The sequence below is a fragment of the Nuphar pumila genome, chromosome 17, assembly GCF_984573655.1.
Source record: "Nuphar pumila chromosome 17, dmNupPumi1.hap1.1, whole genome shotgun sequence".
Classification (NCBI taxonomy): domain Eukaryota; kingdom Viridiplantae; phylum Streptophyta; class Magnoliopsida; order Nymphaeales; family Nymphaeaceae; genus Nuphar; species Nuphar pumila.
Genome location: NC_143265.1, coordinates 27753678 through 28042035, shown reverse-complemented (window position 1 = coordinate 28042035; position 288358 = coordinate 27753678). Strand labels below are relative to the sequence as shown.

The window sequence follows — 288358 nt, the reverse complement described above, 5'->3', positions numbered from 1 at the left end:
TCAATCTATATCAATTTTTATCGTTTTTTATTGATTTTTCATCAATTTTATTAAATTTTGGCAATCTTTATTCTTTCGTCATTCAGGTTCAGGGATAAACTTGAACCTCATATTCTGAGGTATTTTCCCTTTCAGGTTAAGGGATAAACCTGAACCTCGTCCTTCGAGGTATTCTTTTCTCTTTTTATTTTGAAGTTCTGAGTTCTGGCTCGGACTTCCTTTTTGGATCCATTCCTCGTGTTGGACCAAAATTTTTCTTTGAAAATTCGAGTTCCAAACTCGGGTTTTCCCTTTTATCTCTTTCTTTTGAAGTTCCGGGTTCTGACTCGAACTTCCTTTTGGATCCAATGCTCGTGTTGGACCAATCGTTTCTTTTGAAAATTCGAGTTCTAAACTCGGGTTTTCCCTTTTTTATTTTGAAGTTCTGAGTTTTGACTCGAACTTCCTTTTGGATCCAATGCTCGTGTTGCACCAATCGTTTCTTTAAAAATTCAAGTTCTAAACTCGAGTTTTCTTTTTTACCTTTTCGATTGAAGTTCCAGTTCCGACTCAGACTTCCTTTTGGATCCAATGCTCGTGTTGGACCAGTCGTTTCTTTAAAAATTTGAGTTCTAAACTCGAGTTTTTTCTTTTTATTTTAAAGTTTCGAGTTCCGACTCGGACTTCCTTTTAGATACAATGCTCGTGTTGGACCAAAATTTTCCTTTCAAAGTTCGAGTTTCAAACTCGAGTTTTCCCTTTTATCTCTTTCTTTTGAAGTTTTGGGTTTCAACTCGGACTTCCTTTTAGATCCAATGCTCATATTGAACCAATCATTTCCTTTGAAAATTCGAGTTCTAAACTTGGGTTCCCCCTTTTATTTTGAAGTTTTGGGTTCCGACTCAGACTTCTTTTTGGATCCACTGCTCGTGTTGGACCAAAATTTTCCTTTGAAAATTCAAGTTCCAAACTCAAGTTTTCCCTTTTATCTCATTCTTTTGAAGTTTCGGGTTCCGACACGGATTTCCTTTTGGATCCAATGCTCGTGTTGAACCAATCGTTTCTTTTGAAAATTCGAGTTCTAAACTCGGGTTTCCACTTTTCATTTTGAAGTTCTGGGTTTCGACTCGGACATCCTTTTGGATCCAATGCTCGTGTTGGACCAAAATTTTCCTTTGAAAATTCAAGTTCCAAACTCAAGTTTTCCCTTTTATCTCATTCTTTTGAAGTTTCGGGTTCTGACACGGATTTCCTTTTGGATCCAATGCTCGTGTTGGACCAATCGTTTCTTTTAAAAATTTGAGTTCTAAACTCGGGTTTCCACTTTTCGTTTTGAAGTTCTGGGTTTTGACTCGGACATCCTTTTTGATCCAATGTTTGTGTTGGACCAAAATTTTCCTTTGAAAATTCGAGTTCCAAACTCGAGTTTTCCCTTTTATCTTTTTCTTTTGAAGTTTCGGGTTTCGACTCAGACTTCCATTCAAATCCAATGCTCGTGTTGGACCAATCGTTTCTTTTGAAAATTCGAGTTCAAAACTCGGGTTTCCCCTTTTTATTTTGAAGTTTCGGGTTTCGACTCAGACTTTCTTTTAGATCCAATGCTCGTGTTGGACCAAAATTTTCCTTTGAAAATTCGAGTTTCAAACTCGAATTTTCCCTTTTATCTCTTTCTTCTAAAGTTTCGGATTCCGACACGGGCTTCCTTTTGGATCCAAAGCTCATGTTGGACCAATCATTTCTTTGAAAATTCGAGTTCTAAACTCGGGTTTTCCACTTTTATTTTGAAGTTTTGAGTTCTGACTCAGACTTCCTTTTGGATCCAATGCTCTTCTTGGACCAATCATTTTTTTCAAAATTTGAGTTCTAAACTCGAGTTTTCCTTTTTATCTTTGCGATTGAAGTTCCAGGTTTCGACTCAGACTTCATTTTGTATCGAATGCTCGTGTTGGACCAATCATTTCTTTTGAAAATTCGAGTTCTAAACTCGGGTTTTCCCTTTTTATTTTCTAGTTTCGGGTTCCGACTCAGACTTCCTTTTGGATCCAATGCTCGTGTTGGACCAAAATTTTTCTTCGAAAATTCGGGTTCCAAACTCGAGTTTTCCCTTTTATCTTTGTCTTTTGAAGTTACGAGTTTCAACTTCCTTTTGGATCCAATGTTCGTGTTGGACAAAAAATTTTCTTTGAAAATCCAAGTTCCAAACTCGGGTTTTCCTGTTTATCTCTTTCTTTTGAAGTTTCGGGTTCTGACTCAGACTTTCATTTGGATCTAATGCTTTTGTTGTACCAATCATTTCCTTTGAAAATTTGAGTTCTAAACTCGGGTTTTCTCTTTTTATTTTGAAGTTCTGGGTTCCAACTCAGACTTCCTTTTGGATCCAATGCTCGTGTTGGACCAATCGTTTCTTTTTAAAATTCGAGTTCTAATCTCGGGTTTTCCCTTTTTATTTTGAAGTTCCGAGTTCCGACTCGGACTTTATTTTGGATCCAATGCTTGTGTTGGACCAATCGTTTCTTTGAAAATTTGAGTTCTAAACTCGAGTTTTCCTTTTTATCTTTTCGATTAAAGTTTCAGATTCCGACTCGGACTTCCTTTTGGATCCAATGATCGTCTTAGACCAATCATTTCTTTTGAAAATTTGAATTCTAAACTCAGGTTTTTCCTTTTTATTTTGAAGTTTCGGGTTCTGACTCGGACATCCTTTTGGATCCAATGCTCGTGTTGGACCAAAATTTTCCTTTGAAAATTTAAGTTCCAAACTCGGGTTTTCCCTTTTATCTCTTTCTTTTAAAGTTTCGGGTTCCGACTCGGACTTCCTTTTAGATCTGATTCTCGTGTTAGACCATTCATTTCTTTTGAAAATTTGAGTTCTAAACTCGGGTTTTCCTCTTTTATTTTGAAGTTCCGGGTTCCGATTCGGACTTTCTTTTTTATCCAATGCTCATGTTGGACCAAAATTTTCCTTTGAAAGATCAAGTTCCAAACTCAGGTTTTCCCTTTTATCTCTTTCTTTTGAAGTTTCAGGTTCTCACTCGGACTTCCTTTTAGATCCAATGCTCATGTTGGACCTATCATTTCTTTTGAAAACCCGAGTTCTAAACTCAGGTTTTCCTTTTTTATTTTGAAGTTTCGGGTTCCTACTTGGACTTTCTTTTGGATCCAATGCTCGTGTTGGACCAAAATTTCCTTTGAAATTTTGAGTTCAAAACTCAGGTTTTCCCTTTTATCTCTTTCTTTTGAAGTTTCGGGTTTCGACTCAGACTTCCTTTTGGATCCAATGCTCGTGTTGGACCAATCGTTTCTTTTTGAAAATTCGAGTTCTAAAGTCGGGTTTTCTTTTTTAACTCTTTATTTTGAAGTTTCAAGTTCTGACTCAGACTTTCTTTTGGATCCAATGCTCATGTTGGACTAAATTTTTCTTTTGAAAATTTGAGTTCCAAACTCGGGTTTTTCCTTTTATCTCCTTTTTTTGAAGTTTCAAGTTCTGACTTGGACTTTTCTTTGGATCTAATGCTCGTGTTGGACCAAAAATTTTCTTTAAAAAATCGAGTTCCAAACTTGGGCTTTTCCTTTTATCTCTTTTTTTTGAAGTTTCGGGTTCTAACTCAGACTTCCATTTAGATCCAATGCTCGTGTTGGACCAATCGTTTCTTTTGAAAATTTAAGTTCTAAACTCGGGTTTTCCTTTTTATCTCTTTATTTTGAAGTTCTGAGTTTCGACTCAGACTTTTTTTTGGATCCAATGCTCGTGTTGGACCAAATTTTTTCTTTCAAAAACTCACAATCCCAATTGGAAAACAATGTCAGTGTTTTTAAAAAATCCAGTGCTCGTACTGGTACATTTTCAAAAAAATCCAGTGCTCGTACTGGTATATTTTCAAAATCTAGTGATCGTACTGGTACATTTTCAAAAACCCAGTGCTCGTACTGGTACTTTTTCAAAAACCATGGTTGTGCATGGTTCGACCTCTGTGTCGAACGCATTCCACCTGTTGGCTCAGTATCAAAATTAATTATTTTTTCTTGTGAAGGACCCTTTTCTAAGAAGAGTTTGAGGGAGCTCATTCCTTTCGCATGCAATCATTTTTATCGTTCGCAAGAACCTTTTTTCCAGGGAGAGTTTGAAGGGACTCGTTTCTTCGTGAACTATTTGCAAAACAACAATCCAATTTTTACACAAAAGAACCCTTTTTCCAGGGAGAGCTTCGACAAAAGCTCGTTTCTTTTTGTGGCCCCTAATTTCTCATTTTGGCCTCTCCTTCATAGAGGACCCTCTTATAGGGAGAGTGTGATGGACTCACTCCTCTATGATACTTTTCTCAATCTTTATTTTCGGCCGCCTTTCCATAAGAGAAGCCTAGAGATAGAGAGTTTTGATGAAAACTTAATTTCTCTTCGAAAGTTTCGTTTTGCGAACACCTCCTCTTTAGAGAAGAGAGGAGTATTTCCTATTTTCCATTCAGGTAAGGGTCAAGCCTGAGTCTCTCTTTTGGAGAAAAGATGGGAGAATTTTGTCATGGATGTGTCGATTTGATGTCAAGCAATTACTTTCACCAAGGATTTTAAGAATATTTTGCCAATCTGCTATCAAAAACCATTGTTGATCTCAAATTTTTATTGCAAAAAATCTTACCTCAAGCTACCTTCAATATTCCCTCTAAAAGAGCAAAGCTTTTATGAGGAAAGAATAAAATTCAAGCTTCTTCTGTTGGTCAACCAAGCGGATGAAAAAAATCTTCGATATGACCGACAAAGGAAAATTCAATGATGTTGAAAAGCCATAAGTGAACCGATATTGATCAAAACTGTGGCACATTTTTAAAGATCATTCTTTCGGCAATAAGGCAGTATATATATCCTGGGCAATAAAAATAAATCAGCTCAATCTTCTCAATCATACAAGCTGCAATTAAATATCTGCAAAAGGGATCTCTCAATCATCGTCAAGTTGAAGACTAGTGGATGAGTTAGACCGCTGAGGCCAAAGAAGACTCGGATCATCTCCAAGTTGAAGGAGTTTGTGACGTGTCCTTCCATGAAAAGTTCAGATCACTCCAAAGTTGAAGGTGAATGCGATAAACCTCCCGACAAACCCTAAAAGATATTTGATTACTGCTATCCAAAGAGACCATATCATCAGACAAAGAAAGATCAGAACATCTCTAAGTTGAAGGAGTTTGTGACGTACCCTTCCAAAAAGAAAATCAGAACATCTCCAAAATGAAGGATGATGTGAAAAACCTCTCCTCGAAACCCAAGAAAATCAATGTCTCAAAAAGAGTGCCAGAAAGATCATCATGGGTAAAACTCAGATATCGAACTGCCACACTGCCAAGAATTTTCTTTATTTATGTGAAATTCTTTTATCAATATCTTTTCATAAATTGCTTTTACGATACTAAGAGTATCTTTCTGTGAACACCCCAAATTTTTCAAAAAGTTTATAAATATTCCCTTTTTGCCCTTTATCTTCATTTTTCGGGTAATTGAGTCACTTTTAAATATAAATCCCATATTATTTCTCAAGTTTTCTGAAATTAAATTTATTTGTGTATCTGACTCAATTTCGAATCCGGATCCAGATAAAAGATCAATATCTGAGCTTCGTTGTCCAATGTTTAAAATCAAATTCTCGAAATTTCCAAACTAACCTTTTAACAGGCTCGGACAGTCAATCCGACATCCGTTTGGATCCATCACGTGTATTTCTCGGTTTGAGGTTTAAGGCTCAAATATTTTCTCAAAACTCGGGTCCGAACCCATTCTTCTGAAGAAATTTTCCCAAAATGGTCGGAAACTCTCAGAAAAATACTTTTGTAAATATTTCTCAGAAAAACACAAAAAAATTAGTGTTTAATCTTTGTTTTCTCATAAAATCTTGGATTTTCATTCCAAAAATACAAAAAAAGAAAAGAACAAAAAAAATAAATAAATAAAGGAAATTGCAAAAAAAATGGTTTTTAGAAACCCGTTTTAGAAAAATCTTTTTATAAAGACCTCTTTTTGGAAAAAGTAAAACCCTTGAGTCGAGTTAGGGTTTCGGGGGGAGACCCTATCGAGTTCTCCCTCTCTGGCAAAAACCCTCTTACGGCTTCTCCCCTTCGCTTCCCCTCCAGAAGAACTCCAGAAGCTTCTTCTCAACCTCCATCGCCCGAACCCTCCAGCCAAACCCTCATCGCACGCCCCCATGTGTGACCTCCTCACCATCTCCCGTTCATCTCCCAACAACCTCCATCTCCTCCTCTGTAAACCCTCAATCTACATCTGAATCCTCCTTTCTCCTCTTTAAGAGAAGCACAAAGGGGAAGGATTCGAGATCGTCTTCACCTCTCCCCTTTCCTGTACATAGCCTCCCCTCTTCTTCCAAGCAGCAGACCGCTTCTTCACCTCCCCATTTCCTCCTTCACGATCCGTTATCACCCCTCCCTTACCTTCTCCTCTTGGATCTACCGCTTCTTCACCCCCACACCTTCTTCCCTCTCCTTCATTCCCCGTTTCTTTTGCTTCTTATTCTTTTTTTCCTGTTCTTATTCCCAAGTGGCTGGAGATCGGCGAGGAAAAACCCAGCGCCCTTCTTGTTTCTTCCCTTGGCTTTCTCCACCAACTGAGGTAAGTCAGCTCTATTACAAAGGTACCGCCAAGGAGCTCGATCGGCTCCAGCCATCCTCAGTTTAGATCCCTGCAGCAATCAGGTAAATAACTCCTTCCTTTTTAATCATTTTCAGAAACTCCCTTTCCCTTTCATAGCATTGCCCTTTTTTTTTTTTTTCTCTTTTCGTTCTTCTTTATTTTCTCCTTTTCTTTGTAAATGCAAAATGGTGTGATTGACTTGCCTGTAGCAGAATCAACCCATCCTATGCAACATCAACAGGATAATCTGATTCTGACATTTTCCTTTTCTTATTTCAAAATTTCTTTAGTTTAAGCAAGTTGAATAGTAGTTTGTTTAATCTCGACTAAGCCATTTCATCGACTGATTCTGTTCGTTTTGCTTTGCCTGATTCTGGTTTTCTCATTATTTTGGCCCATTCTCTTTCTCATTTATTCATTTGCTATGAAAACCATCCAGAATTGATTTGATCGAGGATTCCTGCGTTCGACTCCTATGATGTTGGTTATGATTTAGCATTTCGTTGATTTAGCTAATTTTTTTATTTTGTTTTCCTATTCCTTTCTTTTTTTTAGTTTTCACCTTAAAAAAAAAACTATTTTAGTTTGAAAATCTTGCTTTAGTTTATAGGGATGTTAACCAAGTATTTAGCAGAAAAAGGTGAATGTCAAGTTAATCTCATTCAAAATTCCAGCAGCCTTTCGTTGGTCTCTTTTAGTTAATGATAAGCTTGTAAATTCTATTTCTGAATCTGTTCTCAGCCCTTCTCTTAATATTTGCAACTACATGATGTCAGTTCATGTAAGTTCAGTTTACCTTATCCATGGCCTAATGTCATTTAGCATGGTACATTTGCTTTCACCCTGCGTCATTTGCTATTAGTTGATCTTATAATACATCGATGATTCCATTGCGTCTCACGTTTTACCACTTTCAAGTTATCTAGCATCTCTGCATCCCAACAGTAACGTGACTCTGAGATGGAATATACAGGAGCTTCTTCATACTTCAGGTATGTGGGTTCAAGTGATGCATTGGGGTAATCAGGGAGACATCAAAATGTAAATTCTCAGTATATTGGCCTAACTCATCTTCCGATTTAGCTTTGCCTAACTGTTATTAAGCTTGTTTTCTTATTTAGCTGAATTTCAGGTACAATATAATTGTGTAAATTGGAAAATAGACACTTACTCAGAGAATAATTGGACTCAGACCCTTATAGCCCCCTCTTTAATTAGAGATCCAAAAGATGATATCTCTTGTATGTGGTCTGAAGTTCCTTGTTGTGATGATAAAGGAGGGAAGCTCCTCAATATTTATGCCTGAACCTGCATGTGCTTCACCCACACTCCCCTCATATGTTGGCTAGTTTGACCCAAAACTTATTGATCATATGGTTTGCGTGAAACAATCCATCGATGAGCAGGCATCAATGGCCAGCCATAGTAGGGGACAAATGACTCGGCCATTTATATCTCAACTCTCAAGGTATGTTCTTGTGTAATTCAGACATTATGTCTGCATAACAGGAATCCACCACTGTGTTATTGTTTTCAACATTTCAACATTCACCATCAGTTTCCTGTTCAAAGGTAATGACCCTGGCTGTGTAATCTATGGGCGTGGCTGTGGAAGGAATGATTCAGATTTGCAGTTCCCTCTCTTTGGGGCTTGTGCAGCATTAGCATATGTAATCTCAATGTAATTGATAAGATTCTTCAGTCCTGATTGCGGCAGCATGAAAACTGGATTGCAAAAAGGTGTTTGATGTCTACATTTGGCTTCCTACTTTGGTGGCCTGGTGCTTTGGCTCTTGAGGCCACCTCGGCTAATCATTTTTGTCATTATATATCATACCCTGTTGTATTAGCTATTAGCCATTTGCTTCAGCACATATTTACACAGGAGTCTATTTACTTTATTTGGCTTTGAATTACAAGAAAGACACTGGACTCGATTCTGCAATACTTATACCACCACCAACCCTATGCACACCTATCACTCACTTGCACATATCCCTGCTATAATCCTTGATTCAGCCAAATCTATCACTCAATGTGTTGGAGTACTATCAGCTATACTGCTGTTGAGAGTGATCGGCTGATATTGTGTGAGATATATTCAAGTTATTGAAATCGGTTTATTGTGAAACCAGAGTAAGGTCTGATTGGAAATCGTTGTAAGTACCCATTCTCTGGCTGGTTTTTACTTCAATTCATCTGCTGCCTGCATTCTTTGTGTGGATATAGTGTCTGAGCCCATTCACTGGATTCATCTATTACATGCATCCTTTATAGGCTTTTGTCAGGAGCGATTTTGCAATAATCGAGTCATCGTACATCTTGCGGTTGCTAAAAAGGAAATCCATCGATTTACTATGTTGAAGCCTTCTTGAATGCATTCTGCCAAAGACTCCAGAAATCAAAGGCATCTACAGGGCAGCCATTCTGAATGTTTTGTGGCTCGTCTCCTTGTGCTTGTTGATGTATGCCTGGACCTTATCAAGCAGGGTGTTGTTCTGTTTCTTCAAGTCATTCAGAACCAAGAGATGAGCTTAAGTTTGTTGGAACTAACTACGTGGATTATTAACGGACAAGCTCATCACCATGAATACAAGCTTTTCCTCTGCTGTTGTTCCTGCTAATTGCTACACAACACCTCCCGGTAGGTTGCCCTTACTAATTGCTGGACAATAGCTGAAGTAAAAGTTGCATAAATATTTTGAACAACCTCTGTATAAATTCATGATAGAATGTTTGCAGTTGTCATAATGCAGGTGCTCATCACATCCATATTTAATTCGTTGCCACACACTCACTTAGATATCATCTTAGCCTTGATGTGCAACACTTATATGTTAGTGGTATCATCCACATTTTTCACTATGTTAATACCTTCAGCATCCTCATTTATGTTCATAAGTTCTGTTATGCATTTATTACACTCATGTTGTAGCCTCAATTTATGCTTGTGTCATTACATTTCCCCTATATGTTGACTGGTAGTCCCCTTTTGCAGTTCACACATAACCCCATTCACATGCACTTCATATACCAATATACTGTACTCATCATGTTGGCATATCATATAGCATCAATGGGTGGCCATTACCAGCACGCACCCCATTGTAATATATATATTTCCACATGTTCCAGCATATGTTCCATTGTTGTTGTATCCATTTTCACCACTGTCATGATCCACTCATTTTCACACTCTATCATTGCTTCACATCATGCTCACCACACAAATACTTGCCAAGCACCCTGTCATCATTGTATTTCACCATGCTTAGTGCTACACCACTTCTTTCACTACCACTGCAGTGACAACAGTATGTCACTCATTTTCTGTTTCGTATTCACTACAATGTTTATACATCATCTATCATCATGTATAATACCTTCCCATAAGTGGCAGGCCTTCATTTGCATCATTCTCATCATCTCTGATAGCTCCATCCTGCATTTGTTGAAGCGTTTCCCTAATAAAAGGGTCATTTCCAATATGTATATGCACTACATTCATGTTTAATACATTATATGTCTCTCTCCTTATAGATGCTCATGTATGTTCTCACACTCATTCCCTGCCAAACTTAGGATAGCATGCATATTTTTCATGTATATTATGATGAATATCCTCTTATATACCTATTAGGTTGTCAATATGACACTTTTTTACATACTGCTTATTGTATTCTTGTTTTGTACTGACCATGTTTTTGCAGATATATATAGAAAACACTGCTTTTTTTCTTAGTTTAAGAATCTTATCATTTCAATCCAATTCCCAAGTTGTAATAGATAGAGTATGATGAGAAAATTTATATTTTCTACACTAGATAGAATGAATGAGCATTGTAAATATCATGAATTACTTGTTTTTCATGCATTTTGCCTTTATTTCTCAAATTCTCACAAATGGCAACACGAATGACACGTGCACCATTTCGTAAGAGGTAAATTAATCCTAAGTTGATGATTTACATCAACGACCATAGTCGAGATGTAAACAAAACTTAGGATTTTTATCTTTTATAAAGTAACATTGGATCCACACTGGATCCTCTTCAAAAATCATCATATTTTCAAATGTTTCCTTTTTTTATTAGAGTTTAACTTAAAATTGGCTCAAAATATATGCCAATGGCCATAGTCAGGGTATATTGAGAGTTAATTTCATTTTAAACTCTATAAAAGCACAAAAATGTGTTTCATTCTTCACCTGAATTTAAATATAGATTATTATATAATACATTCAATGACCATAGTCAAGGATGTATTATATCTTCAGTCTTGTTTTAGTTCATTTAAAGAATGAAATAGCTTTTCAAAATCCAATTTCAAATTCTTTAAATTCATTCATCATTTAGGATAGAATTACATCATATTTTCAAAATTCTTTTCATAAAATCCAAGTGGTTTCCTTCAGATATCTTCTTCACTTTTCAAATCAATTTTCAACTCTCGTAAATTTAAATATCATTTTCAGATTCTAACTTTAAATTCGAAGTCCAATTTTGACTTTGAAATTCATTTGTATATCCAACATTCAGATTCTAATTCAAATCAAATTTCAAAGTCCAATTTAACTTTAAAATTTCTAATTTGTCTTCTGATTTCAAATTCAAAACCAAGTTCATCTTCAAATTCAAAATCAAAGTTTGAGATTGATCCTGAATCTCAAAAGCTTGGCCTTTTCTAAGTTTTAAATTCAATATGGGTTTTCAAAACCCAGATCCATACTCAAAAGTCCCATTTTGGACTTTCAAAAACTCAAATCCAAAATTAGATCAACTTGGATCCAGTTTTCTAAATACAATTCTACCTTTGGATCTTAGACTTGAGATCCAATTCCCTTTTAGGATCCAGAACACAATTCTACTTTGGATCATAGACTTCAGATCCAATTCCATCTTAGGGTCCAAAGTCCAACTCTACATTGGATCTTAGACTTCAGATCCACAATCCATCTTAGGGTCCAGAGTCCAACTCTACGTTGGATCTCAGACTTCAGATCCAATTCCACTCTTTGGATCTCAGACTTCAGATCCAAATCCATCTTAGGATCCAGAACCCAATTTTACATCGGATCTCAGATCCCAGATCTTAAATCCATTTTAAGATCCAATTCCATTTCAAAATCTAGATTTCAAATCCAAGTCCATTTCCAGATCTCATTTGAACTCCCTAAATCCATTTCTATTTTTAAAATACCATTTGATTTTCTCATATCCATTCTAAGATTCAATTTCAATATCACTTCAAAATTTCATCTTCTTCTCCTAAATCCATGATTAAATTCAAAGTCCATTTCTGACTTTGAAACTTCATTTCCTTTCATTTTAAAGCTTCAAATCATTCTTTTTCAAAATCAAGATTTATTCTTCCAACTCTGATTCACTTCACAGACTTAGAACTTCTCTGACCTATCTCAAGTTCTAAGTTAGATTCTACCATTCAAAACCATTTCTTCACTCCATTATCAAGCACTTGGGGATTTTTCAAAACATCTTTCAAAAAGAGCATACATCCTTGTATTGCACAAGCATGATTCTTTATGCATTTAGAATTAGAATAAATTCTTAGATAATATTTAGGCAAAGCAAAAGGCATAGATTTGATCCTTGGTTCGATTACCCCTGGTAAAGGTGCCAGGAACGGTCGAACCTCGTACCGACGAGCGAATCTCGTCTCTCCATTTTCCCGCAATATATTTCAAAACAGAGGCGAGTTATTTTCTAAATATTTTCAAATCAAGGTCAAGTGAAAACCAGCAAAAGAATTCCTCTCTCTTCTCTCTTCTTTTTCTCTCTTTTTATTTTTCTCCCTTCAAAAAAGAGGAAAATAAAGGTTAGAAAGGAAAAGAGAAGGAAGAGAGAGAAACCAGAAGCGAGGAAAAATTTTGCGATGATCACACTTTCCTTTCTTTTTATATCGAAATGGATAGCTTCCTTGAAGAAACTCAACAGCAACAAATTTTAATTTGATTCTTGATTCTACGGAGTTAGCCCGATTGGAGGTAATACTCTTGGTAGAGAAAGGGAATATCTTTTGCATATATGTGCACAGTTCAATCATTTTGAATCAACTACAATTTTTGCATCTTATTGGCAATATTTTCTAGTTATCCCAACATAAAGCAAGAACTTGATGTCCATTTTGACATATCCTGGCGTTGTCCCTTATTAGGATTGGAAAGTCATTTCCTTTTGTTTTGATCTGAGCGCCTAGGCTCTTGGATCTGCACACTTCTCGATGTTCCCCACTGTCCCGCTATAGATAGTTCTCGCACAGGATAAGGGTTAAACCTGAATTTTTCTGCAAAAGGTCATCTGTTTTAAAAGCTGATTTAATCTCAGCAATGAGACGCCCAAGAACGATCCCTTTTCAAGCTTTAGGGACACCCATTTTTCTCCTTTTGCAAATCCCTCTCGGATTTGTTGTGCAAAATCCGAAGGTTGTATCATGGTTTCTTCTTTCGGAGATTCCATACCCGTTCAGGTCAAGGGTTAAGCCTGAACCTCTCTCCTCGAGGTATCACCTGCTCAAGATAAGGGTTAAACCTGAATTTTCTGCAAAAGGTCATTTGTTTTAAAAGTTGATTTACTCTCAGCAATGAGACACCCAAGATCATCCCTTTTCAAGCTTTAGGGAACCCCCTTTCATCCTTTTGCAAACCCCTCTCAGATTTGTTGTCCAAACTCTGAAGGTCCCATCATGGTTTCTTCATTCGAGGATTTTGTATAATCGTCCCTTTCAGGTTAAGGGTTAATCCTGAACTTCGCTCCTCGAGGTATCACCCGCTCAGGATATGGGTTAAACCTGAATTTTCTGCAAAAGGTTATCTGTTTTAAAAGCTGATTTAGTCTCAGCAATGAGACACCCAAGATCATCCCTTTCCAAGCTTTATGGAACCCCCTTTCTTCCTTTTGCAAACCCCTCTCAGATTTGTTGTCCAAACTCTAAAGGTCCCATCATGGTTTCTTCGTTCAAGAATTTTGTATGGCCGTCCCTTTCAGGATAAGGGTTAAGCCTGAACCTCATTTTTTCATGAGTTATTGTCCCTTTCAAGATAAGGGTTAAGCCTGAACCTCGCTCCTCGAGGTATCACCCCTTTCAGGTTAAGGGTTAAACATAAATCTCATTTTTTCACGAGGTATCATTCCTTTCAAGTTAAGGGTTAAGCCTGAACCTCGTTTTTCCATGAGGTATTGTCCCTTTCAGGTTAAGGGTTAAGCCTGAACCTTATTCTTCCACGAGGTATTGTCCCTTTCAAGTTAAGGGTTAAGCCTGAACCTCATTTTTCCATGAGGTATCGTCCCTTTCAGGTTAAGGGTTAAGCCTGAACCTCATTTTTTCATGAAGTATCATCCCTTTTAGGTTAAGGGTTAAGCCTGAACCTCATTTTTCCATGAGGTATCATCCCTTTCAGGTTAAGGGTTAAGCCTTAACCTTGTTTTTCTATGAGGTATCGTCCCTTTCAGGTTAAGGGTTAATTTTGAACCTCTCTCCTTGAGGTATCGTCCCTTTCAAGTTAAGGGTTAAGCCAAAACCTCATTTTTCTATGAGGTATCATCCCTTTCAAATTAAGGGTTAAGCCTGAACCTCGTTTTTCCATGAGGCATCATCCCTTTTAAGTTAAGGGTTAAGCCTTAACCTCGTTTTTCCATGAGGCATCATTCGTTCAGGTTAGGGTTAAACCTGAGCCTCATTCCGACGAGGTATTTCTCCTAGTCCCATCATGGTTTTTTCAATCAAGGAATCCATGCTCATCATATCTATTTAGGAAAGGATCATACTTGAGCTTCATCTCACGAGGCATTTTTCTCAAAAATGTCCCATCAAGGTCTTCAAGTATTCCTTCCCCATTGAGGTAAGCGATAAAAACCTGAAAATTCATCTTGAGATATCTTTGTTCCGCTCAGGATAAGGGTCAAACCTGAATTTTCTACAAAAGGTCATCTGTTTTAAAAGCTAATTTAGTCTCAGCAATGAGACGCCCAAGATTATCCATTTTCAAGCTTTAGGGAACCCCCTTTTCTTCCTTTTGCAAACCCCTCTCGGATTTGTCGTCCAAACTTCGAAGGTCCCATCATGGTTTCTTTGTTCGAGAATTCCATATGGTCGTCCCTTTCAGGTTAAGGGTTAAGCCTGGACCTCATTTTTTCACAAGGTATCGTCTCTTTTAGGTTAAGGGTTAAGCCTGAACCTCGTTCCTTGAGGTCTCGTCCCTTTTAGGTTAAGGGTTAAGCCTGAACCTCGCTCCTCAAGGAATCGTCCCTTTCAGGTTAAGGGTTAAGCATGAACCTCATTTTTCCATGAGGTATCATCCCTTTCAGGTTAAGGGTTAAGCTTGAACCTCGTTTTTTCATGAGATATCATCCGTTCAGGTTAGGGTTAAACTTGAGCCTCGTTCCGACGAGGTTCCTCATTTCGACGAGGTATTTCCCCCAGTCCCATCATGGTTTTCCCCGTCGTGGAATCCATGCCCTTCATATCCATCCAGGAAAGGATTGTGATTAAGCTTCATCTCACGAAGCATTTTTCTCAAAAATGTCCCATCAAGGTCTTCAAGTATTCCTTTCTCATTCAGGTAAGAGTAAAACCTGATAATTCGTCTTGAGGTATCTTTATCCCATCCAGGTTAAGGGCTAAACATGAATCATTCCAAAAAGCCTATTTTGTCTCAACTATGAGACCTGATCAAAATTCCTATTCTTATCATTTCGAGATTTTTATCTAAAGTCACATCATGATTGTCTCATCTTCTATTATCCAATTATCTCATTTTTTTAGGATTTCATCTTTTCAAAGTCATTCAAGATGAAGTGTTAAGCTTGAGAGTAATGCTTTTCAAAAAAAATCCTCCACACCCAGTTCAGATTTTCTGAGTGAGGTTTTTTTCAAAATTTAGAGTGTTTTTCTTTGTCACTAAGGTCGGCTTTCTGTTACGACAATGAAGTCATACATGATTCTTCAAGTACAAGGTTTTGATGATGAGCAAGTGAAATCAACTGCATTTTAGCTAAGGCAATGAAGACATTGAAGAATTCGATAAAGAATCTTTAAAGACTAGTGTGCAAATGTTAAATTCATTAAAAGTCTTAGATTCTTGTAAGAACCTTACTTACAGTGCATATTTAGGTTGTATTTTACCTAAAAAGTCTTTATAAAAACTTTTCTAAAAGAACCGCTCATGAAAATCCTTTTAGAAAGATCTTTTCTTAAATTTTCGTGTTTATTAGTTGACCAATAGAGTTACCAGTCGACTAATCCTTTCACGAAATATTTTATAAAAAGTCATTTTTGTCAAATTAGTCGACCCAAGGTTTTATCAGTCGACTGAACAGAACATGTATTTTCTAAAAAATTAGCAGCAGTCGACTAATGCTTTTATCAGTCGACCGGACAGAATGTATGTTTTTCAGAAGATTTTAGCAGGAATCGACTGAAAGGTTTTTCAGTCTATTGATGATATTATCAATCGACTAATTTTATCTCTAGTCAACTAAGTTTCAAAAGTTTAGATTTTCAAACAGCTCGATTAACAGATCAGTCGACCGACGATAACTGCCAGTCTACTAATAACTAACTATTAGTCGACTAACTATTGTTTCAGTCGACTAATTTTGCCGTTTTTTCTGAAACTTCAAAAAGGTGTGTCTTTTCATTTTTCAAACGTTTTGATCATTCAAAATGGACTGTTTTGACACCCTTTCATACCCTCAATGTATGGAAACTTTCAACTATAAATATGAGTGTATTTAACACTCAAAAGCACTTCAATTCAATCAATTTGAATCAATTACTCTTTGTTTTTCACTCATATTCATTTTCTCACTCACGTGATATTTTCACTTCACTTTTTTACTCAAATTCCTTTGAGAGATAGTGAATTCGTGAGTAGAGTATTTCAACAACCTCAAAAGCTAATTGCATCTCATTTGCATTCAAAAGAAGGGCTCATAGGTTGTATTGTAAGTTGTTACTTATTTTCTGTAAAAGGAAGGACTCCTTGGTTTAAATGAGTTGTTTGCTTTCAGTAGGTGTGTTACTGATAGTGGGATCAGATTTGGTCTGTATGATCTTGTAGTTACACAAGGTTGATAGTGAAAATCTCAAGCGGGTTTTGCTTGGGGACTGGATGTAGGTCGGGAAAGACCGAACCAGGATAAATTTTGTGTTCTTTTGTGTGATTGCTTTTCAAATTGCAAAATACGTTTATATTCCGCAAACAATTTTTAAAAGCACTATTCACCCCTTCTCTAGTGCTCGTTGCCTTGATCCTACTGCACTTTCATTTGGTATCAGAGCAGGTTTGCTATTTTTTTTATTTGATTATCATCTAGCATGGCAACTAAAACATCTCAGCACAAAGAAAGAAGCTCCTTTGTTCGTCCTCCTCTCTTCGACGGAACAAACTATGGATACTGGAAAGTGAGAATGACAATATTCTTGCAATCCATGAATCTCGATATTTGGAGAGTTGTTTCAGAGAAATACTAAACTCCATCAACTGATTTCAGCCAATGGATCGATGAAGAAAAGAAGACTGCTTCACTGAATGCCAAGGCAATGAATGCATTATATTGTGGCATTGACAAGGTAGAGTTCAATCGCATTTCTCAATGCTCTACAGCAAATGAAATCTGACATACTCTTCTCGTGACTCACGAAGGTACGTCAAAGGCTGGACATATCAAGAAAGATTGTCCTCTTCTCAAAATCAAGCCCAAGGACCAATTCAAGAAAAAAAAGATATTTCAAGCATGTTGGGATGATAGTGACTCCTCTTCCGATGAAGAATCAAATGAAGAAGTCGCCAACATGTGTTTTGTAGCACAAGAAGATTCGGTAAGTCAATTCGACTATGATGAGTTATTAGAAGCATTTAATGATTTATATGCTAAATTTAAGAGTCTAGGTTCTAAAAATAAAGAGTTAAAAACTGAAAATTCAACTCTTGACTCTCAAAACAAAGCATTACTTCAAGAGATAGAAGATCTCAAGAAGGAAAACTCTTGCCAAGCATTTGAGATAAAAGAAATTAGAACAAGAACCAATCTCTTACAAAAAGAAATAATTAGTCTAAAAGAAAAATCAAATGATCTTCTTTCTATAGTGACCAAATTCACAAATGGTCAAGAGAATCTAGAAAAACTTCTTGGTTATCAAAGATGTTCGGTTAATAAAACCGGATTGGGATATAGTTTCTTTGATACTCAAAATAGACCAAACTATGTTGTGAAAAATCAAAGACAATATTCTCAACCATTTGTTCAAAGAACTAAATTTTCTAGTAGAAATGCATCTAATCATGGAACTTATAATACTTATAAGCCTAGACATGATTATTCTAGAAATGCTAAATCTTTTTATAGAAAGAATATTTATTATCAAAGAAAACCAAAATCCAAATGGATATGGGTTCCTAAGACTAACTCTCATGGACCCGAAAATAGAAAGGGGTCAAATGCTTTGTCTTTTAATTTTGTTGTAGGTACACAAATAAGGAGCAAATAGATATTGGACAGCGATTGTTCCAAACATATGACTGAAAGGCCGAAGTTATTTTCTACCCTCCAAAGTAAGGATGGAGGAACCGTCACCTTTGGTGACAATAACAAGGGAAAAGTAATCGGTATTGGTAATATTGGTAATCTAAAATTTCCCTTGATAGAAAATGTTCTTTTAGTAGATGGTTTAATGCATAATTTATTATCTATTAGTCAATTATGTGATAAAGGTTTTCATGTTTTTTTTTTAAATGATTTATGCTTAATTTCTAATTTTCAATCTAAAAAGATCATTTTTAAAGGTAAAAGAAGAAACAATGTGTATGAACTATATCTAGATGAGTTACCCATTTTTAATGAAAAATGTCTTATTGTTTCAAATGAAATTCAATGGTTATGGCACAAGAGACTTGGACATGTTAACTTTAAAATTATTTCCAAGTTATCCAAGAATGATCTTGTAAGAGGCCTACCTAGAATACCATATAAGAAAGATCACTTATGTGATGCTTGCCAAAGGGGTAAACAAATCAAGAGTTCTTTTAAAGCAAAAGATATAGTTTCAACAAAACGTCCTCTTGAGCTTTTACATTTAGAACTATTTGGACCATCTAGAATTCAAAGTTTGAATGGTAGCAAGTATGCTTTTGTTATAGTAGATGATTATTCTCGGTTTACATGGGTGATTTTTTTAAAAAGCAAAAATGATGCTGTTTCGGAATTTTCTAAACTTTGTAGAAGAATTACAAATGAAAAATCTACATCTATAATTAAAATTCGTAGTGATCATGGTGGTGAATTTGAAAAATGAATCTTTTCTAAAGTTTTGTGATTTATATCTCACAACTTTGCTTTTCCTAGAGCGGCTCCACAAAATGGAGTTGTTGAAAGAAAGAATAAAACTTTGCAAGAATGTGCTAGAACCATGCTTCAAGATAAAAATTTACCAAAATACTTTTGGGCTGAAGCAATAAATACAACATGTTATGTTTTAAACTGTGTTCTTATTCGACAATCTTACATAAAACATGTTTTGAATTGTATTATGATCGTATACCAAAGATCTCATATTTCAAATTTTTTGGTAGTAAATGTTTTTTGTTAAATACCAAAGATAATCTTGATAAGTTTGATTCAAAATCAGATGAATCAATATTTCTTGGATATTCTTCTAGAAGTAAATCTTATCGTATTTTCAATAAAAGAACATCTTGCATTGAAGAATCTTTACATGTTGCATTTGATGAGAATTGTGAGCAGGTTATACCTCTAAGCGAAGGAGAAGAAGTAATACTTCAAGAAGAACCCTTGATAGAGAATACTTCTCAAGAAAATATTCCTCTTCAACATGTTTGGAAAGAAGTTCCTAATCATCCACATGAACAAGTTATTGGAGAAATAAAAAATGGTGTTCAAACTAGAAGGCAATTAGAAAAATATATTGCAAATGTTGCTTTCATATCTAAAATAGAACCAAAGAATATCAATGAGACTTGTGGTGATGAATTTTGGCTTTTGGCCATGTCTGAAGAACTTAACCAATTTACTATGAATGATGTTTGGGATCTAGTTGATAGTCCAAAGGCTCATCTGGTAATTGGAACAAGATGGGTCTTCCAAAATAAGCTGGATAAAAATGGTGGTCATTCGAAACAAAGCAAGGCTAGTAACACAAGGCTATAATCAAGAAGAAGACATAGATTTTGATGAAACCTATGCACCAGTGGCTCGATTAGAGTCAATTCGAATGATGCTTGCTTTTGCTAGTTACATGAACTTCAAGTTATATCAAATTGATGTTAAGAGTGCATTCTTAAATGGACACATCAATGAAGAAGTTTATGTAGAGCAACCTTCAGGCTTTGAAAATGAGAAATATCCAGAAAAAGTCTACAAATAAAAAAGAGCATTGTACGGACTTAAACAAGCACCAAGAGCGTGATATGAAAGACTATGAAATTTTCTAGAACAATCTGGTTTTTTCATTGGTCGGGTAGACTCCACTTTATTTATTAAAAATCTTAAGTCAGATATTCTTATTGTGTAAATTTATGTTGATGACATAATAATTGGTTCTACTAATGATTCTCTTTGTAAAGAATTTGCTAAAGCTATGCAGGAAGAGTTTGAAATGAGTTTGATGGGCGAATTAAACTACTTCCTTGGACTTCAAATAAAGCAAACTGAAGAAGGAATCTTCATCAATCAGGCTAAGTATACAAAAGAACTTCTCAAGAGATTTGGGATGGACTCATCGAAATCAAGAAGGAATCCTATGAGTACAACTACTTCTCTTGATAAAGATGAAAATGGTAAAAGTGTAGATACTAAGCTCTACAGAGGTATGATCAAATCTCTATTATACTTAACTGCTAGTCGACCTGGTATTATGTTTAGTGTTTGTATATGTGCAAGATTTCAAGCTAATCCAAAGGAATCTCATTTAACTGCAGTAAAACAAATTCTTTGTTATTTGAAAGATACTTCAGATTTCGGTTTGTTTTACCCAAAATCATCTTCCTTTGATTTAGTTTCATATAGTGATGCAGATTTTGCAGGAAGTAAATCTGATCACAAGAGTATTAGTGGAACTTGTCATTTCTTAGGAAATTCCTTAGTCTCTTGGTTTAGTAAAAAGCAAAATTCAGTGTCGCTCTCAACAACTGAAGCAGAATATATAACAGCTAGTTTAGCGTGTTCACAAATACTATGGATGAAATAGACCTTAAAAGATTTTGGTTTGAATTACTCCACAACAACTATTTATTGTGATAACACTAGTGCTATAAATCTTTCTAAAAATCATGTTCAGCACTCAAGAACTAAGCATATTGAAGTTAGACATCATTTCTTAAGAGATCATGTGTTAAAAGGAGATATTTCGTTAAATTTTATTTCCACTAAAGAACAACATGCCGATATCTTCACTAAACCTCTTAAAAATGAAGATTTTATGAGAATTATGAGAGAACTAGGTATTTACTTGTTTTTGGATTTATAAAAATGCTGATTTTTGAACAAAATCTCAAAATTGCACTATATTAGTCAACCGATAAAATTTTAGTCGACTAATGCTTTAAAATTTTAGAATGAATCGCACCATATTAGTCGACCGATATATTTCTAGTCGACTGATGTTTAGAATGAGTCGCACATTCTTAGTTGACCGATAAAGTTTTAGTCGACTAAATTTTCTTTTTTAAATTTTAACTGAAGGGACCCAATACCCCTTGTGTTTTTTTTAACACCCATTTTTTTTTAAAAAGGCATTGTTTCATTTTATTTTCACACCTTTTCTTTTTTCTTAAAAATGAAACCCTTAAAACGAAAACTCTCTTTCTCTTTCCTCTCTCTCTTTCGAAAAACCCTAGGAGTGTCGTTCAATCCTATCCTCGTCGGGATTTTCTTGCCGTGACAGGGAGACGCCGGAATTTTCTGGCCGTGATCGGGAAACGTCGGAATCCTCTTGCAGTAACTGGCGCATCTTCAAAACACGCCAGAACCCTCTTGCCGTGACGGTGTATCTTCAGCCATTGCTGACATCCCCTTGTGGCAGCCTTCACACTCGCCGTCAGCCACCGTATCTTCCTTTGTTTCTGTTTCACAACGCCGAATAACATTTTCCTTCTGTCGGACATTGTTTGGAAGCCGACATTTTTTTTTGGTAAATCTGTTTTGTTTTTTTAAACTATGCCTCGTTCGAAGTCTGCATCTGCAAAAGGTTTAGGTTCTCCTCCTCCTACACCTTCTTCAAGACATGGATTTTCTCTCAGATTACTCTGAAATCCTCTTTTATATGATACATTTGGATCAATTTCTGCACTACCTATTTTACCAGGCCGAAATGTACTGTTTCATCTGTTTTCTCGTTACAAAATAAGAGAATTATTTTCAGGAATTTCACATCTTTTTGATGCATGTGCAGATACCCTTCTTTATCCTTTTTTTATTCACTTGTTTTATACGAATTTAAATATGGATCACAAAACTGGAGTTGTCATCTCTTGTTCGTGATGTTGAAATCGAGTTTGATTCAAAACTACTTGGAGAAATCCTAGAAATTCCATCTTCAGACACTCTTTTCAACACTGTTGAACTGAATGATGAGAGAATTTTTGAACAAATTCTACTTCCAGGTACACCTCACTGCCCTCCTTTCAAAAATACTAATCTTCAAACTCGTGCACGCATTGCTGGATGAATCCTTGCCCACAATGTTCTACCTAAAACTGGTTCTTTTGATTACTATTCCACAGATCTTTCTACGACTCTTTATGTTTATTTAAAAATATTTCTGTAAATTGGGCCAATGTGTATTTTACAAATTTGTGGAAACAAAAACCATTTCTTCCTTATGGTTGTCTTCTAACTCGTATTTTCAGACATTTCAAAGTTCCTTTAACAAATGAAAAATATATTGAGCAAAAAGAGTTCTTTGATCAAACAATTTTTAAAAGAATGAAAATTAAATATCTGCCTCCTTTAAATGTTGATCAAACTGAACCATCTGATCCTACTGAACCATCAATTTTTGAACCTTCACCTTCTGCGACACCTTCATCTCATGCAAAAAGAAAGAAATTTCCTACAAGTCAAGACAATGATGAAGTTTTGCAACGACTGGAAGCATTGGAGTTGCATCAACGCACTTTTCGTGAAGATGTGACTCAACAACTTTCTTCGATTCAGAAAGATGTGACTACAATTAAGGATTTGCTCAACCAACTTTTCTGATCTTTATGATCTGTCTTTACTAAACTTTGATACTTTATGGGTTGTAATATTTTAAACTTGTATCTCCATTTTGCTTATGCTATTTCTGCCCTTATTCTTTTTTATTATGACAAAGGGGGAGAAAAAGATAAAAGAAAGCATTTATGCCCTTATTCTTGCATTAGAATTGCGAAATTAAGAGAAAAAGAAAGCATTGAAATTGCATTTATGAAAAAGTTTTTAAATGCATGAAGTAATGATGAATGAAAATGCAAACCAATCAATATGTGATATATGTGTTTTAAATGTGCTAACTTTTAATGTTTTGCAGCATATTGATAGGGGGAGTAAAATCTTCATCTATGCATCTAAATGCTTCATCTTTGATTAAGTTTGTCATCATAAAAAAGGGGAAGATTGTTACAACAATGAAGCCATACATGATACTTCAAGTACATGGTTTTGATGATGAGCAAGTGAAATCAACTGCATTTCAGCTAAGGCAATGAAGACATTGAAGAATTTGATGAAGAATCTTTGAAGACTAGTGTGCAAATGTTAAATTCATTAAAAGTCTTAAATTCTTGTAAGAGCCTTACTTAGAGTGCATATTTAGGTTGCATTTTACCTAAAAAGTCTTTAGAAAAACTTTTCTAAAAGAACCCCTCATGAAAATCTTTTTAGAAAACTCTTTTCTTAAATTTTCGTGTTTATTAGTCGACCAATAGACTTACCAGTCGACTAATCCTTTCGCGCCATATTTTATAAAAAGTCATTTTTGTCAAATTAGTCGACCGAAGGTTTTATCAGTCGATTGAACAAAACATGTGTTTTCTAAAAAATTAGCAGCAGTCGACTAATGCTTTTATCAGTCGACCAGACAGAGTGTATGCTTTTCAGAAGATTTTAGCAGAAGTCGACTGAAAGGTTTTTCAGTCTACTGATGATATTATCAGTCAACTAATTTTATCTCTAGTCAACTAAGTTTCAAAAGTTCAGATTTTCAAATGGCTCGATTAACAGATCAGTCGACCGACGATAACTGTCAGTCTACTAATAACTAACTATTAGTTGACTAACTACTGTTCCAGTCGACTAATTTTGTCGTTTTTCCTGAAACTTCAAAAAGGCATGTCTTTTTGTTTTTCAAACATTTTGATCATTCAAAATGGACTGTTTTGACACCCTTTCATACCCTCAACGTATGAAAACTTTCAACTATAAATATGAGTGCATTTTACACTCAAAAGCACTTCAATTCAATCAATTTGAATCAATTACTCTTTGTTTTTCACTCATATTCATTTTCTCACTCATGTGATATTTTCACTTCAGTTTTTCATTCAAATTCCTTTGAGAGATAGTGAATTCGTGAGTAGAGTATTTCAACAACCTCAAAAGCCAATTGCATCTCATTTGCATTCAAAAGAAGGGCTCATAGGTTGTATTGTAAGTTGTTACTTATTTTCTGTAAAAGGAAGGACTCCTTGGTTTAAAGGAGTTGTTTGCTTTCAGTAGGTGTGTTACTGAAAGTGGGACCGGATTTGGTCTGTATGATTTTGTAGTTACACAAGGTTGATAGTGGAAATCTCAAGCGGGTTTTGCTTGGGGACTGGAGGTAGGTCGGGAAAGACCGAACCAGGATAAATTCTGTGTTCTTTTGTGTGATTTCTTTTCAAATTGCAAAATACGTTTATATTCCGCAGATAATTTTTAAAAGCACTATTCACCCCCCCCCCCTCTCTAGTGTTCGTTACCTCGATCCTTCTGCACTTTCACTTTCAACCGCCTTAGTAGCAAAGCGGGGCATCTGTGAACACCCAAATTTTTTTCAAAATTTATAGAATTTCCCTTTTTGCCCCTGGCCTTCATTTTCTAAATAGTTGAGTCAGTTTTGATCAAAATTCTATTTATTTCTTGGATTCACTGGAATCCAAATCCATTTTCTATATCTGACTCAGTTTTAGATCCGGATCTGAAATCAAAATCCAATTCTGAGCCTTGTTATCCAATTTTCAAATCAAAATTATAAAAATACAAAAATAATTCTCTGAATGGCTCAAACAGTTCATCCGGTATCCATCTGGATCCATTGCTCTGTATTCCTCTATTCAAGATCCAAAACTCGAATATCTTCTCAAAACTTTGGATCCATACCCATTTTCTGAAGAAATAATCGAAGATTAACCCTGTATTCTTAGAAAACCCCTCTTTTATAAAAAAATCAAGTTTTATAAAATATTTCAAACACTCTTATTTTTTCCATAGTTTTATAAAAGTTTTATTTCAAAAACACAAAAAATATAGAAAATGCAAAGAAAAGAACAAAGAAAAAAATATAAAAAATGAAAATTCAGAAAGTGGCTTAACCCTCTTTCTTGAAAAAAAATTGTAGTTAAACCCCCTTTTTGAAAAACCTTGTAAATAACACACCATTATTTTTAAAAATTTCAAAAGATAGAGGGACCTATTTTGAAAAGTTTCTAATGGATTTTTGTTATATATACGAGCTGAGGGAGCCCCTTCTCCTTCACTGCTTCTTCACCCCCACCATCGCATTCTTTTTTCCTTCTTCATCTTCTTTTTATTTTCTCTAGTTCTCCCCAATTAGCAGAAAAAGGTCGATCCTATGTCAGTAGATCTACAACTACAGGTAAGTGATCGTTCTCTCTACTTCCCTTTTCAGTAAAATCTCTGTTTACAATCTTCCCGATTTCATTTCTTTCTTGATGGTTCGTTTTGAGCATAATTAGTAGAATCGACCTGCATATAGCAGTGTCGATCTACGTAATGCTACAGCAACAGAATGCTGGCATTCCAACACCTCCCTTTGTTTTTCTTCTTCTGTTTTATTGGTAATTTTTGGTTCATATAATCCAAATATGCATTCATTTAATACTTCTTTGTCTATTTTTGTTTTCCTTCTTCAACAATTGGTTTGTATTTTGATCATTTATTGATGGTCGAATTTCTGTTTGTTTTGATTACCTATTGATTGTCGAATTAATGGCCGGTTGATCTTGATGATCACAATAGTCTTGATTTACTGTTCAGCCATGAACGATCGCCTTCACCCCTCCACCCTTCGGCGTATCTGATCTTCTTCCCCCTTTCTCCTTCTTCTTATTATTAATTTTTCTGATCTTTCCCCCATCGATTAAAGGAACGATCCTCCATCAGCACGTATAGAGGATTCACTCCTTCAATTTTAACTTCTGTCAATCCAAGGTAAGAGCTCCCCCTTTTCCCTTTGGTTCCTCTGTAAAGTCGCCATTTCAAGCATTTTTTTTTTGCTTATTTTTATTTTTCGGTCCTCACATAATATCCATTCTTCCTTTTGCATTCAATTTTTACCCATTGAACGCATGATTTCGGGTTGATCAACATATAGCAAGATCGACCTGCATATTGCGATATCAACGGAATGAATACATTCCTATATTTCTTTTATTTATTTATTTTCTTATCATTGTCATTTCTGATTAATGCATAGCTATCAATGCGATTTTAGTATTACCTCTTTTATTTTTCTCCGATTTATGTTTCCCATCTTAAGCATGCTTTGCGTTTTCACCACTTACGCATCTGTCTTTCCTTTTTCTTTATGAAGCACTGTTGCTTCATTTGATTTTCTGCACTTCTTTTACCATTCGTGATACAACATTAGTTTCTTCTCTGCCTTTGCATTCTAGCTCTCCATTAGCCCGCTGGAAGTCTTGCGATTTGTATTTTGCATACCAATCATCCAATATATTCTATCTGGAGTCAGCAACATCGATTTATTTTTCTTTCTCCAGTCTGCATCAGTCATGACAGATTTCTTTTTCCTTGTTATATTAAAATAAAATTGGATCCATATTCCAGCATTTTAGGTACTGTCTCTTTTAATATCAATCCATGTTTCATTTTTTTTACATATTGTGTTGTATGTAATCAACATCGATTTCCCTGCATCATCATTTTTTTTAGATTCCTGGTCGTCGTCATCTTCGGTTTCATCAAATTACATAGTAAAATTTGCCTCCCATGCTCAGCATAGCATAGCATCGCATATTTATGACTAATCTTTTTCCTAGATTTGATCTTTCTCTTTCCTGTGCATTTTCTTTTGATTATTTAGATGGCCTGTTACATCTTGGTTTCTGATTCACATGGGATTTTCTATTTTGAATCACATTTTTATATTATGTTTTTCCTTTTGATCATTATGCTGAGTTCATTCCTTTTATTACGTTTGATTATTCATCATACTTGAGGATTTTTTAGTTCGATCTCCTGTTTCCATTTAATTTCCAACATGCATTCAATATCATGCTTCATCCAGTTCATTGCTTTGTGCCTATTTTGCCAGCACCATGTTTAAAATCTCCCTTGCATTTTATTTAATCCATGTTATTTTGCCTTTCGTTAGCACCCGATTCACTGTATGTCATTAGCAATGTGAGCTTCTTGTAGTTTTATCTCCCGCATGTCATCATCAGCTCCACCAAGCTAGAAAGGTATAGTCGGTAATAGCTTCCAAAACTGGGTCTGGAAAAATGCTTGCATCCCCTCGAGATCCACGTCTGCCAAAACTAAAGGTTCAGAGTGTTGGACCTTTTAGAAAAGGATTTGCCTTGCTTCCTGATGCCATTTCTAACAGGTTAAGTGATAAAGTGAAAATCTCTTGGGAATTTTTTAGCATCAAAAGGTTGGATGGAAGGGGCTATACTTTATCGTATGATACATGTGAACACCTCAAAATTTTCAAAAATTACCAAAAACTCCCTTTTTGCCCCTAGCCTCCATTTTCTAAGTAATTGAGTCAGTTTCGATCTAAATTTCATTTATTTCATGGATTCACTGGAATCCAAATCCATTTTCTATATCCGACACAATTCCAGATCCGGATCTAGTATCAAAATCTAATTCTGAGCCCTGTTATCCAATTTCCAAAATCGAAATTATAAAAATACAAAAATAATCTTTGAATGGCTCAGACAGTTCATCCGATATCCATTTGGATCCACTCTTCCATTTTCCTCAATTCGAGATCCAAAACTTGAATATTTCCTCAAAAAACTCTGGATCCAAACCCGTTTTCTGATGAAATTTCCAAAAAATAAGCCCTAAATTCTTAGAAAACCCTTCTTTTGTAAATATTTTCAAATTTCACAAAAATATCTTAAAATCCCTTATTTTCCCCATAATTTTAAAGTTTTTATTTCAAAAACACAAAAAAATATATAAAACACAAAGAAAATAACAAAAAATAGAAAAGAAAAGAAAATTCGAAAAAAATAGCCCCCTTTTTGCAATCTGAATTCTTAGAAAACATTTTTGCAATTACAAAAAAAAAACCTTTTCTGAAAAATCTTGTTAAGGAGCCCCCTTTTTGCAATAGTCACAATACACTAGATGGGCCAATTTTTGTCCAGACTAAGAGTGTTGTTCTTACTATACTATCCTATGTGGCAAATAGCATTCTGTGTTCTATATCAGTTGTTGTTGCAGAGGCATTCTCAAAATTTTATTATCCACCTGTTACAACAGTGACATTGTCATATCAAAAGGGTGAAATAGTTGTTCTTCAATGTAAAGGCTCTTGATATTGGTGGCTTAAATATCTCAGCTCACTTGAGTAACCTACTATTTTATCTGTACAAATTGCTAAAGCACATGCATCAGTTACTGGGTCAGGTGGGGTACCTTATCAACAATTGAGGTTGAGCTCTTTGGTTCTTTTGTTGGGTTATTTTATTACTTATCATGGTATGATCTCTTTTTTTTTTGTGTGTGGTCCATTGACTTGGAAGTATTTAAAGGCTCTTGTGGTAATGTGTGCTTCCATATTTCATTGTCATGGTATTTCTGCAGTTGTCTCATTAGCTAAACTAGGACACAATATAGAGATGTTCAAGATTTAAAAGCAATAGATGCTGAATCTAACTCTCATATGTACATTGCATTCACTGTCATGGCATTTCTACTATGAGCACATTAACCAAAGTAGGACACAGAGCTTTCAATATTTGAAAATGATAAATGCTGAATATGACTCTCCTATGTACATTGCATTCTTGATGTGGAAAAAATCACTTAGATTAATCTTTCTGGAATTAGTAGTCATGCGTTCTGAAATTTTTCATGGATTTACTGTTCCATGGTCTTTCTCCAACAAACTGAGAAATGAGAGTTGACTCTTTTTGTTCTCATGTTGCTTCTCTATTATGCATAAACTAATGAATTCTCGATGTTAATGGACATCATTGTTACAGTTGTGGTTAATGTTTAGAACATTAGAATCACCTGAGTTCACTGGATGAGTTGCTTTCATTTCTTATATGAATGTGGGGGAAGTTGTAAAGTTTCAAAATCTCAGAATAGATCATCAGGGCCATACATTTACATTTCTGTGGTTTATACATGTGTATTCACTTGTAACACACCTAACACCCAATATACTGTGATACTCACACACAACCTTTGCCCTATTAACACCCTTCAGCAACTTCACTTCGCCCTTTATATTGCTTCACTCATACCATCGACACCCTCATCACATGTCATAGGTTGCTGAAAACTTTTCTAGATATATTTAGTCATTGACTTCACTATCATATCATCACACTTCTTCACTCAACAACATTGTTGAAGCACCTGCATTATCACCTTCCAGCACACATGTTCACTACCTCCTTCCCCTATCTATTGCCACACTTATATACCTTTCACAGCCCATGCCTTCATCTCCCACATCCACTGCTACAACATCATTTGCAGCACACCTCGTTGTAACCTACATCATTTCAGTCTTCAGCACACTCTCTATTCCACTCATTTCCTGCTGCTATTCCCCTTTACACTTTCCACCTACTATCACAACAGCACCTGTTATCCATTTACATTGCTCACTACATCCATTCATTCACCTCCTGTACCATCTCCCAGCACCACACATACAACCCATGCCTTGCACTCTTACTTCATAGCAATGCCCATAGCAACCATCCCACCTTGCTATCCACCTTTCCACAGTAGGTGCACCTTCCAGTCGCACAACACCCTATTTTCTACAACCCACTCACAGCACCACTGCATTTACAACAGTATATATGCTATCATCTTCCTGTTAATACCTATTAACCCCATCCCAGAGTCGTACCTGTGTTTTATGGGGCCTGAGGAAGAGGGAAAAAATGGGGCCCCTATTAATAGTAGGAGTTCGGGGGCAGCGCCTCCGATTTTTTTGTAAAGAATCAAAATAACAATAAAATTTTCATTCACATTAAACAAATATAATATTCCAAATATTTATATTATATTAAATAAAAATGTAAACAATATTTATATAAACTACCTAAACAATGGGCCCCTAAAATTTTTTGGGCCCAGAGGCCCAAGCCTCATTGACCTCTTTACAGGTCTGGCTCTGCCCCATCCTCCTTGTTAATATCCATAGACTCCAGCCACCTGTGACCCGTAGCCTCCAGTTGTACCTGCATTTTCTGTGTACCACTACTGCCACAAGAATTCAATATTACACAACATTATATACCCACATATCATCACCCTGCTGCAACCTCTAGCATAACATCTTCTTCCCTATAGCTAACCTCCTTTTACTCGCTGCAACTACAGCAACATCATCCCACTTGTTGTATCTTTCCTATAGACTCCAGCTCCTCTACCTAAATTCAGTGCCTCCACTTCACTATCCAACATACACAGCAACTGCGTTGTTGTCACTATCTGCATACACCCACCTAATCACTTGTACACCTTCCCCTCTGCATCTGTGTTGCCACTCTCACAACATGGTGGTTGTCCACCACCTCGCAGCCCAGTCCCTATTCATGTTCTGCTATTGATGTGCCTACAGCAGATTCACACATGTTCATCCCTATTTCAGCATACTCTACAAACACCCTTCACTTATAATTACTTCCTATGCTTCCAATTAACCCCAGTACAACAATTCCCCTATCATCTGTAATATATCATCTACACCTTCACAGCACATGGATATCACTTAGCACTCCTTTGCACTTATGTTCAATACATCACAACATTCATTACTGTTGCACTCTCACCTTTTCGCAGCACTCCTCTACATGATAACCTTTCCTTTCATTTCCAATTTACTGCATCATATACACACCTTCACATCCATTTTTCTCATTAGCCTAAGGTGTCATCCATACATTTTAACATCCCTTCTCACCATTAATTTAGAATATTACAGATGCATGTTAGTGTTCATTTCCTCAGCAACTTAGTGCATCAAATATGCATTCCAATGAGCAATCGGCATATGCATTTTAATTTCAACTTAACATCTTAAACCTCCTCCCATATTTGATATTTTGTTTTGTACTAACTCAGTGTTTTGCAGAAAATACATGAGAAATGTTGCTTTTTCTTCCTAAATTAGGGACTTTTGTAATTTTAAATTCAATTTGAGTTTGTAATAATTAGATATTAATGAGAATCTTCATTTTTCTGTATTAGATTAGAATGTATGAGCATGTAGATATCACAAATTTCCTGTTTCATATTATTTTTCTTTTATTTTCAAAAATCCACAATGGTGAAACATGAATGGCATGCTCACCATTCTAATAAAAGGTAATTAAATCCTAAGTAAATGATTTGCATTTATGCCCATAGTCAAAATGTGAACAATACTTAGGATTTTTATCTTTTATGGAATAACATTTGATCCACACTTGGGTCTCTTTTAAAAATCATCATATTTTTTGAAATTTTCTTCCTTTATCAGAATTTGACTTGTAAATTAACTTAAAATATATTCATGGCCATAGTGAGGATATATGGTGGGTTAATTTCATTTTAAATCCTATAAAGGCATCAAAAATATATTTTATTCTTTATCAGAATTATAATACAGATTATTTTAATACATTTGTGATCATAGTCATGAATGTATTATAATATTAATCTTATTTCAATTCTCCTAAAGAATGAAATATGTTTTTCAAATCTAATTTTCAAAGTATTCATCATTTAGGATAGAATTGCATTTTAAATCATTTTTTTCCAAATTCCAAGTGATTTTAAGATAGATTTTTAAATATACTTCTCATATCTAAAATTATTTTTAACTCTTATTTACAAATTCAAATTCATCTTTTATTCTCAATTTTATCTTATTTTAAAATTCAAACCTTGAAATTTCAAATTCATTTCCAAGTCTAAAATTTAATTTCAAAAATCATTTCAATATTCTAATTTCAAAGTATAATTCAACTTTGAAATTCGAAATTCGTTTCCAAGTTCAAAATTCAATTTCAAAAATCAATTCAATATTCCAATTTCAAAGTTCAATTCAACTTTGAAATTCCAAATTCGTTTCCAAGTTCAAAATCAATTCAATATTCCAATTTCAAAGTTCAATTCAACTTTGAAATTTCCTTCTGATTTCAAACTTCAAGTTTGAATTCAAGTTTTATTCTCCATTTCCATTTCAAACTCCAAAACCTCCAAGTTCTATCTAAATTCCGAGTTTGATTCTCATATTCAATTCACTTTGAAATTCAAAATCAAGTTTTGAAATTGACTCTGAGTCTCAAAATCGATTTTGTCTAATTCAATCCTAATTTCAAAACTTATTTCAAAATCACTTGAAAAAATCCCAAAATTTCTAAAATACTTCCTCAAAAGCATATATCTTTGAATTTTCATTGCACAAGCACGACTCTCTGTGCATTTTAGGATTTCAGAATAATTACTTAGACAAATTTAGGCAAAGCAAAAGGTATTAATTCTATCCTTGGTTCAATTACCCCTGGTAAAGGCATCAGGAATGGTTGAACCTTGTACCGACGAGCGAATCCCGTCTCTCCATTTTTTCCATAAATTTTCAAAAACAGAGGTGAGTAATTTCTAAATCTTTTCAAATAAAGGTCAAGTGAGACCTTGCAAAAGAGTTTCTCTCTTCTTTCTTTCTCTTCTCTCTTCTTTCTTTCTTTTATCCCCTTTAAAAGGGGAAAAGAGACAAAAAGGAAAGACAAGGAAGAGGAAAGAGAAGGAAGAGGGAAAAGAAAAGAGGGAAAATTTTGCAATGATCACAGTAGGGGGCGAGACCCCCTTGCCTCATGATTGATTTCGGGCAGGGGGCTCAACCCTTGCCTCCCGATACTTCCCTTTGGGGGGTCACACCCCCTGCCTTTTGTGAATGTTTTGGCAAGGGGTTTTGCTCCCTGCCTTGACCTAACTACCGACAGGGGCAACGCCCTTGTCTGTCTCGCTTTCAGCAGAGGGTTGTGACTCCTTGACCGAGCTCATTTTCGACAAGGGGCATCACTCCCCTTGTCATCGGGTAATAAACTTTATTTTAACACAGTGTCTCCTGCAGATTTCGCAATGGATCCCGCTTGTGCCCCGTGACTTATGGTGAGTAAGTGACAAAAGCAATGCAAATCAGGTAAATACCTATGGTGAGTAATGCGCATCACAGGTTATTTAATTTCTTGGATGCAACACTTTTCTGTTCACACACTCACTTAGTTGTGGATATCTAGGACTGCTTTGATGAAGTTCAAAGATCATACTGAGCATGATTTTAATGTATGAAAATAGAAGTGTTCTTATTTTTGGAGTTTGGATTTCATGCTAGTCATGGTAGTAGTTAGCAGAATATTGGAGTGTGTTTGCTGCTGGTACATGTTTGACATTGTTTTGATATGAATGATTTGAATGTATTACAATGTTTGATGTGATTGTATCCATGCTTGCATGAAGTTACTTTCAATTTGATTATGATTTTCATGTGAAATTGTATCATGAAAACATGCTTCAAATGAATGAATCGTGTTATGAATGAGTTTGCACATGAAAATGAATGATAAGTTATAAATGCTTCAAACATGCTTCAAATGAATGGTTTTGCACATGAAAATATTAAGTTATCAATGCATGCATCATAGTTTTTGTGATTGAATGACATTATATATATGTGTGTGTGTGTGTGTGTGATATATCAAATCATTACATCTGCCATGAATAAATTTGATATTTTCTTCATCATATCATTCTTATGATTCTCTTTTAACTGGTTAGGATAATATCTATTACACCATAGGATAAAATGACTGCAAATCGTGAATGGATGTACCGTAGGATAGTTGACAATGAGGTATCGCTTAAATATATGGATGGTGTTGACAATTTTATTGAATTTGCAACGGCAAGTGTCAGTACAGTGAATCCCATTGGTCGGATTTGGTGCCCCTGCACGATTTGTAAGAATAATCGATTTGTAGAACCTCATGGCGTTAGACATCACCTATACATGAAGGGTTTTGTGAGTGATTATCAGAATTGGATGCTTCATGGTGAAGAATTTAGGAACAATTTTGATGCATGGGTGAATATGGTGCACGATAATCCATGTATGGATTTGATATTTGATGCTGCAAGACCAGAACTGGGTTCTGCTATGGATCCTATTGATGTACCAACTGGGGTAGAGGAATAATCAACAAATGATGTAGCTAGTAGATTTTATGATTTACTTAGAGATGCTGATGAGCCATTTTGGAATGGTTACGAGAGTCACACTATCTTGTCTACAATTTTTCAACTATTGAATCTGAAGTCTGAGTTTAATTTGAGTATCTTGCATGAAGTTATTTTTTATTTGATTATGTATCCATGAAGATATAGAGTTGTGTAACTGATCCAATTTTATTGCAAGTTAAGGATAAGTTATCTATGATTAGCAAGTGATGTCATATCTTATGTTTTAATTTATTGCAATATTTGATATGAATGATTTGAATGTATTGAAATGTATTGCAATGATTTGAAGGTATTGTAATATTTGAATATATTGCATGAAGTTATTTTCGATTTGATTATATATCTTCAATAGCTATAAAGTTATGATTTAAATATATTGTAATGATTTGAATGATTTGAATATATTGCAATATTTGAATGTCTTGCATGAAGTTATTTTTGATTTAATTATGTATCCATGAAGATATAGAGTTGTATAACTAATCCAACTGTATTGCAAGTTAAGGATAAGTTATCCATGTTTAGCAAGTAATGTCATATCTTATGTTTTAATGTATTGCAATATTTGATGTTAATGATTTGAATGTATTGAAATGTATTACAATAATTTGAATGATTTGAAGGTATTACAATGTTTGAATGTATTATTTGTTAGAATATGGTTCGTGGAGGTCAGAGTGCTCGAGCACTCAGTGGTAGCCAGTTTCAACCTTCATCTTCACGGGCTGCTTCGATAGGTATATCATTTAACTAATTGTATACTTGATTAGTTTAAATACGCATTATGTGATTTTTTAACTCATTTTTCTATAGATGATGTTTTGCCTGCACATGACCCACCTACACCAGTTATTCATATACGTCTCGAGACAACGCCGGATGCAGGGTCTTCTCAGTCTAACACACGCTGACTCATTCAAATAGTGTATATCGATAATTGATCGTAAGTATTTTATTTTCACTTATCCTATACTTATCTTATAAATATTGTATATTGATAGTTAATGTGTATCAATTCATGTGCAGCACGAGGTTCGAGCCACAAGGAGTAATACGAGAGATTAGGCAGTCACTAGTTCATCTATTAGGACCGGTCGCTCAATGAAAAGAGTACCTGAAGGAGGTGTTGGACAGATTATGGTCCTCATTCATGGTATACAATTGTTTCTCATAATTAATGTGTTTCATATTTAATTTTTTGTTATAGTCATGTCTACTAACTTTTTGAAATTATTTGTAGGCTTTGAATTGCTTCACGACTACGATGAAGGAGCAGGACGCGATGAAGGTGTAGTAGAAGGTGGCTGCCAATCAATTTGCAGACATGCTGCACAATATGAAGACTGCAACAAGAAATGCATCTGGCAGGATAGATGATCTACTGCAGTGGAAAGGCCATGGTCCTCCTACTACCAGGTCAGATTTTTGGGATGCAATGTGCGACAAGTGGGTGCAGCATGAATTTTGAAATTGCTCAGTGAAGGCTGCACAAAACCGGGCAAAGATGCCTGATGCCCATCTACACACAGGTGGATCTAGGACTTTTGGGAGCCACCTGAAGAAAATGGTAACTCATCAATATATATATATATATATATATATATATATATATATATATATATATATATTGTCAAATTTATAAGTATTGATGTATACCTGTTAAATAATTTTTTTATCATTTAACTTCATAGGAAGCAGAAAAAGAAGGCATTGTGCCAGACAAGGATATGTTTGTTGAAACACATAAACCTAAGACCATGGGAGAGTTCATATCAGAGAAGGCAAGAACGACAATGGTATGTATTTATTGTATTAATAAATATTATAATATATAAGTTATCATAAACATTATAATTCTTAATTATTAATCCACACTGTAATCATTACTTTGTAAGAGTCATACGAGCAACAGATGGTAGAGTGATATGGCGATGACTCCACTCAGTATCCGCCTTTTGATCCTGCAGCATGGGTGACTGCAACAGGTGAACCCAAAAAGGGTTGTGTGTTCGGGTTTGAGAGTAATATGAACACCTCACCAGTCGTTGTCTCCTCCAGTCACGACTCTCAGAGTTCTCCCGCCAGCATCAGCTCCAAGCATTCGACTGACCCGCTTAATTCCTGGGATGGTGTCTGCCAGCTTGTTAAGGACACAATGAATGACTATTTACATGAAGCAATTTTCGACGTTGTCTGTAATGAGTTGTGCAACTTTTTTCGGGACAGGGGAACTTCGTTTGTAGGTGCCTGTCAAGTATGAAAGTTTCATGTCGTTAGATTTTAAGCTAGTATATGCATGATTTCATCACATATGAGCATGATTTCATTACTATGAAAGTTTTTTACTGCCTTATAACACATATGTGCATGATTTCATCACTATTAAAGTTTTTTTACTACATTAGAACACATATAAGCATGATTCCATCACTATGAAAGTTTTTTCACTACCTTAAAACACATATATGCATGATTGAATCACTATGAGAGTTTTTTGACAACCTTAGAACACATATTTGCATGATTGAATCATTATGATTTTTTTTCTGTCAGCCTTAGAAAACATCTGAATTCTGTTAATATCCTTCATTTTATTGCTAGCTAGACTATGTGTAATTCACTCATGTTACTTTCATTGCCTTAGCTTAGGTGCATTGCATATAATTTATTTCATTATATTTTGTTTATCAATACTAACCTTTTTTTTTTCTTGTAGGATGATGGAGATAATCAGCGTAGAGGAGCTGAAGGGGAAGATCAAGACAATGAAGAAGATGATGCACAGATTCTTGGCGATGATTAGATTCATGTGTTGAATTTGTTGTACCTTCTTGTTGTTTCAAAAAAAACTCTTTGTAGATGTTCACTTGTAAATAATTAGAACCTGGCGAGGATTATAGTGGATCGATAAATTGTTTTAGTTGCTTTGTATATGTATTTTTTATGTGTACGTTGTTTTTTATACATAGGATATATAAATTATATCATGAAATTTTTTTTCTTGATATTTATATTTTAAACAAAATTTTTAAATTTTTTTCAACGAATTAGCGATGCATTTTATCCGTCGCTAATTAGTATCAGCCTCCAATTTAGCAACGGATCAGGGAATGATATTTAACTATCGCAAAACTGAATCAGCTGATGTTGTGCGACGAATTTTAAACCGTCGCAATTCTGCCGCTACAATAGCGACGGGTTCATATCTGTTGCAAACCTAAATCTCTGCAGATTAACGACGACCTTGCATTGAATCATAGCATTCGCTAATTTATCATAATTTAGTGATGAAAGTAATGACAGATATGTTCCATCGCTAATTAGTGACTAGAAATTTGTGATGAAAGTTAGCCATCGCTAATTCGTTGCTTAACTCTATAGCGATGGATTGGCGATGGATTAGTGGTGGATTGCGGCCGTCGCTAATCCACAGATTTCTTGTAGTGGCAGTCTATCCTCCCAAAGTTTTGATGATGTGTTGCATGATGATATTTGAATGCATGTGAAGATGAAGATAATGATGTTCATGCTGGCTAAGATGAAGGGAATGTGCAATATGCAAACCAAAAAGCTCAAACACGCAATATGATTGTATAATGCATACAAACATCTTATGTTGTAACATAATATCATAAAAATTCTTAACATGGTTAATGTTTTGCAAGAATGTGGTATGTGAATTTAACAATAAAGCAGATTATAAAGCATTTTGATTGCAAGTTTGTGAGCTGATAAAGAAAATAGATAAATATTCAAGGAAACACATATTTTTTTATTTGCAATCAAGTCATCAACAATCAGTGCTCCTTGCATTAATCAACAATTTGATGATGTGAAGAGTTGTCGAGGGTGGCTGAAATTTTATGTGATACAACCAAATTACAAGGTTAGATTTAAGAGGAATTGCAATAATAGAGTTTAAGTCATATGTGTATGAGAAAGGAACCGCTTGTGGAAGATCCATTATTAGAGAATACGTGGTACCAATTACTTTCAGGTCAGAACCTATGAAAGCACTCATACCTCTGGTGGTTCATATGGTAATGTGCAAGCGGTGCATATGCCAACAAAATGGGTTTTCAATGTTATACATGATTGACTACATGACTAACCATCAATGACTCCATGACAAATCATCAATGATATCTCTCATGATCGAGGGGTTAAAATTAATTACAAGCAAGCATGACAAGGAAAAGAAAACACACAAGTAGAGCTTTATGATTCTTTTGAAGACTCCTTCAAAGAGCTCCTTGTGTACATTTATTAGTTGATGACCATGAATCTAGGCTCTTATGAAATAACTAAAACTCAAAGAAAGACAAATCAGTTTAAGTATCTATTCATTTCCTTGAGACCCTGCATTAAAGGGTTTATATAAGGATGTAGACAACTCCTTTCCCTCAATGGTATATTTTTGAAGGAAAAGTACATGGGTATATATATGTTTTGCAGCACATTCTGTTGATGGTTGTGAACAGATGTTCACCATAGCATTCAGTGTTGTAGACAAAGAGTCTATTGCATCATGAAAATGGTTTTTGGAGCATCTAAAAGAAGAATTACACTGACTCGATGTCCATCGTCCGCTAAAAAATTGTTTATACTATTTGATAGATAGAAAGATTTGCAAAATGTTGTGCCCCATGTATTCTAGAATGCTCATGTTGGTTATTGCATGAAACATCCCACATATAACTTCAAAAATAATTTTGATTCAACACTTGTGAGACATTGGTGGAATGCAACTAAGGCCTACACTAAAACACGATGCAACTAACACTTGGAGAAGATCAAGGATCACAATTTGGATGGGTATGATTATGTTACACTGGTTGACCCAAAATTCTGTGTGAACTCTTATTTTCCTGAGAAAAGATATGATCATTTGACAACAAATATAGCAGAGAGTTCCAACTCATTGATCAAAGATAATCATGATAAACCGATCATCACATTTGTTGAGCATACTCGACATATGTTGATGATGGTTTTTGTGAAGAGAAGGCAGCATGAGAATGAAATGTGAGAAATTGTTTTACCAAGTGTGGCTAAGAAGTTAGAGGAGTTAAAGAACACAACTAGAGAATTGTGTGTAAATGTTATACCTATATTAGATAAATGCTTTGAAGCATGTGTGGGTCCTCGCAAGTATGGAGTCTACCTTGAGAGACATAAGTATACAAGTCTAGAGTGGAAGTATACTAGGATTTCATGTACTCATGTGATTGTTTGCATATCTAGCTTGTGTGAATGATCAAAAAAATATTATGACAAGTGTTTCATAATTGAAAAGTACAGGAAGACGTATAACAATTTTCCTTTTATGGAAATTCCTTATGAGACTTAATCAACTTATGGTTGTAATGCTTCCTGCCCTGACATATCCACCAGAGCGACCGAAAACCAAAATAAGATATATAAACAAATGTACTTGACAAGATTTCATACAAGTGTACTATGTGCGACAATTACATCCACAACAGGTGGACATGTCGTGGAGGACAATAGGTATAGAAAAATGATAAATATAAAACAAACAAACTATTTAGTCTATCATATGGTTTTGTAGTTGTATCCTTTTTTTATTTTAAGGTTGTAGTTTTTGTTTTGCATAGTTATGTTGATCATTTTTTTTAATCATACTTGTGTATATTATAAGTAGGAAGTGAGTGTTATAGATGGGCAAGAGAAAGATCAGTGCCCGAGAAAATAGCAAGAGAAAGGTGGATGCCGAGAAAAATGGCAAGGAAAAGGTGGATGACATAGAAAAGGGCGACCACATTGAGGTAAAAATGTTGTAAATGTATGAACATCTTGTGTTTAATGCTTGTATATGATGTATCAATGTTTTTCGTTGTTTTAGATACTTTGACTTAACATAGGTGTCTCCTTTGAACTCGAGGAAGACATGACAATGAAAAAGGAAGATGATGGCAAGGTTTTTAGTCCATACATAGAGTTGACCAGTGATGTAAGCAATAGTATCCCATGAATAGTTGTTTTAGTTAAGTTAATAGGCAATGTCAGTATTTGATATAGACTTTTAGTGTCTAGCAGCTTAGAACATAGCCAATCAAACATTACATATGCTTTCGTCTTCTTATATTTCATGATGAGTAACATGCAATGTTGTTTAAATTGATGATATTGTTCGAGTTTGATTGAAACACATATTTATGTTATATTTGCAACAAATGTTATATTATGGTAGCCTTGGTGCGCTTGATGTGATAAGTGAGAACAATATCAGTGGTCAGATTTTTTATTTTAATAAGGTTTGTTTATTAGTGGAGTATTTAGAGATGTATCCTTAAAATTATGATTAATGTTATGGTATTACTCATACTACATTATTTTATAAATTCTAGGTCTTTCTTTTGTATTGTTGGCATAATAAGAATCATTGGGTTCTCTATGTGATGTGTCCAAAGCAACATGAGGTATGCTTTTACAACTCATTGTGGTATCCATCGTGTGTGGAGAAGGATGTTCACAGATTGATATCATGCACTGTCTTCAATTGTTAAGAAATTTCTTTAGTATTCATTATTATCTTGCATATGTTCATTCTTTCTAAGCGTTAAAATTGAAGTTCATGTGGTGAACATTTGGATTAAACAAAAAGTGTGGAACCTTATAATCATTGGAGCAACCCCAAAGCAAAATAGGTAAGTTACAAGATGATACGAGTTCTCTCATATATATGTGAATTATTAATATGTACGGAAAATGATATGGTGTAGTCATGACGGTGGTGTACATGTTCTCTATGTCACACAATTGCTCCATAATGATCACTTTGAATTTCGTGAGGTACTTCGGATTAGTGTTTATTAATACCTCATAACATACAAATTAGATTAGTTAGATTATAGACTAAACTTTTGTCTCTAAAATATGTACCCAAAAAAATGTCAAATCTTATTGAGAAATTTTAATCAAAAGATAGAGCAAGAAAATGGAGGAAGAAAAGCAAGAAGAGATGGAGGAGCACGAGATAAAAGAATAGAAGGACCAAAAAGCAAATGAAGACCAAGAAATGGATGGCACAACAACAACATGAAGAGCCATTTTGTTGTTATGTATATTGTTGAATGTGTTGGACTATGTCTAATTTTAAACTCTTTAAAATCTTAAACTCACGATATGGACAATTTGATTTGGTTTGTACAATATTAATTTTTAAACTCTTAAACATGATTATGCATCATCAACTACTTTGTATAGGTTTGACTATTATATCTATTGTTGTTATTCTCAAATATATTAGAACTGAGCTCTTGTGTTTCACTTTGACTTTCTTAAAGAAAAAGTGAGTTTCGATATTAGGTATTTTAAAAATGAAAGTGAATCTCAGTTCCATCAGTTTTTATGATTGGAATGTTGGAATGGAGTTTCACTATTGATTTACTAATGTGAAGCTCAGTTTCACCAATTTATATGGTTGATCAAAGCTTCACGATTAATTAGAAATTGTGAAACTCAGTTCCATTAATTTCTATGATTGTTCAAAGTTTCGCTATTGATTATCAATCACCAAAATCCAGTTCCATTAGTTTCTATGATTGGTCAGAGTTTTACTATTGAATAGCAAACACGAAGCTTAGAGTTTTGCTATTAGGTAAAAAAAAAGTTAATCTTGTTTCTCAATTCTATCTATTGTTGTGGTTAGTCAGATCTATCAGAGTTGAGTTTCTATGTTTCACTTACATGATTTTATTTATAGAGGTATGCTCATCAATTGTTTGTGTTCGAGTTTATTTGAATTGTATATAGAAAATTTTGTTTTTAAATGTTACTATATTGACAGATTTAGAGGTGGCGCACATTGACATCAACAACGATTAGCAATCTACCAGTTTCCTTGTTTCAAGATGTTGAGTGCATCTAACAAGGACGAGCATTTCAACCCGATGTGCAACTAGAAAGTGCAAGACAAGCAACAAACATTGGAAGAAGAATGGCATGAAGTTGCTCATGTGATGGGACAGTGTGAAAATGATGCAAGTTGCAATTGTTATTTACGATATATTTTTTCTTCTTTGCCAACAATTTATATTGTATTATATGATATGTTATGTATAATATATTGTTTGGAGACCATAATTATGGATGCCATGAGGTTAGCAAGGAGCGATGTATAAATGCACAACATGATGGAGGTAGAATGCCAACCAAGTAGTGTGGCAACTTGGAATGTGTCAATTGATTTCATAGCATCGACACCATGCACAATTGGAACTCAAGTTTCAAGCGATAAAAAGCATGACCACGATTTTAGCAGCATATTTAGGTTTGAACTTCTAAGTTGGGATGATAGAGGTGAATCCATCAAAGTCTTAGATAGCCAAAGGTTTGAACCAAGGTACATGGAAGCCTATATATAGGCAACAGTTTTTTGGAGTCATTGTCCATAACATCCCTGATGATAATAATGCACAAAAGCAATCCAAACACTGTATGTTTTGAAATACTTTTGTGTATTATCAAAGTTAAGTTTATATGTTTGTGTTTATTAAGGATGTTACATTCATGTGATATTTTTCAAATTTCAAATTGTAGAAGATTTTTAAACTTTGAAAAAAATATAAAAGATTAAAATCAATGATGAAGAAGCTGAAGCAATTGGGGGACAGTGAGGTGGAAGATCACTCAAATGAGGCCTTGAAGAACTTCAAAGACTCAAAAGACACATTTCACTTCATTATCAAGAAAAGTTATTGATTAATATAAACATTTTAATAAATATGCGCTTGTTATGCATGTCTGTACATTTCCATATCTATTCATAACTTTATGTATGTACATTTTCATAACAGTAGTTTAGCTATTCAGTTTTTTACATACATGTTGCAGATACATTTCAGTTTTTTCTCTTTGAACAAGTTTCTCTGTTTAGGTGAAACTCAATGGCTTGTTAAGTCATGTCGCATGCCCGAGCGTGTCAATGAAGACATGAAAGAAAAGTAGCGTGTCCATGTGACATAGTTTATTAGCAAAAGGACCCTAGAGAGCCATTTGCATGCAGATATTATTCGTGTCGTTTTCAAAAGTGACAAAACGTACCTGTTCTAGAGTTGGTACTAACTATCCGATTAGAACAAACTTGGCTCATTCGAGCTTGAGTTGATTCATTTATAAAATATATATACTGTTAGGATTTGACTTCTAGATTTATTTAGAGGAGATCAAGCAGTTTAGAAAAAAAATTCATTGTGACGCAATAGAATTTGTACACTGCATCCATTTGTTGGATACTATATTATGTATTGTAAAATATGTCTAAAATAAATTGATTATTTCTTAATGAACCTATACACGATGGGTCGAACTGAGTCTATTTTTCATGTTGGGCTCAGGGAACTCATTTTACAGGTTCAAGTGAGCTATTGATGAGCCGAGCCACAAGCAGCTCATCCGGTTGATAATGCAATCATGCTTCCTAGCATTCACATCACAGCTTTTTTGCAAAAGGGGCCCGGGGTAGATGATCTTAGGGCTAGTGCAAGCAATCATGCCAAATAACAATCATAGCTTTTCTGCAAAAAGTGCCCTACATAGAGCTAGGCACATTATCTAAGGCTTAGTGCCGGATCCCTTAACAATAATAATTGATAATCAAAGGTACTATTGCTCATAGTTGGAATGATAGGTGTCCAATTTGGTTCTCTATCCAATAGGACAGAGTTAAGGTGGATGGTACTGGAAGAGCATCTACGATCAATGTCTTGAAGCAATATCCAACTCCACTATCTGGGCATAGGGGTGTCAACGGGTCGATTTGGTTCAGACCAAGGTGGAACCAGACTTGGACCAGATTTTCAAGTATGATATCGGGTCTGGACTTGGGTTTAATTGGGTTTACTATAAGAGAAACCATACTCAGACCCGATAAGAATTACATGAACCAGACCCAAACTGTACCTGGTAAAGTAATCTTTTTTATCATTTTTGCATTAAAAATTTGTGGGTCTTAATCGGAATTAGGGTCGGGTCCACACTTAATTAAAGGTCCATGTATTAATCGGACCTTTAGGTGTGGACCTGGGTCTTAATCGGGTCTTCTTATTTATCACCATACTCGGACCCTATAGGGTTTGGTTCGGCCCATTGACACCTAATACTCTAACTGTATCATATATCTTTTTTTATTTTGTTCAATTTACAATCTTCATCTCAAAGCAAAGTGTTCCGCACCCTAGTCTCGTCAGAAATGGAAGGCTTCTGAAAAGTCCTATTGGTTCAATGACTTTGGTATGGGTTTACTTTGACCAGCATGTTTGCAGTTGAAGACAGCTTAGTTTACAAATTCATGTTCATTTTTCCAAACTTGATCTAGTCATCACTTCCTTGGTCGACTCTTGCCTAGTCAGTTGAATAATTGTGCAGCACGTGTTCAGTAGTCTTTGACCCAGTTTTATTTTTCTTTTTTACATTATATCACAAAGAAATGAAAACTTTTTCAAGCTCTAGGGATATATATATATATATATATATATATATATATATATATATATATATATATATATATATATATAGGGGTGGCAATCGGGTCGGGTTGGCGGGTTGGCGTGTCAGCATACCTCAACCCGAACCCGACCCGTTTATTAAACGGGTCGGCTGTGGCAAACACGAACCCGACCTGTTTAATAAACGGGTAACCCGACACGACCCGCCAACCCATTTAATAAATGGATTGGGTTGGGTAAACGGGTTTTCAGGTTCGCGGGTTGACGGATCGGGTTGGCAGGTTGGCGGGTCGGGTTGGCGGGTTGGCAGCCGGGTTGGCGGGTTGACCCACCCGCCTAACCCGTTTATTAAACGGGTCAGCCGGGTTGGCGGGTTGGCATACCCCCAACCCGAACCCGACCTGTTTAATAAACGGGTTACGCGGGTCGACCCATTTATTAAATGGGTTGGCTTAAGCCCAACCCGCCTAAGAGGCGGGTCGGGTTGGCGGGTCGTGTCAGAAATTGCCACCCCTATATATATATATATATATATATATATATATATATATATATATATATATATATATATATATATATATATATATATATGTGAACAAAAGTATGGTCAGATGCCCCAAGCGTCAGACGTGTGGTCTTATACCATGCATCCTTTTTTCTTAACTTTTAGCGGCATTTTGAACCACCACTAAAGACCTGGTTTCTGCCCAGATCTTTAGCGGCGGTCAAGACCGACGCTAAAAGTGTAAACACAGTAAAAAGAACAATGTTGATCACACGCTTCGCCCGTCAGACAGTTTGTTTGCCTGATGATACACCCTACTATATATATGAAAACAGAAATATGTTTGCTTGTATGAATAGAGATTTTCATAGGCTTTTTTACAAATTTAACCCTGTAGATGCATTCGGCATGGTCCATTTGCTAGAAATTGACGGTTGAATCATCCTAATGGGTTCAAGAAATGTGATTTTTTATGCTTGAACATTTATAAAAATTCTAATCCATTGATTTTCAACCCTTAAAAGGTTCTTCTTATACATTGTAATTGGATGAACCACAAATCTATTTTTATAAAACCAAGTGTTGTACACATTGTAAAACATATTTGGTTGGTAAACATATTTTAGTTATCCTATATATATATATATATATATATATATATATATATATATATATATATATATATATATATATATATATATATATATATATATATATATATATATATATATGGCAAAACCAAGGCATGTTCTAGTTATTGGGCCCAAATACTTTGCAGAGTACTCACAATAATTTTTTGTATTCTTCGAGCAAAACCTCCCCATCACCAAATGAACATTTATAAGCTATCAATTTTACATTAGATCACAAAGAAATGAAAACTTTTTCAAGCTCTAGGGATATCAATTTCGCATGTGAATAAGAGGCTATGAGCAGTTTAAGTATGTTGGAATTTCTAATTGATCTGAATGTCGACCATGAAGATGTCAAGAACCGAAATAGATTGTGCACTAGGACGCTCTCTTAAAAGCAACAATTGCCCCTCTGAGTAAAAGCCCATGTGCAAAAGGATGAACTGTAACTTTGTTTTTGAGATACAATCAAGCCCGCATCTCTCATGCTTTTTTCGATCACCTTTCACACTAAAGCAACTGGCTATCATGACATGGTTACCTTGAGTCGTCCTAAAAAAAACAACTTTGATACAAAAGTAAAAAGAATAAGGGAGAAGAAAGAAAGTTTACCAGCCACACCATGCCAAGTCACTATATGTGTGGACTAAGGAACCTTTAAGGGTATATATAGACCTAGGATACATGGCTTGTCAATAAGTCCTTAGAGGTCCATTGATCATAGCATTTAACATGCTCTATAATGGCTCTTAAAGCCATACATGCACCCGACTAATGGATCTTAAATCCCTACATGCACCCACTAACGTTCGGAATATTGGGCTAGACATTAATGCTAGGTGGTCTAATAAATAATGGTCTCTAATAACCCTTGGCTGGTTGGTCAACCTCCAAAACAATTTTGGTGTTAAATCTCTTTTAAGAATGCATTAAATATCTTTTAAAGAGGTTTTATGAGGTAGAAAATGATCCAAAAATGAGTGATAAAAAGATTGGTCAAATTCAAGTCAAGACCAAGACCAGACCGAGTCGTGTTGAATATGAATCCAAGTCCAAGTCCAAACTAAATCCAAATCTAAATTCAAGTCTAAGTTCAAAGTCCAAAGTTCAATTGACAAGCCCTTTGAAGGCCTTGTCCTCTAAGTCAGCTCTACACATTTTAAATCTAATGTGTTTCTAAAAAATGTTTAACGTGAGACTAAACAAATTTCATAAAATGAGTTTTTCCTTCGAAACTCGTTCCCTAAAAACTTAGGCAAAGAGAGGCTAGTTATTTGGCCAAAGGGCTTGGTTTCAAAAGCTACTAATTTTGAGTCAAATAATAAAAATCCCCCACCAACGGGGGGTTATGTGTGGTTGGTAGGAGTTTTCAATGCGCGTCTCCTTATGGTGAGATGTTGCAGCTTCAAACCTCAGTGGTACGTTTGAATAATAACTTGTGGGGGTTTGCCTAACCCCCCAGCTTGCCTTTCAAAAAAATAACAATCCCCCACATAGGTCAAAATTATAAAAGGAAAAACATGAAGATGCTTATGAAAATCATATGCATAAATGAAGGTACATTTTGAGTTTGAACCTTCACTTAGTATGGACGAAAAATCTCATAGCTCACTCATATATGTGAGTCCATCGTAATTGGAGACTTGTTTGAACCACTTTAGTCAAATTGACCTATGAATCTTATTAAGAGTCTTGAGACTAATCCTTATATCACAGATTTTTTAGCACTTACATCAGAATTTTATGATGCACATTGAATTATTCTAGTGACTTGTTTTTCGCATTGAACAAAGAACTCAAGTGACCAAGTTACTTAGTTTGGTTCTTATCATAAGTAATTTCTTTGATAGGTATTAATCTCATTTCTTCATATGTATTTTGAATAATCTTTTCACAAAAAGTCTTTCATACATAGATATGTCTAGTGTTTGCATGATCTATGAGTAATGATTCATATAATTGTCCTTTAGACTGTATATGTCTAGATTTCTCTAAGTTCATATTCTTCACCTTTATATAATTGCTTGATTTATTTGAACTTCAATATAATAAGTGACTTTCATACTAACAAAGGCTAGTACTATCAATTGTATTCATAGAATCGAGTGTGTTGTCACCATGTACTTAGATATCAATAATATTTGAGCATCTAGATATATTAGTTTAAATTATATTCACTCATCTACTCAACAAAATTGAAATTAGAATTGTCATTCTAATCATTGTATTTTTAAGTACATCATCCTTCAAAGCATGAAATAAATAGCATTTATATTGTTCATTTTCCTAGATTATCAATTCTTTGGCTTATCTTGCTTATGATATGATTGGTCAAGCTCAAACTCATAGCATAGATAAAAATTGCCAATGATATTCATACATTATAGTTGAGACCAATATCTTCTAGTGTAAAATAACACTAAGATCATATCTTATATCAAGGATTAGACTTTCTATAAAGCTTTTCAATATAAATGTATTGTGATTTACTTGCATAACATAACAATTATAACACCACACATTATAACAATCAATCTCATGACATGAAAATTTGGCAAAAAAAAGTATTGCAATCTATTTTCTTACTCATGATCAACATATCATTCACATGAAATGTATTAAAATTCAAGAATAAATCATAAAATCCCTTATCCATTAAGTTTGTCTAATTAAGTTATAAAAAGTCATTTAATTACTTAATAGAAACCATTCTCAAATTTATCACTATATAAATATATTAGATATTTAATGGTTAAAGAGTTCCTCTAGAGATCAAAAAATTAATAAATTACCTTTGAGTTTTAACAACTCATAATATGATTTCCAAAATATTTTTTCTTTTAAAGAAAATATAAGCACTAAGATCCTAGTTGAATTTCAAACATGACAAATTAAAAAAATCATTTGCATATTTGATCAGACAAATCTCATTTAACAATGCAGTTAAAGTTCAAACTAATTATATATGAAACATTATTTTACCATTTTTCTATGATGTCAGTTCTAACCTACTAATTGTTCACAATAAGTAAACAGGCAAATTCATCGTGGTAGATACATGATACATCTCAAAGGGTAAGATATGTACTTAGGTGAAATAAAACTACACACTCTTGTTGTCATCATTTGGTTCTAGAATAATCTATATAAAAGATTATATTATCTACCCCGACGATTTAGTGTAATTTTGCATATATAAGAATTGATCAAAGATCTAAACTCATGTTTCACCCTTTATCAAAATCAAAACATCTTCATACATTTTATACTATTAAAAGGAGGTCTAAAACAAAAATGGTTTGCTTAGGGTGTGAACCACCTCTAGAAAAGTAAAATTTAACCGCATATGCATATAACACTTTTTGGAACAGTAACAATAATAGGATCTAGATAAATGACTCAAATGGATACGGATCCTAATTTGAAGCACATAGCTCGACAAATACAAGATAAACTCAACGAAAGACTCAATTTCAACTATAACATCATATAATAACATAAAATCAGTTATAAAAAGCAAATCATTAATTTCAAATTGATCAAAAGCATGAAAGTGAATATAATTATGGATCTACAACCAAGAACTTAAGAAACATCCTACCGATCCAAAATTAATAATGATCTTAAATAAGTACACCATATAAAATTCATCTTGCATGGTTAATAAGTACAAATAAATGAACATTAATCTCAAATGAATCCAAAACATGAAAGTATAAATTGAGTAAGCCAAACTGAATATGAATAATAAGTACTTGGCTCAGCTTGACTCGGATAATCTTGTTAGGTATTAGAAAATATATTTGTGACATAATTTACATGTATTTTTTTTGTAATTCTGTTTCTTCTAGCTCTAAACTGATGTATTTTTTTCTATAAAAAAGTTAGTTCAAGCTCAACTAGTTTAACTCAGGTTCATTATCAGCTCGAACTCAGCTTGGCTTGCCACAAGAATGAGCCAAGTTTGAGCACTTCAAGCTTGGCATGTTCAGCTCGTTTACCAGAACTAAACGTGGTAGACTCTAAGGGAGCTCTGGAAGTGTTTAAAGCCACTCAAAGGGCCATTCTAGGTCTCATCAAACTAGTTGATCAAACCACACCTGATATGCCACCCGATTCGGTAAGCTCAGAGTTAGCCAGTTTGTTAGAGGAGTTTGAAGACATTTTCAATAAGCTCAAGGGCCTACCTCCCCCTCAATCCCAATACCACCATATCATATGACCTGTGAAGGTGAAGCCTTATAGGTATGCTTATGCCAAAAGACGAAATGGAGCGTTCGGTTAGGGAAATCCTTGTGAGTTGTATAATTCAGCCAAGTGATAGCCCATTCTCCTCCCCAGATCTAATGAATTACATAAGGCAGTTTTCTTTACTGATCTCGATCTAAGAGCTGGACACCACCAAGTATGGCTCAGCAAGATTTAGAGAAAACGACTTTTAGAGCCCATGATGGACATCATGAATTTCTTGTGATACTATTTGTTAATTGGGTTTTATTTTCATAAAGTAAAAAAAGCAGACTGATATGAGATTATTCTTTGAAAACCAGTTTAGGGTTGAGAAACTTATTGGAATCAAATCCAAGGCCCAACTTGATTTGAGCTTGAAATATAGTAAAAGAGTTTGTTTTTTTTCGAAAGGCATTTTTTCCTTATACAATCATGTGTATCTACATACTTGTCTCGAAAGAAAAAGTCTTTGGATGGCATTCCTGCAAAAAAAAAACTTTGTTTGGGTCAATTTTGAAATTTTATTGGAAAAGCTCATGCTTTAAATGGCGTTTTCCTAAGGACCAACCTGAAGCCGTATCAAAATCTTTCTGAACATTTTGCCATTAACACTATAGTTATGAGATTCGGTGTGAATTTGCAATGACCAACTCCCGTATAATGGTTTTGATCGGGTTCATATAGTGATCCCTTTCCATTTGCCTTTTACGATTATCAGGTTAGACTTTACATGATATTGGCCTCTGACATGAAACCCAAGATGGGATCACTGTATTTTAGTTAAACAGCAGTTATGACCAACAATCAAACCAGATCCGGTTGAATCAGGAACTCCATCAAACATAGGGTGCGTTTGGATTCAGAAAGTTCAATGGAATTGGAATCATGTTCCACTAAATTCTTCTCTATGGCTGAAAAATAGCCAAAGGATTTAGCCAAATTGGATTCCAATTCATCAAATTCCCTCAATCCAACAGAAAAAGTGATGGCACAGACTATCCAATTAAGGTAGGCCGAATCTTCAGGGAAATCACCTTGGGATTAAAATAGGGCAGAAATAGGATAGCGGACAATAGAATCAAAACAAGACTAACGTTCACAAGCTGCCACATGTACAAAATCAGAAAATGCCTTTCAGAGTTTAGAAAAAGAAAACAAGATTGAGGGAAATTAGGAGAGAAACAGACATCTTCACATGTTGCAGCACCCAATCACAGCTTTGTTTTCTTTAAAAGTAGCAGGGAGTTGTGACGATCATTTTCAAATAAATTATTATTAATTTATTCCTTAGCTTTCAGAGGTGGGCCACCTAAGGCAGGGTGGTCGTGGGGTACCACCTGGGGTTTTCCTTTCTTCGGCGAGGGTTCATTGTCATCAAAAATTAATAATTTATTCTTAACTACAAGAACTATAAAGCAGATGGAAAGGAAGAAAAGAAAAAAAAATAGAAATGGCCGAGACGGAATTCATGTACAGGTTATTATTATTAGCTTTTCACATGATACAGAGGATCAAAACAGAAGTTTCAACTACTAGAAAATGCAAACTGGAAATAACATGATCACAATCTCCTCAAATTGCTTTTGCAAAACTGAAGTTCAAGAGAGTAGAACCAACATGCTGCTACGAGGAACAGCCAATCAAAACAAATTACACAACTCCCATCCAATCGACATATGAAATCACATAGATTAACCAAACGGTTATGTGATCAAGAGGTCTCTAGAAGTCGGTAAACTGTAATTTCCTGCTGCTTAAAGTACCTTCTATCTTCTTCATCCACAAGAACAAGGTTCAGATAGTATTTCACACTAAACTTGTTATTTATGTTCCGGTATGTGGGTGTCAGCTCGTATGGGCTCAAAAACAGCCTAATTGGAATGGATTCCCCTGTCAAGTATAGTTCATTTAACTTGAGAATAGCATAACCAGAAACATGCAAGGAGAAAATTGCTGAACCACAGAAACATGATTTAAACACTTAAAATCTCACAAAAGTCCAAGCAAATGATCGTCGGGAGTTGGAAGCCCAAAAAAGTGCATGATAAGATTAGCAATGGTGTTTATCCAATACACTGATGAATATTTCATGAGTTTGTTCTTGGTAAACAAATTTAAAAGTGCAAAGGTCAATCATTGAATCCCAAGAACATGAAACTATATAAATCACATGCTCATAATTATAAGTTGGGTCCATTTTGCTTAAGGATGCATTCCATTACAGGGAGAAGAAATTTGTTAGGCAGTTAAAATTTCTCCGTAAAGTTTCTTCTCATTCAATTTTGGATAGCCATGTATATTTCATTTCCTTTTATGATAAGCTGATGAGAATAATATTCCCTCTTTCCTACTTATACTTTCATTATATATGTGCCATCATCTCTTTCCAGAAAAAATAAAAGAATTTTTGGGGACAGATAGATTCATCATATGGTTCCAATATGATCTGAAATGGGAGAAAGAGTAGAATAATATCATACATTTTTGGGAATGGACAGAAGTATCAAGTTTTTCACTTTTAGTGGTACCGTAAGGGAGATATCCCCCAGCACTATGAAAAGCGATCCATTGACAAATGAAACAAAATAATGATTTTGACGATATCAAAAAGCTTCATTACTTGAGTTAAAGTGGATTCTAATGTTCTTGAAGGAAGGGTTTAGGAGATGTACATACAATTTCAGCAGTTCTGATACATTCTAAATATAATTTAAAAGACTAAAACCTTTTTCTCTGTAGAATTTTCAGATTCTCAAATTTCAGTCATTAATTTCAAGGGAAAAAGTTACAAGATTTGGGGCATTATGGGAGCACAAATTATTTTCTTCTACCTATTGTGTTTTATTTTACTTGTTTAGACTCAATTTAGCCAATTCCTGACTTGTATTTGGATAAAAAAAATCAGGTTTCCCTATGTACGCCTGTCTATGTCACATGGGTGCGGGTGCGGGGGTGCGGCACTTTCAAAAAACTTGGGTGCGGGGTTGCGGCAAAAATATAAAAAAGTATATATATATATAGATATATATAAAGTCCAAAAGTTGAACATAAATGACACTGGGTGCGTTGACTGCACCCAGGGTCAGGTTGTGCGGGTGCGGGTGCGGCACCTAGTTGGCGAGTCCCTGTGACATAGCCGCCTGTTTGTAAGAAAAATAGTTTTTCCATTTCAATCATGAGAACTTGGCTTTAGTCTTTCATCCCCAAAGAAAGTTGTCACAAACATCAAAACTCCCAGTAACATTGGTTACTTCAGGCAAAAGAAGTCCTCTAAAATGCCCAGCATACCACCGTCAACACTTGTGCCCCTGGGGCTGGCGCAGGATGGTTCTAGGACTATATAATCCAGTAAGATACAATGCATGTTTCAATAAATATTTTATACCTTTTTCATTTTTCTTCTTTATATGTTACTAGAGAATTCGCAAAAACAAACACATACACGTATTGTGTGTATGTATTTGTAGAGAGACCAAAACCGACAAAATGAAATATGCTAAACGGATTTTTGTTTTTTTTGTTATTCCAACCATATAGATGCCATCTACATGCTTGATTTCATATAGATCGGCTCTTGGATCGTTAGATTCCAGCACACGTATAGGTTTTTATATGGATTGAAAAGTCAACAGCCTGAAATCTTCGCAAATTTTACAGGCTTGAAGAATGTTTTTTTATTGGGAAAATATGATTCCAGTGTCGATTCCTAGCAAATTGACCAAGCCTAACACATCTACAAGGTCAGAATTGCAAAAACATGCTGGAAAATGCATTTCAATCCATTAGTATGTTTCATTTTGTAGGTTTTCATCACTCTATATACACACACTATATATATAGGGACCATATTTACTAGACATTTGTATGTACAAATGTCTCATCTTTTTTATGTTTTTGGTTGTTTTTAATGAAACTAACCCTTACAGATGTGATCTACATGCTTTACTTAGTGGGAATTGGCTCTTAGATCATCTGATTACAACAAGCAGGTTTTTGCAAGGCTTCAAAAATCAATTGTCTATAATGTGTGATACTTTTTTGGGTCATAAAATCATGCTTTCTAATAAAAAAAACATGATTAAGAAGCTGATCCCTACTATTTTGGACATACAGAATCCTTCTATGAGGTCCGATTGAATCAAAATAACTTGTGCCATAGAGATCCAGAGGCGTTTGTACCTACAAACATTTGTAATAAATATTACCCTTATCTATCTATCTGTGTGTGTGTGTGTGTGTGCATGGCATAGCTTCGCACTCTACAAAGGCTTTCAAATGGAGACATCTGAAGAAGGGGCTTGCAACTGAAATGATCAGGTTTGATAAATCAAGAACTTTGTCTATTGTCATGAATTCTATGATTGCAAACAAGCAACAATAGTAAACTTGTTTCAGTCAATCAATGACCAACTGGTGACACCAAAGAGCTTTTCCTATGGCTTTCACTCACATTCAGATCAGGTGCCAGCATGACCATTAAAACATCACAAGCAATACAACAACAACAACAACTACGCCTTCATCCCAAAACAATTGGGGTCGGCGATATGAACCAAAAAAGAAAATCATTCTGGGTCTTCCACATGAATCCTTGCTATTGTGACTGAACTAGCAAAAGAGTCACGGGAAATTATCATCTGGAGATGGGTGAATGCCATCAACATAGTAGACAACGGTGTCAATTTGGACTTTTTCTGGAAAAAAGGGTCGGGCCTCCTTGTAATGAAACAACAAACACAAGCCTCTAATAGGCCAAATACAAAGAGCCACTAAGGGCCAACACAAACTCTCAAAAAAGAGAAAGAGCAAAAGTAATGTAATATCGCGTATTTTGGGTACTTAGTAATTTTATAATTTTGACAAAAATTTGGACGAAAATTTGGCCAAGTCCGAGAGAAAAATCGTTTGAGGCTCAATTTTTAGACTATAGTCTTTGAGTCTGGGTTTGACTCAGGTCTCATCGACAAGGTCAAGGCGAGCCAAACGAAGCGTGAAAAAGAGTTTTAATTTTGACCTTTAAATTCAAGCAAAATTTGAACAAAATTCAAGTTATTTTCGGGCGAAATTCAGAATTTGGTATTCATATAATATATTGTTGGATGCGTCTCTAAATTCTGAGCGCGATGATATTTTACTTTTCTGAATTCGAGTCCCGGTTGACCCGAAAATCACATTTTTTCTAAAAATTGAGCAGTTTGTCGAAATGGATCCGGAGTTGGATCGGATTGGATCCAAGGCTTAGGATCCAAATTTTTATGGATTTGGGTTTTGTTTAGGTCCTACTTAAATCTGGATTGGATCTAGGTCTTGATCCATTTTCATTTTGGGTATGGGTTTGGATCTTGGATCCGGATACAAATCCAATCCCAATGTTTTTCCTGCTTTAAATTCAGTATAAAGCCTTAATTTGGGTTTTATTATAGTTAATAAACCTTTAGGGTTAATTTAGTTATTTTTGAAAGTTTTTAGATATTTTTAATTAATTAATAATTAATAAGTAATTATTAATTAAATAATATCAATTCCGAATTTTATTTTTAGGGCTGAGTAGGACTCTTTAAAAGAGTCCTTATTCCAGCTTAAGAGAGGTTAGAAAGAATTTTAAAAGGATTGAAAGTTTTTGTTTTGAAAAGTCAACATTTGATAATATTTCAAAAAATTAGGACACTAAGAGAGAAAAAGGGGGGGGGGGGGGCGTGTCACCCCCTCTCCCATTCATTACACAACAAAAAAAAAGAGAGAGAAAGAGAAGGAAAAAGAGAAGAAAGGGGAAAAGAGGAGAGATGAAGAGAGAGAGAGAAAAGGGAAGGAGAGAAAGAGAGGAGGAAAATCTTCTTCTCCAGCCATCTGAAAAGAAGTGTTTTCTCTAGTTACGGGTCATGGATCTGAAGATCCAGACCCGTGACACCCACTTCTTCATTAATGGCATTATGTAATATTGATTATTGTAAAAAGGGTATTCTAGTACCCTAATTTTGTTTGTAATCTCATGTTAACATAAAGGAATACACAGCAGCCGACCTATGTACAGCAGGGTATCGGTTTTCTCCAAACCTCTCTCTCCCTTTCTCTATCTCTCTCTGTTTTGCAGCTCTCCAACGTGGAACGAACTGCAGGTTACAAAACTAACATGGTATCAAAGCCACGCTTCAGCTGAAACTGGGATCGATTCAAAAAGGCACGTCTGAAGATCCTTTTCTCCTCTATTTCCTCTTCCAAAGTCTGAAAATCAAAAAAAAAAAAAAAGGTACGGCTGTTCTTGTTTTCCTTTCTTTGGATTCACGACTGACCTAGTCAGTTTCATTCTTTTCCTCCTACATCTGTTTCTCGCCCCTTTCTGGAATCACGACTGACCCAGTCAGTTTTTTTTTGGTTCACGACTGACCCAGATAACTCAGATTTTTTTTCTGGTTTCTGGGACTCACGACTGACCCAACTAATTCTGTTTTTCTTTGGATTCACGTCTTATTCATCTCCTTCTTTTCTCAACTTTTCTCCCTACAGTTTCCTTTTCTCCTACTTTGGTGGTGGCTGAACCTTGGTTTCACCACTGTTTATTTTTGTCTCTTGAGTGACTCAGCCCAGATTCTCTCATTCAGCCATTAACAAGCCGATACATTAGGAATACATATTCACATTGTTTTTTTTTTGGATTTTCATATCCGATATTCCATTTCATATACAAATCAGAAATCTGATTGACATTTAATTTCTGTTTCATATCAGCAATCTGAATTAGTTCCTGCAAAACAAAAAAAATTACAGAACTGCAGGTATAAGCAGATTGTGCTGAATACATTCTTCATTCTGTGAAACATGAATTCTCTTCCTAGCCAGTCAGTTCTTTCTTCAAGTTTCCTCAGCCAACTTGTGTTTGAGAAATTAAATAATGGTAACTTCTTGACTTGGAAGAGGCAAATCATACCTTTCATTAGGAGTCAGGATCTTTCTGGACATCTGAATGGATCTATTCCAGTTCCTCCTGAGTTCATATCACAAGAAGAAAGGGACAGCAAAGGGGAATCTACTACCGTATATGTCAGAAATCCTGAATTTGTGACTTGGATGAAAAGAGACCAAGCGCTTGTTGCTTATATTACATCAACACTCTCACAAGAGGTTCTTGTAGCCATTCCAGATGACTGCACTGCCATGCAACTTTGGAACAGACTTGTTCAGACATACTCACAGGTTTCTCAGGCCAGGATTATGTTTCTTAAAAGAGAATTTCAAATGTTAAGAAAGGAGTACATGACCATCATGGAATATTTGAACAAAATGAAGGTCATCACAGATCAGTTAGCAGTTGTTGGAAGTACAGTTTCTGATAAAGATTTGGTACAACAAACCCTCAGTGGATTGGGACACGACTATCATATGATTGTCACTTCTCTGTTATGTTTACCTGAGCTGCCCAATTTTGAAGATCTGCGTGCAAAATTGTTACAATATGAGATGAATCTAAAGGGATTTTCTGAAGAATCATCTATGCATGTTGGGGCACAAGAAGTTCTTGTTACAGGGGTTACTTATGCACGAGGACGAGGAAACTATGATATCAAGGGAAAAGGAGCACAAGGTAGAAGTGGTCATGGAGGTCGTGGATTATTGCCTACACCCAACTCATATACCAACCCACAAAGACAGAGGCCAATTCCTACTTGCTTTCTGTGTAATAAAAGGGGGCATATCAAGGCTAACTGCTGGTTCAATCCCCTAAATAAAGGAAAATCAACACAAACTGAAACAAAAAGAGGCACAGACAATACAAGGACCAACGGAGAAGTAAAAGAGTTGTTATTGTCAGCCTTAGCAGAATTGAATCTGAAACAAAATGAGCAAGGCACTTGGTACGTGGATTCTGGCGCAGCGACTCATGTTACTGGTGATGCAGGTAAGCTCCTAAAACTTGTTCCTTACATTGGTAGAAGTAGTATAGTTACTGGAGATGGATCACACCACTCTGTCTCGCATATTGGAAACTCCATCATACCCTTGCCCGAATCTTCCATCAATCTTTCAAATGTTCTTTATGCCCCTAATATCAAAAAAAACATTGTTTCAGTTTCTAAACTTGTTGATGATATCAAAGCCTCAGTTGAATTTACTCCCTCTTCTGTTCTTGTTAAGGATCTCTGCACGAAGGAGACGTTCGCTAGAGGAAAACGGCAAGGCAATATGTATGTTTTTCAAGAAGATCCTTCAACATATATTCGCTCTGCAGACCCAAACTTGAAGCTCCAACCATCATTGTCTTCTGAAAATCCTACCTGCGTTTTTAGTGTCTCTGAAATCAATAAGCCAAACCTTTGGCATGGTCGTCTAGGTCACTACAGTAATAATTTCATTGAGAAGCTTGTTTCAAGTAACCTCATTCCCAAGTCAAGTTTAGGAATAAATGTAAATGACAACAAATGTTCTAGTTGTCTCTTATGTAAGAGTCATGTTTTACCATTTCATTCTATCAATAAAAGAGCTTCAAGACCTTTTGAGACTATTTGTTCTGATGTTTGGGGGCCTGCTCCAGTTGCTTCTATGTCTGGAACTAGATACTATCTTTTATTTGTTGACAGTTATTCTCGCTATTCCTGGATATTTTTCATGAAACATAAATCTGAGACTTTCAAGTTGTTCCGTAACTTCCATTCCTTTGTCAGAAACCAATTTTCTGAAAACATCCTAAGTTTCCAATGTGACGGAGGAGGTGAATTCTCTTCCATTGACTTTACTAACTTTCTTCAAAGTAATGGGATAAGGAAAAAGGTGTCTTGCCCGCACACACCTCAGCAGAATGGGATTGCTGAAAGAAAGCATCGCCATATTGTTGAGAGTGCGATGAGCATGATGCACGATAGTAATCTTCCGATTACTTTATGGACAGAGGCTTTTCATTCTGCAGTTCATGTGATAAATCGATTGCCCATGACTATTTTGGAAAACAAGTCTCCTTACTTGTCTCTTTTTGGTATTCACCCCAACTACTATGATTTGCATGCGTTTGGCTGTTTATGCTATGTTCATGTTGACAGTTCAAAGAGACATAAGTTCCAGGACAAGGCTTTGAAGTGCAGGTTTGTGGGTTATGCCGATGACTATAAAGGGTACAGGTGCTATGATCCGGTGAGCAAGCACATCAAAATATCAAGAAATGTTATCTTCGATGAATTGAATTTTGATTGTCAATGTACTAGTTCTTCAGAATCAAAACATGAAGTTCAGGCTTACCATCCTTGGTTGAACTATGAACTTCTCACAGGAGCTAGTGATGCTTACTCAAATTGCACTCAAAAGGATAAGATACCTGTGTCTACTGATGGGATGATTGATCATGAAAATACAGACTCAACTTTGAATCCAAGAAGATATAGAGGCTTTGTTTATACTCGACGAGAAAGAGAGTCACCCACCATAATTGATTCAGACATTGACACATCCTCAACATCCAACATTGTTGATACTAGAAGATCCACACGTCCTCGCCATCCAATTGAAAGATGGGTCAGTTATGAAAATTTCTCATTAGATTTTCAACTCTTTCTAACAGCCTTGAATAAAGAAGATGAACCCACAACGTTCTCTCAAGCATCAAATTTCAGAAGATGGATTGAAGCTATGGATGAGGAGATGGAAGCTCTACATGAATGTGGTACGTGGGATGTCGTATCAAGACCACCTGACAAAAATGTTGTTGGTTCGAAATGGGTGTACAAAATAAAGTATAAACCAGATGAGACTATAGAGCGATACAAGGCGAGACTTGTAGCCAAAGGTTTTACACAGGAGCAAGGACAGGACTATGATGAAACCTTTAGTCCAGTGGTGAGGATTGGGACAATCCGAGTCATACTTTCTTTAGCTATTAAACACCAATGGACCATTAGCCAACTTGATGTGAAGAATGCCTTTCTTCATGGAGATTTGAGAGAAGAAGTTTACATGGAACAACCCACTGGTTACGCAGAAGGTAATCCTACAAAATATGTCTGCAGACTAAAAAGGGCGATATATGGATTGAAGCAGGCATCTCGATCTTGGTTTGACAGCTTTTCTCTTGAAATACAAAAATATGGTTTTAAGAAATCTCTTCTTGACCACTCCTTATTTATATTTAAGAACCAAGACACAATTACTTTGTTGTTGATATATGTGAATGATATCATCATTACTGGCAGTTCCAATGACCACATTGAAGAAGTCAAACATCTCTTGAATCAGAGGTTCAAAATGAAGGACCTTGGCAAACTACGGTACTTTCTTGGAGTTGAAGTCGACAGTTCCTCTGAAGAAATGACTCTCACTCAACATAAGTATACTATTGATGTTCTCAATAAAGCGGGTATGAAAGACTGCAAGCCCTTAAGCACTCCTAGCGTTCTTCATCAAAGGCTTAGCTCTCAAGATGGAGATCCATTTGATAATCCCACACAGTACCGTAGCATAGTGGGTATGTTACAATACCTCACTTTTACTCGCCCTGATATAGTCTACTCGGTGAATCAAGTTTCTCAGTTTATGCATGCCCCATGTGAAGGGCATATGGAAGCAGTTAAACGGATACTACGATATCTGAAGGGAACGGTTGGGGATGGTCCCATATATAAACGAAAGACAAATGGGCAAAGTGCACATGAGATCACTATTTATTCTGATGCGGACTGAGCGGGAGATCCAGATGAACGCAGATCAGTATCCGGCTATTGTGTATTTGTTGGGATGAATTTGGTTTCTTGGAGTAGTAAGAAACAAAAGGCTGTTGCCAGATCCAGTACAAAGGCTGAATACAGATCAATGGCAGCCGCCACTGCTGAGGCTACTTGGGTTAGACATCTACTGACAGACGTAGGAGAATCAATATCTTGTTCACTTCTTTTGTGTGACAACCAGAGTGCCATTAGTATGTCTTTTAATCCAATTCATCACAGTCGTGCCAAGCATATTGAAATAGACCAGCATTTTGTGAGACAAAAGGTAGAAGAGAAAGAGATTGAGCCTGAATTTGTTCGAACTACAGATCAAGTGGCGGATATATTTACAAAAGGATTGACTAAAGACAGATTTTGGACGTTAAAAGGCAAGTTGTTCATGATTCAAGATCATGCACAACTTGAGAGAGGGTGAAAAGAAGTGTTTTCTCTGGTTACGGGTCATGGATCTGAAGATCCATACCTGTGACACCCACTTCTTCATTAATGGCATTATGTAATATTGATTATTGTAAAAAGGGTATTCTAGTACCCTAATTTTGTTTGTAATCTCATGTTAACATACAGGAATACACAACAGCCGACCTATGTACAGCAGGGTATCGGTTTTCTCCAAACCTCTCTCTCCCTTTCTCTATCTCTCTCTGTTTTGCAGCTCTCCAACGTGGAACGAACTGCAGGTTACAAAACTAACACCATCAACCCTTTCTACTATTGTTTTCTTCGATTCTCTCTGGTTCAAGCACAAGGTACGGGTGTCTCTTTTGATTTAAATAAGAAAAAGAACATGGATTCGATTTTCATGCGGTATTTTAGGGTAAAATCATGTGGATGAGTAAATCCAAACATTTACTCTACGATCCATGGATGAAATCCATATGTTTTCATTTTTTTGGAATGTTATTGTGGAATAACACAGGTGTGGATGTATTTTATATTAAAACAGAATTTTTAATCCATGAAAAAATATAGTTGTTTATGTATGTGCATGCTAGTATTGCCGATTTTTATGAAAACCCATGTTATAGACTGTTAGTGCATTGAAATCTGAACATAACCACTCAAAAACGTGGCTGTGTATTTGCTTATGTATTTATTTCATAACCAGGTTGTGTATCTTATGAAATTTGAGTATTTCGACCTATGCATGTGTTCTTTATGCAAAAAAATCATGTATATGCATACTGAAACTTGTTTTTAATGTATTAAGCATGCCCGATATCCTGGAATTTATCTTAGTATTTCTGTAGGCATGCTGTCATAAAGGTATATATGTATACACATATATAAAAAAAAAATTTAGCTTTTGCTGTGTTGGGCCTCAGCCGACCACAGTCGGCTGAGCCAAGTGCTGGCAGCCCCGGCCGACTGGGTCGGCTGGGCTGGGGTTTCGACCCGGCCAGCTGGGTGATGGCCATGTCAAAAAAAAAATGGGGGGAAATTTTTATTTTATGGGCCCACCCGACCCCGGTCGGCTGAGCCATGGGGCAGTCAGCCCCAGCCGACTGGGTTGACTAGGCTGAGTACCTGACACAGCTGACTGGGTCGGCTGGGTGGGTCTGGCTGCGTGCTAGACCCAGCCGACTAGGTCGGCTGGGTCACGTCTTCCAAAAAAAAGAATAAATACATAAAACAAAAGGGTTTTATTTAGGTGTGGGGTATTTTAAATATTTCTTTTAGTCAGGGAAGTGTGAGTTCTGAGTATGTGTTGAGGACACATACAGGTTTTAAAATATGACTATATGTTCAGTGTACAGGTAAATAAACATTTAATTTGCATGTGTGAGGTTCAGAACTTCCTTTAATTTTCCAGATTTCTTTACTTACTTCATATTCAGCCATATGCGTGCAAGAGCCAGATGTATTTCACTTGTTGCGTTTGATCCATTAAGATGAAATCAAAGTAATAGCGGTAAAGTTTGTGATATAAACATGTAAGTTAAAGCATGCATTGACATGAATACGTGTATGCAAATGAAAGGATGCACCTGACATAATTATGCATAGGAATTAAGTGAGCACATGCTTATGAATGTTTCTACTCCATACGCATGATGATGGTTTGCATGTATGAATGTGCATTTGAAACATGTGATTTGCGTTATATAACATATTGCTATGGCTTTTTCATATGGTGCATCGATGATCCACGTGAATCATCGCAGGTCTGGAGAGCCTCGAGTATTGGTTCGCTCTTTTTTTATTTACTTTTAAAAGTATCACAAAAATCACATTTATTTTTATTGCCTTGTATGGCACTGTTCTATGTATTTTTCATGGGCGAGAGTCTCGTGATAACTCTCGCAGGGGTAGATGCGAGTTTTTGTTTTTGCATGCTGAATTGCAGAACTTAATAATTGACTTTTAAATAAAAAGATAATGAAGAAGAACAGTATAATATACGATCTGAGATCTCTCATCGAAAGAATGGGCATCTTAGAGATTCGGTTTTAAGGGACCACGAGGATACAAAAAACTATGTGTGCTTTACTTATTACCCCTGAACCCGATATTGAAGTTCTTTCTCTTGTCCACGGTTTTACAAAGAGTTTATCACTTTACCTGGGGGTGGTGTGTTCGACACAGCTGTAGTTTTGGTCTACCAAAAAAGTGGCACTATTAGATGTGGAGGTCCTTATTGTCCCGACATTAAATGTGGAGGTCTAATGTTCCGAAGGTGATTCGGTCGAGGGTTAAGTTTGAAACTCAGTAATAAAATACAACTTGTGTACTAAGTTACCCTAAGAACCCTACTTAACCTCAAAAAATTATACTTGTTTGGTGTATCCGCGGGCAACGGTAATTAAAAAGAGGAACTTAAACTGTATGTATTTAATAGCGCATGCATATAGAAAAAAAAACTTTAAGGAAATATAATAAAGTGTTCATGAATTACGCACATAAATCATGCATATTCCTGCTATGCATTAGATCACGCATTTTTACTTGTTCCCTTGATTGTTACATGTTGGTAAATGCATAATATTGTTCCCTAAAATATGTTAAATTATTGTATTGCTTAAATTGTTATCATTGTTATTTATTAAATGTCCCTTCATGCTTAATAATTAACTTTAATGAATGAATGCTTAATTGAATTATGTATTTGTCATAATTGCATTTCTCTAAATTATTGCATGAATCTTATCTGTATTCTTTATGCTTATTTGTTTCAATAAAGGGATTCATACGCAGGATTCTGACACCCTACTTTTTGTGTTTTTCGCAGCCTCAGATGCCTAGTGGGGTGACTTGCTTTTGAGAAGAGTCACGAAAGAACTACACGACTACATGACAGATTCTTTGAACGGCGTGACTCTTTCCTTTTGTCTTTCTTTTGCTTTCTTTACTTTTAATTAATTATGTCTCAGACTTTTTACATTTAAATAAATGAAGTTTGGTTTGATTAGGGTTTGGTATGAAAGATGAGTATAAGATCCTTTGTGGTGATGGTTGTGTTTAACTGTAAAGGCCCGGGTCTCTGGGATTGTTTTCGCACTTGTTTAAAAAAAAAAATTCACTTTTTAAGGGTTATGAGTTGGGGTAGTTACAAGTAAAATAATAAAAGATTTATTGCAATATGCTTTCCAACAAGCATTGATAATACAAGAGAGGGAGTGCCTTTATATAAGCACTCTATGCATAGGGGTTGGCCCAACTAGCCAACGGCTATATTTCTAACAGTTGGGGCTTGTCCAACAGCTAGTTGGACCAACTCCCAATCAGTTGTCAGCTGTCAGAATTAAAAAAAAAAAACTAAATAGAAAGTTTGTCAGTCCCTAGTCGACTGACTGCTGTTACAACATGAAATGACAACAATGCCCTTGATGGGTATTTCAGTTTACATACATACTGAATATATATATAGTCACTAGAATATGAGAACTGAAAATATGAGCATTTCTAACACTTTTTTTGCAAATCCAACCATGTGGATGTGCTTGGCATGGTGAATTTGCTAGGAATCAACCATTGGATCATGTATTTTCGATGAAAAAATGTGATTTTTGAATGATTGAATATTTATGAAGATTATGAGCAATTGATTTTAAAGCCTTAAAAAAATCTCATTTATGCATCAAAATTAAATGATTCAAGAGTGGGTTCTTATAAAACCAAGCATGTAGATCACATCCATGTGGTTAGATTCAAGAGAAAAGAACAAAAAATACATTAAAATCATGGTTCACACATTATTTATTATATACAAAATACAAATGAATACAAATGGCATATACACAATACATTTTAACACCCCCCTCAAACTTACACACATCGAAAGTTCGTCAAGAAAAAAATAAAATCACGGTGATGGAAGCGTCTTTGTGAAGAAGTTTGCTAGTTGATACTCGAAAGTAACATAAGGTAAGGTGATGATCTACCTCAAAAAATCTTCACGAACATAATGGGAATCCATTTCTATATGTTTGTTTCTTTCATGAAATGTATGGTTGCCAACTATGCATATTGCACTCTTGTTATCTAAGACACAGTCTAGAGGGTGTAAGATAAATACCCATGTCTTCAATCTTGGCAACCAAACTATCTTTGATGTTGTAGTAGTCATTGCACGGTACTCGACCTCAGTGGATGATAATGATATTTTTTATTTGTTTGTACTTCCACAACACCATAGAATCACTGATCATGCATACATTTTGCATTTTATTCATCCATATTTATGCATGATCCATGATAAAATCGCATTAAAAACCCATCTTTATCGTTGTTTTCGAGAATTTGCTTCGAGATAGAAATTACAAGAAAAATCGCATTTTCATTGCTTGCCCTGCATTTTTTTGGTGTTTTTATTAATTTAGAATTTTTCTAATTTGTAGTCTAATTAGATTAGGAGTGTTTTACTAACTTTTAATTAGTTTAGGAAAAAACCCTTTTGAAAAACACATTTTTGAGGAAGACCTATTTTGAAAATTTTGAAAATTTTGAAAATATTTCAGACTTTCATAGAAAATGTATTTTAACCTAATTTTTGTTTATAAATAGAATTTTTTCAGCCATAGAGGTTGTTTTTGCTCTTGTTTGATCCTGCGCCCCTCTCTCTCTCTTCTTTGCCTCCCCTTCTTCCTTTCTTCCCCATTTTCAATCGATCGATTGCCTACCTTCTTCCTTTCTTGCTTCTTATGCTTTTCACTCCTTCTAAACCCCGTCATCGTTGGTTCCTCACATCCCCTCTGTCGGAGAAAGAGTTGAAGTCTGTTTGGGTGCAACAAGGTAAAAACCATCTTCTTCTCCCTTGTTTCACCATAGTTTTAGGTTTTGCATCGCATAAAGCATAGCATTGCATGTAGTTTTGTTAGATCATTGCATCATCGGCATATTTAATCTAGTTTAGTTCATATTTTGTATCTAAAAAATAAAAAGACAAAAATATATTTCGTTTTGATATAGGTTAGCCGTTTTCTTGATTTAAGCATTGAAAAATCTTGATTTAGGTAAATCGTTAGTTTTAATATAGGTTTTATATTTTGTTTTCTTGATTTTTGATTAGTTTTAGACAAAGTTACCAAAAGTGCCTAGGTAAAAGGGGAAGCGCGCTTCGGAAGCGCGAAACGTCGTGCTTCTGAAGCGTGAGGGGAAGCGTCCCCCTTTTTTGGGAAGCGTGCTTCCCATTTATGGGAATCGCGCTTCCCCCACACTTCCCCATTTTTTCTATTTTTTCGCTTCAGGTTCGCTTCCTAGGTCGCTTCCGAGACGGTTCGGAATTTTCTTCTAAGTAGTCCCACGCTTCCCCGCTTCCTAAATTTTTGAAAGTGCCTCGCTTCCCGCTCTCGCTTCCTCGACTGGTAACTCTGGTTTTAGATTAGTGTAGGATTAGATTTAGTTTAGGAAAGTCCGTAGCACATTTTTATTTGTTATTGTTTTTAGATCAAGTAATTAGAAATTGTTTTTCATTAGCCGATTAGTTTGCTTTGTTCAGATTTTTTTATTGGTCTTGCATAGTTAGTTTTGTTAAAATAGCAACAGATTTGTGTTCCTTTAGTTTATTAATTAGATAACATTAGCTCTAGATTTTTGTCAAGTTAGTTTATTTTGAATGATCGTACATCATATAGTACGTGATAATTTAGTTTAGATTATCAATAGTTTGTTAGCAAGTTAGTTGCTTGATTAGTTAGCTTAGATAGTTAGATGTATATCAACGTCAGATGTAGTGTTTAGGTAATTTACGCCACTTTGGGTCAGTTTTTATTTACAGCCTATAGTTGGATTAGCTTAGTCACATAGAATGGATAGCCGAGTTCTTTCTTTGTTTAACTAACGTTTTCTTGATAATAAGATTAGATTATTTAATATAGTTTGATTTGCGGTAATGGTTTAGTTTAGAGTTTTGTCCAGCAGTTTGTTAAATTAGTTATTTTTTCATTGCTAATTAATCTAGTTGTGGTAGATAAAATAGATTAGTAAATCACGTTTTGAACTTTTGTTTTTTTTTATGAGATAACATTAGTGAGTTAAAACATAGTAGCCGATTAGTTTTTTTTGTTTTGTTATTTTGAAGTTAGTAGTTCGTGGTAGCTTTTGTCATTTAGTGATGTTAAATTAGCAAGTCAGATTAGTGTAATTCCCTTCTTGAATTTTCCGGTTACTTATTTTCTTTTGTTTTTAGTTTTGTAGTGTAGTTAATTGATTATTTAGTCTTCTCAATTAGTTAGTTAAATTGATTATTAGTTTGTTACATCAATTGAATCCTAGTTAGTTAGGTTGTTTAAATATTTTGTCTTTTAGTGTTAGTAGTAGTTCATAATTAGTTGTTATTAATTTGTTTGTTTTTAGTTAGTTTGAATCTGGTTTTTGCTGATTTCTTTTGTCATTTAGCCATTAAAATTTTGTTTTGTTTCATTCGTACTGTTGTGTTTTGTTTTTGTGTTTTACAGGGAAGCGTTTGGACGTGCGGTGAGCCCCTTTTAGTACCCCCGAAGTGCCCTCTGAGGTTCCTTCAGGAACTTAGAAGTGCCATCGAAAAGGCCTTCAGAGAGCCCTTAATCAAACCATGCAAAAGTGCTCGACCTAGAAGAAGATCAAGGAGACAAAAAACTCAAGCACTGAAGACTTTTTCCTTTATTTCTAGATTAAGCTGTTATTTTATTTAATTCAATTCAATTTGAAGTTTGTAATAAGGCACTTATTATTTATTTATTTATTTTTTATTTAAGCCCTCTGTAGGGGCAGCACTCTTAGATAAATTAATTAATTAATTTTTATTTTTGACAATAAAGTGTAATTTAGATTGTGTGCTTGAATACAAAGTATTTCCCGTTCCCTGAGATCAACCCGAACTCCACCAGTCGTGCGAGCAGGTTTTTATTATTTGATGCACGGTTTGCACAAACGTTTTTATTGAAAATATATTTTAAAAATACTCTATTGAAAAAGTTGCATCAATCACCTACATAAACAAAAAAACCAACAGTTGAGCGTCGATCAGTTGGATCTCCTCACCAATCTAAGTCAGAATAAACAATCAATTCAAGAGAGAAAGATGAGGATAACAAAAGACCTCTAGAGGTAGAGGTTTGTAAATATCTAACAATTCTCATAACACTCATATGAAGTGTGGTGGGAGAATCTTGAAATTGGCTAAAAGTATGAACTGCATATACAATATCAGGCCTAATAATAGTTAAATAAGTCAAGGTGTCAATCATTTGGCGATATGGAGTAGGATCATTCAGAAGTGTCCCATCATCAATCTTCATCTTAGCATTAATAACTTCAGGTGTGTCCACCATCTTTTCATCAGTAATGCCTGACATGTCAATAATATCATTAGCAAACTTGGTTCGAGAAAGCAAGTATCCTCTACGATAGTAAGCAACCTCAATTCCAAGAAAAAATATGAGAAATCCAAGTTCACACATTTCAAAATACTTTTTGAGGATACATTTAATATCTTTTACTCCCTTTTTGTCTTCACTTTCAATAATCATATCATCAACATAAATGAGAAGTATAATAATCTCTGCATCAGATTTCTTAATAAACATAGTAGTATCAATATAACACGACTTAAAACTAAGCTTTAGCATAACAGAACTAACACGATCATACCAGGCTTTAGGTGTCTATTTCAAACCATAAAGAGTTTTTCTCAATCGAAGTACCTTACCAGAGAGGACTTCATATCCAAGAGGTAAATCCATATAAATCTCTTTTTTTAAATCTCCATTTAAAAATGCATTTTTAACATCCATTTGGTATATAGGTCAACATTCAATAGCAACAACAATAAGGGTCCTAACTAAAGTCATCCTATCTACTGATGCAAATGTCTCATCATAGTTTATTCTGTATTCTTGTGCATACTCTTTAGCAACTATAACCAAACCTTGCTTCTTTCTAGGGTGTCATCACTCTTAGTTTCAACTTTATACACCTATCTACAACCTATAGTTTTCTTACCTTTAAGAAAATAAAAAACTTTGCAAGTCATGGATTTTTCGAGTGCTCTTAATTCTTCGTTCATAGCTTTTACCCATTCAGAATATTCTTTTGTTTATTTATATGTAAAAGGTTCAAAATAAGCCAAAATCCTATCTAGACAAGCCTTATATTGAGGTGAGAAGGATTCATATGAAACAAATCTATAGGGGGTCTAGAAGTCCTATTTGATCTCCGGACGACTTCAATTTGTTGGTTTTCTAAGGTAGAGTACCTTTCTAAGGCATTTGGTTGACTATCATTGGCACGTCTTCTATATTGAATTATACTAGGTCCTCCAGTTTCAATGTTTTCACCATCTTGATTTGATTGAGGCTCTTTTTCTATCATTCTCATACGAAAAATCACCTTTACATTGAGGCAATATTAAAGCATAAAAGAATACTCATAGTCTTTATCAAGCACACTTTAAAAAAAACTTTCATTTTTCATAAAGAGAACATTCTTGGATATATATAGTTTGTTATTTTTTAAATCAAAACTTCTAAACCCTTTCTGAGTTTCTCTGTATCCAAAGAAAGCACACATTATGGTTTTGGAGAGAGAATTTAGCATTTTTATCAATAAGAACAAAACACTTGCATCCAAAAGGTCTTAATCTAAGATAATCGGGAGGAACTTTGAAAAGTTTCTCGTAAGGAGAGATGTTTTAAAGCTTAGACACTTGATGAGGTATACGGCTGTTAAACACGCTTCAGCCCAAAAAAGTTTTGGAACATCTTTTGCAATTAAAAGATTTTTAGTAGTTGCAATTATGCACCTATGTTTTCAGTCAGCTAATTTATTTTGTTGAGGGGTATAGGCACATGATCTTTGATGAATAATTCTATTATTTTCAAAATAAGTTTTGAAATCATTTGACATAAATTTTCCTCCAGAGTCTGAGCGAAAGATAGAAATTTTGGCCAGAAATTGATTTTTGATTGCATTATGATATTTTTTAAAGTTCTCAAAAACCTCATTTTTGTGCCTAAGAAAGTACATCCATGAGTATTTTTATAGCCGTCAACAAATATAATATAATAAGAAAAACCACCTTTAGATAAAATGGGAGAAGTGTAATGAAGTACGCGGAAAAATAAAGAATGCTAAAAGGCATTCACAATGACCAACAATTGTCAAATACACAAGAGAGATAATAACCAAGTCCACTATGGGACAACATAAACAAGCCTTAAGAAAGGCACAAACTAAAATAAACACTCTTTATTGAAAGAGAGTGAGCTCTCAAGAATGAAGAATACAGAGGGGTTCACCCCTATTTATACACCCCAAAAGGGGTCTCAAAATGAGAGCCAAAGGGGGCCCCACATAGAGTCGTTGGGAGCCCCCAACGGTCACAAATGTGACCGTTGGGGGCCCCAACGACTCTATGTGGGGTCCCTTTTGGGTTGAATATTGAGACAAGAAAATAATAAAAAATAAAAAAAGAAAATTGAAAAAGAAAAAAGAAATAGTTGTTTTCTCAAACAACTATGTGAAAAGACGATAATACCCCTATCGAGTATTATACATATACATATATATATATATATATATATATATTTATAGACAAATATATATATATATATATATGTATAGATACATATATTTTAACACCCCCCTTCAAACTTTACGGGAAGATGACTGAAACTTTGCCAAGTAGAAACGTGAAGCGGAGAGTAGGAAGAACTTTAGTGAAAAAATCCGCTAACTGATACTCTGATGTGACATATGACATAGTAATTGTTCCTCGTAGGTACTCGTCACGAAGATAGTGACAGACCATCTCTATATGTTTGGTGCGCTCATGGAATGTGTGATTACTGGCAATGTAAATGACACTTTTGTTGTCACAACATAGCTTTGAAGCCTATGTAATGTCAACTCCCATATCTTTGAGAAGACTTCGAAGCCCAACAAGTTTCATTATGGTAGTTGTCATAGCCCAGTGTTCAGCTTCAGTAGAGGATAGTGAGACTTTTTGTTGCTTCTTGCATCTCCAAACAATTAAGGAATCTCCTAAAAAAACACAAAAGCTATTCTATCATTAGGGTCCTCCCCAATATGCATCAATATAAGCAAGTAAATCCAAAGAAGAAGATGAGGATAGAAATAGCCCTTTAGTTACGGTGTTTTTTATGTATCGAACGACCCAGAGCACGGTACTCATGTACACAGTTGTAGGAGCATGCTGAAATTGGCTAGCAAAGTGAACAACATGAGTGATGTCTGATCTGGTGATAGTCAGATATGTGAGAGATCCAATAAGTTGTCTGTAGGGTGTAGGATCTTCTAGAAGAACCTCATCCTCCAACCTTAATTTTGCGTTAATTACTTCTGGAGTCTACACTTTTTATCATCTGAAATTCCAGATTTATTACATATATCTGCAGGAAGCTTTATCTGTGACAGTATGTATCCTCGGGGAGAATATGCAACTTCAATGCCGAGAAAATATCTAAGGAAACCTAAATCAGACATGTCAAAGCAATCTTTTAACATATTTTTAACATTAATAATACTAATTTGATCATTTCTTGTGATAATCATGTCATCAACATAAAGTAATAATATAACAATACTATCACCTGCATTTTTGACAAACAAAGCAGTGTCAGTATAACATGAATGAAATCCTAATTTAATCATGATATCACTAAAACGATCATACCAAGCCTTAGGAGCTTGTTTAAGACCATATAAGGCTTTTAAAAGTTTAAGAGTTTGACCTTGTCCAATATTAACTCCAGGTGGTGGGTCCATGTATACTTCTTCATTTAGATTTTCATTTAAGAATGCATTTTTCACATTGAGTTGATATATTGGCCATTTTTTTTTATTGATGCGACAACTATTAAGGTTCTAACACTTGTCATTCTAGCTACAGGAGCAAATGTTTCCTCATAGTCAATTTCATATTCTTGCGAATATCCCTTAGCTACTAATTTAGCTTTATATCTTTTTAAGGATCCATCGCTTTTGCTTTTAACCTTAAAGACCCAGCGGCATCCAATAAGTTTTTTATGTGGAGGAAGTTTGATTATTTCTCAAGTATTAACCTTTTTTAGAGCATCTAATTCTACCTTCATTGCTTCAATCCAGTAGGGTAGAGTTTTGGCTTGATTATAATGAGTGGGTTAATAATATAAGTGTAAGGCTATTAAGCATGCCCGATAATTTGGCGCAAGAGACTCATATGACACAAACTTATTGGGTGGAACGGATTATCTAGAAGATCGCCTAACGGGGGTTTCTTCCAAAGATTCGGTAAGTTGAGAAAATTTCTCCAAGGCACTAATAGGTCGATCTTGTTCTCTTCGAGTATAAACATGAATATTTTCATTATTAGTATCATCATTATGTGATGATATCTCAATATTGGATATTTCACAAGTATCATCTATACTTTCAAGATGGTTCATAGAATCATCACATATATTATCTATAAGATCATGTAAGAACATACATTCAATTTCATTTGGTTTATCTAGCTTTTCAAATCCATTTTCATCTTCCAAAAAAGTCACGTCTTTTGAAACATATAGTTTGTTATTCTTGAAATCAAAACACCTATAGCCTTTTTTATTTTCCCCATAACCTAAAAAAATGCATTCAATTGCCTGGAGACAACTTATCTCTCTTATGTGAGAGAACAAAGCATTTACAACCAAAGATGCGAAGGCGATTGAAGTCGGGGGAAATTTAAAAAGTTTTTCATAAGGAGAAACATTCTTTAACTTAGAAGAAGGTATTCGATTGATTAAGTATGTTGAAGTTAAGACGACTTCGTCCAAAAAAAAAAATGGAATATTTTTAGAAATAAGCAATGTTCTAGCGGTTTCTATAATATGTCTATGTTTTCTTTTCACTATTCCATTTTGTTATAGAGTTCTAGGGCATGATCTTTGATGACAAATTCCATTTTGTTTTAAATAATTTTGAAATTCATTAGACAAGTATTCTTCACCGGAATCGGATCTAAGAATGAATATATTACTTTGAAATTGATTTTGAATTTTCATATGAAAGTCTTTAAAAAAGGAAAATACTTCCGATTTATGATTGAGGAAATAAATCCAAACATAACGACTAAAGTCATCAATAAAAGTGACATAGTATGAGTAACCACCTTTAGACATGACCGGAGATGAGCCCCAAACATCTGAGTGCACCAATTCAAAAGGTCTTGTGGAAAGAAATGTTCGAGTTAGAAATGGAATAGACTTCATTTTTTCAAAAATGCAATCTTTGCAATTAATGTCATTTTCTTTACAAAATTTGTTTTCAAATGGAAACAGATTCATTTTTGAATAACTTGGATGTCCAAGTCTTTTATGCCAAGTTTTCAAGCTTTTATATTGGACATAAGTACAAAAAGAGTTTGTAGGAAGGTTTAGATGATCCATATAATAGAAGTCCCCTTCTTATGGCCTTACCCAATCCGCTTCCCGGACTGGAGATCCTGCACAAAGCAACCATTAGATGAGAAAGATATTTCACATCCATGGTCGGCAATTTGGGAAACCGATAAAAGGTTCAAATTTAACTTTGGAACAACTCTTACAACAACAACTACGCCTTCATCCCAAAACAATTGGGGTCAGCGATATGAACCAAAAAAGAAATTCATTTTGGGTCTTCCACATGAATCCTTTTCCTCCAATCATTTCTATCCAACGCCATGTCCTCGGTGAGGTTCAAAGCATTCATATCCTTTCCTATCATCTCCATCCAAGTCTTCCTAGGCCTACCCCGACCTCTTTTAACTAATATATTTTCCCATTTCTCCAACCTTCTAACTGGGGAATCATTAGGCCTTCGCCGAATATGTCCAAAACACCGTAAACGATTCTCTCGCATCTTATTTTCAATGGGTGCAACACCTACCTTCTTACGTATCTCTTCGTTCCGAATCTTATCTTTTATTGTATTTCCACACATCCATCTAAGCATCCGCATCTCAGCTACACTCATTTTTTGAATATGATGTCTCTTGGCAGCCCAACATTCCGTACCATATAGTAAAGCGGGTCTAATAGTCGTCCTATAAAACTTTCCCTTCAACCGCAATGGCATTCTACGATCGCACAGCACTCCAGTAGCACTTTTCCATTTCATCCACCCAACCTTTATCCTATGATTTACATCTCCATCAATTTCTCCATACTTTTGAATGATGGATCCCAAATATTTGAAATAATCATTCACCGGTATATCTTGCTCACTAAGCTTCACTACACTCCCATCACTACTTCGTTGTTAACTAAACCGACATTCCATATATTCAGTCTTACTCTTACTCAACTTAAAACCTCTAGCTTCCAATGTCTGTCTCCATAATTCTAACTTAGCATTAACCCCAGCTCTAGACTCATCAATCAAAACAATATCATCAGCAAACAACATACACCACGGTACATTTTCTTGAATTGATCTCGTAAGCTCATCCATCACTATCGCAAATAGGAAAGGGCTTAAAGCAGATCCTTGATGTAACCCAACCGTTATCGGAAAATTGGTTGTCACCCCTCCACAAGTGCGGACATTGGTTACTACTCCTTCATACATATCTTTAATTATACTAATGTACTTGAGAGAAACACCTTTCTTCATCATTGTCCACCAGAGAACGTCCCTAGGTACTCTATCGTATGCCTTCTCTAAATCAATAAAAACCATATGCAAATCTTTGTTCTTCTGTCTATATCTTTCAATAAGTTGTCTAAGAAGATGTATAGCTTCCATAGTTGATCTTCCAGGCATAAAACCAAATTGATTCTCCGATATCATGACAACCTTCCTCAACCTAGACTCAATCACCCTCTCCCAAAGTTTCATAGTATGACTCATGAGTTTTATACCACGATAGTTTGTGCAATCTTGTATATCACCCTTATTCTTATATAAAGGCACCAAAGTACTCTCCTCCACTCATTAGGCATCTTATTTGTTCGCCAAATCAAGTTAAAAAGATTTGTCAACCATTCTAAACCTTTCTCTCCCAAGCATTTCCAAGCCTCGATAGGTATACCATCTGGGCCAACTGCCCTTCTTGATTTCATTTTCTTCAAAGCCTCTGCAATTTCTTTCTTTTGAATCTTGCGCATGAAGTCACGATTTATCTCATGAAAAGGAATGGAGAAGTCTCCAAGATCTTGAGCATGACTATCATTAAATAGCTTATCAAAATAATCTTTCCATCTCTCCTTAATCTCCTCATCTTTGACTAAAACCCTTTGCGTTTCATCTTTGATACATCTAACCATACCCAAATCCTTCGATTTCCTATCTCTCATCTTTGCAAGCCTATAAATATCCTTCTCGCCTTCTTTGGTATCCAACTTGTCATAAACCTCCTTATATACCTTAGCCCTCGCGTTTCGAACAACTTATTTAGCTTCCTTCTTTGCTATCATATACTTCTCCAAATTCTCATTATCACGACTCTTACTTAGATTTCTATAACACTCTCTTTTAACCTTAATAGCTAATATGACATCCTCGTTCCACCATGATGTATCCTTACCTAGTGGTGCACCGCCTTTAGACTCACCCAATACCTCCTTAGCTACTTTTCTCATACCACCCGCTATCTTATTCCACATTGATTCTGAATCCTCCTCGAGACACCAATCAACTTCCTTAACTACCTGCTCTACAAACATTCCTTGTTTAGCTCCTTTCAGTGCCCACCACTTAATTCTAGGATCTATCCTATGTCTATCCCTTTTGCGGCATTGTCTAATTCTAAGATCTAAAATTAAGACTCTATGTTGTGTAGCTACACTTTCTCCTGGTATAACCTTACAATCGATGCAACAACCCCTATCTCTCTTTCTAAGTAGGAAAAAATCTATCTGACTCGTATTAACCCCACTTTTAAATGTTACTAGGTGAGACTCCCTCTTCCTAAACCAAGTGTTTGCTAAGATCATATCATAGGACAAACAAAAATCTAAAATCCTTTCTCCACTTTCATTTCTTTCTCCTATACCATAGCCTCCATGGATATTCTCAAATCCATCCCTACTAATGCCTACATGTCCATTAAGGTCACCGCCGATGAAAAGCTTTTCTCCATAAGATGTCTCTTGTACTACTCCATCTAAATCTTCCCAAAATTGATGCTTAATGGAATCATCTAAACCTACTTGAGGTGCATAAACACTAATAATATTAATAATATCCGTACCTAATACTAATTTAATAAGTAAAATTCTATCACCCTTCCTACGGACCTCAACTACATTATCTATAAACTGACGACTCATAACAATCCCTACTCCATTCCTATTCCTATTCCTATTTATTCCTGTATACCAAATCTTATATCCCCAAGGTTCTATCACTTTAGCTTTCTCACCTACCCATTTGGTCTCTTGAAGACATAAAATATCAATCTTTCTCCTACATATAACATCTACTAACTCTACCAACTTACCAGTTAAAGACCCTATGTTCCAAGTGGCTAACCTAATTTTATGGTCTTGGACTAACTTCTTTACCCCCACCCGTCCAACAAAGTGAGGGAACCCTTGCCTATTTGACACCACACCCGGGCGCCGGTGTGACGCGTCGCTTCTGGGCGACGACCTAGCAACCCTTGCACATTTATCACTGCCTCCGGGCCTAGAGAGTACAGCGCGTCGCTCAGTAGGGAACGCCCCAACGAAATTCTCATATTGGTTCATTTTCATAGGATATGACAAAGTTTTTATGCTGGCTGTCACAGGCCTACCGCAACCCTCCTCCTTTATCCGGGCTTGGGACCGGCAGTGTATAACTACACAGGCGGAGTTAACTTTGGAACAACTCTTACTTTTGAAAAAAAAAGATTTTGAGAATTTTTAGAATTAAGTGTTCCAATACTTGTGATTTTTAAAAAGGTTCCATCGGTCGTAGAAACACATGAGCTTTTTGAATTGATGCATACATCGGTCAATGCATTTTCATGTGGGGTCATATAAAAGGATGCTCCGGAGTCTAAAATCCAAGAATATGTACCGGGTGATGATGTAGATGCAATGGTTGCACCCGATGTGGAGGAAGTAGCTTTGAGAATTTGTCGTAGAGCCATAGATATTTGTCCAAGTGTTTCTTTGAGGTCATCACTCTTGCCCTCATCTTCTTTGGTGGTAGAGGATTCTTCAAGAGACGCCACCTTAGGCTTGAATGTTCCATTTAGCTTTGGGCAAGCGGGTTTAATGTGACCCGGCTCATAGCAATGATGACATATATGTTAGAAAGTATGCGAAAATGAATTACAAGAATGCATAATGCATTCATAAGGTCCAACATTGGACAAACACAACCTCATAATCGGGAATAACACAATGGTCCACTAAAGGACACCACAAGAAGCCTACGAAGAGGCATAAGTTACATAAACTTTATTGAATGAGGGCCTAAAAGGCCATGCCTTACATGGGGGAATACCCCTCTATTTATACACAAAAGAGTGAGAGAAAGAGTGAGAAAAGAGTGAGAAAGAGAGAACATTGGGAAGCCCAAAAAAGGACTCGTTGGGGGCCCAACGACTCCTTTGGTTGGGACCCCAATGCAATGCATTAAATGTATTTTACAATAAATGAAAAATAAAAAGAAAAAAGAAAATGTAAAATAAAATACATGTAAAAGATGTAAAAAAGACTAAAATGCCCCTAATGGGCAGAATTACAAAAATACCCTTTATCGGGTATGATGAGATAAATACATATATATGTATATATGATTACATATATATTTTAACACCCCCCCTCAAACTTTGCGTGGGGATAACGAGAAGTTTGAAGATACAAAATGAGGGTTCCAGTCTTCAAAAAAATCTTCAATGAAAGTCACCAACATTATAGCACATGAAAGAACTTTGCATTTGTCAGCCTTTAACTGTCTTTAATGATCATCCCCAAGCTCCTTTCACGATGTATCATAGATGCTCCATTCATCCCATCTTGAAGATCCTGTGGAACAAGCCAAAAGAACTTCAAGTAAAAAGTACCTTTGTATCTTAATTAAATAAGAGATATAAAAAATGCATAATAGACCATAACATTGATTAAGAAGGACAATGATTCAAAAGATAATTTATGCATTTTGATTGAGTATTTATGCAAAACACGAATTAACCTTAAACATTGATAAAACACACTAAGTTCTTGAAGAAAGATAATTGCACAAAGGCCACACTAAGAGCATTTGACCAAAAATATCCCTAAGAACCATGTAAAAATGTCTTTAAAGATGTGCACTTCAAGCACCAATCACCACAAAGGAATATGTGTGCAAAGACACCAAGAATACTTGAATAAAAGTACCCAAAGGTACAAAGGGGACACCCACAAATGCAAAAGATTGAATTTCTTAGAATAGGTGAGCACTAAGCCTCCCAAAATCATTCTTACAAAGGGTTTTATCAATATTTGAAAGTAAGGAGTGTATGCATGGAGAACACTCACAAGTGCACAAAGACACAAAATATGAGATTTGTATTAAGATCAAGTAAAAAATTTCATGTATTAGAAATATATCTAAGAAGACAATGTTCACATAAGAACAAATTGCTCCCAAGGGAAGTGTACAAGATCATATGAAAGAAAGCATGTTTAACACACAGATCACCAATAGGGAGACTTTTTATCAACAAAAAATGAGTTAATGATTTCTCACATCTTAGAGAGAAGAAATTCTATGTCAAACAAATGACATATGTGAACTTGCAAGGACATGATCTAAAAAAACATTCACCCAAGAGTCAAAATAATGAGTGTTATTTTAGTAGAGAACCTTACACATTTAGGAACATCTCACTTAAATGATTGCAATTACAAAAACTCATTTTGCATATCAAATATAAAGGTGGCCAAAACCATAAGCACTTAATATGTATATTAAATGCCAAAAAATCAATTTGATTTTAAAATATGCATATTAATGATATGATTCACTTGTATCTTTAAAAGACAAAATATGAATGAAATTTCACAAATTTCAACAATAGTTCATCCACTACAAGCAACTACCTCATTGGTCCTCTAAAACCCATAAATAAAGTGTATAAGCTACTAGATCAAGAACATAAATATAATGCCATTAAAAGCCAAAGACACACACAAAGGTGTGTAAAAATAACTTTTGTTTACATGTAATTATTAAGACTGTATCATAAACTGGATCCGGTTTTCCAGTATGGGTCGGGTTCTCCAATGTAACTTGTAAGTTTATGTCTGGGTATGGATCCAAATACTTGGTCCAACCCAGTTACTGTTTTGTATATGTATATATAAACATAAAGTAGGGCACGACTTCATTATTGAAGTCCCCTTTTGCTGCCGCAGCTCTCTCTCTCTCTCTCTCACGCCTCATTCTCACGTTCCAGCAAGATCGAGTGGGCCATTCTAACATGGTATCAGAGCAGGCTTCTGCACAGTGAATCGACTTCGAAGGGCGTGTCTAGCAAGATCGACATTGCAGGTGCTGTTCCGTCTAGGGCTATCCAGCGAGATCAACGTCCCAGGTGTTTCTTCTTCCAGGTTCTTCAATCTACCTCCTTTTCTATTTTCTATTTCTGTCTGCATCCTCTTTCTGCCTTCATCCAGCTTTTCCCTTTTGTTTAGTCGTCGTTCCTCTTTTTGTTTGTTTTCTTCCAATCTATCGATAGATTGGACCCTGCGTGACTGTTGTCCTTTTTTTATCTATCTTTTCTTCCTTTTGTTTATCACGTCTGATTTGGATCAGACTGTCGAACCCAAAGGCTATCTGAAATCCGAATCTGCCCAAACGTGGGTTCTGATATCAGATTTGGTATTAAGTTGAAAACAGCCATCAACTGTTTAGGTTCATATATTGTGTTTTGATTGTTGCATCTGTTTCATTCCAGTCTGAAATCAAGATCAGATCTAATCCAAAGATCAGATCTGTTTTCTTAGTTGTTGTTGTTCCTTCATCTGTCACGGTTAGATCTGAGTTCACTCCAGATCTGAAGCGAATCTGATTTTTATTTCTTCTCGATCCAATTTCACTCCTTTATTCTTGATTTCTGGTTATTCCTTCAAGGTCTAAAATACCTATTCATTTATTCTTTATTCTTGATTTAATCTGGTCTGAATTTATTTCAGATCTAAAGTCATTCCTTAAGTGTTTGTCAGCAGTCAGCAACTTTATAGTTCAGTTTTCATGGATTCTGTTACCCTGCCATCTAGTTTTCTAGGACAACTTATCTCAGACAAACTAAATAACAATAACTATTTAACCTGGAAGAGGCAAATATTGCCTTTCATTAAGAGCCTCGATCTCTATGGACACCTAGATGGAACGATCTCTGCACCATCAGAATTTATTGTGCAGGAAATTGTGGACGATAAGGGAGAGACTTCTAACAAGTTGATTCGAAATCTTGAATTCACCACTTGGAGAAAACGAGATCAAGCTGTTGTAGCCTACATTACCTCTACTCTTTCGCGAGAGGTTCTTGTAGGTATTCCAGATGAGTGCTCAGCAATGGAGTTGTGGGAACAACTTGTGAAGACCTATTCTCAAATCTCAGAGGCAAGAATTAGATACTTGAAGAGGGAGTTTCAACTCCTAAAGAAAGAAAGCATGACTGTTACAGAGTATATGAACAAGGTGAAGATCATCACAGATCAATTGGCTATGGTGGGCTGTGTGATTTCTGATAAGGACAAAGTTCAACAAGCGCTAAACGGGCTTGGATCAGATTATCATATGTTGGTAACATCTCTCTTGTGTCTTCCTTCACTTCCTAACTTTGAGGATCTTCGGGCAAAATTACTACAATATGAAATTTCCATTAAAGGAGAAGATGTAGGCAACAATTCAGGAAGCCAAGAAGTATTGTTTACAGGGACAAATTCAGGAAGAGGACGTGGCCACTTTCGAGGAGGACATGGACAGATAAGAAATAATCAAGGGGGGCGTGGATTGTTGCCCACGCCTAGCATGCCGTCAGGTAGTTTTTCGGGAAATCACAATTTCAAAAATGTTCCAACTTGCTATTTGTGCAACAAAAAGGGACATATCAAAGCAAATTGTTGGCACAACCCGCAAAACAAAGGGAAAATGAATGGCACAGGATCGTCAAGCAAGGGAAAAGCTGGAGGAACTCAATGGGATGAAGACTGTTAAAATGTAAAACTGTACATATATGTATATATAATAATATTATATTATTATATATATATATAAATACATTTTAATTTCTTTCTTTTCTGTATTTTTTTTCCTTTATTTTTATTTTTTGTCTTTATGTCATCTAGTTCAGTTTGAACTAGAATGACTGTTGCTAGTCAAGTCCTGTCCAGACTTGACTAGCAATAGAGCTGTTGGACTGACACAGTCCAACAGCTCTTAATAGAGTTGTTGGACTGTGCCCAACAGCTCTATTGAGTCCTCTTTCAGCTGTGTATATAAAAGGGTGCAGCCCCTCTTGTATTTAACTCCAATGCTTCTTAAGCAATTGGTTTTTCATATCAATAAAGAATACATTTTTATTTTTATTTTGTTTCCAGTTATACCCTTTTTAAGGGTTGTGCTTTAGTGTCATTCTTGACACTTGCCCTTGTGAATCTAAGCTCGTGTTTCGAAGATCCCCATTTCAACACACCCAGATTCTGACGTCAGATCTGATTCAAGATCAATATTTGACACACACAGAACAGATCCCTTACAACCTTCAATGGATCAGATCTCTGCTTGATCTGATTCTTCACTGCCTTCAACACACCCGATCTCCACTTCATCTGATTTTCTCCACCATCCACACGTCACGATCATCTGATTTGATACCAATCTGTTTTGAGCCCCGCAACATCCAATCGATTTACACTGATCAGATTCCCACCAGATCTAATCATCGACAACGATCAAATTTTTATCATGTAAAATCTGATTTCAGATCTGGATCTTCAACACTAGATATATAAATACATTTTAATTTCTTTCTTTTCTGTATTTTTTTTCCTTTATTTTTATTTTTTGTCTTTATGTCATCTAGTTCAGTTTGAACTAGAATGACTGTTGCTAGTCAAGTCCTGTCCAGACTTGACTAGCAATAGAGCTGTTGGACTGACACAGTCCAACAGCTCTTAATAGAGCTGTTGGACTGACACATTCCAACAGCTCTAAATAGAGTTGTTGGACTGTGCCCAACAGCTCTATTGAGTCCTCTTTCAGCTGTGTATATAAAGGGGTGCAGCCCCTCTTGTATTTTACTCCAATGCTTCTTAAGCAATTGGTTTTTCATATCAATAAAGAATACATTTTTATTTTTATTTTGTTTCCAGTTATACCCTTTTTAAGGGTTATGCTTTAGTGTCATTCTTGACACTTGCTCTTGTTAATCAAAGCTCGTGTTTCGAAGATCCCCATTTCATTTCATGGTATCAGAGCAGCGGAAGTACTAAATCTTGAGGAAAAGCTGCCTCGGTTTCCGTGCCCGTTTGCAAAAGTGTTCGCCACTTGAAGAGAAGTGTTTTATCACTTCATTGGAGAAGATTTCACATCTTGTTGTATTGTTTTTTTTTTCTTTCTTTCTCATTTTCCTTCTTGTTTCTCTTCTATCCCTATTCTTTCTCTCCTTGTAATCGATGGATGACAATGATAAAGTCACCATCATGCCTATGAAACTAAGCGATACGAACTATGTAACATGGGCTTCAATCATGAAGCACCATATATGGGGAAAAGGCTTATGGGGGATTGTGGATGGTTCCGATTCGGAACCTAAGCTATCTCTTACTAAAAAGGAGGGAGATAAAGACGTCCCTCTATCGGAAGAAGAGAAAATCAAGGCTATTGCCTCATACGAGAAGAAATGGAAAGAATGGAGAATATCTCATGCGAAGATAATGTCATGGCTTATCAATAGCGTTGACATTAAAAAATCCTCAAGTCTTGCCAAATTTGATCATGCCGATAAGGCATGGGAATACCTTAAGAATATGTATTCCCTTAAAGATATTGCACACGTGTGCAACCTCCAAGAAAAAGTTCGAATGATGACACAAGGAGACAAAACTATTCGTGAATATTACAATGGGTTGTCCGAACTTTGGGAAGAACTTTCCCTTTTAGAACCAAAGTGGCATTGTGCCGAAGACATCGAGCTTCGTCAGAAACAACTCGATGTTGAACATTTTTACCAGTTTATCACTGGATTAAGGCCGGAATTTGAAACCACTAAATCGGCCCTACTTCACCGGGGAAAAATTCCTTCTATTGTTGAAACTATTGAAGAGTTAACAATGGAAGAAAATCGTCTCCGGAAAGGTTCTTTAAAAATTGAAGATGATTCCGTTTTAGCCGTGTCTAGACCAGGGAATCATGTTCGATCATATAGGCCTCCTCACTTTAACCGACAAAATGGTGACTATGATAAGAAGAAAGTTATTTGTCATCACTGTCATGAACCGGGACACTACAGGCCACAATGTCCCAAACTTAAGGAGCTGAGAGAAAAAAGAGCTGCAATTGCTGGATCGGAGCCTAAAGATCAGGATGCACCAGTTTCCCTGGCCCAACTAATGGAGATCCTTCAGCCTCTCATCAAAGGTGCCTCTTCCTCATCTGAAGCTTCGACCGGCGCAGCAGCCTCATCTTTTTCTGATTTAGGTAAAATTTCTTGGCTTCTTGACTCTGGTGCATCTTTTCATATGACCCCAAATAATCAAAGTCTATCCAAATGTGTTAAAAATAAAACAAGTGTGTCAAAGGTCTTTACTGCTGATGGGACTTCTCTTGAAATAGAAGGAATAGGAGATTTTGAAAAAATTTATAAAACAAAAAAATTTTTTATTCCAGAAATTAGACATGTTCCCAAATTAAATTTAAATCTTTTATCTGTATCTCAAATTTCTGATTATGGGTGTAATATTTCTTTTTCTTCTCATGGTTGTTGGGTACAGGATCGCCAGTCAGGCAAGCTGATTGGGGAAGGCCATAGAGAAGGAGGACTCTATTACATGGATTTTTTGAAAATGCCGAAGAAAGATTTTTGTTATAATATTCAAAAAATAGAGTTGGAACTGTGGCATAAGAGACTTGGTCACCCACATATAGCCAAAATCCAACATTTTCCAAATCTAGGGAAATTTTGTAACTCTGAATCATTTGATTGTAAAGATTGTATTCTCGGCAAAATGAAAAGATTACCATTTCAGAACAGAACCTTTTTCTCTTCAAGACCACTTGAATTAATACACTCGGATGTTTGGGGTCCTGCACCAGTAATTTCTAAAGGAGGATTTGTTTACTATGTTATTTTTGTCGATGATTTCTCCCGACATACGTGGATGTACTTTCTCAAACATAAGTCTGAAGTATTTTCATACTTTCAAACTTTTCATAATATGGTTAAAAACAAATTTCAAAATGATATTACTATTTTTCGCACAGATTCAGGGGGAGAGTTTTTATCCACAGATTTTCAAAATTATCTTAAATTGCATGGCATCACACATCAAAGATCTTGTCCTTATACACCTCAACAAAATGGACTGGCAGAACGAAAACATCGCCATATTATAGAAACCACTAGAACTTTATTAATAGCAAATCAAGTCCCTAAAAACTTTTGGGCAGAAGCTGCCTTAACTGCCACATATCTCATTAATAGGATGCCATCTTCTTCGTTACAAAATATCACTCCCATTGAAAAACTTATGAACATTTCTCCAGACTACTCTTAGATTAAGAATATTTGGGTGCAAATGTTTCATATTTACTGACAAAAATGATAAACTTTCCCCTCGTGCGATTCCCTGTGCCTTTTTAGGATATGCTGAAAACCAGAAAGGTTATAGATGTTTTGACTTCAAAAATAATAAACTATATGTGTCTAGAAATGTTTCCTTTCTTGAAAAGGAGAGCTTCTTTGATTTTAGAAAATTAAAAGACGTCACTGAGTACTCCTTTTTGCTAGATCTAACATCAACATCTGATGAATATGACCTTGATTGTAACTTTGATGATGATCCAAGAATTATTGATCTTAATGTTGAAAATGAAGTTCATAGAGATACTAGTATTCAATATTCCAGGCGACAAGAGTCTAATACTCCATGTGCACTTGAGAAATATTCTAACATTCCAACTAGACAATCATCCCGAATCTCGAGGCCTCCAGAAAAGTTTGTATCATACGAGTCTTTCTCACCCACATATAGGGCAGTTATTGCATTAATTCACTCATATGAAGAACCATCCACATATTTTCAAGCAAAAAATGATATCAAATGGATAGAAGCCATGAAAGTTGAATTAGATGCACTTGAAAAGGCTTCTACATGGAATATTCAAGATCTTCCTCCAGGGAAGAAAACTATAGGATGTCGATGGGTTTATAAAATTAAAACCAAGAGTGATGGTACTCTTGAAAGATATAAAGCCCGTTTAGTAGCCAAAGGTTATGCCCAAGAATATGGGATTGATTATGAAGAAACCTTTGCTCCGGTGGCTCGTATGACTACTGTCCGAACCTTAATTGCCTTAGCTTCTATCAAAAAATGGTCTATTTTTCAAATGGATGTCAAAAATGCTTTTTTAAATGGAAAGCTAGTTGAAGAAGTATATATGGAACCCCCTCCTGGTCTAAGTATTCCTAAGGGTAAAGTCCTTCGCTTAGAAAAAGCTCTTTATGGACTTAAACAAGCACCAAAAGCTTGGTATGATAGGTTTAGTCGTGTTATGATTGATATTGGTTTTCAATTCTGTTTAACTGACACTGCTTTGTTTATTAAGAATTCTGATGCAGGGATCATTGTGCTTCTTCTCTATGTGGATGATATGATCATCACCGGAAGCGATAAACAGGGAGTTGAAACAATCAAAACACTTCTTAAATCTCATTTTGAAATGACTGATTTGGGCTTGTTGAGATATTTTTTAGGCATTGAAGTTGCTTATTCTCCTAGAGGATATTTATTATCTCAGACTAAATTTGCTTTTGATATTGTTTTCAGGTCTGGTATTACTGATGATAAGAAAGTTGACACTTCAGAAGTTGTTAATGTTAAAATGAAGATTGATGATGGAGAACTTCTTGCAGACCCTACTTCTTACAGACAGCTTGTCGGGGCACTTTCCTATTTATCCATTACCAGACCAGATATAGCACATGTTGTTCATACAGCAAGTCAATTTCAACATGCTCCTACTTCTGTTCATATGGGAGCAGTCATGCGTATTATCAGATACATCAAGTCCTCTCTTTCACGAGGACTTTTCTTATCTTCCTCCTCTTCTCTTGATTTAATTGCATATACTGATGCTGATTGGGGAGGTGATCCCAATAACAGACACTCAACCACTGGCTTTTGTGTCTTTTTAGGGGAATCATTAATCTCGTGGAGGTGTAAAAAGCAGCAGAAGGTATCTCTCTCATCCACCGAAGCTGAATACAGAGCCATGGCAACCACGACCATGGAAGTAGTTTGGCTCCGACGACTGCTTGCTGACATGGGAGTTGAAGCAACAAAGGCTTCACAAATGTGTTGTGACAACAAAAGTGCGATCTACATTGCCAGTAACAGAACATTCCACGAACGCACCAAACACATCGAAATGGATTGTCACTACGTCAGAGAGGAATATCTACACGGGATAATTGATCTGCCATATGTCACTTCAGAATATCAGTTAGCAGACCTTTTTACAAAGCCTCTCGCTGCTCCCCGATTTCACTTTCTCTTAGACAAACTTTCGCTCATTGTACCGTAAGTTTGAGGGGGAGTGTTAAAATGTAAAACTGTACATATATGTATATATAATAATATTATATTATTATATATATATATATATAAATACATTTTAATTTCTTTCTTTTCTGTATTTTTTTTCCTTTATTTTTATTTTTTGTCTTTATGTCATCTAGTTCAGTTTGAACTAGAATGACTGTTGCTAGTCAAGTCCTGTCCAGACTTGACTAGCAATAGAGCTGTTGGACTGACACAGTCCAACAGCTCTTAATAGAGCTGTTGGACTGACACATTCCAACAGCTCTAAATAGAGCTGTTGGACTGTGCCCAACAGCTCTATTGAGTCCTCTTTCAGCTGTGTATATAAAGGGGTGCAGCCCCTCTTGTATTTTACTCCAATGCTTCTTAAGCAATTGGTTTTTCATATCAATAAAGAATACATTTTTATTTTTATTTTGTTTCCAGTTATACCCTTTTTAAGGGTTATGCTTTAGTGTCATTCTTGACACTTGTTCTTGTTAATCAAAGCTCGTGTTTCGAAGATCCCCATTTCATTTCAAGACAACGTCAAGAGTCTTTTAATATCAGCTTTGTCAAGATTGAATTTCAAACAGGGTGATCAGGGAACTTGGTATATTGATTCTGGAGCTGCAGCCCACATGACAGGTGATATTGGTAAGATTTTGAAACCTATCCCTTATCATGGAAATGCAAGTATTAAAACTGGAGATGGAGCTCTCCATCCAATAACTTACACTGGAAATGTGAATATTCCTCTTTCCGATGGTTCCCTAAAATTGTCCAATGTTTTTCATTCCCCTAATATTGTCAAAAATATCATTTCTGTTTCTAAATTGGTTGATGACATTCATTCTTGCGTCGAATTTACTCCTTCTTCTGTCTGTGTCAAGGATCCACTCACGAAGAAGACGCTCGTTGAGGGAGAGCGAAAGGGAAATATGTATATCCTCAAAGAGACTTCTTCACTTGTTCGCAGAGCTGGATCGAAATCGTCAATTGGTCAACCATTCAAATTAGATTCATCTAAGGATTGTTTGAGTTTGTCTTCGTACAATAAGCCAAATATTTGGCATTGTCGTTTGGGTCATTGTAATAATTCTTCTCTTGAGAAACTTGTGTCAAGTGGACTTATTTCAAGATCAAGTCCGCATAATAAGGTTGATGGTTTTCTTTGTTCTAGTTGTCAGTTGTGTAAGAGTCATGTACTTCCCTTCAATTCAATAAATGAAAGAGCTTCCTTTCCTTTTGAACTTATTCATTCTGATGTTTGGGGACCTGCTCCACAACCCTCTTTGTCTGGTAGTCGCTACTATGTCACATTCATTGATAGTTTTTCCAGATATACTTGGATTTATTTTATGAAATACAAGTCTGAGGTATTCAAATTCTTTCGTTTATTTCATGCTCTTGTTGTCAATCAATTCTCGACAAGTATTCAACAATTCCAGTGTGACGGAGGGGGAGAGTATCTATCAAAGGAATTTACTGAATTTCTTCAAAACAACGGGATAAGGCGTAGAATATCTTGCCCACACACACCACAACAAAATGGGGTCACGGAAAGAAAACATCGTCATATTGTTGAAAGTGCCCTAAGTATGCTGCATGACACTCATATTCCTTTAAGTCTTTGGACAAAAGCTTTCCACTCTGCGGTTTATGTAATAAATCGTTTACCGATGAAAATGTTGAATAATTTGACTCCTTATTTCGTGTTGTTTGGTACCCAACCTCAATACAGTCAACTACGAGTGTTTGGATGTGTATGCTATGTTCACATTGACAGTTCACAACGTAATAAATTTCAGGATAAAGCTTGTAGATGCAGGTTTGTTGGGTACGCTGAAGAGTATAAAGGATATCGATGCTATGATCCAGACACTCGACGCATTAAAATCTCACGAAACGTTGTCTTTGATGAGAACAATGTTCAGATCTCGAACAAAGAAGCAAGGGTTACTAAGGAGGAAGAAAGCTATCAGCCGTGGCTAGCAAATGAATTATTTGATCAGCTAGAAATGGATAACTCTGCTCCATGTCACACAGTAATAGATGAGTGTGAGCCCATGGAAACCAATGCAGAACCTAGTGGGAACATGTTGACAGTTGCTCAGGGATCTACTGTGCCTCCCATCGCAGAAGAAACCTTGACATCAGGTACTGCTCGTCCAGATGGCAGAAGATTCAAAGGGGCAGTGTATGTCAGAAGAAGGGACACACCCCACATAACTGAGCATGTCAGACGTTCGGAAAGGATCAGACACCCTATTGAAAGATGGGTAAGCTATGAGAATTTTTCCACAGAAATGCAGTTATTCGTTGCACAAGTTGAAAAACAAGAAGAACCCATCGATTTCTCCCAAGCCTCCTTGTCATCAAAATGGGCAGATGCTATGAATGAAGAAATGGGAGCCTTGCGTGAATGCAGGACCTGGGAAATAGTTCCTAGGCCTCCGGATAAGAATGTTGTAGGGTCTAAGTGGGTATATAAAATTAAGTACAAACCTGACGGATCCATTGAAAGATATAAGGCAAGACTAGTCGCTAAAGGCTTCACACAAGCATATGAAGAAGACTATGACGAGACCTTTAGTCCAGTTGTAAAAATGGGAACCATTCGACTTGTGTTATCCTTGGCGGTTCAGCATGGATGGTCTCTAAGTCAACTTGATGTTAAAAATGCATTCTTACATGGCGATCTGAAGGAGGAAGTTTACATGGAGCAGCCTCTTGGTTATGCAGAAAACAATCCTGAGACACATGTTTGCAGATTGCGACGAGCCATTTATGGACTAAAACAAGCATCTCGGTCATGGTTTGACAGTTTCTCCATTGAAGTACAACGATTTGGATTTGTCCGTTCTCAACTTGATCATTCATTGTTCATTTTTCGAGAACATCAGGTCAACACCTTACTTCTCATATATGTAGATGACATTATTATTACAGGAAGTTCTTGTAAGCATATAGAGGCTACAAAGATCCTATTGAATCAGAAGTTCAAGATGAAGGACCTGGGTGTCCTACGATATTTCTTGGGGGTTGAAGTGGATCGACAAAATACTAGCCTCTTGTTGACCCAACACAAGTACGCTCTGGATCTTCTGGAAAAGTCAAGAATGAAGAACTGCAAGCCATTGAATACTCCTAGCGTGTTAAACCATAAACTCAGTGCTCAAGATGGGGAGATCTATGAGGACCCGAAATATTATCATCGCTTAGTTGGGATGCTTCAATATCTTACTTTTACGAGGCCGGATATTGTATATGCAGTGAATCAAGTCTCTCAGTTCATGCACGATCCACGTACAGAACACATGAATGCAGTTAAAAGAATTCTTCGGTACTTGAAGGGTACTCTTGGAGATGGGCTTGTTTATCGTCAATCAAAGGCAAAAGGAGAACATAGACCACTAGAAGTGTATGCAGATGCAGATTGGGCAGGAGATCCAGACGATAGAAAGTCAGTCTCTGGGTATTGTGTGTATGTTGATGAAAACTTAATAGCATGGAGTAGTCGGAAGCAACGTGCTGTTGCGCGTTCAAGTACAGAAGCTGAGTACCGATCCATGGCCTCTGCCACTGCCGAAGTTACATGGTTAAGACATTTATTAACAGAGATAGGAGAAAAAGTGAAGGTTGCGAATCTGTTTTGCGATAATCAAAGTGCCATTCAAATTGCTTTCAATCCTATCCATCATGGTCGAACGAAACACATAGAGATCGATCAACACTTTGTCCGACAGAAGGTAGAGGACAAAGAAGTTATTCCAGTCTATGTACCAACAGAAGATCAAGTTGCTGATCTACTTACCAAAGGACTTACGAGTGCGCGGTTTTGGTATCTCAAAGGCAAGTTGTCCATGGTACAGGACCATGCACAACTTGAGGGAGGGTATTAAGACTGTATCATAAACTGGATCGGGTTCTCCAATGTAACTTGTAAGTTTATGTCTGGGTATGGATCCAAATACTTGGTTCAACCCAGTTACTGTTTTGTATATGTATATATAAACATAAAGTAGGGCACGACTTCATTATTGAAGTCCCCTTTTGCTGCCGCAGCTCTCTCTCTCTCTCTCACGCCTCATTCTCACGTTCCAGCAAGATCGAGTGGGCCATTCTAACAGTAATAATACTTGAAATGAGTGCATCAACGACAAGAACAAGAAAATGCATGCCAACATGGACCAAAAGCATCTCTTGTCTACGTAAAAATACACTCAATATCAAGTATGTTCAGCTACTAGAACAAGAGAATCAAGCCAACCATGGGCTAAAACACAATACATCTCTTGTCTACATAAAATGACACTTGAAATGAGTGAAAGAAGTCAACCATGGGCATACATCTCAGCGACTAAAACAAGGACACAAATGCCAATATCGGCTAAAATCACACACCATGGTGTGAATCAACGTGTCTTGTCTACATATAATAACACTCAAGACAATTGTGTTCAGCTACTAGACCAAGAGAACAAAGCCAACAAAGGGTTACCAACACACAAAGGTGTAATAAAAATCTTGTCTACATATAATGACACTTAGATAAGAGTTATAAAAGAAGAAGACTTTTGAGGCAATAAGACTTGTAATGACAAACACTTAACAGATTATCAATTTCAATATATCTTAAAACACTTATGGTTTCAAACTTTAGACATCCATCACATGTATACATAATTAAGAGCATCAATGGCCAAAATAAACGAGTAACACAATCATAATTAGAGATCACATAACAAGTCATTTTAGAGTCAAACTACAAGTTGACAATCTAAAATGACATAACACGAGGTGCACATAACTCACCTCAACAAACATCTCTAATATAACAATAATAAGGCCAAACAAATGATGCATTGAATAACATGTGATAGACAAATATAAATGCCACAAAAAGGCAACAAACACTTAAGGGAATCATTTTCCAAATAGAAGTTTTTACAAAGAGGACCGATTAAAAATCGAATCAAAGGTCCAATATAATCAATCACAACAATATCCTCATAACAACAATTTTGCATAAACACGAATTATGCTTAATCATGATCAATTCTTTAATTTATACTAAAAAAGACTTATCATGAAACATTAAACAAATAATGCATATGAAATTTCAATATCATGTAAGAAGAGGAAGCTCATGAAAGCTCTCATAATACAACATGCTCAAAAAGAACACTTATGCACAAAGAGCATAATACAAACTCGCAAATGCGAACCCAAAAGTCATAAGTTTTACTAACAGAGCTTGGGCTATAATCTCACAAGCTTTAACCATGATAGATATAAAGTGCAATTATATGCACACCAAATGATAATAGATGCAATTTTTATGTAATATAAGATGTTGAATGACAATATAACAAATTTAGTTTAATATGGGCATTTTTTAATAGATGCGGTAAAATTTGGAAAAACTCATGCGGAAAAATTCACAAAAAGAACAAGTTTGTAAAACTTGCAATATTAGTAGAAAATGAAGAACTAAAGGACCAAGCTTGTAGAAAGAATTGGACTTCTACAATTAGACCTTCAAATGCCCACAACAAAACTTCCCAAAAGAATAATCCTTTTAAGACCGAAACTTTGAAGGATTTTCACAAGAACAAACACTCTTCTTACAAGAACTGTGGAAGTCTCACACATAGTATTCACCAATAAGAACCACACAACACTCAAAAAACGAGTATGTAAAGCAAAGAAGAAAAAACTTAACTCCAAATGGAAGAAAACCATACTTCAAGAGTTACTAGAGATATTCATACATCACTACATGAGGAATCTCTAATTACAAAAAAATGCACTAAGACACATGATTTGAAATCATTTTTGAGATTCTTAAAAAATATCACTACATGAGAAATCTCTAATAAACATCACTACTCATAATATATGATAGCAAGTGTGTAGAAAAGAATGTGAATTATCACAAGCTTTTATATGTTAAAGAATTTCAATCTCAACTCAACTTTTCTTTAAAAAACTTCCCACACATATATAATTCATGCTTTTAAGCAAACATGCAAGAGATAATTTCAAAGTACCGAAGTTATTTGATAAAAATTTAAATTCAAGGAGTCAAAGATGTCCATCAATACAAAGTTTTTAAATCATATGTAGAATTTGAAAAACAACAATAAGATCACAAAGACTCCTAAAACCATACACACGAGTTCAAGATTGACATCAACTTATGCTTGAAAGATAAGCACGATTAACGACCCTATTAAAGGAAGTTTTAAGTAATGACAAACAAGTTCACCGATTTAACTAATTATCTTTTAAGAGATTTTAAAAATATGATATACACAAAAGCAAAGGCTCAATAAAGAACCGAATAACACAAGTACTAAAAAACGAAAAACACATACATATAGATTATTAAGGAAGTAGATATTTCTTTATAATGCATGATATTAAACGAAAAAGAATACATACCAAATAGCTTTAAGAAAGAAAAGAGAGAGAACAAGAAAACTTCACCATTTTTCTTAATATTTCTTGAATAACATGTTTTCCGATGCACCAAAGAGCAACTCGGTCACAGCCTTGTTCTGATACCATGTTAGAAAGTATGCGAAAATGAATTACAAGAATGCATAATGCATTCATAAGGTCCAACATTGGACAAACACAACCCCATAATGGGGAATAACACAATGGTCCACTAAGGGACACCACAAGAAGCCTACGAAGAGGCATAAGTTACATAAACTTTATTGAATGAGGGCCTAAAAAGCCATGCCTTACATGGGGGAATACCCCTCTATTTATACACAAAAGAGTGAGAGAGAGAGAACATTGAGAAGCCCAAAAGGGGACTCGTTGGGCCCCCAACGGTCACATTTGTGACCGTTGGGGGTCCAACAACTCCTTTGGTTGGGACCATGGTTGCCAGTTGAGGAAGCGGGAGCGGGAAGCGATACGGGAAGCGGGAGCGGGAAGCGAGGCACTTTCAAAATTTTAGGAAGCGTGGGACCACTTAGGAGCGATTCGGGAAGTGTCTCGGAAGCGACCTAGGAAGCGTCTCGGAAGCGACCTAGGAAGCGTCTCGGAAGCGAGGGGGAAGCGAAAAAAATAAAAATAAAAAATAAAAAATACAAAAAAATTGAAAAAAACAGAGGAAGCGAGGGGGAAGCGTGGGGAAGCGAGGGGGAAGCGTGGGGGAAGCGTGATGGGAAGCGCGCTTCCCATTAAAGGGAAGCGCGTCCCCCATTAAAGGGAAACGCGTCCCCCATTAAAGGGAAACGCGCTTCCCAAAAAAGGGGGACGCTTCCCCCCACGCTTCGGAAGCGCGACGTTTCGCGCTTCCGAAGCGCGCTTCGGGGAAGCGCGCTTCCCCTTTTAGCTAGGCGCTTCCGGTAACTCTGGTTGGGACCCCAATGTAATGCATTAAATGCATTTTACAATAAATGAAAAATAAAAAGGAAAAAGAAAATGTAAAATAAAATACATGTAAAAGATGTAAAAAAGACTAAAATGCCCCCTAATGGACAGAATTACAAAAATACCCTTTATCGGGTATGATGAGATAAATACATATATATGTATATATATATACATATATATGTATATATGATTACATATATATTTTAACAATATAATCATCTTCCTCCACTATTGTTTTCATGTTTTCCAAAATGGGGTGGTTTATAGGTTTTAACATTATTGCCAGGTTTGGATACAGCAAGCACTTCATCAATGTTCTTAATCATTCCAAGCCCAGTTTCCTCTTGTGTGATTTCGGCAATGGCGTCTTCTATTGGTGGAAAAGTAGATCTATAGAGGAGTGATGACCGCACTTGCTCAAATTTGAGACGTAGCCCAAACAAAAATTGGAACAATCGATCTTGTTCCATTTGTTTTTGCCTTAGTTCAATATCCTCCCTAGCTACCCATTTTGGCTCTAAAAGAGCCAACTCATCCCATAGTGGATTTAAAGCACTATAGTAATCTTTTATACTTGAATCACCTTGTTTGGTGGTTCTAATTTTTTCTTGCAAGAAATATGCTCTTACAAGGTCTTTTTGGGTATACATACCCTTCATAAAGAACCAAGCCTCATTGGCTCGACGAAATTTGGCTATATTAGTACATACCTTAAGTTTGACATTGTTCATGAACTAAGCCGTGGTTGCTTTCCCAATCTTCAACTTTCTTTTGGTGATCTTCAATAGCTTTGAGGCGAGCATCTCCTTCAAGAGCTTTTTCGTGACCTTCCATCTTGGTGAGCTCCAATTGGGGTTCCGGAATAGAACCCATAACATAACCCCAAAGTTTCTTACCTATGAGTTTGTTCTCCATTGCCGATGCCTACATCATGTAGTTCTTTCCATTGAGCTTGAAGGATAGGTCGATTTTGGATTCCATAATGTCTCCAAAGAAAGTGAAGGATAGAGACAAAATATGTGAAAAATAATATCACGCTTCTTCCTCTAGGAACCGAATGGCTCTTATACCATGTAATGAAATATGCAGAAAAATAAAGAATGCTAAAAGGCATTCACAATGACCAATAATGGTCCAATACATAAGAGAGATAATAACCAAGTCCGTTATGGGACAACATAAACAAGCCTTGAGAAAGGCACAAACTAAAATAAACACTCTGTATTGAAAGAGAGCGAGCTCTCAAGAATGAAGAATACAAAGGGGTTCACCCCTATTTATACACCCCAAAAGGGGTCTCAAAAGGAGAGCCAAAGGGGGCTCCCATAGAGTCGTTGGGGGGCCCAACGACTCTATGTGGGGCCCCTTTTGGGTTGAATATTGAGACAAGAAAATAAAAAAAAAGAAAAAAGAAATAGTTGTTTGCTAAAAGAACTATGTGAAAAGACGATAATACCCCTATCAGGTATTTTATATATATATATATATATATATATATATATATATATATATATATATATATTAACAAGAAGGTCACCATACATCCGAGTGCACTAATTCAAATGGTTTAGAAGAAAAGAAGGTTCTTTTTGGAGATGAGAGAGCCTTCATTTTGGCAACAATACATTCCTCACGATAAAAATTTTCATTACAAAATTTACTTAAATGAGGTACATGAGATCATTTTGACAAACTCAGTTCTCACAATCTTTGGTGCCATAAAGCTAAATTTACATTTTGAACATTATAACAAAAATTGTTTTTTGGAAGACAACGATCCATGTAGTAAAGGTCTCATTATCTATAGTTTTCCCCAATCTGCTTCCTGGACTAGAGATCATACACAAAACACTTTTTGGATGAGAAGGAGACACTATGCCCATGGTCGGTAATTTGTGAAACAAACAAAAGATTTATTTAAATTTAGTTTAGGGACAAGTCTAACTTTTGGAATAGAGAATTTCGAAGTGTTTAAAAATTTCAATGCTTTTTATGTTAAGAGAGGATCCATCGATGGTAAAAATATTTTTTGGTGTTGAATTAGTGCAACATTCAGAAAGTAAAGAGAAATGTGGAGTCATGTGAAATGAGGCTCCAGAATCCAAAAGCCACCAAACCTTACTGGGAGGTGAAGATGCAGAAACCGTAGCACCGGAGAGAAGAATTTTTTATTAGTGGATGAAGGGCCTCTATAATTTGAGAGAGCATGGATCCAATAGATGTAGAATCTCCATTGGTTCCAGTAGCTACACAACATAGTCTTAATGTTAGATCTTAGAATTAGAAAATGCCGCAAAAGGGATAGACAGGATATATCCTAGAATTAAGTGGTGGGCATTGAAAGGAGCTAAACAAGGAACGTTTGTAGAGTAGATAGTTAAGGAAGCTGATTGGTGTCGCGAGGAGGATTCAGAATCAATGTGGAATAAGATAGTGAGTGGCATGAGAAAGGTGGCTAAGGAGGTATTGGGGGAGTCTAAAGGCGGTGCACCGCTAGGTAACGATACATCATGGTGGAACGAGGATATCAAATTAGCTATTAAGGTTAAAAGAGTGTTATAGAAATTTAAGAGTCGTGATAATGAGAATTTGGAGAAGTATATGATAGCAAAGAAGAAAACTAAAAAAACAGTTCGAAACGCGAGGGATAAAGTATATAAGGAGGTTTATGACAAGTTGGATACCAAAGAGGGCGAGAAGGATATTTATAGGCTTGCAAAGATGAGATAAGAAATCGAGGGATCTGGGACTGGTTAGATGTATCAAAGATGAAACACAAAGGGTTTTAGTCAAAGATAAGGAGATTAAGGAGAGATGGAAAGATTATTTTGATAAGTTATTTAATGGAAGTCATGCTCAGGATCTTGGAGACTTCTCCATTCCTTTTCATGAGATGAATCGTGACTACATGCGCAAGATTCAAAAGAAAGAAATTGCAGAGGCTTTGAAGAAAATGAAATCAAGAAGGGCAGTTGACCCAGATGGTATACCTATCGAGGCTTGGAAATGCTTGGGTGAGAAAGGTTTAGAATGGTTGACAAATCTTTTTAACAAGATTTGGCGGACAAATAAGATGCCTAATGAGTGGAGGAAGAGTACTTTGGTGCCTCTATATAAGAATAAGGGTGATATACAAGATTGCACAAACTATCGTGGTATAAAACTCATGAGTCATACTATGAAACTTTGGGAGAGGGTGATTGAGTATAGGTTGAGGAAGGTTGTCATGATATCGGAGAATCAATTTGGTTTTATGCCTCGAAGATCAACTATGGAAGTTATACATCGTCTTAGACAACTTATTGAGAGATATAAAGAGAGGAACAAAGATTTGCATATGGTTTTTATTGATTTGGAGAAGGCATACGATAGAGAATCTAGGGATGTTCTCTGGTGGACAATGATAAAGAAAGATGTTTCTCTCAAGTACATTAGTATAATTAAAGGTATGTACGAAGGAGTAGTAACCAATGTCCGCACTTATGGAGGGGTGACAATCAATTTTCCTATAACAGTTGGGTTACATCAAGGATCTGCATTAAGCCCTTTCCTATTTGCTATAGTGATGGATGAGCTTACGAGATCAATTCAAGAAAATGTGTCGTGGTGTATGTTGTTTGCTGATGATATTGTTTTGATTGATGAGTCTAGAGTTGGGGTTAATGCTAAGTTAGAATTATGGAGACAGACATTGAAAACAAGAGGTTTTAAGTTGAGTAAGAGTAAGACAGAATATATAGAATGTTGGTTTAGTAAGCAACGAAGTAGTGATGGGAGTGTACTGAAGCTTGGTGAGCAAGAAATACTGGTGGATGACTGTTTCAAATATTTGGGATCTATCATTCAAAAGTATAGAGAAATTAATGGAGATGTAAATCATAGGATAAAGGTTGGGTAGATGAAATGGAAAAGTGCAATTGGAGTGTTGTGCGATCGTAGAATGACATTACGGTTGAAGGAAAAGTTTTATATGACGACAATTAGGCCCGCTTTACTATATGGTACGGAATGTTGGGCTGCCAAGAGACATCATAATAAAAAAATGAGTGTAGTTGAGATGCGTATACTTAGATGGATGTGTGGAAATACAATAAAAGATAAGATTCGAAATGAGGAGATACGTAAGAAGGTAGGTGTTGCATCCATTGAAAATAAGATGAGAGAGAATCGTTTATGATGGTTTGGACATATTCGGCGAAGGCCTAATGATGCTCCAGTTAGAAGGATGGAGAAATGGGAAAATATATTAGTTAAAAGAGGTCGAGGTAGGCCTAAGAAGACTTGGATGAAGATGATAGGAAAGGATATGAATGCTTTGAACCTCACCGAGGACATGGCATTGGATAGAAATGATTGGAGGAGAAGGATTCATGTGGAAGACCCAGAATGATTTTCTTTTTTGGTTCATATCGCCGACCCCAATTGTTTTGGGATGAAGGCGTAGTTGTTGTTGTTATTGTATTGGTTCCAGTAAGTAAGTACGCGAAAATATAACAAATGCTTAAAGCATTAACAATGTCCTGCAATGGACAAGAGAGAAGTTCACTATGGGACAATGCAACAAGCCTTAAAGGCACCACACATAAAAGAATATGAACTTTATTGAAGAGGAGCTCTAAAAGCAATAACAAATATAGGGGAGAGACCTCTATTTATACACAAAAAGTAGGCAAAAAGGAGAGACTAGAAGACAAAAAGAAGGGGGCCATTAGGGGCTCCCCATAGAGTCATTGGGAGCCTCCAACGGTCATAAATATGATCGTTGGGGGTCTGAGCGATCCTATGTGGGACCCCCCAATGTCAAGACAAAAAATATTTTTAAGAAAAAAGAAAAACAAAAAATAAGAAAACAAAAAGATATTTAAATAGTTGTTTCTATAAAACAACTATGTAAAATGACTAAAATACCCCTATTGGGTATTATATATATATTAACACCCCCCATCAAAGTTTACGAGGAGATGACTAAAAGTTGCCAAGTAGGAAAATAAATCAGAGAGCGGAAAGTGCTTTAGTGAAAAAGTCCGCCAATTGATATTTTGATGTGACATAAGGTAGGGCAACAGTTCCTCTTAGATATTTATCATGAAGATAGTGGCAGCCCATCTCTATATGTTTAGTGTGCTCATGGAAGGTGTGATTCCGGGCGATATAAATTGCACTTTTGTTGTCGCAACATAGTTTTGAAGCACCAGAGATGTCAACACCCATACATGTGAGAAGACTTCGAATCCACACAAGTTTCATTGTAGTAGTTGTCATGGCCCTGTATTCAGCTTCAGTAGATGACAGCGAAACTTTCTGTTACTTCTTACATCTCCACGCAATCAAGGAATCTCCTAAAAAGATACAAAAACCAATAGTTGAGATTTTATCTTTAGGGTTACCTCCCCAATCTGCATAAGTATAAGCAAGTAAATTTAATGAGGAAGATGATGATAGAAGTAGCCCTTTTGAGATGATATTTTTGATGTATCTGACAATCCGTAGTACAACACTCATATGCACAATTGTAGGAGCATGCCGAAACTAGCTGGTAGAGTGAACGACATGTGCAATATCGGGTTTGGTAATGGACAAGTATGTGAGAGATCCAATAAGTTGTCTATAAGGTGTTTTGCATTGATCATTTCAGGAGTCTCCACCTTCTTGTCATCTGAAATTCCGGATTTGGAAAATATATCTGCATCAAGCTTTATTTGTGAAAGTATATATCCTCGAGGAGAATATGTTACCTCAATTCCTAGAAAGTATCTTAGAAATCCTAAATCAGACATATCGAAATTATCTTTTAACATATTTTTAACATTACCAATACCTACTGGATTATTTTCTGTGATAATCATATCATCAACATAAAGTAAAAGAACAACAAAATTAGCTCATGCACTTTTTACAAAGACAGCAGTGTCAGTATAACATGTACGAAAACCTAATTTAATCATGACATCACTAAATCTATCATACCAAGCCTTGGGAGCTTGTTTAAGACTATACAATGCTTTTAAAAGTTTAAGAGTTTGACCTTGTCCAATATTATACCCCGGCAGAGGATCCATATATACTTCTTCATTTAATTTTCCATTAAGAAAAGCATTTTTTACATCTAATTGCTATATAGGTCATTTTTTTGTTGATACTAGAGCTATTAAGGTTCTAACACTAGTCATTTTTGTTACATGTGCAAAGGTTTCCTCATAATCAATTTCATATTCTTGTGAATATCTTTTAGCAACTAATCTCGTTTTGTATCATTCTAAGGATCCATCACTTTTAGTTTTAACTTTAAAAACCCACCGACATTCAATGGGTTTTTTTTTTTGAGGAAGTTTAACTATTTCCCAAGTGTTAGCTCCTTTGAGAGCATCTAGTTCAATTTTCATGGCTTCAATCTAATGAGGCATATTTTTTGCTTGACGATAATGTATGGGCTCACGATATGAATGCAAAGCTGTTAGGCAAGCCCTATAATTTGGAGTAAGTGATTCATATGACACGAACATATTCAGTGGAATGGATTCTCTAAAAGATCGTTTAAGGAAAGTTTCTCCTATAGATTCATTATTTTGAGAATATTTTTCTAGGGCACTTATAGGTTTATCTTGTTCACGTCGGGTGTAAACATGTAGATCTTTATCAATGATATCATCACTACTTGGTGATGTTTCAATATTAGATACTTTGTGATGTGTATCATCCACAATTTCAAGATGATTCAAGGAATCATCATACATATCTTCCCTTGAGGAAAGATCTTATAAAAACATGTAGTCAATTTCATTTTTTTTATCAAGTATTTCAAAACCATCTTCATTTTCTAAAAAGTCACATCTTTTAAAACATAAAGTTTATTATTTTTGTAATCAAAGCATCTATATCTTTTTTTATTTTCACCATACCCAAGGAAAACACATTCAATCGCTTTAGGAGACAACTTGTCTCTTTTATGTAAGAGGACGAAGCATTTATACCCAAAAATGTGAAGGCAATTGAAATCGGGTGTAAATTTAAAAAAAAAATCATAAAGAGAGATATTTTTCAAGTTTGATGATGGCATACGATTTATTAAATATGTTGAAGTTAGAACGGCTTCGGCCCAAAAATTCTTAGGAACATTTTTTGAGACAAGCAATGTTCTACCGGTTTCTATAATATGCTTATGTTTCCTTTCCGCTAGCCCATTTTGTTGTGGAGTTCTAGGACATGATCTTTGATGAGAAATTCCATTATTCTTTAAATAATTTTGAAAATCATTAGATAGGTATTCTCCACCCGAGTCAGACCTAAGAATGTATATGCTACTTTGAAATTGGTTTTGAACTTTGATACAAAATTCGTTAAAGAAAGAGAAAACCTCCAATTTAAGATTAAGAAAATAAACCCACATATCTAGTAAAGTCATCAATGAATATAACGTAAAATGAATAACCACCTTTAGATATAACCGGAGATGGACCCCAAACATTCGAGTACATCAATTCAAAAGTTCTTGTTGAAACAAAAATTCTAGTTGGAAATGGAATAGACTTCATTTTCCCAAAAATGCAATCTTTGCAATTTATATCTTTTTCTTTACAAAATTTATTTCCAAAAGAAAAAAGATACATTTTAGAGTAACTTGGATGTCCAAGTCTTTTATGCCAAGTTTCAATATTTTTATCTTAGACATAAGTACAAAAAGAGTTTGTAGGATTTGATAAATGATCCATATAGTAGAGGTCTCCCTTTCTATGGCCTTGCCCAATCCGCTTCCCGGACTAGAGATCCTGCACAAAGCAACCCTTAGATGAGAAAGATATTTCACATCCATGGTCCGCAATTTAAGAAACCGAAAAAAGGTTTAGGTTTAATTTTGGAACCACTCTTACTTTTGAAACAAATTTTTTTTGAGATTTATTAGAATCTAATGTTCCTATACCCTTTATTTTTAAAAAAGTTTCATCGGCCGTAGAAACATAAGATATTTTTGAATTGGTGCAAACATCGTTTCAAAAATTTTCATGAGGAGTCATATAAAAAGACGCTCCGAAGTCTAGAATCCAAGAATACGTACCGGGTGGAGATGTAGAGATAATGGTGGCACCCAATGTAGAGGAGGTAGACTTGAGTAATTGATGAAAAGCCATGGATATTTGACCAAGAGTTTCTTTGAGATTCTTGTTCTTGCCTTTATCTTCCTTGGTGATGGATTCTTCAACGGAATCCACCTTAGGCTTGAAAGTTCCATTTAATTTTGGGCAAGCGGGTTTAATATGACCCGGCTCATAGCAATGATGATACACGATCATCTTTCTACCTCCATTATAGTTTCTTTATTTTCCAAAATGCGATGGTTTATATGTCTTGACATTGTTGCCGAGTTTAGATATGGCAAGGACTTCATCTATTCTTTTACTCATGCCAAGCCATGTTTCTTCTTGAGTGATTTCGGCTATGGCATCTTCCAAAGGAGGAAGAGTGGATCTATTGAGCAGTGAGGATCTCACTTGTTCAAACTCGAGACGAAGCCCAAATAAAAATTGAAACAATCTTTTTTGTCCCACTTGCTTTTGTCTAAGTTCAACATCCTCCATAACTACCCACTTAGGCTCTAAGAGAGCACATTCATCCCAAAGAGGATTAAGAGCACTATAGCAATCTTGAATGCTCAAATCCCCCTGCTTAGTAGTTCTTACATTTTCTTGCAAAAAGTAAGAGCTTGCAAAGTCTTTTTGGGTATACATATCCTTCATAAAGAAACAAGCCTCATTGGCTCAACGAAATTTAGCTATATTTGTAGATACCTTAAGTTCAACATTGTTCATAAACCACGCTAGGATTTTTGCGTGATTGTTTTCCCAATCCTCTACCTTTCTTTGGTATTCTTCAATTGCTTTGAGGTGAGCATCTTCCTCGAGAGCCTTTTCTTGATCTTCTTCAATCTTGGTAAGCTTTAATTGGGATTCCGGAATAAAACTCATTACATAACCCCAAAGTTTCTTTCCTTTGATATTATTCTTCATCGAGGATGCCCACATCATGTAGTTCTTTCCATTGAGCTTGAAGGATAGATCGATTTTGGATTCCATTGCACCAACAAAGTATGAGAGGAAGAAATGGGATTTTACAACTTTCAAGAACTGTATGGCTCTGATACCATGTAAGGAAGTATGCGAAAATATAACAAATGCTTAAGGCATTAACAATGTCTTACAATGGACAAGAGAGAAGTCCACTATGGGACAATACAACAAGCCTTAAAGGCAACACACATAAAAGAATATGAACTTTATTGGAGAGGAGCTCTAAAAGCAATAACAAATACAAGAGGAGAGACCCTTATTTATACACAAAAGGTAAGAAAAAATGAGAGACTAAAAGACAAAAAGAAGGGGGCCATTGGGGGCTCCCCATAGAGTCATTGAGAGCCCCCAACGGTCATAAATATGACTGTTGGGGGTCCCAACGATCCTATGTGGGACCCCCCAATGTCAAGACAAAAACAAAAAATAAGAAAACAAAAAAATATTTAATAAATAGTTATTTCTATAAACAACTATGTAAAATGACTAAAATACCCCCATTGGATATTGTACACACACACACACATATATATATATATATATATATATACACACTCTTCCTTTGAACTTGGGGCAAAATGACCTAATATGACCCGATTCTCCACAATTATGACAAGTCAAAATAGTTCTTTTTTTGTTGTCACGATATCTAGGCTTCTCATTGTAAGGTTTGAAAAATGGGGTGGTTTATAAACATTTGTATTGGCACCCAGTTTTGAGATGGCCAACACATTATCCTTTGTCTTCTTAGATTCGAACATAGATTTAAGTCTTGTCTCTTCCATGCATACTTAAGCCAAGACTCTATGTAAGGGAAGAGGAGTTTCCCTATGAATAATATTGACCCAAACTTGTTCAAATTCGAGTCTAAGTCCTCTAAAAAAATGAAACAATTGTTTTTCATGCTTGTATTTCTCCCATTTTTTAGCATCTTTTGGAGTCTCTCATATAGGCTCAAGTTTAGCCAATTGATCCCAAAGCCTCTTGAGGGTACTATAATATTCCCTCACGGTCTTATCACCTTGTTTACAATTATGTACATTATCTTTGAGATCTCATTTGTATGCCACTTCTTTTTGGGTATATGCTTGTCTAACATATTCTCAAGCTTCATCGATTCTTTCAAATTCAAGGCTCCTCATGCATACTAGCCATAAAGAGGGAAAGAACCTTGGCATGGCTTACTTCCCACTTTTTATAGGCTTCTTTTAATCAATCATAGCCTTTTCTTTTGCAATCCACTTAAGATTTTCTTCTTTAGATCCACCATTGGCTTCAATAACCAATTTTGTGAGAATTGGTTGTAGTTCAAATGCGGATCCATCAGCAAAATACCACAAATCTTTACCTATGAGGATTCTTTTTACTGTTGCGGCCTACATGTAGTTTTTCTCATCAAATTTGATGAAAACAACCATTAGAATTTCTTTATCAGCCATAGTGGAAGAAAGGATAAAAATAAGAATGAGAAAAAAATGGGAAGAGTAGAAAACAAGAAAAAACCACTGAAGAAGTTTTGATGGCACGCTTCTCGAGGCAATAAACCAATGCTCTACTAATCCCATGAATCTCCTCTTCAAGCTTTTGCCCAAGAGCACCAAAGGCTCTGATACCATGTAATGAAACAACAAGGGTGCAAACATGATGCCACAAAGTTGACTACAAAGGTGCACACACAAGCCTCTAATGAACCAAATACAAAGAGCCACTAAGGGCCAACACACAAACTCTCAAAAGAGAGCAAGAGCACAAGTAAAATAATAAAAGATTTACTGCAATATGCTTTACAACAAGTATTGATAATACAAGAGAGGGAGTGTCTTTATATAAGCACTCCCATGCATAAAGGGGTTGGCCCAACAACGACTAGATTTCTAATCGTTGGGTCTGATCCTACAGCTAGTTGGACCAGCTCCCAATCAGTTGTCAGTTCCAGCTGTCAGCTATTAAAATCAAAAGAAAAATAAAAAACTAAAAATAGAAAAGTTGTCAATCCCTAGTAGACCTTGTAAAACCCATAATTTTTAAGGATTATAAATAAATAAAGAACTCATTTTTTTATCTCCAAATTAGAAATATGTTTCTAGCTTTTGAATTTCATTTATTGATATATTACATGTTTATTTGTTAATTTCTGGCCAATCAGGCCATAATTTGCATTTATAGAACTATTTTGGGCTATAAATCCCTATTTATATATAAATTATATTTAAATATATTTTTAATGGACTTTGTAAATTATTGGAGTGTATTTGTGTGTTATGTGGCTCTTGATAATGGTTTATAGGGTAATTTGTCATTTTTGGCTAATCTTGGTATAATTGGCATTTTTTGAGTTTTTGGCATTTGCGATAGCACATGAAGCGTCCATTGTATTTTTTGTGTAACGGTCTTTGAGGACTTCGAAATTTTTCGATCTTTTGAGTTTTGATTCATTGTTTTTCACATTATTAAAGTAAGTTTCCTTAACAGAACTTGTAGAGAGCATGTTTAGGTACTAATTGCGTAAGCAAGATGTACTAAAATCTTCACTGAATTGCAAATACAAGTTATGCACACACACCGCACGTAGTTGTGGATATCTAGGGGTACTATGATTGCTTATATGTTTAACTAATTTGACTACAGGATATACTAAAAATGTGATACTTACGCTAAGTATTAAAATAGCTATAAGTCAATGTGCATTAAATGCAATGCAATGCGAAATGAAAATCAAGTGAATGCCCGTGGTAAGCACATCGTACAAATGCATCACCCAATAAATTTATTTTTATTGTATGCAATACTTTTCTTCTCACACACACCACTAAGTTGTGAATATCAATGACTATTGTGATTGTAGTTCGGAGATCATGCTGAGCATGATTTGAATGTATGGGAATAAAAGTGATTTTCTTGTCGTAGTTCGGAGATCATGCTCATCATGATTTTATATAGCGGAATATGAAATGTTTCTTGCAGGTACATGTTTGAACATGCATTTATGCGAATGAATATTGCATAAATTGATGTATTTGACATGGTCATATTGAATGCTAGTGTGAAATAATAATTGTGTAATTATGCACGAAAGCATAAGCGATAGAATCATGTTCATGATAGGATTATGAAAATACCGTTATACATGGACTGATACGTCTCGTGCTCTCATGAACGAACCATGATTTGTGTGAAAGTTATATATATATATTTATATATATATATATATATGAGACACATTATACATGAAATGCTTACTTTGCATATTGATTCATGTAGTAAAATAATGCATATATGACTTGAATCCTGTGTGCATAACTCGAACTATGTAAGAATTATGTATGTTGAGGTTTAGTTGCATCGTATTATAAAATATGCATGTTTACGTATGTATGCATAGAACTCATTTTTGTTTACGCATGCTTCGAGGTTCAATTTACGAAATGCAATATTCCTTATGACAATGATATGATGCGTAGGATAATATGCTTCTGTATGATATGATTTAAATGCTACGTGATATAAAATTATAAATGCATGCGATAAATGTTTTAAGTTTAATAGTAAACTATGGTTTATGGAACCTTGTTGATTAAATATATGATTTTATGATTTTAGATGCCATATGAAGTGATGTGCGATGCATTTTGATTGCATACATGCTTGTACCCGTGGTGGTAGCTATAGACCCTGAGAGTGATCAATTGTATTGATGAATGTATGACAATAGTTTTCATTGGATATGGTACCCATTGAGGAACTGTTTTCAAAGGATTCTCTGTGAGAGTGTGCATGACCAGATCAGGTAATCCGGCTAGATCGGTAAGTTTTTGTGAGAAATTGCATTGTCCAAAAGCAGATAGCCTACGAAGATGGTATATTCCTGTGAGCAAGTGCATTGTCAAAGACCAGGCAGGTCATCCGTATAGGGCGGTAACTCCCTATGAGGTTGTTTATTGAGATAGCCAGTTATGAATCTATAGATTTGACTTTTCTGTTGTAGTATAAGTATATGCTGAAGATGTGAGAATCAAATCCTTATTGATTTGAGATCTTGCTATGAGATTATGACTGTGATGTTTATGTTAGTGCATAGGTGAATGACACATCACGCCTACAAATGACTACGTTGACTTATTAGGTAAATTACACATCATGCTTACATAGTTTTGTTGCAAATGATTGCATTATGATTGTCTGATTCGAATATATCACACCTACGAATCATGATTGATGTATATCATGAATATCTAACCGATTTACTTAGGAAGTATATGTGTGTGTTTCACGCTAGCATGGTCAAATATAATTTGACCTATTATTTATAACAATTATGAATGCATATAAAAATGATGCAATGACCTGAATATCTTAGATGCATGTATATATTGAAGTTGTACGTCTTGAATGCATACGAATTATGCTTTATGATGTAACTTCATGTTGAATGAAATATTAAGTGATGGAATGTTTTTAAATGCTTATGTTTAAATGCTTGAATGGATGACTTATGGGATGTTGTCCCATTGTCAATCACTTGATGATTGATAAATAATATATCATGTTTTTACCTTTGAATGCTTGATATGTTTTCTTTAAGTTTGAGTTTGGGTTGCTCTACCAGACTTTAACGAGTCTGGCCCCGTTTCATGGAGGACAGGTAATGCAAGTAAAGTATGATGAATAGTTGGAGCGAAAGACCGGTCGAGCTGCATCCTCGAGGGTTCACTCTTATCTTGCGATCTTGGTAGACATGATCTTTTCGTTTTAAGTATCTGATCATGTAGAGATTGAAAAATTGTTTTTATACTCTAATTTGAAATGAAATTAAAACTCTTCATATTTCAGTCTTATATTGTACGTAGTTTAAAATGTGTATATCCCATACATTTTGTTCTGATTGTTATCTTTAGTGTAACCTCGCCCAAAAGTCTTAACCATTTTTTAAAATCGTTTCCGCATTATAAGATCTGATTTACTTATACTTATCAAAAAAAAGTTGGTCTCGAAATTTCAATATTTGAACAATAATTAAATTAAAATTTTGAAGGCAGTACAGACCGACATGTATTACTACATGAAATGACTGAAATACCCTTGATGGGTATTTCAGTTACATACATAGTAAACTATATATATGTATATATACAGTGTTGTGAAAAGCGTTGAGGTGTAGCAAGGCACTCCACCAAAAACCGAGGAGAGACATAAGCCTCGAGGCGTAAAGCATAAGCCTCAAAAAAAAATTGAAAACTTTTAAAAATTTATAAAAAATATCTAAAAATACAAATAAATAAAGAAATGCTTTATTGATGAAATAACAACCAATACAAAATAGAAAATCTCAAATAAGTACTAAAAAATATGAGATTAACATACAAAAGTAACTAAAAACTGATTATATAATTGGAAAATATATGTGATTAACCAAAAAAAGTTACAATATACTAAAAAACTTATTATATAACTGAAATAACTGGAAAATATATGAGATTAACCTACAAAAGTTAAAATATATGAGATTATTCTAAAAAATATGAGATTAACATATAAAAGTAACTAAAAAATCATTACATAACTGGAAAATATATGAGATTAACCAATAAAAAAATATACTAAGAAATTGTTTACATAACTGGAAAATATATGAGATTAACCAACAAAAGTTAAAATATAAGAGATTGTTCTAAAAAATATGAGATTAACATATAAAAGTAACTAAAAACTGATTACATAACTGGAAAATATATGAGATTAACCAACAAAAGTAAAAATATACTAAGAAACTGATTACATAACTGAAATAACTAGAAAATATATGAGATTAACCTACAAAAGTTAAAATCTATGAGTTTATTCTAAAAAATATGAGATTAACATATAAAAGTAACTAAAAACTGATTACATAACTGGAAAATATATGAGATTAACCAACAAAAGATAAAATATACTAAGAAACCGATTACATAACTGAAAAATATATAAGATTAACCAACAAAGTTAAAATATATGAGATTATTCTAAAAAATATGAGATTAACATATAAAAGTAACTAAAAAACTGATTACATAACTGAAAAATATTTGAAATTAACCAACAAAAGTTAAAAAATATTAAAAAACTAATTACATGACTGAAATAACTGAAAAATATACAAGATTAACCAACAAAAGTTAAAATATAGTAATATACTAAGAAACTTATTACATAACTGAAATAATTGGAAAATATATGAGATTAACCTACAAAAATATTTTTGATTATGTCTCAGAAGTCTTGTTGTAAAAAATAAATAAATTAATTAATAAATAAATTTTACGCCTCAAGCTTGCGCCTTGAGGGACAGAGGGCCGCACCTCAAGGTGAGGCACGCCTTTTGCACCTCAAGGCGCGTTTTTGATAACATTGTGTGTGTGATGAAATAAAGACCTTCAACAAAAGCACAAATGCTCACAACAAATTAAAGACACATTAACCAAAACCCACAAAAGGGCACAAATGAGAAGACTCAAGAGTAAAAAATAATAATCTTTATTTCAATCACATAAAATGCTTAAAAAGCACTAATCCAAAGAAAGGGGAGTTACCCCTATTTATACATATTAGAGAGAGGAAGAAAGAGGCCTTGAATGGGCCTTGTCGTTGGACTAGCTCCAACGGCTCTTTAAACTAGTCAATATCAAAGTGTTGACTAGTTTTGAGTCTAGTTCAAAATGAACTGGACGAACTCAAAAGGAAAAATAAAAAGAGAATATATATATATATATATAAATATATATTATATAATTATATTTATATACACTTTTTTACACTCCCCTTCAAACTTACGGTACAATAATCGAAAGTTTGTTTAAGAGAAAATGAAATCTAGGAGCGACGAGAGGTTTGGTGAAGAAATCTGCTAATTGGTATTCTTATATAATATAAGGCAAATCAATAGTCTCATGTAGATACTCCTCTCTGATGTAGTGACAGTCCATCTCGATATGTTTGGTGCATTCATGAAATATTCGATTGTTGGCTATATAAATCGCACTCTTGTTATCACAACATATGTGTGATACTTTTGTCACTTTAACTTTCATGTCAGCAATCTTCTAAGCCAGACTATCTTCATCGTCGTGGTGGCCATGGTTTGGTATTCAGCTTCGATTGACGAATGAGAGACCTTATGTTGCTTCTTGAACCGCCACGAAATCAAGAAGTCACCTAAGAAAACACAAAAACCAATGGTTGAGTGTTTGTTATTGAGATCACCTCCCCAGTCAACATCAGCATAAGCAATTAAATCTAATTAAGATAAAGCAGATAAGAAGAGGCCTCGTGAAAAAGAAGACGATGTATTTAATAATACACAAAACTGCTCTCATGTGAACAAAAGTAGGTGTGTTGAAATTGACTAGATGTGTGTACAACGTGTTATATCAAGTCTAGTAATTGATGTTAAAATACATGTGTAATCTATATATATATATATATATATATATATATATATATATATATATATATATATATATATATATATATATATATATATTTATATATATATATATATATATATATATATTTATATATATATATATATATTTATATATATATATATTGTCTAAATATACCCACTAGGGGTATTTTAGACATTTCACAAGTACCCGATAGGGGTACTTGTTATTTTGTTTTTTGTTTTTGTAATTATTTTGCACTTTATTTTTTATCTTTTTTGTTTTTTGCTTTTGTCCACATAAGGGGCCCCACCATGGAGTCGATGGGGCCCCCAACAATCACATTTGTGACCGTTGGGGGCTCCCAACGACTCCATGGGGAGCCCCCTAGGTGGCTCTCCTTTTAAGGCCATAAGGCCACCCCTCCTCTCCTTCTTTTGTGTATATATAGGGGTGAACCCCTCTTGTATTCCCTACTCTTGAGAGCTCTCTCTCTTTTCAATAAGAGACATTTATATTTTTATGTTGTGTTGTCTCTTGTGGGTTTGGGTGTTAGCCCTTTTGTTGGTTCATTAGTGGATATTGTAAGTGCTTAACGCACTCTTTGTTTTCCTGCATATTTCATTACATGGTATCAGAGCCTTGTGTATGCTCTTCTTCTTAATATAGCTAGTTGTGTAGCTATATTTTTTCCCTTGTTGTATCTCTCTTTGTTTGTCCTCTTGTGAGTGATTAAATGGAAGGAGAACAAAAGATTGATCTCTCCTTCAAGCTCAATGGCTCCAACTACATGATGTGGGCCGCCGCCATGGAGAACAACCTCAAAGGTAAAAAACTTTGGGGATACGTTATGGGCACCATTCCGAAACCTCAACTCCAACTCACTAAGATGGATGGTGATCAAGAAAAAGCTCTTGAAGGAAATGCCCGCATGAAGGTCATTGAAGATCACCAATCTAAAGTGGAAGATTGGGAAAGTAAGCATGCCAAGATTCTTGCTTGGTTCATGAACAATGTGAAGCTCAAGATTTGCGCCAACATTGCTAAGTTTTGGATGGCTAATGAAGCATGGTTCTTTATGAAAGGTATGTTTACTCAAAAAGACCTTGCTCGTCAGTTCTTTCTTCAAGAAAAAATTCGGACTATCAAGCAAGGAGAAATGAGTGTAAGGGATTACGTTAACACTCTTGGACCCTTATGGGATGAACTATCTTTACTAGAACCAAAATGGGTTTCTAGTGTGGATGTGGAATTAAGGAGAGAACAAATGGAAAAAGAGCACTTTTTCCAATTTTTACATGGGCTTAGGCCCGAATATGAACAAGTTAGATTTTCCCTTCTTCATAGATCTAAGTCTCTTCCCTTGGAAGATGTCATAGCCGAAATATGCCAACAAGAAACTCGTCTTGGCATGATTAAAGGAGGAGATGATGTTTTGGCTGTATCGAAACCCAGCAACCATGTGAAAGCCTACAAACCTCCACATTTTGGAAGGCAAAATAATTATAATGGCAACTATAGAAAAGCCATTTGCCATCATTGCCAAGAACCGGGTCTGTAACGACCCCAACTCGTACCTTTGAAAATGCGGATTTTTTTTTTCTAAGAGTTGCGGAAAACTTCCCAAAGACCTGGGGTCCTTACAGTTCCAATTTCAGTTGGATAACTAAACACCACAAACAAACTTACATTTATCATCCATAATCAACCAACTAAACTCTTATTAATAAATCAATAAGAGTCTCATACTCAATATCCAACGTGAAATAACAACTTGCAGGAAATAAGAAAAATTAAAAGAAAACAAAAGTAGAGCTACTATGTCCATAAGTGAAGCCGTCTGAAACAAATGTGACCCTCGTATCCCCTCAGAAGCGAGTCGATTTCACTGATCACCTGTGTCTGGGAAAACCAATAAAAGGAGAGGGTCAGAAATCCGAAGAATTCTGCGTACAGGTTTCCCTAATGAATCAAATAAGAAAAAGATCATAAATAAGATCCATGTAATATTTTGAGGAATACGGTTATAATCAATTCATAAGACAATTAACCATTCATGCAGAATTAAATATTGAACATGAGGGAACACGAAGTAAGTAACATTGATCACAATTTAATCAATAAGGCAATTAAATGCAAAAGAGATCAATATCATGCAATGATCAATATATAACAACCAAGTGAACAGGTAAACATGCATGAACTAATGCATAGCAAGAATATGCATGATTTATGTGCAATGCATGAACCCTTATTATCTTTCATTTAAGCTCCTATCTTACCATATGCATGTCCTATTAAATGCACACAATCTTTAAGTTCCTCTTTTTAATTTATCATTGCCCGCGGATACACCAAACGGGTACAGTCCCCGAGGTCAAGTAGGGTTCCTGGGGTAACTTCACACACAATTTGTATTTTATTACCGGGTTTCAAACTTAGCTCTCGACTGATATCAGGAAACAGCACCATCCATCGGAACCTTGGAAAACAACATCCAAAGTCGGGGACATCAGGGAAAACAGCATCCACTGGTGCCACTTTATTGGTATACCAAAGCAACAACAGCTGTGTCAAAACACACCACCCCCAGAAAAAGTGGCACTCTCCCTAAAAACGTGGCAAGGAGAAGAACCTCAATATCGGGTTCAGGGGCAACAACGCACACGGAGTTTTTGTATCCTCACGGTTTTTCCCAAACCGCAACATCCAAGATTCCCACGCTAAAGCAGGGACATCAAGGAGAAAATGAATTACACTGTTCTTTACTTTCTTTTATCTGGTTATTAATTCATCTCTTTTACATTTGCAAATTTATATGCAGAATTAATAACCTAAGTTTTCACATCAGCATGCTAAGCTTTTCACGGGACCACAGCCTGTGACAATATAGAACAATGCGGTAAAACAATAATATCACATTTGATTTGTTGCAATGCATCAAAATAACTAAAACAGAGAACAACTGGTTCTCGAGGCTCACCCAGCCCTGATGATCCAATTTGATCATCACTGCATTCATAAGCAAAAATCATAAAGAGTATGCCACTTATGCATTTTTTTCACATGCTTTTCAATGCGCATTCGTGTATGCAAACTTTCGAGATGTGTGTGAGACAATAAACTCATAAGCATATGCACGAGTTCACATATATCCAGGTTAATTGCATGCTTCTATTTACGAATCATGTCACTGACTACATGCAAGGCATGATGGTTTCTGGTCTTTACATACATAAGAAACGACTACACATTACTACCATGAACATGCATGTTATAAACAGCCTAGACATGTGTGCAGTGTCATTCTCTGGCATGAATCAAACCAAGTGTAAACCCATCAACCCATACAAACACTCATGCCATTATGATCATGTAATAGCATATAAATTTCATTATCTTCATGCACATGAAAATTCAATTATGCAATACCAGTTCGGGTAACCCATTACATACTAAATGCAAGCATGTGCAAATTTTATTTTGTTGCATGCATAAAGATATTTCAACCAAACTTAACGAAATCCGGAAATTTAATCCCATGACAATACACATTCCTATATTTTTTTTTCGCTACGCATGCATTTGAACCCAAATCCTGAAATAATAAAATGCTAAAGTAAATCATATAAGTTAACACATGTGAATAAAAGTATTGAATTACATGCACCTTGCAAAGTCTGCAGCTTTTAAACGCACAAAGAAACATATATATATATATATATATATAGATAGATAGATAGATATATCCCACTTGGCAGGTCTGTCAAGGCCGGTACCAGTCCAGCCGAGGGCTAGACTGGGCCTGACAGAACCCGACATGTCCATCCGAACCACTCGCAAAACTAATTAATCCCTTTTTTTTTTCTTGTGTAGTGCCTATCTACAGCCAGCGACCGGGGTCGGCGACGGTTGGGTTTCAAGGGTTTGTGCAGAAGACTATATTAGAGACTTGGTTTATTCACAGTTAGGATCACCATAGGAAATACATGTATACTTTTGTTTTAACTTGCTTAAACCTGAAAATTTCTAAAGTGAACCCATAGTCGTCGATTTTCATTCTTGGATTCACACAGAAGCTGCTTACTATACTTTTGCTATTTTAACAGTATGTAAGAAGAAAATACCCAAGGTACACACGTGAGTCTTGGGTTTGGCAATTGAATCATAACGAAAAAAAAATCTGTTATGTACTGAACACAGATAAACACTGAATCCTTCAAAAGAAATCGAGCAGACAATGCACTTAACATAGAAATCACAAACTGTTATTAAACTTAATACACCATTTACACATAACAAGTGGTTGTAATTACTTAACCATTAAAATTGTAACATAAAGCCTACAATCAATATTCACCATCATTTTCATCAAATCTAAGCTTCTTGCCCCCCCCTATACGATGAGAGACTAACAAATTGATAGCATAGCTGAACCACCAAAAAATCCTATCTATATGAGATTCAGACGTTCCTTGGTTGATGCTAAATTCGGAATTTGAATTTTTGTCTGAAATGGTTATTATATTTTATTTTATTTTTAAAGTTTCGGTAATGGAGTTGTTTATTCAAAAGGATTTTGTCAGTGTATACCTTCCTCCCTAAGGTCAGAGAGTCGTAGTTCAACAACCCGAAACTCCACCCATCAACGGTCCGAAATCCCCAAAACTGTCATTTTGGGGTTTCTGACACCTCAAACCCCAAAATCTGCCTCTCTCTAATGATTTCCCTAAAATATTCCATGAAAAGCAAATATGCACCCTCTTTCTCATTCAGAATCAAGAGGGGAACCCGTACCTTTTTGAAGTTTTTTCGGCGATCGGAGGCTGGGGACGCAAAGCAGAGCCGGCTGGTGAAGCTCCTCTCACTGCCGTGACAGGGTGCTCGCTGGAGGTCGGCGATGGTGGATGTGGGTTGCCGCAGCTTTTTCCGGCGATCTTCTACCCTCCGGCGCACGCACACAGACAGCGAGAGAGACGAGGAACGAGAGAGAGAGACGAGTGAAGAGGAGCCCCTCTCCACTCCCTTTTATCGGCCAAGACCCCCCTTTCTGGAATCTGTTAGGGTTTTATCGGGCAACCCTTATCTTTTAAAAAGGGTGTTACACATGGTGGGTCGGGTTCGGACCCGACTCCAAACCATATGGATCCACAAGTTGGATCCGAATGGATCCAACAGTGGATCCTCGGATAAATTTAAAAAAAATTAAAATTTTATTTATTTCTTCCTCTTATTATTATTATTATTATTAGTTTTATTATAGATGTGAATATAAAGACCACTTTATAGATCTTAGATCCACATGTTGGATCCATTTGGGTCCAATCACGGGTCCAACCTTAAATACTTAGTTTTTATACTAATTATTATTCCCAAAAAAATTAATTTTATTTATTTATGATTATACTCATATATATATATATATATTAAAATATATATAGGTATATGGATCCGGTATGTGGATCCCATACCCATCTACGCACCCCTATTAAATAATTATTCTCCAAATTATTTAATTAATTAGAAATTATTATACTCATACATACATATCAAATTTACGAGGTAAATTTATTCAAAAAACCCCTTTATGGGTCCTGGATCTGAAATTTGGATCCCAAGCCCAAATCCCTCTGTTATGAAATATATATATATATATTATAATATGTTTAAATAAATGCCTAAAAATCATGGGTATTACAGGGTCATATAAGACCTAATTGCCCTAAGTTGAATGAAGCACCTAAAAATAAGGTTGCTTCCGTTAAAGAAGCTACTCAAAAGAAAGAGGAAACAATCAAAGGGAAGGAATCTTTTTCTCTTGCTCAACTATCGGAAGCACTACAAACTCTACTCAAGATACCATCAACCTCGGGTGCCACCATAGCTTTTTCCTCTCCTCCAGGTATGTCTTCTTGGATCCTTGACTCTAGAGCTTCCTTTCATATGACCCCGCTTGAAAATGAGCTTTCCGATTTGTGTAATAACTATAAAAACTCCTATGTTTCAACTGTCGATGGTACATCTTTACAAGTAAAAAGTTTTGGAACTTTAAACTTTTTCAAAGATTTCTTTGTGCCAAACGTGAGAGTTGTACCTCAACTTAATTTAAATCTCCTCTCTGTTGCTCAAATATGTAATCATGGATGTGAAATCTTTTTCTCAACTAAGGATTGCTCTATACAGGATCTCCGGTCCGAGAAGCAGATTGGGCAAGGCCATAGGAGGGGAGATCTCTATTATATGAGCAACTTGAAACTCCCCACTAACTCTTTTTGTAACCATGTCCAAGATAAAAATATTGAAATTTGGCATCAAAGACTTGGACATCCAAGTTTCTCAAAAATGTACTCATTTCCATTTGGAAAGAAATTTTGTAACGAGAAACATTTTGTTTGGAAGAGTTGTATTTTTGGCAAAATGAAATCCACTCATTTTCCAAACCGAACTTTTGTGTCCAAAAGACCTTTTGAGTTAGTCCATTCGGACGTTTGGGGTCCTTCCCCGGTTATGTCTAAAGGAGGGTACTCCTATTACGTTACTTTCATTGATGACTACACTAGGTATGTGTGGATCTACTTTCTCAATTTAAAATCCGAAGTCTTTGACTTCTTCAAAAAATTTCATATGATAGTTAAAAATCAACTTTCAAGTAATATCGCTACTCTTAGATCCGATTCGGGTGGAGAATATCTATCAAATGAATTTCAAAATTATTTAGAAGTGAATGAAATTTGTCATCAAATATCGTGTCCTAGAAATCCTCAACAAAACGGCTTGGCCGAAAGAAAGCATAGACATATCATGGAAACCACTAGGACACTCCTTATTTCCAAGGAAATTCCAAAGAGTTTTTGGGCCGAAGCCGCCTTAACCTCAACTTACTTAATAAATAGAATGATATCTTCATCCTTACAAAATACATCTCCATATGAAAAACTATTTGAAAGAACACCCGATTTCAATAGATTAAGAATTTTTGGGTGTAAATGTTTTATCCTTACACATAAAAGGGACAAATTATCTCCTAAAGCTATCGAATGTGTTTTCTTGGGATATGGAGAAAATCAAAAGGGTTATAGATGTTTTGACTTGAAAAATAACAAACTCTATGTATCCAAAGATGTAACTTTTTTGGAAAATGAAAATGGTTTTGTCAAAACTAAAGATATTGACGAAAGTGAATATGCCTTTTTATTTGATCTTCTCTCCCAAGAAGATGAGACTCCTCAAGAAGAGGAAATCTCCAATGCGTCTTTGAATGACCTAGAGGATATTCCTCTTGACAATGTTGTAGATGAAAGTGATAGGCCAATCCAAACCTATGTTAGGCGTGGTCAACAAGCTCAAATGAGTGCCTTAGAAAAATACTCTCAAGGATCCAGCATAGAAGAAACCTCTTTAAAGAGATCCGGTCGAATCTCCAATCCTCCTAATAGGTTTGTTTCCTATGAGTCTCTAACTCCAAGGTATAGAGCGTGTTTAATTGTGTTGCACTCATTTCATGAACCTTCACACTATAATGAAGCCAAAAACATTCCCCAATGGGTTGAAGCTATGAACTTAGAGCTTAGTGCCCTTGAAAAGGCAAAAACTTGGGAAATAACTTTGTTACCCACTGGAAAGAAATCGATTGGATGTAGATGGGTCTTCAAAATTGAAACTAAAAGTGATGGTTCATTAGAACGTTATAAAGTCTGGTTAGTAGCTAAAGGATATGCTCAAGAATATGGTATAGATTATGAAGAAACCTTCGCACCTGTAGCTAGGATGACTAGTGTTAGGACTCTTATCGCAGTTGCGTCAGTCAAAAAATGGCCTATCTATCAACTAGATGTTAAGAATGCATTCCTAAATGACGAATTAAATGAAGAAGTTTACATGGATCCCCCACCAGGAGTATGTATTGGTAAAAATAAAATTCTCAAACTTAAAAAGACATTATATGGTTTAAAACAAGCCCCAAAGGCTTGGCATGATAGATTTAGTAATGTAATGACAAGTTTGAATTTTCGTTCATGTTATACTGGCACTGCTTTCTTTGTGAAAAGTGCAGGGTCTTCAGTAGTTGTTTTACTACTTTATGTTGATGATATGATCATCACTGGAAGTGATGAGCAAGGAATTAATGATATTAAGAAAGTTTTAAAAGAAAATTTTGACATGTCTGGCCTTGGTTTCTTAAGATAATTTTTAGGAATTGAAGTGGTGTACTCATTCTCTCTCAGATGAAACTTGTTGCTGACATTTGTTCCAAGTCTGATATCTCTGATGATAAGAAGATAGAAACCCCTGAAGTCATCAATGCGAAGTTAAGATTGGAAGATGAAACACCTCTCGAGGATCCTACTCCCTATCGGCAACTTGTTGGGTCTCTAACCTACTTATCCATCACTCGGCCAGACATAGCTCATGTCGTCCACTCAGTCAGTCAGTTTCAACATGCACCTACAACCGTGCACATGAGTGCACTCTTAAGGATCGTCAGATACATCAAAAGCACCATAACTAAGGGAGTTTTTCTTTCCTCCTCTTCATCACTTGATTTAATTGCTTATACTGATGTGGATTGAGGAGGAAATCCCAATGACCGAGTCTCAACTATGGGTTTCTGTGTTTTCTTAGGTGACTCTATGATTTCTTGGAGATGCAAGAAGCAGCATAAAGTATCATTGTCCTCAACGGAAGCAGAATATCGTGCTATGGCCACTACAACCATGAAACTTGTATGGCTAAGGAGTCTTCTTAGTGATATGGGCATTGTCATCTCTACTCCTTCCAAGATGTGTTGTGATAACAAAAGCGAAATTTATATCGCAAGCAATCACACCTTTCATGAGTGTACTAAGCATATTGAGATGGACAGTCATTACGTGCGTGATGAATTCCTAAGATGAACCATAACACTTCCTTTTGTCACATCCGAGTACCAGTTGATAGACTTCTTTACTAAAGCCCTTGTTGCTCCTCGTTTTTTGTTTCTCCTTAACAAGCTTTCGGTCATATCCCCGTAAAGCTTGAGGGAGAGTGTTAAAATACATGTGTAATCTATATATATATATATATTGTCTAAATATACCCACTAGGGGTATTTTAGACATTTCACAAGTACCCGATAGGGGTACTTGTTATTTTGTTTTTTATTTTTGTAATTATTTTGCACTTTATTTTTTATCTTTTTTGTTTTTTGTTTTTGTCCACATAGGGGTAAAAGTGTTCTATATCAAGTTGTTTTTGACAAAGCTCGATATCTTCCGGACAATGCCACTTTAGCTCAAGAAGAGTCAACTCTTCCCAAAGTTCAGACAACTCATTATAGTATTCTCTAATACTTTTGTCTCCTTGGGTCATAGTTCGCAGTTTATCTTATAGATTACACGCATGTGCAATATCTTTAACGAAATACATATTTTAAAGGTATTCCCAAGCCTTACTGGCATGCTCAAACTTTACAAGACTAGAGCATTTCTTGATATTTACACTATTAATTAGCCAAGACATGATCTTGGCATGCCCCATCCTCCATTCTTTCCATTTTTTTCTGATATGTAGCTAATACCTTAGTTTTTTCTCCTTTTGCGAGGGGTACATCTTTCTCATTTATCTATTTTTATGAGGATTAGTTTTTGTTCTGAATTGAAAAGATCTACAAACCCCCACAACCCCTTTCCCCAAATGTGGTGTTTCATAATTGAAGCCCATATTACATAATTGGTATCATTTAGTTTAATGGGCATGATGGTAACTTTATTATTGCCATCCATTCTTACAAGGGTAAGAGAGAGAAAGAAGATGAGAGAGAAAAAAAAAAGATAAAAGAAAGAAGAATGAGAAAGAAGAAAAAGAACAAGGGCACAAACACGATTATACGAAGCTTGAGTAGAGTCAACGAACCACTCCTTTCTTTAACTATGTAGACACAAGAATACTTGAATTACCGAAAAAGAGAAGAGACAACTTTTTGCTTCAATGGCACATAAGTCAAGGTAGCAACTTTCCAAGATCCAAGAGCTTGATAGCCTTGATACCATGTAATGAAATGAAGACTTTTAACAAAAGCACAAATGCTCACAAGTGTCTACTAAAGACACATTAACTAAAACCCAAGGCTCAAGAGTAAAAAATAATAATCTTTATTTCAATCATATAAAATGCTTAAAAAGCATTAATCCAAAGAGAGGGGAGTTACCCCTATTTACACACATTAGAGAGAGGAAGAGAGAGGCCTTGAATGGACTCAAAGAGAGTCGTTGGTGCTAGTCCAACCGCTCTATTTGTAGTCGTTGGACTAGCTCCAACAGCTCTTTAAACTAGTCAACATCAAAGTGTTGACTAGTTTTGAGTCTAGTTCAAAATAAAATAGACAAACTAAAAAAGGAAAAATAAAAAATAAAAAGAGAAAATATATATAAATATACATATATTATATATAATTATATATATATATATATACTTTTTAACAATATGTATATATATATATATCTAAGTCACACGGACTCGGCTACAAGGTCGACACACCTACGTCAACACGCCCCGACACGGGTGCAGACACGGACACGAGGCGGACATGGTCAACCAAGTGTCGGACTCAGTCAATGCACCGGGGCTGAGTCCGTCCACATTTTGGACTCGGTCAACTTTGACCGAGTCTATTTTTGTTCATTTTTTAGGGCAGAAGAATTATAAAAACTAAAAAAAATCAATCTTTTTATATATTTTTTTAAAAATGTATATACTGTGCAGTTGCACAGTCTTGCAGCTGCACAATCTGTCTTTAGTAGACTGTGCAGCAGCACAGTCTTTAGCAGACTGTGCAGCTGCAAAGTCTGTCATTAGCAGATATATTTTTTTAAAAATATATATACATATATATATAGCCGTGTCTTTGAAATTGCGCCGCACCCGTGTCGCACCCGTACCCGCACCCATGTGACATAGATATACATACAAAATACAAATGAATACAAATGGCATATACACAATACATTTTAACGCTCCTGAGCTCCAGCCTATTTCACTGTAAAGCACCTCTCTTTTGCACATTTTCCAAAATATATTTTATGCTTTTAGGTCAAAACAAGTAAAATAATGTTGTTTGACAAATTTACCTGGATAAACTTGTCAAGTCTTGGGCAACAAAATGGCCCCCAAGGATCTGTAGAATTGATGATGTTCTCGTTGAGAAGGTTTATCCGTTTGTCTCAAGTCCCAGGTTTCCATCTGATTATGTTTTTTCCGTTTATGAGCTAATTATGTTGTTACTGGGTCAACTATAAGGCAGTGATTCAAATCCCAGACCCTCAGGCACCAAATTTTCCAAAATATATTTTATGCTTTTAGGTCAAAACAAGTACAATAATGTTCTTTGACGAATTTACCTGGATAAACTTGTCAAGTCTTGGGCAACAAAATGCCCCCCAAAGGATCTGTAGAATTCTCAGGTGTCTGATGATGTTCTCGTTGAGAAGGTTTATCCGTTTGACACAAGTCTCAAGTCCCACGTTTCCAGCTAATTATGTTTTTTTCTTTTATGAGCTAATTATGTTGTTACTGGGTCAACTATAAGGCAGTGATTCCAATCCCTGCTGCCCCTCGGGCAACAAATTTTCCAAAATATATTTTATGCTTTTAGGTCAAAACAAGTAAAATAATGTTCTTTGACAAATTTACCTGGATAAACTTGTCAAATCTTGGGCAACAAAATGGCCCCCAAGGATCTGTAGAATTCTCAGGTGTCTGATGATGTTCTTGTTGAGAAGGTTTATCCGTTTGTCTCAAGTCTCAAGTCCCTTGTTTTCAATTAATTGTTTTTTCCTTTTATGAGCTAATTATGTTGTTACTGGATTAACCATAAGGCAGTGATTCAAATCCCTGCCCCTCAGGAACCAAAATTGTCAGGGTGCATTTGAATACCCCGGTTCTCCAGCAGGGTGTTAGCCCCAGCAGATCCCTGATGGGTAATACTCCATTTGATATTTTTGCAGAAGTGGTCAGACCACTATGAAACTATTGCTCCATCACCCTAATGAACAAAATCAACAAATGCTTTCAGTCAAGCCTGGTCAAAACCATATCCAAATTCACCTAAGTGGTCAAAATATCATTATTTGTTCAGCATTTCCACAGACTGTGAAAGCCCACTTAAGTGAGTCGCATCTAAACTGCACTGAAGGCATCCTATTGTATCTATGACTACAACTAGTAGCATTACTATGCAGCAATATGCTAAAGAACTGGAACCCAAGTAATTATATTCAACTTAGAAATGTATAATTCATAATGGACCATGTTTTTATCTGATGCACCATGCTTCTGATATATGATAAAGGCAGATTCTAACCCCAAATAAGACCAAGTAATGAAGCTCTTAGAAACAAAGACTATCAATTGCCATATTTGATGCTCACATCAGTTTGCAGCCATGCAAAGCAATAAATAAGAAAACATGAATATACAGCCGTCACATAGAGGTATCATGCAGATTTCAGATTGCATCCGCCATGAACCTCTGATACCTAGACAAGTTTGCTTCAAATGATTATGCAGCTGAAAATGGAAAATAATGCAAGGAATAAACTATGGTAACTAAACGGGTACTGTCGACAGAGATATCATCGTGAGCATACCTCGGACAGGAGCACCATCCATCAACTCAAATTTTGCAAGGGTTTCTGTTTCAACATATGTATTAGGGCCAGAACCAGTTGATTCCCGGCGTCTGATCTCAAGTTCCATGTTCTTAATCTTGATTCTCACAAGAAGAAAATATATTTTGCCAATGATAACATCCTTAAGGTGATACCTGGATGCAGCAAAAAATCCTGTGCTGAACTCTGCCCATATATAAAATTTCAGTTTGTACTTGGAAAGAAAATAACGGAACTTACTTGCTTTTACTATATTCAAACTCAATGTGAAGACAATCCTCGATTCCAACCTCCATCTGGACAAGAATAATAGAACTGATCAGATAAATGATCAATTACAGGATCAGCATGGAAAGATAGTTGCTTTTTAGGCAGATGATTCACTATGCTCATGGAAAAAGCAACAAGATTTTATTTAGATTTGTGAACCTTTGCAAAATCCTCGATAATGATACATTATTTCATTTTAGAAATAACGACACCGTGTGCCTTCAAATCACTCTCAGCAAGAATAAGGGCATGTTTGCTTTGGTCACAGGTAGGATGAGTCATCATACTTGAGAAAGTTGAAGCTTGAGAAAGTTGGTTGGAAGGTAGGTCTTGTGACCAACTTTCTCAAGTTTCAAGGGAGGAGCATTCTCAAGTGAGAATTACAATCACAACTTGCACTTTCTAATGTTTGTAAGACTTGGCAAAGTGCCTGATTGTGAATTGCGGTTACAGGATCGTGAAAAAAATCTAATTTTCACAGGGCATTACAAACGTGCCCTAAAAGGGAATTGACTAACCAGGATAATAAAAAACAGTATCTTTGCTCAAAGTTTCTGGTAGATTAAACCATAAATACCATCAATACAGACCTTGATACTGTTATTGATTGATGGAAGTGGAGTATAGTTACGGACCTGAAAATAAAGAAAGCAGATGAAATTTCAGATACAAAGGAAAACATATATTTACAACAAATTTATAGTCAGCAAATCTGACTGGCATTCAACAATAATGGCTTGCATGTTTGCTAGCTCATGTAATTCACCAAGGCGGGGAGCGGAGCGGCTCTAGCAATGGAGGGACTCACGAAGCAAGAGTTCAGGGCAGCCCAGGCCAATCTCTTAAAGTTTTTTCATCATCCAATTGTTCTTGCATCAATGTTTCGAAATATCACAGTGTGACGAAAGAATCAACTAAAGAAAAAGAGGATCCCCCGATTCCAATTCTGAATTTGTCGGGTTCCTTAGGTACTGTAGCTGCCTTTTCAACCAAACCTCAACACTCGGTTCGGCTATCACACCTATCCCAAGTGGACTTTCCTAAGGTGCGATGTGTATCGGGCAATCCATCTATGTTGGGTGGAAACAGATTTTGTTTTTTTTGTTTTGGGGGATGCCCTTGAAAATATATGACGTCCCATATGGGCACTAAGCACAACGATGAAGAAATGCTAACCCAGTCTTTCTTCTCATTTCCGGGCAGCAGTCCCATTCTAATATACGGTATTTTTAGTGGAACCACCTGAATGTGGGCCCCCTCAATGGGTTCCAAAAGAAAAAGGAGGGTGGCGTGCTTTTTGATTGGATGGAAGGCTCCCTTTTGACACAAACCTAACTATCGGTGATATCAATGAGTCACTTGCATAACAGCGAGGACCATCTGTGACATAGGAAGTAGTTTTTTATTTACTAAAGCTATACTTATCTGTGAATCTTCCCTTCTGTATTGTATATATTTTTCGATAATTTTCTTCTAAACTTGTTATTCTTATGTTAGTTCAATGTTTTGACTTGACTGGTTCCCGGCGGCTGTCAGAGTTCCCCCGTCCTGTTGGAAAGACGAACAAGGTTCTCCTTACCAGGAAAGGATGGATTTGTTTGGTCGGCCCAAGTCGATGAGGCATTCCAATGCCTCAAGCAAGCCATGTCGGAACCGCCCATTTTAATGCTACCAAACTTCACAACACCTGATTGAACAGTCCATTACAAACTGCCCCATCTTACTTATGATGGAAGAAGTGAAACGACCAATAGTTTTACGATATTGTAGTGGATTGATTTTAGATGTTGGAACGGGCCAGGAAGGCAGCACGGAGGTATCTTGCGGTTGGAAACTTGTTCACGGTGGAGCGCCGGGCATTAACACTATATGGTGATCCCGAGTCCTTTGTGGAGGAAGGCCTTATAATGGTTCTAGTAAGGCTTGCACCAGTGTCTATCAAGACCCTCTTGATTTTGTGTAGTCAACAAAGGCCTCTACATACAAGGGTCGGGGGATAGCGAATGTCAGGAAAAGAATGAGTGAAGGTAGACGACTGTACAAACCAAAAGCGAAGGGGAAAAGGATGGGAAGCAAAAGAGGAATCAAATGAAAAGCAAAAAGAAAATTGATTATGGAATGAATGTATATTATGTTTCTTCAACTAAAACATATTGTTCACGTATTTGTTGTGATATAAAAAGTCAAAAACATGATAACATTAAAAGTTAAAAGAAAATATTATATGAGAGCAATGTGTTAATTATCGTATTGGAACAGTACCTGTAAAACCCGAAAATTTTATAAAATTTTGCAAATTGGGCCTAGATCCAAATTGCAGATCCAGGACCCATAAAGGGGGGTAATTAGGATTTATTCATTTGAAACCTTGATTTAATGATAATAATGAATAAATAAAATTTTAAAATTTTAAAAAAATCTAATTTAATTCGAGGATCCACAGTGGATCCATTTGGATCCACTTGTGGATCCATATCGATTGGGGCCGGGTTACGGGTCTCGGGTCCGGACCCGAGACGCCCCCCTGTGTAACAGCCCTTTTAAAGAAAGGGGCAACCCGATAAGGGTTGCCCGATAGGTTTGTTACAGAAAAGGAAAGGGGGGCAGGAGGGGGTTACGCAATGCGTAACCAACCCCTCCCATCTCGGCATGGAGAGGGCCGATAAAAGGAGTGGAGAGGGGGGTTTTCCGTCTTCACTCGGGCACTCTCTCCTCCCCCATCTCTTTTCCCCCGTCTCTCTCTCTCTCTGTCAGTGTGTATCGGAGAGGAGGAGTTCGCCGGCGAGCTGCGGCAACCAGCAGCCATCAGCGACTGCAACGAGTACCCCCCTGTCGCGGCAGCAACAAGGAGTGTCAGTCGCGGCCCTACCTTTGCGTCCCCAGCCTTCGATCGCCGGGAAACCCATCGGAATCAGGTACGGTACTTCTTGGACTCGGGGTGAGGAATCGAACGTGGGTTCGATTCCATGGGTGGGTTGAGGGGAGGATTCGGGGATTAGGTTGTTTCCCCATTTCGAAAACCCAAACGATTTGAGGATTCATTGTACCTAACCCTAAACTGTAGCAAAGTTCATCCCAAATCGATTTGGGGATTTTTCTTACCTATCCCTACGTTGCAAAAATTCCTAGCCCAAACGATTTGGGGTTTGGTTGTGGTATCGGACTAGCCCCATTCGTGGGATTTCCGATTCTTTGAAATGGATAACCCCAATTTTTGGGTGATTTCTGTTTTGGGACCCAATAACCTAAATACTAAAGGGAAAGAGGAAACCGAAGTCTGTTTATTTTGGGTGTTGTGCACCTTTTGAACCAGGCCATAGCAGGCCCAGCTGACCCAGTTAGCTGGGAGCTGGCCTGTACCTCGGCTTGTGTAGATCTTTTCCTAGTTGTGTTATAAATTCTTGTAATGACATACTGTCAGATTCGCTGGTGGTTTGGTTTTGTTACATTTGTATGCTAACATAATCTTTCTCGGGGATATCCTTGTAATCTTTGTATGCCGTTATAGTAGTAACTTTCATTACGGTTGTTTCTTTTCCACTAAGTATTCAAACTCTGTTTTCTGGAGGTGTATTTGGATTTTTCTCTCAATGATCTAGACTGTTGGCATATGGCTTGAAATAGCATACCGACTTCTGTATTTCATTTAGAGCAGTCCCTTCTTCTTCTTTTTCTCCATCATATCCCTTGAGACCTTGTGGTAAGTGATTTCGGGTTTTATGTGGTAAACTGTGTAAATATGTCTAGATTTAAGGCAGATTGTATTTGCAGATGCTGGTCAAATATTTATCATAATCTTTTGATTCATTAATTTAGTTATGAGGATTAACTTGTGTAGAAAGTGATCAGTTTTCTTATTACCAGGATTGCTTGGTTTGGATTTAGCCGCAAGATAGCATCCTATTATTGAATAGTCTGAGAACTGGGGTCATCCCTGTTCATACAGTAGGATAGGTGTATAAAATTAGCATGTAGTATTAGAAAGAATTGAATATGCTGGCTGAATGAATAATTGTCATTTGTATCTATCTAATGTAATTAAGTCAGAACTCTTTACCTTTACACTACTATAATGCTTCGGGCGTATTGAGATTTTGTTGAGCAAATGAAACCTTAATGGTCACAGATCTATATAAAAATATATTCATTTAGGTCAGGGATTTATTAAGACTGTAAGAGGCAAAGACTCTGAAATTAACTACACATGGTATTGGGTAATCAGATGCATATTGTACTACTTTTCCCTTGTATTCAAAACCCTGCTATGATGCATGTCTACTGTTTCAAATGTATGAATGAGCCGTACGCTTGAAAGGTTAGTTGCCTAGTAAAATACTTGTATTCTGAAATAGTTTGTGACTGCATAAATGTGTAAATTCTGGAATATGTGTGGGTATTGAGGAAGGGGTATATAACCATGCTCTTAAAAACTTTTGTAATCGAGATGGCATACTCTCTAAGGAATCAATGGGCTGTAATTCTCTAATTGCTTATGAGAAATTTAGACACATGCCTTGCCGAATGGACAAGATGGCTTAGATACCCGAGGCGGGTATTTGGAGCTGATAATTTATGCACATTGAAAGATAAATCTAAAGATAACTTTAAACTTAATGGTTGTGTGCTTACGGGTTTAAAGGTACCGGGGCATCGGTGCTTGTGCTGTAGAATTTGTAACATGGGAAATAGTTGATTTTTTGTTAAAATGTATTGCTTTGGTACAAGTGTATACATGATAAGAATGTGAGCATGATCCAATTATTGATAATTCTTCTTGAAATGGTACATGTACACTCACACACTTAAAGAAACCATGGATTGGTTAAGACCCATATGTGATGTAGGTAACACACACATGTTGAAAATGCATATGAATGAATTATGACATGCATATGTTTGGGTTTATATTTGCATGAAGATGTATGTTGTTTGGCATTTTGGCTTAGTGTTATAAAGGAAATACTGTTATGGTTTTATTATGTGATGCACCGATGGCCAAATTTGACCATCATCGGCCTGGAGTGCCGTGGGGTGGGTTTTCTTTTATTTATGTTTTTAACAGCATCACTTAAACCACATAAGATGGTTTGACACTTTACTACACTGTTCTATGTGTTTACACAGGCTGGAGTCCCGAATGGGTCCCTGCAAGGGAGGATGCAGGGTTTTCACTTTACTTTTGCATATAGTGTTGCAAACTTAAAGAATGAACTTTAAATATAAATAAAGAATAAGAACAGTGTAATATACATTCTGGGATATCTCATCTGGAGTATGAGAATCTTGGATATCCGGTCTTGGGGAGACTGTGAGGATACAAAAACTCCGTGTGCGTTGTTGCCCCTGAACCCGATATTGAGGTTCTTCTCCTGGCCACGGTTTTAGGGAGAATCCGCCACTTTACCCGGGAGTGGTGTGTTAGTCAGAGCTGTGAGTTTATGGTACCAAGGAAGTGGCACTTGTGGGCGTAGGGTGTCCCTTGTGTCCCCGACATTAGATGTGGAGGTCTAATATTCCGATGGATGGTGTTGTTTCCTGATATCGGTCGAGGGCTAAGTTGGAACCCAGTAATAAAATACAAATTGTGTATTAAGCTACCCTGGGAACCTACTTGACCTCGGGGTTTGTACCCGTTTGGTGTATCCGCGGGCCACGGTAATTAAAAAGATGAACTTAAAGATGTGTGCATCTAATAGGGCATGCATATGGAAAGATGGAACTTAAATGAAAGATAACAGAAGAAATCATGCATTGCACATAATCATGCATTTTTCTGTTATGCATTAGATCATGCATGTTTGAATCATTCTTGATATCATGACATCATTTGGTGGTAGCATACGCTTTACTTCGTGAAATCATGCTGAAAGGTTGGTTATTTAGTTGTTGATATATGACATTGTTTACTGTTATTGATTGGTGAGTAAATGAAATCATTGGTAGTTATGGAAATTTAGATGTTGAAAATTTTATATCTGCACTCACTCAAATCACTGCATGAAATCTTATCCATGTTCTTTCTCTCATCTGGTTTCTTTAGAAGTAGCTGTGCTTAGAATTTCGGTTCTGACACCCTACTTTGTTGGTTTTTCACAGGAAATGGTGAACAGTGAAGTTGGACATGCATCTGGGGATGGATGAGTTATACTTGGACTTGTCAGCTTCAGTAGAGGATATTGTGGCTCTTTCTTTTGTCTTTCAGTTCTTTTAAATTCTGCAATTGTTACTTTACTTTCAGTTGAAGAAAACCTTGTCTTTGAAATTTTATTACTCATTAATAAAAGAGTTTTAGTTGGTTGATATGGATGATAATTGCAACTTCGTTTGTGGTGGATGGGCTATCCAATGGAAAGTGGAACTGTGAGGACCCCAGATCTCTGGGAAGGTTTCTGCAACTCTTTAGAAAAAAAAAAAATCCGCATTTTTAAAAGGGTCTGGATTGGGGTCGTTACAGTACCAAAAGGGCTGACAATATGGGTGGATTGTATTACATCGTAAGATACGAAAAAACTCCCATTTGACAAATTATAAAAAATAAAAAAGTTGCATAAAAAAATAAAAATTTAGAAAAAGCAAAGAATAAAATAGAAAAAAAGAAATTTGAATTTAGGCATTATGAATAACTAAACATACACATGTACTACTAAAACATGTGAAACGATATTGTAACAAACTAACAACTAACAAAACAAACGGTTTACTATTAAAGAGACACATTAGATAACAAACAAAAGAAAAAAGTTTTGAGTAAACAAACTATAACAATCACATAATACAGAAATAAAATAACTATAAAAAATTTTAAAATATGACCACAAAGAGAAATAAAACTCATTTAAGTAATCAAATTACAATATTAAGTAAACTTAATTATGAAATAAATTGAGCATGAATAAATATGTAACAATTATCAAATATAAAAGCTATAATTATGATGCTATAACAATCTATCCATCACATATATCAAAAGAGTTCGAAACTAAACATTAAAGAGTAAAAAACAAAAAAAAAGTAATGTCATTTCTAGGTAGTAAGCCTTAAAAAAAAGAAGTTTCATAATGTTTTTTATTAGTTAGTTTCGCCAATTACAATAAGCACAAGAGTTGAATAATGTGTGCTCTTCCATAATAATAGTTTTCTTATATGTCACATGAGTACAAGGTGTGGGTTTGAAGATATGACACGACAAACTCAAAAAATTTGGGTACTAGGGCAGGTGGTTATATATAAATATATATTTTTATATATATATATATATATATATATATATATTAAAAATCAAATTTGTATGTCTTTTATAAGATATGGGTTTGGATTGAATAAATCCAAAGTCCAAACCCATATCTCTTGGGTATAAAAGAGGGAGAGTGGGTGAAGAGTTTCACCCACGGTTGCCAGTTGAGGAAGCGGGAGCGGGAGCGATATGGAAAGCAGGAAGCGATACGGAAAGCGGGAAGCGAGGTACTTTCAAAATTTTAGGAAGTGGGAAGTGTGGGACCACTTAGGAGCGAATCGGGAATCGTCTTGAAAGCGAACCGGAAGCTACCTAAGAAGCGAGGGGGAAGCGAAAAAAAATAGAAAAAATGGGGGAAGCGAGGGGGAAGTGTGATGGGAAGCGCGCTTCCCATTTAAAAAGGGTGATTCCCCGCGCGTTTCAGAAGCACGACGTTCTGCGCTTCCCCACTTACCTAGGCGCTTCCGATAACTTTTGTTTCACCCCCCCCTCCCTGACCTCTTTCTCTCTCAAAAGAAGAGGAAGACAAAGACCATGAGGAAGAAGAGGCAGGTATGCTTCCCCTCCCCCCAATCTCTCTCTCTCTCTCTCTCTCTCTCTCTCTCTCTTTTCAGTGCCTCCTCATTTTCTTTCTTTCTTTCCCTCTTTCTCTCCTTTTTCATTTTCTTCTTCTCTCTTCTCTCTTTTTCTCTTGATCCTCCTCCTTCCCCATCCCTTCCCTCTTTTTCACTCTTTATCCTCCTCCTCCTTCCTCTATCACTAGCAAGCAATGGCGCAGAGATAGGAAGGGAAACAAAAGGGGGGGGGGGGGGGGGGGGATGGACTGGGCTAGTTCAGGTCCGGACCCGACCCAAGGCATGTCGCACCTGGTGTGCAGGGGCAGTGCACGCGCCTGTACCTGACTCAAGTGCATCGCCCACCATGACTTTCCTCTTCTTCCTCCATGTCTTTCTTTCACCGACATAAAAAAAAAAGTTGAGTTGGTGTTGGACCCGACCCGGCATAATGCGGGATCCGACCTGAGGCGTACCCGCAGTGCACCCGGTACCGCCCCTGTGTCGACACGGGTACGCCGATTTCTTTGGCGTGTCCCGGCTACATAGTTCACATAGCTTATGAAATAAGTGAATACGACTATACTAAAGTCTGATTTATGTAAAAAGTAATCACTAAAAGTGAAAAAGAATACAAAATAAATTACTTGAAATTTTTAAACAGAAAAAGTGAATAACTGTATCTTACGATACAGCATGTATCGTAACGATACGGTACAGTGGTAAGGTACAGTCCGATACACTGCATTTTCCAATTAAGGGGGTATATCGTATCGTATGATTCAATACAATATTTTTATAACATCGTTGTAGAGCGCTCAAAATATATCCAACAATAGTCCTACAAAACATTATTTTAACTTTCACATGACAAAAAGAGCCCCTTGATGATGGGTACCATTTTTCATTACAAGAGTGCATGACCAACCCTAATGTACTTAGTCATCATGTCGGTTGAAGCATTGGTGTTCACTACGTCGGTAGAGTTTGACCAGAAAGTCATTGGATTCCCAAAGGAGAAGGGAACAAGGTTGCAAAAGGTAAAACCCTAAATCAATTTTACCCGTTCATAGTTTTAACTCTTTATTTTAGCATTTTTCCCCTTCTTAAAAAAGCATGTTTTAAGATTCCAGTGGTCAAAACAACTAAAAAAAAGAGTCAATTCCTAATAATCATGATTCCCAATCTTTACAATAGAAGTATAATTTCTTTGAAAATGTGTTGCTTCTCATTGTGTTTGAGAAGCAAGTTGTCCATGCTCTGAAGCGTGCTTCCCACCCATATATAATGCTTGTAGAAACTCTAGAATGAAATGGTTAGCCTCGTAATCTGGCATCTTCAATCTAGACTGAAAATGATCAGATATATATGCATTCATTAGCAATCCAAGACCATCTGGCATCAATTACACCCTTTCTACCTTTTCCAAAGTATGTAGTATTGAGGCAAGCATATTTTTCAGCAATTAAACTGCTTCAATGCACAAGAAATTAGAAAGCATACATTACTGTGCATTATGCAGGCCAAACTTCTATCCATATCAAGCTGAGAATAAATTCTTTCAAGTTCCATTTGTAATATTGAAATATATAAATCACTGCATTACATACAAATATCTTACAGAAAAGAACAATATACACTAGTCGAGAATCCTGTAACTCAGGCTTTTTGCAAAATAATCCCTGCTTCTGTGATTCGGCAAACCACTGTTAGAGGGCCGTTAGACTAACCACTGGTCAAAAACTGACTATGGTTAGATGGCTGAAAAAAAAATACTATTATGACGCTATGAATTAGAAAAGAAGCTTTTCCCAATCTCTGTAGAAGTTTTTTTCTCTCAAACCCTAGGTGTGTAATCCCCTCTCTCTCCCTACATTCTCCGGGAGCCATATGCGGTGCTCTCCGGTGGCCATTTTCAGTGACTCGCCAGCAGCATCAAGCTGCAAACATCTCCAAAGGTCATTTTAACCCATGGTTGCCAGTTGAGGAAGCGGGAGCGGGAAGCGATACGGGAAGCGGGAGCGGGAAGCGAGGCACTTTCAAAATTTTAGGAAGCGGGGAAGCGTGGGACCACTTAGGAGCGATTCGGGAAGTGTCTCGGAAGCGACCTAGGAAGCGTCTCGGAAGCGACCTAGGAAGCGTCTCGGAAGCGAGGGGGAAGCGAAAAAAATAAAAATAAAAAATAAAAAATACAAAAAAATTGAAAAAAACAGGGGAAGCGAGGGGGAAGCGTGGGGGAAGCGAGGGGGAAGCGTGGGGGAAGCGTGATGGGAAGCGCGCTTCCCATTAAAGGGAAGCGCGTCCCCCATTAAAGGGAAACGCGTCCCCCATTAAAGGGAAACGCGCTTCCCAAAAAAGGGGGACGCTTCCCCCCACGCTTCGGAAGCGCGACGTTTCGCGCTTCCGAAGCGCGCTTCGGGGAAGCGCGCTTCCCCTTTTAGCTAGGCGCTTCCGGTAACTCTGTTTTAACCATCTTTTGCAAAATCAATCCTGTCTTATTGATCTTTTTCAAAATGGTCCTTCAAGGGCAGGATTATGATTTAGACCGTTACCCTCAACGGGGCACGACGGCTAACCCCAGGAAGATTTTGAAAGAATTAACGGAAAAGCAGGGACTAGCTAAGATGAACAGGGCAGGGACTATTTTTTCCAGAAAAAAAAATTTATCTCTTGTATAAGAGAAAGTTAAAGAGTATGCACACTTGCTGTCACAGTGATGAATATCATGACCCGGAGTAATATGACATATCACACAAATGGTCAAACTGTTAAGATTAATGTAATACTTTATAATGTATACTTATATATATGGTTTAATATTATTTTATATTTATATATATATATATATATATATATTATAATAATATATATTATATTATACATATATATAATATATGTTGGGAGTCAAAGTCGAATTAGCTTTGACTTGCTCCCAACGGCTAGAAGCTCTCTCATTTGTTAATGAGAGAAGTCTTTCACTCCCTCCTTTCTTAACTTCTCTTTTTTCTTTTATAAATATGGGTGTGTGTGAATGTGTAAGGGTTAAGAGAGTGATGGATAGTATTAGGTATTTTATGTGTGTTTTGAGAGTTATGTAGTGAGGAACTTATGTAATTTTTCTTTTTGTATCTCTAGTGTCTATTATGACTAGAATTATTCAATATAATTTTTCTTTTGTATTCTTAATGTCCATTATGAATATAATTGCTCATTTACTTTTTTATGTAACCTTTTAGCTCTTATGTTTTTATCTAAATGTTTTATGTTCTTGGAGACCATTAAGGAGTGCATTGGGATCCATGTCATTTCGTGAATGGTATCAGAGCAAGTCATCATAGTCTTGAAAAAGATTTGTATTTATTAATGGTATGGATTCAAGGATTTCACATTCTGGTATGTATCTTTGTCTTTCTACCTTTATATGTATGGTAGGTGGTTTTTCTAAATGGGTTATGTTAATATTACATGTTTTTCTTTTAAAATTAGAATAGGTAAAGATTGTTATCTTTTGATATATGAAATATATGTTTTTGAATTATGAATATATAGTAAAAATATATATTGTTGCAAAGATATTAGATTTTTAAAACCCTATATGTGTTCATGTTTTGCAAAATATTGAATTTCATGTTTAAATGTTCCTTAATGTATATGTATACACAAACTATCTTGGGATTGTTAATATATTGTGATGTTTCTTTAAGTTATTTTTTAATTATGAGACCAAGATATTATGCTCTCATAGAGGTCTTTCTATCATCATATGAATGTGTTATTTTATGTACGTGTGAGTGATATGGCTCTATCATTATACAACATATTAAGTAAGATTACTTTCAAATTAATGACTTGTGAAATCTCTTGGTATATGCCTCAAGCAGTGTTGTTAAAAGCGCGCCTCAAGGCTCAAAAAGCGCGCCTCGCCTCGAGGCGAGGCACTTTCGCCTTGAGGCGCACGTAAAAAGCGCAACAACCTCAAGGCATACGCCTCATGCGCCTTGAGCCGTACGCCTTGAGGCGAGGCACGCCTCAGCCTCAAAGTGAGGCGCGCATTAAACATCGGATGGCCCGGACCCGAGTTCGACCCGGATCCGGGCCCGTATTCTCGAAAGATCGAGAACCTGTGTCTTTAAAAAAGACACAGGCGCTTCGGGGCGAGGGAAAGCCCTTCGCCCCTTCTCTCTCCACTCCGTCCCCTTTCGTCCACCGCCACTGCTCGCCGCCGGCCACTGCTCGCCGCCGGCCACCACCCGCCGCCGGCCACCACTCGCCGCCGACCACCACTCGCCGATCACCGCCTCTGCTGAGAAGGGATCACTCGCAGTGTGACCACTCGTCGTGCGACCACTCGCCGTGCGACCACTCGCCGCCGCCACTGCTGTCGCCGGCCACCACTCGCCGCCGGCCACCACCCGTCGCCGATCATCGTTTTCCTTCAGGTATGGCTTTTTCATTTTTTTTTATTAACCAGGGGCGTAGCTAGGGGGGGCAGAACTGGGTTGTAGCCCAGTCCTGCCTCACGAAACAGTTAAATTTTTTTTTTTTAAAAGCCCAGTCTTACCCCAACCCTGATTCCATATGAAATAGATTTTTATCCATTTTTGTAGCGCAGCCCAGTCCTAGCCCAGCCCTGACTGCAGCAAATAGTTTGATTTGTCCATATGAAATAGATTTTTATTAATAATTGTAGCCATTTTTTGTCCATATGACTGCGGTCCCTTGTTTTCCTTTTTTGTCCATATAACTGTAGCGATGATGATTTCTTGGTGTGCAATCAAATATGCGATGTCCTGAATTGTTTAAGCATGCATTGATTTGGTTTTTCGTCAATAATGCTTGCTTACTTGAGGCATATGAGAGAGAGAGAGAGAGCCTGGACATCTTGTGCAAAATACAATCCAGAAATTAATTTCTTGCTGCTAAATTTGCATATTTTATTATTCTTTTGGAAAGCATCATTTGCTTTTCATGGTGGCGAATATCAATCTGCTTTGAAAAGAAAGGAACTGAAAAGGCTCTTATGGAACTTGTATCCCTTGTCATGTTGGTGGTCACTTCATCGCAACTTCTCTTGAAGATAAAAGTTGGACATAAAGGAGCAGTTGTATGGTTATTTCAATCAGTTTTTGTTGTTAATGTTAGTTTTTTATTGAATGAATGCTCATATTTATGCAATTAGATACTTATATAGATCAAGTTGTTGCATTAATGCTACTTTTACATGTTAATCTCATATTTTTTTCGTATTTATTTGAGATTTTTTATTTCGTGTTGGTTGGCGCTTCATCAATAAAGCATTTCTTATTTATTTATAATTTTAGATCATTTTTATAGTTTTTTTTAAGTTTAAAAAAAAAATTTTTTTGAGGCTTACGCTTTGCGCCTCGAGGCTTACGCCTCGCCTCAGATTTTGGTGGAGCGCCTCGCTACGCCTCAACGCTTTTAACAACACTGGCCTCAAGTAATTTTTATGAGTATTAAGCATGGTTTGTTATCATTTACTTGAATGCATATTTTAAAAATATTAAATGTATTTCTCTATTGTGGATTGTATTCTTCTCTTAGTGAATTTTTGTGCTTCCTCTTGAGCATTATTGAAACATTTTTTTTATACTTATCATTTAGTCCTAAGTGGCTTTATGTATTTTTATCCATTGGTGATTTATTGATTCGGATACTTGTGCAATCTTGCAACTCCTAATGGTTTCTCTCTTATGCTTTGATATTTTATATCATGCTTCTTAGAAATTTCATATTTGTTGCATTATGATAAAATTTCTTGTATGACATATGTGGGTTTATGATTAGAGATGATTATGTATATTATTTCTATATGTAGATCTTTATGAATTTCTACATGTCTGCTTTCAATTGTCACATAGTAGACTTACCGACCTTTTGTATGAGATACACTTAGTGCAGTTGTTTCTCATTGGTAGATTTATGATTTTTTCTCTATGTGGAGTGCCTATATTGGGCATGACTCGTTCAAGTTTGTGAAAATTGTCATAAGACATCATGTATTGCATATATTTGCATCAATTGAAATATTTTTATGCATATGATTGCATAAAGTTTTATGCTAAGGTTTTTACCTAACTTTATTGGATTTGATTTGAAATTTGTTTTTCAAATCAAATATTTGATATGAACTCACTTGTTTGGAAATTGAATTATGTGAGTATGTATTGCCTTTTATGATATTTGGATTGTCCATCACAGAATTTTATATGATGCATCATTTCTCTTGGCCTTGTTATTTGTTCAGAGATGTTTGTTGGGGTAAGTTGTGTGCACCTCGTTTTATGTCAATTTAGATTGTCAACTTATAGTTTGGCTCTAATTGACGGTTGTTTGATCTCTTGATTTGTGAGTGTGTTGTATCACTTATTTGTTGTATGGCCATTATTGTTATCATGGATGCTTATAACTTTGTTTATCTATGATGGCAATCTATTGTTTGAAATCACGGTGTTTCAAAAGATTATTAAAAATGATATTTCTTTTGGTGACATTAGTGTGTTTCTATTACAAGTTCTCCTACCTCGAGTGTCTTCTCCTTTTTATGCCTCTTATCTAAGTGTCATTATACGTATACAAGATATATTTGTTCACACCATCGTGTGTTCTTTGCTTGTATTTACAAACTTACAGTGAGACTGTCACGAAAATAGAATTTTTCGCAAACCCGCAACGCGTGGGACTACACAATCTCAACAGCCCAACGGCCAAAGGCCACGCCACAACACTTTTCTATGTGCTGAATCATTTTCATTGGCCCTGCGCACCACCTCGTAAGCAGCTGCCTAGCGGAAGCTGATCAAGCGCATCTTCAAGTGTGCATTCCATATAGTCCATGCCGCTTAGTGCATAGTCGTCCCATACCAGCTATCATTTTTGGAAGAGGCACAAACTTTGCCTTAGCCTTGCGTGCCATGAAGTGTCTTGCGGCCCCATGCGCACGACATAGCAAAACCCCGCCACTGAAGGGACAAGACCTTACGGCCCCCAGTCCGAAGACCAGTTGATGATTGAACACCATAGCAAAGAGCACCACCCAGATCATTTGTCGGTGCCTAGGCATTCACTCGCCTAGCCCTGGGTCACCATACTCGGTTGGAATCACCTAAGGTGATTCCTGGGGGAATTAGCCCTAACCCACACGCACCCCCGTGCGTCCAACCGCTACACGTGGAAAACTCCAAGTCGAGAGGTCCATAACAAAATCTCCAAAGGCAACATCCTCTGATCCGCTGGCACTGCAAATTCAACCAACGCTCTACGTTTGAGCCACCACCCAAAAGTGCACTAACGCCAATATCGTTGCTTATCGCGTGTGGCGCTATCACCGCGCGTCACCGATCAAGCCAATGCATATTGTGTGTTGCTACACTCGATGTGTTTACCACTCAGCAGAGCTCTGCACTGAACATGCCTCATTCCGAAGGCTCAGTCCGGGATAGAGACAATGTAAGCTTGAAAGGGGGTGTTAAGATTAATGTAATACTTTATAAGTATATGTATATATGTATATATATATATATTGTTTAATATATATTATATATATTATAAGTATATATATAATATATATGTAATGCCCCAAAATTTCAAACTTACGAACTTTTCAGAAAACAGGCAAAAGACTTGAAAAAATCTATTTCCTCTAGAGTTTGTTTATAGAATCAGCGAAAGACTATTCTTTTGCGAACTTTTCAGAAAACAAGCAAGCTGACAACTTTTGGCACGTTAGCTAAAATAACTAAAACTCAAAAATTCGGATATCCCAAGGAAAATCCGTTACAAACCCAAAACGTCCAGGACGCAAGCTAAGTGCAGGAAGAAGTCTTGAAGTCATCTTGTCATCGCGCCTTCGCCCATGGTGTACCTAAACATCACATGTACCCATAGAATGGGTTAGTTTCGCGAAAAACTAGTAGGTGCACAAGAGAGACTACTAGAAACTGAATTAAGTACATTTAATTCAGTATGCTAAGCAGTTTAAAGCAGATATGCAGTTAAACAGGTAAGCAGTGCAACAGAGTAAGCAGTGCAAGCAAGTAAGTGGTGCAAGCGAGTAAGCAGTTCAAAGCAAGTAAGCAACGCAACTGTCAAAACATAGCAAGATGAAAAATCATTGCGATACACGCATCAACACAAATGACCACTCTCAGGGTCGATAGCCACTATTACAATCAACAAGATCAATGTCGGATCACCTGGTCTGGGAAATGTATAACCTCACAAGGAATTCTGCCCTAGATGGTATACCTGATCTTGGACCATACACTTCCTCACAGGAGTTCACCATTTTTGCGGCTACCTGTTCGTGGACAGTGTACATCCTCACAGAGAATCTACCACTTTAGTTGGTTACCTGGTCTTGATCATACACGCCTTCGCAGATAATCCCTTGGAGATCAGGTCCTTAATAGATGTCACACTCGGTGATACATGCATCAATACAATGGACTGCCCCGAACAATTGACCGCTCTTGGAGTCAGTAGCCACAATATGGGCACAAGCATGTATATCAGTAATATGCATCATATCACTTCACATGGTAAACAAAACACAAGATCACTCATTCCTCCAATAAGGTTCCATGAACCATGAACATATTATCGCATACTTCCAATATTTCTTATCACGTGGCATATCAATCACATCACATAGAAACATATAATACTATGCATCGTGTTATTGCCACAAGGAACATTCAATCCTCAAATAGGACCTTAAAGCATGCGTAAACGACACATGAGAACACGCAGATATGGCAATCCAGCTGATTCTATAGGTGAAGAGTAACTAACTCTATCCGACAGCCAAACAAAATAACCGAATAAGACAAACGCTCATAGCAATTCTCGCGATACATACAATTACCATCAAATGACTCAGTCCATCAGCAAGTAATTAAATTAATCGTAAGGCATAAACCATTGTATCGCAAGCCATTCATAAGCTATACATGATAAGCAATCATACGGCAGCGGTTATATCACAATATGTAAGTAGCTTATAAGACAAGGGGCCACATCAATCCTAGTTGTCACCAGTTCGTAGATTACGAGTTGTATGCAATCACATCAATCATAAGAGATGCAAACCAACAAGTGCTACGTTACAACAAGCACCAAGCAGTTCGACCCATGGTTGCTAGTTGAGGAAGCGGGAGCGGGAAGCGATACGGGAAGCGGGAGCGGGAAGCGAGGCACTTTCAAAATTTGAGGAAGCGGGGAAGCGTGGGACCACTTAGGAGCGATTCGGGAAGTGTCTCGGAAGCGACCTAGGAAACGTCTCGGAAGCGACCTAGGAAGCGTCTCGGAAGCGAAAAAAATAAAAATAAAAAATACAAAAAATTTGAAAAAAACAGGCAAAGCGAGGGGGAAGCGAGGGGGAAGCGTGATGGGAAGCGCACTTCCCATTAAAGGGAAGTGCGTCCCCCATTAAAGAGAAGCGCGCTTCCCAAAAAAGGAGGACACTTCCCCCCCACGCTTCGGAAGCGCGACGTTTCGCGCTTCCGAAGCGCGCTTCCCCTTTTAGCTAGGCGCTTCTGGTAACTTTGGTTCGACCAAGGGGTAAAGCAAGTCACATGCTAATATGTAGCAACTGGCATAATGCTATTATTATAAGCACTTAACTAGTATGAGAAGCTAGTTATTACTCAGCAAAGAACTACGTAAGCAGTTTAACCAAATAGAGTAACGCCTTGACAGGCATGCATAGCTCAACGAGTAGCATATTGAACTATCGAGCAAGCGAGCAATCAACCAGTGTGAACAGACTTTATATTTCGATATTACTGGCCTGCGGGTACGTGCAGGCAAAACGTAGAAACAACTGAGACTAGTTTGAGCGTTTGTTATTTTATATATTTTCAATAACCCGAATAGCTAGTTGAGTCCGCTCCTAAAGGGACGGCTTTAGCCGAGAGAGGATTCCCCAAAAGCAGGTAAGCAGTGTCACGGATGCATCCAACTTCTGCAGAAGTGTTGAGCTAACTATTGTAGACCCTTTCCCCTAACTCCAATGACTGAGGAGGCCGGATCATTACTCGTGGGGTGGTTGTTAACAACCTATCCATTGGAGTTTTGTACCGCTTTGTCCTCTCCCTTGACAGACAACAAGAAGCGAATGGGTGCGTTAGGGGTTGCTTAACTAACGACCTATTCTATGTTGTAGTCTTTAAACCACTCGAGCATCTTGCTTGTAAAGGCAAATAGTATCATTTTATTTAATTACAACATTGTGCATTTAGCATTGTTCGAGGTCGCACGACCGTCTCATCCGATCATCGCAGTACTAGCGTGTAGTGCACGACTACAAGTACTCTAGGATGAAACGGGTATACCTCCTCAATAAGAGCTTCATCAGAAGTGTTTCACAAAGATGTAATGTTCTCAAACTATACTTTGACATTCTTTGTCTTTTGAAAGAGTCAGCAGCTTGCGCCAACATTTGGCATGTGATTATCTCGAATCTCATCCGCTATCGGGGTATCTACATGTCTCGCATGACTCGATACCGGCCTCGATAGACGAGATACGGGTTTCTCAACAGAACCAGCCAATCACCTCCTTCCAAATGTTTCGATTTAGGCAGTCTTTGATGCTTTTGCGCAGCTCCCTAAAATCTCAAGTCGACTCTGCAGGACTGCGTACACGAAGAGCCAGGATCCTTGTGAGGTATCCATCTCCTTAGACGAGGATGTATCGCTCGCTCTCGACTGAACTCTTATCGCAAGAGGGAGAGTGGTAGATGTCTCTTGCATCCTCCACGAAGATGTCTCAAAAGCGTATGCAATGAGCGAGAACCTGAGCGTCATATGCAATAGCAAGGCAGTAACAACACACATGCAAAAGCAAGAGCCTGGGCGCAAAGCGCGACGGCAAGGTAAAGACTGTAAGCAAGAGTGCAAGGCAAAACCTTTGAGCAATGTGCAACAACAAAGTAAAGACTGTAAGTAGGAGTGCAACGCAAAACCTTTGCGCAATGCGCGATGGCAAAGTAAAGACTGAAAGCAGGAGTGCAATGCAAAACCTTTGCGCAATACGCGACGGCAAAGTAAAGACTATAAACAGGAGTGTAACGCAAAACCTTTGCGCAATGCGCGACGGCAAAGTAAAGGACAAGGATCGCGAAACCGTGTCACTGGGTTAAATGCGTACTCGTATAAATATATATATTTCTATATATATTTATTTAAAGATCCTTTCTAGTTAATTGAACTTAATTCAATTGTACAAGTCTTCCATGTAATCTTTCCCTACCTTTGGGAGTTGCAAGCTTGTCGACGTCTGCGGGTGTAAGCGATGGACGGCTCGGGTCGCGGAGCGCGAACGGGATCCATCGCACGAGCTGCAAAAGTGACGATCTTAGCAAGCTAACACCAAAAATAGAAGGTCAGGGGTACTGTCGTTGTCCTGACGTAAGGGAAGCAGAGGCAGGGGCATCGTGCCCTTGCGCACCTGCTATAAGCACAAAAAGTAGGGGCAGGGGTTGCGAGCCCCTGCTGTCAGCGAGAAACAGAGAGGCCACAATGCAGCAGGATGCGGGCGACAAACGGTAGCAGAGGCAGGGAGCCTTGCTCCCAGACATCAGAGATGCAAAGGTAGGGGCAGAGGCACTGCACCCTGCCTGCAAGGGTGCAGGAGGCAGGGGCCTCACTCTTGCCTACAAAAAACCACAGAGGCAGGGAGCAGGGAGTCTGCCAAAACAGAAAAGGCAGGGGAGGGAGTAGAGGCTCCCTGCCGAACCTGCCTCAACAGGAAACAGGACAGGGGGCGCAGCCCCCCGTGCTGAAAACGAGAAAGGCAGGGGTTATGACCCTGCTGGCAACAAGATGAAGGCAGGGGGACGAAGCCGCCTGCCAAAAAACAAATGAGATGCAGGGGGAGCTTCCCCCTCCCCAGCCCGGAATCAGGAAGAAGGCAGGGGAGGCTTCACCCCCTGTTGGGAAACCAAAGGAGGCAGGGGGAGCCTCGCCCCCTGCCGGCAAAACACATGAGAGCAGGGGGAGCTTCGCCCCCTGCCAGGAAACACAGGAAGGCAGGGGTCTCGCCCCCTGCCGATAAACACAGGAAGGCAGGGGCCTCGCCCCCTGCCGATAAACACAAGGCAGGGGGGCTTCGCCCCCTGCCAAGAAACACAGGAAGGCAGGGGCCTCGCCCCCTGCCGAGAAAACATGCAGCAGGGAGGCAAAGCCCCCTACCGAAAATAACAAAAACAGGGGGCGCCTCGCCCCCTGCCAAAAAACACAAGAGGGCAGGGGGGTGAAGCCCCCTGCAGGAAGACAAAAAGAATGCAGGGGGGCTCGCCCCCTACCGGGAAAACAAGAGGCAGGGCTCCGCCCTTGTCGAAAAATCACGCTGACACAAGGAGTGGCTCCCTGCCAGCAAAAGGAAAGAAAAAAGGAGAAGGGGGGGAAGAAGCGACGCATACCTGGAGGGGGTCGCTTGAGGAAGGGTCGTCGGCATGCGAGCGTCGTCGGCGAGGTCGCAGAGGGGAGGCTCAAGCAGGCTGCCGGCGCCAGGGTCCTTCGATGAGCCGAGAGATCGCAGCAGGGAGAGGGAAGGAACAACGAGAAGGGGAGACTGTCGTCGGTGAGGGTGGGCTCCGGCGGTGCTGTCACCGGTGGCTATGCTTGCCGACGACGGCGGGTCAAGGAAAGCGACGAGGAGAGAGAGTGAGAGGGGGAGCATCGGGGGGAGGTGCCGAGAGAGACGGTGAGGGGGGGTTCGTATTTGAAAGCTGTCTATAGAAGACCCGAGGGAGGTGGTGAGGCTTTGCCCGACCGCCTCTCCTTTTGAATCTGGGTCGGGTCCAAATCTGGATCCGACCCGGGTCCAACAATTTTATTTTTTATTTTTTATTTTGAGGTTTTACAATATATGTTGGGAGTCAAAGTCAAACTAGCTTTAACTTGCTCCCAACAACTAGAATTCTAGCCGTTGGGCGCTCTCTCATTTGTTAATAAGAGAAGTGTTTCACTCCCTCCTCTCTTAACTTCTTATCTTCTCTACTTCTCTCTTTTTATTCTATAAATATGGAGGTGTGTGTCAATGTCTAACGGTTGAGAAAGTGATGGGTAGTATTAGGTATTTTATATGTGTTTTCAGAGTTATGTAGTGAGGAACTTATGCAAATTTTCTTTTTGTATCTCTAGGGTCCATTATGACTAGAGTTATTCAATGTAATTTTCTTTTTGTATTCTTAATGTTCATTATGAATAAAATTGTTCATTCACTTTTTTATGGAACCTTTTAGCTCTTACGTTTTTATCCAAATGTTATATGTTTTTGGAGACCTTAAGGAGTGTGTTGGGATCCATGTCATTTCGTGACACAAACATCATATGGATATGAACCAATTGTTCTAAGAACTGAAGGCTAATCACTCAGTTCTCACTTGGTACTTCGATATAAAAATCTCCATCAGCATAATCCTCGTACTCTTGATGGAGGTTAGTGTGTTTGCATCAGCAAACAAGCTTACTATATTGCTGGCAAATTACAGGCATGAAATGCATAAGGACAATAACTAAATTTCTTCCATGTTTATTCCCATATGAAGCTATGAAATCGTCACAGGATAGAGAAATCTTAAGTTGCAAATTCAGTTATGCAGATTACTTTTATATTCCCAATAAAATTAAATAGAACAAGAGAAAGATGGATTACCCAAAAATCCTGGTACTCCACAATATTACTGACATAGTTACGACTGATAGTCACTTTCAGAATATACCTGCAAATTTGAAATATATGCTTGTCAAAGTGAATAATTTCACACACTGGTATCAAGAACTGCATTGGAGATATAGTGAAACATCAAAAAGAAATCCATAAATGTGCAGTGGTTATTCTCTGATTTGAGTGTGATCACATGTAATAGCATATTTAATTTGCAGGACCACACCATGTACCAATAGCATATGTACCTTTGATGCATCAGCTTGTCATAAGGTGAGAGTCAAACATACCTAAGTCTCACGTTTACACCATTATAGGACTCATATGGCATTTCAACTGTGGAGAACTCAAATTGGTAAGTTTTCTTTTCATAAATTTCACCAGGCACATCCAGTTCTCGCACTGCACATGAAAAAGAAACACACTTTAGTTAATCGAAGGAATATCAAGCTAAAGAATCACCCCATTTGTGAGAAAGTCAAGCCAGCATTGAGAATGTTGAAAGGACAAAAATTGAAGACTTGGCTAACACAATCGCCACCCTGATTTCCTGTGAACCAGTAAACTTTGGAGTTTGGATCATCGTGGCTAAGTCTTGCCAAGTCCCAAGATAGGACTCAACTAGAAACAACAGCACAGATTCAAGACAAGTTCAGAGTATCAAATCCTGTTAAAGATGATGTAGATTGGTACAGTAGAGGACTGTGAGAGAGGAAGAGTAGTTCTATTATAGAATTAGATCTAATCTCCTGTTTAAGTAGAGATTAGCCAAAAGAATAAAATTATAGTTAGATCCCTTATTATTTATAAAATATAAGAAACAACCTTAAGCATGGATAAAACTCTAATTAGTCGACTTATCTTAACACTCCCCCTCAAGCTGGAGGGGCATGGATATCAATCATGCTCAGCTTGCCGCAACATTTTGAGAAACTGGGCCTAGCAAGAGGCTTTGTAAAAATATCTGCAACTTGATCCTCAGAGATTACATGCTTGGTAGAGATATGTCCAGCTTGAACCATATCTCGTATATAGTGAGAGTCAACTTTAATATGTTTTGTCCTCTCATGAAATACCGGATTATTGGCTATATATGTGGTTGCCTTGTTATCACACATCATCACCATAGGAGATAAAACCTTCACTTGAAGATCAGTCAGCTCTGTTCGAACCCACATTAATTCAGTTGTTGTTTGGGTCATAGCTCTATATTCTGATTCAGCACTTGACCTAGCAATCACAGTTTGCTTGTTGCTTCTCCAGGAGATTAAGTTACCTCCCACAAATACACAGAATCCTGTGGTAGATTTCATATCCTCTACAGACTCCAGAGTGCCTCCTTGAATAACTGCCCTTTTCCAGGAGAGGATTTTAAGTACCTAAGTATCATCATTATAGCATTCCAGTGTACCTCAGTCGGTTTGTCCATGAATTGGCTAACCTTGCGTACAACCGGAGCAATATCAGGTCTAGTCATTGTCACATATAGTAACTTTCCTACCAATGTGTGATAGCTCTTGCTATCAACAGGTTTTGACCCTTCATCCAACAAATGAACTTTCTTATCCTGGGAATATTTGTTGGTTTAGCTCCCAACATTCTTGTCTCTTTTAGTAAATCAAGAACATATTTCCGTTGTGACAAAACCACACCCTCACTGCCCCTGGCCACTTCTATGCCCAGAAAGTATCTAAGGGAACCCAGATCTTTTGTAACAAAATGTTTTTGAAGATGAGCCTTTGTAGCTGCAATATCGTTCATGTTATCTCATGTAAGGATGATGTCATCCACATATACCACCATAACTACTATGTCTGAGTTAGTTCTTTTAATAAATAATGTATGATCTGACATTGATCTATTAAAACCAAACTTTGACATCACCTCAAACAACTTTTGAAACCATGCCCAAGGACTTTGCTTTAAACCATATATCGCCTTCTTTAATCTACACACCTTCTGACACTCCCCCTCAACCTCGAACGCAGGAGGTTGTTGCATGTAGACTGTCTCAGACAAATCTCCATATAAGAATGCATTTTTCACATCTAGCTGATACAAACTCCATTCACGGTGAACAGCTACAGAAAGAACAAGATGAATGATGCCCATTCGTGCTACAGGAGAAAAGGTCTCAAAGAAATCAACCCCATATGTCTGAATATAGCATTTTGCTACTAACCTGGCCTTATACCTTTCGATTGAACCATCTGAGTTATACTTAATAGTATATACCCATTTGCATCCAACAATGTCCATATCTCCTAGGGAATCAACGAGATCCCATGTCTGTTGAGACAGTAAAGCATCCATTTCATCTTGCATAGCCTGCTTCCATCGGCTATCGAGAACTACCTTTTGATAACTCATAAGAATAGTTTCAGCAGATAAGGTTGAAATAAAAGCTTTCATCTGATTACCGAGTCTGGCATCTGACACAAACTTAGACATAGGGTATAAGGTACATTGTCGTGTCCCCTTCTGCAAAGCGATTGGCCTGTCATCATCAACATGAATGTCGTAGTTATCAGGAGTACTTACCTCAAGAGAAGAAGAAGATGGAGGCACCAGAGGAGTTGGAGCTCTACGCACATACACCAATGGAGGATTGTGAAACTGTGAGGTAGGTGGAATTCGGTAATGAGGGCACTGGTTCCAAAGGAAAAGGAAGAACAGGAAGTGGAAAAGAGTTATCTTGATCAGCTTGCAGCCGAGCACTAGTACTAGAATAGTATGGAAGGGACTCCAAGAAAGATACATCTGCACTGACATACTCCCGACGAGAGATTGGATCATAACATCGATACCCCTTTTGGTTTTTTGGATAGCCTATAAATATACACTTAGTGGCTTGAGGTGCTAACTTATCACGGTCAGGTCAGAGTCTGTGCATAAAGCAAACGCACTCAAATACCTTGGGCGAAAGAAAGAAGAAAGGTGCACTCGGATACAAGATTTGTAAAGGAATTTGGTCTTCCAAAGATGATGAAGACATGTGGTTGATCAAATTGCAGGTCGTGGTAACTGCATCACCCCAATATGAAGCAGGAACATTGGATTGAATCATAAGGGTACGTATTACGTGAAGGAGATGTTTGTGTTTTCGTTCAGCCACCCCATTTTGTTGAGAAGTATAGGCACAGGAGGTTTGAGATTGAATTTCATGATCCCGATAAAATTGCAATATTGTTGTGGTTTTAAACTCAAAAGCATTATCAATGCGAATAATCCTAACAACTGAATCAAACTGAGTTTTTATTTCAATGACCAAAGATTTTAAAATGTTAGGAACTTCAGATCTTTCTTTTATTAAGAACACCCAAGACAACTTAGAAAAATCATCGACAATAACAAGATAATAACGACATTAAGTCCTGGTAGGAATCTTACTAGGACCTCATATATCAGCATAAAGAAGTTCAAAGGCTTTTTTACTGGACTGACTCTGACTAGAGGAAAACAAACTCCTGTGATGCTTGCCCAACTGACATGCTTCACACTGGAATGATGTAGTAGACGGAATTTGAGGAATGACACGACGAAGCTTTGGCAATGAAGGGTGTCCAAGACGACGATGCCACTGAACAGGACTCAAGGAATAATCAATTGCAGCATAAATATTTCCCACTGGGTGATGTAGATAGTAGACTTCATTTTCTTCGTAGCCTCCACCAATCTTCTTCCCCATCAGCAAATCCTGGAAATGACAACACACAGGATCAAATATCACTCTACAATTCAATTCTTTTGTAAGGCAACTAACTGAGAGGAAATGAAGGAGCATGAAGAACATTGTTCAACTGCAAGGAGGATATAGGAACATTTCCCTGACCAATAACAGGGGAGGAACTCCCATTAGCTAATGAAACACTCCGATGTGCAGTAATAGCCTTTAACTCTGAAAATTTTTTAGAGTTTCCACATAGATGTCTAGATGCACCAGAGTCAGTAGTCCACTTACTATCATGAGGAGAAAGATGGTCTCCCGTTGAAAAGGCCACACCAGCTACAGGAGAAGAGGAACTTGAAGGACGATGAGCAATCAGTTCATCATATTCAGCACGACTAAGAGTGATCGAATCACTAGGAGAATTGGTTTCATTTTCTACCTCAAGTTTTGTAACATTAGCTTTTGGAACATTTGACTTCAATAGGGGAAAGGTTGGCCGTCCATGTTTATCCCAGCAACGATCTTCTAAATGCCCCGGTTTTCCGCAATAGGTACATTGAAGTTTACCTCTACCTGCCAAACCTTTTTTACGACCTTTGCCTCTAACATTCAAAGTATTTCCTCGTTCATAACTAGATGAAACCGCTAAAGCAGATGACTGAGATGAAGGTTGAGATTGTGGAAGAGATATGGCAAGTCTACTCAATTGATTGTATGCATCAGCAAGAGTAGGAACATCAATCTTGATCAACATTTGGACTTTAGCAACTGTGAACTCTAACGATAGGCCTGTGAAGAACCGAGCAACCATAGTCTGTTCTTGATGATCCTTTTGCTTTGAGCAACACAGAGGTCTGTGAGCATTAAGTCTCTCAAAGGCAGCCTTAACAAAAGCATAGTACTGGGCCAAGGTCTGATCATCCTGCTGTAAATTATATATCTCATGTTCAACTTGGAGAATACGACTCACATTCGTCTCTTGAGAATATGTATCTCAAAGATTATCCCACATCTGTTTAGCTGTATTATAATAAATTAGGCCATCTGCAATATGAGGTGCAATGCTATTCATGATCCATGACATAACAATGTCATTATCTTCTTCTCAAGTATTATATTTTCCACTTTTATCATTTGGCTCAGATTCCAATAGAATATGTTTTGTACGATGTTCAGACATCGACATCATAAACATCCTGGACCACCTTGCATAGTTTGTTTCATTCAATCTCACGGAAGAACCATATGAGAAAGGATTGGCAAATGCTTTGTATTCCCCAATAGCCTCATTCTTGTAATCAGATTTGAGAGCTTCACCCATAATGATTAATAATAACTCAGAAATCACAAAAAATATTGTTGCTGCACAATACGCAAATCGACGACAGTGATTTATCTTCACCACGACACCCAGATCTGTATAAGATTGGAATCAAAAGAAAAAACTAATATGTGCTCCACACAACAGATATGTATCAGATCTGAAAAAAAAACTTTGATAACAGCGTCTGCACAACAGCACAACATAGTAATGATCTGCTCCACATTACGCAGATCCACACTGCAGATCTGTATCAGATCTATAAAAAGAAACTTTGATAACATTGTCTGCTCCACGTTGTCATTCCATCATCACCAAAACATAAACACAAATAATGTTTGTTGCCCGCTTCACGACGTCTGCACAGCACCCATACCTACACTCACCATATTGGGTCGACCGAAAACCCATGGCTTCACCACGACTTGTAGATCTGATTCGTGACTTTTGTCAGACTACAGATCTGTACCACAAAAAAAAAACCAACACACCTTACCCGATCTTCTTCACGCGATCTACCTTCACGCTATCTCGAAGTCACGCGATCCACCTTCATGCTATTTTCTTCATGCGATCTCGAAGTCACGAGATCCGATGACCTTCACACAAGTTTTGGTGCAGAACCAGAGGTCACGTTCCCAAGAACGTCTGCTCTGATACCATGTAGATTGGTACAGTAGAGGACTGAGAGAGAGAGAGAGAGGAAGAGTCGTTCTCATTATAGAATTAGGTCTAATCTCCTGTTTAAGTAGAGATTAGCCAAAAGAATAAAATTACAGTTAGGTCCCTTATTATTTATAAAATATAAGAAACAACCTTCAGCATGGATAAAACTCTAATTAGTCGACTTATCTTAACAGATGATATGAGAATAACAATAAAAAAAGAAAAAGATTAAATGCATACTTATGCAAGATACATCCGAAACAAGAAATTAAAATTCTAATAATAGCAGAATATGATCAATGAAAGAGGAGGATTGTAGTTGGGGCTGGAGGCCTTTGTGAACATATAACTCGCATTCAAAAGAGGCTCCACTGCATATGGATCAACAGTGAATTACGATGGGCACAGGTTACCACCAAACATATACAAACAATAAGCCACAGAAACAATTTCTATCAAAAAACATTCAAGTTAAAAGGATGAAGTTAAATCTAGAGTTGCCAGTCGAGGAAGCGGGAAGTGCGGGATAACTTAGAAGCGAACCAGGAATCATCTCGGAAGCGACTTAGGAAGTAAACCGAAAGCGACCTAGGAAGCGAACCAGAAGCGACATAGGAATTGAGGGGGAAGCAAAAAAAGAGAAAAATGTATGAAAAATTTTAAAAAAACACAAAAATATATAAAAAAAAAGAAGGAAAAGCATAGGAGAAGCGAAGGGGAAGCGAGCTTCCCCTAAATTGGGAAGTGCGCTTCCCAGTTTTTTTTTTGCGCTTCCCCACACGTTTTGGAAGCGTCATGTTTCATGCTTTTGAAAGTGTATTTCCCCATATAGTATGGCGCTTCTGGTAACCCTGGTTAAATCCATGCAACATGCCCGAGAAATATTATTAGTGAGGAATTTTTTTTTGGGAGGCCTTCCTCTTTTCCTAGATTTTCCACATTTCCTACTGGATTGATAAACTTTTGATTGCAATTTATGTTTTTCCGTTTAGCATATTAAATGCACTATTATGAGGCTAACTATGAAGACCATGTGGAGATGTCATTTCATCGGTTTTATTTAGCCTTGTTTCATCTAAACTCGTTTATTTTTTAGTTATTTTTTGTTTCCCCATTTTCACATTTTTTTAAAAGATTTACACGTTTTTTGTTATTCTACAATGTTATCCAACAAGATACACCACCATTATGATTTATCATACACAAAGAGGCATTCCACAACATTCGCATACCAGTTCTCATGCATAAAAATCAACCAGGATTTACACATTAGGCAAATGGCACTATTATGGATTACCTTTATGTCAGTAAGTTAGTCCAATAAGTTGATCTGAGATGTATTACTCATTCTTGTGATTCCATAAGGGGCTTTATCCCTTTGTTCACTGAAAGTCCATATAATAATTATAATTCAATATAACACCAGGACGAAATAGCAACAGTATCTATAGAATTGTCAGATTCATGCTTCCTACACATATCCAAGCATACTTCCCAAGTGATTTATGCGTTACTATGTCCACTTTTGCTTAATTAAGTGGCTGGAAATTCTCAGCTTCACAAGAGAAGCCAAGTAAAGCAAATTGGATGTCACCAAAAGCTAATATTAAACATAGAAACATGTGGAGTCATATGTACCTACTACCTGACCATGACAATACAGTCACAGCATAGTTTTCTAAGATGTCATTGACAGACATTTTTAAGGAAGCAGTTGACTAAAGATACATCAGAAAGGATCAACAGTGAGAGAGTTCAAAGAAAAAACTTGTAAGGTTCAAAACAAAATTTATAAAGAAAGCATAAGTTAGGAATTGAAATAAGGTACTCATCCAAAAAATCGCTAGCTAATCAATTTTTCTCAGAAATATAGTACTCACCTAATGAGGTAAAGTCATAAAAGTTCCCACGGTCAAAGTAGAGCTCTGTAAGAGAAACAAAATAGTAATCACATGAAATACACACACACATAACACGTAAGAACATTATAACTATGATATTGTGTAAGCAAATGCTGTTAAAAAGAGTACCAAAAACCTAATTTTAAGAGTAAAACTAAAAATATGCACAAGATGGTACACAAAATCATAAAGCACGCAAACAAAACTGTTGCAAAATGCATAGGATTTAGGAATTATTTCTATACAAACTAACAAGGGTATATTGAAGTCTATAATTTGAAAATGGTGCAAACTTTGAGGAGCAAAACCAACAGAAAAATTGAAGACAACAAAAACATGCAAAATCACACAGCGTGTGAATCTTCATGATCTCCAAATACACCTTAAATGTCATATACCAGCTTAATTTTCCAATGACATGTACATGCACTTTCCAGACTCATCAGCAAAATCATATTAGTTACTGGCCTAGAAGAATCAAAAGTTAAAAGAAGAAGACTTCTGGCATGCTTGTGCATGATAGTATTGATAGTATAAGCCCTATTTGCTCTAGGTGTGAATTTGCAAGATATACATGCATACCATAATTGTCATATCCTTAGGCCCTATTTGGAGTTGGGAAGACCCTTTGACTTGATGAGGTGGCATTTGGATCCTGGAGCAATGGTTATGACGTCTTATGTGAATCTAGGACCGTAACAACAACAAAATTGTCAACCACCTAATCCAGCCCCGTGTTCATTTATTCATTTATTCATTTATTTCCAACACTAACCACTGCCCATGGTTTTATGACAGTTCCTCTTATGGTTTATTAACTACCAGCCCTCCAAGCTCCCCAATTCTTCTTTTTATATCCCTTGCTAGAGCCAGATTCCCTCCCTCATGATCTCACATTCCCCAAATTGTTGTGCTGGGTTCCATTCTTTCCATTATAACATGAATGATGTTCCTCGTCCACCATTTCCTCATCTGGATTTTATTTCTGAAAGCACATAGTAGAGATAAAGATACTAATGGTAATTAGTTCACAATAAAAAAATTACATCTGGTCATCTAAAAGTCATGAGTAACTTTATACATCATAGCAATGTTGTTAAAATCGGTTCACTAAGTGAATCAGTTTGAAAAAAAATTGTTGAAATCGGCCCAATTGATTTGTGTTGGATTTTTCTGAATCAGATCATTTCACATATTGATTTTTAGTCAATTTTACTTTTATATATTCTTTAAAAACATCTAAATAAATGAATTCAGGGTAAAATCAGGTTGATTGGGCATCTATATTGATTTTAAATAAATGAATTCTAAATAAACATCAATATATTCTTTAAAACATCTAAATATATTTCAAATATTGATTTTTTAGTCAATTTTACTTTTATATATTCTCTGCCGACTTGATCACAAATTGACCTATTTTTTAAGAGGGCTGAATCAACCTCTGCATCGTTTCAACAAAAGGACAATTCAATCTGAAACGGCCAATTCAGATCGTTTTTAACACAACCACATCATAGTAAAAGCACATAGTCGAACTAAGATACACATGGTAAATATAGTCATTTGTTTCACTGATTTCTCTGCATTTTATAGTTGTATTTGGACGGTGTTATATTCTGGACATTTTTTGCTTGTGGAACCCAAAAAAATTACAATACTTTCATTTAATTGAACCTGTGGCAAAATGCATATACATACATATTCATAACCAGAGTCACCAATATCGCCAATATTTTGAAAATATCATGATATTATCATTATTTCAAGGATAGCCCATATTTTCCTGAGATTTTCAGAGTATCACCAGAGCCTTCCCGAGATTTCAAAACACTTCTTTTTCATATCTTTTAAGTGTCTTTTTTTTGTTTCTTTTGTATTTTAAAACTTCTCTACTTGTTTCTTTATATTTTTTGCAAGAAAAAGCTAAATAAAACCTATCATTTCTTATCTTTCTTATTATTCATTATATTTTCTATATTTTAAAATTTTCTGATATTTTCCTGAGATTTTCCCAGAAAAACAACTTTTTGAAAAAAAAACTAGGAAAACCTTGCTGAGAAATTGCTGAGAACGATATTGGTGACTATGTTCGTAACTAAAGTAATGGCTTATGACATGTACATGGTCTGCATACCACCATGGTTTACAACATGACCTTTTGTGAGAGATGCCACAAAAGAAAATAGTAATTTCTAAACGTAAATATTTGCACGTCACATGTCAAGATTGTGGCAATTAATGTTGAATTAGTAACATATACAGTCTGTCTGTATTCTGTGAAGTACGAACTTGCACTGGCATTAATAGAATAGAACAAGTCAACAAGACAATAAGAAAAATTGACTTGCTATCACATCTATTGTAAAAGAAAGAAACTGTCATGATTTGGATATCAAAAAGCCTTTACCTCATGCATATCTATGCTGTGATTCTATAAGCCTTAGAGCATATCAACCATAATATTACCAAAAAAATAGAGCATGAAGACATTTTCAAAATTGAGATACATTTGAACAGTTGGAAGCTGTTGGCACATGTAATCAACCCATAGCACTGTAACAAAGACAGTCAAACACAGCCAACCTATTTGGCCAAGAAGCTCAATTTTGACACCATTGTGTTCAACCTTCTTCCCCTGAACTGGTTCAATAGAAACCTGAAATATTTCATCACCACTCAGATTGCAGAAAACAACGAAATTGCACCCTAAACAGTGGCAAAACCCTTACAAGAATCATAAGTAATGAATAGGAAGATTTCCCAAGAACGTGCAGTTACCTCCCCAACAATATTTTCTTGACTTTGGAAAAGTGGTACCATTGCTGTTTGACCATTTTCCTTTTTAATGGAAGCCTATAGAAACAAGGCATGCACAAGAATCAGATCTTCCCTTCTTTTTCTTTTCAGGAGGCCAATATCTATGTAACAAGCTGCACCCCAAAAGCACCCATAATGACACAGTGCAACACAGGTGCAGGTGCATCATCTGATGCAGCGGGACACTGGACCATGCATATTAGGTGCAGTCAAATGCATCCAGAGCTTTTCTCATCCAAAACTGGACTCGGTCAACTCTGACCAAATCCAGTTATGTCCAATATATATATATATATATATATATATATATATATATATATATATATATATATATATAAAGAGGGGTTGCACCAACACATTAGGGCACCAACGACATAGGCCAACATTGATCACATGAATTGGACATCACAATAATCTCCTAGGAAGGAGACAAATAAATAATTACAACAGGAAAGATGACCACTTTCAACAATATAAGATATATTGATCATTATCTGCAGAATCAGGTTTTTCCTCCTCGGCTTCCTTCCCCTCTTTCTTTGGTTTCATTTTTCTTTTTTATTTAAAATACAATGTTAGGGAGTGTTTGTACACTACCAGCTTGGCAATCAAAAAAAAAACTAACATAATACCTTGCTCTATATAATGAGGGAAACTTCCAGCTACGTCAGTGTTTTGTTTTGAAGGTTTTATATAGAAACCAAGGCTACGAAAAAATGGCTTTCTCTGTGGCATGCTTTCTGATAAACCCTTGTATTTCATAAATTGTGCAATTTAAGGTTCTTACACTAACACCTGGAAATAAAAAATACCATATCTTTTCGCAACAAATTTGCTAGCAAAGAGCATCACAAGAGACTTTCTCTTTTTCTCTTCCTAGTGAATAATCTCACCCTACAAATGACACTCCTAAATTTCCCAATTTAAAAGGTTGTGAAAGACATAAGTTCTACAACATCCAGAGACGCAGCAAATCATTACCTGCTTACGAGTTCTTCCATCAGCAAATTTGATTAAGATGTTACATGGTGGCTTGAATGCTCCTATAATGTAATTCTAAGAAAGGCAATGGCACGGTATGAGAAACAACTTCAAAAAAGACAAGACAGATGTATATTGGAACAGCACATAAATTAGATCCTTGACAAAACTGTAATAAATCAGCAACATAATCCAACTGTCCAAGATAGCAGCAGCAAGTATCATGAAAATAGAGAACCATAACATACTAATCACCAGTAGATTAAATGCATTGACAGTTTAGACGATAGTAGCATAGAAAAGATATGGGAGCCAATGTAATTCCAACTATTGCAAACCAATAGAGGAGCTAACATGCACATACTTGACACAACAAAACATAAGGAAGATAACATCACATTTGATGTCAGGTTACTGGTGTCAACCTTACCACACACAAAAATCCCAGCAATTAGAACACTTCGCAGAGAGAGAGTCCATGTCTTAGAATTCCACCTTTCCTGCATTGAGAAAACGAGAGAGAGAAAGAGAGAGAGACGAAAAAAGGTTATGAGAAGGGGGCTGCGGCTCACGATTTCTTCTACATAGAAATCGTGACCTAATGTTAATATAAATACACTTAAGTGTACACAGTGGTTCGGGTCGGGTCTGGTGTATTATCCGAACCCAGATACAAATAAAAACATACGATAAAAACAGACTTATACAAGAATGGAATTCGGGTCTGGTACAGGATCCAGACCCGAAACACTATTCACCTTTTTCACCCTCCCTCAAGTTGATCATGGTTATGGACCATGCACAACTTGCCTTTAAGCGACCAAAAACGATCCTTGGTTAACCCTTTCGTAAATAGGTCCGCAACTTGTCTTTCAGTATTGACGAACTCAGGCTCAATCTCTTTTTCTTCAACTTTTTGTCTCACAAAGTGTTGGTCAATCTCAATGTGCTTAGCACGACTCTGATGTACTGGATTGAATGACATGTTTATAGCACTTTGGTTGTCACATAGCAAGAGTGGGAGATCTTTTCTCCTACTTCAGTCAGTAAATGTCTGATCCATGTGACTTCGGCAGTAGCAGTAGCCATAGATCTATACTCGGCCTCTGTACTCGATCTAGCGATAGCCTTTTGCTTTCTACTGCTCCAGGAGACTAAATTTCTTCCAATGAAGACACAATGTCCTGATGTAGATCTTCGTTCATCAGGATCTTCTGCCCAGTCTGCATTACAATATACAGTGAGTCTATGATCATCTTTGCCATATGGCTGTGGTGAGTATGTCAATCCATCCCCAATAGTCCCTTTCAGATATCTAAGGATTCTCTTGACGACTTTCATATGTCCAGTACGTGGCGCATGCATAAATTGAGACACTTGATTGATTGAATAAACAATATCAGGTCTAGTGAATGTGAGGTACTGTAACATTCCTATTATGCTTCGATACCTGGTGGGGTCATCACACAGATTCCCATCATGAGCGCTAAGTTTTTTATGAAGCACGCTCGGAGTTCCTAGAGGTTTGCAGTCTTTCATGCCTGCCTTGCTGAGAACATCTATGGTGTACTTGTGCTGAGTGAGTGTCAAGCCATGAGCCTAATTATCAATTTCTACACCAAGAAAATAGTGTAGAGCTCCAGGATCTTTCATTTTGAACCTCTGACCTAGTAAGTCTTTTACTTCTTGAATGTGGGCCGCAGAGTTTCCTGTGATAACAATATCATCGACATATATCAATAACAGAGTGGTCACAGTCTGACTTCTGAAAATAAACAATGAGTGGTCCAGCATGGAACGTGAAAATCCATGTTTCTGAATCTCTAGTGAGAAACTGTCAAACCAAGAGCGAGATGCTTGCTTCAGACCATAGATATTTCTTTTTAACCTGCACACATGAGTTTTACAATTTTGTTCTTGATATCCAGGGGGTTGTTGTTAAAATGTAAAACTGTACAAATATGTATATATAATAATATTATATTATTATATATATAAATACATTTTTAATTTCTTTCTTTTCTGTATTTTTTTTCCTTTATTTTTATTTTTTGTCTTTATGTCATCTAGTTCAGTTTGAACTAGAATGACTGTTGCTAGTCAAGTCCTGTCCAGACTTGACTAGCAATAGAGCTGTTGGACTGACACAGTCCAACAGCTCTTAATAGAGTTGTTGGACTGTGCCCAACAGCTCTATTGAGTCCTCTTTCAGCTGTGTATATAAAAGGGTGCAGCCCCTCTTGTATTTAACTCCAATGCTTCTTAAGCAATTGGTTTTTCATATCAATAAAGAATACATTTTTATTTTTATTTTGTTTCCAGTTATACCCTTTTTAAGGGTTATGCTTTAGTGTCATTCTTGACACTTGCTCTTGTTAATCAAAGCTCGTGTTTCGAAGATCCCCATTTCATTTCATGGTATCAGAGCCGCGGAAATACTAAATCTTGAGGAAAAGCTGCCTCGGTTTCCGTGCCCGTTTGCAAAAGTGTTCGCCACTTAAAGAGAAGTGTTTTATCACTTCATTGGAGAAGATTTCACATCTTGTTGTATTGTTTTTTTTTTTTTTCTTTCTCATTTTCCTTCTTGTTTCTCTTCTATCCCTATTCTTTCTCTCCTTGTAATCGATGGATGACAATGATAAAGTCACCATCATGCCTATGAAACTAAGCGATACGAACTATGTAACATGGGCTTCAATCATGAAGCACCATATATGGGGAAAAGGCTTATGGGGGATTGTGGATGGTTCCGATTCGGAACCTAAGCTATCTCTTACTAAAAAGGAGGGAGATAAAGACGTCCCTCTATCGGAAGAAGAGAAAATCAAGGCTATTGCCTCATACGAGAAGAAATGGAAAGAATGGAGAATATCTCATGCGAAGATAATGTCATGGCTTATCAATAGCGTTGACATTAAAAAATGCTCAAGTCTTGCCAAATTTGATCATGCCGATAAGGCATGGGAATACCTTAAGAATATGTATTCCCTTAAAGATATTGCACACGTGTGCAACCTCCAAGAAAAAGTTTGAATGATGACACAAGGAGACAAAACTATTCGTGAATATTACAATGGGTTGTCCGAACTTTGGGAAGAACTTTCCCTTTTAGAACCAAAGTGGCATTGTGCCGAAGACATCGAGCTTCGTCAGAAACAACTCGATGTTGAACATTTTTACCAGTTCATCACTGGATTAAGGCCGGAATTTGAAACCACTAAATCGGCCCTACTTCACCGGGGAAAAATTCCTTCTATTGTGGAAACTATTGAAGAGTTAACAATGGAAGAAAATCGTCTTCGGAAAGGTTCTTTAAAAATTGAAGATGATTCCGTTTTAGCCGTGTCTAGACCAGGGAATCATGTTCGATCATATAGGCCTCCTCACTTTAACCGACAAAATGGTGACTATGATAAGAAGAAAGTTATTTGTCATCACTGTCATGAACCGGGACACTACAGGCCACAATGTCCCAAACTTAAGGAGCTGAGAGAAAAAAGAGCTGCAATTGCTGGATCGGAGCCTAAAGATCAGGATGCACCAGTTTCCCTGGCCCAACTAATGGAGATCCTTCAGCCTCTCATCAAAGGCGCCTCTTCCTCATCTAAAGCTTCAACCGGCGCAGCAGCCTCATCTTTTTCTGATTTAGGTAAAATTTCTTGGCTTCTTGACTCTGGTGCATCTTTTCATATGACCCCAAATAATCAAAGTCTATCCAAATGTGTTAAAAATAAAACAAGTGTGTCAAAGGTCTTTACTGCTGATGGGACTTCTCTTGAAATAGAAGGAATAGGAGATTTTGAAAAAATTTATAAAACAAAAAATTTTTTTATTACAGAAATTAGACATGTTCCCAAATTAAATTTAAATCTTTTATCTGTATCTCAAATTTCTGATTATGGGTGTAATATTTCTTTTTCTTCTCATGGTTGTTGGGTACAGGATCGCCAGTCAGGCAAGCTGATTGGGGAAGGCCATAGAGAAGGAGGACTCTATTACATGGATTTTTTGGAAATGCCGAAGAAAGCTTTTTGTTATAATATTCAAAAAATAGAGTTGGAACTGTGGCATAAGAGACTTGGTCACCCACATATAGCCAAAATCCAACATTTTCCAAATCTAGGGAAATTTTGTAACTCTGAATCATTTGATTGTAAAGATTGTATTCTCGGCAAAATGAAAAGATTACCATTTCAGAACAGAACCTTTTTCTCTTCAAGACCACTTGAATTAATACACTCGGATGTTTGGGGTCCTGCACCAGTAATTTCTAAAGGAGGATTTGTTTACTATGTTATTTTTGTCGATGATTTCTCCCGACATACGTGGATATACTTTCTCAAACATAAGTCTGAAGTATTTTCATACTTTCAAACTTTTCATAATATGGTTAAAAACAAATTTCAAAATGATATTACTATTTTTCGCACAGATTCAGGGGGAGAGTTTTTATCCACAGATTTTCAAAATTATCTTAAATTGCATGGCATCACACATCAAAGATCTTGTCCTTATACACCTCAACAAAATGGACTGGCAGAACGAAAACATCGCCATATTATAGAAACCACTAGAACTTTATTAATAGCAAATCAAGTCCCTAAAAACTTTTGGGCAGAAGCTGCCTTAACTGCCACCTATCTCATTAATAGGATGCCATCTTCGTTACAAAATATCACTCCCATTGAAAAACTTATGAACATTTCTCCAGACTACTCTAGATTAAGAATATTTGGGTGCAAATGTTTCATATTTACTGACAAAAATGATAAACTTTCCCCTCGTGCGATTCCCTGTGCCTTTTTAGGATATGCTGAAAACCAGAAAGGTTATAGATGTTTTGACTTCAAAAATAATAAACTATATGTGTCTAGAAATGTTTCCTTTCTTGAAAAGGAGAGCTTCTTTGATTTTAGAAAATTAAAAGACGTCACTGAGTACTCCTTTTTGCTAGATCTAACATCAACTTCTAATGAATATGACCTTGATTGTAACTTTGATGATGATCCAAGAATTATTGATCTTAATGTTGAAAATGAAGAAGTTCATAGAGATACTAGTATTCAATATTCCAGGCGACAAGAGTCTAATACTCCATGTGCACTTGAGAAATATTCTAACATTCCAACTAGACAATCATCCCGAATCTCGAGGCCTCCAGAAAAGTTTGTATCATACGAGTCTTTCTCACCCACATATAGGGCAGTTATTGCATTAATTCACTCATATGAAGAACCATCCACATATTTTCAAGCAAAAAATGATATCAAATGGATAGAAGCCATGAAAGTTGAATTAGATGCACTTGAAAAGGCTTCTACATGGAATATTCAAGATCTTCCTCCAGGGAAGAAAACTATAGGATGTCGATGGGTTTATAAAATTAAAACCAAGAGTGATGGTACTCTTGAAAGATATAAAGCCCGTTTAGTAGCCAAAGGTTATGCCCAAGAATATGGGATTGATTATGAAGAAACCTTTGCTCCGGTGGCTCGTATGACTACTGTCCGAACCTTAATTGCCTTAGCTTCTATCAAAAAATGGTCTATTTTTCAAATGGATGTCAAAAATGCTTTTTTAAATGGAAAGCTAGTTGAAGAAGTATATATGGAACCCCCTCCTGGTCTAAGTATTCTTAAGGGTAAAGTCCTTCGCTTAGAAAAAGCTCTTTATGGACTTAAACAAGCACCAAAAGCTTGGTATGATAGGTTTAGTCGTGTTATGATTGATATTGGTTTTCAATTCTGTTTAACTGACACTGCTTTGTTTATTAAGAATTCTGATGCAGGAATCATTGTGCTTCTTCTTTATGTGGATGATATGATCATCACCGGAAGCGATAAACAGGGAGTTGAAACAATCAAAACACTTCTTAAATCTCATTTTGAAATGACTGATTTGGGCTTGTTGAGATATTTTTTAGGCATTGAAGTTGCTTATTCTCCTAGAGGATATTTATTATCTCAGACTAAATTTGCTTTTGATATTGTTTTCAGGTCTGGTATTACTGATGATAAGAAAGTTGACACTTCAGAAGTTGTTAATGTTAAAATGAAGATTGATGATGGAGAACTTCTTGCAGACCCTACTCCTTACAGACAGCTTGTCGGGGCACTTTCCTATTTATCCATTACCAGACCAGATATAGCACATGTTGTTCATACAGCAAGTCAATTTCAACATGCTCCTACTTCTGTTCATATGGGAGCAGTCATGCGTATTATCAGATACATCAAGTCCTCTCTTTCACGAGGACTTTTCTTATCTTCCTCCTCTTCTCTTGATTTAATTGCATATACTGATGCTGATTGGGGAGGTGATCCCAATAACAGACACTCAACCACTGGCTTTTGTGTCTTTTTAGGGGAATCATTAATCTCGTGGAGGTGTAAAAAGCAGCAGAAGGTATCTCTCTCATCCACCGAAGCTGAATACAGAGCCATGGCAACCACGACCATGGAAGTAGTTTGGCTCCGACGACTGCTTGCTGACATGGGAGTTGAAGCAACAAAGGCTTCACAAATGTGTTGTGACAACAAAAGTGCGATCTACATTGCCAGTAACAGAACATTCCACGAACGCACCAAACACATCGAAATGGATTGTCACTACGTCAAAGAGGAATATCTACACGGGATAATTGATCTGCCATATGTCACTTCAGAATATCAGTTAGCAGACCTCTTTACAAAGCCTCTCGCTGCTCCCCGATTTCACTTTCTCTTAGACAAACTTTCGCTCATTGTACCGTAAGTTTGAGGGGGAGTGTTAAAATGTAAAACTGTACATATATGTATATATAATAATATTATATTATTATATATATAAATACATTTTTAATTTCTTTCTTTTCTGTATTTTTTTTCCTTTATTTTTATTTTTATTTTTTGTCTTTATGTCATCTAGTTCAGTTTGAACTAGAATGACTGTTGCTAGTCAAGTCCTGTCCAGACTTGACTAGCAATAGAGCTGTTGGACAGTGCCCAACAGCTCTATTGAGTCCTCTTTCAGCTGTGTATATAAAAGGGTGCAGCCCCTCTTGTATTTAACTCCAATGCTTCTTAAGCAATTGGTTTTTCATATCAATAAAGAATACATTTTTATTTTTATTTTGTTTCCAGTTATACCCTTTTTAAGGGTTATGCTTTAGTGTCATTCTTGACACTTGCTCTTGTTAATCAAAGCTCGTGTTTCGAAGATCCCCATTTCATTTCAGCTCCATGTACACTTCCTCCTTCAAGTCCCCATGCAAGAAAGCATTTTTTACATCAAGCTGACTCAACTTCCATCCATGTTCAACATCCAGAGAAATAATAATTTGAATTGTTCTCGTTCTTACAACTGGACTAAAGGTCTCATCATAGTCTTGCCCTGCTTCTTGAGTGAATCCTTTTGCCACGAGCCTTGCCTTGTATCGTTCGATGGTTCCATCTGGCTTGTACTTTATCTTGTAGACCCATTTACATCCGACAACATTTTTGTCAGGTGGTCTGAGAACAACTTCTCAGGTTTCACATTCATGCAAAGCTTGCATTTCATCATTCATGGCTTCTACACACTTGGTAGAAGTGGTTGCCTGATAGTACATAGTGGGCTCATCTTCCTTATTGAGAGCAGTTAAAAAGAGTTGAAGATCTAAGGAGAAGTTGTTATAGCTAACCCACCTGTCAATGGGATGTCGTATGCGGCTTGATTTTCTGACCTCAAGAGTGTGAGAAGGATTCGAATTGCTGACTGAGAAATGATCTGAATGGCTTGATGTTGTCGGTCTCTGTCTAGAATAGACAATGCCTTTGTATCTGCCCGGTACTTTCTCTTAATTATGTGGCCCTGACGTCTCAGTGTTCTCAGACATCTCTTCTTCTTGCTACACACAATCTGATGAACATTCTTCATTGGAGCCAGCAAAAAGTTCTGAACTCAACCAAGGATAATAAACTTCAGTTGGTATATTCGTTGCATCAGCTCTGTCATCAAAAATTTGTTCATCAAAGACAACATTTCTTGAGATTCTGATACGTTTGTTGGTGGGATCATAACATCGATATCCTTTGTAGTCATCTGCGTATTCCACAAACCTACACTTCTGGGCCTTATCTTGAAACTTGTTTCTCAGGGACCGATCAATATGCACATAGCAAACACATCCAAAAACACGCAGATCATGATAACTAGGAGGAGCTCCAAAGAGACAGTGATAAGGAGACTTATTTTCCAGAACAACCATGGGCAGCCTATTTATCACATGCACGGCAGAATGAAAAGCTTTTGTCCATAGGTTGATGGGAAGATTGTTGTCATGAAGCATACTCATGGCACTTTCAACAATATGTCTATGTTTTCGTTCAGCAATGCCATTTTGTTGAGGAGTGTGAGAACAGGACACCCTCCTTCCTATTCCATTATTTCAAAGAAAAGAAATAAAATCACGGGATGAGAATTCCCCACCTCCATCACATTGGAAAAATTGAATAGACTCAAAAAATTGATTTTTGACCAAGGAAAGGAAATTTTGAAACAAAGAGAAGACTTCTGACTTATTTTTTATAAAATATATCTAAGTGTATCGAGAATAACTATCAACAAAGATTAGATAATATCTGCTTCCAGACCCAGATACAATTGGGGCAGGTCCCCATACAGCAGAACAAATAATCTCAAAAGGTTTTGAAGCTCTCTTATTAATGGAATGAAAAGGCAATTCATGACTCTTACACGAAAGACAACTAGAACATTTATGACTACTCTTATCCCCATTAAGACTTTCTTTTGGAATGAGATTATTGAAAACAAGTTTCTCAATAAAATGACTCCCACAATGTCCTAACCGACTATGCCATAAGAATGACTTATTACATTCAGAGATACTAAAAACACTGGAAGAAGAGGATGAATACGACTCTAATGAAGGCTTCGAAATCAGGTGAGCAGGGCGAACATCATGACATGGGCTTCTTCAAAGATATACATGTTGCCTCGTCTCTTTCCTTCAGCGAATGTTTCTCTCATGCGTAGGTCCTTGACCTGTACAGAGAAGGGAGTGAATTCAACTAAAGCATTATTCTCATCAATAAGTTTAGAGACGGAGACAATATTTTTCTTAATGTCAGGAGCATAAAGAACATCATAAAGGGTAAGAGTGGAATGTGACATGGGAATGACAGTCTTTCCAACATGAGAAACAGGATGGTGGGATCCGTCTCCAGTGACAATCTTATTTTTTCCGAAATAAGGAATGGGGTTAGAAATTTTACCTGCATCGCCGGTTACATGAGTTGTTGTCCCTGAATCGACAAACCATGTGCCTTCATCACTCTGCTTCAATTTTAACTCTGACAAGGCCGATATCAACAAATCTTTAATCTCTCCACTGTCTCTGGTATTTGTGAACTTTCTTTTGGTTTTTGTCTGCGGACCCTTTCCTTTATTCTCTGGATTATGCCAATAATTCGCCTTGATATGCCCCTTCTTGTTACAAAAGAAGAAAGTAGGAATGGATCTTGGTCCCTGCGCATGAGCTGACATGTTTGGAGTGGGAAGCAAACCATGCCCTCCGTGTCCATTTCGCCCTTGTCCTCCTCGTCCCCGTCCTCTACCATAAGTCACTCCCGTGGTCAAAACTTCTTGAGTATTTGGATGATTATGAGTTTCTTCAGAGAATCCCTTCAGAGTCATCTCATACTGGATCAATTTGGCTCGTAACTCATTGAAGGTGGGAAGAACAGGAAGGCACAGTAGTGATGTAACTATCATATTGTAGTCAGATCCCAATCCACTCAGAGTTTGTTGCACCATGTCATTATCACTACCAGCACACCCTATAACTGCAAGTTGGTCTGTGATAATCTTTATCTTGTTCAAATATTCCATGATGGTTATAAAATCTTTTCTTAGCAATTGAAATTCTCTTTTTAGAAAAACCACTCTTGCTTGAGAAACCTGTGAATACGTCTGAACCAGTCGTTCCCAGAGTTGTAGCGTTGTACAGTTGTCAGGAATGGCAACGAGAATCTCTTGAGACAGAGTTGATGTGATGTATGCAACAACTGATTGATCTTTCCTTTCCCAATTGAGAAATTCAACATTTTTTACAAACACGATTGAACTCGCCCCTTGGTCATCTTTTTCTTCTCTCGGGATAAATTCGGGTGGGACTGAAGTGGTTTCAGCCAGGTGACTTAAGAGGCCTTGACTCCTTATGAAAGGAATAATTTGTCTCTTCCAAATCAAGAAATTTGAGGTGTTTAACTTTTCAGAAACAAGTTGGTTGAGAAAACTTGAAGAAATGTTTGATTGAGAGTGATAAGAATCCATTGAGAATTAGAAACAACTGAAGTATCCACAAAAATTCTAACCTTCCTTCCTTTTTTTTTTTTTTTTGGGGGGGGGGGGGGGGGGGGGGGGGGTGAAAACAAAAGGTTGTAAATGGACAGAATCAGTCAAAGGATGCAGGAACGCAGGTTCAACTTGTGAGAACTGCTATTCAACGATGTGTGAAAAACACATTCACACGTTAAATATATTTGCAGAAATAAGAATCAGAACAGTAAACATATATTTGAATGTGCAAGTACGAGAAGAAGGGTGGACCCAAGAAGATCGAACAGGCAATATCAATGAAAGAAACAGGAATCGTGATTGGTCTGGTATTTCACGTGAGTCGATTTCAGCGATTCACGTGAAACACAGCCACTCACGTTACGGTTTGGATTAGCGTGAACAAAATTCACTTGAGCCTCAGATCCAAGAGAGAGACAGACCCACTTGAGGTGTGGGTGCACAGTATAATTCAGAAAAGAGAAGAAGAATGAGGGAAGAAGAGGAGAAAAGAAGAAGAGTAGATAAGGGGTAAAATAAAATAAAATTTCGATTGAATATCAGAACCTGTTTAGAAGAGATGAGGGCTTCAGATTGGTTGTTGATGGGTTCAACTGAAGAAGATGGGGAGGACTCGCTGAAGAGGTTGTTGATGGGCTCGGCTGAAGATGGAGAGGACTCGCTGAAGGAGTAGTTGATGGGTTCGACTGATGGAGATGAAGGTGGATCGCTGAAAGAAGAAGAAGAAGCTGAGTCGCACCTCACGAGAACCCTTTCCGGCCCCTTAGGCAGATCTCTGCTCTGATACCATCTTAGAATTCCACCTTCTTTCCTGCATTGAGAAAACGAGAGATAGAGAGAAGAAAAAATGGTTACGAGAAGGGGGTTGCAGCTCACGATTTCTTCTACATAGAAATCGTGACCTAATGTTAATATAAATACACTTAAGTGTACACAGTGGTTCGGGTCGAGTCTGGTGTATTATCCGAACCTGGATACAAATAAAAACATATAATAAAAACAGACTTATACAAGAATGGAATTCGGGTCTGGTACAGGATCCAGACCCGAAATACTATTCACCTTTTTCACCATGTGGGTGTTTATTATGCATGTATACAGGGACATGCATATACAGGCATGTTTTTGTATATGCATGTACGTATTTAAGCTAAGCATTCCAGTAAAGATGGGCTCAGTGAAAAAGTCTATTTGTCTGTGTATTCTTTACTTGTATTTGTTATTTTATATTTCGAGTCTGGATAATATTTCAGACCCGACCCATACTGTAAACGAAGGATATATACATGTTTTAGGTCACGATTTCATTATTGGAAATCGTGACAGCCGCAACTTCTTTCTCTTTATCTCTCTTTTCACGTGTGACAGATCCTAATGAAATCTAACATGGTATCAGAGCAGATATCCATCTAGGACTTCGAAGCTGCTTTCAGAAGGTCTGACCTGAGAGATCGACCAACATCCAATCAAGAGGTTTTCTTCTTCCACACTTTTTTCCATCTTCTTCTTTCTTTCATTTACTCTTTCTCTATTATTTTTCGTGCCTGAGTATTCAGATTTGACGTGAATCTGCGTTAGACCTGACAGGCTCCATTTCTTCTTTCTATTCTTGTCTCACGGTTTGTCTGGAATATTCAGATCTGATTGTGTACATGCGTCAGATCTGAAATATTCAATCATTGCGTCAGATCCCAAATTTTCTTGATTGTGCATATTCTCCGTCTCGCACTTCCTCATTCTGCCAGATCTGATCGTGAATACTCTTGGTCTCGCAATTCCTATTTCTGCCAAACCTTGTCTGAAACAACCGAATCTGATCATCCATCAGTATCCGATCTGGAATACTATATTTCTTGATTGCTGAATCATGCAAATCGTTGGGCCTACAAATCGTTATGCCTACAAATCATTGTGCCTACAAATCGTTGTGCCTACAAATCGTTGTGCCTACAAATCGTTGTGCATGAAATACACCTGTTGTTAAATTCCATATTCACGAAACTCTTTGTTCTTGAACCAGCATAGTTTCCATCTACGATTTATTAAAGTTTGTTCAGCGTGAGTTGTTCTGCTCCCTTTCCTTCATCTATCACAGCCGTAAAAAAAAGGCAAGAAGGGACGACCAGCAAGTTTCTCAAGCAGTGGACTACGCATCTCGTGAATACCTTGTTAACTTTTAAGCTATGGACTCCTCTCATTCTTCCCACTCTAGTCTCTCTTCGAGTTTTCTGAATCAGCTTGTTTCTGAAAAATTGACTACCTCAAACTTCTTGATTTGGAAAAGACAAATCATTCCTTTTATAAGGAGTCAAGGTCTCTTAGGTCATCTGGATGGAACCGCTTCAGCTCCACTGAATTTATTGCGCAAGAAGAGAAGGATGATAAAGGGGCAATCTCAATTGTGTATGTCAAAAATGCAGAATATCTCAACTGGGAAAAGAAAGATCAGCCAGTGGTCACGTACATTACCTCTACACTCTCTCAAGAGATACTTATTGCAATTCCTCACAATTGCACAGCCATGCAACTTTGAGAGAGACTGGTTCAGACATATTCACAAGTTTCTCAAGCAACAATGGTTTTTCTCAAAAGATAATTTCAACTACTGAGAAAAGACTTCATGACTATCATGGAATATCTAAACAAGATGAAGACCATCACAGATCAACTTGTGGTTATAGGATGTGTTGTGAGCGACAGTGATATAGTGCAACAAACCTTGAGTGGATTGGTATCAGAATATAACATGATTGTTACTTCATTATTGTGTTGGGCTGCTCTTCCCACCTTTGATGAGCTTCGGGCTAAATTAATTCAGTATGAAATGACCTTGAAAGGCTTTTTTGAGGATAATCACACTCATATGAATACCCAAGAGGTCTTTGCCACAGGAATGACTTATGGCCGAGGACGAGAGAGAGGAGGATAAGGGCAAAATGGACACGGGGGACGTGAATTACTTCCTACACCCACTGTTACTCAGGGATCAAGACCCATTCTCACATGCTTCTTTTGCAACAAAAGGGGGCATATCAAGGCGAATTGTAACGACCCCAACTAATACCCCTTGAAAATGCGATTTTTTTTTTAAATACAACAACAACAACAACAACTACGCCTTCATCCCAAAAACAATTGGGGTCAGCGATATGAACCAAAAAAGAAATTCATTTTGGGTCTTCCACATGAATCCTATTCCTCCAATCATTTCTATCCAATGCCATGTCCTCGGTGAGGTTCAAAGCATTCATATCCTTTCCTATCATCTCCATCCAAGTCTTCCTAGGCCTACCCCGACCTCTTTTAACTAATATATTTTCCCATTTCTCCAACCTTCTAACTGGAGCCTCATTAGGCCTTCGCCGAATATGTCCAAACCACCGTAAACGATTCTCTCGCATCTTATTTTCAATGGGTGCAACACCTACCTTCTTACGTATCTCCTCGTTCTGAATCTTATCTTTTATTGTATTTCCACACATCCATCTAAGCATCCGCATCTCAGCTACACTCATTTTTTGAATATGATGTCTCTTGGCAGCCCAACATTCCGTACCATATAGTAAAGCGGGTCTAATAGTCGTCCTATAAAACTTTCCCTTCAACCGCAATGGCATTCTACGATCGCACAGCACTCCAGTTGCACTTTTCCATTTCATCCATCCAACCTTTATCCTATGATTTTTTTTTAAATAAATGTGAAAATATTCCCAAAAATCTCGGGTCTTTACAGTTCCAGTCCCAATTGGATAACCACACACCACAAAATAGAGCTTACACTTATCATATATACCAAACCAAACCATTATTCATTCATTTGAAAGAAGGAATGTTTAAGCAATAATTGTAAGAGACATATCAGAGTTAGTTAAATGACATAAAAGTAAATAACATAAAACTGAGCTACGTTGTCCCTTTGTGAACCGTCCAGCAAAAAGGTGATACTCGTAACTCTCTCAGAAATCAGTCACTTCACTGATCACCTGCAGTTGCGAAAAACTATAGAAGTATGGTGTCAGAATCGAAATCCTAAGCACAGGTATTTCTAATGAAACAAGTGAGCATAACGAATACAAATAAGGTTTCATGCAATCATTTAGAGGAAAGCAATTATGACAACTTCATAATTTCAATTAAGCATTCATGCAACATGAAATAGTTTCCAAGCATGAAGAATCATCATGCAATAGCAGGGATCACAATTTAAGTAAGCAGGACATTTAGCATCGATTAAAAATTAAACTTCATGCATTCACCATCATGTAACGATTAAGGGAACAGGTAAAATATGCATGTTCTAATGCATAGCAGAATTATGCATAATTTATGTGCAATGCATGAATACTTTATTATCTTCCATTAAAGTTTTTACCTTTCCATATGCATGCCCTATTAAATGCATATAATTTAAATTTCTCTTTTTAATTAATTATCGTTGCTCGCGGATACACCAAACAGGTACAAGCCCCGAGGTACGGGTACAAGCCCCGAGGTCAAGTTAGGTTTCCAGGGTAACTTAGCACACAAGTTGTATTTTTATTTACGGGGTCCCAAACTTATCCATCGACCGAATCACCTTCAGAACATTAGACCTCCACATCTAATGTCGGGGACACAAGGGACACCCCACGCCCGCAAGTGTCACTTCCTTGGTACCAAAACAACAACTGTGTCAAACACACCACCTTTATGTCAAGTGACAGACTCTCCCTAAAACTGTGGTCAGGAGAAAGAACCTCAATATCGGGTTCAGGGGACAAATTAAAGTCCACGAAGTTTTTGTATCCTCAGAGTCTCCCCAACGGATCTCTAGGATCCTCATTCTCCAGATAAGAGATCTCAGAACGTATATTACATTGTTCTTATTCATTATCTTTTTATTAAAAACCAATTATTGAGTTTTGCAAATCAGCATGCAGAAACAAGGCAAAAGCTCGCATCTACCTCTGCGAGAACCATCACGGGACTCTCGCCAGTGAAAACACACAGAACAGTGCAATATAGTGCAATAAAAATAAATGTAATTTTTGCGATGCATTTAAACAATTAAAGAAAGAGCAAACCAAAGCTCAAGGCTCTCCAGGCCTGTGATGATTCATTCAGACCATCGATGCATCATACGCAAAAACCATAACTTGCAATGTATGGAATGATGTCAACATGCTTCCAAATGCATATTTATATATGTCAATTTAACCATGTGCATGATATGTCACATTCATATGCATGTGTTCGTCATTCATGTGCATGTGCCTTTACGAAATCATTTCACATACATGCATTCACTCATGAATCATCTCAATTGGGACAAGTGAACAACTCATGCATTTATGTACATGCGAAACACACATCAATGCATGTATGCACATGCATTTGAAACAAACTTCATATAGTATGATACTTAAGCACATCACATCATGTCAAAGCATATACATAATTCTAAATCTTGACATGTCTCAAGAGCCAAAATACATGCACACCACACCTTCTGGAAATTTATATGCACATTCAGAAATGCGAACATGAATCATGTGTATGCCACAGAAATATTCATAAGCATGTCTTTGATTTGATTCGCATATTCATGTCCAATGCATGATTTCATTTAGTATTTGTATGCATGCTTTCCTGTAATACCCGCTGAAAATAACTATGCGAACACTCATGTAACCATTCACATGTAGACACACTTCAATACCATGTAAACTTATGCGTAAGAAAACAGCCAGGTATTAACATTTTTAACTCAGCATAATATGAGTTTTACATGAATAAGACACATATTCACATCCTTAGCTAAACCCAAGTTCATAACATAGCCAACCACAACCACATTCTAAAAATAATAATTAGAGGTTTATCCACAATATGTAATTCAGGTTTTATAATCATAACTAGAAAATTATCATATTTACATTCAAAGTTCTAGATTTTACCTATTTAAGAAAAACTTAGATACATTTGACAAGATCCCATATGTAAATCTTGTTAACAAAAATACATATTTATAATTTAAATCTCATATTTAAACCGTTTGACAAAAATCCAGATTCATTCAATTTAAATCTCAGATTTAAATAAATCTTGAACTTACTTAAATTCATATTTAAACAATTAAATAAAAACTCAGATATTTATTTAATCTAAAACCATATTTAATTAATCAAGAAAAAACTTTGATTTTATTAAATCTAAGACCGGATTTAATGAAGCAAGATAAACTCGGATTTAATCAAATCTAAAACCAGATTTTAAAAAACTTAGATTTCCTTAAATCTAAATCTAGATTTCATAAATTTTTATTATGAAAGGGACTCCCAATCGCATAGGCTGAAACAGTGTTTTTTTTTAAATAGTCTGAGATCCAAAGTGAACCATTCACAAACCAACCCTTAGTTCAGTCAAGATCAATCGAAAACCGGTCAAACTGATCCCTTTGATCTTAATCAATCCAAACCTAAATTTAGGTTCAATCAACCATGAACCCTCAAAACATATTTGAGGTTCAGTCTAACTTGAACCCTCAAAACTGATTTTTGTTCAGCCCAAGAAAACAAAACACTAACCCTCAAACAAGTAGAACGTATTAGATTAGAACTTGGTACTTGAACCACCAAAGAAAATCTATGCATAATCAAGAAATGCTTGTCATGATCTCTAATTACAAGGTTGCAAATATGTGAATTAATAATTACATCAAGACTTTGGAGAATGATAAATCTTAATCCTTGAATAACTTTGCAATAGTGAAAAAATATCAGCAGGAATGGTGGTTACACAATCACATGATGCAGAGTTTGCTCAACACTTAAACTCATTTACCATACGAGTCTCTACTAGGATTGCAAACATATCATATATGGGTTATCGTCATGAGTGACCTAATATTGTATTGGTTTTATCAAGTTGGATCTGATTCTGGATCCAGCTACATCGAGTTCTAAACTCATATTTCATCAAAACTTTTATGGTATAAAACAAGCAAATCTCCACTTTCTTTTCCTTCTTGCACCCAAAAAGAAAAAGTAATTGGATCACGTTACTCATGATTCTTGCCCAAATTTGATGACATATGGTTATCCATTCCCAGATCCATATATGATTAGAACCAACCACATATTATTATTAATTCTCCTTAGGATTTGAACATGAATTAAATGTACCCGACAATGCAGACCTGAAACAATTTGGTACTACCAGTCCCAAGACAAAAAGTAACAGCTAACAACTAAGTTTGCATAGCCAAGTCTCTGGTGTTGAGAATAGACATACATAGAAGTCGGTTATCATTGAAATCAACTCTAAATCATGCTTTTATCACCAAATAAAAACTCTGTTTTTTAAAAAAACCATACACAGAATTTTTATATGTAAAGGACCGAAAACACCCATGTAAAAGAGGATATATGGATCATGGTTGCCAGTTGAGGAAGCGGGAGCGGGAAGTGATACGGGAAGCGGGAGCGGGAAGCGAGGCACTTTCAAAATTTTAGGAAGCGTGGGACCACTTAGGACCGATTCGGGAAGTGTCTCGGAAGCGACCTAGGAAGCGTCTCGGAAGCGACCCAGGAGGCGTCTCGAAAGCGAGGGGGAAGCGAAAAAAATAAAAATAAAAAATACAAAAATACAAAAAATTTGAAAAAAAACAGGGAAAGTGAGGGGGAAGTGTGATGGGAAGCGTGCTTCCCATTAAAGGGAAACGTGTCCCCCGTTAAAGGGAAGCGCACTTTCCAAAAAAGGGGGACGCTTCCCCCCCAAGCTTCGGAAGCGCGACGTTTCGCGCTTCCGAAGCGCGCTTCCCCTTTTAGCTAGGCGCTTCCGGTAACCCTGATATGGATCCTCATCCATGTGATCTAGAGTGAACACATAGATTCACTCTTTAACCATGGATTTGCACTAAATATTGCATGGAAATCGAATCGATATTAGATTTCTCGCATGAATCAGAAGAAAAAAACTGTACCTTAGAGTCCGATGCTTGGAGGGAAAAACACAGGGATGCCGATGGCGAGGAACGGCTCAATCAGGGGTCGTCGGAGGTGTCTGCCAAACATATGAGAAAATCACAGCAGGGAAAAGACTAAAAGAAATGAAGAGAGGAGAACAGAGAGGTTGTGTGTGCGGGTTCGGTCACCAGGCCAGCCCGGACCTGCTATCCAACCCCACCATTGGGTTTTGAACTTGCAATGCCCCAGAATAGGGTGACGAGCACCCACTGCTCCTGTCGGACTAACGGAGCCCCCATTTTCCGTCACAAAGAGCACCATGTGTCGCTGCAGCCATTGTTGTGCACTGTGCACATCAAGTGCACGCAACCGACCACAAGTACTGCAGCTGCCCGGACCATGTGCCACAGCGACGCACGGGGTGCCGCAACTGTAGCACACCACATGCCACGAGGATCAATCAAAAACTATGGTCCCCCCATTGGCTTCACCGAAAAAAAAAAAGGAAATCACGCAGGGGTATCGCTCCTGCCTGTTGGTTGGGACAGAGGGGAAAAGGTTGGCAGGGGAGGGCCATCGACCACCTGCGGCCCCCCTGACGGTCACAGGAAAGGTGGCAAGGGCGGCAAGGGTGTCGTCGACCACCTGCCGACCCTCGGCAAGCCCCAAATGAAAAAAGGGGAAAGGGTTAAGGAAAGGCAGGGGCCTCCGGCCTCCTGTCGGCCTCCCGGCGAACACAGAGAGAGGGAAAAAGGGAGACACGGCAGGTGGCCGCCGGCCTCCTGGCAATACAGAGGGAGAGAGGAACAGAGGCTCACCTGGAGGACCAGCATCGTCAGCCGGCGTTGATGGTTGTCGCACGCTGGGAGGGGAAGGCGATAAGGGAGAGGGAAGAGGAAGAAGCTGACGTTGTTGGGAGGTCGTCGATGGTCCCGCGGTTGCGCACGAGCACGAGAGGGAGACAGATGAACAGGGAGGCCGAGAGAGTGGAGAGAACGAGAGAGATGAGAGGAAGAGGAAAGAGAGAGGTACTGAGGGAGGATGAGGAGCGAGACCCCCTTTTGAAGAGGGTGACCCCCTCCTCTCCTTCCGAAAAGGAAGGAGGGGATAAACTTTCCCTTGGCGGTTCTGCACCCCTCCCCTTTACTAGACTCGTGTTAGGGTTCCTTCAGAACCCTAACCACGGGTTTTTCTGCTTTATCGCTACACGAGTCGCGGCCCGGGTCTGGGTCCGAAACCCGTGACCCGCGACTTGGGTTCCAACTGTGTGTTGGATCTGGGTCTTGCTTGAAATGCGGATCCACAGGTTGGATCCAAATGGATCCAACTGTGGATCCCAACACTACCTTATATTTTTATATTTGTTTTTTTTGTTTTTGTTTTTTTATAATGACATTATCCACCTTATGGGTCCTAGATCCGAGATTTGGATCCCAGACTCAAATCAAACCACTTACGAAAACATGTCAAATTAATAAATAATAACGAAAAATTTGTGGTTATTATACAAATTGTTGGCATAATCCTGAAAATAAAGGAAAGTCCGATCAGGCAACATCCAAAAGGAAGTCCAGCAGCACCAAAGGCAGTGGAGAGATTAAAGAGTTGTTAATATCTGTCATGTCGGGATTGAATCTAAAGCAAAATGAATAAGGAACTTGGTTCGTTGACTCTGGGGCAGCAACTCACGTGACCGGTGATGCAGGTAAACTTTTCAAGCCTATTCCCTATTTTGGAAAAAGTAAGATTGTCACCGAAGATGGATCTTCTCACCCTGTTACTCACATTGGAAAGTCTATCATCCCCATGTCACATTCTACTCTTACTCTCCAATGTCCTTCATGCTCCCAATATCAAGAAAAATATTGTCGTTTTTTCTAAACTTGTTGATGATAATCATGCTTCAGTCGAATTTACTCATTTATCTGTGCAGGTCAAGGACCTTCGCACGAGGGAAACATTCGCTAAAGTAAAGAGACAAGGCAATATGTATGTCTTTCAAGAAGACCCATGTCATTCGGCCTATCCTGTTCACCCGGATTTGAAGTCTCCATTAGAGTTATGTTTTTCTGAAAATGTTCTTAGTATTTCTAAATGTAATAAGGTTTCTCTATGGCACAGTCGTTTAGGACATTGTGGGAGTCATTTTATTGAGAAACTTGTTTCTAATAATCTCATTCCAAAAGAAAGTCTCAACGTGGAAGAGAGAAGTCAAAAGTGTTTCAGTTGTCTTTTATGCAAGAGTCACGTATTACCTTTTCGTTCCATTAATAAGAGAGTTTCAAAGCCTTTTGAGATAATATGTTCTGATGTATGAGGGCCTGCTCCAGTCATCTTTGGATCTGGAAGCAAGTACTATCTAATTTTTGTTGACAGCTACTCTCGATACACCTGGATATATTTCATGAAAAATAAGTCTGAAGTTTTCCTTTTGTTTCAGAACTTCCTGTCCTTAGTAAAAAATCAATTCTCCGAGTCCATTCAATTTTTCCAATATGATTAAGGAGGAGAGTTCACATCCAGTGACTTCATTTCCTTTCTTCAAAATAATGTGATAGGAAGAAAAGAGTTAAGACCACACACGACACAACAGAATGGGATTGTTGAGCGCAAACATAGGCATATTGCTGAAAGTGCGATGAGTATGCTTCATGACAGTCATCTTCCCATCAATCTGTGGACAGAAGCTTTTCATTATGCTATACATGTAATAAATAGACTGCCCATTGTTGTTTTAGAAAACAAGTCTCCTTATCACTACCTTTTTGAAATTCATCTTGATTATCATGACTTACGTGTTTTTTGATGTGTTTGTTATGTGCATATTAATCAGTCCTTGATAAACATGTTTCAGGATAAGGCTCAGAAGTGTAGATTTGTGGGATATGCGGATGACTACAAAGGATACAGATGTTATGATCCCATTAGTTGATGCATCAAAATCTCGAGAAATGTTGTTTTTGACGAGTTGAACTTCGATCATAAAATTGACACAGGTGACATGTCCTCTACCTCAATTGAAGTTTATTACCATATATTACCATGGGCTAAATTCAGAGCTCTTTGATAGTTCGAATGAAGAATGTCATTCAGACTGTATGCAACACGAAGAAGACAGTTCCAAGATCGTTGGTACATCAGAATCATAGAGCTGTGAAGCAACACCACCAATGGAATTGGGAAGGTATAAGGGTATTTCCTACACCAGACAGAGAACGGCTGCTTCAAGACTCCTAAATCGAGCTCAAGAGGTTGCACCTACCTCACACACCCTTGAGGTCAGGAGGTCCAGTCGCATGCGGCATCCTATTGATAGGTGGGTTAGCTACAATAATTTCCCCATGGATTTTCAACTCTTTTTTACTGCTCTCAACAAAGAGGATGAACCTATTATGTACTATCAGGCAGCCACTTCTAAGAAATGGGTAGAAGCCATGAACGATGAAATGCAAGCCTTGCATGAATGTGGAACCTCAAAAATTGTTCCCAGACCGCCTGACAGAAATGTGGTAGGATGCAAATGGGTCTACAAAATAAAATATAAACCAGATGGGACCATTAAACGATACAAGGCAAGACTCGTAGCAAAGGGTTTCACACAAGAAGCAGGACAAGACTATGAATGAGACCTTTAGTCCAGTGGTGAGAATGGGAACAATTTGAATCATTATTTCCTTAGTTGTTGAACATGGATGGACACTGAGTTAGCTTGATGTTAAGAATGCATTTTTGCATGGAGATTTGAAGGAGGAAGTTTACATGGAACAACCACCTGGATACTATGAAGAAGATTGTAAGACAAAATGTATGCAAACTAAAAAGAGATATCTATGGTCTAAAGCAAGCATCTCGCTCTTGGTTTGACAGCTTCTCTCTTGAGATTCAGAAGCATGGCTTTGCTGACTCCCTACTAGATCACTCATTGTTCATCTTTAGAGGGCAAAATGTGATCACCTTATTGCTAATTTATGTTGATGACATTGTCATCACAGGAAACTCTGAGGATCATATCAAAGAAGTAAAGAAACTACTGAGTCAAAGATTCAAAATGAAAAACCTTGGAGCCCTGCGTTATTTTCTTGGAGTTGAAGTTGATAGCCGAGCTGATGGGTTGACTCTCACCCAACACAAGTATACGATGGACGTTCTAACCAAAGCAGGTATGAAGGATTGTAAACCTCTAGGGACTCCAAGTATTCTTCACCAAAAATTGAGTGCCCATGATGGAGACTTGTGTGAGGATCCCATCAGGTACCGCAGCCTAATAGGGATGTTAGAGTATCTCACATTCACTCGACCTGATATTGTTTATTCAGTCAATCAGGTGTCCCAGTTCATACATGAATCGCGTACTGGGCATATGGAGGTTGTTAAAATGATACTTAGATATTTGAAAGGCACAGTTGAGGATGGATTGATATATTCTCCAAAACCATCTGGCAAGGACATGCGCAAGATTACTATATATTATGATGCAGACTGGGCAGGGGATCCAGATGAACGAAGGTCTACATCAGGATATTGCATCTTCATTGGAAGAAACTTAGTATCCTGGAGCAGTAGAAAACAAAAGGCCATTGCTAGATCAAGTACCGAGGTTGAGTACAGATCCATGGTTGTCGCTACTGCCGAAGTCACATGGGTCCGGCATTTGCTAACTGAAGTGGGAGAAGTGATATCTCGGTCTATCTTGTTGTGTGACAATCAAAGTGCTCTCAACATGTCATTCAATCCGGTTCATCACAGTCGTGCCAAGCACATTGAGATAGAACAACATTTTGTGAGACAAAAGGTTGAAGAAAAGGAGATCGAGCCTGAATTTGTTAACACTGAAAGACAAGTTGCAAACATATTCACAAAAGGCTTGATCAAGGATCGTTTTTGGACACTTAAAGGCAAGTTGTTCATGGTTCAAAACCATGATCAATTTGAGGGGGGGTGAAAAAGTCTATTTGTTTGTGTATTCTTTACTTGTATTTGTTATTTTGTATTCCGGGTCTGGATAATATATCAAACCCGACCCGTACTGTAAACGAAGGACATATATACATGTTTTAGGTCATGATTTCATTATTGAAAATCGTGACAGTTGCAGCTCCTCCTTTCTCTTTCATCTCTCTTTTCACGTGTGACAGATCCTAGTGAAATCTAACACAGTTATTGATTAGGAACAATGTCATACAGCCATCAATTGAAGATTTAGATGGGCAAGAGGATCATTTATGCCTGATTTTAGGCATTGAAGATTTCTTTTCTAGAATGCCTCATTCTTATATAATTTATCCAACTGTAACAAAACATGAGCTTATCTGTCAATCAGGTTCCTACATCCATCCGCACCGAATCAGAAGTATCCTTTCCTGCATCTTCATGTGACACACACATACAGGCACATGTACATACGTTCTCACACGCATGCATGCATGCACATACTCATGCATGGTCTTTTCATCATTTGTCCCCACCAGCATGACTCCCCCCAATGCTCCCTTTATGAGGTGGTCATGTCCAAAGATGACTCCTTGATATGATGTGATTTGTGAGGTTATCCATCCCGCCAATTTAAGTTGGTTAAGTAGAAATAGATCAAAACTCCAACTTATGCAAATCATTGCACATATTGATATTTAGAAAGAAACCAGTTGAAGAGAGTTGAATCAGAGACTCATAGAAAAGAAGAAAATGAAGGCAAACATCAGAGAACATATAAAACACAAGGAAAAGATCTCCTCTAAAGGTCGTCCTGTTTGGGTATGAAATTTTTCAAGAGAAGAGATATCTTAGAACAAGAACAAATGATTTTAGGATTGAAGGTCCCCAACAAAAAGGGAAAATGATAAAAAAAATTCTTTGTATTTAATTATTGAAGAGTGCATTTGAAACAAGAAAAAAAAATGAAAAATGATGTTGCATACAAAATGAAATCCCATCAATAAAGCCAAAAAAGAACCAATGACAGAAAAAGGGAAAATTTTTGACGAAAGAATTAGATTAGGCTTAAAGAGAAATTCACACTTCTTGGGAATCAGTTGATTGTTACATTGTAGATGAAAATAAGATGTCAATCAATATCTAAAACAATTCATTTTTCAGAAAACAGCAAATCATATCATTCAAACTGGAAGGAGTTAAGGACAACCATGTGTAAAAGCACATTGCATAGAATGAAAGTGCAACCACAGCATTCAGGCTTAGGTCAAGAACTACAGATTGGCCAAAGCTCAATGATGCTCATCTAACAGTTGAGACTAACAAAATTGTCAAAGGCATAGTTGATCAGCCAAGTCCTTAAAAAGTTGGCTGTAGATATCATGAGTTTAATAAAGTCTACATGACCAAGATGAGTATTGAATGAATGCACCAACTTGAACGAGTCACCTAGGGCCGTTCAGGACTCAAACCAAATCAACCTCATCAGGTCCTTAACTGGAAAATATCCCAGTCAAAAGGTCGACATTATTTAGGCAAAATTAGACAACCCCACAAGCTTCTATAAGCTTGTCGTTATCTTGCCTGACTCAAGAAGTCTTTAGCATAACTTGACTCCATCTGCATCAGCCAACCTATGTTGTACTGAGTTGTTCTACCAGAACTTGCGAAGTCCACAGCAACGTTGTAAAGATCACGTACAATATGCTATGATGTATCATTTTATTGACTCATAAGCTGCATGATTTACAACAAAAATTGGCTAAATTAAGACTATCAAGTCATGTCAACCTGTACCATATGGTCAGAAAGTGGTGTCCAGCCACTTTTGAAGGGGAAAAGGGGCAGTTTAAACATAAGAGGGGTAGTTTTGACCCCATTTTCACAGCTAAAGCAAAAAAAAATACCATATGCTTTTCTGATCAAATCACCTTAACAATTTGAGGATTTGCCTAAAACCAAGATCTCAAAAATATTTTGTTGAGATATCTAGTCAAAACGGACCCTAAGGAGGTGTTTTGCAAGAGATCTACAAGGTACAAGAAAAAATTGTTCTTTTCAGCACATCCACATAAAGAAAAGAAATAGGCTGGAGCACTCGTGGCTCAATGATTTTCTTGCCTTCGTTGTCTATAACAGGAGACTAAAGCAAAGGTTAGATCTTAATATCCTACATTGTCTAGTTTATAAAGTTTTCAATTATATATAATATATATAGCATTTGCTACCCTCGTGGATAAGGAACCCTTAGTTGAAACTCATAGGAGGAGGTTGTTTTGACCAAATCTGACCTCATGGATGTGTTAAGCATGGACAACATAGTAGGAATCAACCCTTGATCATAGTTTTTCGACGTAAAAATATGTTTTTTGAGGTTTGAAAATTTGGTACGTTGTAGGCCATTGATTTTTCAACCCTCGTAACAAAACATGATCAAAAGTCAGTTTCCACCATGGTCACAAGTAAATATATCGGCAACTTATCGTTTGCCATCCATATCACATATCGTCTATATATAGCTTATATATCATAAATTTATCGGCAACTTAGCTACTATAAAATATACACAAAAATCAGTAAATCTGAGGCACTAAATTACTTTCACTAGCTGCAACCATCAGTTAATCTTAAAAAAAAAGTAGACAAAGAATATGTACATGTAAACCCATTTGAACTTAGATAAAGACAAAAGATGCAAAAGTCTTCTTTTTATAATGCAATTTTTACTGCAGCAAATGTTTAAGTGAAACCACAAATCAAAAATAAAACTACTAAAATATTGCAACACACAAATAAAAACTAGGATTATACCATGAATAAAAGGAATTTAGGCTTAAAGAAAAAGGTATGGTATGAGAAAAAAAATTAAAAAAAGAAGGTAAATAGAGTGCAACCTGCAAAGATTTGCATATAAATACCTTAAAAATTGGTTTCTTCCTAACCCCGCATCATTTTGGAAGACAAAATCTGGAAAAAGAACAAAAGAAAGGAAAATTATCGAGGTTTTAATTCAAAATTTATCATGATATATGATACATCGCAATACATTTTCTTTTGGCTGTTTTTTGAGATATTTATTGGTTCATTGGTTCAGAAGTGGTGATATACCACTATATATAGCCTATATTCTATGTCACAAGGATTCGGCCAACAAGGTGCCACACCCGCATCGACGCGACTCGACTCGGGTGTGGGTGTGGGTGTGGTTGTGGGTGCGGCACCCGTTGCGGTCAAGCCAACCCTGGGTGCGGTCAACGCACCAAGGGTCATAACTGTCCATTTTGGACCCAAAATAAAAAAAAATACGAAAGGTGGTGATGTGAGTGTATATCTGTTAAAATTTATATATATAATTATATATATATATATACCCTCCCGCACCCCCGCACCCAAGTTTTTTTAAAGTGCCGCATCGTCGCACCCGCACCTATGTGACGTAGCCTATATTGTAACCATGGTTTATACCAAGGTTACCAAACTAGGAAGTGGAAGTGGAAGACGAAATGAGAAGCGAAAGCGAGAAGCGAGGTATTTTAAAATTTAAAATAAGCAAGAAGCGAGGAATCAATTTGAAAGAGATAAGAATAAAAAAGGAAGTGATATGTCATCAAATGGGAAGAGAGATACTAATCCAACGGAAAGAAATAAAAGCTAACATAAAAATGACTATTCTTAAATTTCATAATTTTATAGTATAAGAATTAAATTCTTCTCAAAATCTAAAAATGACGGTTACCAATTTAGAGAAAGTATATGGGAAGTGAGTGGGAAGCCTGAAAGAAGCACATGGAAAACATGAAAAGAACTATGAGAGAAGCGCCTCGCAAGTATGTAGGGAAGCAGAAAAGAAACATGTGAGAAGCATAGGAGAAGCGTGGAAGAATCAATATTCCCATCAAGTTTTGGAAGTTGAGCTTCCGAAGCAAGTTTTAAGGAAGCGCACTTCCCAACTATCCATAAAGCTTATGGTAACTCTGGTTTCTACCATAGTCACCTGTACCATTCAAGGTAATTGCTTGCCGAAGGTTTTTCTCAGAGAGATTTTCAAGTTGGTTTTTCTCGAAAAAATCTCGAGTTTAAAACATTGAAAAAACTATAAATAATAATTAAAAAGATAAGAAAATATGAAGTCTTGCATTATTTTTCTTACAAGTTTTAAAAGGTTTTAAAATATAAAGAAACAAAAAAAAATGAAAATTTAAGCTTAAAGTATAAAAAATGAGTTTCCCCAAAAAATATCATGATATTATTTAGATATTTTGAGTTTTGGCAATATTTTGAAAAATACCGCAATATATAGAGCTGCCCTTAAATCACCGATATTATTGCGATATTTTCAAAATATCAGTGGCACTGGTTTCTACCAAACTTAATATGTAGATCACATCTGGATGGTAAGATGTGCAAGAAAACTGAAAAAAAAAACAAAAATATTACATTTTTTCACTAGGGACATATATATACAGTAATGATACTGTGCTTCAGGAGCACCTACACCCACCTCCTAGAAATCATAGTCATAGGTTGCATCTTCTCAATCAGACCTTATAGATGTACTAAACAAGTTTATTTGACAGGAATCATGTTTTGGATCATGTTTTCGGACATCAAAATAGGTTTTTTAAGTCAGGAAATTTTGGTACACTGTGAGCTGTTGATTTTTGAAGATCTTAAAAAAACTACATGTATGCCATAATCACATGGTCCAAAACTTGCTTTCCACTAAATAATGATTGTAGATCATATCTATAGGGTCTGATCAACAAAAAAACACTCAAATATTGAAAATTTGAAGCTTCTATTAGATGGGAGTAGGTGCTCCGAGAGCACCTTATCATTATATATATATAAATATAATTTGCATTTTACAGACAATTGCAAAAAGATTTGAACGGATGTATATACATACAGACACATATATGTATGTGTGTGTATATATATTATTTGCATTTTACAAACAATTGCAAAAAGAATTGAATGGATGTTTAGCATTGATAATGTCTTGGTAGTCAAAATCCGGCCCACGCAGCCTAGGCTACCTAAGCGCAAGTTTAATGCCTGGGAGTGCCTAGATGCTTAGGTGAGTACCCAAGTGAGGGGGATGAGGCACCAAGGTTAGTATTTTCTATTTATTTTTCCATAGTGTTTAAAACAATAAAAAAATGTTTTGGTTGTATATTTTTTAAATTTTTCTTTTAACTGCTTATATTCTTTTGTGCGTATCTAGGTGATGCCTGGCACCAACTAAGTGCAGTCTAGTGCCTACAGGGGGTCAACACCTAGGCACAGCCTAATGCTTTTAACTACAAGCATAGAGTAGACATATCGGACAAATTGGTGCATGAAGAGCTGAGCCTCAATGACGATGCTGAATGGAGGCAGTTGGAAACCAATACAGAGGCTGAGCTTGAAGAGAAAGGGAATGATTATGCCAGCCTTGAGCTATAGGAGGAGAGAAGAAATGATTATGAAGAAAAAGATCCTTAATTTTTTTTATCATTTTCATCATGTTTGATAAGTCAAGTAATTTAGTGATTAAGCATTGGATTCATGGATTGTTTAGTGCCATGTTGATCATAGTCACAAATATAGGTATCGGCTATATCTCGGCGAGGCATAATAACAGGATATTATAGGTTTTCCAATAAATCTCAGGAAAATCTTGGGATTGATAAATAAAACAAAAAATTTAAAAATTAGGAAAAAATAAGAAAAAAACACTCTTTCCTTCCCTTCTTTCTTCCCTTCTTTCTTCCCCTCTTTCCTTCTTTCCCTTCTTTCTTTCTTTCCCTTCCTCTTTTTCCTTTCCTTCCCTTCTTTTTTTCCTTCCCTTCCTCTTTCCTTCCCTCATTATTTCCTTCCTTCTTTTCTTCATTCCCTTCTCTTCCTTCCTTGCTTTTTTCTTCCCTTGTCGCAAGGCAGCCATCGAGACCCTTCTATCGAAAGTGACCCAAAGTACCCTTTACATTAAAAGTTAAAACCCTAAGGGGTCGTTTAAAAAACTGATATCAAAAGTACCCTTTTAAAAAACTACTAATGACATATATATCCTCCTTTTCTAAAATACCGAAATACCATTACACTAACACTTTTGAAAAAAACTCCCAAAATATCTCTATCGTGAACTTGGAGTTCAAGATATATTATCGTGATATTATCACGATATATATAAATTGGCGATATTTTCAAAATATCACAATATTTTACATTTAATATCGTTTTTTCATTTTACAGTGTTAATATCGCGATATTTGTGACTATGATGTTGATAGATTCATAGTTTAGGATTTTTTATGACTTAATGTGACTATTATAGTAACTATTTTGTTTTGTTACTTGCCACTTGTTACTTATCATGTTCTAGCAGTGCATATATCTATGATTAATTGGTGTTTTATAGTTTTAGTGCATGTTTTTTCTGATGTTTATAATATTTTCTAAATTTTTCAACTTTTATTTTTTATAATCTTTTCTTAACGTGTCTTATGATATGGTTTGGTACATCTATACTGCTAACGCTTCAGATATGGATTTTTATATGTTTTTTACAACATTGGTACACATTATTTGCTTTAACTAGACAAATTGACATCACAGACAAACAAGAATTTCAATTCACGCATCAAATCACCCAGAGATAAAGATAAAAAGATAGTACTATGAAACACCAATCAAAGATTAAAAATCAGTTGCCACCTTAGACCAACTAAGTAGAGAAAACCATGGGCGACCTAATCCCCCCCTGGTTTTTCCCTATTCAAATCTCTCTCTCTCTCTCTCTCTCTCTCTCTCTCTCTCTCTCTCTCTCTCGATGTCGGGCCTCTCGCTAAACAATGATAAGTGTTGCATGTCCATGATCAATGTTACTCCGCATATGCAGGCCATTGGGCAGAAGATCTTTCAGTGTGCCACTTCGGATAAGTTTTTCTCCTACCTTGGTCTGCCGCTTCAGCTCTCACGGATTCCATCAGTTGCTTGGAACGCCACTCTCCAAAAGGTTCAGACTAAAATTTCGACTTGGCAAGCCTCCTACCTTTCGATTGCCGGCAGGCTTACTCTCATCAAGCATGTTTTAAATGTGATGCCAGAATTTATTATGTCTATGTTCCTTATGCCTGTGGGGATCAATAAGAAGCTCTCTAAAGTATTGACTAGGTTTCTGTGGTCTGGGCAAGGTAACAATAAAAAACGTCACCTTGTGGGTTGGGAAACGATAAGGCTACCGCAGAATAGAGGGGGTTTGGGGATTTCGGACTCTAGGTTAAGAAGTATTGTTCTGGTTGTTAAGCAAAGTTGGCTTGCACAGTAATCGGGGTCCCCTTGTGCGAATTTCTTTCAGGCTAAATATGGATCAGTGGAGTCTTTGTTTGGGGGTCAGCACGCAATTAGGTCGCCCATTTCGCGTCTGCGGAGATCGTGGATTCAAGCTTGGTCTGCTGTGTGGGGTGGTGAGGGCGACGACGTCGCTTAGAGCCAGTTCCTTTGTAGAGCGATCACCCCAAATGGCTCCGTCCGCACTAAAGACACCTACCTTTCTCTCCTTCCGACAGGTGTGAATCGGTTCCATATGAGAATTATCTGGGGCAAAGGTCCTCCTCCGAGAGAGCGCTTCCTTGCTTGGCTTATTTTGCATGATCGGGTGCAGACGGATAGCTTCCTCAAGTCTATAGGTTTCTGTATTGTGAGTAAATGTGTTCTCTGCGAGAGGGCCGAGGAATCTGCGTTGCACATATTCTGGGAATGTCAGGTCTTTCAAGATATCTTTAAGGTTACCTGGAATAAACTGGTCGTGTCCGTGCGCCAGGAGTCTTTCGTTGTAGACCTCTTGTGGGGACCCCAGCCAGTTCGTAGATGTAAAAGTTGGCGGATCATTTGGAGAACTTGGTTGCTCTCTTCCTTGTGGGCCGTTTGGATGTCGCGCAACAATGCTATTTTCAGGCAGACCCCGGTTAATTTCAACAAGTTAGTAAATTATATTTTGGCGGATGTATACGCATCGTTACGCATATGCCTTCCGGATCTTCAACGCCACTTGCCGCTAAGGCCTCCCCCGGATCCGGACTGATCGCCTCGGATTTTATCTGTATTTTGTGTCTATTTTTGGCTTATGTGTTCTTTGTCTTGTTTGTCGGTTTCAACGGCAGTTGAACCTGTCGTAATGTTGATATCTTTGATTCGTCTCTCTCTCTCTCTCTCTCTCTCTCTCTCTCTCTCTCTCTCTCTCTCTCTCTCTCTCTCTCTAACCCCACCCACCTTGTTCCACCCTCCCCAAGGCTCCACCCCTGACCCCCACCGACCTTGTTTCGCCCTCTACGAGGCTCTGCCCTGGATGACCTGACCCCACCCACCCTACGAGGCTCTGCCCCTAACGACCTAACCCCACTAGGGATGGCAGTGGAACGGGGCGGGGGCGGGGGACAAGGTCTCCACCCCCACCCTGTCTCAAAATCCGAACCTCCATCCCCATTTCATGTCCTTCATCCCCGATCCAAACGGGGTCAGGCGGGGCGGGGTCCCATTTCCCCTCGGTCTATTATCATCCCTTAGAAGGATTGGGGAAAGGGTGAGGCGAGGCGGGGGAAAGCGTAAGTCCATCCATCCCCGCCTCCATCCCCACACAAGGATGGATTTTAACCTTCATCCCCGCCTCCATCCTCGTTTCATGCCCTTCATCCCCAGTCCAAACGGGGCGGGGCCCCGTTTTCCCCCGGTCCACTGCCATCCCTAGACCCCACCCACCCTGTTCTGTCCTCCCTATGAAGCTTTGTCCCTTACCCCACCCACCATATTTAGTTGTTTCCCCTCTCTAAGGCTCCACATTCCACCCCTGACCCCACCCACATGTGGTCGGTGGTCACCGCCTTGGTGGGAGTGAAGTGAAAGGGCAATTATCTCTTCCCTATGGTAAGACCCAGAATCATGGTTTTCGTGTTTGATTCTCTCTGCTGCAGAATTTGCATGTTGTTTAGTTCATTGATTTGGGTTCTCTTTGTTTTTTATATATTTGGCATGTTCTGATGCTTTATAATTTTAATTTTGAGCCCATTAAGGATTTTGGTTTGGAAATGTTAATCTTATGATTAAGTATCTTGGTGGTGTTTTGATTGGTTGATTATTATTATTATTATTATTATTAGTAGTAGTAGTAGTAGTACTAGTACTGTATTGTATTCTTTGTTATTAACTCATGGACAGGGGCAGAGCCACATTAACAGGAGGGTGGGCACATGCCCACCCTGACCCACAAAATTCCCTTAAAAGAGATATGGGTCAAGGTCTGACCCACGTATGACATGGGCAGTGCCTAACCCCACCTAGATACTACAAGGCTCCTCCCTTGACGGCCTGAGTCGCCTGACCCCACCTACGTTGTTCCGCCTCTGCCCTGACCCCACCTACCTTGTTCCGCCTCCGCCCTGACCCCACCCACCTTGTTCCGCCCTTCCCGAGGCTCCACCCCTTACCCCACCCACCTTGTTTGGCTGTTCTACACTCCTCGAGGCTCCGCAGTCTGCCCTTGACCCCACCCACCTATGGTCGGTGGTCCCCGCCTTGGTGGGAGTGGAGAAGTGAATGGGCAATCATCTCTTCCCTATGGTAAGACCCAAAATCATGGTTTTCTTTGGTTTTTTGTTTGATTTTCTCCAGATGCAGAATTTGCAGAATTTGCATGTTGTTTAGTTTATTGAGTTGGGTTCTCTTTGTTTTTGATATATTTGGCATGTTCTGATGCTTTATAATTTTAATTTTGAGCCCATTAAGGATTTTAGTTTGGAAATGTTAATCTTATGATTAAGTATCTACTATCTAGGTGGTGTTTTGCTTGGTTGAATATTATTATTATTATTATTATTATTATTATTATTATTATTATTATTATTATTGTATTCTTTGTTGTTAACTCACAAAAAAAAATTGTAAATTCTTTTGGTGGGTGTCTTTGGTTTGCTTTTATTAACAAATTCTGACTGGTTTAGTCATGCTTTGTTTATGATCTTTCGAGTAAGATTCTGAGATTCCTAGCGGAGTCATCATCTCACTTCTTTTTCTCCTTTTTGTGTGTTTTTGTAGAGTTTTTGAGTTCTTTTTTTATGAAGATCTGTTTTTTTATCTTTGTTTTTGTGGATTCGGCTCTATTATGGTGTAATTGTTGGATGAAAATGAGATGCACTCATATTCCTGGACTGAACAGCTCGGCCAGAAAAAATATGAATGTTTTTCAAAATATGAAAAAATCGACGAGGCCAATTGCAAAAGGTATTCGTTAGAGTAACTATTTGATTTTTTTTAAACATATTAGTATATTCTAGTTTCCTATTAGTTTTATTCTCTTTTGTTTATTGGGTTGATGCTTTCATTTATTGACCTTATGATAAAGATAAATTGGTGAAAGACGTAAAATTTATTAAATATGTTTTATGTTATTTTTCATTTTGAGTGGCTTGTACTTTTTCTAATTATTTATAAAACATTTATGATATCCTTTATAGATTTTTTGTAAGATTAACTAATTAATTGGCTATTTAATTGTAGGATGTTTGTGTTCCTCTGTCACGTCTTGCTGAATGCATTTTAAGATCAAAGCTTGAGCTTAGTCACACAGCATTATTCATGAAAGGTACTTCCTTTGGTCTTTATATCAAACAAAGCTAAATTTTGGAATATACATGCATGTTCTTATGATACTCTGTAGCATGGATGCCAATTGAGAAAGCGGGAGCGGGAAGCGAGGTACTTTCAAAATTTTAGGAAGCGGGAAGCGTGGAACCACTTAGGAGCGAAATGGGAATCGTCTCGGAAACGACCTAGGAAGCAAACCGGAAGCGAAAAAAAATAAAAATACAAAAAAAATGCAAAAAAAATTGAAAAAATGGGGGAAGCATGGGGGAAGCGTGGGGGAAGCGTGATGGGGGCGCTTCCCCGCGCGTTTCGGAAGCGCGACGTTCCGCGCTTCCCCACTTACCTAGGCGCTTCCGGTAACTCTGCTCTGCAGTTATTAAATAGTTTTTTTTATTACTGAAAACATGTTTAGTTTCAACCAAGGTTCCTAATTATGAATACGACACTTTGTAGGTTCAATTTTTTTTTGCAGTTGCTAATATAGTTTATTGTCATAGAAATTTTATTTTTTTTATTGTGCATTTGTGCCCACCCTAGCTTAAATTCCTGGCTCCGCCCCTGGAGAAAACATGACAAGAAAAAAGAAAAGAAAAACAATGCCACATGCATGAGATGAAACATAGTGCATAAATTACAAGCTTCTTAGTGCTTGTAAAAACAAATGATGCATAGGATGTTCATGCATGAGCTGCAAATACTTGTAGAATCCTCAATCTTATATTCATCCTCCATATGCATCTTTTTCACAATGTTTTGAAACCCAATGACTTGGGAATCAACTCGGCAGTGCCTGACTCGCGACTCGGAGAATTAACTCGGTGACTCGGCCAGATCACGTTAACTTTCAAATGTATTAAATCAATAGATATATAGGTAATTATATATATACACACATATTATGCAAGATATACACATTGTAAACTCGTACAATATATAAAATTATAAATAAATATATAAATAATTTATATACGTATATGAATCGATTGAGTCATAAGTTGACCCAACTGAATCATATAAAAACTCAGCTGAGTCTTGTGGAAAACCTGGTCATTCAATTTTTGACTAGGTGAATGGCTGAGTCGAGCTGGCCCAGCTGGGTCAACTAAGTCACCAAGTTGACTCGACAAGCTTTTAAACGGCATTCTCAAGCTTCTCATTAATTTACTTTAATCAATAAACTTGACCAACCATTATCGTAAATGTAAACCAAAAATAGCACCACTAAACAAGGAAAAATTCAATTTCCCAAATCATTTATGTGGGTGTGGACCAAAAAGAACCTTTCGAATGATACACAAATGATGCATAAATTACATATGAGATCAGAAAACATTAAGGAAGAAAGTGAACACCTCACAAAAGAAAAATTCACCTACTAGCTTCCAATAGAACCTAGACATATACATAAAATTTTCTGAAATTCATAACAAAATAGATAGTGCTGAATTGTTACAAGTTGGCGAAAATGAAGTACCATTGCTTGAAGACAATCTGTTAATTGAAGCCCTTACTCGGACTTAACACCTGCATTATCATAAAAAAACTTCATGTTCATTATGACAATATTTAACAATTGTTATACACTAGATCATCAACACATAAAATTTCCGAAGAAAACGAGTAACCACATGTGGAATTGAACTCAAAAGAATAACAAACTGTCGATTTCAAGCAGAAAATCAGTGACGATGACTAACCAAAAACAAGAAAACACGACTTGAAATTAGTAAATAATAAAGTGAGAATTCTGAAGAAGCTTCATTGTAGAATCATCCAGACAACCTGAGAGGCAACAAAAAAATTGTGAAGAAAGTTTCCTTCCAGAATAACCCAGATAAACTGAGAGGCAACGGCAGGGAATCGAAGGCAAAGGAGAGCAAAAGACTGCTACAAATGAGGATGGTGTGACAGCTCAGAGAGAGAGAGAGAGAGAGAGATGCACTACAGTTGGGAAGAATGGAACTCTTGCTTTTGTCCCCATTTCTTCAGATTTCAGAATTTCCAGTTTTATCACTTAACCAGTTCAATTGTGGAATACTAGAAATCTTTTTGTCTAACCAGTTAATATAACAGAAGATTGCAAACCATGTAATCACAATCCTTCGTTCAACAATACATGTTCAACAAAAAAAAGTGAATTCAGAGAACTTGAAAAACCTCATAATGGACCATTTCCACATAGAGCAGAACTCAGCAATCCAACTGTCCGCAAATGAAAAAAAAGTGTGTTTTCTGTAGAAGTACTGATTAGAAAACCATGGAATGCATGTTTATGCATAAAACCACAAACGAGGCAAAATACTGAAATAACAAAAATCCAAAACAAAAGAAAAGGAATCTCAACAATAGTTGAGTCTAATCCCGTTTTATCTCAATAAATGGAAGCATCCAAACAGGCCCTGCGAAGTAGTACAAGGAACCACCAGGGGAAGAAACGTAGCTTGCTGCGGAAGCGCTTGATCTTAAGCTACGAAGGATCAAAGCAGAAATCAAGAAAGTAGAACAAAGAACATCCAATTTTTTTGCAAAACCAATAAGAAAGAGAGAGAGGGCGTACAAAAATAGAAAGTTGGCAGCTACATCAATACATGTTGTTTCTTCATCATGCATCTGAGTTCATCTCAGTTCACAAACAAATGGCCTCATGCATTTAACGTTTAATGCCTAATGCCCTAAAAACATCAACATAGAAACATGGGTGAAAAACAAAAAGCTGCACAAAGGTTTTTGACCATTGAAGAAGCAGCTCTTTTCCTTCAAGTCCAGTAAATGCTAGGTGTATGAGCGTGAACAAAGATAATAAGCCTTATGTCCCCTATCCGAACAAATCTTGAAAGCACATTATTATGCAAAACTGTACAAAACATGGCCACAACATAACCTAAATTGCAGAAAATTACAAATACCAAACTGTAATCAACAAAGTTTGGTGGTGGCAAATCCAGTTTGATAAGTAACTTAAACTCATAAGAACCAAGCAACCTCATGACATTTGAAAAGTTCAGAAATACTGATACAAGAGTTGAGTGCATATCACAGAAAAAAATTAGAGAATAAAACACACACACACACACACACACACACACACACACACACACATATATATATATATATATATATATATATATATATATATATATATATTGCAAAATCCATGTTCCATAATATGCATTATTTATAAAATCATCCGTATGTGAAGGGTAGAATTACCAAAACACACACAAGCCATCCCCCTTCTCACATGACCCACCATCTACCACACCACTGCCCTCTCTAATCGTGATTCGTGAGTCCACACACACGCACAGAGACACTTAGTCAGGCCGCGAACTTCTGCCTGGACCAGCCTGCCTCAGGCAAGAGAGAAAGAGAGAGGTTGTGAGCCTCTGCCTTGAGCGAGCATGGCTCAGCCAAGGCCTGAGACGAGCAGAAAGCGTCCGGTGCGTGGTATGGGCTGCTCAAACAGCAGAGAGCGTCCGGCGCGGTGCTCGGCTCCTCCGACGGAGCTCGGCTCAGAGGAAAGAAACAAAGAGGATGAAGAAGAACAAACAAAAGAAGAGAGAAAACCTTTGATCAGAACAAATATGAACCCCTCTCCTTGAAGATCTGCTACAGAAAAACAATTAAAATGTCAGAGGCGATGAGGAGAAGGAGGAAGAGGGGGGAGTGCACGTACCTGCTCACGTATCGTAACAGGGGATGCACCACCGCACAGGGGAGGGGAGTCCGCCGGGAGACAGGCGATGGCGCCGGAACTCGGAGTATGGTGGTGGACCGGGGGTGTGGTGGTGGGCGACTGGCGATGGCGTCGGAGGGGGCGTCGCGTCGGTTGGGGAGAGGCGAGGGGGTCAGCCGGGAGGGGAAGAGAGAGAACAGCCGAAAGAGGAGAAAAGAGACCTTCGTCCTAGTTTGACTTTCGAAAGGCGAAAGCGGGGCGGGGCCTAAATATCCGTTATCAAACGAGCCGAGCTTTATCGAGCCTTTATAGACCTCGACAGGTCGTTCAAGCTTGGCTCGTTAGCTCGCCCGACGATGGTTCGCATTCCTACCTCTTCCTACCGGGCAGGGCAGGGCAGGGAAATCCAGGCTTATTTGATGTCTGTATACCTCATTCCAAGGCAAATTGAAATGCAGTTGGAAACGCACCTCTCGCAATTTCCTCAAGATAGTGCCAGTTTAGGCATCAATAAATTGAGGAAAATGAACTCTTCCTTGCTGGGAAAATGGTGGTGGGAAATATATTCAACTTGGTCGTCCTTCTTTAAAACCAAGTACAAACTGGGTCCAGCCACTTGGAGGTGGTCTCCTCGAACTGCTACTGTGCAGTCTTTCGTCTGTCATATTCCTGGATGTCAAGATATCGACATTTGTTGATGGACACATTTGCTGTCATGTTCCTGGATCTCTTTCAGAAAGCTTCAAATCACGAAGTTGTAGTTGCCAACTGCTGGTTCAACTCTGACGGGTGGTATTTTGCTATCACCGACACCCTCAACATGGTTGAATCCGATCAGCTTCTTTTAATTGTGAATCTGAAACTGGATGCCTAAGCAGGATTTGGTTGTATAGTAAGGTTGTTTTCACTGTCTCCTTTTACTTATTCCTGTTGCCTCCTGCAGAGGCTCTAATTTTGACTATCATATTCTAGAGATTTTACTTCAAATGTCCGTTTTCTCTAAACAAACACTGATGATTTGTATCTAAAACTACTTTAAATATATTTTCAGCAAGAAAATGATGTTTTCAAGCTTTGCATTGGAAATTCCAAATTAAAGTTAGCATTCAAAATAGAAGTTAAAGATGATATCATAGGCTTTTCAACGCACTAAAACGGGCATCAGGATCAAAAGTTATGCCCAAAATAAGGTTTTTTTACTGTATGGATTTAGATTTAAACCTAAATCCAATTCAGGTTGTCACCCAACCCTTATTTGTCGTTCTTGGTTTGGACCTGGATCTCACTAGTCACCCAGATTATCTGGATCTGAACCCAAATTGTCGCACATATTGACTGGATTTGGATCAAATACAACTCACTTATCCTCCTTGTTATTTGGATCCTTAGACAAAGGAAAGTTTTGGAATGTGGCAAGATTTGTGGCATATATGAAAAATAAGGCAGAAATATTTTTGGGCTTCTTATTTTTTAGTTTTTAGTTTTTATTTTTTAGTTTTTTTGGTTTTTCTGATGATAATGTACATAATTCATGTTAGACTCATATACCTGGAGTTTGGGTATTGCTACCGAGTTGCTCCTCTTGATTTGATCCATAGTTAACCCTCTCACCAAGTCCAAGTTCTCCAGCTAGAGGAGTATTTGCATCAAACGATAGACTAGAAAACAAGATATTCATGCCTCATCACTAGGATTGTTAAGGTTTTTAATTGACCCAAAAGGAGGATCTATGGTCATAAGGCAATTATAATTACCCAAGTTAGAGAAGTCCTCATCTTTCTAAAAGAAGTCTCTCAACCTGAAATCTTCCCATTATGATTTTGCTAGCTTACTAAAGGTCCAATCATCCAAGTTCAGAGGTCCTGAATCTAAATCCCAGGAAAGGCTCATTATGTCATCATACTCTCCTAACCAATCACAGTGATCCCCTCATCTTCTGAGACCAAAACCTTTAGTGCAGGGTAGCCGACAAATTGTGTTAAACCCCTAGGCGGTTCTTGGAAGAGCTACTTTAGGCCAAAATCTTCTTCTTGACCTTACTGCCTCTCTAAGTTGTAGAGCATGTTCCAAAGATAGTGCTCCCAAGTGGACACTATGGGGTTGCGGGTGTATTATTCCCATAAGCTAGCTTCCCAAACGTGGTAACCTCTTCTTACCAAATCTTTATCATCTGGATCATCGTGCCACCCAATGTAATTACACAGGTTCACATATATTTGAAGATAAGTTGCTACCACTTCAAGAAAAACTGATGACTCTAGCTCTCTATGAGTCACTAGTTGGAGATGCCTTTGGAGGTAGTGTTCAAAATGCCTCTTTATAGGATAATCTTGGAAGTCATCACATACATGCTTCAACCAGGATTCAAATGCCCTTTTTACTTATCTTTCTTTGCCCAGAATTCCCATCAAGTCTTGGTATCCAACTCTGTTCCTAAAAACTTGTATATCTAGAGGTGGTCGCGATAAGGGATTGGGTTCAGGCCACTCAGAGAGTCGATCACTTTCATACTCTCTATTGCCCTCTCCCTAATATGAGTCAACAGGTGACACTTGATTGCCCAAGTATTGTTCCCATTGCACCTCTTCCTTTTGCTGGCTTCCTCGACGACCTTCTTCCCATATTTGGAATTCCTCTAGGGTTAATTGTTCCAACCTTCTCCAAAAATACTAGTCTCATGTTTCTTCAGTGGGTATCTGTCGATATTCTCCTTGGACCACTTACTTCTATCTATGGAGTTCCCACCCTATCTGTCCTTCGAGATCATAGTCCCCTATCTAATTTTCATATCCCGCTTGGTTGCCAAACACAATTTCTTCTTCTGTTGCGAGTGATGAGATCTCTAGATCATTGTAAGAATCGATGGAATCTAGATCTGACCCATAGTTGAAAAACTCTTCATGACTGAAACCTCCATTCCCAAGCGGCGCAATTAGGGCTATGCTGATATCTTCTCCCAGTAGGGGGACTGTCTGCTTAGGTTCTAGGCCAAGGATATAGACTAGTGCTAGGACTAGGATCAACTTATAGTTTGAACAAGTCTTCCCATAAATAATACTTTTTATCTACTTTCTATGGGTCCATCTAGATATTGGTTTTTTTAATTTGGTTTCCTAGAGACAATATTCTGCTTCAATCAAATACATATAATCTGAACCTGTTATCCGTCGAGAATAGTCCCGCCAGTCTACATAGATCCAAACTGCTGCATATGGATATGACTCCTGGATTTTGGGAGGTTCAATGATGCCTTGCCACTTAGCCAGGGTGAGTGATTGCAACTGTCTTTGGCAATAGTGTTCTCATCCTATAGGGAGAGGGTCACTTTTGAAATTGTCCCAGACTAAGTTGAACCAGTTATCATAGGCTACTTCAATTTCTCTTTAGAGATCAAGGTCTTGCTCCCAATCTCCTTGCCCTATCTTTCGCACACAAGTAGCGATTTCCAAGTGAATTGGCTACAAGGCATCAGGCTTATATAGTTCAAAGGGGTCATCATCGAAATCAAGGCCAATAAGGCCCTCGTCATAGTCGTCTCTTCCATGTACCTTGGCCACAATGGTTTTTGCCCCAAGGTTGAATTCTTGGAATAGGGAGGTCAACCCTTCTGATTCTAAGTTTCTGGGAGAATCTGGCAACTGAAGAACGATTTTCTCGGGCTCTGACTCACTATCATCTCTAGAGATAGGCACTAAGATTGCCCCATGTATGGATAGTTTTTGCTTTTATGAAATTTGGTGGTGAATTAAAATAGCTTTTTCAACTATTCTGAGCTTCCCTTTATGCAGATATCCTAGGCCTTCTCTATTCTTGTCAATGGTGACTATGATCAGATCTTGTTGCCCTTGGTCACACTTGCCGAGACCTGTAAAAGGCTTGTAACCCATTCTAAGAATTATAGGCCAACCCTTTATGAGTTTGGCAAATATGGGGTATCTTCGACAACTACAAAAGGTTGAATCATTGATACTTGTTGAACTTAGGCCATCACGAGCAATCGATGACTGCCACCTTGGAAGGTTGATCTGTCAATGACTCCTTAATCGATGTTGAGGTTTACCCCTTTTTCCATATGGTAGGCATATCTGTTTAGTTATTGGATCTGAGGATCATAAGCGAGGTCGAGCTAATGGTTGAATCATCGATGAAGATAGTAATTATTTAATCCTTCCAAAGATCTTTACATATTGATGGTACTTCAAAGGCACTACCTTGAGATCACGAATCCAGGGCCGCCCCAATAGCAAATTCTAGGAGGTAGGGATGTCTACAACATGGAACAATGTATTGTGGGAGATTGGGCTGACTCCTACACCCAAGATAATCGTGCCTAGGGTCATAGTGACATTACCATCATAACCACTTATTTGAATGCAGTGGTCCCCAAACTCAAACCTAGTGATGTACAACTTTTTGGTGATGATACAAGCCACCCCCGCCATCTATTAGATAATTGGGAATAGAGAACTCCTTGTTCTGCATGGTGATGTGCATTGCCTTAGTGAGTGGGAAGAAAATGTGACATATCATCTGTTGAGAAGCTTATCAACATTTGTGTCATTAAGGAGACACCTTGACTTTGATAAGAATATCTTTTACCACCTGTTGATGCTTTTCTGACACTTGAATAAGCTCTAAAATGGAAATGGGAGCCATGATTTTGGATAAATGACTCTATATATCACATCATCCTTTCTTTCCTAACTCTACCCCTACCAAAGCAACTAGAACTTCTACCTCAAGTTCAAGATGAGGTTTGGATCCAATCTAGTGGGGAAGGAGAAGAGCACCTTTTCTGAGATGATTTGACTGGTACAATCTTTCGGATCGCATAATATGATTCACCCTTTATGTCAGCGCATGACCCAAAGGAAGGGCAATGACAGGGAGAGCTTTTGACGTCTGGCTACTCCTGGGTTTGGATGACTTGACGATTTTCCTAGTAGACTAGTCTAGGTACACGATGTTGACTGGTTGCTTCTTTGATTGTTCTAGCTCATCCTCTTGCTCTACTTTGACAATAAATATGGAGCTTCATTTTGAAGTGACCAGGAACTTCTTCAGGTCTTTTGTATCGACAGTGACTTGGGGAATCACTATAACGTTTGATTGCCTCCTTGATTCACATAGATGAACCTCTTGACTCTGACTCGAGGTCTCATCCACAATGTGTACATTGTTATTCTCTGGGAATGAGTTAGTATAGATATCAAGATTCTCATTTTTTGTTCGTTGTTCTTCATTGATAAGCTGCAACTCACCCTTATCCAAGTAGTCTTAGATGATGTGGTGAAGAATGTCATACCCCACAGTTCAGTGGTACTTGCAAAACTTTGTGGGGTCCCTTCCTTTCACTAGAGGAGCATTGGGTACTTTAGGTCTTATGACCATGTCTGCTTTAAGCAAGTATTCAAAGTACTTTGGTCAATGACTACTGGAATCGAGTGAACCTCCTTTCTCGACTCTAGTTGGGATTCCATGCTGAGCTTGATTGGCCATGCTTTTGGCAGGCATATTGCTAGGGCCAATTATGTGACTGCCTTTGCTCTTCTGATTTTGAGATGTTATTGAATGGTTCTTACCCTTGTTGGATTGTCTTGTATTGATCGTATTGATCTGGTTTTTATGGTCGGGCTTCTTGGATTCAAAGTCATGGTTTCCTCTGATTTTAGACACTATGTTGTCATATGCCTCTCTTTTCAAGTTACCTTCTATCCAAGAGGTTATACTTATCAAGTCCACAAAGGTGTCATATCTCTAAGTAGCGAGGAGTCCTCTTAGTGGCTAATTAAAGTTGTCCTGGATTATGTTGATGGCATGCGACTATTTTATGGGATCTTTCATGTTATGATAAACATCCCTCTATCAATTTATAAAATTTTGGGCATCCTCATCCTTCCTTTGCTTTAAGTTGTAGAGCTGGTTAATAGTAGGCAACACATTGACTTTGTATCTAAACCTTCGATGAATAGGTTTATCAGGGTTTGAAATTCCTTGATTTGGTGGATGTCTACAGTGGAGAACCAAGACAGTATATCTCCTTCTAAACTCCTAGGAAACCACCTAATCAACACTCGATCACTGCTTTTTTTGTTTCCACTGGCATCTAAGAAGAGGGCAACATGGATTTCAGGGTTTCCAGTCCCACTGAACTTAATGAATTTTGGCAGGACAACATCCATGGGTTTGTCTCCCCCACCCAAAGTGAAATCACAAATCTCACAGGGCTTCTCTCAACCTTGATACTTTTGATCTGATAGTTTACGTTCCTTAACTCTTCTTCTAACATCCGGACCCGCTTCTCTATATCATTCCTGGGTAGGCTCTTGTTCTAGATCTGAGGAGTTGGATCCTCCTAGTCCTAGAGGGGTTGACTCTGTCTGACGAGAACAAATTGGTAAGTTAGCCTACTCTGGCGATATTGGGCGGCCATGGCTTGAATCTCATTCTCAGCCATTTTCTACTGTATTTCCTGAATCATGAACCTTAGGGCAACATTTTCATTTTTGAGGTCCTGGTATATGAATTTGCTAGTAGTGGCCTACCAGATTCCTTTCCCTTTGTCTCTAACCTCTCCACCCCTCTCATCATCTAGAATATAGAATTTAGCATCAGGAATCTAGAACCCACCTGTGAGAGTGTTACTGCTGAGAGAAATCATCCCAGCTTGTGTCGTCACCCTACTAAGTCAACTAGCCATCTTCTAGATCTAGATTCATTGCCCCACCGGGTCCAATCTACTAGACCCAAACACTTCAGAGTCCTAATCTTATGGAAGCTCTATCAGATTCATTGCGCTCATCAGAATTATTAGGCGGGCTACCTAAGCATGTGGTAAGTTTCTTTTTTTTATTTATTTAATTTATTAAGGTATTTTATCTCTATTTTTTGTCATTTTCTTGCATTTTTGAGTGTTGATGGTCCTCCCACACCATCAACCTCAGTTTTCTTTTTAAGAGATTGGATCAAGGTATGTCATATCACATGCTAGGAATCATAGATGAAAAGTAGCACCTTTAAATCGACTGATCCTTGATCACCAAAGGAGGAAAGGCTCGTATGCTTGAAGAATGAAACCCTTGTCTCTTAGAGTCTATCTGAATCCATTTTTCAAAATATCCATTTCAGAACAAATTTCAAAATCTTTCCAAAAATAGGAATCCACAAAATGGTGATCACTATGGGACTCGTTTATATTGGTAGCAACTTTTGTAGTCATAAATCTTGATGTGCGATGTTAGTACTTTTTATTTTTAGTACTTTCATGTGTTTTGCATTTCGAATTCATTAAGGATCCGAAATTTCTTTCTCTTCAAGGTAGCATAGTGTGGACTTTCTAAGCCCATTTCTTCACAATTGTGAGTTCGTTTCTAGCTTGCTTGGTGTCTTTGAAAAGCTCTCGTTGTCCAGCTTTCCCATCCTTTTAGAACTTTTTGATATTTCTAACACAAGTGCCTATAAAATCCCGTTCTCTTGAGGTGGATGCTCGGGTTCCTGCCTTACTGCATGACTCCTGATATAATTGTCTTTCTTAAGCGATATCTTTTCGCTTGTGTGTCAGATCTCAGTGATTCTAGTCTCATTAGAAAGGTGGGATTCTCCCTTGTCCTATTCTTTGGATCTTCAGTTCCCCCCACCCATACCAGGAGTGCTAACTCAGGTACATCAATGGTGGACCCCAAAAGCCAAATACCTTATTTGTAAATACTGGGAGTAATAGCAAGTATATCCATGAAAAGGTCTAGAAAGAGAAATTCCTCAACTATTAGAACCTATTGAAGTGGCCTCATAAGTTTCGAGGAGACGTAGGAAGTCAATTCTTAAAATTTTGGATTTTTGTGCTGGCTGCTCTAGTTTATTCATAGAACCCAGACCGGATGGCCAGGTTATCAAATAAGGATACCCAATTGGATCCTCTTAAGAATTATGGATCATCCAAGATGGATTCAGGGTCTATTAATATTATAACACCCCAAAATTTTAAACCAAAATTTTGAGAGATTTTTTTTCCTTTAAAACAATGAAAACAAACTTTTCTTTGGGTTAAACATTATGGGTGGGTTACAATACAATGAATCATCATACTGAATTAAAATGTGAATAACATTCACTATTGAAATTTAATTCAGTTCCATAATTTAAAATCTATATTAGAGTCTTCAATCCAAAATAACAAAATTATTTTCCAAAACTATCTCCGAAAAAAAGAAAAGACTGGCTCTCGACGCCGCCCAAGCATTCTACATCCACTCTGCATTTGCATATTATACTTCACCTGAAACCAATAAAATGAGTCAGAATCGTGAAAGCTGTATAGTAAAGTGTTATTCAGTATATCTAAATTAAAACAAGCATGCAAAAGGATATTCCTACAACTCACACATGAAGACATCAATAATCAATTTAAGGATGTGTACATTGCAATGCTTCACACGATTACCAATAATACACACCTGCAATATTTTTTTCAATCATAAGCAGTTAAATATCCATGAATAGTTAAATATGCATGAACAGTTAAGAATGCATGCACTTACTATTGGAGAACGGGCAACCATTTATGCATGAGTGACTTAATTATATTTAATTATATTTTCTTTTTAAACGATGCATGTCATGACTAGCTAAATATACAATCAATTTAAGTTTTTACTTCTGAGCTCCATGGGTACATCATAGGCATTAACCTGGATCAGGGTCATGATGCAGGTAGTGTATTTTATACAATTGTGGCTTTGGACATGGTCGAGCACTTTTCACCAGTCCTACAGGTCAGGGACAACCGTATCGGGAGAGTGCTCCCAACACCGTCATCCTGATGTATCATTTTTTCACTCATGAGTTTCTTATCATCCACCTTGCAGTCTACCGTGGAGGTTTTCCCTATCTTTGTGGTTGGGGAGGAGTAACCTTGCATGCTAAAAAATATTATTTATAAAGCCATATGTACCACTTACCCTCTTCTTATAAGTATCATACTTTAGTGTCACATGATTAACTTTTTTAATTCATTAAATCCATGTAATTCACACTATGAATCTAATTTAAAGATTTGGGCCCCATCTGTGCTCATGGATGCATATACTTCAGATGCAAATTTAACAGTCATGCATCATTGCATATTTTTACATCTTTGACTTTAACATTCATTCATCAATAGGCCATGATCATGCACAAGTAGATGCATCCATATACATTCACATTTCATGCACATTTCATTCACTTCGATATCAATTTACAATGAAAGCCATTTTGTGCAACAAGCACCATATTCAAATCGTACCCCTATCTGGGCACTCAATACTTACATAAGATCAATATTGGAGTCATATTTGCAGTACCATTCATTTCACAATAAAATCAAATTTGAATATCGGTAGGGTATCCTGGTCCTTAGCTGGTGCAGGACCCATTGGACTCTCAAAATGTCTTACTGTTATGACTATCAAAAAACTGTGAACACTCTATGGATATAGCTTAATTTCTGATAGATTATAGAAAATTTTGTCAGCTTTTTGATTGCATAATCTATTCATAAAAATTCTTCTGAACAAGAAAGATACTACCAATTTAGTGTTTGCCTATACTTTTCTATCCTGAATATCAGTATTCTGCGCACAGTCTTGTAACATATCCCAAAACTTTATAGTTTATGTGAAATTTTGTTAGCTTTATAACTCAACAAATCATTCATAAAAACTCCTTCGAATGAAAGAGATACGACTAATTTATTGGACAGATGCCATGTCAGATATGCATAATAACAGGTAATATGCATTTAGGTGAGCAGAACTAGGCAAACTGATTTGAGTTTTTCCACTATTTTACACTAATCACAAGTCATATATGATTAAAATAATTTCAACTACTAATATTAACAACTTTCTTGCAAATAAAACACATTTCCAAAACTATTAAATTAGAAAACAGTCTGTCCTCCCAAAAACTATTTTCTTAGAAAAGTTTGGTATTTTTCTTAATTACATGCATTTATTTTATTTACACCATTTATTTTATATTTTCAACCTACTTTTATTATTGGTGTATACTACAAATAAGAGAAATAACATAAGAACAATAATTTATTTCATAAAAATTAATTATGCAACCCTCTATTGAATCTGAACTCATTTTTTTTTTATTAAACCAATATTCACACAGTTTGCACAATCTTATTCTTTACCATTTTTTTTTTCTTCTAGGCCCTAAACTGACCCCGCTATGGGATCTGTTCAGTCCCCTCTCTTTAATAACTAATCCTGTCCACAAAGGGTTTTCAACCCGATATGCCCATATATGGCTAAAATACATAAATAGATACATTATTTATGTATTTTTTGGCTATTACTCTAGACCAAAACCTTTATAACACGTATATGTGTGTATACATATCAGATTCAATATGTATACATGCATATGTGTATACAACCTGAATTCTACTTTATTTTTTGAAACCGATTCAAGTGAGAATCGAGTTTTTTAATTGATTTTTGAGCTAAAAAATTGTTTCTATGCTAAATGTGATCGATCCGACATCGAATGCTTATATGAGAGGTTCGATGCAGGATTTATTTATCTAGAATCAGAATAAATTTGTGCATATGAGTTTTGATCTACGGGTAACAGAACCCCTTACCTTTTTGCGAAAATAGTAAATTTGATCACTGAAAGACCGATTCTTCTATCAATTTGCCTTCTCTCCTTTGTATGGTGGATGTAGTCCTATGCTCAACCTCAATTCAACGTATGGTATGGTCCTCCTTGTGTTGTGAAAGAGGAGAAACTCAAGGAAGAAGGAGAAGAAGAAGAAGAAGAAAAAGAAAGAACAAGAAGAAGAGAGTTAGAGAAAGATTGAGAGGAGAGTGAGAAAATTCTTAAAAAAGGCAAATAGAAGGGGCGTGAGCCCCTTCCTCTCTTTTATAATGCCTTACCTCCTCTATCCCTCTCTAAGGTGCTGAGACTAAATCTTTACCCTTGAAACAAAACTTTCTATTTTTTTCTCTTTTCTTTCTTAATTTTCTTAAGCATTTTTTTATATGCAAATGTATGTTTTTTATGTACTTAGCTATTCTAGGTTTTAGACATTCATAATATACATCATATGGTTTGAATACTAAGCAAGACGGTCCACAAGGCTGGGCGTCCCCCCTGGTTAGCTTCTTTCCAAATTTCAAAAGAAACAAGCTTGCTTGGCAAACAATTGACTTGTTATATTTTTTTCCTTTTATATTTTTTTTCTTTCTATATTACTTTTTTTTTTCTTGGCTTGTCAGCCCATCCTAGAATCTTCTAGGATGGGATGCCCCCCTCCCTTGGGAGGGTTATCTCAAATATAGAAACCTTTGACTAGTTTCCTTACCTTAGATTTTTGGAAGGCATTACAATCCTTTTTTTTTACCTCTACTACATTATATAATTTGGTTAAATTAAAATTTTCATTCTATATTAATTATTTTACTAATCAACTTTATTTAGTATTTTTTATTTCAAAATACCTAAAACTAAAATTCATTTTCTTGTAATTTGGATTTCAAACTCATAAAACTAAATTCAAATTTATTGAAATTACATTACATACATATCAAATTATCCTAAGTTTGTCTGAAATCAGATCTCCTCTAGGCCATCGCCACATCCAACATGCATATTCAAGCCCTTGACCTCTTTGGCCAGAGGCCGCTGTCTCGCAGCCACCTCCAAGAGCTTCGGCTGAAGCATTGGTTTGTTCGATGCAATAGAGGCACTGTGGTCAGCACCGGATCCTTCTTCGTCCGTCGACTGGCTCATCGATAAGAGTTCCTGCAAGATCAATGAGTTTTTTTTTTTTGTGTGTGACCCTTTTCGTAAAACAAACTTAGGGTTTCCTCCTTTTAAGAAAAAAAGGAGAAAAACAAAGATGGGATAAAAAGGGGAAGGTGGGGTCCAAGCCGGGGGTGCCGATCTAGGAGACACGAGTTCCCAGGGGAGGCAACAACAATCCGACATCATCCTTCTTCTTTGCAGTGATGCCCATTTCCCCTATTTCATTTCAATTTTTTGTTTATGCAACCCTACACTCTGGCTGCTCCATTAGGATCAACCGATCTGTCTCCATCAGCGAAGCTGCCGCAGGGGTCTCCTCTACTCCAGATGTTGTCAAAGACCACAACGAAGAGGGAGTTCTATTTTGTCTGTCTTTCATTTCATTTTTTTATTGATTCCTCCATAGTTGATTTTGGTAACTGCCCGGTGGAAGGAACTCCACCGCATCCCTCTGCTACTTCGCAACTCCTAAACCTAGCACAAGAATGTCTGATCCTGAGAGAGCGGCCTCATTTGGGTCGGTCTAGTGCAGACTCTCTCCTGTGCCTTGAGCATCATCTGGTTTAACTTCAAAAGCTCGAGATTCTGGTAAGACGATGACACTACCGAATTGTAGAGGCCTCCCTCCACAATCCTCAACTCATCCACCATCTCATTCTCGCTGATATCACTATCGAGTCGCTGATCAAGGGCTCCCTTCCAAAGGAGATAGCAAAGTGTCTGAATGGGTGGTTCCTAGCTAAAGGGAAGTCTAGGGGTCTCCTCCTCTGTTGCTGACAGCAGTGACCACTGATGGAGATCCTGACTTCGAATGCTGATGCATGGCTTTCTCTCACCCCATAAACCTGGCTCTAATACCACTGATAGATCTAGGATCGGAGTGTCACTACAAGAAAATTGTTAATTAGCGACGGAAATTAGCGACGGATTTTTCCCGTCGCTACTTAGCGACAGATTAGCTAGAGATAGAATCTGTCGCTAATTTGCGACGGATTAGCGAAGAAACGACTTTTATCGCTAATCTGTCGCTACTTAGCGACGGATTAGCGACTGCATGTTTTTGTCGCTACTTTTGATTACAAGAACACCATTTTAGCGACGGATTTAGAGAAGGAACTCTGTCGTCGCTAATCCGTCGCTAATTAGCGACGGCTTAGCGACAGAATATATTCCGTCGCTTTTTTGGTATTTGGGTTTCGCGACGGCTTAGCGACGGAATTTTTCCGTCGCTAAGCCGTCGCTAAATGTCGCGTAAATCCCTAATCCCATCCATCTTTCTCTTTTCCCTGTTTCGCTGTATTGCTCCCTCCCGCCGCCCGTCGGCTCTCGCCACCGTCCGGCCACCGCCGCTCGCCAGCCGCCGCTCCCCGTCCACCGCTCGCCAGCCGGCGCTCGCCAGCTGACGCTCCCCGTCAACCTCCCGCCACCGTCCGGCGAAGCGCAGGTAATATTCTTCTTCTTCTTCTTCTTCTTCTTCTTCTTCTTCTTCTTCTAAACGCAGGGGGTACGCCCCTTCCATGCCGGAAACGGAGGGGGTTTAACCCCCTGCCGTGCTTTCCGGCAGGGGGGGTCGACCCCCTGCGTTTCCGGCAAGGGGGGTCGACCCCCTGTCGGAAAGGCATGGGGGGTCGACCCCCTGCCGGAAACGCATGGGGGGTCGACCCCCTGCCGGAAACGCATGGGGGGTCGACCCCCCTGCCGTAAAGGCACGGCAGGGGGTCAACCCCCCATGCCGGAACTGCCTTTCCGGCAGGGGGTTTAACCCCCTTCCCTGCCGGAAAGGCAGGGGGTTTAACCCCCTGCCGTGCTTTCCGGCAGGGGGGGTCGACCCCCTGCGTTATGCTGCCTAAGTGACTTGTCAAAAAAAAAATTTCTGTTTTTGAATGCCTATGCTGCCTATATGAATCGTTTGAAAAATAAAATCTGTAGTAGGAATAACATGCTGCCGATGTGTATTGCTTTTGAAAAAAACAATCTGTTATGAGATATATTATGCTGTCTATGTGAATTGATTTCAAAAAAATCTGTTTTTTAATGCATATGCTGCCTATGTAAATCAGTTTGAAAAAAAAATCTTTAGTAGGAATACTATGTTGCCTATGTGTTTGTTTTTAGAAAAAAAATTTGTTATGAGATACCTACGTTGCCTATGTGATCTGTTTTGAAAAGAATTTTTGTTATGGATACCTATGCTGCCCATGTGATCTCTTTTTAAAAAAAAAAAAAGTTATTATGTGATCCCTATGTTGTCCATGTGATTAGCTTGAAAAAAAATTTGTAATATGTGTATATAAGATGTCCATATGGTTTTAAGTGTAGTTTGCATGTATGTTGTCCATATGGATTTTAAGTTGAAAATTTTTTTGTAATGTATATATACAAGTTGTCCATGTTGTTCAATTTGTTAGTTTGTTAATGTCTACTGGTAGTTAGTTTTACTTCAATTTGTTTTCTTGAAATCTGGTTAGTTAGAGTATTTCAATCTATTAGTCTTTTATAATTATATTTTTCTTAGATAGATTGGTATTTAATGTTCTCACAATCAGTTAGTTAGATTAGGGCTATTTGAATTCTTTATGATAGTGGTGGTTAAACGGAGTTCACATCTTTTCTAGTAAACTAATTGATTGATTTACTATTCCTTTGCTAAGTAGTTCAGATTAGAAATTGTCTATGACTTTATGTTAGTCGACTGGTTCAACATGTTATAGCTGGTTTGTTAAATTAGCATCTTCTAGTTAGATTTGGCTTAACATATATACTATTTTTCTTTTCTCTTCTTTCAATTAGTTAGAGTTGTTTTAATTTGTTTTAATTTTTTTAGTTAGTGTTTCATCTTGTTTCATGATTAGTTAGTTTGTTACTTAATTTGTTTTGTTTTTGTGCAGATTTTTCAACGGAACCAACTCGTGCTCGGCCACCTGTGGTAAGTAAATGACAAAAACAATGCAAATCGGGTAAATACCCGTGGTGAGTAAGTGATGCAAACGTATCACATGTTATTTAATTTATTGAATGCAGCACTTTATTGTTCACACACTCACTTAGTTGTTGATATCTAGGACTGCTTTGTTGGAGTTCGGAGATCATGCTGAGCATGATTTTAATGTAGAAATATGGAAGTGTTCTTATTTTTGGAGTACGGAGTCCATGCTAAGCATGGTAGTAGTTAGTGAGATATTGAAGTGTGTTTGCTGCAGGTACATGTTTGCCATTTATTTGATATGAATGATTATGATGTATTGCAATGTTTGATGTAATTGTATCAATGTTTGCATGTAGTTACTTTCAATTTGATTTTGACTTCCATGTGAAATTTTATAATAAAAGCATGCTTCAAATGATTGTATCATGTCATTAATAGTTTGCACATGAAAATATTAAGTTATCAATGCATGCATCAAAATTCTTGTTATTGTTTGACATAGTATATTGCATGATAAATTTGATATTTTCTTCATCGTCGCATTCTGATTCTTTTTTTCTTAATTCGTTAGGATACTATTCGTAACATCATACGACAGAATGACTGCAAACCGTGAATGGATGTACCGTAGGATAGTGGACAATGAGTTATCGCATGAATATATGGATGGTGTCGATAGTTTTATTGAATTTGCAACGGCGAGTGTCAGTACGGTAGATCCCACAGGTCGGATTAGGTGTCCCTGCAAGATTTGTAAGAATAATCGATTTGTAGAACCTCATGGCGTTAGACATCACCTATACAGGAAGGGTTTTGTGAGTGATTATCAGAACTGGGCGTTTCATGGAGAAGAATTTAGAAACGATTTTGATGCACGGGTGAATGTGGTGCACGATAATCCATATACGAATTTGATATTTGATGCTGCAGGAACAGAACTGGGTTCTGCTATGAGTTCTAGTGATGTAAGAACTGGCGTAGATGAAGAATCACCAAACGATGCAGCTAGTAGATTTTATGATTTACTTAAAGATGCTGATGAGCCACTTTGGAACGGTTGTGAGAGTCACACTATCTTGTCTGCAGTTCTTCAACTAATGAATTTGAAGTCCGAGTATAATTTGAGTCAATCATGTTTTGACCGTTTGTGCATGATTGTGAAGAGTATGTTGCCTAAAGATGAGAAATTGCCACAAAATTTCTATCGTGCGAAAGTTATGGTCAACGCTTTAGGTATGGGTTACAAAAAGATTGATGCTTGTCCAAATCACTGCATGTTGTATTTCAAGGAGCAGGAAAACGACATATCATGCCCGTCATGTGGGCATCCTCGGTTCAAGCCAAAGACAAGAGGCAATGGTAGCACGAGATCAAAGGAAGTTTCATACAAGTCGCTCCGCTACTTTCCTATCACTCCTAGATTGCAGCGATTGTATATGTCTTCAAAGACAGCTAAACACATGAGATGGCATGCAAATAAAGTTCGACACGATGAAAACAAGATCACGCATCCTGTTGACGCTGAAGCTTGGAAGCACTTTGATCGTACTCATCAGAACTTCGCAATGGAAGTGCGAAATGTTAGACTCGGTCTATGTACAGATGGATTTAATCCATTTGGGGGTAAATCAACTCCATACTCATGCTGGCCAGTATTTGTAACTCCATACAACCTTCCACCAAGCTTGTGTATGAAACGTCCAAATCTTTTCTTGTCTCTGTTGATCCCTGGTCCGACCTCACCTGGCCAAAATCTTGATGTATATCTAAGGCCATTGATTGATGAATTAAAAGTACTGTGGGATGACGGTGTTACCACGTATGATGCCCACAAAAAACAAAATTTCAACATAAAGGCCGTTGTTCTATGGACAATCAGTGACTTCCCTGCATATGGTATGTTATCTGGTTGGAGCACACATGGGAGGTTGGCTTGTCCGTACTGCATGGAGGATTTCAAAGCTTTTAGATTGAGGCATGGAAGGAAGCCTTGCTGGTTTGATTGCCATCGTCGATTTCTACCCAGCGATCATCCGTTCCGACGTCAAAAGAATGCATTTACAGCAGGCACAACTGAAATGGAAGGTCCATCCTCAAGATTGTCTGGCATAGAGATTTTAAGAAGATTGCGATACTTTCCAGATGTATTAACAGATGCCCGCAGTCCTACACCCTTCCGTGGATTTGGGAAGGAACACAATTGGACGAAAAAATCTATTTTTTGGGAACTACCGTATTGGCCGACCCTATTGATACGACATAATTTGGATGTGATGCATGTAGAGAAAAATGTGTTTGATAATGTGTTCAATACAGTAATGAATATTAAAGGAAAAACGAAGGATAATCCGAAGGCCCGTATGGATTTAAAATTAATATGTAAAAGACCAGAATTGGAACTCAAAGAGTATAATGGCAAAGTACTGAAACCAAAGGCGAAGTACGTGCTCGGACCTGATCAAATAAAACATGTATGTCAATGGTTGAGACAACTGAGATTTCCAGATGGATATGTCTCTAACATTGCTCGGGCTGTGAAGATTGACGATGGACAGTTATATGGGTTGAAGAGCCATGATTGTCATATCTTTATGCAACGATTGATACCCCTAGCATTCCATGATATGTTAGACAAACCTATATGGGGGGTATTGTCTGAGTTGAGCGGATTTTTCAGAACATTGTGCGCATCGGAGGTCATTGTATCAGATGTAAAGAATCTCGAGGACTCTGTCATCACCACTGTTTGTCTGTTAGAAAAGATATTTACGCCAGCATTTTTCGATGTTATGGAACATTTGATCATACATTTGCCATATGAACTAAGGGTTGGTGGCCCTGTGCAATATCGATGGATGTACCCATTTGAAAGGTATATGTTTTTTTATATTTGTCTCTTTAATGACAGATATTTAAAATTTGAAATGTATATTCTTGTCAGATGCATGTTTGACCTAAAAAAAAAGGTTCGTAATAAAGCAAGAGTAGAAGGCTCTATTTGTGAGGCGTACACTTTAGAAGAGATTTCAAATTTCTCATCTATGTACTTCGAACCTCATATTTCAACACGTTACACATGCCCGCCCCGTAACGATGATGGAGAACAAGTAACTGTAGCTGACAAGCTGTCGATATTTCAACGACTTGGGCATGCATTTGGTAGTTGCCGATCAAGGCTATTGACAGATCGAGAGCAAGATGCAGCACACATCTATATTCTTTTTAATTGTTCAGCGATCGACCCATACATCGAGTAAGTATATGTATATGCAACTCAATTATAAATCCTTTTATGTTCTATATGTGGATACATGACTCGGTAATATAAGTATTTGTGGTTTGCAGACGATTTGATCTGGAGTTGCAAAGCAAAGTTTCACATCTCACTAATGCAGAAGTACAAAAAGAACGTAAAACTAAGTTTGTGGAGTGGTTGAAACAGTTGGTAAAGAAGCTAACATAAATTTTGTACTTATAAACAACACTAAGTTACTTAATTGATCGTGATCACAATAATTGTTTATGTCTGTGCGTAGGTTCGCCATGGTGATGTTAAAGATCAAGGAATATGTGATTTAGAAAATGGTCCGACCAAAGTTGTGCAATGCTACAACGGGTATATCGTAAATGGTTATCGATTCCATACAAAAGACTACGGTATAAACAAATCAACGATAAATAGTGGCGTGTGTGTCAAGGGTAGCAGCTACGGTGAAAATGAACATGATTACTACGGTGTTATAGAGGAAATAATGGAGTTGACTTACTTAGGCATGAATAACAGGGTTACGGTATTCAAGTGTCATTGGTTTGATCCAACTGCAACAAGACTCGACAAAGCTTCAGGCATTGTGGAGGTGAATCATAAATCCAGGTTTGGAACATATGAACCATTCATATTAGCCTCGCAAGCTCAACAAGTTTATTATACTTCATATCCGAGTATAAAAAAGTCAGATAGAAATGAATGGTGGGCAGTTTGCAAGGTGAAATCCAAACTATACCCCGAGTATGATCAGTTACAAGAAGATGAGTTAGCTGAAGACAGTGATTACTATCAATCAGATGATGTCTGTGACTTCGCTTATGGTCACGATGTTGCGCATGATATGCATGTCATATCTCCATTGGCTGATGAAACATTCATAGAGGAATGTGATCCAAATGATGTACCAAGTGAATGGGCAAACAATGAAGAAGAAGAAGAAGAAGAAGAAGAAGAAGAAGAAGAAGAAGAAAGTCAAACTAGTGACGAGGAAGAATTCTCAAGCTAGTGAGCAAAATCTTATACTAGAAACCTCTATTTAAATGCATTGTAATACTTGATGTGAGTTGTATTGCAATACTTGGTGTGAATGATTAAAAATTTTATTTCAATGTATTGTAATACTTGATACGAATGATTCGAATGCATTGTAATACTTGATGTGAATGATTTCAATTATCTGAATGTATTATAATTTATGCAATTAACGAATGATTTGAATTAGTGCAATACTTGATGTCAATGATTTGAATTATTTGAATGCATTGCAATGCTTGATGTGAATGACTTGAATGCATTGTAATACTTGATGTGAATTATTTGAATGTATTGTATGACATATGTTATTTGTTAGAATATGGTTCGTGGAGGTTATAGTGGTCGCTCATCCAGTAGTAGTCAGGCTCAACCTTCATCTTCACGGGCTCCTGTGATAGGTATATCATATAACTAATTAGATGCTTGATTAGTTCAAATGCACATTCTGAGAACTTGGTGTGTATTTTTTTACAGATGATGTTGCGCCTGTACACGACCCACCTACACCAGTCGATCGCACAAGTCAACAGCCAACACAGGAAACAGGGTCTTCACAGGCTGGCACAAGAAGACTCATTCGAATAGTGTATATCGATAATCGACCGTAAGTATTTTGTTTTCAATTATTGCATATCTTTTAAATATTTTATATTGATATTTACTGTGTAACAATTCATGTGCAGCACGAGGTTTGAGCCACAAGAAGTAGTACGGGAGATTAGGAATTCACTTCTTCAACATCTACCAGGACCAGTTGCTCAATGGAAAGAGTACCCAAAGGAGGTATTAGACAGATTGTGGTCCTCATTCATGGTATACAGTTGTTCCTCATAGTTAATGTGTTTCATATTTAATTTATTTAAGCAATGTCTACTAACTTTCTGAAAATATTTGTAGGCTTCGAATCGCTTTGCAACTATGGTGGAAGAAAATGATGCAAGGAAGGTGTGGCAGAAGGTGGCTGCCAATCGATTTGCAGACATGCTGCACACTATGAAGACTGCAGCAAAAAAAGCATCTGGCGTAGTAGATGATCCATTATTGTGGAAGGGCCATGGTCCTATTACTATCAGGAGAGATTACTGGGATGAAATGTGCGATATGTGGGCGGGAGATGCATTTAAAAATCGCTCTGCGAAGGCTTCACAAAATCGATCGAAGATGCCTGAAGCCCATCTACACACAGGTGGATCTAAGACATTTGGGAGCCACCTAAAGAAAATGGTAACTCATCAATATATAATATTAATTTTATAAGTATAGTTGCAAATTTGTGTACTAAATCTTTTATCATTTAACTTCGCAGGAAGCAGAAAAAGGAAGCAGTGTACCATATAAGGATGTGTTTGTAGAAACACATAAACGGAAGACCACGGGAGTCTTCGTATCAGAGAAGGCGAGAACGACAACGGTATGTATTAATTCTATTAATAATCATTGCAATATATATGCAAGTCATCATAATGTTATCATTAATTATTAATGAATACTTTAAACATTATTTTGTAGGAGGCATATGAGCAACAAATGGTAGAGCGATATGGTGAAGACGCTACTCAGCATCCATCATTTGATCCTACAGCATGGGTGACTGCAGCAGGTGAACCCAAAAAAGGTCGCGTGTTCGGGTTTGGGAGTAATATGAACACTTCACCAGTTATTGGTTCTTCCAGTTACGGCTCACCAACTTCTTGCGCTGACATAAGCTCCAAGCAGCCGACTATTCTTTCCGGTGATGATGTACGCGAGATCATTAATGAATCACTGAATAACTACTTCCAATACACCATCGCCCCCTTTCTCCGAAATGAGATCAAGGCCGCTGTTCAGGATAGGGGATCTTCGATTCCAGGTCCCTCTCAGGTATAATCACATATATAGTTTTTTTGACTATCTTAAAGCACATCTGAGCATGGTAGAATCACATATAGAGTTTTTCTAGATGCCTTAGAACACATATGAACATGCTATAATCACATATTCAATTTTTTTACTGCCTTAGCACACATATGAGCATGATAGAATCACATATAAAGTTGCTTTGCCTGCCTTAGAGCACATATGAGCATGCTATATTCACATATTCAATTTTTTTACTGCCTTAGCACACATACGAGCATGATCGAATCACATATATAGTTTTTTGCCTGCCTTAAAGCACATCTGAGCATGGTAGAATCACATATAGAGTTTTTTTATATGCCTTAGAACACATATGAACATGCTATAATCACATATTCAATTTTTTGACTGCCTTAGCACACATATGAGCATGATAGAATCACATATATATATTTAACTTTTTATCTGTCTTAGAGCACATATGAGCATGATAGAATCACATATAAAGTTTTTTTGATTGCATTAGAACACATATGAGCATGCTATAATCACATATTCAGTTTTTTGACTGCCTAAGAACACATATGAGCATATTATAATCACATATTCTGTTTTTTGACTGCCTTAGCACACATATGAGCATGCTATAATAACATATAGAGTTTTTTAACTGCCTTAGAACACATATGAACATGTTATATATCATTTATGATAGAATCACATATAAAATTTTTGGCTTTGCCTGCCTTAGAGCACATATGAGCATGCTATATTCACATATTCAATTTTTTTACTGCCTTAGCACACATACGAGCATGATCGAATCACATATATAGTTTTTTGCCTGCCTTAAAGCATATCTGAGCATGGTAGAATCACATATAGAGTTTTTTTAGATGCCTTAGAACACATATGAACATGCTATAATCACATATTCAATTTTTTGACTGCCTTAGCACACATATGAGCATGATAGAATCACATATAGAGTTTTTTTATTGCCTTAGATCACACATGAGCACATGATAGAATCACATATAGTGTGTAATTTATTTCATTATATTTTGTTTATCAATACTGACTGTTCTTTTCTTGTGTAGGCTGCTAGCGATAATCAGGGTAGTGGAGCTGAAGGGACAGATAAAGACAATGAACAAGAAGACGCACAAAATCTTGGCGATGATTAGAGGACTTTGTTGAAGAAGTTCTATTTTTTTTATTTTTCCTAATTGTAATTGTTGAATTGTAAATAATTAAACTTCTTAGTTTTAAGGTGGAACGATTAATTATTATAGATACTTGTTATATGAATTTTTTTGTGTGGTTTGTTTTTTATTTACAGGAAATATAAATTGTACAGGAAATATAAATTGTACAGTTCTCCGTAATTAATTTTTAAATAAAATTTTTTTGATTTTTTTTCGTTTTTGCGACGGATTAGCGACGGATGATTCCGTCGCTATTCATATTAATCTAGCGACGGCTTAGCGACGGAATTAAATCCGTCGCCACGCCGTGGTCGCCGTGGTCGCCGTTTAGTACCGGCGGATTGGCGACGGAATATAGCGTTCGTTATTCCGTCGCAATTAGCGACGGACTTGGCGACGGAATTATTCCGTCGCCAGTTAGCGTCGAAATATTCGCGACGTAAGCATACTGTCGCCGTGTTGTCGCTAATCCGTCGCTAACATGGTTAGCGACGAATTAGCGACGGAAGGTGGTCGTCGCTAATCTACTGCTTTGTTGTAGTGTGTGCATCGAGAAGTCTTGAGAAGAGGAGTGAGAAGTGATTAATGACCCGCATCAGGGGAGATCCTCAATAGGAATATCGAGACTTTTTTAGTGTTTTGCTGCAGAGTCAGAGGCTGAGAATTTAACCTCCTTTGAGTAGCCGTTATCCAGCCCTAACTATCTCATTGGATTCCCAAACATGTTGAGAATCTAATGTGTAATGGGCCCACTATTATCTTTGGTGGTGCATATCTCAATGACCCACTTAGGTGGGTCATTGGATTCCATGTGAGACCTATTTGGCCACACTAGATCCGCACCAGAATCTAATAGTCTAGTCTGTAGCAAATTTGGCAGATGGTGCCTCCCTACTAGGTCTGTAACGCATTGACTCAAACGATGGAACAATAACCAGTTTTCATACAAATTTTTATCTCAAGCATGGTTAGTGAGTTTGCAGATTCTTGTTTGGAAGATTTGGTCACTCAGAAACTAGTTTCTGTTTGATAACAGTAGATTGGATGTAAATCAAATTCAGAAAGTTTGCTGCAGAGCACTGTTATCATTGCAAAATTTTACTTTTGCAAGTTAAACAGACCTTTGATTTTTTTTTTAAACAACTCACCTTCGTTTTAAAATACAGGAAAATTTCGAAGAATGGGACTCACCTGTCAGTACAAGGTCCAACCATTTCTGGCACCATAACCAAAGGTAATCAAACCAAGGATCAATCTTATGCATTGCTTTTCTCAACTTGTCTAAATTGATGTTCTATTCCTAAATGCACAAAGAATCAGGCATGTGCTATGAACTTTAGAAAAATTTGACTGAAAACATGATGTATGCTTCAAATATTAGAAAATACTTGGAGAAAGGATACCTTGAAAATCGTGAATCACATCTGAGAAGTATTTTGAAGAAAAAAATAGATTTATGAGGAAAAAGATATCTTTTTGAGAAAATTGAATTCTGAAGAAAACTTGGATAATTTTTTAGAAAATTGATTTTTTTGAAGTGGATTTGTGAAATAACTCAGCAAGGATGGGCGTGTGGCCCTATAAAATCCTTTTCATGATGCAATCTAACCTAGATGATGCATGAATGCAATTTGAGAAAATATTTTCTGAGGAATTTTGAGAAATCATTGATAAAAGGAGTTTTTGTGCCTTACAGAACTTAGATGAAATAGTTTCTTTACGTATCCCTGACTATGGCCATGAATACGTATTGAACATATCTCATTTTGATTCTAAAAAGGAAAAATACTTAGAAAACTTTTGAGAATATGCAATGATTTCTGAAAATAGCCTAAGAGTGTAAGCCGTTTGTGGCTTAAAAGAAGATGATAAATCTGGATATTATTCGTATTCTGACTATGGCCACAAATATGAACTCAATCAAGTTTATTAACTTCTTAGAAGCTGGTGCATGTGCAATTCATGTAGACCATGGTGGGTTTGAATATGCATGAATCATCATCCATCACTCATTGATATTATTTAAAAAAATAAACTATATGCAATAGAGCCCTATTCTAAGCATAAAATTAAATCCTTATTCCAATATTTACAATTACAATTTACATCAATAATAAATTAAAATAAAGGAAAAAAATAAATAAAATATAGTCTTTAATGTTCCTGCAAAACTAGCAAACTCGTTAGTGAAGATATGTCTGCTTTTTTGGATTTATCCAACAATATTAGAAATTGAAGGATTTATCTAGATATAAGCCTTTTTTATGTTTCCCTAAAATAAATATAATAAAATATGTTACAGAATTGAAGAAATAATAAAAATATAAATCTTTGAAATTTAGAATTTTAGTGAAAATGACCAAAATGCCCTTAAAAATAAGACTATAGCCTTGAAATCAAGATTTTCAGAAAAGTTTTTTGTAAAACTTTTAATTTATGGATCAAACATATTCAAACAAACACCAAATTGGGTGTGGAGCACTCTAGCATGATTATGAACAAGATCAAATCCTAAAAATATAAAACTTTTTATGAAAAAGTTAGAATATCATAAAAACATCAATTTTTGCCCGTGTTTCAGTTGAATAGGGACTCCATGGGCATCTTGTTTTTACGATTTAGCTAAATAATGCATCAAATGAAAAATTTGTAAAAATTGACATGGATACTTTTAATAACCCTAAAATTAAAATGAAATCAAACAATAGAATTTTTGGCATTATTTTGACTTAAAAAATGAATAAAAATATAAAAATATAAAAATATGCAATTTTGCCTGTGGACAAATACTTATCACAGTGTCAGACATGAATTAGGTGTCAAATAATAATGAAAAATAATAACATTTTAAATAAAAAAACTAGACAGATAAACAAAATTATTTCTTTTTACAAATAAAAAAAAGCATCTCTGGTTAGGGAGATATCATTTCGACAATATACGCTTGATTCCTACGAATACGTAATGGCTCCAAAAAAGATAGTTCTAATTTTGGTCTAAATTAAAATAACAAACAGAGTTCAAAAATTATAAAAACCACACTGGTAAAACTAGACATGCTGCTGAATCCATGACTTTTTACAGATTATCAATTGAATCTTCGGTTGGGGAAATACGATTCACGCAAGTTGAACTAGGGCTTAAACGATGCATAACGGTCATTATGAAATAGATTCTGATTTCTGATAAAGTAAAAATATCAGACGACTATGGAAAAATCTAAAAATTTTACAGGACATACTAGACATGTTGACAAACCCACTGCTTTTTACAGATCATCAATTAAATCTCCGATAAGAGAGATATTGCTTCAACAAACTGTACTTGATTCTGTACAACGTTTTCATGGTAGAGGAACCAGTTTCAGTTTCTGATTTTTTTAGCAGGGTTATAGAACCCAAAATAATATATATTTTTATGGAAAGTCACTGACATATGCACAATTTAACCCTAAAAAAATCAGATTTTATTGACAGAAAAATACACATGAAATAATGCCATTCCCACATGCCCAAAATCAAGAATGCATATTATCAATAAAGCATGAATAACCCTAATCTAAACATGAAAAAACCATAAAAAAGTACAAATAATATAATAAATCACGATTTGATGCCTGAACACATAAAATAGACATAACATTCTAAAATAAACAAAAAAAATCAAGGAAGCATAGCCACAAATTTGATTTAGCCATTAAAAGAGGGATTCAACCCATCGAACTGTTGAATCTCAATCTTTATCAGGCGTTTAACATAATAAACATATTTCCAACGAATCCAACGGATAAAAAATATGAAAACAACCATGGATGATCAGTAGATCATCATATTAGGTCATGAAGCATAGATCTTGAATGAAAGAATAAAGAAAAAGCTCACACATAGGGGCGACAATGGTGAAAATCAATAAAAAAATAAGATAAAACAAAAAGAAGAAGAAGAAGAGGAGACTCACCTTTGTTGCAGCAATGGAGGAAGAGGAGGAACTTGGAGGAGAGAGAGAGCCACAAATTTGAGAGAGAGAGGGTAAAAAACCATGTGGAGGTTGACCCCTATGGCCTCTATTTATAGGCATTAATTAGGGTAGAGTTTTGAGAATTTGGTTTTCTCAAAACTCTTCCTAAATAGCTTAATTAAGAGGGGACAGTTTTGGTACAGTCTTCTAACCTAGCAAGACACTAATTACTAACCTAATTGAGTTCTAATTTGTTTTAAGAAATCTTAAATGTGGTGCCCCCCTTGTGAGCCCACATTTGGTTTTTAAAAGTTCTAATTACAAGTTTTAAAAACAAGGTTTTAAAAAGTGAAAAATAAAGGTTAGGTTTTAAAATCGATTTTGATCTTTTTGATATTCTAATTCAATTAGGACACTAACCAATCTTGAACTAGCCTAGACTTCTTCAAATATGGTGCCACCTATTGTGAGCCCCATTTGAGTTTTCAGCAAACAATTTTAAAGTTTGAAAATAAAAGGGTTAAAAATAAGATTTTCAAAAGGGGTTTTAAACAAAAGGTAAAAATCAAAATTCTAAATTCTCTAGAGTCCTAGATGAATTGAAAATCTCTCGAATGTGGCGCCAGGTATGTGGGCCCCACATTTGAGTTTTTAAAAAGGTTAGAATAAAGGTAAAAAGAAGTTTTTAAAACAGATGAGAATGAAAGCAAAGAACAAATTTGAGAAAATTAGAGTCCTAAACCAACTGAAACTCCTGACTCGAGTCCTAAAATTTTGAAACTCTTAAATTTTGTTTTTTGAAAGACAAACGAAGAGGTTTTGAAAGAACTTCTCAGAGATTAGCAAAAATGAATAAAAAGATGAAACCAGGGTTAGAGTCCTAATCAACTAGGACTCTAGAATAGAGTCCCAAAATTTTGAAACTCTTAGAATTGAATCTATTTTCAAAAACAAGTGAAATAAAAGTAAAAAGATGAAATCAGAGTAGAGTTCTGGACCGACTGAAACTCTGGGGTAGAGTCCTAAAATTTTGAAACTCTACAATAAAGTCTTGAAATTTTAAAATTTAAAATTTTGAAAGATAAATGAAAAAGTTTTTGAAAGATTTTCTAAAAAATGAGGTCAGGGTTAGAGTCCTAATCCAACTAAAACTCTGAGACAGAGTCTTGGTCTGACTAAAACTCTAAAATTCTGATCTCTTTCGAAAGATTTGAAAGATTTTCTTGAAAACAGGTAAAAATAGAAATGAAAAGTAGAGTCCTGATTCGACTGAAACTCTGTAATAGAGTCCTAGTCTGATTGAAACTCTAAGATTTTGGTTTCTTTTGAAAGATTTTAAAGGATCTTATGAAAAACAAGTGGAAACAGAAACGAAAGATAGAGTCCTAATCCGATTGAAACTCTGTGATAGAGTCCTAATCCGACTGAAACTCTGAAATTTTGGCCAAAATGAAAGATTTCCTTAAGAATAGGTGAAAATAGCAATGAGAGATAGAGTCCTAATCTGACTGAAACTCTATGATAGAGTCCTAGTCCAACTAAAACTCTGAGTTTTTACCCAAAATGAAGGAAATGGACAATGGACAAGGCTACGTCTAGATTAAAATCAAAATGGAATTTTGAAAAAGGTAAAAATACAGAGTCCTGATTCAACTAAAACTCTGAAATTTGAGAATTTTGAATAAAGGAAGTGATCCAGAAGCAACACCACCTAGATGGGTCTCATCTGAGATTTGAGACCAGTTAAAATTGAGTTTAAAATGAATCCAGATCACTTTCTAAGGAAAATATTTTTAAATATAAGATCTCGGTGGTTGACAAATGGCAAAATATCAATCTAGAACCCAGGTATTTGAAATTGATTTTAAAATAGGGTTTTAAAATTGAATCTGGATTTGATATTTTTGAAAAATAAGAGTTCTGGATCTCGAACATGACATACAATGATATGCAATGCAATGAAATGCCATGAAATGATATGAAATGGTATGAAATGAGAAACACTGGAAATAATGTTTGAACTGGTTTAAACTGAATCCTATGATTTCTGAACTTAGGAGAACTAAAATGACACTGACTCGAACAAACTCCTAGGTGGAATGGTCGAGAAATGGTGCAATTCTCAGAGAAATGATGAGAAATACACACTGGAGTTAAATGGACCATGAGAATATACTGGGTTTGAGCTGGATTAAAGACCAGTAATACTAAGAAGAACTAAACCTGAAACTCAAACACTAGCTCAACTGACTGGATTTAGCTCAATTTTAACTGAAATGGGCTAAAATGGACTCTAACACTATGGAAAATGGATTTGAACTGAAACCGAGCCACTTGAACTCCTAGTGAGCTCATGCTAGACTCAATGGAATAGGATCGACTGGGATTAACTAACTCAGAGGCAATTGGCTACAATTCGAGCTAGAATTGAGCTCATTTCTAAGGAAATGAATCAATTTTAGCCGAGATGGTCAGAAATGAACAGGATTTGCTCACTGTGAGCTAGAAATGATTGACATTCTAACTGTGTTAAAAATGAGCTCGGTTGACTCTAACTGATAGGGTGTCTAAGGTGACCTAGCGGTAAAATAGGAATTTTCAGATAAAAAAAGGGTGAAATGACACCTAAACTAAACTGGATCTGGGGCTAGACTCCTAAGGGAACTGACATTGGCTGAAAGGGGTATATGAGGATGAACAAGGACAATTTAGAGTGTTTACAAATGCCCCTCTTTGCTACTAAGCTGACTGAAAGTCGAGCTTAGTGGCAAAGAAAAATACACCAAATTTGGCTATAAAAATGCCCCAGTTAGAAGAATTCGATTGGGTGTGAAAGAATTGTTCTAATAATGATGGTAGACATGGAATATGAAGAAAAAAATTTACCTCATTGGAATGAGGCTCAGGCTTTTCCCTTAACCTAGATGGAACGATAAATGCCTCATGGACGAACGAGGTTCAAGCTTGACCCTTAACCTAAATGGGAAAAAATACCCCATGGAAGAACGAGGTCCATGTTTGACCCTTGACCTGAATGAGAAAATACCTCATGAAAAAATTAGGTTTAGGCTTGACCCTTAACCTGACCAGGGAAAACAGAATCCTCGAGAGAAGAAACCATGATGGAACCTTCAGATTTTGCATAATAAATCCGAGAGGGGCTTGCAAAAGGAAGAAAATGGGGTTCCCTCAAGCTTGAAAAGGGGTTGATCTTGGGCGTCTCATTGCTGAGACTGAATGACTTTTAAAACAATAACCTTTCACAAAAATAATTCAGGTTTAACCCTTACCCTGAACGGGAACTGTATATGGTGGGACAGTGGGAAACGCAGGGAAGTGTGCAAATCTGAGAGCCCAGGCACTCAGATTAGAAACAGAAGGGAAGGATCTTGAAAACTCATGTTATCAAGTCCTGAAGAGGGATAAAAACAATGCCAGAATATATCAAAATGGACATCAAGCTCTCACTTCATGTCGGGATAGCTGAAAAATATTGTCAATAAGATAAAAATTGCAGTTGATTCAAAATAATTGAAATTAAGCACATTTGTGCAAAAATATATTTCATCTTGTACCTAGAGTATTACCTCCAACTGGGTTAACTCCGTAGAATCCAGAATCAAAATCAAATTATTTCTGTTGAGTTTCTTCAAGGAAGCTATCCATTTCCTTGATGTGAAAAAAAAGAAACTTGTTCTTAGTTTCATAAAAGCAATTAATGAAAAAATATTGATAAAAGAATTTCACATGAATAAAGATAATTCTTAGTAGTTTTGGCAGTTTGATATCTAGGGTGACCGTGATGAAATAATCTTTTTGCACTCTTTTGAGACATAGAGAATGAGCTTTCCTGAGATTTGGTGAGAATTTCATCGCATTAACCTTCAACTCGGCTATGTTCTGATTTTCTTTGGAAAGCCACCTCGCATGCTCCTTCAACTTAAAGATGATCCAAGTCTTCTTTGGTCCCAAGAATTATATTGATAATATTGTCTCTCTAATTGAAATCTCTTGATGATCTTTTACTCTTTTGAGACATAAAAAGTAAGCTTTCTTGGGATTTGGTGAGAATTTCATCGCATCAACCTTCAACTTGGTGATGTTCTGATTTTCTCTAGAAGAACACATCGCATGCTCCTTCAACTTGGAGATGTTTCGAGTCTTCTTTAGTCCCAAGAATTATATGTTCTCTTGGATTGAAATCTCATTTTATGATAACAGTGATCAAATATCTTTTAGGGATTTTTGGGAAGTTCATTGCATCGGCCTTCAACTTGGTGATGTTTTAAACTTTCTCTGGAAAAACACATCATATGCTCCTTCAACTTGGAGATGATCCGAGTCTCCTTTGGCCCCGGGGGTCTAACTCATCCATCGGTCTTCAACTTGACAATGATTGAGATAATTAATTGCAGCTTGATTGATTGAAGATATATTAAAATTGAGTGGATTATTTTTATCGCTCAGAATACTTCCGCTGCCTTATTGTCAAAAGAATAGTCTTTAAAAATGTGTCATAGCTATGATCAATATCAGTTCACTTATAGCTTTTCAACATCATTAGATTTTTCTTTACCGGTCATATCGAGGATTTTTCTTCATCCTTTTTGTTGACCAATAGAAAAAGCTTGGATTTTTCTTCTTTCTTCGCAAAAGTCTTGTCCTTTTAGAAATAATACTAAAGGTAATCTGAGGTAAAATTTTATGCAATAAAATTTTTGAGATCAACAACTATTTTTTATGATAAATTGGCAAAAATATTCCTAAAATCCTTAGTGAAAGGAAGCACTTGATATCTCATTGACACATCCGTGACTAAATTCTCCTCTCCTTTCTCCAAAGAAGAGACTCAAGCTTGACCCTTATCTGAATGGGTAATAAAAAAAATACTCCTTTCTTCCCATAAGAGGAGGTGTTTGCAAAATGAACTTTCGAAGAGAAATTAAGTTTTCATCAAAACTCCCTACCTTTAGGCTCCTCTTATGAAAATGTGGCCGATTGGATAAGGTCGATGAATTGTCATAGAGGAGCAAGTCCATCATGCTCTCCCCAGAAAAGGGTCCTCGATGATGGGATGGCCTAACAAAAGATATTAGGGGGCCACAAGAAAAACGGGCTTCCGTCAAAGCTCTCCCTGAAAATAGGGTTCCTTGTGTGATAATAAAGATTATTTTGCAAACTGTTTGCAAAGACACGAGTCCCTTCAAACTCTCCCTAAAAAGAGGTTCAACGAACCAACAATAGTTGCATGCAAAAAGAATGAGCTCCCTCAAACTCTCCCTGTAAGAAATGATCTCTCACAAAAAAAATGATTGATAATTGATATTGAGCCAATTGGGAGCGAGTTTGACACAAGGGTCGAATCTTGGACGATCATGATTGGCAGATGCAACCCGAAGGTTGGAAAATGATGACTTTGATGGAATTGATAACCTGGAATTTTGCTTGATAAAAATTGGTGACCCGAAGGTCGATTGATTGTTTGAGCTAGGATTTTAATGAAAAACCGGATCATAAGGGATGGTTCAAAAAGAGATTTGCATTGGTTCCATAGAAACACATCCATTCTGTAAGAACAACATTGGTTTCGTAGGAACAACATTGGTTCACTAGGAACAACACCGGTTCACATAAAAATAACATCAGTTCGCTAGGAACAACATCGATTCAACTAAGAACAACATCAATTCGCTTGGAACATTGGTTCACTTAAGAACAACATCGCTTCAACTAAGAATAACATCGATTCAATTAAGAACAACATGTGTTTACTTAAGAACAACATCGGTTCACTTAAGAACAACATCAGTTCACTAGGAACAACATCGGTTCACTTAAGAACAACATCGGTTCAACTAAGAACAACATAGGTTCAACTAAGAATAACATCAGTTCAATTAAGAACAACATTAATTCAACTAAGAACAACATTGGTTCAATTAAGAACAACATCGGTTCACTTAAGAACATCATCGGGTCACTAGGAACAACATCGGTTTAATTAAGAACAACATCGGTTCAACTAAGAACAACATAGGTTCAACTAAGAACAACATCGGTTCAATTAAGAACAACATCGGTTCAACTAAGAACAATATCGGTTCAACTAAGAACAACATCGGTTCAATTAAGAACAACATCGATTCAACTAAGAACAACATCAGTTCACTTAAGAACAACATCGGTTCAACTAAAAACAACATCAGTTCACTTAAGAACAACATCGGTTCAACTAAGAATAACATCGGTTCAATTAAGAACAACATCGGTTCAACTAAGAACATCGGTTTAATTAAGAACAACATTGATTCACTTAAGAACAACATCGGTTCAACTAAGAACAACATAGGTTCGCTTGGAACAATATCAGTTTACTTAAGAACAACATCGACTCAATTAAGAACAATAATTTTGAGAAAAGGAATAGGTATAAGGCTTGAATTTGAAAGAGCGACCAATACAATAATTAGATTCGGTAAAAGAACCAACGCGAAGCTAGATTTTGGTGAAAGGACCAATTCAAAAATTGGATTTGACAAGACTAATGTAAAAACTGAGTTTGGTAGAAAAATTCGAGTCAGAACTCGAATCTTCAAAAAAAAACTAGACAAATTGGATTTGAAAGAAAATTTAAGTCGGAACTCTGATCTTCTAGAGCAATTCTTGAATTTGAAGGAAAGAAAATTGAAGTCAGAACTCGAATCTTTGAAGCAAAACTAAACGAATTGGATTTAGAAGAAAATTTGAGTCAAAACTCGAATTTTCTAGGCCAATTCAGAAGTTGGATTTGAAAATTGGCTTGAAAGCTGAATTTTGAAAGCTCGATCAGTGCGAAGATTGAATTTTGGAATGGTTCAACCAGTGTGAAACTGAATTTTGGAAATAGGCTTAACCTAAAGGTTAATTTTGACCTGACCGACAAAATGGTTTCGACAAAAGATTCAACCCGAAGGTTGACTTTGAAAAAGACTGGTGTTTTGAAAGTGCTTGATGATTGTGATGAGAGATTTTCAATCTTCACCCTCACGATGACTTGGGCAACTGCCGAGGTCTCAGGATTTATCCCTTATCCTAAATGGTAATAAATTTGAGAAAATTAATGCAAATGGATGCAAATGAATGGTGAAAGATTTTGTTTGATCCTACCTACATATAGGACGTTTTAAAGTAAAGACAAATTTTCAAAAAATGCCCCAGTGTAACTGAGGAGTAATATGTTGGACGACAGGATAAACAATTGATATTTGAAGAGCGTTCTCTGAAGGTAACCGACTTCTTGATTGATTCGAAAGGCACTTTGAAAGGGGCCACTCCTCGCAAGAAGATATTTTGCAAAGGAGAAAGTGAGGAAAATTGATACTTTTATTGATGCATTCAATAAATTGAGGAAAGAAATGAGACTAAATTGTTCCTTGAAAAGCAAAATGAAAGGAAGGAGAAAACATTGGCATTGTCAATTTCAAGGAGAAGCTCGATCAGGATGGCTGACTGGTGTCTTCTTCATCTTCAACAAGGAGATTTTTGTCAATGCAGTCTTGAACGATGTTCTTGAAAATAAAATAGTGGTCAGTGTCATGCCCTACTGCCCGATGAAATTTGTAGAATTGTTCTTTGAATCTGCCCATAATTGCTGGGGGATCAACGACTTTAGGCAAATGGATCATATCTCTCGCGAGCATGTATTCCAAAACACTGTCGAGTGTCTGGTCCAAAGGGTTAAACTTTCGGTCAGTACTCCAGTTCTTGCACTTTGGTTTTTCCTAATCTTTCTCTTTATGCTAGGGACTAGATTGAAGAAGCTTATTATTATTGATAACTTTCCTTTTTTGGCCTTTGAATCCCTCCAAATTGTTATCACAATTATTCTTGTTGCCTTTGTTATTGTTGGAGGAATTAGCAGAAAGAGTGAAATGAGTCTTCTTCTTGGCATCTTGACTGCTTCTTGCAAAGGTAATGCCCTCATAGACCCCATTCTCCATCCTCATCTCGATCCATTCAACTTGTTCAGTGAGCTCAATGAAAGACCTGAAAGGTGAAGTGGAAATAAGACTTCTCAAAGGCTGTGAGAAGTTGTTCAGGATAATCTGGAGCACGTGCTCCTCTGAAATGGGGGTTCTCATTTTGTTGCAGGTGCTTCTCCACCTGCAAATAAAGTCTTTGGCTTTCTTATTGTCTTTCTGCTTCAGATTGTAGAGATGATTGAGCGTTGACAGTGCTTCAGAATTGAAAAGAAATCATTCGATGAACAGGTTGACCACCTTATCGAACTCTCGCAGCTCAATTGGATTGATGTTCTCTGAGTACCATTTGGCAGTTGTACCCTCCAAACTGCGCAAAAAATATCGAAAAAGAGCGCGATTGTCTCTTCAGAACTTGGTGCACTCAACGAAGAACATTACAAGATGGGCCTTGGGATTGCCAGTCCCATCAAACTTGATAAATTCATGGGGAAGGTCTTTGAGACTGTCATCCCTTTCCAAACCATCGTAAAAGTCCTCACTCATAAAGGCTTTCTTGCCCTTATCACGAACCTGCAGATCTTTGATCATCTTGGCCATTTCCTTCAGCTGTGCCTGAATTGGGTCATTCATAGACCGATCTTTTAGCTTGTTGGCCGACCTTTGTCCCTGAGCCAACTTCTGAAATGCCTGTTGAGCCTCACACTCTTCATCGGTGTCATTCACTGATTCAGATTCATCAGAGGTATCCTCGTACTGAACCCTTTTCTTCAAGATTTTCAAATGCTTTCTCATTGTACGACCCTTGACCTTCTTCTTACTAGGAGTTTTGCATGAACTGGCCCCTGCCTGCTCAATCATCATCTTATTCATCATCTTTTGGAACAATGAGTACATATGAGGATCAATGTCAATGAGTACATATGAGGATCAGTGTCATCGTTGGGTTCCTGGTAGATCACGGAGAGGCCATTTTTTGCTCAGATGTAGAGGAGTAGCTGATGTGCTGGACTGGTGCGGTTTTCTTGCCGGACCTTGTCTGAACTATGTAGAATCACCAGTGCTCTCTGTAGGATAAGACATATGATTAAGCTCTGAAGAACGATTCAGGATAAAAATGAATAGAGGGAAAATCTTTAGAGAGAATCAGGTCGACAATTTAAAGGATATCCCATTACCAGGGATTGGGTCATCGCATGAATTGCGACAATTGCGTTGCTATTCTTGTAAAGGAAATAAACAACTAAGATATGCCTTGTTACCTAGGTAAGGTCATCAAACCATGATAAGATGAGAATTATTGAAAGAAAAAGATTTTATTGATAATAGACTTGACAAAGAAGGGGTGGACAAACGATCTGCCACCACTCATGGTAATCAAAAGACACTCGAGGACTAGAAAAATAGTGAGGGGGATCAAAGAATCCCAGCTATGCTTGGCAGAATAGTATGTTTCAGACAACTGAGCAGACTTTAGACCAGATTCTAGCATAATGCCTGATAATAATCGAGCCTCAATGTGCTTCTGCCTCTGCGAGAACTGCATGACGCATCGCTTTGGCTGGTAATAGATAGAGATGAAAGGTTTGAGTGACTTGAATCGCTTGCCATACGCATAAGTATATCGAGGGGGTGACTCCAGATGGTCGAAATAGTCCCACACAATTTCTTCTTCATGGAGGTTCTCAATCAAGAATCAGTACCAAAAAGTAGGTAGTGGCTTTTTGCTGTTATATCTGAATGAGCTGGCTCGAGTCAGCACATGTCAGAAGAACCAAGACTGTAGCGCGTAGATACACCCTTCTACTAAGATCGAATCTTTGAGTGTAAAGCAGGTTAATCCATGATATAGGATGGCGAGTGCGGCCATGGCAATCAAGAGACGATTGGTCTGCCGACTTCCCCAACTTCGCTAAAGCTGTACTATTATGATAACAACGTAGTTTTATCCATCTTGGAAGAAGGCTAGTCCTACTGTGCATAAGACCATTGCATATTGAATCCTTTCTCGTGTTGCTTGGGATAAGGAGTCGACTTCTTCAAAAGTTCCATACTGTCGGTATAACTCAAATAAGTCGACACACTGGTGTGAACACCCCAAATTTTTCAAAATGTTGTAAATATTCCCTTTTTGTCCCTGATTCCATTTCATGAGTAATTGAGTCACTTTTAAATCTAAATTCCAGTTATTTCTCAGATTTTATTGAAATTAAGTTCATTTTTATACATCTAACTCAGTTTCGGATCCAGATTCGGGTAAAAGATCTGAATCTGAGCCTCGTTCTCCAATTTTCAGATCGAAATTACGAAAATACCAAAAATAGTTTTTAGATGGCTCAGACAGTCCATCCGACATCCGTTTGGATTCATTGCTCTATATCTCTCAATTCAAGTTTAAAAACTCAAAAATTCTCTCAAATTTTGAATACAAGCTCATTTTCTGAAGAAATCAAACCCAAATTTTCAGAAAACTCCTCTTTTTGTAACTATTTCTCCAAAAATACAGAAAAATATAGTAGTTTTGGCACTCATATTTTCTTAGGTTTTAGAGTTTTAATTCCAAAATAACAAAAAGAAAATCAAATCAGAAAATATCAAGAAAAACAAACAAAAAATTCAAAATACAAAGAAAATTGCAAAAACCCCTTTTTAGAGAAAGTTTTAGAAACTGGAGGACCCTCTTTTTGAGAAAAACACCAATTTTTTTTCTTTCTTTTCTTTTTGCAAACAACCCCTGTCTCGCTCTCTCTGTCTTGGTTCTCTCACACACCCTCCCTGTCTCGCTCCTTTTCTCACTGTCTCAAGTCCCCTCCCACGATTTTACCTTCTAGAGTCTTCCCCATCACCAAGGGCTTCACGATCTCTCTCTCACCTCTCCCTCTCGCAGGCTTTCCTTGATCGATCAACCATCTGCCCTCCATCACCAACGGCCTCGCAGGCCTTACACCATCACCAACCCTTCGATCATGCTCATTCGCCTCAGTCCGTCGATGCCAAACCACCCCTTCCCGAATCTTCCAACTCCTTTAAGAAGAGGCCTCCACTGCTTCTTAAAGGCATCCAATTTTCCTCTATCGCATCCGTCTTCTCTTCAAAATCATCTATCAAATCTCTTGATTGGCCTTCCCTTTGCTCGGCTCCAGTCTCCCGCAGGAGTTTCATCCTCTTTTCCCATTTACGCTCCCTCTTCTTCACTTGGGTCCTGAAGAAGACCTGCGGCTGAAGTCTCATCCAAATTACCTCCAAAGCTTCGGAATATCTGTAGAACCACGATCAAATTAATCCTCCAACGATTCAGTAAGAGCTACTCTTCCCTTCCCTGTTTTAGTTCTTTTGATTTCCTTCATTTTTCTTCGGCATTCTGTTAAAGCACTCTTTATGGTAATTGCTTTGCTGATAGCAACACCAATCCATATATGTGCGATAGTCAATGGAACATGCATGTTCCAACAAATTTTTTTTTTCATTTTCATCGCTGGTTTCTTCTTGCTTTGAGCATCTGATGTATGTTAGATTCAAGCGGTTCTTCAGCATTTTCCGAAATCTGTAATATATTTTCAGTTTCCATTGACTATTGTTGGCGTCGGATCTTTAATTACTTTCTTTACGTTTTGTGTATAACATTATATATTCTCCTCTTTGAATGACTTATGAATGTATTCCTTTCATTTTTTTTTCTTTTTCTTCTCTTAACATTCAATATTCATCAAGTGCATGTCGTGTGTCATTAAATTACTTATAGCAGCACCGATGGTATACCTCTGCAACAACATTAAAACCTGTCCATGGCTACAACACATCGTGGGTTACCCTCTATTCCATTATATATTGTTTTCTTATTTTTATTATTCTTCTCATTCTTCTTGATTCTTGTTAAATACACTCCTGGTTGCATTTTTTTTCTTTTTTTTTTATGATTAGCAAAATACCTTCATTATGATTTATCATTCTTAGTGCTGTTACAAACATCACCTGTCTTTTGTGATTTGTGTTTTTCTTGAGTTTGTCATATATGCATTGTTTTTTTTTAGCAGTCATCATCGCTAGATCTACCAGTAATGTCTGTATCTTATTGATGTCCCCTACACCCATAAGATGGAATCTATAGATCATTAAGCATAAATTTTCATCCATGGGCACATTTTTTTTCCTTTTTTTTACCTGGTTTCCTATTTGTTTTTAGATAGTTTCCTTTTGCCAAAAGTCTCGATCCAGGTCCTATCCTGTAAGTCGCACCCATCATTTTTGGTGACTTAAAATTCTGGCGGCTTCAACTTCAAAAGCCACTTAGAAGATATGGATTCAGATATATGCTTGTGATTTTAAATGTTCAAGTAAAATGTCTGGCTTCTATGACCTTTCCCCTGATCCCAGAGACGTGGGTGCTCTGGAAGCTGGATGTCCAGCATGATTAGAACCCTCGATTGGCCCAAACATTCATGTACCATCGCTTTGCATCAAGGTTATTAGAGCAATTGGAGAGCTGGCCAGGAGTCAGAATTTTGGATATCGTATCATCATTGGCTGAAAATTTTCAAGCTGGAAAGGGGAAGCCGACATACAGAGTCGATTATCTGTTGAGAAGAAATATCATTGAAAATTCTACCATTATGAGATTTTTTTTTGTTCCTGAGCTATCATGGAGCTGAATTTGTATGCGCAATATTCAGGTCATCTTATTTGAAGATTGGGGAACAACATCAAGAGGGTGGCATTTTGATGAGCCAAATGATTATAAGAGGCATTGTCCATAGTCACATTATGCAAACAATCGGCTTGTCTGCCATAGAACCTTCTGTGAGCTCTAATGGTGAAGACATTCAAAATGAAAAAGTTTTTAGATCTGTCAAAATAAAATAAAATCAGAACTTGGCGACTTTGTTTTGGGTCGGTATAAGCCTAGTTCAATAAAGCAGATGTGTATTTGAAGATCATCATTACCCTCAACATTATTTGGAGCAAACAATTCCACCACATCACTGTTGTAAATACCTATATTCAGCATTTCTGTTTACATTTTATTTCTTGCTCTGATAGTGCCTGACTCATCATTTTTTTTTACTGTACTCTTATGTAAAATATCATCTGTATATTTTCGCACTTTTTTTTTTTGCTTAACACTTGTCTCTTCAATTTATCATAGCACGTAATCACGTGTAGTTATGATTTTAGCACTGTCATGCTTATGTTTTATATGTTGTTTTCGTAGAAATATCTGTTATATCTATGCAAAGCAGTCATCTTTTGGTCATCATAGCACATTCGTTTCTATATTTCCTGTGTCTTGTTATAACAACCTGTGTGTTGATCACATACTGTAGTCCTCAACCCCAGTCCCTACCATTAGCATTTTTTTTATTCCCAGCATGCAATAGATATGTCTACTTCTGCAAAAAAAAAAAAATCACTTACAGCTCCCATTAACTCCACCTTCCCATATATTCTGCACTGCGTTTTCCCCTTTTGCATTATTGATTCACTATGTTGCATTTGCTATAGTATACACATGGTGTGCTGGTTACCATGTATATCATCTATCAAGGTACAACTTGATTTTATTTGGCCAAGATGAATGCGTGTGGGGCCAACCGGGTAAGTATTTCTCGGGTTATGCACTGTCCGAAATTTCAATGTTGTAAGTATGTTCAGTAAATAATCAATGGTGCTGTTTGTAAATATAAGCATGTTAATATAAGTGCAGGTGGCATGAGCATAGGAAATGTATGATGCATATTCTCATTATCTCAACAGTAAACTATATTGTATACACTGTTTGTAATTTGTTTTTTTTTTTCTTTTAGTATGGCAAACTGGAACATCCCAAGCCTTCACAGATGTTTACCCTCTTGTAACAGTACCAAGCATTGTTATAATCCTTACAGCCTCCCACATACTCCACCATACCTCTGCACTACTGCAATTTCCTCAACATCTCCTGTAATTTTTTGTGGGCATGCAGCAGTGCTTAGGCACTGTTTGTAATTTCCCTAGGGGCACTAGCAGAAGTGCTAACCTCTATAGAAGTTCCCACGGCACCCCTGTCAGCCTCACTTGCAAGTGTCACTCTAGAAATTGTAATCGCTGTAGGAATTGCATTTGCCTATGATGATGAGTCACCCTAATTGAGCCATCAAAAAACCAAGATCCTGCTAATCATGTAACTTCCAAACCCATGTGATGTGCTGTGAGATCTGGATGATCTCATTGGCAAACATTGGTGCAAATGTGATTTTACCATGTAAGATAGGCAGGTTCACATTATGAAGTCTCCTTTCTTATAACTTGTTGCATAGTGCCTTCAGAATCCACATTCCTGTCAAATGCTTTGTTCCCCCTGAATTAAATGTTAAGCTATTCACAGCTACCCTCTGGTTAGTGGTGCGATATGGCTACCCTAGATACATGTGAAGCCTTGCTCAGTATTCTTCCACCTTCACAAGTACACAACCATATGCCATAGACTACTTTAGACTTTCCAGCTTTGCCAACCTGTTTCCACAAATGTTCCGTCTTCATTTAGTTGCCACTGTCTATACCTCCGAGACCCCTTCTTTTGTGATCCCCATAGGTAGTATTTAGCCCATACCACATACATTCCACATAGTACAAAACAGTTGGTATATGCTCCAAATGTCCAGTTTCCCTCTTTTAGGTCACCTAAGGCACCACATATCGGTTTTGGGTGTAAAATCAGCTTGAATATATCATCCTAGTGAATACTTCATCATTCAAATCTGCATTTTTTTTATAAGAGGCATACACTTGAGTGCATCATAAGTATTATCTTAGGCCCAGTGTGACACCATGTAAATTGCCTTTTCTTTACATATATACTTTGTGTTTAACTGAGTGTTTTTGCAGGGAAATACAAGGAGATTATCACCCCTCTTCCTTTCCCTAAAACCAGAAACTCTAGCAATTTTAAATTGAAGTCAATGTTGTAATAATTAGATTATAATGAGAATTCATATTTTCAGTCATTAGATAGAATGAATGAGCATTGTTAATATCATAAATTGTTTATTCTTATGCTATTTTTTTTATTCTCACAAATGGTGAAACATGAATGGCACGTGCACCATTCTAATAGGAGGTTATTAATCTTAAGTTGATGATTTGCATCAATGGCCATAGTCAGGATGTGAACAAAACTTAGGATTTTCATCTTTTATGGAATAACACTGGATCCACACTGGATCATTTTCAAAATTCATCATATTTTCCTTAAATATTTTTCTCTTTTATCAGAATTTAATTTAAAATTAATTCAATATATATATACCAATGGTCATAGTCAGGGTATATTGAGAGTTAATTTCATTTTAAATTCCATAAAAGCATCAAAAATGTATTTTATTCTTCTTTTGAATTTAAATATAGATTATTATATAATACATTCAATGACCATAGTCAGGGATGCATTATATCTTCAATCTTATTTTAATTCATTTAAAGAATGAAATAGCTTTTTCAAAATCCAATTTCAAATTCTTTAAATTCATTCATCACTTAGGATAGAATTGCATCATATTTTCAAAATTCCCTTTTCAAAATTCCAAGTGATTCTTTTCTTCATTTCTTAGATCATATCTTATTTATGGATTCAAATTCAATTCTATCTCATTTTCAAGATTCAAATTATATTTCAAAGTCCAATTTGACTTTGAAATTTCAGATTCATTTTGTATTCAAATTTCAAAATTTCTAATTCAATTCAAAATTCAAATTCAAAGTTCAATTTAACTTTGAAGTTTCTGATTCATCTTCTGATCTCAAAATTCAAAAACAAGGTTTGAGATTGATTCTAAATCTCAAAATCTAAATCCTCCTAAAGTTTTAAATTTAATCTGGGTTTTCAAAAACCTAGATCCATCTTCAAAGTCCCATTTGGACTTTCAAAATCAAAATCCAAAGTTAGATCTTAATCCCAATTTGGATCCAGATTTCCAAATACAATCTCCACTTTTGGATCTCAGGCTTCAGATCCACAATCCATTTAGGATCCAGAATTCAACTTCCACTTTGGATCTCAGACTCTAAATCTAATTCCATTTCAGGATTCAGAATCCAATTCTACTTTGGATTTCAGACTTCAGATCCAATTCCATTTTAGGATCCAGAATCCAATTCCATCTTGGATCTCAGACTTTAGATCCAAATCCATTTTAGGATCTAGAACCCAAATCCATCTTGGATTCTAGACCTCGGATCCCATTCTATTTAGGATCCAGAATCCAATTTCATTCCCAATTCTAGATTTCAAATCCAATTTCAGATCGCACCTGAACTTCCTAAATCCGTTTTTATTTTTAAATATCATTTGCATCTCTCAAATCCATCCTAAGTTCAAATTTTAAATTCAATTCCATTTCAAATTTTATCTCTTCTCCTAAATCTAAGTTCAAAGTCCATCTTCTGACTTTGAAATTCCCTTCCTTTTTTCATTCTTTCCAAATCCAAAGATTCATTCCTCCTAAGCTCTGATTATTACAAAAACTTAGAACTTTAAATCTTAAGTCCTAAGTTAGAAACCATTTCTCTTCACTCTATTCATCTCAAAAAACTTGGAAATTTTCAAAAAACATTTTTTCAAAAGAGCATACATCTTTGCATTGCACAAGCATGATTATGTGTGCATTTTGACTTAGGATAAATTCTTAGATAATATTTAGGCAAAGCAAAAAGGCATAAATTCGATCCTTAGTTCAATTACCCCTGGTAAAGGTGCCAGGAACGGTCGAACCTCGTACCAACGAGCGAATCTCGTCTCTCCATTTTTCCCGCAATATTTTCAAAACGAAGGTGAGTTATTTTCTTAAATATTTCAAAAATTAAGGTCAAGTGAGACCTCGCAAAAGAGTTCCTCTTCTCTTCTTTCTTTTCTTTTTTTTTCTCTCTTCTTTTTCTGTCTTTTATTTTTCTCCCCTCAAAAGGAGGAAAATAGAGGTTAGAAAAGGAAAAGAGAAGGAAGAGAGAGAAACCACAAGAGAGGAAAAATTTTGTGCTGATCACAACTGGGTCTCATAGACTTCTATCAGCGGCTAGGATCTGCGTCCAGTCATTCGGGCCAAAGCATTCCATAGGTCCAATCCCTTGACATTGATCAGAAAATGCAACTCCAATGGATCTTCTAGCTGACCACCTGGCTTAGGTAGACCCATAATTTCTAAAAATTCATCTAATAGTAGAGTCCTCTCTCTCCACACGGATTCCACCGCTCTGCTAATGCTTAGATCAAATTTCCAGCTCTTCCACTGATGATGCCAGTTCCAATTCACAGTCGTTCAGATGGTCCAGGAACATACATGAGAAGTTCTTGAGCCAAGAATAGTACCACCGGGGAATGAAGGGTTCGATGTGCAGAGTTTGATGATCAGGGAGACCTTGCCGCACCTTATAAGAGATATGGCCCTAAAAAAAGATTGAATCAAGCTGACTGGATGCCATCAGAATAGACTGAAAACAAAGAGCTGATCAGGACCAAACTTGAGAAAAGTATATGATTTTTGAAGAAATTACAGGCAGGATAAAATAAGGCTGGAAATTCGAGATCCAGATGAACGGTAGAATAGAAAATCACCTAGAGTTTTGAGGAAAAGCAAAGGATTTAGAAAAATCATTCAGGGTTTAAGAAAATAAAAGGGGATGTATGAAAATAAATGGAAAAAGCATCCAGTATTTTCGGAAAATTATGAAAAAATATAAGAAAACAAAGGAAATGAAAAGAAATAACATTCAATCTCATCTTGCACAATCAATTATGCTCATACAACATTTCGTAAAAAATTGACTCTAGATGCACAAGTTTGAAATAGCTGTAGGACCCTAATCTTGACTCTAAGGCTCAGATCATCTATGTCCAATCATGCTATGCTGATATACTTGAGCCGAGGCTCAATGTACATGGCATAAAAATCAATTCTCTCTGGTTCTAGGCTCATGTTTTCCAACATCCTTGAGCGTCTGCTGATATACTTTGGACTATGACTCTCAGTACGTGGCAAGAGGATCAACCCAAATAGGTGGCATAGTTGTGAGACTTTGTCCCAAACTATGGTTCTGGAAGAAAACCCAACAATGTGATGGCCAGGTAAAAGTAAGTGGGGTTGTTTTTGAAATATGATCAACATGCAAGAAAACAAAAGGCTCTAATGACCTAAAGAAGTAGAATTTTGATTTTTTTTTAGAAGCAAACATTGTTTTCAATTAGATTCTAGATTGAGGAAGATTGTATTTGACCTAAGTCTATGTGAGCATGAATAATGCTTCCTCAATCGATCCTACCAAACCATGCCTAAGTCTACATGCAATCCATGTCAACTGAGTTTGATTCTAGGCTCCTAGGTTCACATAAAATCGAGTTGATATTTGTAGAACATGATTTTGACAAATTGAATAGAGCAAGACACAAGATTGATCAGGCAAAGACAGATCCCATCTCGGTCACCAAACCAGTTATCATTGCAAAATTTTACTTTTGCAAGTTAAACTGACCTTTAAAAAAAAATGAAAATAACTCACCTCCGTTTTAAAATGCAAGAAAATTCTGACGAATGAGACTCGCCTGTCGGTACAAGGTCCAACCATTTCTGGTGCCATAAACAGAGGTAATCAAACCAAGGATCAATCTTATGCATTGCTTTGCTCAACTTGTCTAAATCAATGTTCTATTCCTAAATGCATAAAGAATCAGGCATGTGCTATGAACTTTAAAAAAATTTGATTGAAAACATGATGTATGCTTTAAATATTGGAAACTACTTGGAGAAAGGATACCTTGAAAATTGTGAATCACATCTGAGAAGTATTTTGAAGAAAGGAAAATAGATTTATGAGGAAAAAGAGATCTTTTTGAGAAAATTGAATTCTGAAGAAAACTTGGGTAATTTTTTAGAAAATCAATTTTTTTGAAGTGGATTTGTGAAATAACTCAGCATGGATTGGCGTGTGGCCCTATGGAATCCTTTTCATGATGAAATCTAACCTAGATGATGCATGAATGCAATTTGAGAAAATATTTTCTGAGAAATTTTGAGAAATCATTGATAAAAGGAGTTTTTGTGCCTTACAGAACTTAGATGAAATAGATTCTTTACGTATCCCTGACTATGGCTATGAATACGTATTGAGCATATCTCATTTTGATTCTAAAAATAGAAAATGCTTAGAAAACTTTTGAGAATATGCAATGATTTCTGAAAATAGCCTAAGAGTGTAGGCCGTTTGTGGCTTAAAAGAAGATGATAAATATGGATATTGTTTGTATTCTGACTATGACCACAAATATGAACTCAATCAAGTTTATTAACTTCTTAAAAGCTGGTGCATGTGCCATTCATGTAGACCATGGTGGGTTAGAATATGCATGAATCATCATCCATCACGCATTAAAATTATTAAAAAAAATAAACTACATGCAATAGAGCCCTATTCTAAGCAGAAAATTAAATTCTTATTCCAATATTTATAATTATAATTTACATCAATAATAAATTAAAATAAAGAAAAGAAAAATAAAGAAAATATAGTTTTGAATGTTCCTGCAAAACTAGAAAACTCGTTAGTGAAGATATATCAGATTTTTCTGTATTTATCCAATAATATTGGAAATTAAGGAATTTATCCAGATATAAGTTTTTTTCCATATTTTCTTAAAATAAACATAATAAAAGATGATACAAAATTGAATAAATAATAAAAAGAAACAACTTTGAATTTCAGAACTTTAAGAAAATGATCAAAATGCCCCTGAAAACAAGACTATGGCCTTGAAATGAGGGTTTTCAAAAAAGATTTTTGTAAAACCTTTAATTTAGGGATCAAACAGATTCAAATAAACACCAAATCGGGTGTGGAGCACCCTAGCATGATTATGAACATGATCAAACCCTAAAAAAATAAGACTTTTTATGAAAAAATTAGAATATCATAAAAATATCAAATTTTGCTTGTGTTTCAGTTGAATCGGGACCCTACGGGCATACTATTTGTATGCTATAGCTAAATAATGTGTCAAATGATAATTCCAAAATCTATAAAAATCGACATAGATACTTCTAATAACCCTAAAATTAAAATAAAATCAAACAATAGATTTTTTGGCATTATTTTGACATGAAAATTGAATAAAAATATAAAAATATTCAATTTTTGTCTACATGCACATACCTATCACAGTGTCAGATCTAAATCAGGTATCAAATAATAATGAAAAATAGTAAAATTTTAGATGGAGAAATTAGACAGATAAAAATATATATTTCTTTTTACAGATCAGAAAAATATCTTCGGTTAAGGAGATATCATTCTAGCAATATATGCTTGATTTCTGCAAATACGTAACGACTCTAGAAAAGATAGTTATGATTTTGGTCTAAATAAAAATAGAAAACAGAGTTCAAAAATTACATAAACCACATTGCTAAAACTAGACATGCTGCTAAATCCGTGACTATTTACAGATCGTCAATCGGATTTTTGGTTGGGGAAATACGATTCACGCAAGTTGAACTATGGCTTAAACAATGCATAACGGTCACTATAAAATCGATTCTAATTTATGATAAAGTAAAAATAGCAGACGATCATAGAAAAATCTGAAACTCTTACAGGACATACTAGATATGCTGAAAAACCCACTGCTTTTTACGGATTGTCGATCAGATCTTCGATAAGGGAGATATCACTTCGACAAATTATACCTGATTCTGCATAACATTTTCACGGTATAGGAACCAATTTTTGTTTATGATTTTTTAGTAGAGTTACAAAACAAAAAATAATCCAATTTTTTTATGTAAAGTCACTGACATATGCACGGTTTAACCCTAAAAAATCAGATTTTATTGACAAAAAAACACACATGAAATAATGTTGTTTCCGCATGCCCAGAATCAAGAACGCATATTATCAATAAAGCATGAATAACCCTAATCTAAATATGCAAAAATCATAAAAAAATACAAATCATGTAACAAATCATGATTTGATGCTTCAACACATAAAATAAACATTAACATGATGAAATAAACAAAAAAATTCAGGGAAGCATAGCCATAAATTTGGATTAGCCATTAAAAGAGAGATTCAACCCATTGAACGGTCGAATCTCAATCTTTATCAGACATTTAACATAATAAATGCATTTCCAACGAATTCAACGGATAAAAACTATGAAAACAACCATGGATGATAAGTAGATCATCATCTTGGGTCATGGAAGCATGGATCTTGAATGAAAAAATAAAGAAAAAACTCACACATAGGGGCGGCAATGGTGAAAATCAATAAAAAAAATAGAAGAAGAAGAAGAAGAAGAAGAAGAAGAAGAAGAAGAAGAAGAAGAAGAAGAAGAAGAAGAAGAAGAAGAAGAAGAGAAGACTCACATTTGTTGCAGCAATGGAGGAAGAGGAGGAACTTGGAGGAGAGTGAGAGTTACAAATTTGAAAGAGAGAGACAGAGAGGGTGAAAAACCATGTGGAGGTTGACCCTTATGGCCTGTATTTATAGGCATTAATTAGGGTAGAGTTTTGAGAATTTGGTTTTATCAAAACTCTTCCTAATTAGCTTAATTAATAAGAGATGGTTTTGGTGGAGTATTCTAACCTAGCAAGACACTAATTACTAACCTAATTGAGTCCTAATTACTTTTAAGAAATCTTAAATGTGCCCCCCCCCTTGTGGGCCTACATTTGTTTTTTAAAAGTTCTAATTACAAGTTAAAAAAAAAAGCTGTAAAAAGTGAAAAATAAAGGTTAGGTTTTAAAATCGATTTTGATCTTTTTGAAATTCTAATTCAATTAGGACACTAACCAAACTTGAACTAGCTTAAACTTCTTCAAATGTGGCGCCACCTACTGTGGGCTCCATTTGAGTTTTCAGAAAACAATTTTAAAGTTTGAAAATAAAAGGGTTAAAAACAAGATTTTCAAAAGGAGTTTTAAACAAAAGGTAAAAATCAAAATTCTAAATCCTCTAGAGTCCTAGATGAATTGAAAATCTCTCGAATGTGGTGCCAGGTATGTGGGCCCCGCATTTGAGTTTTTGAAAAGGTTAGAATAAAGGTAAAAAGAAGTTTTTAAAACAGATGGGAATGAAAGCAAAGAACAAATTCGAGAAAATTAGCGTCCTAAACCAACTAAAACTCCTGACTAGAGTCCTAAAATTTTGAAACTCTAAAATTTTGGTTTTTGAAAGACAAACAAAGAGGTTTTGAAAGATCTTTTGAGAGATTAGCAAAAATGAACGAAAAGACGAAACCAGGGTTAGAGTCCTAATCAACTGGGACTCTAGAATAGAGTCCCAAAATTTTGAAACTCTTAGAATTGAATATGTTTTCGGAAAATAAGTGAAATAAAAGTAAAAAGATGAAATCAGAGTAGAGTTCTGGACCGACTAAAACTCTGAGGCAGAGTTCTAAAATTTTGAAACTCTACATTAAAGTCTTGAAATTTTGAAATTTGATTTTTTGAAAGATAAATAAAGAAGTTTTTGAAAGATTGTCTAATAAAAGAGGTCAGGGTTAGAGTTCTAATCCAACTGAAACTTTGGGACAGAGTCCCGATCTAACTAAAACTATAAAATTCGGATCTCTTTCAAAAGATTTTCTTGAAAACAGGTAAAAATAGAAATGAAAAGTAGAGTCCTGATTCGACTGAAACTCTGTAATAGAGTCCTAGTCTGACTAAAATTCTAAGATTTTGGTTTCTTTTGAAAGATTTTAAAGAATCTTATTAAAAATAGGTGAAAATAGAAACGAAAGATAGAGTCCTAATCCGATTGAAACTCTGTGATAGAGTCCTAATCCGACTGAAACTCTGAGATTTTGGCCAAAATGAAAGATTTCCTTAAGAATAGGTGAAAATAGAAATGAGAGATAGAGTCCTAATCCGACTGAAACTCTATGATAGAGTCCTAGTCCAACTAAAACTCTGAGTTTTTACCCAAAATGAAGGAAATGGACAAGGGATAAGGCTACTTCTAGATTAAAATCAAAATGGAATTTTGAAAAAGGTTTAAAAGGTAAAAATACAGAGTCATGATTCAACTAAAACTCTGAAATTTGAGAATTTTGAATGAAGGAAGTGATCCAGAAGCAACACCACCTAGATGGGTCTCATCTGAGATTTGAGACCAGTTAAAATTGAGTTTAAAATGAATCCAGATCGCTTTCTAAGGAAAATATTTTTAAATATAAGATCTCGGTGGTTGACAAATGGCAAAATATCAATCTAGAACCCAGGTATTTGAAATTGATTTTAAAATAGGGTTTTAAAATCGAATCTGGATTTGATATTTTTGAAAAACAAGAGTTCTAGATCTCGAACATGATATACAATGCAATGCAATGAAATGCCATGAAATAATACGAATTGATATGAAATGGTATGAAATGAAAAACACTGGAAATGAGGTTTGAACTGGTTTCGACTGGTTTAAATTGATTCCTACGGTTTCTGAACTCAAGAGAACTAAAATGACATTGACTCGAATAGACTCCTAGGCGTAATGGTCGAGAAATGGTGCAATTCTCAGAGAAATGGTGAGAAATGCACACTGGAGTGAAATATACCATGAGAATACACTGGGTTTGAGCTGGATTAAAGATCAATAATACTGAGATAAACTAAATCTGAAACTCAAACACTAGCTCAACTGACTGGATTTAGCTCAATTTTAGCTGAAATGGGCTAAAATGGACTTCAACACTATGGAAAATAGATTTGAACTGAAACCGAGCCACTTGAAATCCTGATGAACTCAGGCTAGACTCAGAGGAATAGGATCATTTGGGATTAACTGACTCGAAGGCAATTGGCTACAATTCAAACTAGAATTGAGCTCATTTCTGAGGAACCGATTTTAGCCGAGATGGTAAAAAATGAATAGGATTTGCTCACCGTGAGCTCTGATGAGCTAGAAATGATTGACATTCTAACTGTTCTGAAAATGAGTTGGGTTGACTCTGACTGAGAGGGTGTCTAAGGTGACCTAGGGGTAAAATGAAAATTTTTAGATAAAAGGGGCAAAATGACACCTAGACTAGACTGAATCTAGGGCTAGACTCCTAAGGGGTCTGACATCTGCTGAAAGGGGTGTATGAGGATGAACGAGGAAAATTTGGGGTGTTAGAAGCACTCAAAGAACAGGTTCTCCGAATCTGCAAAAACTTGAACCATCCTTTTGTCCAGCGATGGAGACCGCCACCACTCCACTGGATCAAACTCAGTGTGTCAAGCAGATACAAAATTCGATGGCAGATAGGGTTCACTATAAGAAATCATAAAGGATCTTTCTTATCCACAGGGTGCTTTATTGGTCACTCAAACACGAAAGAGGTTACCACAACTGGGTAAGGATTCTCCATCTTATTCCTTTTGAATCCAATCTTATCATCGAATCCCCTTGAAAGGATCAAGTCAAAGAAATCATGGAAGGTATCGAAGGGTGAGGTCACCCTTGTGATCAGTTAAAATATTTGGTGGACTGGTTGTTGAATTTGCACAGACTAGAGTTTAAGGTGGTTCCGAAAAAATCTATTAGTATGGCAAGATCGTTAGCTATACTGAGCACCATTGATAAAGATCTTCTATGGCATGGCATGAGCTACCTCTTTGTAATTTTGTAATCTATTTTATTTGCTTTCATTAAATAGGTAGGTGTCCGCCTAACCCCAGCTTTCTCCCTCGAAAAAATGAAAAAAAAAGTGTTGAACCACAAAACGTTTGTCAGAGCCTAGTCCAACTTGTATGCTCTAAATCCATTTCCTAGTTGTCTATTATCCCAAGTGAATTTTGCGTTGGGAATAATAGACAGTTTATTTAGTTGGCAATCAATGATCATGTAGTTAAACTCGTCACAAGCTTGCTGATGGATATGGCCTCCCAAGTTCCCAACTAGGGGTTGTTGGAAAACGTGGTAGGTTAAGATCGACAAATAACTTATAAATCTTAATTAAAATTAATCATGAAAATATTGGTCCCACCGTTTTGGCATATGCACACAATACCACTATTCGGTCTAAATATTTTGAAATGACCCATAATATGAATCTAAAGATGATTTTAATAAAGATGTGCATGAATATTAAACTATATATAGGCATAATAATAATTGCTTAATAACTTTCATGGATTATTTATTTATCAATTGAGTGTGATTCTAAAAAGGTGAATAGTTATGTATGGCACATCACAAAAAAAAGTCTCGTCTAATTTGAATTAATTCAGCCACATGAAGTTATAACCGTTTATCTTAAAAGATACTCATGCTTGTATAAACATGACAGAGTTAACACGCACCAACAGAAAACATACGTATGTATGCTACCTATCGAAGAACCGACAAAGCTCAATATCAATGGCAGCATGAAATTATGATGACACATATCATCAATAATGAAAAAAAATCAATAAGCATGATGCACACTAATAGGTATCATGACGTGAGCCATTAGTTGAACATCTAAAAGAATGTCCAACTAGTTTTCTTGGAAGGTGTATGCACGGTGAACCATCACAAGCATGATGAGTTAATTTGACCAATTATCTTTGGTTGTGAATTAAAAAACTAAATAAGCCGACAACCTCAAAAATAGCCCATTAATATTTAAATTAAATTGACCCTAATCGACTAGAAAAAACAAATTAATTAAAGATAAGATGCATACCTTTCATCGAGACTTCATCAAACACGTTGAAGGAAGAAGAGAAAAGATGAAGCACAAGATAAAACCAACTTACTTTTTGCTCAAGCCACTGTCAAGATTGAATCGAACTCAAGGTTTTGTGTCCACTCTTGGTATGGGAGAAAACCGAATGGGTCTGACCTCGGGCTTGCCTCTTGGCTCAATTGCACTAAGCTACCCAGAAGAAATTTTCAATACTCCCTCCAAGGGTGAGACCCCTATTTATAGTGTTGGAGACCTCTTCTCCCATTAAGACAGGAGTCCCAGTTTGCCTTATCTCCAACCATGCTTTCCTAAACCAAGCCAAATACTCACTAATTAATTCTAATTAATAAATTAGGACTTCTAAAAAAAGTTGTAGAGACTTTAGGGATACCAAAATAATATCCAATAATTTTGGTTTTTACAAGTATGTCTCCAAAAACTTGATTTATGAAAACTTGTTTAGCAAATCATGATTTTAACTCAATAAACTTAATTATTATTATATATTAATATGACTCACATTGCATAGTAGTGGTTTGGCTTGCATGGTGTGCTCACACTGGGTACCGTAACGAGTATTGGAAAAGCCCTGCATACCCAATACGTGGACATACGAACCAATAATTGACACATTAATTGTCCAAGACCAAAGTTCGTTTAGCCAATTCCAACTCGAAGGTCAGCAACAAGTGTGGTTGTTAACCATCGTCTCTCCATAAGGCTACCTGCCCTTCGCACACTGAAAAATGTCTGACCGACATAGGGAGACAACAGGGGTCACCTACAAGCATGTGTGTAGCATGCTCCATGATTTTCTGTCAGGTCCTCAGATGATTTCACCATACTAGCACCATGAGCAGGTATCTCTTGAAGGCCTCTTCTTTAGAAGACCCTACTGCAAAAAAACAGAATTAGACACATTGCATCACCCCAACTCACTCAGAATTTACCCCTAACCTGATTTGTGAGACATAAAAGGTAGTGCATCTAACATTTTTGAGACTGGGGTTTTCTTATGTCAAAATGACATAAGTCATGTTTAAATTTTAGATAAGCGCGTCTTGCAAATAACCTGTTAGTACCACAATATAAACTTGTACAAGTCACAATTTCATGCAATGATATGAAATTGTTCATGAACAAAACATAAATTTATTCATTTGAATATCCATGGATTTCATTAAAAAAATTATGCAAGGCCATATAAAATCCATCATCACTGGCTTGGCCTAAATGATTTTTTAGGAGAGTACAATCTAACACTCATGTCAAAAACATGTTTCACAAATGATCCTAGGTTTAGTGCTTTGGTTAATGGATTTGCAAGCATAGCCGAGGAAGATAAGTAGGATAGGATGAGCTGTCCCTTTTCAACATCATCTTCAATAAATGAGTAACAACCAACTATGTATTTTGCTCTTCCATGAAATTTTGGATCTTTCAATAATGCAATGGTGGACTGATTATCATAAAATATGGTGACAAGCAAATATACATCACTGTATATGCTCATGCCAATCATAAGGTTTTTTATCCATATGGCTTCTTTAACTGCTTCTATAGCTGCATGAAATTCTGCCTCCATAGTAGATAGTGCAATACTAGTTTGTTTCTGTGAGCTCTAAGAGACAATACCACCACCATATGTGAAAACATAACCAGAGGTAAAAAATCTTTTGTTTAGGTCACCTTGCCAATCATAACATAATATCTGCTTTACCGCAATCCAATGTTGCGGTCCTCGATCACTCTGATATCTACTCACAAGACCCACAACATAACATATATTTGATCTCGTTCAAAGCATGTCATACATGAGAGAACCCATAACACTAGCATATGAAATTTTCTTCATAGATTGTCGTTCATCATCATTCTTGGGTCTTATCTCAGCGAACATGTGCATGACATCCCCAAACTCTGAGATTTAATGTATCTGGCTTTCTACATGTCCATAGCTTATAAGGTGTGATGTCAGTAGCTTTTGAAGGAATACGATTTAAAACATATGTAGCAATAGCAATTGCTTCTCCCCAAAAGCTTAGAGAGAGGCTAGCATGGCTCATCATAGCATGTACCATGTCCATGAGTGTTTGGTTCCTCCTCTTTACAACTCTATTCTGCTAAGGTGTATAAGGAGTTGTAGTCTGATGGACAATATGATTTTCTCTGCAATATTGTTCAAATGCAGTTGATGTATACTCACCACCTCAATCTGATCTAAGAACCTTAATGAATTTTCAAGTTGCTTCTCCACAAAAATTTTATAATATATAAATTGATCAAATGCCTCAGATTTATAACTGATCAAGTAAGTAAAGTCATACCATGATTATTCATCAATAAAAGTGATAAAATAAGACTTATGAGATCTTGTATAAATAGCAAGAGGACTATAAATATCAGTATGGACAATTTGCAACAGATCTATGCTATGCTCATCTTTTGAATATGGAGCACAAACCATCTTCTCAGAAATGCATGGCTCATAAATAAGATAATGGAAAGAAGGGTTGCCAGGTATCAAGCCTAATGATGAGAGACATTTCATCCTTTAAGACTAATATGCCTAAATCTTAAGTGCCACAAATATCCATCATGATATGTCCAAACATGAATCAAAAGAGGGAACAATCATATAAAGAGAAATAATCTTATTCATGATATTATCAATCATATAAAGATAATTGACAATCAAGCCAATAATGACAGATGGACCATTAGCTTACTTATATCACAAATATACACGATCACCAAAAAAAGTAATGATAAATTCAATTGCAGTAAGAAGCTTAACTGAAAGGAGGTTCTTATTGATGTCTGCGACATATAGAGCATTTCCAAGTTCAATGTTCATATTCTTTGTCTGCAAGAGATATGTACCAACTCCCAAAACCTCAACTTTAGCATTATTGCCCATATAGCAATAACGTTTCCTGCATGTATCTCCTGAAAACTGATAAAACCATCTTTGTGGTTTGCAATGTCACAGGTGCATCCAAAATCTAGCCACCATTTGCAACTGCTTGTAGATATGTCAATGTCCAATGAGAAAGTACACATAGCAGCAACTATAGGTGCCTTAAAGTTGCTCTTGTGATTATGAGGCTTCCTTAAACTTATAATGCCCAATCATCCCGCAAGCATAACACTTAATATTATATTTCATAAAGACATTAATCTTTCTTTTGGATTGCTCCCAAGGTTTCTTACATTTCTTGAACCTTTTATGATTCTTTTCCTTTTTATTGAAAGTAGGTAGCTTCATAGGACTTGGTTTCTCTATAGTTTCACCTACAATAAGAAGCACATGATTGGACTTGTTTGCATTATGCATTTCTTCATCATCTTCTAGCTGATTGTAGAGTTCCATGAAGCCAATGCCAGATTGATGTCTTTGGGCAAAAAAACGCCCAATAAAATTATGCCATGATGATGGCAATGACAAAAAAAGGTTGTGACCTCTGTTATCATCGCAAAAAATTTTCCTCCCTCTGCGAGAGAGAGAAACGATTATACCAGTCAAACTCGACCAAAGTTTTGAAAATTGGTTTTGAAAATTACTTGCCTCCATTTTTGAAAATTTTTGAGAAAATTCCATGGAATGAGATCCGCCTGTCGGTATGAGGTTCAATCTTTCCTGGCGCCTTTACCAGAGGTAATTGAACCAAGGATCAATGCATGTTTTAACTAAGTTCAAATATCTGAATCATGCTCTATTTTCCTAAAATGCACAGAGAATCAGGCATGTGCTATGAAATCTTTGAAAAGATGCATATTTTGATAAATATGATGTTTGCTTCTGATATTTGGAAAATGCTTGGAAAAGAAATTCTTAAGAAAATCATGAATTTCATTGGAAATCAGAAATTGCATTGAAAAATAACTTTTGAAGGAAAAATTGATTCTCAGAAAAAATAGAACTCTGAGAAAATCGATTTTTGAGATTTGGATTGCTTTTTGAAATGAAAATCGATTTTCAAAGAAGATTTGAGAATTTTAAGAAAACAAGTTTCAGAGATAATTCAAAGATTTTGAGAAAATCAATTTTAGAACTTTGAATTATGAAATTGAGAATGTTAAAACATTGGAAAATCATGATTTGAACTTGGGAAAGTACTTAAAATATCATTTGAAAACTCAAAATTTTTGAGAAAATCATTTCCTGAGGAAGACTTAGAAAATTTTGAGAAAATCGATTTCTCTAAATTGAAATAAAAGCATATGATTGTTTGAAATACTTTCATGATGCAAATTGAATGAAATGAATCAATGAACATGGATTTAAAAGACATTTTCTAAGGAATTGAGAAAATCACTAGAGAAATGCAGTGTATTTTTGAAGTTAGCCTAAGAGTGTAGGCTGAATGTCGCTAATATGAAGATAACAAATCTGGGTTTCCTTCATATTCTGACTATGGCCATAAATACGAATTCCACCGAGTTTGTCAACTCCCTAAGAGCTTGTGCATGTTCCATTCATGTCAACCATAGTGGATTTGGAAAAATATGCATGAATCATATATCAGATATTGAAATTATATATGCAATGCATCCTATTCTAAGCAGAAAATGTAAATCTTATTCCAAATATTACATTTGATATTTACATTGAATTGAATAAGAAAAAGAAAATGAATAAATGAAAGTCTTCTTCTTGAATATCTCTGCAAAACTTAGATCGGATGAAGCAAAGACAATGAAATGGCTAGATGGAGGTCCTCTTGTGGTGGCTGCAAGGCCGGAGGTATTAGCACCAGCAAGAGAAGGAGTTGAAGCTGCTGCCAAAGGAGAACTGCTGCGATTGTTGAAGGGAGCGAATCGGTTGGAGTTACACCAAGAAGAACTGAAGGTTGATGTCAATGGAGGTGGTCGACTACTGGTGGTGAGATAGCCACAGAGTTGTTGTGGCTGGAAGTCTGGCTCCTTGGTGGAAGCGGCTGCAATAAAGCTTGAAGATGATGAAGGAGGTGGGTCTTGGTGTTGCTGGGCGTCGGCTGGAGGTAGACACCACTTGGAGCTGCTTCAAAGTGGAGGAGGCTGTTGTGCTGCCGCCAATAGAGGAGGTTGTAGTAGGGTGGAGCCGTGGAGGTTGGTGATGCTGGATGGAGTCCTTGGAAGAGGTGGCTGCACCTTGTGAATCGGTTGGAAGTGAATAGCTGTAATCCCAAAAATAGCAAAGAGAGAGAAAGAGAAAGAGAAAGAGAAAGAGAAAGAGGTAGGGTTGAGAGAAGGAGTTCTTGGGTAGAGAGAGGAGAGCCAAGGGGGCTAGGCATGTAGTGAATGAGAGATTTGGAAAGGGGCTGCAGTAATCAGGAGGGGAAGAAAGGAGGGAAGAAAAAGAAGGAAAGAAAAGGAAAAAGAAAGAGGAAAGAAGAGGGAGAAAGGAAAAGGAAAGAGAGAAGAGAAGGAAGAAGGAAAGAAGAGGAGAAGAAAAGAGGGAAAGAGGGGGTGTCGACCAAGGGGGAAGAGGAAGGAAAAGTGGGGAAGGAAGAAAGAAGAAGGAAGAAAAAGGAAGAAGGAAAGAAAGAAAAAAAAAGGAAAAAAGAAAGAAAAGAAAAGAAGAAAAGAAAGAAGAGGAAGAAGAAAAGGGAAAGAAAAAGAGAGGGAAAAGAAAAGAAAGAAACAAAAATGGGAAGAAGGAAAAGGAAGGTGGAGAAGAAGAGGGAGAGGGGGTTAACCCCTCTTGTGGGTCCCATCTCTCAAGAAAAGTTGAAATAAAAAATAAAAAGGAGAAAAAAAATAAAATAAAAAGGGAATAAAGAAACAATTTTTTATTATTAAAAGGAAATGCAAAATCAATGGTGGCGCCACCTTGGTATTTAATTTTGAAATTTATTTTAAAAACCAGAGGGGTAGAATGATCTCTCAGAAAATTTCTGGATGAAATGAGGTATTTTTGGCAGTTTTTGAAATAAGCTCAGAATTTGAAGTTCTGTACCCCGTTGCAGAGCAAATCCAGTTTGGAATTTGAAAAATCAAGTTCGAAAAGAATCCAGATTTTTTTCTCGGGAAAATATTTCCAAATTTAGAATCCTGGGGGTAAAAATATTAATTTTGAAAACCCAGAGTTTGAAATTGATTTTTGAAAGCTTTAAAACTCGAATCTGGATTGAAATTTTCAAAACTGGAGTTTTGGATCTCGAAAATAAAATAAAATGTGATGAAATGTTATGAAATGATGAGAAATGATATGAAATGCCATGTGAAATACTAACCCTGGATAAAGAATTTTGGATATTAGACCCCAATTGATAGTTGTACCAGTTCAGAAAGTGATAAAATTAATAAAAAAAATGGGCAAAATGGTTCAAGAAATGATTTTTTGTCTCTACCAGGCCAGAGTGACACTGAAAATTGAGGTTTGAGCTGGTTTGATCTGAAATGAACTGGATTGAGCTGGATTCTAAGGTTTTAAAACTCAAAGAGACTCACACGACACTGGCTCAACTGGACTTCTGGACTGAATTGTAAAAAAATGCTGCCATTTTTAGAGAAATGGCGAGAAATGACCACTGGAGTGAAGTGAATTACATATCAAAGCTGGGTTTGAGCTAAAGAAAAGACTAGTAATACTGAGATGAACTAAAACTGAAGCTCAAACACTAACTCAACTGACTGGATGTGATCATCACAAAATTTTTCCATTCTTGGTGTTCTCTCTCTTCCTTCTCTTTTCCTTTACAGCCTCTATTTTCCCTTTTTGAAGGAGAAAATAAAAGACAGAAAAGAAGAGAGAAGAGAAAAGAAAAGAAAGAGAGAGAGACACCCTTTTGCGAATGTCTCACTTGACCTTAATTTTGAAAAGATTTAAAAGATTACTCGCCTTCGTTTTGAAATATTTGCGTGAAAAGAGAGACGAGGGTCGCTCGTCGGTACGAGGTTCAATCATTCCTGACGCCTTTACCAAGGGTAATCAAACCAAGGATCAAATTTATGCCTTTTGTTTTGCCTAAATATTATCTAAGAATTTATTCTAAGTCTAAGAATGCACATTGAATCATGCTTGTGTAAATGCAAAAAATGTATGCTTTTTAAGAAGAATCATTTAAAAAATTTTGGATTTATCCAAGTAGTTTTGAAATAAACTTGAAGATACTTGGAGAAATGAATTGGAGGGTCAAAATTGATTTAGAAAAGTTGGATTTTTGAATATAAACTCAAAGTTTTAGAATAAACTTGAGTTTTGAGAAAGATAACTCAAAATCCTGAAGTTTGAATCACATCTGAGATCAAAAGACTTGAAAAAAATGGCTTTAAGCTTTGTTTTTGAAGAAGAAAGATTCAAGATTGAAGATAAAATTGAAATAGAATTTTAAAGATGAGAATGGAATTTGAAATGGAGATTGAATCTGGAACTTTTGGAATTGAATTCAGTCTTTGGAACTTGAAAGGTGAAATTGGAAATCTAGATGAATTCATGAAGATGGAACTGAATTCTGGATTTTAGGTGTTTAGATCAGAGGAATTTAGAAAAATGGATTTAAGAAGTCCAAAGGGATTTTTGGAAATAGAACTTTGGATTTAAGAAACCCAGATGAGATTTAAAAATAGATTTGGTTTTGAAATTCAAGATAGGGTGTTGATTGGAAATCTGGATTTGGGAATGGATTTTTGAAAATAGAATTGGATTTTGAGAAATCCAATTAGACTTTGAAAATAGAATTGGATTTTGGAAATCGAGACGGAACTTAGAATTGGATTTAAGAAATCCAAACGGAATTTAAAGATTTGGATTTTTGAGATCCAGATGGAACTTAGATTTGAATTTGAGAAGTCCAAATGGAATTTGAAGATAGAATTGGATTTTGGAAATCCAGATGAAACCTGGAATTGGATCTGAGAGATCCTAAATCTCCTTTTGAAATTTGAAAAGGAAGGATAGAGAATGAAACTTGATTTTCAAACTTGAATTTTGAAATCAGGAGATGAATCTGGGAATTTCAAAGTGAAATTGAACTTTGAACTTTGATCAAAGATGTTAAATTGAATTTGAAATTAAATCCTGAAAATGAATTTGGAATTCCAAAGTTGAATTAAACTTTGAAATTTGATTTAAATTGGAAATTGAATTTTTGAATCCAGAAATGAATTTGAAATTTCAAAGTCGAATTGGACTTTGAAATTGAAGTTTTGAATTTGAAAATGAGACAAAATTTGAGAATAGAAAGATGAATTTGAATTTATAAATAAGAATAAATTTGAGAAATGAAGAAGAATCATCTCAAAATCACTTGGATTTTGTAGAAGAATTTGAAAATATGATGTAGTTTTATCCTAAATGATGAATGAAAAGAATTTGAAATTGGGTTTTTGAAAAGCGTATTTCATTTTTTAAATGAATTAAAATAAGATTAACGATATTATACATTTCTGACTACGGTCATAAAATGTATTATATAATAATCGTATTTAAATTCAAGTGAAGAATAAAACACATTTTGATGCCATTATAGAGTTTAAAATGAACTCAATATATCCTGACTATGACCATTGATATATATTTTGAGTTAATTTTAAGTTAAACTCGGATAAAGGAAGAAGATATTTAAAAATATGATGATTTGATTTTTTTTTAAAGAGATCTAGTGTGGATCCGGTGTTATTCCATAAAAGATGAAAATCATAAGTTTTGTTCACACCCTGACTATGGCCATTGATGTAAATCATCAACTTAGAATTTAATCACCTTTTATTAGAATGGTGCACGTGCCATTCGTATTCCCATTCGTGAATTTTTGAAAACGATATGAAACAAGCAATTCTAGAAGATATGTATGCTCATACATTCTAATCTAGAACTGAAATGTAAAGTTCTCATTAATGTCTAACTATTACATTTGAACTGAATTTGAAAATATGAAAAAACATTAATCTAAGAAAGGGAGTCTAGATTTTCCATGTATTCCTGCAGAAATGGAGTTAGTGCAAATACAAAAAAAGATGGCAATACTACATGGGGTCAAGAAGGCAAATGATGAGAAAAAAAAATGTATATGAGATTCCCATATTCATGAGGAGATGCATGGTAGAATGCGTATGAACAAGCATATGAGAATGTATGTGAAAAGGTATGCATGAAGGCATACATGCACATATGTTCCTATGACTGAAAATTTATATAAGAATTAAATGCATGTGTACCATACATATACAAATATGTAATGCATGTATCTAAGGGCAAATACTAACAACAAATACTACACAGCCTATGAGCCTCAAACAATGCTGCAAAAATGAATAGCGAATTAATCAAATCAACTTTTGTAAACTAAATATACAAATATGGGACACAATAACTGATACAAGTGAATGCTAAATTGGGGGATTGGTTCCTACAAAATAAGTGCATAGGTATATAACACATAATTCAGCCATTGATCCTTCAACATCCTCGAGATTCAAGGTGCCTTTACTGTTACATAGTGATTATGTGTTTTATGACACACAAGAAGGTGTTGGAGGTAAAACAGAGGAGGCCATTGTTGCAAGGATGAGGTGGCTGGGCTGTTTGCAGTAATAGTGCAGCAGGAGGTGCACAAGTAAGGTGGTAATGAAAGTGCAGTGTAACTAGTAGGCATTATGAAGATTTTAACTGTTGTGTTGTGATACACATGGCAAGACATTTGTGAAAAATAGTGAGTCGTGAAGATAACAGGTGGCGAGTTGGTGGCAGTGGTATGCAAGTGAAATTGAGTGTTGACAGGTGGTAAGTGTTGCAGAATATACACGTGCAGCAGTGGTGTGACATACAATATATAAGAAATGAAGTGCCGCTGGATGAGAACTTGATACACTAGAAGCATAATAGCATGTTTATTAAGAGATTTGCCTCCAGTTTCTTGATTTGCAGAGGGACAGAGAAATTCCTCACAACTTTGTTGGACAAATAATAAAAAAAAGAAAATGAAAGGAAATTGCCTCAATGAACTAAATTGAGTACCTCCAGTATGTCCTGGTCTGAAGGGAAATAACAGTTTTTTTTTATATGCAGGCAACTGCTTCATTGATATGCTATCATCTCATCAGGAAATATAATATGTAAGGTAGTGAAATGAAATATATATATACATCCTCTGCATACACTTGTGATTACCCAGTTAGCAGCAAACATACAAATTACAATTGTCCTGAGTTGCCCATTGCACTTTCATCTTTTGTGTTGCAAAAACAGATGCTATGAATGATATTATGAGAGTGCAATGGGTATTGTGAGGTGCAACACAAAAGATGAAAGTGCAGGTGCTATGTTAGTGAATGTGTACAAGTGGACAAGTGCTATACTAACATATATACATCAAGGGTAGTCAATATGCAAGTGGAGACGTGAAGAGGGCAATGTACAATGTAGGGGATCTGAACAATGGGTTAGGTGCAAATATCAGACAATCATGGGCACAAAATTAAACCAGTATTAGGGGGTGTTGTGACCAAGTGGAGTCGGAGATGGAAGTTCATGTCTGATTCTTCAAATGGTGTCAGATTGTAATTCCCCGTCAGGAAAAGAAAAGCCACAGGGGCTCTTGATTCTTGTAGTGTCAGTCTCTGCCACTGGGCTGGTCAGTTAAACTCTACGTTGGTGGTGTATACAAAACCAGATCAACCTGGCTTTCAGACTATGTCCCTTTTGATCAGCTAGCAGGATGATTCTCTAGATGCTCTTAGTAACTTCGAATCACCAACTGACCCTACCGCCTGTGGTGGGTAAAGAGAAGCAACTAAGCTCTTTTGATGGGAGAAAGAGGTGAGTCGGAGATGGATTTCATGAGACCTATTCCTTGAAATCTATTGGGCATCTGGAACCCATCTTTTGCACGGCTAAGAGGGACTCCAGTAGAGTTTTGGTGCCCAAAATTTCTACAACGTCTGATAAAGCAGATATGTCCATTATATAAAAGCATTCAAACACAGATAAATCTACAAAAAACATCAACAAGAATGGTCAGCGTGAAGGGGAGGGATTGCAGTGGATGGGGTTATAAACTGAAAACCAATACCTGTGGCTAAGCAAATTTGGTGAGTGTGATACCATTGAATACATAAGTATCCATGGTGGTGAATGATTCTTGCATACACCCTGCTTCATTTCCATAGCTTAGCCCAAAGGGCATGTGTTATGTGCACACAGAAATTCAACTGTGATCATCAATTTCACCATAGTAATGATATTCTATTGAAACTTCAGCAAGTGCCATCTTCTCCATTAAATCCAAGATAATCACAACTCGTCTAAAGTTGTGAGACTTCAAAACTTAAAGAAGAGCGTCTGAAGTTTCTTTAGTGGCTCAGGGGGGAAGCATTAGAGGAAAAGAAGAGAGCCTCGATCGTGTTTTTATAACGACAATCTGTTATGGGTTTTACAATGAAGGTCCCCAACAATTTTCAAAATTTTCAATAAAAGGTTTTTCAGAAAAGAGTTTTCGCAAAAGGGTTTTTTAGCTAAAAAGTGGTTTTAAGAACTGTCTTTTTTCGACTTTTTGAGAGAAAAACCCTGAAATCATAAGGAAAACATAAGAATTTTTAAAGGATGAGATATTTGAAGTATTTTTGCAAAACTTTTATTTTGAGATATAAGAATTTTCAAAATGAGGTTTTTGAGAAAAGAACTTCAGAGATGGCTCTAGGTCCAAAAATTTTGATAAAACATTAGAATTCAGATCTCGAATTGAGATCGGACCTTGTATTGAGAAAAACCTCTGAGAAAATACAAAGAATTTGATTTTTTTGTTTTTTTTGAAAAATAAGAGATTCAGATTCAGAATTGGATTCAGATATCAGATCTGGATCCAGGATTGGGTTAGATACGGACATTGAGCATGAATTTCAGTGAATCTAATAAATGAATGGAAATTTGATCAGAAATTGGCCCAGTTCATTCAAAGAATGGGCCAGGGGCAAAAAGGAGTTTTTTTTTTGGATTTTTTGGAAAATTTGGGGTGTTCACACTGGACTCAGCTCAATTTCAGCTGAAAGAGCTGAAATGGGCTCCTAGACACTTGGAAGTGGTTTTGAACTGAAACTGAAGCACTTGAACTTCTGGTGAGCTCAAGCTAGACTCAGAGGAATAAGATTGATCGGGAATGATTGACTCGAAGACAATTAGCTTAGATTTGAGTGAGAAATGAGCTCATGTCTGAAGAAATGATCCCATTTTGGTAGGAATGGTCAGAAATGAACATGGTCTGCTCATCATGAGCTCAGGTGAGCTTGAAATAACTGATATTCTAACTGTTCTGAGCTTACAAATGAGTTTGGTTGACTTTGAGTGACATGGGTCTAGGATAACCTAGGAGTAAAATGATAATTTTCCTAATGAAAGTGGGTAAAATGGTAATTTTCTAAAACAGGCTGAGGGTTAGACTCCTGTACTGACCTACCAGGGTTGACATCTGCAAAGGGGTATGTTTGAAAATGGATGGGAAAAATTTGGGGTGTTTACAGATGCCCCTCTTTGCTACTAAGCCGGTTTAGGGTCGAGCTTAGTGGCAAAGAAAAATACACCAAATTTAAGCTATATATAAAAAAAATGCCCCAGTTAGAAGGATCTGATTGGGTATGAAGAAATTAGCCCTGATGAAAATGGTAGATATGAAATGGAGAATGAAGAAGAAAGATTTATCTTGTAGAAGTGAAGTTCAGGTTTTGCCCTTAACCTGGGTGGGATGAAAAATACCTCGTGTAGAACCAAGGCTCAGGCTTGACCCTTAACTTGATCGAGGAATGAAATACCTCATCAGAATGAGGCTCAGGTTTAACCCTTAATCTGATTTGGAAACGAAATACTTCATCAAAATGAGGCTCATGTTTAACCCTTAACTTGATCGGGAAACGAAATACCTCATCAAAATGTGGCTCAGGTTTAAACCCTTAACCTGATCGAGAATGAAATACCTCATCAAAATGAGGCTCAGGTTTAACCCCTTAACCTGATCGAGAAACAAAATACCTCATCAAAATGAGGCTTAGGTTTAACCCTTAACCTGATCGAGAAACAAAATACCTCATCAGAATGAGGCTCAGGTTTAACCCTTAACCTGATCGGGAATGAAATACCTCATCAAAATGAGGCTTAGGTTTAACCCCTTAACCTGATCGAAAAATGAAATACCTCATCAAAATGAGACTCAGGTTTAACCCTTAACCTGATTAGGAAACAAAATACCTCATCAGAATGAGGCTCAGGTTTAACCCTTAACCTGATCGGGAATGAAATACCTCATCAAAATGAGGCTCAGGTTTAGACCCTTAACCTGATTAGAAATGAATGGAATTCTCGAAAGAAGAGACCATGATGGAACCTTCAGACTTTCGCACAATGAATTCGATAACGGTTTTGAAAAAGGATGAAAATGGGGGACCCTAAAGCTTGAAAAGGGGTTGATTTTGAACGCCTCATCACAGAGACTAAATAACTTTTGAAATTGATGGCCTTTTGCGAGAAAATGATTGATGGCTTAACCTCGAGCTGAAATTGGACTGTCTATGGTGAAACAGTGGGGACATAGAGAAGTGTGCGAATCTGAGAGCCCAGGCGCTCAGATTATACCAAAAGAAGAGAAGAAATCTTGAAAACTCCCGTTATCAAGTCCTAAAAGAGATGACAAATTGTGCCAGGATGTATCAAAGATGAACCTCAAGCTCTCACTTCACGCTAGGATAACTAGAAAATATTGTCAAAATGTTGAAAATTATTGTTGATTCAAAGTAATTGAAAATGATGCACATTGGTGCGAAAATATTCCCTCTTTTCTACCTTAAGTATTACCTCCAATTAGGCTTAACTCCGTGGAATCAAGACTCAAATTCAAATTGGTTGCAATTGGCTTTCTTCGAGAGAGCTATCAATTTTCCTAATATGAACAAAAAAGAAAGTATTCTTGATATTGTGAAAGCAATTGGTGAAAGAATATTGATAGTAGAATTTCACAGAATTAAAGAAGATTCTTAACAAATTTGGCAGTTTGATATCCTGGGATTTTCCTCCTGATGATCTTTTTGCACTCTCCTGGGTTTTAGGGGAGAAGTTTATTGCATCATCCTTCATTTTGGAGATGTCATTACTTTTTTTTTTCTGGGAAGGGTACGTCACAAACTCCTTCAACTTGGAGATGCTCTGATCCTTCTTCTTCTTCTTTTTTTGGAAGGGTACGTCACAAACTCCTTCAACTTGGAGATGTTTCAAGCCTTCTTTGTCTCAAGAATTATATTGATGATATTATCTCTTTGATTGAAATCTCTTTTGATGATAGCATTGATTAGATATCTTTTAAGGATTGGTGGGAGGTTCATTGCATCCGCCTTCAACTTGGCGATGATTTGAATTTTCCCTGGAAGGACACGTCACAAACTCCTTCAACTTGGAGATGATTCGAATCTTCTTTGCCCCTGGGGATCTGACTCGCCCACCGTCTTCAACTTGATGATATTTGAGCAATCCCTTTTGCAGATATATAATTGCAACTTGATATTTATTGAAGAGATATTGAAATTGAATGGATTTTTCTCTCTTACCTAGGATATTTCCACTGCCTTATTACCACAAGAATGGTCTTTAAAAATGTGCCATTGACTCTAATCAATATCAATCACTTATGGCTTTGCGACAACATTGAATTTTCTTTACTGTCCATATCGAGGATTTATTCTTTATCCTTTTGGTTGGCCAATAGGAAGATTTTGAATTTTGAGTCCTTCGCAAAAGCTTTGCTCTTTCGAAAGTAATGCTGAAGGTATTCTGAGGTAGTTCTTTTGTGTAATAAAAGTCTTGAAATCAACAAATATTTGACAACAAATTGACAAAATGTTCTTGAAATCCCTAGTGAAAGAAATTGCTTGAGGTCTAATTGACACATCCTTGGCTAAATTGAGTCCTGAAAAGACTCAGTAAAAGATCAACTCGAAAGCTGAATTTTGAAAATTCCAGCACAGGACTGGATTTGGTAAAAGGACCAGCATAAAACTGGATTTGGTAAAAAAATCAATGCGGGTTTGAATTTGATGGAAGGACCAATTTGAAAAATTGGATTTGGGAAGCACCAGTGCTAAACTGGATTTGGAAGGACCAATTTGAAAAATTGGTTTTGGGAAGGACCAATGCTAAACCGGATTTGAAAGGGCCGATGCTAAACCGGATTTGTAAGGACCGTTGTTAAACCAGATTTGGAAGGACCAATTTGAAAAATTGGATTTGGGAAGGACCAGTGCTAAACCGGATTTGGAAGGACTGATGCTAAATCAGATTTGGAAGAACCAATTTGAAAAATTGGATTTGGGAAGGACCAGTGCTAAACTGGATTTGAAAGGACCGATGCTAAACCGAATTTGTAAGGACCGATGCTAAATCGGATTTGGAAGGATCGATGTTAAACCGGATTTGGAAGGACCAATTTAAAAAATTGGATTTGGGAAGGACCAGTACTAAACCGGATTTGGAAGGACCGATGCTAAATCGGATTTGTAAGGATCGATGCTAAACCAGATTTGGAAGGATCGATACTAAATCAGATTTGGAAGGACCAATTTGAAAAATGGATTTGGGAAGGACCAGTGATAAACCGGATTTGGAAGGACCGATGCTAAACCGGATTTGGAAGGACCAATTTGAAAAATTGGATTTGGGAAGGACTAGTGCTAAACTGGATTTGGAAGGACCGATGCTAAACCAGATTTGTAAGGACCAACTTAATGGATTTTGGTAAAGGACCAATGCTAAATTGAGTTTTGAAAAAAAAAAAATTCGAATCAGAATTCAAATCTTTAAGGAAAAACTAAATGAATTGGGTTTTGAAAGAAAATTCGAGTCAAAACTTGGATCTTCTAGACCAATTACTAAATTTGCTGAAAACTTCGAGTAGAACTTCAAACCTTTAAAGGAGAGCTAGGCGAATTGAATTTGAAAGAAAATTCGAGTCGAAACTCTGATTTTCTAGACCAATTCTGACATTTGAATTGGATTTGAAAGAAAATTCGAGTCGAAACTCTAATTTTCTAGACCAATTCAGAAGGAAAAGAAATTCGGGTCGGAACTCGAATCCTGAAGGAAAATTAAACTGAATTAAGGTTATAAGGAAAGAAGATTTGAATCGGAACTCGAATCCTGAAGGAAAAAATAGAATTTAAAGGAAAGAAAATTCGAGTCAGAACTCAAATCCTGAAGGAAAAATTAGACCAGTGTGAATTTTGAAGCGTACCAGTGTGAACACTGGATTTTGAAAATGAACTAGCATGAGCCCTGATTTTTGAAAATAAACCAGCACGAGCACGAGATCTTGAAATGAACCAGTGTAAGAACTGATTTTTGAAATGAACCAGTACGAGCACTGGGTTTTAATGATGCACCAGTACGAGTACTGGATTTTGCTCGAGACTCGAACTTCGAAAGAAGATCGACATTCCAAAGATGTTTGAGAATTATGACGAGAATGATTTGCCGGGGTCTCAGGATTATTCCTTATCCAGAATGGGTAATGAATTTAATGCAAATGAATGCATGCAAATGCAAATGAATGCAAAATGATGTAAATAGGTGCACATGTGTGCAAAATGAGAGATTTGTTTGATCCTGCCTGGATGTTTTGAAGATAATTTTCAAAATAATACCTCAGTGTAATAGGGGAAGCAAATTTTCGGATAAAAGGAAGATAATTGACAAAGCGACTGACTTTTTGATTGATTAGAGAGGCTCCCCGAAGAATATCACTCCTTGCAAAAGAACATTGTGCCGAGAAGGAGAATAAAAGGTGGCATCAAGCTTATGAGAAAAATTGACAATTTTATTGATACATTTAAGGAAATAGGCAAATCAAGGAGAGATAAACAGGATTACATCATAAAAGTAACATGAGAAATTGAAAAGCACTGGTGTTGTCAATTTCTTGAATGATTGAAGAAAATCTTGGTTAGGACGATTGACTGGTATCTTCTTCATTTACCACAAGAAGCTTTTTGTCGATGCAATCTTGAATAATATTCTTGAGGACAAAGCAGCATTCAATATCATGCCCCATTGCTCGATAGAACTTGCAGAAATGATCTTTCTATTTCCCTAGGGCGACTGGAGGATTGACAACCCTTGGAAGTTTGATCAAATCTTTTTTGAGCAGGTATTCAAGAACTTCCTCAAATGACTGATTTAAAGAAGTGAGTTCGCGGTCATAACCCCAACCGTCACGCTTTATCTTCTCTCGAGTGTTCGATTTCTACGGAGAGCCAGAAGACTTGTTATCATGCTTGAGGGCATTACCCTTTTTGCTTTTCATGTCGCTGCTATTGTCTGGGCCTATGGTGTTGGTTGCGTAAGTGGCTCGCACTTTTCCTTTGGCGTCTGAGTTACTCTTTGAGAGCGTGAGGCTCTTATATACACCATTTTATATCCCCATTTCGAGCCATTCGGCTCGTTCTATTAATTCAACAAAGGATCACACCGGGGAGGTAGAGATCAGGCCCCTCAAGGGTTGGGAGAAATTATTCAGGATGACCAACAACGCATGCCCTTCTGATATTGGATCCCTCGTTTGATTGCAAGCGGATCTCCATCTGTGAATAAAGTCTCTAGCCTTTTCGTTCTCTTTCTGCTTCAGATTGTAGAGATGATTGAGGGTTGGTAGCGCCTCTGTGTTGAACAAGAACCACTCGATGAACAAATTCACCACCTTATCGAACTCTTTCAACTTGATAGGATTTATATGCTCTGAGTACCATTTGGCGGTGGTGCCCTCCAGGCTGTGAGGAAAACAAAGGAAGAGAGCTCGATTATCTCTCTTGAATTTTGCACATTCAGCGAAGAACATGGCCAAATGTGCCTTTGAATTGCCTGAACCATCGAGCTTGATAAATTTCCTAGGAAGATTATCGAGATTGTCATCTCCGTCTAAACCATCACATAAGTCTTCACTCGTAAAGACTTTCTTGCCCTTGTCGCGGGCCTGTAAATCTTTGACCATTTTAACCACATCCCTGAGTTGTGGTTGGTCAGAATCATTGACAGATTGATCTTTAAACTTATGGGCCGACCTCTGTCCTTGAGTTGACTTGCGGAGTATCTGCTGAGTTTCGTACTCTTCATCGATATCATCCATCGATTCTGATTCATCAGATGTATCCTTATGTTGGATACACTTCTTGGATACTTTCACTTGCTTTTTCAGTTTTCGGCCTTTGGCCTTCTTCTTGGTGGAGATTTTCTCTGAACTGGCTCCAGCTTGTTCGCTCATCATCTTTTGAAAAAGGGCATACATCTGGGGATCGATGTCGTCCTTGTCTTGCTGACCTTGGCTCCTAGCTGATCAGGGGGAGTCCATATCTTCTTCTGAGGTTATTGAATATACTGCATGCTCGACTGGTGCAGTTTTCTTCCCTGACCTCGTCTGAACCATTAAGTATCACAAACGCTCTCTGCAGGGCAAAACTGAGGGTTAGGTTCTGAGAATGGTTTTGAATAGGAAGAAAATATTTGCTGGAAATTTGGTAGACAATTGGAAAGATATCTCATTATTAGGGACTGAGTCGTCGCTGAAGTCACGACAATTGCGCTGCTATGCTTTGCAAAAAGAATGAACAACTGAAAATATGCCTTGTTACCTAAGAGAGGCCGTCAAACCATGATAGAATAAAAATTAAAGGAATTTTATTGAAGAAAGACATGATTTTATTAATAATAAACTTGACAGAAAGGAGGGGACAAACAATTTTCTACCACTCCTGATAATCATTGGACACTTGAGGACCCGAAAAAAAAGTGAGAGTAATAAAAAATCCCAGTCATATCTGGCATAATGGTATGCTTCAGACCACTGCGCTGATGCGAAATCAAACTCTGGCATGATCTCTGAAAGTAGTCGAGCTTCTACGTGCTTCTGCCTCTAAGAAAATTGTCTGACACATCGCTCTGGACGGTAGTAAGTGCAGAAAAATAGGCCAAGTAGCTTGAACCACTTGCCATATGCATAAGTGTATCTGGGAGGTGATTCCTCACGATCAAAGTAGTCCCACACGACTTCTTTCTCTTGAATGTTGTCGATCAAGAATTTGTATCGTGCAACTGGAAGAAGCTCTTTGCTGTTGTACTTGAATGAGCTGGCTCTAGTTGGCACATGCTGGAGAAACCAAGACTGTAGTGTATAAGTGCATCCTTCGACCAAAATTGATTCTCCGAGTGTGAAGTGGGTCAACCCTCGGTACAAAAAAGTGAGCGCAGACATGGCTATAGAGAGGCAACTGGTCTGTCGACTCCCCCACCTTCGTAGAAGTTGAACTATTCTGACATCCACATAATTCTGTCCATCTAGAAAGAAGGACATTCCCATAATATATAAGACCATTGCATGCTGAATTCTCTCTCGAGTCTGTCTGGAATAATGAGCCGACTTGTGCAAATGTTCCGTATTGATGATAGAGTTCGAGCAAGTTCACATATTCATTCCTATCTTCCTCGATCAACGGCCAAGACTTACGTCCTGTCATGAGAGCTAAAGCGTCTCGGGGATCCAGACCCTTGACATTGATCAAGAACTGTTGCTCCAATGGATCTCTAGACTGACTGGCTGGTTCAAGCAATCCCATAATCTTTAAAAATTCATCCATCAACAGGGTCATCTCTCCCCACGGGAACCAGAAAATACAAGTGCGCGGGTTCCACCGCTCTACCAGGGCATGAATTAAATTACCCTTGATTGTATGTTTTCCCACTGCTGATGCCAGTTCCAATCCATATTCGCTCAGATGGTCCGGAAACATACGAGAAAAATTCTTGAGCCAGAAATAATACCACCAGGGAATGAATGATTCGATGCTGAGAGTCTGATGCTCGGTAAGACTTTGTCATACCTCATAGGAAATGTGACCCTCAGGAAAGACAGAATCGAGCTGACTAGATGCCATCAGACTGGAAAATAGGGAAAATTGGAATGAGACTTGGGAAAATACAGGAATTTTGAAAATTGCAGGCAGGATAAAGCTGGAAATTCGAGATCCAGAAGAACGAAAGGATGGAAAATCACCTGGAGTTTTGATAAAAGTAGATAATTTGGGAAAATCGTCTAGGGTTTTGAGAAAAAGAAGATATTTCATAAAAAGATGGAAAATGAGGTATTTTGGAAAATCATTCAGTATTTTAGAAAAATTGGGGAAAATAAAGAGGAAAATGATTACAACACACTAAATCACATCCTGCACAAACAATTATGCACATACAACATTCCCTAAGAAGCTGACTCTAAATGCATCAATTTTGAAATGGTTGTAGGACCCTAATCCTAACTCTAGGCTCAGATTATCTGTGTCCAATCATGCTATGCCGATATACTCGAGTCGAAACCCGAAGTACGTGGCATAAAAATTCATCTTTGGTTCTAGGCTTGTGTTTTCCCAACATCCTTGAGCGCCTGCCGATATACGTTGGACTATGGCCCTTGGTACGTGGCAGCGGGGCGTTGTGAACAACCCAAATTTTTCAAAATTTTGTAAAAATTTCCTTTTTTGCTTCCGGACCCATTTTTTGAATAGTTGAGTCGATTTTAATCAAAATTCCAGTTTATTCATCAGATTTTACTAGAATCCGAATTCATTTTATATATCTGACTCAATTTTGAACCTCGTATCGACGAGCAAATCCCGTCTCTCAATTTTTCTGCAAATTTTCAAAAATGGAGGTGAGTAATTTCAAAATATTTTCAAAAATAAGGTCAAGTGAGACCTTTGCAAAAGAGTTCTCTCTCTTTCCTTTCTTTTCTTTTCTCTATTCTTTTCTATCTTTTATTCCCCTCTAAAAAGGGAATAGAGACTAGAAAGGCAAAGAGAAGGAAAAGAGGAAAACAGAGGAAAATTTTTGCAATGATCACAGAAATGGCGACCATGATGGGGCTCATCTTCGTCTGGTCGGATTTTTGCCTTTGTTTTGCTTTGATTTTGTCTAAGTCTTTATTCTACAAATGTCAGTTTCATTTTCATGCAAACCATAGGAGCCTAGACTCTGTCCTAGCTGACATAATGCATATAGGATCTAAGTATGGTTTGGTAGGACCATATTGAGGAGATCTATCCATGCTCACTTAGACTTAGGTCTGAAATACAACTCTTCTCAATTTTAGGAATTGAATGCAAACAATGTATGCAAGTGTATGCTTCTCTTCATTTAAAATCTATCTCTTTAGGACTTGCATTAGATCCATCTGGTTTATTGCATGTTGAACGTGTTTTCAAAAACATCCCTACCTATATTGTCCTGGTTTTCACGTTGCTAAGCTGTCTCACTGAACCATAGTTTGGGAGAGAGCCACACAACTGAACCACTTATTTGGGTTAACACCCCCCTACCACGTACTTAAGGGCTATAGTCCGAAGTATATCGGTAGGTTCTCAAGGATATTGGGAAGCCATTACCTTAGAACCGAAGAAAAATTTATATGTCACGTACTTCGAGCTTCGGCTTGAGTATATCAGCATATCTTGATCGGAATCAAATGATCTAAATCTTAGAGTTAGGATTAAGGTCCTACCAGTCATTTCAAAAATTACATTTAGAGTCAACTTTAGGGAGTGTTGTTTGTGCATCCTTGTTTGTACAACTATGATTCTGTGATATTTGTTTATTATATTTCCTTATATTTTCTAGAGTCCCTCAGTATATTATTCAAAATTTCCTCTTTGTTTTCAAAACCTAGGTGTATTTTTCTTTTCTTCTTCTGATTTCTTCAATTCTTTCGATCCTGCCTGCAATTTTTTAAATTTTAAATCTTTGCTATCTATTTTCAAATTCTTTTTCCTCCTATTTTTCCAATGTATCTTCTGACTCTATTCCAAGAATTCTTTCACCTTTTTAAAGTCTCTTTTTGTCAAGAGATATCTTTTTTTCGTTCTTCAGTTGTTTATTCCTCCCCACGAAGTAACAACGCAGTTGTCACAAATTCTATGATGACTCAAATCCCTAGTAATGAGATATCATTTTCAAAATCTATTAACCTGATTCCTTCTCTTGTCAAAAATTTCTCCCAAAAATTCTTCAGTCTAAACCCCCTCTTTTTCTCTGCAGAAAATATTGGTATTCAATATGGTTAAGACGAGGACAGAAAAGAAGACTGTTTAGTAGTATAGCAACAACGAAATAGAAGAAATGGACTCTCCCAGATCATCTAGAGGACAGAGTCAGGACAAAGGGGACGATGTAGATCCCATCATTTACAGCTTGTTCCAAAAGATGATGGCCAAAATGGTGTCGGAGCAAGCCGAGGCCAGTCTGAAGAAGGCAGCTCCTAAGAACAAACTGAGGAAGAAGCCTGTGAGAAAGTAGATCGGGATCACCAGAAAGAAGTTCCAGCCAGCCAGTACTTCTGAGGGCACTGAGTCAGTAGAGGAAGAAGAATCATAGGAAGAACAATTTGTATTCGTCAGAATCCCCCACGGCAGTTTGTAAGGATAGCTGAAGAGCCTGAGTCAGTGAACATGCCCAAGTATGGGATCCAACCAGAAGACCCAATGCGCGAGCAATTGAGAGAAGTAACCTGCGCAGTCAAAGACATACATGCCAAAAGTAAGGGCAAGCAGACTTATACTGGCGAGGACTTCTACGATGGCCTAGATGGGGATGATAATCTAGAGAATCTCCCTCGCAAGTTCATCAAGTTTATTGGAATAGACAATCCAAATGCCCATCTGGCCACGTTCTATGCAAAATGCAGTTGCTTCTGAAAGGACAACATGACTCTATTCATCTATTTCCCCCGTAGCCTAGAAGGTACAACAGCGAGATGGTATGCAAACCAAATCAATCCTATCGAACTACGAGAGTTCGATAAGGTAGTAAACTTGTTCATCGAGCGCTTCATGTTCAAAGTCGAGGCCTCGCCCACTCTCAACCATCTGTATAACCTGAAACAAAATGAGAATGAGAAAACAAGAGAGTTCATTTACAGGTAGAGAAACACCTGTAACAAGATGAAGATCCCCATTCCAGAGGAGCACGCGCTGCAGATAATCCTCAATAATTTTTTCCAACCTCTGAGGAGTCTCATCTCCACCTCTCTAGCGAAATCCTTCATCAAGTTGATTGAACGAGCCGAATGGCTCGAGACAGGAATGAAAAATGAAGTCTACGAAGGCATCACCCTCATCAAGAACAGTCAGGATCCAAAAAAGAAGACAAATGCCACGTTCTCCGCCAACTCTGGTGATAGTAACGGTAAGGGTAGCAAGAACCACAATGTAGCTCAAGAGAAAAAGTCTTCCAAACAGAATGACAAGATGTCTCAGTCCAACTTTCCACAAAAGGAAAAGATAAAGCGTGAAGGTTGGAGTAATGATCGTGCGTTCACTCCTCTTAAACAAACGCTTAAAGAAGCCCTTGAATTTATGCTGACCAAGGGATTAGTGAAGCTCTCAAAGGCCACGAATCCTCCCACAATCATGGGAAGGTTCATGAATCAGTTCTGCAAGTTCCATCGGGCAGTGGGGCATGACATCAATCATTGTTTTGTCTTCAAAAATATTGTTCAGGACCGCATTGACAAGAGTGTTATCATCGCAAAATTTTACTTTTGCAAGTCAAACTGACCTTTGAAAATAACTCGCCTCCGTTTTAAAATGCGGGATAATTCCAAAGAATGGGACTCGCCTGTCGGTACGAGGTTCAACTGTTCCTGGCGCCTTTACCAGAGGTAATTGAACCAAGGATCAATTATGTGCTTAGCTTTGCTCAACTTGTCTAAATCGTGTTCTATTTCCTAAATGCACAAAGAATCAGAAATGTGCTATGAATTTTCTGAAAATGCATATTTGAATATATGATGTTTGCTTTGAGATTTAAAATACTTAAAAAATTCTTGGAAAATAACCCTTTTTGAAAATCGTGAATTATGTTAAAAGAATATTTTTAGGAAAGTGAAAATCGATTTTTGAAGAAATGTAAGGGTTTTGTGAAAATTGATTCTGAGAAATGTGAAATAACTTTGGAAAAACTTGATTTTTCTAAATTCAAACTTTGAAATATAACTTGAAAAATCAGGATTTTGAACTTGGGAAATGCTTGAAATATCATTGGAAAATCAATGTTTTAAGAAAATCGATTTTTGAATAAGACTTAGAAATTTTAAGAAAATCAATTTCTCTAAATTTGAATTGGAATTGGAATTTGCAAATGAATGAAATGAATGAATATGGATTTGAAAGACTTGATTTTGAGGAATTGAGAAAATCCTTTTGTATTTTTGAGAAATGCAGTGCATTTTGAAGTTAGCCTAAGAGTGTAGGCTGAATGTGGCTAATACGAAGATCACAAATTTGAGTTTCATTCGTATTCTGACTATGGCCATAAATACGAATTTCACCGAGTTTGTCAACTCTATAAGAGTTAGTGCACGTGCCATTTGTGTAGACCATGGTGGATTTATAAAAATATGCATGAATTGGCATACATAGCAGTTATATATCAAAATTTAAAACTATATGCAATGCAAATCCTAATCTAAGCAGGAATTGAAATTCTTATTCCAAATTTAATTACAATTTACATCACTAATTGAATTTAAATGACTGAAAATAAAGTCTTCAATGTCTCTGCAAAACTTTAAAAAATGGATTAGTGAAGATATGTTGGCTTTTCTAGGTTTATCCAACAATATCTGGAAATTGCTGGATTTTGCTAAATATAAGCCTCTTTCCATGATTCCCTGATATAAACTTAATGAAATATGAGATAAAACTAAATCAATAATAAAGATGAGATTTGAAAATTCGAAATTAGGGTCAAAATGACCAAAATACCCCTGATAGCAAGACAATGGTCTTGAAATCAAGGTTTTCAGAAAGATATTTTGTAAAATGCAAGTTTTAAAATTTAAATAAAGATAAATTGAACCAAATATGATATGACATGATTAAAAACATAAAAATTAGGATTATAATTTCAAAATTTAGGTCAAATGACCAAAATGCCCCTGATGGCAAGACTATGGCCTTGAAATCAGGGTTTTCTGAAATAAAATTTGGTAAAAACTTTGAGTTTAGGGTTTAAATGAAGTCAAATAAGCACAAAATTGATCATGAAGCATCCTAATATGATTCTAAACATGAAAAACCCTAAAAACATGAACTAATACACGAAAATCCAAAAATATCATGAAAATCACAATTTTGGCAGTGTTTTTGGATCCTGCAGGTACCTTATTTTGCAATTTGATCCATTCAAGCATCAAATGGATTCCAAAATTCATAAAAACCAGTACCTGCACTTTTTATAACTCTAAAATCAGATTGGAATTCTAAAAATATATTTTTGACATTATTCCAACTCGAAAATTGCATTAAAACCCTAAAATAAGTTATTTTTACCCTTGGTCACAGATGAGTTTCAGTGTTAGATCCGAATCAGGGGTCAACTCACCATGAAAATTCCTAAAATTTTACAGAGGTAAAATATACAAAAAACAGATATTTCCTTTTTTACATATTGGAAAAATCATCTCCGGTTAGAGAGATATTGTTCCGGCAATTTGGACTTAAATATGACGAATCTAAAATGGGTTAAAACAGGTATAAAATTACAAACAAATAGAAAAAATTCATTAAAAATTCTTGAAATTTCATAAGTGAATAGTAGGCATAAAATTAATGAACTTCCTTTTTTACAGATTATGAATCGGATATACGGTTCAAGATTTATGATCAATACAAGTCAGATTAGGGTTTTGGTAAACCCTAATGAGTTTTAAATTTTGAATCCGACTTTCTGTAAGAGGCAAAATACCAAATAGAGACAAAAATTTACCAAAATTTCACAGTAAATATTTTACATCAATATGAAGCCACTGCATTTTACAGATTTTGAGTCAGATATCGGATGAGAAAAATAACACAACTGCAAGTTACCTATGAATTTCAATAATGATTTTAAACGATTGAAAATCATTATTTAATCTTTTATTTTTTTGACAGAGTTTTCGAATTCCAAAACATCTGATTTTTTTACAGTAGTTTACTGACATATCCTTGTATCACATATAAAAAAATCAGAAATTTACATTAAATATTTCAATATGAACTAACATGCTCTTTGTTGATCTAAGCTTAAAACACACAGAAATTTAAGAAAACCTAATAAAACATGCTTTAATAAATGAAAACAGTAAAAGAAATATCCAAACATTAAAATAAAATTAATTTTTATGCTGTAATACATGTAATAAACATTAATATGTAAAAAAATAAGTAAAACAGAGGGAATCCATGGCTGAAATTAATATTTACCTTTGAAATCATGGATTTAACCCATTTAATGGGTAAATCTCATGTTTTCATGGTTAAGAACATGAAAATCAATGCAATAACCGATTCTAACGGATTAGAATCTCTGGAAAAACAGTAAAACAGGGTTAGATCATCTTTTTGGACCGTTCTTGAGGTTCTTGAGGTTGAATCCATGGTTCAATCCACACAAGGGGAGGAGCCAATAGCTAGATTCATGTTTAAAACAATAAAAAAGCATTAAATAAAACAAAAAAATAAAAAAAAAAACTCATTACCTTGAGGTTGCAGCAATGGAGGTAGGGTTGGAGAGGAGAGAGAAGCTCCAAGAATCCAAGAGGAGAGAGATGGGAAGGTCGACTCCCCTATGGAGACTATTTATAAAAAAAATTTAGGTTTAAATCAAAAGTTTTAAAAAAAATGGACTCTAAAAGGGGGGGGGGGGCAATTTTGGTGTGGAGTTACCTAACTACCCCTAGCCTAATTAACCTAATTAACACCTAATTAAACTCCTAACTAAACCTAAAGACCCCCAAATGTGGCGCCACTTGGCGTTTTTCCACATTTGGTTTTTAAAGTTTTAATTAAAACCTTTAAAAACAATAGTTTAAAAATCAAATTTTAAAATGGTTTTTCAAAATAGATTTTGACTCTTCTAAACTTCTAAAACTAACCAGGACACTGACTAACCCTAGTCTAACCCTGTCTTTCTCAAATGTGGCGCCACCCTGAGTGGACCCCACTTGAATTTTCAAAAACGATTTTAAAACTTGAAATTGAGAGAATTTTCAAAAGATTTTCAAAAAGTAAACTTGAAATTAAAAGTTTTGAAATGGAATAGAGTTCCAACTGGGTCAGAACTCCTCTGGATATGGCGCCAACTGAGTGGGCCCACATCAGGTTTTGAAAAATTTGAATTAAACATCAAAAATAACTTTGAAAAGGGGTTAAAATCAATAATTGAAATTCAGAACTTTTGAAAATAGAGTCTCAAACGGACTGGAACTCTAGGCTAGAGTCCTGAAATTTTAGGACTCTAAGATTTTGGATTTTAAAAGCCAAATGAAGGAGTTTTTAAAAGATTTTACGAAAAATGGTAAAATAAGTTGGAAAATACAGTCAGGGTTAGACTCCTCACTCAATCAGAACTCTAAAATAGAGTCCTGGATTAACTGGACTTTACAAAATGACCTAATTTTTTTTAAAACAAATACAAAGAAACTAAAATGCAAGTAAAAGCAGACTTCAAAACAAACTCATGACTGGATTAGGACTCTGGGACAGAGTCCTGATCGGACTAAAACTCTAGATTTTTTTGGTATTTTCTGAAAAAACAAACAAAGAACTTGTGAGAATAGTGAAAATAATGAAAAATATTGAAATAAAACAGAGTTCTGATTCAACTGAGACTCTGGGACAGAGTCCCGTTTGAACAAGGTTGGAAATTTTTTGGATTTTTTTGAGAAAACAAATGAGAGAATTTTGAAAACTAGTTAAAACAAGATAAAATTGAAGTTTTGGTTCAGAGTCCTGATCTGATTAGGACTCTGAGAAAGGGTCCTGATTCGATCAGAACTCTAAGAATTTTGGTTTTTCTAACAAGCAAATGATGAAATTTAAACAAAGCTTTTGAAAATCAGTGAAAATGAAGTGCAAAAACACACTTTGGATAGAGTCCTGATTCGATCAGGACTCTGGGGCAGAGTCCTGATTCTATCAGGACTCTAGGATAAAATCCCAGAATTTTGAAATTCTTTGATAAAAGTGTAATAGTTTTGATAGATGGAAAGATTTTTGAAAGATTCTCTCAAAATTGAAATCAGGATCAGAGTTCTGATCCAACTTGGACACTCTAAACAAAGTCTTGTTTTGACTGAAACTCTGAGTTTTTGACTCATTTTGAAAGATTTGGTTAAAAACAGGTAAAAATCGTGAAAAAAGACAGAGTCCTAATCCAATTGAAACTCTGAAGAAAAGTCCTAATCCGACTGAAATTCTTGAAGAAGAGTCCTAATCCAACTAGGACTCTGGGATTTTGGCCAAAATAGTAGATTTTGAAAGGTTTTCTCCAAAATAGGTAGAAAAGGTAGTAAAAAGTAGAGTTCTAATCCGATTGAGACTCTGAAAAAAGAGTCCTGATCCAACTAGGACTCTAAGATTTTGGCCAAAATAGAGGAAACAGACAAGGGATATGACCATAACTGGTTTAAAATCAGAATGGTGTTTTAAAAAGGTTCAAAAAGATTCAAACAGATGAAAATACAGAGTCCTGATTCAACTAGGACTCTAGAATTTTTGAGATTTTTTTATAAATAAAGGAATCCAGAAGTGACACCACCTAAATGGGCCTTATATGAGAATTGAAATCAATTGAAATTGACTTTAAAATGGATCCAGATTGTTTTCTGAGAAAAACATTTCAAAATATAAGGTCCTGGGGGTTGGCAAATGACAAAATGCTGATTAAAAACCCAGATTTTAAACTTGATTTTGAAAGAAAAGTTTTAAAACCCGAATCTGGATTAAATATTTTGAAAACAGAAGTGTTGGATCTCGAAAATGAGATGTAATGACATGCAATGCTATACAATGCAATGAAGTGACATGTCAGATGCATGCAATGACCCACAGTGACACATGAAATGTAAGTACTGGATGAGGGTGAAAATTTGGGGTGTTTACAGATGCCCCTCTTTACTACTAAGCCGGTGTAAGGCCAAGCTTAGTGACAAAGAAAACACACCAAATTTGGGCTATAAAAATGCCCCTGTTAGAAGGATCTGACTGGATATAAAGAAATTAGCTCTGATGAAAATGATAGATATGAAATGAAGAATAAATAAGAGAGAATTCACTTCAAAAGAAGTGAGATTCAGGTTTTGCCCTTAACCTGGATGGGAATGAAATACCTCATCAAAATGAGGCTCAGGTTTAACCCTTAACCTGACTGGGAAATGAAATACCTCCTCAGAGGAGGCTCAGGTTTGTACCCTTATCCTGATTGGGCGGAAAATGAAATACCTCATCAAAGGAGGCTCAAGTTTGTACCCTTATCCTAATTGGGAAAATGAAATACCTCCTCAGAGGAGGCTCAGGTTTGTACCCTTATCCTGATTAGGCGGAAATGAAAATGATGGGATTCTCGAAAGAAGAACCCATGATGGAACCTTCGGACTTCCGCACAATGAATCCGATAGGGTTTTGCAAAAGAATGAAATTGGGGTCCCTAAAGTTTGAAAAGGGGTTTGATTTTGGGTGCCTCATTGTTGAGACTAAATAACATTTGAAATTGATGACCTTTTGCGAGAAAATTATTGGTGGCTTAACCTCAAGCCGAAATTGGACTGTCTATGGTGGGACAGTGGGGACATAAGGAAGTGTGTGAATCTAAGAGCTCAGGCGCTCAGATTATACCAACAGAAGGGAAGGAATCTTGAAAACTCTCGTTATCAAGTCCTAAAAAGGATAACAACTGATGTCAGGATGCGCCAAAGGTGAACAACAAGCTCTCCCTTCACGCTAGAATTGCTAAAAAATATTGTCAAAATGTTGAAAATAATTGTTGATTTGAAATAATTGAAAGTGACGCATATTGTTTTGAAAATATTCCCTCTTTTCTACCTGAAGTATTACTTCTGACTGGGCTTGACTTTGTAGAATCAAGATTCGAATTCAAATTGCTTGCAATTAACTTTCTTTCAAGGAAGCTATCAATTTCCTTGATATGAACAGAAAAGAGAGTATTCTTGATATTATGAAAGCAACTGGTGAAAGAATATTGATAATAGAATTTCACAAATTTTAAAGAAGATTCTTGGCAGATTCGGCAGTTTGATATCCTGGGATTCGTTTTTCATGATGATCTTTCTGCACTCTTTTGGGCTCTCTTGGGCTTCAGAAGAGTTTATTACATCATCCTTCATTTTAGAGATGTCCTGACTTTTTCTCTCTTTCTTTTTCTCTCTCTTTTTTTTGGAAGGGTACGTCACAAACTCCTTCATCTCAGAGATGTTTTGATCCTTCTTTCTCTCAGGGATTATATTGACGGTTATTGGCTCATGGGTTGGAAATCTCTTGGTGATAGCAGAAATTAAATATCTTTTAGGGTTTGTCGGGAGGCTCATCGCAGTCGCCTTCATCTTGACGGTGCTCTGAACTTTACTTAGAACGATCCGTCACAAACTTCGTCATCTTGGAGATGATTCAAATCTTCTTTGGCCCCGAGGATCTACTCGCCTAATTCGCCTTCATCTTGACGAGAGTTGAGAGATCCCTTTTGCAGATATTTAATTGCAGCTTAGGTGATTAAGGAGATATGGAGATTGAGTGGATTTTTCTGTATCACCCAGAATATTTTGACTGCTTTAATTTCCAAGAATGATCTTTAAAAATGTGTCATTGACTGCGATCAATATCAATCACTTATGACTTTGCAACAATATTGAATTTTCTTTGCTGGCCATATCACGGATTTATTCTGCATCCTTTTGGTTGGCCAATAGAAAGATTTTGAATTTTGAATCCTTTTTTGTGAAAGCTTTGTCCTTTCGGAAGTAATACTGAAGGTGTTCTGAGGTAATGCTTTTGTGCAATAAAAATTTTGAAGTCAACAATTATTTAATGACAAATTGGCAAAATTTTCTTGAAATCCTTTGTGGAAGCGAGCATTTGAAGCACGACTCAACGTATTCATGATAGAAATTTTCTTCTCCTTTCCCCAAAGGAGAAGATTGAGAAATTGGAAATAGAAATTACTCCTCTCTTCCATGAAGATGAGGTGTTTGCAAAACAAACTTTCGAAGAGAAATTAAGCTTTCGTCAAAACTTCCTAACATTAGGCTTCTCTTATGGAAAGTGGGCCGGTAATGGTGAGGTTGGTGAATTGGTCACGAAGAAACGAGTCCATCACCCTCTTCTTGGAAAGAGGGTCCTTCATGATGAAATGGCCTAGTACGAAATTGTGGTCACAAGGAAAGCGAACTTCCGTCGAAGCTCTCCCTAAACTAAGGGTTCCTTGTATGAAATTGGAAATTTGTTTTGCAAACGGTTCACAAAGACATGAGTCCCTTCAAACTCTCCCTGAAAAGGGGCTAAGTGAACAAAGGATAGCATGCGAAAAGAACGAGCTCCCTCGAACACTCCCTGTAAAAAGGGTCTCTTGCAAGAGAAAATGATTGAAATTGGTATTGAGTGACCAAAAGGCCGAAATTAGAGGTTTGGAATTTGGAATTTAAAATTTAGAAATTGGAAATTGGAAATTGGAAATTGGAAATTGGAAATTGGAAATTGGAAATTGGCTGACCCAAAGGTCGAAATTAGAAATTTGGAAATTGGATGGCCCGAGGGCTGAAATTGGTAATTGGATGGTACAAGGGCTGAAATTTGGTAATTGGATGGCCCAAGGGCCAAAATTGGTAATCGGGTGGTTCGAGGGCCGAAATTTGGTAATTGGATCTTGAATTTTGATGAATGATCAACGAAAAGACTGAACCCAAGAGGTCGACTGACACGACCAACCAGTGAGACATTAACATTAATGCTCAATTTTTTAAAGGAATACCAGTATGAATACCAGGTTTTAAAAATATGTCGATATAGACATTGGATTTTGAGAATGTACCAATTCGAGCATTGGGTTTTGAAAATGTACTTTATTTTTAGATTGAGTCTTTGAAATTTTGAAAGAGACCAATGCTTTAAAAATATTTGGAAATTATGACAGGAATGATTGCCAGGTTTTCAGGATTATCCCTTATCCTGAATGGATAATGAACTTAATGCAGATGCCTGCCAATGAATACCGACGCCAATGAATGCAGATGTATGCGGATATGAAAATGATATAAATGAGTGCACATGCGTGCAAAATAGGAGATTTGTTTATCCTGCCTGCATACATGATATTTGTAGATAAAAACAAAATTTTAAAATGCCCCAGTGTAACTGGGAAAAGAGAATTTGATTATTATTAAAGAAAATTTTGAGGAATTACAAAGAATAAGACATGATTTAAGTATAGAATTTTTTCAAATGTCGAGCATTGATGGGATCTGGTAATTCCATTCTGTCGGCATTGATGAGCCGATATGAATTACGAGGTAATGCCTCTTTGAAAACATAGGGACCTTCTCAATTTGGTGACCACTTGCCACTTGGGCGGTGCTTGAGATAAGCCGTTGATCTGAGCACTAGATCATTGACTCAAAATTTCCTTTCAATGACGGATTTTGCATATTGTCTGGCTATCCTTTGACAATATGATTGAGCATGCTCTGCTGCTCTGAGCCTTCTTTCATCGAGAAAATCAAGCTGTACTAGCCGCTGTTGCTGATACTGGTCAAAAGGTAATTCTACAAGTGATGCAAATTTCAGAGCATGTTTCTGGACATGTAGCGGCAGTACTACTTTAGTTCCGTAAACAAATTCTGACGAAGTAGCATTAGTTGGAGTTCGAATAGTGGTTCTGTATGCCCACAACGCATCATGAATATTCTCATGCCAATCATGACCTGTTTCCAAGGTTCGTTCCAGGATTCGAATCAGGATCTTATTGGTGGCCTCTGCTTGACCATTCCCTTGAGGATAATAAGGAGCGAAAAAATGATGATGAATTCTGAAATTCGAACTGAAAGTCCTCATCCTCTCATTCTTGAAATGACTGCCATTATCTGACACAATATCATGCGGCATGCCGAAACGACATAAGATATTCTTGTGGATGAATGAGACCACTCTACTGTGCGTAAGGTGACTGCTTCTACCCATTTAGTGAAATATTCTGTTGCGGCAAGAAAATATTTGTGACTATTTGAAGCAGAAGGAATAATGGGGCCTACGACATCAAAAGCCCACATGGAAAATGGTCATGGCGAGACGACAGATTGCAAATATGTCATTGGCGCATGAATGAAAGGTGCATGCATCTGACATTGAACACACTTCTTCACAAAGCGATAGCAATCTTGTTGCATAGTTTTCCAGTAATATCCCGCTCGGATGATTTGTTTGACAAAAGTTTGGTAGCCGACATGACCACCGCAAATGCCTTCATGTGCCTCTTACACAACTTCTTTGGCTTCTTCTTCGTCCAAATATCTGGAATATTCAGAACTGAATCCACGACGATAGAGAACATCGGCGAGAATAAAATATCGAGCAGACATATGTTGAATTGCTCGTTGCTCTTTCTTCGAGAGTTCTAGAGGAAATTCGTCAGTTTTAATGAAATTTTTAATGTCATGATACCAGGGCTCCTTCTTTTGCTCAACCTGGTTTATCCGCTCTACTGGGACGAAAGCAGGTTGATCAAGTCTGCCAATTTCAAAGGAGCGACAAGATTCTTCGCTCTTGAAAGACATGATGGATCCCAGATTGGCTAAATTGTCTGCAACTTGATTGAAGTCTCTCTTGATATGGTAAAGTTGGAATTCTTCGAAATTGCTGGCAAGAGCTGAGACAATCTTCTGATAAGGGAGTAATTTCTGATCCTTCACTTGCCATTCAGCTAAGACTTGGTTGACGACGAGCAAAGAGTCGCCATAAGCATGCACTCTTTTGACATTGAAGTCTTGTAGAATTTTCAGTCCTTGTATCAAAGCTTCATACTCGGCCATATTGTGAGTGCACTGAAAATCTAATTTGAGAGAAAAGGGGATCATTTCCTTCTCAGGGGTAATTAACAGAATCCTGATTCCTATGCCTGCCATATTTTTGGAACCGTTGAAGAATAAATTCCAAATTGGAGTTGGTTGAATATTGCAGATCCGCTCATCGGGGAAATTATCCTCGGCTTTAACATCCTCTGCCAGAGGAAAATCCGCCAATTCGTTTGCAATTGCTTGGCCTTTGATAGATTGCTGGGAGACATATTCCAGATCATATTGCATCAACAGGACTTGCCATTTGGCAATTCGTCCGCTAAGAAATGGTTGCTCAAGAATGTACTTGAGAGGATTTAATTTGGATAAAATTTTGACTTTAGATGCCAGCAGATAGTGTCTCAATTTCTGACACATCCAAACCAGAGCTAGACACGTCTTCTCTATCTGAGAGTATTTCTTCTCATAATCAATAAAGGTTTTGCTCACATAGTAAATGACGTGCTCTATCAGACTGCCTTCTTCATATTGCGCCAAGAATCCACCGCAAGCAACTTGATTAACTAAAATGTATAACAGTAGGGGTTTCCCCAATTCTGGCGGCTTTAAAAGAGGAGGATTGAGAAGATATTTCTTTATGCGTTCGAACGATTGCTGACACTCTGGTCCTCATTCGAACTTTACTCCTTTTCTGAGTAAATGATTGAAAGGTTCACATCTCATGGCCAAATTGGATATGAATCGCCGAATTGATTGCATAAGTCCTTGAAGGCTACGCGATTCTTTGAGATTAGTCGGGGGCGGCATGTCAATGATAGCCTTTGCTTTGGCGGGATCAACTTCTATCCTTTTTTTGTTGACCAAAAATCCTAGCAACTTGCCTGATTCGACTCCGAAAACACACTTCTGTGGATTGAGTCTTAGCTTGTAAAGAATGAGCCGCTTGAAAACTTGATTGAGAGTTTTGATGTGATCTTCCTCTTCTTTGGATTTTACCAGAATATCATTAATATACGCATCCATTATTTTGTGCATCTGATCATGGAAAATGACGGCCATAGCACGCTGATAAGTGGCTCCAGCATTTTTAAGCCCAAACGACATGACTGTATAACAAAAAGTGCCTAAGGGGGTGGTGAAAGATGTCTTGGACTGATCACGAGCGACCAACTTGATCTGATTATATCCGGAATATCCATCCATAAAAGAGAACATGGCATGACCCGCCGTGCTGTCAATCAAAAGATCAATATTAGGAAGTGGATAATCATCCTTAGGAGTCACTTTATTGAGATCTCTGAAGTCGATGCATATTCAAACTTCGCCATTCTTTTAGGGACGACGACAATATTTGCTAACCAGTCTGGGTAGTCAATGGTTCAAATGAACCCTGCTTTGAGTAGGTCTTTCAGGCCTTCTTTAACTTGTTGTTCCACTCGGGGATCCATTTTTCTTAGCTTCTGCTTAACCAGCTTGACATATGGTTTTAGAATGAGGCGATGCTCAACCAATTTGGTATCCAGACCTGACATATCTTCATATGTCCATGCAAACACTTGTTCATGTTGCTTGAGAAAATTGGTAATCCTTTCTTTCTCTTCCGGGCTCAAGCTGCTGCCAATCTTGAGAATTTTAGGATCATCTTCTGATCCAATATTGATATCCTCAGTCGGATCTTGAACTAAGGATGATGGCTCGTCTTATTTCTGAATTGCTGCAAATTTTGGTAATTCTTGAAGAGCTGAATCGAATTCTGCATGTTCTTTTGACTGCTTTATAGTCTAACTGCATTCTGCTCTTATTTTGACCTGATGAATCATTGCTGGCTTCGAAAAGGCATTTGGATTAAGAACGAGCTTCTTGATAGATCGGGAAGGCATTCTGAAAATTAAAGAGAATAATTCAAGGAAATCGCCCTTCACAAAACAAATTGCCTTAATTGGAAAAATAAAAGAGCAAAATAATGGCAATTTTGCAAAGGTTTGAGAAGTAAAGAGACAAATGGCATCCGGATAGACGAGAAAACTAATAGCTTTATTGAAGACTTAAAATGAAATGATGACAAAATGAACTAAAATGGGACATTGTCCCTACGAACTGCAGAAATCAAATGAATGAAAAGGAGAAAGACTCATGGTAGAAGCTTTTAATGAATCCCCTTAATGAAGACAATATTTTTGTGAGATCTTTTGCCCATGAATCCCAATCCTGCTCCTTTAGGGTAGTGCTGAGGAATTACAGACTCGAGACGACCATCTTCATTTTTGCCTAGGCTTTGAAAAGGCTGATAGCCATGCTTCATTAACAGATCGAATCCCCTTTTAGCCTTCATGAATTGAGAGAACAAAGGATGATCCTTGAATGTACTATAGTCAATTCGTCCTCCAATTCTGAAGAACTGTGGGCCTCTCCATCGAGTCATAGCCACTGTATGCTCTGGTTGTTCTGTCATCTGCAGTATTCCTGAGAAATCTTTAAAACTGACCTCTTCAATACCCCTAATGCTAGGGATATCAATAGTGAAAGTGGGCCTGGGAACCATGGGCTGTTGTAAACACCCCAAATTTTCACCCTTATCCAGTGCTTACATTTCATGTGTCATTGCATACATTCTGCATACCATTTCATTGCATTGCATGTCATTACATCTCATTTTCGAGATCCAGTACTCCTGTTTTCAAAATATTTAATCCAGATTCGGGTTTTAAAACTTTTCTTTCAAAAACAATTTAAAAACTTGGGGTTTTAATCAACATTCTATCATTTGCCAACCCCCAGGACCTTATATTTTGAAATGTTTTCTCAGAAAATAATCTGGATTCGTTTTAAACGCAATTTTCAACTGATTTCAATTCTCAGATGAGACCCATTTAGGTGGTGTCGCTTCTGGATTCCTTTATTTATAAAAAATCTCAAAAATTTAAGAGTCCTAGTTGGATCAGGACTCTGTATTTTCATCTATTTGAATTTTTTTGAACCTTTTTAAAACACCATTCTGATTTTAAAGCAGTTATGGTCATATCCCTTGTCCGTTTCCACCATTTTGGTCAAAATCTTAGAGTCCTAGTTGGATTAGGACTATTTTTTCAGAGTCTCGGTCAGATCAGAACTCTACTTTTTACTACCTTTTCTACTTGTTTTGGAAAAAACCTTTCAAAATCTTCCATTCTGGCCAAAATCCTAGAGTCTTAGTTGGATTAGGACTCTTCTTTAAGAATCCCAGTCAAATTAGGACTCTTTTTCAGAGTTTCAGTCGGACTAGGACTCTGTCTTTTGTCACTATTTTTATCTGTTTTTAACCAAATCTTTCAAAATGAGTCAAAACTCAGAGTTTCAGTCAAAACAGGACTCTGTTTAGAGAGCCCTAGTTGGATCAGGACTCTGATCCTGATTCCAATTTTGAGAGAATCTTTCAAAAATCTTTCCATCTATCGAAACTATTACACTTTTATCAAAGAATTCCAAAATTCTGAGATTTTATTCCAGAGTCTTGATCGAATCAGGACTCTATCCAAAATTGCTTTTCATACTTTATTTTCACTGGTTTTCAAAAGCTTTGGCTAAATTTCATAATTTGCTTATCAGATAACCAAAATTCTTAGAGTTCTGATCGAATCAGGACTCTTTCTTAGAGTCCTAATCAGATCAGGACTCTGAACCAAAACTTCAATTTCATCCTGTTTTTAACTATTTTTCAAAATCCTCTCATTTGTTTTCTCAGAAAATCTAAAAATCTGAGAGTCCTAGTTCAATTAGAACTCTGTCACCAGAGTCTTAGTTGAATCAGAACTCTGGTTTATTTCAATATTTGTTATTGTTTTCACTGTTTTCACAAGTTCTTTCATCTATTTTTTCAGAAAAATACGAAAAAAATCTAGAGTTTTAGTCCGATCAGAACTCTGTCCCTGAGTCCTAATCTAGCCAGGAGACTGTTTTAAAGTTCGTTTTTACTTCCATTTTCATTTATTTTCATTTGTTTTAAAAAATTAGGTCATTTTGTAGAGTCTAGTTAATCCAGGACTCTATTTCAGAGTTCTGATTGAGTAAGGAGTCTAACCCTGATTGTATTTTCTGACTCGTTTCACCATTTCTGATAAAATCTTTTTAAAAACTTCTTTATTTGGCTTTCGAAAACCCAAAATCTCAGAGTCCTAAAAATCCAGGACTCTAACCCAGAGTCCCAGTTCGCTTGAGACTCTATTTTTAAAAAATTTGAATTTCAATTGTTGATTTTAACCCCTTTTCAAAGCCATTTTAGTGTTTATTTCAAAATTTTCAAAACCTGATGTGGGCCCACTAAGTTGGCGCCATATTCAGAGGAGTTCTGACCCAGTTGTAACTTTGTGCCATTTCAAAACTTTTAATTCAAAGTCTACTTTTGAAAATCTTTTGAAAATCTTTTGAAAAATCTCTCAATTTCAAGTTTTAAAATCGTTTTTGAAAAACTCAAGTAGGGCCCACTCAGAATGGCGCCACATTTGAGAAAAGTAAAGGTTAGACTAGGGTTAGTCATTGTTCTAGTTAGGTTAGGGGTTTAGAGGAGTCAAAATCAATTTTGAAAATCCATTTTATTTAAGTTTTAAACCATTGGTTTTTAAAGGTTTTAAATTCAAGTTTTAAAAAAACCAAATGTGGGTCCACACTAGGTGAAACACATTTGGACTTTCTAGGATTTAATTAGGTGTTAATTAGGGATTGATTAGAGTCCATTTAGGTTAGAATCCTCTAGGAAAATCGTTGCCCTTAGTGGATTTATTAGAAAGAGTCTTGAAAAAAAGAAAAACCTCTTAATTAACCTTAATTAAGTGACTTTTTGAAAACCTATAAAAGGAGGACTTCAAGAGGTAAAAAAAGGGTAGATTTCTCTCAAATTTTCGTGGTCTCTCTCCTTTCTCCAGCACCTCTCCTTCCTCCATTGTTGCAGCCCCAAGGTACCGATTTTTATCAATTTTGGAACTCATTTGATGCTTGAATCAATCAAATTGCAAAACAAGGTACCTGCAGGATCCAGAAACACTGCCAAAATTGTGATTTTTGTGATATTTCTTAATTTTCGTGTATAAGTTCATGTTTTTAGGGTTTGTTCATGTTTAGAATCATATTAGGATGTTTCATGTTTGATTTTATGTTATTTTCAATCATAAATCCCAAGTTTTTACCAAAATCTATTTCAGAAAACCCTGATTTCAAGGCCATAGTCTTGCTATCAGGGGCATTTTGGTTATTTGACCTAAATTTTGAAATTCTAAACCCTAATTTTCATATTTCTAATCATGTCATATCATATTTGGTTTAATTTATCCTCATTTGAATTTCGAAAGTTGTATTTTACAAAATATCTTTCTGAAAACCCTGGTTTCAAGGCCATAGTCTTGCTATCAGAAGTATTTTGGTCATTTTGACCCCAATTTTGAATTTTCAAATACTATTTTCATATTTCTTCAATTTGTTTTATATTTTATTATGTTTATCTCAGGGAATTATAGGTAAAAGGCTTATATCTAGCAAAATTTAGTAATTTCTAGATATTACTGGATAAATCTAGAAAAGCGGACATATCTTCACTAACCAGTTTTCTAGTTTTGCAAGAATATTAAAGACTTTACTTTCTTTTAATTTCTTGTATTTAAATTCAATTAGTGATGTAAATTGTAATTAACTTTGGAATAAGAATTTCAATTTATGCTTAGATTAGGATTTGCATTGCATATAATTTTAAACTTTGATATATAACTGCTATGTTTGTCATTCATGCACATATTTCCAATTCACCATGGTCTACATCAATGGCATGTGCACAAGCTTTTATGGAGTTGACAAACTTGGTGGAATTCGTATTTATGGCCATAGTCAGAATACGAATGAGACCCAGATTTGTGATTTTTGTATTAGCCATATTCAGCCTACACTCTTAGGCTAACTTCAAAAATGCATTGCATTTCTCAAAAATACAAAAAAATTTTCTCAATTCCTCAAAATCAAGTCTTTCAAATCCATATTCATTCATTCCATTCAATTTGCAAATTCCAATTCCAATTGAGAGAAATCGATTTTCTCAAAATTTTCTAAGTCTTATTCAAAATCGATTTTCTCAAAATTCTGAGCTTTCAAAAGATATTTCAAGTATTTATCAAGTTCAAATCATGATTTTCTAAGTTATATATTCAATTTCAAAGTTTAAATTCAGAAAAATCAAGTTTTTTTCCAAAGTTATTTAAAATTCCTTAGAAAACGATTTTCACAAAACCTCTAGAGTCTTCAGAAATCGATTTTCATTTTTCTTAGAAATATTCTCTCAACAAGGCTCACGATTTTCCAAGTTACATCTTTTCCAAGATTTTTCCAAGTATTTCAGTTATTTTAAGCAAACATCATGTTTTCAAATCTGCATTTTCTGAAAATCATAGCACATGCCTGATTCTTTGTGCATTTAGGAAATAGAATACGATTTAGACAAGTTGAGCAAAGCTAAGCACACTTTTGATCCTTCGCTCAATTACCCCTGGTAAAGGCACCAAGAACGGTTGAACCTTGTATCGATATACGAGTCCCATTCTTTAGAATTATCCCGCATTTTAAAAATGGAGGTGAGTTATTTTCAAAATCTTTTTCAAAGTCAGTTTGACTTGCAAAAGTAAAATTTTGCGATGATAACAGGTTTGGCGACCATGATGGGACCTGTCTTCGCCTGATCAATTGTGTGCTTAACTTAGTTCAAATTGTCAAAATCGTGTTCCATGGAATGTCAGCTTTTATTTCATGATATCATGTGAACCTAGGAGCCTAGACTTGCACCCAGCTGACATGGATTGCATGTAGACTAGGCATGGTTTGGTAGGACCATATTGAGGAGAATTATTCATGCTCGCATAGACTTAGGTCTAATACAACACTCCTTAATCTAGGAATTGTATGAAAACAATGTTTGCTTCTTCAAATATTTCAAAATTCTATCTCTTTAGGACTTAGAGCCCTCTGTTTGCTTGCATGTGCTCATATTTTCAAAAACCACCCCACCTATCTTTACCCGGTCTTCACGTTGCTGGGCTTTCTTCAAGAACCATAGTTCGGAACAAAGCCTCACAATTGGGCCACCTATTTGGGTGAAAACCCCCCTGCCACGTACCAAGGGCCATAGTCCAACGTATATCGACACGTGCTCAAGGATGTTGGAAAACTTGAACCTAGAACCAGAGAAATTGATTTTATGCCACGTTCATCGAGCCTCAGCTCGAGTATATAGGCATAGCATGATTGGACACATATGATCTGAACCTTAGAGTTAGGATTAAGGTCCTACAACTATTTCAAAACTTGTGCATCTAGAGTCAGCTTTTAGAAAATGTTGTATGTGTATACTTGTTTGTACAAGATGTGATTGAATGTTAGTTTCTTTTATTACATTTTCCACAAGTTTTCTAAAATACTGGACGATTTTAAAAAATCCTCAATTTTTCCATCGGTTTCCATATACTGTCTAAAATTCCTATTTTATTTAAACCCTGGACAATTTTTCAAATTCTCCTTTATTTTCTTCAAAACTCCAGGTGATTTTTCATCCTCTCGTTCTTCTGGATCTTGAATTTTCTGCTTCATTTCTATCCTGCCTGCAAATTTTCAAAATTCCTGTATTTTTCTAAGTCTTATTCCAATTCTCCATGTTTTCCAGTTTGATGGCATCCAGTCAACTTGATTCAGTCTTTCTTGAGGGTCACATCTCCTACGAGGTGCAACAAGGTCTTCTTGAACATCGAGTCCTCAACACCGGATCCTTCCTTTCCCGGTGGTATTATTCATGGCTCAAGAACTTTTCTCATATGTTTTCGGACTATTTGAGCGATTGTAGATTAGAGCTGACATCCGCAGTGGGAAAGCAAACAGTCAACGACAATTTGATCCACGCACTGGCAGAGCAGTATAACCCGAGCACTAGTACCTTCTGGTTTCCATGGAGGGAAATGACTTTGTTGATGGACGAATTCTCGAAGATTATGGGATTACCTGAACCAGCTGGTCAGTCTGAAGATCCATTGGAGAAGCAATTTTTGATCAATGTCAAGGGTTTGGATCCCCGAGACGCTTTAGCTCGTATGACGGGACGCAAGTCTTGGCCCTTAATCGAAGAGAATGGAAATGAATATGTGGACCTGCTCGAAATCTAAAAACAGTATGGGGCATGTGTGGAAGTCAGTTCCTTATCTCGAACAACTCAAGAAAGAATCCAGCACGCGATGGTCTTATGCACTGTGGGATTAGCTCTCTTTTCAGATGGACGAAATTACATGGATATCAAGATAGTTCAACTTTTGCGAAGGTGGGGAAGTCGACAGACCTGCCGCCTCTCCATAGCAATAGCCGCACTCACTTTTTTGTACCGAGGGTTGACCCATTTCACACTCGGAGAATCAATTCTAGTCGAAGGATGCACCTATGCATTGCAATCTTGGTTCCTCCGGCATATGCCAGCCCGAGTCAGTTCATTCAGGTACAATGGTGAAAAGCTTCTTCCAATTGCGCGATATCGATTCTTGATCGATAACCTTCAGGAGGAAGAAGTCGTGTGGGACTACTTTGATCGTCAAGAATCACCTCCCAGATATACTTATGCATATGGCAAGCAATTCAGGCTACTTGGCCCATTCTTTTGCACATACTA

General features: G+C 36.7%; 1 protein-coding gene across 7 annotated transcripts; it reads right to left on the bottom strand.

Moving 5' to 3' along the window:
* Positions 1 to 51641: 51641 nt before the first annotated feature.
* Positions 51642 to 194444, bottom strand: LOC149811826 (vacuolar protein sorting-associated protein 26A). Of its 7 annotated transcripts, none has more exons than XM_089993944.1 (14): positions 194206 to 194444; positions 194097 to 194135; positions 192004 to 192053; positions 182828 to 182876; positions 156697 to 156771; positions 155677 to 155751; positions 155482 to 155554; positions 152875 to 152919; positions 145628 to 145739; positions 145326 to 145392; positions 124445 to 124489; positions 123825 to 123880; positions 123564 to 123739; positions 51642 to 52075 (listed from the first exon to the last, which is right to left on the bottom strand). In XM_089993944.1, the coding sequence occupies exons 6-14, from the start codon at positions 155716 to 155718 to the stop codon at positions 51897 to 51899; spliced, it is 795 nt and encodes a 264-aa protein (XP_089850070.1). In that variant the 5' UTR covers positions 155719 to 155751; positions 156697 to 156771; positions 182828 to 182876; positions 192004 to 192053; positions 194097 to 194135; positions 194206 to 194444; the 3' UTR covers positions 51642 to 51896. The 7 variants fall into 7 exon arrangements, with proteins under 7 accessions (XP_089850070.1, XP_089850071.1, XP_089850066.1 ...); XM_089993945.1 differs by having other exon boundaries at positions 194097 to 194138; positions 194206 to 194435; XM_089993940.1 differs by lacking the exon at positions 182828 to 182876.
* Positions 194445 to 288358: the final 93914 nt, after the last annotated feature.

Bases quoted from the DNA above. Each gene is read 5' to 3' on its own strand.
- LOC149811826 (XM_089993940.1), bottom strand. The intron at 155,555-155,676 runs GTAACTGCACGT...GAAATATTTCAG, and splicing joins AAGAAAATATTGTTGGGGAG to GTTTCTATTGAACCAGTTCA. The intron at 123,881-124,444 runs GTCTGTATTGAT...ATTCTTGTCCAG, and splicing joins CAATCAATAACAGTATCAAG to ATGGAGGTTGGAATCGAGGA.